This window comes from Vitis vinifera, chromosome 12, assembly GCF_030704535.1.
Source record: "Vitis vinifera cultivar Pinot Noir 40024 chromosome 12, ASM3070453v1".
NCBI classification, from domain to species: domain Eukaryota; kingdom Viridiplantae; phylum Streptophyta; class Magnoliopsida; order Vitales; family Vitaceae; genus Vitis; species Vitis vinifera.
Genome location: NC_081816.1, coordinates 9,737,443 through 9,990,545, shown reverse-complemented (window position 1 = coordinate 9,990,545; position 253,103 = coordinate 9,737,443). Strand labels below are relative to the sequence as shown.

The 253,103-nt window shown below is 36.9% G+C and overlaps 33 protein-coding genes, 1 long non-coding RNA gene and 2 other non-coding genes across 53 annotated transcripts; 19 read left to right on the top strand and 17 right to left on the bottom strand.

Moving 5' to 3' along the window:
- Positions 1-8,594: 8,594 nt before the first annotated feature.
- Positions 8,595-12,915, top strand: LOC104880931 (uncharacterized). 3 transcript variants are annotated; one of them, XM_010659204.3, is made up of 5 exons: positions 8,595-8,726; positions 9,750-11,083; positions 11,196-11,268; positions 11,986-12,145; positions 12,545-12,915. In XM_010659204.3, the coding sequence occupies exons 1-4, from the start codon at positions 8,640-8,642 to the stop codon at positions 12,130-12,132; spliced, it is 1,641 nt and encodes a 546-aa protein (XP_010657506.1). In that variant the 5' UTR covers positions 8,595-8,639; the 3' UTR covers positions 12,133-12,145; positions 12,545-12,915. The 3 variants fall into 3 exon arrangements, with proteins under 3 accessions (XP_010657506.1, XP_010657505.1, XP_059597200.1); XM_010659203.3 differs by having other exon boundaries at positions 11,986-12,915; XM_059741217.1 differs by having other exon boundaries at positions 8,642-8,726; positions 8,842-11,083; positions 11,986-12,915.
- A 29-nt stretch (positions 12,916-12,944) lies between these two features.
- Positions 12,945-17,104, bottom strand: LOC100240927 (glucose-1-phosphate adenylyltransferase small subunit, chloroplastic). Its single transcript, XM_002263219.5, has 9 exons — positions 16,534-17,104; positions 16,142-16,438; positions 15,404-15,673; positions 15,096-15,275; positions 14,499-14,602; positions 14,266-14,377; positions 14,035-14,133; positions 13,447-13,566; positions 12,945-13,328 (listed from the first exon to the last, which is right to left on the bottom strand). Exons 1-9 carry the CDS (start codon positions 16,762-16,764, stop codon positions 13,212-13,214), a joined length of 1,530 nt encoding a protein of 509 aa, XP_002263255.1. The 5' UTR covers positions 16,765-17,104; the 3' UTR covers positions 12,945-13,211.
- Positions 17,105-19,167: 2,063 nt separating this feature from the next.
- On the bottom strand, positions 19,168-24,928 carry LOC100263184 (ras-related protein RABB1c). Its single transcript, XM_002263254.5, has 6 exons — positions 24,628-24,928; positions 23,640-23,779; positions 22,344-22,426; positions 20,614-20,818; positions 20,425-20,493; positions 19,168-19,439 (listed from the first exon to the last, which is right to left on the bottom strand). Exons 1-6 carry the CDS (start codon positions 24,671-24,673, stop codon positions 19,347-19,349), a joined length of 636 nt encoding a protein of 211 aa, XP_002263290.1. The 5' UTR covers positions 24,674-24,928; the 3' UTR covers positions 19,168-19,346.
- A 23,479-nt stretch (positions 24,929-48,407) lies between these two features.
- Positions 48,408-51,627, top strand: LOC100257922 (cytochrome P450 724B1). Of its 2 annotated transcripts, none has more exons than XM_059741151.1 (9): positions 48,408-48,736; positions 48,873-49,197; positions 49,326-49,478; positions 49,661-49,903; positions 50,001-50,087; positions 50,177-50,255; positions 50,419-50,489; positions 50,849-50,970; positions 51,090-51,627. In XM_059741151.1, exons 1-9 carry the CDS (start codon positions 48,528-48,530, stop codon positions 51,181-51,183), a joined length of 1,383 nt encoding a protein of 460 aa, XP_059597134.1. In that variant the 5' UTR covers positions 48,408-48,527; the 3' UTR covers positions 51,184-51,627. The 2 variants fall into 2 exon arrangements, with proteins under 2 accessions (XP_059597134.1, XP_002266691.1); XM_002266655.4 differs by having other exon boundaries at positions 50,383-50,489.
- Positions 51,628-51,738: 111 nt separating this feature from the next.
- LOC100252770 (subtilisin-like protease SBT5.3) lies at positions 51,739-62,952 on the bottom strand. The gene is made up of 11 exons (XM_002266692.4): positions 62,804-62,952; positions 62,596-62,705; positions 62,398-62,495; positions 62,152-62,316; positions 60,977-61,085; positions 53,987-54,521; positions 53,620-53,717; positions 53,116-53,361; positions 52,741-52,855; positions 52,442-52,655; positions 51,739-52,348 (listed from the first exon to the last, which is right to left on the bottom strand). The coding sequence occupies exons 1-11, from the start codon at positions 62,885-62,887 to the stop codon at positions 51,813-51,815; spliced, it is 2,310 nt and encodes a 769-aa protein (XP_002266728.1). The 5' UTR covers positions 62,888-62,952; the 3' UTR covers positions 51,739-51,812.
- Positions 62,953-66,974: 4,022 nt separating this feature from the next.
- On the top strand, positions 66,975-67,077 carry MIR160A (microRNA MIR160a). The gene has a single exon (NR_127743.1). It is a non-coding gene; the product is annotated as a microRNA MIR160a (primary transcript).
- A 1,144-nt stretch (positions 67,078-68,221) lies between these two features.
- Positions 68,222-69,246, bottom strand: LOC100258045 (heavy metal-associated isoprenylated plant protein 16). The gene is made up of 2 exons (XM_002263624.5): positions 69,012-69,246; positions 68,222-68,919 (listed from the first exon to the last, which is right to left on the bottom strand). The coding sequence occupies exons 1-2, from the start codon at positions 69,015-69,017 to the stop codon at positions 68,542-68,544; spliced, it is 384 nt and encodes a 127-aa protein (XP_002263660.1). The 5' UTR covers positions 69,018-69,246; the 3' UTR covers positions 68,222-68,541.
- A 7,324-nt stretch (positions 69,247-76,570) lies between these two features.
- On the bottom strand, positions 76,571-77,943 carry LOC100242530 (heavy metal-associated isoprenylated plant protein 16). The gene is made up of 2 exons (XM_002266783.4): positions 77,263-77,943; positions 76,571-77,167 (listed from the first exon to the last, which is right to left on the bottom strand). Exons 1-2 carry the CDS (start codon positions 77,368-77,370, stop codon positions 76,817-76,819), a joined length of 459 nt encoding a protein of 152 aa, XP_002266819.2. The 5' UTR covers positions 77,371-77,943; the 3' UTR covers positions 76,571-76,816.
- Positions 77,944-78,209: 266 nt separating this feature from the next.
- On the bottom strand, positions 78,210-79,221 carry LOC100252914 (disease resistance protein Pik-1). The gene is made up of 2 exons (XM_002263733.4): positions 78,960-79,221; positions 78,210-78,862 (listed from the first exon to the last, which is right to left on the bottom strand). The coding sequence occupies exons 1-2, from the start codon at positions 78,963-78,965 to the stop codon at positions 78,524-78,526; spliced, it is 345 nt and encodes a 114-aa protein (XP_002263769.1). The 5' UTR covers positions 78,966-79,221; the 3' UTR covers positions 78,210-78,523.
- A 2,488-nt stretch (positions 79,222-81,709) lies between these two features.
- Positions 81,710-84,335, bottom strand: LOC100247797 (probable glycosyltransferase At5g03795). The gene is made up of 4 exons (XM_002264040.5): positions 83,513-84,335; positions 83,225-83,409; positions 82,784-83,132; positions 81,710-82,698 (listed from the first exon to the last, which is right to left on the bottom strand). The coding sequence occupies exons 1-4, from the start codon at positions 83,768-83,770 to the stop codon at positions 82,036-82,038; spliced, it is 1,455 nt and encodes a 484-aa protein (XP_002264076.2). The 5' UTR covers positions 83,771-84,335; the 3' UTR covers positions 81,710-82,035.
- Positions 84,336-84,705: 370 nt separating this feature from the next.
- LOC100242664 (probable glycosyltransferase At3g07620) lies at positions 84,706-87,369 on the bottom strand. The gene is made up of 4 exons (XM_002264075.5): positions 86,841-87,369; positions 86,473-86,705; positions 85,547-85,895; positions 84,706-85,470 (listed from the first exon to the last, which is right to left on the bottom strand). The coding sequence occupies exons 1-4, from the start codon at positions 86,964-86,966 to the stop codon at positions 84,814-84,816; spliced, it is 1,365 nt and encodes a 454-aa protein (XP_002264111.3). The 5' UTR covers positions 86,967-87,369; the 3' UTR covers positions 84,706-84,813.
- Positions 87,370-88,613: 1,244 nt separating this feature from the next.
- Positions 88,614-89,639, bottom strand: LOC100259637 (uncharacterized protein At4g26485-like). The gene is made up of 3 exons (XM_010659221.3): positions 89,492-89,639; positions 89,109-89,313; positions 88,614-88,989 (listed from the first exon to the last, which is right to left on the bottom strand). Exons 1-3 carry the CDS (start codon positions 89,637-89,639, stop codon positions 88,614-88,616), a joined length of 729 nt encoding a protein of 242 aa, XP_010657523.3.
- A 465-nt stretch (positions 89,640-90,104) lies between these two features.
- Positions 90,105-93,260, top strand: LOC100254517 (uncharacterized membrane protein At3g27390). Its single transcript, XM_002266902.4, has 10 exons — positions 90,105-90,343; positions 90,512-90,620; positions 90,727-90,919; positions 91,093-91,229; positions 91,320-91,608; positions 91,733-91,839; positions 91,963-92,107; positions 92,184-92,379; positions 92,472-92,712; positions 92,818-93,260. The coding sequence occupies exons 1-10, from the start codon at positions 90,250-90,252 to the stop codon at positions 93,062-93,064; spliced, it is 1,758 nt and encodes a 585-aa protein (XP_002266938.1). The 5' UTR covers positions 90,105-90,249; the 3' UTR covers positions 93,065-93,260.
- Positions 93,261-94,595: 1,335 nt separating this feature from the next.
- On the top strand, positions 94,596-95,534 carry LOC100249414 (uncharacterized). The gene has a single exon (XM_002266952.4). The coding sequence runs from the start codon at positions 94,596-94,598 to the stop codon at positions 95,532-95,534; it is 939 nt and encodes a 312-aa protein (XP_002266988.1).
- LOC100264952 (protein transport protein SFT2) lies at positions 95,042-98,631 on the bottom strand. Of its 2 annotated transcripts, XM_010659198.3 has the most exons (5): positions 98,303-98,623; positions 97,691-97,958; positions 97,429-97,533; positions 96,606-96,712; positions 95,042-95,620 (listed from the first exon to the last, which is right to left on the bottom strand). In XM_010659198.3, the coding sequence occupies exons 1-5, from the start codon at positions 98,494-98,496 to the stop codon at positions 95,608-95,610; spliced, it is 687 nt and encodes a 228-aa protein (XP_010657500.1). In that variant the 5' UTR covers positions 98,497-98,623; the 3' UTR covers positions 95,042-95,607. The 2 variants fall into 2 exon arrangements, with proteins under 2 accessions (XP_010657500.1, XP_002264182.1); XM_002264146.4 differs by lacking the exon at positions 95,042-95,620 and having other exon boundaries at positions 96,377-96,712; positions 98,303-98,631.
- A 1,799-nt stretch (positions 98,632-100,430) lies between these two features.
- On the top strand, positions 100,431-103,554 carry LOC100259755 (uncharacterized). Its single transcript, XM_002263814.5, has 4 exons — positions 100,431-100,678; positions 100,770-100,869; positions 101,485-101,841; positions 103,262-103,554. Exons 1-4 carry the CDS (start codon positions 100,584-100,586, stop codon positions 103,388-103,390), a joined length of 681 nt encoding a protein of 226 aa, XP_002263850.1. The 5' UTR covers positions 100,431-100,583; the 3' UTR covers positions 103,391-103,554.
- A 1,599-nt stretch (positions 103,555-105,153) lies between these two features.
- Positions 105,154-128,886, top strand: LOC100244248 (uncharacterized). 2 transcript variants are annotated; one of them, XM_010659197.3, is made up of 16 exons: positions 105,154-105,754; positions 105,861-106,576; positions 107,147-108,619; positions 108,895-109,332; positions 109,489-109,560; positions 109,722-109,802; positions 109,952-109,989; positions 110,105-110,192; positions 110,293-110,445; positions 111,844-112,035; positions 112,134-112,213; positions 112,325-112,397; positions 112,475-112,576; positions 114,076-114,181; positions 126,540-126,627; positions 128,417-128,886. In XM_010659197.3, the coding sequence occupies exons 1-16, from the start codon at positions 105,382-105,384 to the stop codon at positions 128,601-128,603; spliced, it is 4,260 nt and encodes a 1,419-aa protein (XP_010657499.1). In that variant the 5' UTR covers positions 105,154-105,381; the 3' UTR covers positions 128,604-128,886. The 2 variants fall into 2 exon arrangements, with proteins under 2 accessions (XP_010657499.1, XP_010657498.1); XM_010659196.3 differs by having other exon boundaries at positions 105,858-106,576.
- A 1,019-nt stretch (positions 128,887-129,905) lies between these two features.
- Positions 129,906-136,702, top strand: LOC100254423 (zinc finger protein CONSTANS-LIKE 9). The gene is made up of 5 exons (XM_002264470.5): positions 129,906-130,382; positions 131,066-131,764; positions 133,099-133,326; positions 134,189-134,490; positions 135,992-136,702. Exons 2-5 carry the CDS (start codon positions 131,177-131,179, stop codon positions 136,119-136,121), a joined length of 1,248 nt encoding a protein of 415 aa, XP_002264506.2. The 5' UTR covers positions 129,906-130,382; positions 131,066-131,176; the 3' UTR covers positions 136,122-136,702.
- Positions 136,703-137,078: 376 nt separating this feature from the next.
- Positions 137,079-140,238, bottom strand: LOC100249313 (uncharacterized). The gene is made up of 10 exons (XM_002264647.4): positions 140,232-140,238; positions 140,105-140,172; positions 139,243-139,715; positions 139,053-139,154; positions 138,814-138,895; positions 138,681-138,700; positions 138,475-138,535; positions 137,875-137,954; positions 137,581-137,688; positions 137,079-137,407 (listed from the first exon to the last, which is right to left on the bottom strand). The coding sequence occupies exons 3-10, from the start codon at positions 139,690-139,692 to the stop codon at positions 137,348-137,350; spliced, it is 963 nt and encodes a 320-aa protein (XP_002264683.1). The 5' UTR covers positions 139,693-139,715; positions 140,105-140,172; positions 140,232-140,238; the 3' UTR covers positions 137,079-137,347.
- Positions 140,239-142,887: 2,649 nt separating this feature from the next.
- LOC100244155 (probable E3 ubiquitin-protein ligase XERICO) lies at positions 142,888-144,457 on the top strand. 2 transcript variants are annotated; one of them, XM_010659194.3, is made up of 3 exons: positions 142,994-143,224; positions 143,555-143,610; positions 143,722-144,457. In XM_010659194.3, the coding sequence occupies exon 3, from the start codon at positions 143,776-143,778 to the stop codon at positions 144,229-144,231; it is 456 nt and encodes a 151-aa protein (XP_010657496.1). In that variant the 5' UTR covers positions 142,994-143,224; positions 143,555-143,610; positions 143,722-143,775; the 3' UTR covers positions 144,232-144,457. The 2 variants fall into 2 exon arrangements, with proteins under 2 accessions (XP_002264718.1, XP_010657496.1); XM_002264682.4 differs by lacking the exon at positions 143,555-143,610 and having other exon boundaries at positions 142,888-143,224.
- Positions 144,458-149,611: 5,154 nt separating this feature from the next.
- On the top strand, positions 149,612-158,506 carry LOC100256290 (ribonuclease E/G-like protein, chloroplastic). Of its 4 annotated transcripts, none has more exons than XM_010659191.3 (14): positions 149,612-149,877; positions 150,188-150,297; positions 150,411-150,592; positions 151,081-151,333; positions 151,422-152,542; positions 152,646-152,963; positions 153,076-153,117; positions 154,322-154,446; positions 155,142-155,289; positions 156,488-156,578; positions 156,914-157,026; positions 157,363-157,482; positions 157,776-157,931; positions 158,068-158,506. In XM_010659191.3, the coding sequence occupies exons 1-14, from the start codon at positions 149,756-149,758 to the stop codon at positions 158,245-158,247; spliced, it is 3,081 nt and encodes a 1,026-aa protein (XP_010657493.1). In that variant the 5' UTR covers positions 149,612-149,755; the 3' UTR covers positions 158,248-158,506. The 4 variants fall into 4 exon arrangements, with proteins under 4 accessions (XP_010657493.1, XP_010657494.1, XP_059597357.1 ...); XM_010659192.3 differs by having other exon boundaries at positions 149,615-149,877; positions 150,191-150,297; XM_059741374.1 differs by having other exon boundaries at positions 149,618-149,877; positions 150,191-150,297; positions 156,488-156,560.
- Positions 158,507-159,907: 1,401 nt separating this feature from the next.
- Positions 159,908-162,251, bottom strand: LOC100266500 (uncharacterized). Its single transcript, XM_002264796.4, has one exon. The coding sequence runs from the start codon at positions 161,913-161,915 to the stop codon at positions 160,242-160,244; it is 1,674 nt and encodes a 557-aa protein (XP_002264832.1). The 5' UTR covers positions 161,916-162,251; the 3' UTR covers positions 159,908-160,241.
- A 670-nt stretch (positions 162,252-162,921) lies between these two features.
- Positions 162,922-165,702, bottom strand: LOC100261296 (U-box domain-containing protein 3). The gene is made up of 2 exons (XM_002264846.4): positions 165,276-165,702; positions 162,922-164,069 (listed from the first exon to the last, which is right to left on the bottom strand). Exons 1-2 carry the CDS (start codon positions 165,578-165,580, stop codon positions 163,244-163,246), a joined length of 1,131 nt encoding a protein of 376 aa, XP_002264882.1. The 5' UTR covers positions 165,581-165,702; the 3' UTR covers positions 162,922-163,243.
- A 1,843-nt stretch (positions 165,703-167,545) lies between these two features.
- LOC100245992 (GBF-interacting protein 1-like) lies at positions 167,546-179,926 on the bottom strand. 4 transcript variants are annotated; one of them, XM_002267229.5, is made up of 11 exons: positions 179,440-179,926; positions 177,598-177,641; positions 176,740-176,845; positions 176,172-176,295; positions 175,659-176,080; positions 175,385-175,573; positions 173,651-174,041; positions 172,591-172,888; positions 172,167-172,328; positions 170,024-170,521; positions 167,546-168,449 (listed from the first exon to the last, which is right to left on the bottom strand). In XM_002267229.5, exons 1-11 carry the CDS (start codon positions 179,600-179,602, stop codon positions 168,156-168,158), a joined length of 2,691 nt encoding a protein of 896 aa, XP_002267265.1. In that variant the 5' UTR covers positions 179,603-179,926; the 3' UTR covers positions 167,546-168,155. The 4 variants fall into 4 exon arrangements, with proteins under 4 accessions (XP_002267265.1, XP_010657492.1, XP_010657491.1 ...); XM_010659190.3 differs by having other exon boundaries at positions 172,167-172,241; positions 179,440-179,920; XM_010659189.3 differs by having other exon boundaries at positions 176,172-176,289; positions 179,440-179,920.
- Positions 179,927-182,625: 2,699 nt separating this feature from the next.
- LOC100240900 (heterogeneous nuclear ribonucleoprotein 1) lies at positions 182,626-185,383 on the top strand. The gene is made up of 6 exons (XM_002267273.5): positions 182,626-182,881; positions 182,977-183,017; positions 183,131-183,294; positions 183,890-183,989; positions 184,124-184,293; positions 184,577-185,383. Exons 1-6 carry the CDS (start codon positions 182,829-182,831, stop codon positions 185,129-185,131), a joined length of 1,083 nt encoding a protein of 360 aa, XP_002267309.1. The 5' UTR covers positions 182,626-182,828; the 3' UTR covers positions 185,132-185,383.
- A 671-nt stretch (positions 185,384-186,054) lies between these two features.
- On the top strand, positions 186,055-186,127 carry TRNAF-GAA (transfer RNA phenylalanine (anticodon GAA)). Its single transcript has one exon. It is a non-coding gene; the product is annotated as a tRNA-Phe (tRNA).
- An 11,815-nt stretch (positions 186,128-197,942) lies between these two features.
- Positions 197,943-205,232, top strand: LOC100252885 (long chain acyl-CoA synthetase 8). 2 transcript variants are annotated; one of them, XM_002267381.4, is made up of 12 exons: positions 197,943-198,590; positions 199,616-200,173; positions 200,276-200,356; positions 200,485-200,751; positions 201,123-201,254; positions 201,335-201,508; positions 201,642-201,871; positions 202,770-202,887; positions 203,602-203,733; positions 203,916-204,050; positions 204,163-204,369; positions 204,945-205,232. In XM_002267381.4, exons 2-12 carry the CDS (start codon positions 199,664-199,666, stop codon positions 205,116-205,118), a joined length of 2,160 nt encoding a protein of 719 aa, XP_002267417.1. In that variant the 5' UTR covers positions 197,943-198,590; positions 199,616-199,663; the 3' UTR covers positions 205,119-205,232. The 2 variants fall into 2 exon arrangements, with proteins under 2 accessions (XP_002267417.1, XP_010657490.1); XM_010659188.3 differs by having other exon boundaries at positions 198,361-198,690.
- On the bottom strand, positions 205,116-208,593 carry LOC100256200 (uncharacterized). Its single transcript, XM_002265197.4, has 6 exons — positions 208,240-208,593; positions 207,768-207,913; positions 206,447-206,615; positions 205,867-205,965; positions 205,631-205,713; positions 205,116-205,547 (listed from the first exon to the last, which is right to left on the bottom strand). Exons 1-6 carry the CDS (start codon positions 208,591-208,593, stop codon positions 205,415-205,417), a joined length of 984 nt encoding a protein of 327 aa, XP_002265233.1. The 3' UTR covers positions 205,116-205,414.
- On the top strand, positions 208,571-213,607 carry LOC100247772 (ribulose-1,5 bisphosphate carboxylase/oxygenase large subunit N-methyltransferase, chloroplastic). Its single transcript, XM_002267433.5, has 12 exons — positions 208,571-209,173; positions 209,605-209,768; positions 209,894-209,977; positions 210,128-210,185; positions 210,669-210,722; positions 211,194-211,265; positions 211,376-211,456; positions 211,928-212,100; positions 212,422-212,524; positions 212,604-212,735; positions 212,898-213,020; positions 213,297-213,607. The coding sequence occupies exons 1-12, from the start codon at positions 208,571-208,573 to the stop codon at positions 213,381-213,383; spliced, it is 1,734 nt and encodes a 577-aa protein (XP_002267469.2). The 3' UTR covers positions 213,384-213,607.
- Positions 213,608-213,814: 207 nt separating this feature from the next.
- Positions 213,815-218,373, top strand: LOC100251045 (indole-3-glycerol phosphate synthase, chloroplastic). 2 transcript variants are annotated; one of them, XM_002265239.5, is made up of 10 exons: positions 213,815-214,312; positions 214,849-215,109; positions 215,205-215,381; positions 215,878-215,952; positions 216,094-216,138; positions 216,255-216,419; positions 216,714-216,792; positions 217,320-217,402; positions 217,535-217,603; positions 218,064-218,373. In XM_002265239.5, the coding sequence occupies exons 1-10, from the start codon at positions 214,160-214,162 to the stop codon at positions 218,145-218,147; spliced, it is 1,191 nt and encodes a 396-aa protein (XP_002265275.1). In that variant the 5' UTR covers positions 213,815-214,159; the 3' UTR covers positions 218,148-218,373. The 2 variants fall into 2 exon arrangements, with proteins under 2 accessions (XP_002265275.1, XP_059597050.1); XM_059741067.1 differs by having other exon boundaries at positions 213,899-214,312; positions 217,535-218,373.
- Positions 218,374-218,910: 537 nt separating this feature from the next.
- Positions 218,911-225,778, top strand: LOC104880930 (uncharacterized). Of its 3 annotated transcripts, none has more exons than XM_010659186.3 (7): positions 218,911-219,417; positions 220,046-220,366; positions 220,470-220,518; positions 221,027-221,378; positions 222,473-222,542; positions 223,228-223,462; positions 225,686-225,778. In XM_010659186.3, the coding sequence occupies exons 1-6, from the start codon at positions 219,082-219,084 to the stop codon at positions 223,411-223,413; spliced, it is 1,314 nt and encodes a 437-aa protein (XP_010657488.1). In that variant the 5' UTR covers positions 218,911-219,081; the 3' UTR covers positions 223,414-223,462; positions 225,686-225,778. The 3 variants fall into 3 exon arrangements, with proteins under 3 accessions (XP_010657488.1, XP_010657489.1, XP_010657487.1); XM_010659187.3 differs by lacking the exon at positions 225,686-225,778 and adding an exon at positions 223,600-223,883; XM_010659185.3 differs by lacking the exon at positions 225,686-225,778 and having other exon boundaries at positions 223,228-223,883.
- LOC109123474 (uncharacterized) lies at positions 225,729-226,400 on the top strand. Its single transcript, XM_019223387.1, has 2 exons — positions 225,729-226,081; positions 226,211-226,400. The coding sequence occupies exons 1-2, from the start codon at positions 225,729-225,731 to the stop codon at positions 226,398-226,400; spliced, it is 543 nt and encodes a 180-aa protein (XP_019078932.1).
- Positions 226,401-226,827: 427 nt separating this feature from the next.
- On the top strand, positions 226,828-230,595 carry LOC104880929 (uncharacterized). The gene is made up of 7 exons (XM_010659184.3): positions 226,828-227,267; positions 227,516-227,758; positions 227,849-227,897; positions 228,863-229,172; positions 229,751-229,823; positions 229,966-230,119; positions 230,273-230,595. The coding sequence occupies exons 1-7, from the start codon at positions 226,932-226,934 to the stop codon at positions 230,305-230,307; spliced, it is 1,200 nt and encodes a 399-aa protein (XP_010657486.1). The 5' UTR covers positions 226,828-226,931; the 3' UTR covers positions 230,308-230,595.
- Positions 230,596-231,145: 550 nt separating this feature from the next.
- Positions 231,146-234,494, top strand: LOC100245903 (transmembrane emp24 domain-containing protein p24beta2). The gene is made up of 5 exons (XM_002265269.4): positions 231,146-231,493; positions 231,573-231,792; positions 232,784-232,970; positions 233,062-233,169; positions 234,156-234,494. The coding sequence occupies exons 2-5, from the start codon at positions 231,577-231,579 to the stop codon at positions 234,287-234,289; spliced, it is 645 nt and encodes a 214-aa protein (XP_002265305.1). The 5' UTR covers positions 231,146-231,493; positions 231,573-231,576; the 3' UTR covers positions 234,290-234,494.
- A 612-nt stretch (positions 234,495-235,106) lies between these two features.
- LOC100254625 (protein NOI4) lies at positions 235,107-239,002 on the bottom strand. The gene is made up of 3 exons (XR_787024.2): positions 238,676-239,002; positions 236,103-236,285; positions 235,107-235,436 (listed from the first exon to the last, which is right to left on the bottom strand). It is a non-coding gene; the product is annotated as a protein NOI4 (long non-coding RNA).
- Positions 239,003-240,346: 1,344 nt separating this feature from the next.
- LOC100240809 (acetyl-CoA acetyltransferase 2) lies at positions 240,347-247,491 on the bottom strand. Of its 2 annotated transcripts, none has more exons than XM_010659183.3 (15): positions 247,375-247,491; positions 246,256-246,309; positions 245,561-245,659; positions 245,215-245,388; positions 245,013-245,118; positions 243,555-243,693; positions 243,293-243,370; positions 243,140-243,205; positions 242,701-242,786; positions 242,205-242,304; positions 241,951-242,061; positions 241,816-241,857; positions 241,611-241,697; positions 241,244-241,348; positions 240,347-240,535 (listed from the first exon to the last, which is right to left on the bottom strand). In XM_010659183.3, the coding sequence occupies exons 2-14, from the start codon at positions 246,290-246,292 to the stop codon at positions 241,259-241,261; spliced, it is 1,215 nt and encodes a 404-aa protein (XP_010657485.1). In that variant the 5' UTR covers positions 246,293-246,309; positions 247,375-247,491; the 3' UTR covers positions 240,347-240,535; positions 241,244-241,258. The 2 variants fall into 2 exon arrangements, with proteins under 2 accessions (XP_010657485.1, XP_002265690.1); XM_002265654.5 differs by having other exon boundaries at positions 240,347-240,520; positions 247,375-247,490.
- Between the last annotated feature and the right edge of the window lie 5,612 nt (positions 247,492-253,103).

The window sequence follows — 253,103 nt, the reverse complement described above, 5'->3', positions numbered from 1 at the left end:
TTTGATAATTATTTTGCAAAATATCATGAAGCTGACCTAAAAACTTTGGTTATTATTTTGTTTTTAGAAATTAGAATAAAGCTAATTCATGGAAATAATGAAATTAAGGTAATTGCGTGTTTTTGTGATGTTTTTAAAACTTTTCTAAGGTGGAATTTAGAAGAATATAAAAAAATTTAAAATAAAAGGTTTTTTTTCTTTTAAATTATTATTGCTCTCTCCTCCCTTTTTTTTTTCCTCCTAAACTTTGCTCCCTCTTAATAGTCTTCAAAAATAAAATTTTATTTAAATATTCAAATATAAAAAATAATTTTTCTATGAGAAAAAAATAATAATAACTATAAAACTTTCAAAATATTCTTATGGTAGTTTCCTTCCACGTGTCCTCCCCAAAATCAAAAACTCTTGATCCGTCCAAGGGTTACAGATGATCTGTCTAGATCCATTCATCTAAAACAAACTCCGTCTGACACAAGACGAAAGAGATTTCCTTCCTTCTAGGTGCCAAACGGAATGGAGAGACCAAGTTAACTGAGATTTCCAGACGGATTAACCAACACAGCCGAAAAATCTAGGCATTGAGCTAATGGATAATCACAATCAGCGTTTGAGTAACAACCTAGACGACATTTACACCTAAAAGTCAATGTCTACTAATTGCTACGCGCAATCTGCGACATTAACAAACTTAAATGCATAGTCAACTACATGGTCCGAGACTCTTGCTCGACAGCCAGCTAATGGCACCAATCAGTGGATTTTGTTTGGTATGATTGCCCAATCCGTGCAGAGGTGATGGCATTGACTCTCTTGCTAAGGCTTGATTTCCACCTTGATGACAATCATCATCACAAAAAAAGCATGAAAGCACCATCAGATTTATGGCGATGGTACCATCTGCTATATAAAAACCCTCATGAGAAGCATGAAACGGGTATGCGCGTACAAAGCCATTCGAAAGGATTATACCCATCCTTATTCTCTTCTGACTTAAGCTTCAAAGGAGCGTGCCCAGACCACCTATCTGAACATCCTTTTGTGCAAGGAAGAAGCATGTCTGACTCTAGAGAAGCTAGACAGACTCATATCTAGTTGGCACTCCACCAACATTGGGAAGAAGTCTGTCTGATTCCAGAGAAGCTAGACAAACTCATACCTAATTGGCATTCCACCAACATTTACGCCATATGTGGGAATTGAAAGAACTAAGGATGTCAACATCCTTCAGAAGTCAATCGTCGGCTATGGGTGGCGAAGATTATTTCGTATGGCCTGAAGGAGTGGAAAGACGTCAACGAGAAAGTGATAGGCAGATGTGGACTCTGATCTGCCAAACCAAATGACTCAAAGAGGATAATGAGGAGTTGCGAGCTCAAATGTTGACGACGGGCCCCTCTCAAAGTTAACACACTTAGAGCTGACACACAACCTCGAGGCGAGTTGCTGAGACATTTTACCTTGGGGGCATAGAGTTCTCCTATGGCAGTTATTCAAGACAATCCAGGGAGGAGTCTTCGTTGGATCGCCAGATGCAGTCGGATGAAGGAACAAGCTCTACCTGGGTATCTAGGAAAACGAGGCGCAACATAAGGTCGCATTTATTATATGCAATACGAGCCCAACTAGGACCTCAAGCACCAAGCGTGGAGGGGCAATCACACATTCCAGAGACTCTGAGGGCCTGTTTAGGTCCCCCAGCCGTTGCACCAATGTCCAAATAGCCTTCTCAACTACCAGGTAGCATACTAAAGTGCCGTCGACACGGGCTCCACCCGATTCTATTAGCCGACGGTTGGATGACATGCTCTCCATGTCGTTCAACCCCCATATAATCAACTACAAACTACCTAGGGGATTTATAGTGCCAAAATTCGCAACATACAACGGAACAAGCAATCCGTTCAATCATATTATGCACTTCAGACAACTCATAACCCTTGACATAGGGAATGATGCATTGATGTGCAAGGTCTTTCCGGCCAGCCTATGCGACCCGACTCTCTCATGGTTTTACCAACTTTCGCCGAATTCCATGAACACGTTCTAGGATACCTCGGAAACCTTTATGGGCCACTACCTATGTTTTGCTTGCCAAAAACAGAACATAAGCACCTTGTAGAATATCAAGTTGTAGGAGAACAAGTCGCTCAGAGACTTCATGAAACGATTCGGGTAAGCAGTACTCCAAGTGGAATCCTGCAGTAAGGATACCATCCTACAAATCTTCAAGCAAAACATCAACTGAAGCACACCATTCTTTGAGTCTCTCGTAAAAAAGCTACCTACAACAATGGATGACGTGTTTAGATGGGCGGACAAATATTCTATGCTCGAAGACGACGTCTAAGCAACGTCTTAATAGGTCTTGGTCACCAATGGCTCGACCAAGAACAATGAGGCTGGGAGTTCTAAGCCCTCGAACCAATCGAGGAAAATTAGCAAGAGGCGAACTAGTCAACAACAGTAACAAGTGAGACTCACCCCCTCGGTATCTCCTACGAAAGACTCCTTCTGATCATTCATGATCTGTCAGACTTCAGATGGTTGGAACCCATCAAGACAGATCTGACTGGACAAGATCGAAACATAAGGTGCTCCTATCATAAGGATCACGACCATACCACCGAGCAATGCAAGAGTCTCCATTACTTGGTGGAGAAACTAATCAAATTCGGACAGCTAAAACAGTATGTCCACACAACTAGCATGCAAAGAAAGACGGCACAAAAGGCAACTGTCCTAGCCCCTGTATCTCCAACAGCCCCTAGAGTTGTCATCAACTACATACATGGAGGCCCCATAGACGATAGACACAATTCCAAGCGATAAAGGTGAATGTTGCTCTGCATGGCATTTGTAAGAGAGCGGGTTAATTCTTTTCAACGCAACTTTTCAGAAAGGAGTGTGCGCCCCATAGACGGTACAGTTACCTTCCCTCCGATAGATGTTAACTGAGTGTTGCAACAACATGAAGATGCCCTAGTCTTAACACTAGGGGTAGGCGAATTTGATGTGAAAAGGATTCTAGTTTATTCAAATATCTTAGCTGGCCTCTTGCAAATGTCAGCCTACAAGCAGATGGGCTACTCACTGTCTGCCTTAGAGAACCCAGGGTGTTTGTTGTCTGGTTTCAATGGAGCTACAACGACTTCATTAGGAGACATTGTATTGCCCATCCAAGCTGGCCCAGTTACCCTGAACGTGCGGTTCCTGGTGGTCGATGACTTGTCCCCATACAATGCCATCATGGAATGTGCATGGCTTCACAGAATAAAAGTCATTCCTTCTACGTACCATAAGGTGGTGAGCTACCTCACAAAAGAGGAACAAGTCAACCTACTAGGTAGCCACTTAGCCATGCACCAATGCTATCAGGTAACACTAGAGGTTGGACACCCGGTCGGTGACAAAATGCGCCCTAAATCATCAAGCGCAAGGGAGCAATAATAGTTACTAAGCCCGGGGGAGAAAGATCCATCTGCAGCTGATTCGCTTCAACCACTACGCCTCTCACATGACACAAATCAAATCACCTATACCAACTCCCTGCTTACGCAAAAGGAATTGGAACTACTGGAAAGCATGCTCAAGTGCAACAAGGACACCTTCGCCTGGACTCACTCGGACATGTCGAGGATTCATCTGTCTATGGCCTCTCACAAACTTAACGTCTCATCCATCTCATGACTTGTCCAGCAAAAGGTCCGACGTTTCCATCAGGACAGACAAAAATCATTTAGGCAAAAATTGACAAATTATTAGCAATCGAATTTATCAAAGAGGTCGAATATTCGGACTGATTGGCAAACGCGGTGATAGTCCTAAAAAATAATGGAAAGTGGCGAGTTTGCATTGATTACACCAACCTAAATGACGCATGTCCAAATGATAACTTTCTCTTACCTCGGATAGACTAGATAGTCGACGCCATTGTCGGACATGAGATGTTTTCCTTTCTAGACGTCTTCTTCGGATACCACCAAATCCCCATGTTCTAGTCAGATGAGGAGAAGACAACCTTTGCTACACCTCAAGGGTTGTACTATTACAAAGTCATGCCATTCGGACTCAAGAACGCTGGTGCTACTTAACAGAGGTTAATGACAAAAATTTTCAAGCCCCTGATTGGCCTAACTATGGAAGTCTACATTGATGACATTGTTGTAAAGAACGAAACTCGAGTTGAGCACACCCAGCACCTAGAAGAAGCATTCTTTATGATGCGAGCATACAACATGAAGCTCAATCCAGCTAAGTGTGCGTTTGGCATCAGTGGGAGGAAGTTTCTAGGGTTTATGGTAACCCAAAGAGGAATTGAAGTTAGCCCAACTCAAGTAAAAGTCGTCCTCAAAATACCCGCTCCAAACAACAAGAAAAAGTTACAACGCCTCATGGGTCGTCTCACAGCTTTGGGACGTTTCATAGCTCGTTTCACAGATAAACTGAGGTCTTTCTTCCTCACACTCAAGGGGACAAGCAGGTTCGACTGGACAAACAAATATGAGTAGACATTTGGAGTAGTCAAGCGCTACCTTGCCAAACCACCCATCCTAAGCAGCCCCAAGTCCAATGAAGAACTCTATATGTATTTAGTTGTATCATACTATGCTGTCAGTGTCGTCATGTTTCATCAGATATGAAACAAAAATCAAAGGCTTGTCTACTATGTGAGCAAGGCAATGGTAGGCGTTGAAACTCAATATTCCCAGGTAGAACAGACTACTCTAGCACTAAAGGATGTCGCTCGAAAGTTCCGCCCATATTTCCAGGCTCACCAAGTGACCATACTAAAAAACTAGCCACTCCGAGTTATCCTGCATAAACCAAACCTGTCTGGACGAATGTTAAAATGGGTCATCGAGTTGAGTGAATACGAAATCAAGTATTAGCCAAAGTTATCATTAAAGGGGCAAGTTATGACCGACTTTATAGTTGAACTCTCTAAAAAACAAGGACATCCGACTGATCGCCCTAGAGAGCAATGGTGGACACTTTATGTAGACGGAGCGTCCAAAGTGTTCGGATCTAGAGTAGGTCTGATTCTACAATCACCAACTGGGAAACTAATGGAGCAATTTATCTATCTCAATTTTTCTGCCTCCAACAACAAAGCAGAATATGAAGCTGTCATAGTTGGGCTAAATCTTGCCCTAATGCTAGTTGCAACTAAGTTAGAAATCAAGAGTGACTCTCAGCTAATTTTCGAACAGATTCAACAAGAGTATGAAGCAAAGGATGAATGCATGGCTCGCTACCTAGCCATGATGGAAGATCACTTGAAAAAATTGGACGAATGGGTTGTTAGACGGGTACCACGAAAGGAGAACGTGAGGCAGATTCACTGGCCGAAATAGCTACCACCCTCCCTATAAAAAAGATAGTGATGTTGCTCGTCTACCTCAAAGCCACACCCTCAATTACATTCGAACCAGTGTGCAGTACCAATGAAGCGAACTCGGGTTGGATGCATGACATCGTGAAATACCTCAAGACTAGGGAATTACTAGAAGACGGGAAGCAAGCACACAGACTCTGCATACAAGCAACACGCTTCACTTTGATTAATGACTAGCTCTATAAGCGATCATTTGGAAGTCCATACCTAAAGTGTTTGAGCGAGTCAAAAGCCAAATATGTCATGGTTGAACTCCATGAAGGCGTTTGCGGCAATCATCCAGGCGGACGAACTTTGGCACCCCGCACCTACACGTAAAGGTATTACTAGCCCACCATGAAACGAGATGTTGAAGGCTATGTTAAGAGATGTGATCGGTGTCAAAGACACGCTCCCATCCCCCATGTACCTTTTGAAGCTCTCAACCCGATCACAAGTCCTTGACCATTTGCACAATGGGGGATGGACATAGTCGGCCCCTTGCCCATTGCAACAACGCAAAAGAAGTTTTTGCTCATTGCAACCGACTATTTTAGCAAGTGGGTGGTAGCATAAGCCTATGCCAGCATCAAAGATAAGGATGTCTCCAAGTTCGTCTGGAAAAACATCGTATGCTGATTCGGAGTTCCAAGAGTGATTGCTACGGAAAATGGGCCACAGTTTGACAGTACTGTCTTTCGAACATTTTGCTTGGAGTTAAACATCAAGAATCTATATTCAATGCCTCGCTATCCACAAAACAACGGATAAGCGGAGGTGACAAACAAAACCATATTGAATGCACTGAAGAAAAATGTTGGAAAAAGCAAAAGGAAAATGGGTGGACGAGTTGCTTGGAGTCTTATGAGCTTACCGAACAACATCCAGACAGCTAATAGGAGATACTCCTTTCGCCCTTGCTCATGGGATGAAGGCTATTATTCCAACTGAAATTGGCATGCCTACTGCAAAAACAGTCGTGCAAGATCAAAGGGACAATGATGAAGAACTCATAAGACAACTAGATTGGGCAAACAAAATGCGAGGAGACGCAGCTATCTGGATGGCTTCTTACCATAAGAGGGCGATCTCTCAATACAACAAAAAGGCACGACCACAGTTTTTTCGACCAGGAACTTTAGTCCTCAAAAAAATCTTTGAGAACACAACCGAAATAGATGCCAAAAAGCTACAAGCTAATTAGGAAGGGTTGCATGTTGTAACTAAGGCTGAAAACTCAAGGGCATACCATCTTCAAACGATAGACAGTGTACCCCTGCTCCGTCCGTGGAATGCAGCCAACTTAAAGCGATACTATCAATAAAGTTTGAGACAAAAATAATATATCAGAGACAAACGACTAAAGCAAGTGTATTCAAATTAATAGAAGTATCCATTGTATTTACAAATTTAGAAATCTAGGCCACAACTAGCCAAAATGAACAAATACAAAGAAAATCAAGTTGGCTCGGCAGATGGACCATCTCCTGAAGTCTGTCCTCCTCCTTGGGTAGAGCCGCCTAAAAACTCATCCTCGTCATCAAAGGGGAAGTTGGGAGTATCCTGGGCGATGTCATGCTTCTTCATACAACATCGGTAGTCATAGAAGAACATATCATCCATCGGCTTTTGGTGGTCTGCCCTCAAGTCTTCTTTATGAGCAGCATATTCTGTCCGGAGATCCTGCAGCTCCTACCTCAGCCGGATAGTTTCTTCTTCAGCCTGGTTCTTGTCAACAAGCATAACTTCTTTCTCTTCAGCTAGTCGATGAGCTTCAGCCTGAACTACCTCATTCTCTTTCTGTCTTTCTTAGTAGACCGACTCCTTCTTCATTAAGCTTCCAAGCAGTAGCGACCTCGCTCTTCGCTGTCTCTAAGCTGGCAAAGAGATCCTTATTTCCATCCATGTTATGGGTAACATATGCCCTTATGGTCCTGACTACTTCCAGTCAGTGGAAAATGTGAGAGCGTTGTCATATAAGGTTTCGGACTCTAGCTATCACCTGGGGGGCAAACAGAGAAATCGTTGTAAAATAAGAGACTAAGGCAAAATAAGTGAAAAAGAGGGAGACGACTTACCACTTCTGTCGTTTCAAAAGTCGTGTAGTCTTGCATATGGAGAATGCAAGCAATAGCGGTGTCTAGAGTACAGTACAAAAATCGTACTATGAAGGATCGATTGGGATTGTCGTCTATCTCGACTCGGATCCATTGCATAACTGGAAAGAGTACCCCATGTTTTGTATTGGGGCTCTTTTTTGGTGAAAGAAGGGATTCGCTTCAGAAGCTTAGATATCTCGTCTCGACTATGGACATATGTTGACTTTGGATGAGGAGGAGAAGAAAAACTAAAGATAATATATATATATATATATATATATATATATATATATATATATATATATATATATATATATATATATATATATATATATATATAAAATTTTAAAATAGTCGTAACGAAAAAATTTATTAAGGATAATTTGTAAAAAAAAATAATTTTCAACTGACAATGGAAAATTGTAAGAAATTTTCCCCACTCCAAAATAAACTTCAAGGAAATTTGGTACAACGTTAAGAAATTTTGGTACATCCATAATTTACACTAAAATTAAAAATAAAAAAACAAAGTTCTAAAATCTCATACTTTTTTTAGTTATGGTTACATGAGTTCTCCTTAAAAATATTTGTGAAACCACAGTTAGTAATTGTGGTTTGAAAGAAAATTATAAAACCACAGTATGTGACTGTGGTTTTAAAGAAAATTGTAAAACCACAATCCATAACCGTGGTTTGAAAGAAAATTGTAAAACCACAATCCGTAACTGTGGTTTTAAAGAAAATTGTAAAACCACCGTCTGTGACTGTGATTTTTATAATATTTTTAAAACCAAAGTTATTAACTATGGTTTTATGGTTATTATGATAAAAAAATATTTTAAAAATAATATTAAAATCGCAATACCATTAAAACGGACGTGGATTAAAAATAATTTTGAAACCACAGTTACTAATTGTAGTTTTAAGAAAAATTGTAAAACCACAGTCTATGACTATGGTTTTAAGGATGTTTCTGCAACTTTTAAAATCACAGTCACCAATAGTGATTTTTTACACTAAAAAAAACCTCATATAAATACTTACGTGATACAAAAGCTTAGTTTTACAAATATTTCGAGACGGTACTTGAAAAAAAAATTCAACCAATGGATTATTTTGGACTTAAACTCGATTTCGTAGGATTACGAAAGAAAAATGAAACAAGGATGAAAAGGAAAGCCAGGGCTGCCAGGGTTTGGACTTCTACAATTCCTCCGAAACCCTCCACACTCGCGATTCCTCTCCACAATCTGGTATTTCTATTCACAGTCACTTGTAATTCCACTTCAATTCACTTAGGTTTGTGTCTATGCCCTTGTTCTTAATTGTTTTCTTTTCTTTGTCCTACATTTCTCACCAACCAAACAGGGATTCAAAAATGAGTGATGTCTTATATTGTTTTGTTTTTCTGGTTGCTTTGATGACTTACATCCCGGACTGTTACGATTATGGGTAAGAGTAGGATTGGGAGTGATAACGATTGAACCACTTTTAGTCTCAAGCTACTTTTATTGGTCGTTTTGAAGGAAAATCACCTAGTTCCAGGAGAAAAGGAAAAAATTTGCTAAGGAAAATTATTAGTAGCACTTTCATTAGTAGAATTTTACTTATTAATACCATTTTTCTTTTTCATGTTTGGTTTACATGAAATGTACGAAAGAAAATTTAAACAAAATCAAATATGATTAAAATTATTTAAAAACTTATGCATTTTCTATTTTCAAATATTTCATCAAAATAATTTATTAACTTTAAATCCATTTTGTATTTTCCTTCACCTCCCTATTTTTCTTCCTTATTTTCTTTGCTCGGCATTCTCTTAAAATTTTCAAAAACCAAACATAAGGTTTTTGTTTGGATATAAGCCAAAAAGCGTTTTGATATTATTTTTAATAATGTGTTATATAACAAAAAAAAAAAAAAAAAGTGATTTTTGAAAAAATTACCTGGGAGGTGATTTCAAATGATTATTTAGATTTTAAAAAATTTGCCAAATACTAATACCTAATTTCTATGGATTAGAAAACACTTATAGCCCTCCTCAAAATCTCTCCCAAGAACACCCAATTTCTACAAAGAATTGCTTCTAAGCATTATAAAGCAATTCCAACACCCTCTCAAAATCACTCCCCCATGGGTTCTATATGTTGTTGTGAATTGCTATATTGTTCTTCATTGAAAAGGTAAAGGAAAAAAAAGTTGCTCATGAAAGTATCCTATCTGCTAATTCACCTGAGATCACTCATTCTGAGAGATCATGCTACGTGTCTACACAGCCCTGCTCCTCTGAAATTAGTCCCGGCTGCTCCCAAGGCAATGCTCGGCCTGAGTGTGCCAATGACAATAGCCTGCATAGCAGTCTGCTTGAAACATCAAGTCACTACAATGGTGAACAAGCTCACCAGTTAGCTCCTAATTCAAGTGGTGAGACTATTGTGGGCACAAAACAGTCAGGTGCTTCAGGCTCTTGGGACATGTCTACTCAAGCTTGGATGGAAATAGAATGGACACAGCAAAGCAAGTGTATAAAGTGTGGTGAAGGTGGAGAGGTTTTGGTTTGTAGTGATCGAGTCTGCCGGTTAGCTGTCCATGAGAAGTGTATGAACTGTTCTGCTGCATTTGATGATATGGGAGATTTCTATTGCCCCTATTGCTGGTATAGGTGTGCAATAGCAAAGTCTAATGAAGCGAGGAAAAGAGCCATGTCCTCAAAGAAAGCTCTATCAACTTTCTTAGACACAAAAGCATTATGTGGCAACCAACAGAAGGAAAAAACTAAGAGTAGCAATGGGAAAAAACCTCCATCTACAAGTGAAAGAAGTTGCAATGAGAATGAGTATAGGTTGGATTATGATGAAGTTTATAATCAGTCTGTACAAGCAGAGAAAGATCAACAAGATGGGTTTGCTCTTGATTTTGAGCAGCATCAGATAGTGGCTCAACATCAATGGCACATGAAGTCCTCTGTTGATGACGGTGATGGCAATTTATATAGTAGAGAAGAAGGGACAACATCAGCTGATGGGTCATTTCAGGGGTTTGTAGCAAACCAAAAATTTGATGGGGTGAAGCAATTGGCAGCTGTAAAAGTAAGAGAGATGATACAAGAAGAGCATTCTAGAGAAGTTGGTGACTGCCAAGATGAGGGAGTTGCTGAAGATCAACAGGAAGCAGAACCTTTGAATGATTGTCACTTGGAAGAAGAAACAACTTTAGATGGTGATTTTAGTGTCTTAACCAAAGGAAAGAAAGTTGATGCAAAGATGACTGAAGAGAATCTTGGCAGAAGAGAGGAAGAAGAACAGATGCAGCCACAAGCACAAGAAACTACCACTGCCATACCCGGAGGAGATCCCGCATCACTGGTGCATGAAAAAGTTAATATTGGGTTTCGAATAATAGATTCATGCAGAGGTGCTAGAACTTTGTTAACACATCAGAGGCATGTTGGACAAAGAGCTAAAAACAAAATGGTGTCTCAAAATGTTGATTCACAAAAGAAATCATCTCCTGATCTACATAATAATGCAGAGAAGAATGCTGGAGACGGGACTAAGGAAGTTATTGTCTCTAGCAAGTCAATACAACCTCGAGGGCCTTCTAAGCAGTTGTGAGTTACTGATTTATCATATATACACACACACACACACACACATTGTTTTGTTATAGTTAGTGGTAGGTGCTAAATTTTGACAATGAAAACTTCTTGTTCAAATTTGCAGAACAAACCAAATATTTCCAAATGAGAGGCGAAAGAAACTACTATGGAAAACTGATGAGGAAGAAATGTTAAAGGTATGAGTTCTGCGTATGGCTTCCTGCCTTGTTTCTGTTACAGGGAAGAGTTTAAAACTATCCTTCTTTCCATTTTAAGTTAGTTTTTCTATCCCCTATAGTGGCTGATTAGTATATTAAAAAACAAAGCAGTTTAATTGAGTTTCTAGGTTATTTTGAAATGTACACATTTGATAGGTAAATAATAAACAATAAAATATATTGCAGTGCAATAAAAAAGAAATGTACAAGATGTACACTAACGAAATACTCTAGCTTTTCAAGGGTTGGGTTGCCTTTGGGGCTTGCTGGGCAATGTTTTTGCATCTTGTCTTTATTTCTGTTTTGACCGTCTGTGCATGGCTTGTATCGATAAATGGGGAAATTCTCTGAGCTTTTGGCATAACTTCATTGAGAATGAAAGGAAAATCAAAGGTAGTTTGATAACAAGAGGCATTTGGTTCAAGATTTGAAGAACTCTTTTCTTAGAAATTTGTTTTCATGGGTGAAGATACACATAGATATAGGTTCTATGTATTTATTTGATTTTGTCGATTGGTTGGGTTCTTGCTAAGAGAGGGAGTTGATATTTGTGTTCTCTCTTGTTGATTATGTTTTTTGGCGCTCTTTATATATGCCCCATGTACTTTGATGGGCTGTCTTTTGGCACTTTTTAATATATCTGCATTATTTGCTTATCAAAAAAGAAAAAAAAAATTAAGTACTTCCCTGCTGCAGGAAGGAGTGCAGAAATTCTCAGCTACTGGAGACAAAAATCTTCCTTGGAGGAAAATTTTGGAATTTGGACGACATGTATTTGATGGGACTCGAACCCCAGTGGACCTTAAGGATAAATGGAGGAAAATGCTGGCCAAAGAATCCTGAAGAGTTAACAGAGGTTTACTTTGATTACATAGTGTCTTAAGCACCCTGATTAATTTCAGCTACAAGGAAGTAGCTCTGAGGCTGCCTGTGACATACAAGCATGATCTTGGAGGATGTGGAACATCCATAAACATTAATTTTTGTTGCCCTGAACAAGTTAAATATTCTGGTTTTCTTTAATGGATGTGTGTGCTGCAATGAGTCTGAATGAGAGGCATACATGAAGAATATTACTACTGTGAATGGTAGAATTCTTTCTAATTGGTGAAAAGTTTTACTCTGTTGGCATAGAAGTTTTAATGAAGATACTTCACCCTAGTTACTCAACAGTCTGGTCACCATGGTCCATGGCCATTCATAGTTGTTGATTTTTGAAAGGGACTTATGACTAATGAATTTGGATCCCATGCAGGTTGACAGCATGTTTTGGTAGCTTTCTGACTAGCCTGCGGTTGAACTGGTTTTGGGTGTTTGGCATCATTGAATTTGTAGTCCTTTTCTAGCTGAAAGCAAAGTGTGGATTCATCTTGCATTCTGCATAATGTACACAGAAGTGAACTGTCAAGACTCGGTCAGTATAGTTTTTGCTATGCCTTCCTTGCATGAGCAGCCTTGAGGATTCATTTCACAGTTGAAGCTCCGGTACATGTTGGAGCAGGGCCTCTGCAAGAGTTTCACTTTCTGTTTGCTCTTTTACTTGACTGTAAGAATATGGGAATTCAGATTGTATTGAACCCAAATGATTGGTGTGAATAACAGTTCATCTGAGATTGTTTTGATAAATGCTAGTCATCTGAAACGCAGAAATGGTGTATCTTCCAACAGTTTTATCTTCTCATTTCTCAGTTATGGGACCGATTTTATTAAAATGAGAATGGGGGGAGGGGAAAGACCAAACTAATATGAGAAGAGATGAGAAAAAGAAAGAAAGAAAAAAAAAAACCTAACCATTCAGGTTCAACAAACGTGGAAATATACAGCAAAATCAAAAGATCGAACTAGCTTCAAGTAAAGCTGCTCTTTCATCACTCAAGCCGGAAAGCAAGGGGAGCATGCTTATTTTGCACCGAGAAAGCGTTCTAGATGATGGTTCCACTAGGAAGCAAGGCATCCTTGATTACCGTGACTATTCCGCTCTTAATGAAATATCCATCCGTTTCCCTTGCCGCTTCTTGCACATTATCACTATTGATGATCTGAAATAACAAATTTCTTCGCTAAATTAAAATCACAACCTCATCATCATAGCAACATTACCAGTAGAAAACGAAATTGATGAAAAATAATCCATGCTAAGTTAATTAAAATCACAACCTTCACATTGTCCCCGATGCGAGCATTCTTGTCGATGATCGCTCTTTTGATGTGAGAGTTCTTACCGATACCAATTGGAACACTACCTTTTGCCATTAGAAACCGCCTGTCAGCATCCGTCTGGAACAAGAAGATTATAAAAAGCCAATTACCCCAATGGCAAAGAGTATTAGAGTATAATCATCAATTGAAACAATTCAAATCCCCAACACTTCAACATATGGGCTATGTTTGGTTCCCGAAAAATCTGATGCAAGGGCAAAAATTAAATAGAATAAAAGGAAACAAAAAGTGAATAAAAATAAAAAATAGGTCTAAAGTCAAAAAACTATTTTTATATGTCATTTCAAACTCATTTCACTTATTTCAACTCATATTTAAAAATGAGTAAGTTTTTAACTAATTTTATTTTCATGTGATTTTTTTTTATATATATATTTTTCATGGTACAACCAAATATGAGAAAATTATTTTCCTTTCCTCGGCACTAATAAGGAACCAAATATAACTACAAGGTATGAAATTCTGAGCAATAGAAACATTCAAAAGGTCAAAAAGTAAAACTTGCCGGTTTTCTCTTAGTACTACCTCATAATAATCTGCTCCCATCAATAGTGTATCTTCTATAATTGCACCCTCTGATATGCAAGATCGGAGCCCTACCACAGAATGATGGATTTTACAGTTCTGCATGCACAGAAAAGGGTGAACAAGGAACTTACTTAACTGCATAATCAACAATTATAAAAAGCCTTCATAAGCATGTGACACCAACTATGAAACACAGCAAGAGACCTGTCTTGCCCATGTGTAACTTACCTTAATCACACAGCCCTCACCAATAACACTATCGGTTACATCAGCATCAAGCATCTTAGATGGGGGCAAATATCGAGGTTGGGTGTAGATTGGAGAGGAACGGTCGTAGAAGCTGCAATTTAAGTTCAAAACCATATTAATATCATAAACTGCATCAGAAATGTGGTAATGAAAGAAACTGTTGAACAGAGATCAAAATTCACAGTATACAGTCTGATGGGCTGTAAAACTACCTGAAATCTGGCACCGGCTTCTTTGTGATCCCCAAATTAGCGTTATAAAAAGCCTCAATTGTACCAATGTCTTCCCAGTAGCCATCATACAAGTAAGCTTGCACCTACAGAGATTATGCAGCAATTTGACTCTATGAAAGTTCTCTTAAGAAGGCAAATGCAGATAAAATAACATTTTGATTATCGGAATTTCCAGTGATCATAAACTATTGACTTGTCAACTGAAGTTTCTTTCCAGTGGATTCAATCAGTTATGTCAGTAAAGGCTTTCAGGCTTTCAGTCAAGAAGCAATAAAACAATATTCAGCTAAAGTTGTCATTTCATATAGAAAATATTCTGTGATATTAGTTAGAAAATAGTTATTAAAAATAAGATTAGCAGTTGAGAAGGAATAGGACTCGGCTGCCTATGACATACCATCATCGCTGTTGGGATGCATACCAATGCAATATGAGTAGGGCTACTAAGTGACTGAAATACCTCTCGACGTAAAGCCCAATACAATGCACATGGTTGACTGGGCGGCTATAGTTACATAAAACAAGAACGATGATGGGTATTTAAGAGGAAATTGTTAAAAGTAAAGGAACACATACTCTCAATCCGAGGGAAGTTGCCCCTGGTATAACTTCACTTCCAAAATCATTGGCCCCAGGAAACTGGTCCCGAAGCAGATCTAACATCACATCTTTGCTGACGACATATATACCCATACTAGCAATGTAAGGCATTTCTTTAGCTCTCTCATCATCAAGACCCAGGATGGTAGTATCGACCTTAAAAGGAACAGTTCAGAAAGGAAAACGTATCAGCCTTCTTAACCAACTTTAAAACTACAAAATTGTAGAATAGAGGAACACAAAAGCATAAATTAATACGAATGTTTATTTCAAATATCATCTACCTTCATAGCTTTCAATTGCTCTCCTTTTGGTTTCTCTGCAAATTCAATTATACGGCCTTCCTCATCAATCTTCATTAGACCAAATGCAGTGGCTCGTTTTTCATCCATTGGCAGTGCGGCCACAGTGATATCAGCATCAGTTTCTCTGTGTGCTTGAATAAATCTCTCATAATCCATTCGATACAAATGGTCCCCAGCAAGAACAAGGAATTCAAGAACATTGTGTTCCTCAAACAGCCATAAATACTGCCTGACAGCATCAGCTGTTCCCTGTAAATCCATAAACCAAATTTCATGTGAAACACCCAGCAAACAAGGGAAAACTTTACAAATAGAGGATTAACCGAAACAATTTTCTAGACAATGCCTGTTTCCATGAAGTATAGAACATCACATATAAACAAGAATATGCGACCGATGTCATGCAAAAATACTAAGGCTTTGGAAGCAAAGGGATATAATTATCCACATCAGGCATATGCAAAAAACCGACATTATACGGAGGCGAAATATGACATTTTGTTGCATTGTCACATGACAAAATCCAAAAAAAGAGTCAATTTTCAACTAGTCTTCTATCAGTACTGGGATACCTAAGTACCCAAAAACAGCATTAAGCAATTGAAAGAAAGGGGGAATGGAATTTTTGAAATCAAACAGAAACAATAGAATTGAAGAGATTGCAGGAATTCCAAAAAATGAGTTTCCAAGCACACCACTGAAGCACGATGTTCTTACCTGAAACCAGTTGGGGTTCTCAGGACTCTGCTGAGCAGCAAGAACTTCAACAAACCCTTCATTCTTGTACCCACCCATGTTACTGGCATAAGCCCGGGAAAGATGGCGATTGAGAGAAGCGGAATTAAATTGGGTGAGAACATATATCTTGGATATGTTACTGTTCAAGCAATTGCTGACGGGAATATCAATGAGCCTATAATTCGCCCCCAGGGGAACCGCAGGCTTCGCCCTCTTCTTGGTAAGAGGGTAGAGCCGCGTGCCTGCTCCACCTCCCAGAATAATCCCAAGAACACTCTGCACAGAGAAGATCGCAAACCAAAACACCCAGACCATTAGAAACATCACAAAACCCCAATAAAACACAAGAGGGTTTGGAAGGTGAGACTGACCCGGCTGGCGTCGGGGTCCAGACATGTCTGCGAATTCCTGGAGTCGGAAACAGCCTTGGGAGATACGATCACGGGAGCCCTGCGGTGGGAACCCAACGACGCTTTCCAGGTGATCTTGTTGCCGGAAATTCTAGAGGAAAAGGAGAGGGTGCGATGTGAGGAAGGCAGATCCCTGGACTTGGAGGAGGTCGGAACCACCCCAGTTACTCCGAGCGCAGACAAGCTCGCCATCGGTACAACCCACCCAAATCACTGCAACCACAATGGAATGGAGTCGATCTGAAGTGAAAGGGAAGACGAAGAATAAGACGGAAGCAGTGATTTGAGTGGATCACAGTGAATCGAACCACAGTGCAGTAGATTACTTTGGAAGAAACGGAAGGAGGAGAACAAATGAAAAGAACACAGTGGAGTTCGATAACAGGAACGAAGAAGAACAAGAGAGGATACGGTGGATACCTTCTCCTCGTCGGAAACCATCAACCACTTGATTTACTATACAATTATGAAATCACGCAACCCAATCTCCTCCCCAGCTGGGCCTATTCTCCACCTATTACATATTTTTCTAATTTCATATTTTCTTTTTCTTTTTTCTTTTTAATTTCGATCTTCTTAATTTAATTAAAAAAAACTGAATTTATTTAATAATAAATACCGCACCAATCACCAATCACTTATGCCCCTATGGGAAAATATCATCTCCATTTCATAAAATAATTTTTTTATTATTAAATCCTTCTTCGTAAAAGTATTATTCTACTAAATTAGCCACTTTAGCAAATATTTATATTATTAAATATTTTTATCAGAAAATACTAGTTTTCTGATATAATAAAATAGAAATTATAATATGGAACCATCTTGAGCAACTTCAAATTAAAACTTTTTATTATTAATTCATAAAATTGAAATTATATATATATATATATATATATATATATATATATATATATATAAATCTCTTTAATTATACACTAGTTAAAACACAAGCTAATTAAAATGAAGTATTTTTATAATTGAATATTTTATTGTAAAATTTAACCTCTTTTTCATAATGAACCACTTATGGAAAAATAAATTAAATTTATTTTATGATAAAAATAAAATTTAACTTGTTTTGAATTACAACTTTTTATTATAAATTGATTAATACAATAAAATCAAAACTACAAAATATGATAGTGTTAGCTCGAGGCTTTTGCTAATCATGTTTTGATGATAACAAATCATGGTTAAGTTATTAATTAATTTGAATTATAAAGATTTTCAGGTGTTAATTTGAAAATTTATCAAAAGATCTAATGAATATAAAATCAAGACTTTTGAAAGACTTTTTAATAGTAAGAAACATATGTTGAATGCATGAGTACACTTAGGATTTTCATATTATTTCATGCATCTTTGAAAACTTGGTTTATGATTTAAAGTTACATTTTCATCATTGGAGCTTGAAGAAAGTAAATGTAAGTAAGGAAGTACCAAATCATTGTAAATCTAACTTTGTTTTTTATAACCTTATCTTTTTATATTTGTACTTCTTGTATTTAATTTTATTGTGTTTAAAAATAAATTTTTTAACTTCAATTCACCCCTAGGATGTTTTTATCTATTTAGATTAGTCCTTTATTTTCTAGATATGAAACAATCTCAATGGTATTTTTTTTTAATTATCAATGTCTTAATATAATAAAATCAAAATTTAAAAAAAATGAAAAAATCTCTTTCCTTCTAAAGCAATTCATTTTTTATTCTAAAAGAATTGACTGATAATTTTATACAGACGTAATTAAATACTTATAGCAAAAAATGAATTTTATTAAATAAATATTTTTATAACCAATCTTTTAATTATAAAATTAAATTTTTTACTATCAATTCGTTGATGTTAAAATTTTTTTTGACTTAATTAACCACTTATAATAAATATTTTTTATAATGAAATTTAACTTTTTTTACATTAAATTATTTTACTATTAAATTCTTTAATACAATAAAATCAAAATCATAAAAAAGGTCGTATAAGTTCAAATGAAAAAAAGTTTCTTTAATTTTAAATTGATTAATTTAGTGCGGACTGACTTTCATCCCTTATATAAATGATTTCTTCTTTGTTTTCGTTTCGTCCCTGTTCATCTCGGCTACTGACTGGCTTACTTACGGACAGGAATGATTGAGGAATTGCTTTCGTTTCGTTTCGCCCCTGTTCATCTCGAAAACTGATTGGCTTCCTTACGGACAGGAATGATTGAGGAATTGCTTTCGTTTCGTCCCTGTTCATCTCAACCTGACTACTGATTGGCTTCCTTAAGGAATGATTGAGGAATTGAATTAAACAAGTGGGTGCCTTAAGGAATGATTTACATGCCTTACATGATTGTACCGAATTTAGTAATAGAGACCGAATTAACAACTTAAAGCAAAATACAGTCCTTATAAAATAAATATTTTGACAGGAGATAGGAGATAGGAGGTAACAGCAAAGTGCAACAAGATGTTGACAGATGGACTAAGATCATAAACAACCCATACCTTCAATTTACAAAAATCATAGAATTAAAATTTACGGAATCAGAAAGGAACCCAAATGGAAGGAATATGAATAAATCATCTTTTTCTTAAATTCAGGCAACACAAATATCACATATTTTAAATGTATCATTATTATTAATACTATTTTCAACTTTTCACTGGTTTGGACTATTGTTGTAATTATGTAACAAGATTCAACCAACAAATGAACAATTGATCCTATTAAAGCACAAAGAAAACAATCATGTGATTTGAGTGATTCTGAGAATGGGTTCCAAGTTTCAACTGCAACAGCCCCCTGCCTGAGAAGAAGAGCCATCTCTGCCTCCTGATGGACCTGGGATACCTCCATATCCAACTTTAATCCCATAGGACTGCAATCACAGACCAGAGCACAAATTTCAGCATTTAGGACTCAAGCCATCCATCCATTAGATAAGCTTCTATGTGGTTAACAATATGACTCAAGTTTTAAATTATAGGGTGTATTACTACAATCACCCACCCTTATACCTTCCCCCATGTCTTAATTTAGTCCCTAAACCTTTTTTTTTCCCAAAGCAATTTCACCCCATACCACGCCCAAATGTCAAATAGGTCATCCTCTTAATATTTTTCATCAGAATTTGATGGAAAAACTCATGGTAATCACATGTACATTTGCATGAGATTTATATCATATGTTTGGGTGCATTCAATTTGTCTACGTGTTTGTCACATGGGTTTCTCTATTCACTTTTAATGAAATCTTAATAAAAAACCCATATGAAATTTGGGCATAGTATGGAGATTACATTACTTGAAAATGAAGTTTAGAGACAAAATTGAAATGTGGATGCAAGTGCAAGGGTGATTTTTGTAATATATCCCAAATTATCACACAAGTTACCAGCAATTCCTATCTTGTGCTCAACGATTCTATTCCGATTTCACGCTGGGTTCTGACATTGGAGTGATCCATTGCACATCTTTATCGATGTCAAGTAGTTAAATCACTGAATTTTGAATGAAAAATTTAATCACAAAAATACCCAGAACCAGTAATCCTATGATTCATTGTTTTATGCCCCAAGCATCTTGGCCCAACCAGCTTCTGAAAACCCAAAAATAAAGCAGGGCCAGTTTCTTCCTTGGGCCTCTACAATGCATGCTGCTTAACAGGTTTTAGATGAGGTAAATCTATCGTCTGAGATGCCTATAAGGTACAAGAGAATGTGTTGAAAAACTTGTACTTATGGGTCTGATAGACAAAATTGATCTCAGCCAAAATTACCATTTCTGGAGATGCTTGGAGAACTAATGCGACCATTGATGAACATACAAGGAGACTAAATTCAGAGATAAGCAAGCAAAGCTAACCTCATTTGATACATCAAAGACTCCTTCCTGAATCTTCTTGTAGATTGTAGAAGCTGTGCTTATGAATGCCTGCAAAAGCTTCTTTATCAGAATGAACATGACTGGAAACAAAACTTCAACTTATGATTGAAGAAATGATCTTATACTACATAACACACATTTTTCACCAAGACAGTAATGCTGTCATACCTCCTCCACATTCTGCGCAGTTTTTGCAGAGGCTTCCATGAATATCAATCCATGTTCCTTGGCAAACAGCTCACCTTCCTCTGTGCTCACAGCCCTTCTATGGGCAAGATCACACTTGTTGCCAATTAGCATAATAGTCATGTTTGCATTTGCATGCTGCCTTGCATCCTCCAACCAGCTGGCAAGGTGATTAAAAGTTTCCCTCCTAGTAATAGAACAAGTAAATCAGCCTTCAGCAGCAGAGACATATTCCAACTACTCAAGGTCATAGGCCAGCAAGGCCAATCCTAACTGTGTGATAGGAAATTCTAAACTTTTTTATCCAATCCAATCTTATTGCTTTCCATATCTTCAATTGGAATGTATAAAGAAAAAAAGGTTATGAATAGATCAACATACTAAATACAGAACACATAACACAAATGGGTTCAAAAAATGACATGTTGTAATACTTCCTAGTTTCTCTCAGTAAATAATATCATATGTTGTTATTTCAAAATTTATCAAAATAATGCAGCACTTGGTCATTAGTCACTTGAACAGAAAACTCTTCTCAATTTCTTGCTAATAGGGTGTGGGGCTCCTGGGTTCCTCTCAGAGTGTGCCTTTTTTTGCCTGGGACAAGTTTACAAACTCGTCAGGATCAGGCAGCCCTTGCTTAAAAGATGCTATTTGTGAAAAGTTTGGAAAGAGTCTATGAACCATATCCTCATTCATTATAGGGAACCCTGAAAACCTTGGGATCTTTAGCTTTCTTTATTTAGGACTCATTGGATGTTCCTGGAGTCGAGTAAAGAGTCATTATTTGGTTGAAATGGCAAAGGAGTGGGAAAGTGGCACGAGAAGGTGTTGATAATAGTCCCTTTTTCTTTGTATTGGTGCATTAAGAGAGGTGCAGTGACACATATATCAAAGAGCAGGAGCATCTTATTAGTCACTAAAACAGCTTTTCCTCAAAACTCTCTTTGTTTGGCCAAGGGTACCTTTGGTTTTTTGATAATCTTGATTGTTTGAATCTTGTGGATGGTTTAAGTAGGGGCTGGTGGGTTGCAGCTTTCCCTTTCCTGTACCTTTGGTGCTCCATAAACATCTGGTGTGCTTGGATCACCTCCTTTTTGTTAGGCGCTCTTTAATCTATTATTTGCCTATAAAAGAAGGTTTTGTGGTTAATCCTATTGTTCTATTTCAGCTGTATTTGAGATAGGGAAAAAAACATCAACCAAGCAGGTTAGGACAACTCCTCCTAATCCCAAACTTAATTATTCTTCTGGAAAAGTCACATCAGTGGAAATACATTGACTAATATTCTCCAAAATTTATTAACTCATATTATTGTTTTTGGAAATGTCTTCTTGCAGGAAATACATTGATTGTTATTATTAATTAAAAGACTCAATAAATAAAACTCTAAGCACAAACCGAATACACATTGCTCAATAAGTAGTGGATACAGATGGCAGTCACATAAAATCAAGCATGTACACAAAACAGATGCCCATCAAAATGGGAACTTTACATGGATCATCAGAAGTTAGGTGGATCACTAGATGCCAATTCCTCTCCTTCTAGATAGTACCAGGACAAAGAACTAAAAACACAGAAACATATATGTACACAAGATCATGTTTATTGTATGTAGGAGATGAATGAAAGTATGTGCGAGAAAAATAAAGTAGGATATCTTTAGATGGTGTTTTTATATAACTAAAGAATTCAAGTTTGAAATGTACCTAGTGATATCATAAACTAGCAGGGCACCAGCAGCCCCTCGGTAGTAGGATCTTGTAATAGATCTGAATGATTCTTGACCCGCCTGACATAGTAAGAAAACATCAGTAATTTGAATTCTAAACCAATTGAAAAGTAACAATATACTTCACAATATGATATCAGAGATCCATGCCATTGGTGAATGATGAATTTAATTGATATAGAATATTGATACAAGAGCAAGCAATGAACATATTCAGCTATAATCAATATGTTGAAGCTCCATACAAAATTAAGTTTCACCAACAGCCAACACAGTATCAACCTGAGATGGTGCCTTTGACTTCTGGCACGATTGTTAGAGTCTTAGAGAGGATTTTGATGGAAGATGACCAGAGAGGGCTGCTTCTCAATTAAATCTTTTTCAAAGGTGTTCCTCCCTTGAGTAGCCGGTTATCCTTCTAGTCATCAGCGCTTTGGTTTTCTAGGCCCTACTCAATATGTTTTTTTTTCCTTTTTTATTTAGTTTTCTATTCCCACAAAATTATTTGTGAGAAGGTCCTCATCATAGATCAACTAATTCAATGGGGCAAGCTTAATTAATTGATGTTGTTTGTATGGATAGACCCACAGTTCCTACATTGGAAGGTGGCAGGAACTTTGTGATTGGTGTGGCCTCTTTCTATGAAGGAAGCTAGATTTAGCTGGAATGATGGTTTTGTCTGAAAAAGGCAGAAAGACTTGGAGGTTGGTGTGGTTAAGCCTGTTTTGGTGCATCTTATAGGAGCAGAATAGGTCTTTAAGGAAGGTGTGGGTAGTCCATGTTAAAGCTCTGTCCAAATACTTTATTTCCATGGTCTAGGTTTTCTAACAGGAAAGGGGATCATTATTTCTTTGAATTTTTAAATAACTTATTATTGGTCTAAGCTTTTATTCTTGTTCTTCATATTTTTGGAGTGTTTCTGTTCATACATCCTGAATGAAAGGTCTGCCATCTATATAGTGCTCTATTTATATATCTATTCCTATTTGCTTGTATAACACATTATTGACAACTAAATGGCTACAGATTTAGGTCCCTTTATTGTTAGATTAAAACCATTAGATAGACCTAATACATTACTTCTGCCCTTTGCATATTAATTACATGGATATTACTTAAATAATGAAAAACACCCAATCTTACCTATCAAAAATAAATAAATAAATGAAAAACACCCAATCCATCTCATCAAGAAACAACTTTACAGTGAATATTATCCTCCTTTTCCCATTAAAAAAAAAAAAAAGACAGATAAGAAACAAGAAAAACAAACCGTGTCCCATATCTGTAGCTTTATTGGTTTGTTGTCAATTGTGATCATTCTGGCTCCAAATTCCACACCAATAGTTAAGTCGTGCACTGGCTGAAACCGCTTGTCAGTAAACTGCAGAAGAAGACATGATTTTCCAACACCTGCATACACAAAGGATCAAAATTGCGTAACTTGCATTAACCATTCAATTACAATCACCCGGACACATAGATTGATCCTATAAGTTATAACAAAGGATTCGAAAAGAAGCTGTAACATGAATGATGCCTAATAAGCTCCATCATCAATGACAAATAGAAGGAAAACTATTTAACTACTTGAACAAATATCAATGTGTGGACCATAATTTAATAGGTTGCTATTTTAGTTATGAACAGGGAATACAAAACAATGAATGTGAAAGATCTCAATGACAAGTACCAAAGTTGATTTCACATTGTCCAAGGTTGTGAAAGAGACACCTTCAACCTATGTCTTCCCAACCAATGTCTTCACAAATGAATTGACTGATATTATAGTAATATTTTCTTCCATAAATATTTTCACTATTATGAATATATCTTCTGAATTTATTGGGAAGAATCATACAACTAATTAACACCCACCTATAATGTTAGGTTACAAGCTTCTTCCTTTCCATTGTTTCCCTTTTTCCCTTCAATTTTTCTGGGGGTGGTGCTTGTGTTCATTCATAATTCGGTTAATTCAATTGTATCTGCTGCAAATAAACAAATGACAAGCATGGATCTACAAACAGGGCGAGACATAATATGATGATCATGGGTAATTTATCTAAGACCCAAATCAAGATCACATCATGCTATGGCAGTATTACATTCGATGAAAAAAGTGATCAAGGACATCAGAAAATCAATCAAGACCCCCAATGAGATTCATACATTTTGTATTCAAATAAAGCCAAGGAGCAAAACCCAGATCAGGAAAAACAAAACAAAGAATTTAAATCAAAAGGCAATTGGGAAACTACCAGTATCTCCGATAATTATGTACTTGAAGAGGTAGGCGTACGACATGGCGGCTCAATCCTGAGATATTATTCGATCAAATTCGGAATTGAAGAAACGAAAAGGAAAAGAAAAAGAGAGACTTGCGTCGTCCTAATTGTTCAAGTCCCCTCTTTCCTTCCCTGATAAATAGTAAATACAGAGAAGCCCAACGTTTAACATTCTCTTGTTCCTTCTTCCTTAAGAATTTCTTCCTCTTCCCCCCTCTCCCACCGCTCCAGCTGTCACTATCCCACCCCCACCCGTGACCCCTCCTCTAGGCCCAAGCCCAAGCCCACCACCACAACCAAGCCCCTTTTCTAACGCTTGGGCTCTGCCTCCACAGTTAACTAACAACTCATATGGGCCTGTTCCCATTATCATTCTTCACTGCAGTCAAGCCCCTTTTGTATTGTACAATGAATCACTTAAATAATATATAATAATAAATGTTAAAAAAAACTCATATTCTGATTTTCATCTCATTTATTTATACTTTGATAATCATACCATATATATTTTATTTGTATGCATTATTATTGAATAGCATAAATGTAAATGATGTGGTAACTACACACATTGAAAATTGGGGAGATACGGGTTTGATACCTTTTAATAATGAGGTATTGAAGAAGAAAAGTAAGGCTGTGCATGGACTTGTTGTGAACGAAATGATTAATACAAGACAAAACCAAGTGGATTGACAAGGTTTGGCAGCTGTGTGACACCTAATTCAGCAACCCACATCTCACAACTTTAATTTATAAAGGGAAAAGTATCACATGATTCATTCCCATTTCAGCTCCATCCATCCATCCAACCAAAACTTGTACCATAGCTTAGCTTTCATTAAAATGTATACCATTTGTGGTGGGGGCAAGCAAATTTGAAGAGGGAGGGTGGGGTTTAACGATGGGGGTGGAGCCCACGAGAGAGCCAAAAGTCATAAGCATTGAGAGGAGGAGAGTGGGGGAGAGGGGTTTCCACTTTCTACTTTCTACTCTCCTTTGACTGATTCCCAACCCCAACCCCAACCCCGCATCCAGCTGGCCTGCAAATTGGCAATGCCTTTACCGCACGCACGCCCACTAGGCCACGGTGCTGACTCTGCTGACTGCGGTACATACCCTTCTTCTGCTACACCTTCTCCTCCCTCCCCCCCACCATAATGATTCTGTGCTCTGGACTCTGGACCACATGCCTCCACGTGCACCCATCTCTCTCTCTCTCTCTCTAACCCTTCATTTGACTGCACTCATTCAAAGACCCTCGCCTTGCCATTCTCCCACTTTTTATCACCTTCAAAATGCAAAGATCAAGGGTACGTTTGAAACAGCTGTTCAAAACATGTTTTCTTTTTTACTGTTTATTTAGAAACTATGTTTGATAAAGTTCGGATAACGATTATTTTTTTGAGAATTTTTAATAAAAATAAAAAATTTATGTTGTACACAGTACAATATCTTTTTTGTTTATAAACTTTTCTATTTTAGTTTACAAATAAAATTTTATTTCCAAAAATGATTTGAAATAACGTTTTCAAGCAACCCCTAATTTTTCATGAATTTAATTTTTTAATTTAAATCTTGTTTTTTTTCTTTTATATTTCTTCATTCACTTAAGTCTTTTCTTTTTATCTCTTCTTTCACCTTACCAAATTTAGCCATACATCTCAATGATCTAAATTTGAAGTTAAATACACACCTGTTCGGTATTAGTCTATTAGTATATTTTCTGATTAAAAATATTTTATCTAAGGATAAAAATATTGGTAATTATGGATATATCGATATTTCGATTTTACAGATATATCAGAGATATATCGATGAATATTTTGAAAAAAAAAAATCAATATGCCTAAAATTGTTAAAAACTCATGAAAATAAAAAAATAAAAAAAACCTCATAACAATATAATTAGAAGTATAATAGACATTTTAAAGTTGTTTTTATTGAAGAATTTGATATATGTATGCTATAATTTGTGATGTTAGATGTAATTATATCATGTTGATCAATAAAAAATGTTAATTTTGTAATTGTATACTCATTATGAAGTTACATAAAATACTTCATTTAATTAAATATCAATACTTTGTACACTAACCATTGCAAAGTCCCTTTAATATCAAAATGAGGATCAATGTGGTTCAATGGAATTGGTAGATGAAGGAACCTCGTCTTGTTGTTGGAAATAATATTGGTACCAACTCAATGAGCCTCGATAATATTTGTTAAAAAATTTAACATGCCATACATATATCTCTTGAGTCTTGCTCACTACCTCTACATGGATAGGATACTCAAGGTTCACCCATGTGTTAATGTCAAATCTTCCTTCCATCTGATATGGAACTTGGTATGATATTTGTGCGGAAGGGGTGTAACTCAACATACCATACTCTTCATTGGTTGAACTTGAAGGTTGACCATAACTCATCATATGAGGAGGGTAGATGTTAGCCTCATTCGAGGAGTCACTAAATTGAGTCCTTAGACTCATAGATTCAAAACTCCTTGAAAGTAACTCCTCGTTATACGATTTCATCGTTCGTTCTCGTCCTCTATAGAGCTTTCCAATAGCTCCTATGCCTGGACCAGCTTTTCTAGAGTCATGGTCTTCATCATGTGTGCAATGTGTGAAATCATTTTCACAGGTAAATTGGCTCATTGGATATTGACTTTGTTGACATTCCCAAATATCCCTTCCCGCATTATCACCTCCCTCATCAATTCCACATCTTGAACCATCGTAACCAAAAGTAGAACTACCTACAACACTAGGTCTACTAATGTGGCTAGCACTTGTGGAGTCAACCTCTTAGTGGGATTCAATGCCATCTGAAATGAATCCTCAATATCTTTGCTAAAGCTTTCAAAGTGAACTTCTTCGAATGACACACGTTCAACATTAACTCCAAATTCTTGAGCATGAGTGGAAATTCGTGGATCAGGATTTCCAACTTTATCATCCAAGTGTATAGGCCTAACCCATTGGAACAACTAATTATCTTCTTCTTTACCCACCTCGGTTGAAATGTTAAGAATATCAAGGTAATTTTTTTCAGCAACTCGATCATTTTTTAATTCCATATTACGTAACTTTAGCCTCATGTTATAGTAACAAAAAACTAATTGCTCCAATCGAGGGTAAGCCAAACGATTTCGTTGCTTTGTGTGGATGAGAGTGAACATGCTCCAATTTCTCTCACAGACAGAAGATAATGCAACTTATGAGAGAACTTTGATGACTTATTTCCTTAATGTAGGTGTTTGATTCCCATACATGAACCACCATTCAACTACAACCAATTTCATAATTATATAAATACTTATGTGGTGAATTTAGAATAATGATAATCAATTTTTTCCTATGAATACTTGCAGGGCACCATGGTTGACCTTGCTGCAACCGTCACTCAATCATTGAATCCTCTTTTTGCATCTCGAAAAAGCACAAGCTATGTATTCAACATTTAATTTGTTAATATCATATTTGTTAGTAAACGTTTAAATAAATTGATGAATGAAATTATTGTTTTATTAAATTGACAAAAATAATAGTTTTTTATTTACCTCATTTCCAAATTGATTAAGTGATTCAGTAGTTGGGTCTAATTTTGCAAAAACGTCATGGACCACTTGAGGTAGTTCCGGATCACTACCAACTCCATGGTTATATTGAAATCTTGGATTCAAGAAGTATGGTACAATTAAATTAAGTAGATTTAGTATTTTGAATCTAGAAAAAATTAAATAAATTAAGAGTAAAAACTTATAAAGATAGATAGTACTTAAATACCTACTACGTGAAGTGGATATTTTAGTGTTTTCTCCCTACGATCTTTTATTATTTTGAAGATCCAATCTCCAATTCCTTTAATAAGGTTCTCTTTCATCATGTGCATAAGCACGTACACAAACGACATTGTGGGAACAACTTCAAAATCCATAAGTCGAAGCACCACGTATAATGACTCATATAATGAAATTATATTTGTCACTTTGTCCCAATACGTATGGTCAAACATTAATTGCTCTAAATCTCGTCCAATTTTTGTCTGACTGAGCTTGTGTTGTGCCCATTCATCACTCATAAACAATATTTTCAAATCGGTTTTTTTTTTAAGAAGACTGTCAAGAGCAATATAATTGGTAGCAAACCTTGTAACTCCTGGTTGAACAATGTCTCCACCACAATACTTTCTCATTTGTGTAAGTAACCAATCATGGTTGTAAATGAAGGTGGTTACCTTGCGAACATTGTTTATTACATCTGTAACACTAGGTCTTTTGCCAATGTCTTCAAAGATTAAGTTGATGTAGTGCACCGCACACGGAGTCCAATAAAAGTTAAACTTCTTCATCAATAGTTTCTCTACTTTCATGAACGCCGACCCGTTATCTATGACAATTTAGACCACATTTTCTTGACCGACTTCTTTGATAACAGTCTTCAATAGCTCGTATATATACTTGTCTTTGATATTGTTCGATGCATCAACTAACTTAAGGAACATCGTGGTCCCTTTTGAATAAACAATGAAATTAATAATACTTAATTTCGTGGGCCTTGTCCATCCATCTGACATTATTGTGCACCATGTGTCTTCCTTTTTTCTTTTTACTCGTTCACATAAGCTTCCATTTCTTAGTACTCCATTTCCAAGTACTTGTTCTTTATTTCATAGAGAGATGGAAGTTCGATTCTCATTCCTGCAATTCATATATAACAAATATTTAAAACATGTCACAAAAGACTATACTTACTAAAAGTCTGAAACAATATAACAATTCAAAAATTATTAATTATTTGCTAGTTGTGCACCAATAATCATATTCTTGAAGTGATGAGAGTTTGTTTTTTGGGTGCGACACTCTCATAAATGAAGAATTTGCTTATTAAGCGTCTCATCATTTCTTTAATTGAACCACCCTTAAATATATCTTTGATATTTTTTTGTCTTGTTATAGAAGACTTGTAGAGCGAAGGGACAATAAGGGGTGATTGGTTCGAATGTCGCATACTTTGTGATTTTCACATCATCGTCAGTGTACTTGTAGGCTATAAGGACTCTCCTGTTTTACATTTGCTTCATACGATGTTCTCATATTGTTGACGCTCTCATTTTGTCACTTTCGAGGCACGAACTGCAAATCGATATGCATCATGCTCATTCGGGTGCATATCTGTTGGATATATATACACATCTTGATCTTCAACATCTTCATCATCATCATCATCATCATCTTCGTCTATCAGATGTGTATCACTAGCCCCCATTGTGCCACGTAATTGAGCACAAATTTCTTGAATATCTGCAGCTTTCTCTGTTTTTGCTTTAATTTTGTCATGCACCATCAATTGTATATCTTCTTTCACTTCGGGAGGCACTCTAGGACACTTTTTGGTGTTTTTATGCAAGTTGTTATGCGTTAAATGCAACTTGAATCGCATAATGCCTCCATTTTTCTACAACAACCTACATAAATTACAAATTGTCCCATTTCTGTTCTCCTATATTGGTGAACAATACTTCCAAGTTGGATCTCGCCCTAGCATGAGAGGACCACCTCTACTTCCACTAGTCATGCTAAATCTATTGCAAAAAAAAAAAAAAACACACTTGAATGTGATTTCAATATAAACAAAAATTAAGAAAACATTTAAATTTAACATGTTGCAATTGAATGTGAAAATAAAATTAAATAATCATGTAAAATGAATATATTCCAAATATACTAATTTATGCTAATAGCTAAATTAATTAAATAATTTAGTTAAGTTAGTTTACTAAATCTAAATCTATAAGAAATCTACAAATATACTAATTAATTATAATTGAATGTGAAAATAAAATTAAATAATCATTTAATATGGAAACTTTATTGAATCTATGAAAAATTTACTAAATATACAAATTAACTATAATTGAATGTGAAAATAAATTACAATAAACATAAAAAATGTTCATATTTGATATTCCAAATATACTAGTTCATGTTAGTTAAATTAATTAAATAATTTAGTTAAGTTAATTTATTGAATCTAAATCTAAATCTATGAAAAATTTACTAAATATACATATTAACTATAATTGAATGGTAAAATAAATTACAATAATCATAAAAAAATGTTCATATTTGATATTCCAAATATACTAGTTCATGTTAGTTAAATTAATTAAATAATTTAGCTAAGTTAATTTATTGAATCTAAATCTAAATCTATGAAAAATTTATTAAATATACACATTAACTATAATTGAATGGTAAAATAAATTACAATAATCATAAAAAAATGTTCATATTTGATATTCCAAATATACTAGTTCATGTTAATTAAATTAATTAAATAATTTAACTCAGTTAATTTATTGAATCCAAATCTAAATCTATGAAATTTTTTCTAAATATAAAAATTAACTATAATTGAATGGTAAAATAAATTACAATAATCATATAAAAAAATGAACATATTTGATATTCAAAATATACTAGTTCATGTTAATTAAATAATTTAGCTAAGTTAATTTATTGAATCTAAATCTAAATCTATGAAAAAATTACTAAATATACAAAATAATTATAATTGAATGTGAAAAGAAATTACAATAATCATAAAAAAATGAACATATTTGATATTTCAAATATACTAGTTCATGTTAATTAAATTAACTAAATAATTTAGCTAAGTTAATTTTTTGAATCTAAATCTAAATCTATGAAAAATTTACTAAATATACAAATTAACTATAATTGAATGTGAAAATAAATTACAATAATCATATAATTAAATGTGAAAATAAACTAGTTGAATCTAATTCTAACTAGATTCAAATTAGCTAGTTGAATCTAATTTTAATTAGATTGAATGTGAAAATAAAATTAAATAATTATCTAAAATAAACATATCCATCTATAATTAAATAATCAAATTAACCTAAGTTAATTCAATGAAATAAAAAATTAATTAAAATTGAATTTAAAAATAACATTAAATCATCCATATAGCAAATATACTAATTAATTGAAAATACATTAATTAATTACAATTTAAAACAAACTTACCTTAAAATAATTGAATAATTGAGCAACCTTAGAAAAATTATGAGCAATGAGACATCAAGTAAAGAATAAATCAAATGTGGATGAAATGAATGCAAAATGAGCTATTTATAGGAAAATTTTGGGCCAAAATAACTGTTGAAAGATGATTTTACCGTTGAAAAATAGTTTTGGTTGTTAGATCAAAATTTGGATGAAATTTGACCATTGGATCGTGAAATAACCATTGGAATATCATCCTAGTCATTGGATCAAACCCAAATTCAATCTAAGGCGTTGGATGGACTGCCACCATGACTGTTGGACTGGCCCAGATCACGCTCAAAAGGAATGCAATTTTCTTCAAAAATTGACGATTTATCACTGTGAGTAGATATATCGTTGATATTTTGATGATATTTCCCGATTTTTCGCCTCCTCAATAAATCCACAAGAAATATCATGTTGAAACCCTTAGATACACGATATATCTCGATATTTTTGTTTATGGTTTTATCAACATAAATAATTAATAAGAGCTTTTACCAGGAACAATTTTGTCTTTATTTTTATACTTTTAGAAATAGAAAGCAGTTCTATAAAATTATCCAAATATAAGTGAAATTAAGTGTTTATTAGTTTTTTTGGGTTTGATTTCGAAATCATCCATGTCAATTTACTTGTGTAAACCCTAATGTTATGTTTAGTTTTTAGAAGATTTGGTGAAAAATGTGAGAAAAAAAAAAGGAATTTTTTAACATTAATAAATATTTTTATATGTTTTTTTTTAAATTTATTTAACTAATTTTGTTCTATTACATAATTTAAAAATGTATTTTCCATCAAATACATTTTCCATCAACATTAATAAATATTTTAACTAATTTTAATTATATTTAATTTCTATCATATTTTTCATGATAAACAAAACAAAATTATTTTTTGTTTTTTTTAATTAGTTTCCTAAAACAAAATATATTGTTGGTATTAGACTTCCAAGGGATTCAAACTGCTCATTTTCTAATCCTTTATTATCGCCTAACAATTATAGAGGCATAATCCTAAGGTTTAGCATTATGGAATGGTGACTATCACAAGCCTCTTAGTACCTCCAGAATCAAAGACAAGGGGTGGAGGATTAGGCTCAAATTCTCTTTGAGTCCCTTTTTTTCAATGCATTCCTTTACAATCCAGTGTTTGCCTTCATAGTTTTCCTTAACTAAACTCTAAATTAGTAGGGGCATGGGTCAAAACTCTCTTTAGAAAGTGGTCGATTGCGAGTCAAACCTCAAGAACTTCATTAGGCTCATCATTGGTTAATTTGACACATGTTAGGTGATACATGGTAGATTCTCAAGGATGTTTTCTACTTATGGGACAAGTAATTTGCTTTGGGATCTGTTCCTCGTATGCATCCATGGATAGGACAATACTTAGTACTCGCACTTTACATGCTTAAGGTCAACTTAGGTGGACCTACTAAATGTTCCTTGTTGAACTATCTCCTTGGATGCTTTGTAAGGGGATTCATTGCATGTGGTGCCCCTTGCTCGCATGTCTTGTTTAGTTGCTACTCTCCTATCTATCTCAAAGAGTGTTCAACTCATTACTAACCCGTTATGCAAGTGCTTGAGGCCTTGATTTGTTTTGCCCAATAACCCATATTTACTGGTTGTTAATACCTACACATATTAGGGTAAAAAAAATAGGCCAGGTTTGATACGACTTAGCTGAGTCATATTCATCTCGACGCTAGTCGCGACGAGTCAGATACCAGATACAAATTTATACCCAAACTCGACCTTAAATTGGTTGGACTTGCATGACTCGGTTGATATTCTGAATTAACTCGACTGACTTAGTTAAAAAAAAAAAAAAACCCAATCAAGAGATTCTCTCTCATTTCCCATCATAATAAAAATCAAATATTTTCATAGAAATCAGAGATTCCTCTGCAAAAGAAAACACCCGTGAATCTGTGATTCATGAACCCAATCTTTCAACCACAACATCAAACAACAATAAGAAAAAAACAAGTTTGAAACAAACCTGTGACTTTTTCAAAAGCCTTTAAAAAGAGAAAAATCAACAAATAATGAGACACGGTTGAAGATTTACTTACTTGACCCTAAATCTACCATTGTCGGAGTATAGATCTTTAGTGCACCATCGGTGTTGCAACGGTGACTGGATGCTGGCAAGGCAATCCTCCCTCCAATTGTGGTTGTGTGGTGTCATGACTGCTACAACCGTGTGACTGTGTGGTAGTGTAGGTGTGCTAAGGAAGGTCCGATAGTCTGCAGAATGTGATGTGTTGGGGAAGATAGCCAGCAAATCGTGGTGTGTTGGGTCCTTGGGGAAGACCAGCTAGCAAAAAGGAAATTTAAGTTATATTGGTAAAGGTAAATTTTGATTTACCTTATTTAAATCAACATACCCACATTGCCACACATAGTCACACCACGTTGAGATTATATTTTTAATTTATTAAATCAAATTATATAAATTGGTAAATTATATTTTCTAACTAATTTGATTCATAATTTGAGATTAAATTAAAAAAAATTACATAATTTGGATCAATTAAAAACATATTTCAAATTTGATTTACCTTATTATGTTGAGATTATATTTTTAATTTATTAAATTATGTAATTTTTTTTACTTTATAATATTAAATTGATTTACATGTATTTAAATTGGTAAAATTAGAAAATTCATATATGTAGTGTAAAGTAATGTTTAGATGTAATGTTATGAAATCGAAGAATTGGAAAGTAATGTTTATATGAAATTGGAAAATTCATAATGATAATATTATGATGATATTAAATATATTTATATGTAATGTTTTTATTTTATATAGAGATTATATTTTAAATTTATTAAATTATGTAATTTTTTATCTTATAATATTAAATTGGTTCACTAAATTATTTTTGTATGGTATTGAAATTATGTTTCTTAATATAAAATATATTTATATGGTATAGATATTGTACTTTTAATTTATGTTTTTATCTTATAATATTGTAAAATTAAATTACATTAGAAAATTAATTATTATTTAAAGCAATTTCTTTTTTCAAATAATCATAACTATAAAAGTAATGATTTAATAATACGGATTGAAGGGTATGCATTTACATGGTATAGAGAAATTACATTTATATTTGAATCAATTTTACTTCATTATATCATATAGATTTTTTATTTTATAATATTCTGAAATTAAATTACAATAGGAAATCAATAATTATCAAAACAATAAATTGGTTCACTAAATTATTTTTGTATGGTATAAAAATTATATTTCTTAATATAAAATACATTTATATGGTAAACTTTATATGATATAGATATTGTACTTTTAATTTATGTTTTTATCTTATAATATTGCAAAATTAAATTATATTAGAAAATTAATAATTATTTAAAACATTTTTTTTCCGAATAATCATAACTAAAAAAGTAATGATTTAATAATACAAATTGAAGGGTATGCATTTACATGGTATAGAGAAATTACATTTATATTTGAATCAATTTTACTTTATTATATCATGTAAATTTTTTGTTTTATAACATTCTACAATTAAATTACAATAGGAAATCAATAATTATCAAAACAAACTTTTTTTTAAAGAATTTTTTTTTTATAAAAATATTCATTTATTTAACTATTATTTATTTTAATTAAAAAAACATATAAATAAGTAGAAAATAAAATATGGTGAACTTAGGTGAGATCGTGATTATTGCCTTTTTAATAGAATTTATTTTTTTATATGGTAACAATATGAAACATATAAGCGAGTGGAAAATTGAATATTATAATTCTTATATAAATGTGTTTATATATATTTAATTTGAAAAGTAAGTTGTTTTCCTTTTATACATGGTTAGAGTAAAATTTCAAAATGACTTCAAAACATGATATTGGTTGGGAGCATGCAAAACCTGTTGGTGGTAGTAGAAGAACCATGAAGTGTAAATATTGTGGGAAAGTTATATATGACAGTATAACAAGATTAAAACAATACATCACACATATATCCGGATAAGTGGAATAATGTCCACGTGTGCCTATAGAAGTGTCACATAGTGTTAGACAACATATGTCTGATACTTCAAAAGAAAAAACACAGTTAAAGAAAAAAATGAACGACTTTTGAGTTCCTTAAATAAAGAAAATTTCTATGAAATTGATGAGTATGATTCTAATAATCAAATTGAGAAAGTTGATAGGAGTGATTTTGAAAGAAGACAAATGAAACAAGCAATGAAAGAAAGTCGTTGAATTTTTTAAGGTAGACAAAAGCATAAGAAGGGTGCTAGTTCCTCACAACCTTCTAATTCTAGGATTAAGCGCACACCGACACGTAACTTCAGTGTAAGAGAGGAGCTAGCATACCTCCAAAAGGAATTGATCCCTACATGTTCCCATTAAAGCATAAATCAATAAAAAGTTTATTTTCTATTGAAGACGTGAAGAAAGTGGGTAAAACTATTTCTAAATTCTTTCTCTTTAATGCAATACCCTTTAATGCAGTTGACGGTGGGCCTTACTATCAATCCATGATTGATACCATAGCAAAAGCAAGTCCAGGCATCAAGGGTCCCACAGGATACCAAATTGGAAATACATATTTGGAAGATGAGGTGCAAGAGCTTGAGGTATGTATAACAACATTGAAAGGTAAATAACCTATATATGGGTGCACAATCATGTGTGATGGTTGGAGTTCTAGGATTAGAAAGCCTATCATCAATTTCATGATTTATTGTGATAGAAGTATGATATACCATTCTTCATTTGACACTACCAACATACCTAAGACAACAAACTACATCTTTTCCCTTATGGATATAGTTGTGGAGGAATTTGGGGAGGAAAATGTTGTTCAAGTAGTCATTGATAATGAGGCAAGTTTTAAGGCAATCAGTATGTTGTTGATGAAGAAGCGGAAGTATTTGTTTTGGTCTCCTTGTGCAGCCCACAGTATTGATTTAATGCTTGAAGATATTGCAAACATGAAGTAGATTAAGGAAATATTAGATCAAGCAAAGATGATCACAAAATTTATTTATAATAGCTTGAAAGTAGTGAATTTGATGAAAGTGTTCACCAAGGATAGAGATCTATTAAGGCCATGAATAACCCGTTTTGCCACTGAATTCATTTCACTTGAGAGTCTTATACGTTATGAGGCTAATTTGAAGAGAATGTGCACAACAAATGAGTGGCGTGAATTCAATAAAAATAGGAGCAAAAAAAGTCTAAGAGATAAAGTATGGAACCTTATCTTAATTGATCGATTTTGGAAGAAAACAGGGGAAGTTCAAACCATCATGGAACCTCTTGTCAAAGTATTGAAATTGGTTTATCAAGATAAAAATCTCACACTATCAATCATTTATGAAACAATGGATAAAGCTAAATTGGTTATCAAGGCATCGGTCAAGCAATGGGAAAAGTATTGGGCAATCATTGATAGAATATGAGAAGGTCAATTGCACAGACATTTGCATGTTGCAGGTAATAAAAAAAATTCTTTATATATATATATATATATATATATATATATATTTTATTTTTTTCAAATACAAATTATTATAAACTAATAATTATTTAACTTATGGCAACATATTTTTTAAATCCAATGTTCCAATATTCAAAGTATTTCTCCAACCATCCAAAAATTAAAATTAGATTAAAGGAGGTTATTAAGATATTAGAGCCAGATTTGGATAGACAAACAAAAGATGTTAAAGAGGTATAATAATAGTTTGTGACCCTTATATAATACATTTTGTATATGTAATGTGCATTAACAAAAAAAAATGTTAATGATGTAGATGAAATTATTTGTTGACGGCCAAGGAGAATTTAGAAGTGCACTTACAAAAAAAGCAATAAATCAATATTTTTCAGGTACTCAATACATTTATGTCTATTACAAATAAGAAATTATCATCATTTTTTGTTAAATAAATCATAGTGATTAATAAGTATGCATTTTCTTTATTATAGCTGAATGGTTGAACAACTATGGCGACGAAAGTCCACATCTACAAAAGATTGTTGTTAAAATTTTAAGCCAAACTTGTTCTTCATCAGGTTGTGAAAGAAATTGGAGCACATGGTCATTGATTCACACAAAGTTGCACAACCATTTGGCAATGAAAAAGTAGCATAAGTTAGTTTATGTGCACTACAATATGCGACGTCGAGTTAAGAATTTGATGTAAGAGAGAAACAATGAAGATTTATACAATCCAATTGATCTGAATCGTATCTTTAGTGATGATGATATATTAGATGAGCGGATATGAGAAGGAGAGGAGCCTATTTTATTATCTGATAATTTGGATTGGTTGGATAAAGGTCATCCTCCTAATGAAGAAGGTAGAGAAACAGTTCATGAAGATGATGGTGCCACAAATTGTAGAGTTAGTAGGTGTACAAGTAATGCTACACAAGAAAGAGATATTGATTCCCGTCATAAAGGTAAGGCTCCTAGAACAATTTTTTCAAGTTTTAGTAGTGATGATGGTGATAATGAGGGTAGTAGGCGGGGTGGTGGCACTAGTGGAGGCAATAGAGGAGTTGGTGGCACTAGTGAGGGTATTGGAGGAGATGGTAGCATTGGTGTTGGTTATGTTAGTCAAGTAGATCCTGGCATGTCATGGGCACAAGGAAATGAAGATTACTATGTCACACAAGATATAGATCATGGATATCGACTAGGGATATGAGGACAACGAAAGCATTTAGAAAGACTAACTACATTTTCCAACAATGATGATTATTCTAGGGGGCATGATTATCATAGATCAAATTATCACCGTATTCATGATGAGCACTTACAAAATTTGTGTATAGGATCAAGGCTATATTTCAGAGGAGTAGATGATAGATCATATCACAACTTTAGAGACCGTGATAGCTCTTCCGGTACTTTTAGTAGAAATTATTTTGATCGATTTCCAATTATGCATCCAGAAGGATATTCAAATACTGGAACACGAGCTAGTGATTCCTATGAATATGTTCAATCTTCTAGTAGCAGTAGCATTGCTTATCGAGGTTTTGCATACTATTAATATGGTGTTGATCCCAAATAGCCTTTGAAACCATATTTTCCTGATTATGGATCATCAAGCCAATCATCTTAGCCAACATATTCGAATTATGAACAACTCTTTCAACCATATCCTCACTATAGGAATTACCATCCCAATTTGTATACTTGTCGTAGGACTGATGATGATGATTTTGAACCCCCTCGTCATTCAACATGTAATTGATTATTGTATTGTATATTTGTTAGTAAAAATGTTATTATATTTAAAATAAAATAATTTTCTTTTATTAGCATTATCATAAATAACTTTGAGCGGATACTTTTATAACTATTTAAATAATGTTAAATGTGAGACAATTTTATTTTATTAATTTTTTGAGCTAATTTAATTATACATATTTTTATGATGATTTACATAATATTTTATAATTTTTTGAATTTTCTAATTAGCTTATTTTACGTATCATCTGATACCAAGTCAATACATCGAGACCGATACGCCTCGGGATCCTCTGAGTCAGTGATTAATACCGTGACTTTGAACCATGACACATGTCATGACTGGAATAGTCAAAAGATGTTGGATACTTAATACTACTCATAAGCCCAAGGATGGATTGCTCAAATAATGATAATGTTGAATATTATAGTAGACTTAACCTGTCTTTACTAAATAACAATTGGTATTTATATGAGATAATCAACGTTCAATCTAATAATTAATAAATTAGTATCATGTTGAAGGAGGAGTTACTGGACATAACAATATCGCCATTAAACTTAATGATAGATAACTCAAATAATAGTGATGTTGACTACCATAAAAAAGCATGTCGAACCCAAACTCTCCTTGACCCAGGCCCTGCAAGAGTAATTCATTGCAGCAAATATACATTTAGTTGGTCAATTGAAGTTGACTGTTATTAAACAAATATGAGAGCGGATAATTTGATACAGTAGCACACAAACAATGAAAGATAATGTTGAATTTCTAGAAGAGCGCACCCGGGTAGTAATTAGCATTCATTTTGATCTTCTGGGCTTTAATAGATAGGGCAGAGCTGCATGTACCTGGAGGCGCCCATGTGGGTATAGCCCTTGCATTGAGCCGAGTCCTAGTGGTCCTATTAACAGGAGGGCCTAGGGGAGGAGGCGCCGACTTAATTCCTACTTTAAGATTTGGATGATGTTTTTAAAAATTATTTTTATAATAGTTTTTAATCATTTTAAAGACCAAATCCTGATTGAGGATTGAAATTTGAAAAATAGCTTTCTTCATTTACTTTTTTTATATTATAAAATCATGTAAATTATATAAAATACAAAAGTTCCTCATTTATGGTCCCTGTGTTTAATTGTTAAAAATACTTCAAATTCATTTTACGAAATCATGTCATTTTTAAAACAAACTCCTAAAAACATTTTTTTAATAAAAAATTCAACAAACACGTTTTCAAGTTATATATATATATATATATATATATATATATATATATATATATATATATATATAAAGTATTACTTGTTTCAAAAATTAAAAAGCTATTGTCAAAAGTAATTTTGGAAGTGATTCCTACGTAAAAATTAATTTCCATCCAAGATATGATGCTATGTCATGAAATGCCCGGTCAAGTCTCTAGACTAATCTTTTTCTACTAAGCTGGTATACAACTTTGCAGAAGGCAAAATCTTCATGAAATGTAGTTGGTTTAAAGATTTGGATAATGCTGCTTGGTTTGAGCTCAAAATACTTTTTCCCTTTTCTTCATTTTTTTATTTTCGTTTTATCCCATATATTTGAACCTAGAGTTGAGTGCGGGAAAAAAAGGAATATCTTAAGAATATCTCATCCTGAGAATGGCATGAAAGGCTATAGTTGTAAATGATCTGCACCTTATACCATACAGTTGAACCTAGAGTTGAGTGCGGAGAACCAAAGGAATATCTCATCCTGAGAATGGCATCACAGTTTATAGTTGTAATGATTTGCACCTAATAGTATAGATATTCTCTATTTTAGATTAAAAAGATTAAGATGAATTTTTATATATATAATGTTAAAAACTTTCTCTCATATCCGATATGAGACATCACAAACCTTCTCCCCCCATACAAACATAATGTCATCATTGTATTCATAAAATTGTGAGATCAAACAAACAAACACCCCTTACAAGACCAAACAAACCTTCATAATATATATATAAAAAAAATGTCTACTTGGTTAAAATGAACTTTTACTTATATAGTGTTAGGAACTTTTTCTTTCTATCCAATGTAGGAATATCTTAAGAATATCTCATCTTGAGAATGACATGACAATCTATAATTGCAATGATTTGCATCTAATTGTGTAGATATTATCTACTTTGAATCCAAATGAGTTTTCACGACTTTAAAATGCATATATAACATTAAGAGGAGTTTCTACATATATAGTGTTAGAATTTTTTTTCTCTCTATCTCTCTCTCTCCCCCTCCCCTCCAATACAAATACAACGTCATCATTGTGTCTCATGAGATTACGAGACTAAAGAAATAAACACCTCCTATAAAGCTAAACAAACTCTCACAATTTTAAAAAAACGTCTACTTGGTTATAAGGAACTTTTACTTATGTAGTGTTATTAACTTTTTCTTTTTATCCAATATAAGATATCACAAACCCACCCCCATACAAATACAACGTGCTTATTGTGTTACATGAGATTGTAGAGTCAAACAGATAAATACCCTCTATGGAGCCAAACCCTCACACCGGGGTCGGGGATCGACTCTAATACTATTTGTAATAACTCACTTCCAACTGTATAGATATTGTTTGTTCTAAGTTCAAAGGGGCTCTCATGGTTTTAAAACGTATTTATAGGGTTAAACAGAGTTCATACTTATATAGCATCAGAAACTTTCCCCCCTATCCAATATGAAATGTTACAGCAGTTGAATGCGTCTTATAGAGGAAATGAAGAAAATTTTCGCCATAGCTGTAATTTTTTAGTTTTTGCACCTTGTATAAGCAAGACTAAAATTGTAGGCCCCAATTCCACGGTTCCTTTTCGAAATCAATTGTTAAAAATATTTCTCATTTATTTTTAAAATAAAATTTTATTGAAAACTCAAATATGAAATAAAGTTTTTAGACTTATTTTAGATTAAAGTATTGTCGTAAGTAGAAGTTTTCTAAGTTTTCGAAATATTCTTCATATTCTCACCTAATATTTTAAATATTATATAAAAACTAATTAAAAATATCTAAAACTTGTTTTAAAAACAAAGAGTTTTATAATAAAATGTTTAAAAATTATTTTTTTTTTAACAAAAGTGCAATAATTAATTTTTTTTAAAAAATTTAAATAAAATTTTCTATTTTAAAGAACATACAAAAAAAAAAAACTATTTGTAAGAACAATTTTCAAACAAAGACATTCTTTTCAATCCAAAATGCATGCTTTTTATCCTAAAACAAGGTTTTTAAATTTTAATTGTTTCATTGTTTGTTATTAGTCTAGCTTTTTTTTTTTTTTTTCTATCTTTTTCAATAATTGAAATTTTGTCCAGCACTTTCTAGGATTGAGATTTAAAGTTTGGTATAAACTAATTCAACAAGGGTAACAATTTTCTATGTCAAAAATAAAAATAGTGATGTTCATGTCCAAGAGAAACTATATAATCGACAATATCTGTGATGGTACGTAATAGACATGTGAAATATAGACGACTTTTTGTTGGTTGCAGGGACGTACATCAGAAATTAGGTGATACATTGAGAAATATATACATATATATAAGTAGGCATGCATGCAGGCATGCATCTTGGGTGAAATGTACATGGAAGTAGTTCAAATCAGTGAAGCTTGACTGGTGATATGGTACGTAAAAATTGTACCAAAATGGATTTGACCAAGCTAGCAACTAGGCTTATATTCTATAAAGTAAATACTCACTCCCACAAGATTCCAAGTAGAAAAGGGCCATTGCGTGTGATGCACGAGCGGGTGTCTCCCCCTCCATTTTTTTTTCTTTTGGTTTTCTCATTTATATATACATGGGGATGATCAGCTTTTTCTTTCTCCGTGTCTGTCCGGAAACAACAAAAGAAAATTAATAAAAGGGGTATGGGAGAGTTGGCTTTGAATTGAATTGGATACCAAAGTGGTACTGTGATGAGTGAGTGATAAGTTGAAGGGGGCATGGGATGGGATGGGGTCTTATGCCTTCTACCTTTTGCCTTTTGCCGCGCGGAGGGATTCAACTTTTGCTTGTCGTGATCAGAAATGGTGGAGAAGAATGGAGTCAAACATTTAAAGATAATACAAGAGCTTGGTCCAACTGACACCTCCTCGTGCTATCTCGAACGATGTGCTGCATGTCTTCGTCTATGTGTCGTGTGTGGGTGCGAGATGTGAGAGAGAAAGAGACAGACTTTAGAATGCATGTCCCATCTCAAGGGAAATTAAGTATAGGAGTAAGGAGTGCAAGATGGGTTTGCAGAATCTCAGACTTGTCCCAACCCTCCCGATCACCTCCAACCACAGTCAATATTTTCATCAACTCTGTTAATTAATTAAGATATGTGTATGTGTATGTGTATGTGTACATATATATATATATATATATATGTCACATGGTAAGAGTAGGAGACTAAGAGTAACTGGAAGGCACAAGGCAGAGGGAAATGGTCCCTTGGAACTAATAATTTTGAGGAACCCAAGAAGAATATATTGCGAAATGTGCTTTGACTAGGGTGGAATCAAAGCCAAAGACATTCAAGTCCTTCTTCCCCTTTCTTTTTCTTGTTTCCTTTTTGACACACACCCCCATCTCCCATACAAAAGCCAATGTCAAATCAGTGGCCACAAACAAGCTGTAGAACCCAACCTTCCCACTTTGCCTGCCGGGTTTGGTTGTTGATGGATGACAGCTTCCCCCTCTTCACTGCATGCCTTTCAACCCCCCAACATAATCCTCCTTTAAATCATTTCCCTCCAACAAAATCAACCCCTCTCAATCGCTTCAACTTACACTACTATCTCAATGACCTGTCTATGTGATCATGAGTACGCATGAGAAGACGACAGCTATTTTATAGCTTGGACTATACTATATGTACCTATATATATAAAATCACAACCCTGGATCATGAATCAGGGAAGCATCAAGATATATGAGTACATCTCTTCCTCTCTCTCTCTCTCTCTCTCTCTCTTTCCTTTAATTCAAAAAGGAGTTTCTCAGCAACCATTTTGGTCAAAGAAAGCTGCCTTGAACCTCTTCCTCTTTTCCCTACTCAGCTGAGTGGCATCAACCATTATAGCTTTGTTATTTGATTCAAGTTACATTTTTAATATAAAATGTTTGGTTTCTCTGTTAATTTGGAACTCCAATGAAAAATATCACATGTGTAGGCATCACCACCATTGAAGTAATTTTCCATGGATCAGTATGTGACTGCTACTGTGATGAACAAGTCCCATAAACTTCCTCACCCCCACCACCATTGCTCTCATCATCACAAACAAAATCCTACCCTTATTATCTCTGAACAACTCTAAATCACCCAGTTTCAAAATGAAGAATCAAAAGGTGGTGGCTTTTTAACTTATACACTAACTTTAAAAAATAATTTTTAAAAAATTGGTAGTTGGAAAAATATTGATAGATTTATGATGTTTTTTTGTCATGTTGAAGGTATCTGTTGAAGATATATCTTTCATAATTTTCAAATTCATGATATACATTTAAAACAAAATAAATTTAAACTAAAATTGTCTCTTCAAAATATCTTCTATAATTCTATAAAATTAGATTTAAATTAAAATTGTCTCTTAAAAAGATTCCTTTTATAATTCTAGAAAATCCAATATATACTAAAGGTATCTTGAATTTTAATTTCCATATTTCACAATTTTAAAAATTTTAATTTATATTATAAATGTCTATTGAATTTAATTTTATATAAAAAAATATATAATTTTTAAAGACGCTTTAAGTATATATTGGATTTTGTGAAATTATGAAAGATGTATCTTGAAAAAATATTTTTAATATAAATCAATTTTTTTTGGAATTATAAAAGATGACTCTTGAAAAACTCTTTTAATATGAAATCAAATTCAATAGACACTTAATAGTATAAATTAAAATTTGTAAAATTATGAAATATGTCTTTTGAAGAAACTCTTCTAATATACATTGGAGTTTGTGGAATGGTATATAAATCCCTTTTTTTTTTTAATTGTAAAATGTGTCTCTTAAATATAAAATCAAATTGAAAAGACACTTGTAGTGCGGGGAATAAAAAATAAACCATTATCTTATTAGATATCTTTAGTATATATTGAATTTTGTGAAATTGTAGATGACTTTTCAAAAAACACTTTTAATATAAATTCAATTTTTTTGAAATTATAAAAAGTGTTTTTTTAATAAATACTTTTTACAAAAAATCAAATTAAAAAAACATTTATAATATAAATTAAAATTTATGAAATTATAAAATATTTTTCTTCAAGAGACACTTTTAATATATATTGGATTTTATGAAATTATAGAAAATGTCTAAAAACATATTGGATATAAAATCAAATTCAAAAGACATGATAAATGAGTTTGTATAAAAAAAATTATTTTTCCACCTTTGCATTCCACATGTACAAAAGCACAGTAGAATTGACATTATTTTCTAATTTATGGTATTTTAAAAAATGATTTATAAAAAAACCGTACATTTGTAAAAAAAATCCTCAAAAGGTGGCTGGTCTTACACTCTTACTTTATTTTCAGTCCTTGCCCATTCTCCAAAGTAAAGTAGCTAGCTAGAATGTTGAAAGGGGGGAGAGAGCACACGTGAATCTATATGATCTTTATTGCCGATGAACTGAAATGCTAAGAGTCTAAATAAATTAATGAGGGCACGGATCAAGTCAATAATACAAAAGAAACAAAATTATGAAAAGTTGATAGCATCCCCAGTGGTGGGTGCACATGTTTGGATTCGGAGCAAACCCAACCTCCCCATCTACCATTTGAATAACTCGGATCAATGCTTTTATGTGGTGGCCGGCGCCTTACTTTGTGATTTTTTTTTTGGGTTCAGCTCCAAGAATGAAGATTAATTTATCATTACTACAGCCGGAGAATATCTTCCTTTCTCTGCATACATGCATGCAGTCAAGAAGATAAATTTATAATCAATGTTATCATATATATTAGAACCCTAACACTTCTACCACATATCGTGGGTCCAAATCCTTAAGGAAGATCAATTATCTAATATCATATGATCAGCTTCTCTAAGCAAATGTAGCTACTAGTCTGTTCTACCTGCTGAGTACTGCAACAGAATGATCCGCAGGGAAATTTGTTTATGGTTTTGCAAGTCAATATTATATCATATATGCATGGAGGAAATTAAAGAAAGCCAAAGAAATGAAAAGAACAGAAAAAAGAACGGAAAGGAAAAGGGTAGATAAGAAAAATGCATGCCTATCCAGTGTCCCATGTGCGTGCATGGGGTCACTCAATCCAGTCCCGTGTACATATACCATCATGGGTTGACAAAAAAGAAAACAAAAATTCATCAAAGAGACAACTAAATTAAAGAATTAATTATGAGTGGGCACTTTTAAAGTGCATAATGAGTAATGCATTGAGGGCTAAATGGGTGAAGGGCCAGCCGAATGTAGTAGAGCTTTTAAACAAAACCAAAGTCTTGATATGTACGAAGGCGAGGTTGAGTTCCTACCTCAGAGTTTTTGGTCAAAATGACCTATTTATTAAAAAAAAAATATAGGATCTAATTATTTTATGAAACTTATGTTTAAATTGATTTTTTTGGTATTACGGAGCCTTGTCATAACCTTAACTTATGTTCAAACACTTGAAAATTCTAAATACACCGAAACTTTACTTCTTACTTCTCATCATTCTTTACTTTTTCTTCATTTTCCTCCCTTCTTATTCCTTTATCTGCTTTTTCTTTTTCTTTTCCCTTCTCCAAGGTTAGGATTTAATTTTTTTTTTCCCTTCTTTAAGATTATGATTTAGGATTTGAAGAAAATGAGGACATGACAACAAATTCACATGTCTTTTTTTTTTTTTCAAAAAATAAAATAAAACAGTATATAGTTTAGGTTCAATTTCTTTTATTGATTTTTAAATAAAAAATGATTAGTATGTCTTTGGTGGCCTAAATAATGACAATAAATTGTAACATTGGTCATAATACTAAACATCAATATGAGCATCAAGTCCCTTGTCTTGGGTGGTAGCATATTCAAAATGGATAAGAATTATTTCATCATTCCCTAAATACAAGCTTCTACCTAACGGTTTTCCCATTGACAATTTCTACAACCACATGGAAAAAAAATATTGAAAGGCTATTAAGTAAGTTCCTGAGTTCCAATAACATATATCACATCTAAAAAGATAAGTCAACTAAATCTATTATATAGTTCTTAAAAATTCAAATATGAAATACAATTTGCTCAACTTATTCTTCATAAAATTACTTCATACTTATATATAATACAAAAATTTATAAAATATTTTTAGAAAACTTGAATAGTTAAATTTCAACTTTGAATGTTGGTGAATGCCTACAAAGAAGTTACTTTTTCTAGCAAAAAATGTCACAAATCATGTGAGATATCAATGTTGGGGTGGACTCTTATTCATACGTCTCAACCACTAGACGGATGGACCACCATAAATGTAAGATTGTATCAATGTAGCACTTTTCAAGAACACAACCTTGACCAAATTTCTCAAGCATGGAACACAACTAATAAGTCAAAATAATTTCTCACAAAAATTTCTCACGCATAGAACACAACCTATAAGCCAAAAAAATTTATCACAAATGGAACAAAACTTGTAAGCCAAAAAAAATTCTCACGTATGGAACACAACCAAAAAAATTTCTCACAAATGGAACAGAACTTGTAAGTCAAAAAAAAATTCTCATAAATATTTCTCATACATGGAACACAACTTGTAAGCCAAAAAAAAATTTCTTATAAAAAATTTCTCACAAAAACTTATCACGTACGAAACACAACCTATAAGTCAAAAAAAAAAAAAATTTACGCATAAACTCAAAACCAACCTCAATTTTATAGTTCCAAAAATGTCTCTTACAATGGCCCACTGATCGGGTTAGGGTTTGAAGAGAAACTCTAGAGAGAGCCAACCATGGGATAGGAAACAAATGGGAAATTAAAAAAAATAACATAAAAAAATATTATCTTTGCTTATGTGGACAGATGAGACTATTTTTAACAATAGTTTTACCTTAATCCCAATTTTGGTATTAAGTTTAGGGAGAAGGCCATTTTGGCCCAAAACACCATACCTCATATGATCTAAGTTATCTAACACGACTGATATTATATATAATGTATTATTATGATTTATGAATGCCCTCAGTCTCTCTCTCTTCTGCACCTCCAGTACTAGAGAGTAGTGTGTAGGGGCCTAGATCCTAGACTAGCTAGCTTGATTTCATTTCCTATGCCTTCTGATAAAGTAAATTTCACCTCTGTGGAAAAGCCTGCTTGCTTTCTCCTTGTGATAATAAACATATAAGGTATCTACTTCACTCTCTATATATAGGAATTCGAGGCTATCATTTTGTACCCACAGAAAGTTTCATTGCAGTTTTTCCTTCCACTTACTTCCACGGAAAAATTTGGAGAAAATAAATATTTTATATATAAACACACACACACAACATAACCACCTCCGTCCATGGCTGTAGGTTTTTGGTTTGTTCTTTTAGTTGGTCTGGTTGGGCTTGTCTTGGGTCTCATCTTGAACCACTTTCTGCCCTTGTTCTTCAAGCTTGGGCATGTCCCTAAAGGGACTTTTGGGTGGCCTCTACTGGGTGAAACCCTTTGTTTTTTGAAGCCTCACCCTTCTAATTCTCTTGGTGCATTTCTTCAAGACCGTTGTTCTAGGTAAGTGAACAGTTAGTTGATGCTCTTTTCCTTATATATTTATATATTTTTAACACCAGGCTATTGTCAGTCTGAAATGGGTTTTAGAATGGTGATCGAAGGATAAAATAAGAGTTGGAAGTTTTTGGGATTTCAGGTTTGGCAAAGTGTTCAAATCCCACTTGTTCTTCTCTCCAACTGTGGTATCTTGTGACCAGGAGCTCAACTACTTCATACTTCAGAATGAAGACAAGTTGTTCCAGTGCAGTTATCCAAAGCCCATCCATGGTATTCTCGGGAAGATTTCCATGCTGGTGGCGGTAGGCGACACCCACAAGAGGCTCAGAAACGTGGCTCTCTCACTGGTCACCACTACAAAAACAAAGCCTGAGTTTCTCAACGAGGTGGAGAGGGCGGCCATTCGGGTTCTTGATTCCTGGAAAGATAAACCACAAATCATCTTCTGTGAAGAGGCTAGAAAGGTATTGCTTACAAGAAGAAACCCAAGCAATAATAATAAGTTAGTTAATCACTAGTTATCCAAGAATTCGACAATCTGATGACTTGTTTTTCCTTTTTTATAATTAACGTCTGACTTCATATTCCGCAGTTCACATTCAATGTAATAGTAAAGCAGGTCTTAGGCTTGACACCAGATGATCCACAGACTGCTAAAATTCTTCAAGATTTCCTCACTTTTATGAGAGGACTCATATCTCTCCCACTCTATATTCCCGGAACTCCATACGCAAGAGCTGTTCAGGTGCTCCAACTCTCTAATTTTTTCTCATTTCTCTACCCAAAGAGAAAGCTAAGATATAGCTAGCTTTGTTTAATGCAAAAACAACCATGTTGTTTAATAATTTCAGATAGTTAGCTAGTTCCTTTTCTTCCATAGCCAAAAGGAAGGCATGGGATCACCTTTTCTTTGAACTTTCTTTACAGGCTAGAATTAGGATATCTTCTACTGTCAAAGCAATTATAGAGGAAAGAAGAAGAGATGCTGAGAATTCTAGCAAAAGGGATGATTTCCTTGAGATCCTTTTATGTGTTGATACCTTATCAGAAGATGAAAAAGTGAGCTTCGTTTTGGATTCTCTACTGGGTGGCTATGAAACTACCTCTCTCTTAATGGCCTTGGCTGTGCATTTTCTGGGTAAATCACCCACTGCACTGGAACAGTTAAAGGTAACATTTTCTGTGTACCATATACTTGATCAGGTGGAAACTGAATTCATGGTCAAATTAATTTACCACTTTTCCTTTTCCTTTTCTTGATACATAGCTGGAGCATCAGAAGATAAGAAGCATGAAGCAGAAAGATGACTATTTGAACTGGGATGATTATAAGCGAATGGATTTTACTCAAAATGTAGGATTATTTCCATCATTTGGGTTTCCATCATGTTTACAATGATGATCTGATCATTTAAGTATATATTATTTGGTTCCACATCGTAGGTCATTCATGAAGCTCTCAGATGTGGCAATGTCGTGAAGTTTGTGCACAGAAAGGCTCTCAAAGATGTCAAATTTAGAGGTACTTCTACTCCACCTTGACCCTCCAAGAGATAAGCCATAATAATGCATGCATGAGCTTTTTGTATTGTGTACTTTTCATTCTCTGTATTAAAAAGATCCTCCCCTTTATATTTTCTTTCTCCCAGATTATCTAATTCCATCTGGTTGGAAGGTCCTACCAGTTTTCAGTGCAGTTCATTTGGACCCATCTCTCCATGCAAGTGCTCTCCAGTTCCATCCATGGAGATGGGAGGTAATCACTTCAATCTTAGCTTTCTAATAAAATAACTGTAATTTCAGTATGAGGAGAAGAATTAGATGTGGAACCCAATATAAAAACTGAAAGTCCACAACTTCTTTAGGTTGGAACTCATTGAGTAATTCTATATGCACTTACTTATTAGATATAATTCAGTGGATAAATTCTTTTTCCATTAGGAATGACTTAATTTCCTTAATTAAGAATTGTGGGGGGTTCCATACATGTGTCAATAGTACATGGAAGATCAAACATGCAAGAGAGATGGGAGAGAGAGACATCTTCTATAGCATATGTCATCATTGCTCCTCATGATTAATAATGTGGAAATTGATTTTCTTGATAAAACTCAGGGCCGAGATCAAACATGCAAGAAATTTACTCCCTTTGGTGGAGGGTCAAGATGCTGCCCCGGATCTGAGCTTGCTAAGATACAGGTTGCCTTCTTCCTCCACCACCTTGTACAGAATTTCAGGTGATTCCTTGTATCTTTTCAAGAATATATTTCTGATACAAGCCTAGCTAGTTTTCTTGTTATTTCCTGGGTATCATATATTGTGCAAAATTTGAAGCTTTCCGTCCTTATATTTGTAGATGGAATACCAAGGATGGTGATCAACCCTTTGCATATCCATATGTTGAATTCCAGAGAGGATTGGCACTAAATTTGGATCACTGTTCCACCTGATCAATTTCCAATTTTGCAGACGGTTTCTTTAGGTTTTGTTTTAGGCGGAAGCAATGATCCATGATTTGGTGAAGGCTGAGAGATGAACTACTAGCTAGCATACTAATCTCATCATGCTTCTGAATCAGATGGGGTTTTCATTGGAGGCCTTCCTTTGTTTAAAGACTTCCAAAAGGGTTTTAAGCTATGTAATATTAATTTTCTTTCCCTCCTGTGTCGACCCATACATAATAATCAGTCTCTCATTGAAGGCTAGCTTTAAGCTTCTATATATATATATATACATACTCCTATATTCTATCAGCAAATTATCTTGTACGTACCATTTTCTATCTCCTTAGCAACAGAATTTCTTCTGATCCATGCTCAAAACCATAACAACCCAATACCCACACCGAATGAAAGTACAAATTAAATGAATCAGGGATCAACCTGTTCTCTTTGTGTAACAAGTTTCTTGAGCTTGTTTTTTCTTCCCTTTAATTCATCGATAATCACCATCAAAGCAACAACACAGAAGAAAATTAATTTTGAGAACTAATAAGGCAAGAATAAAACAGAATGCCATACTAAAAGCTTAACTGATCCAATAAGTAAATAAATTATGTTGCTTAAGTGTACCTAGGTAGCTAGGCTGCCTTCACCACAATAGGACTTCTCACAAAATGCTTAGCATCTGACCATATCAACTCTCCAAATACATAGTCCCTTGCTGCACCGGCTCTTTCAGCCTGGAGAGTAAGACTGAAGGTCTTCTCTTCCCCGATCTTATTGAATTTTAAGCTGTCTGGCTTGACTGAAACTGAGATTCCAGTGGGTTTCCGGATGCGTGCTTTGTAGGTTCCGGGAGGACCAACATTCTTAAGAGTTCGAGTCACAGTGATAGAGCCATGGAGCTTAGGGACTGTGATTGAAGGGTAATTGAAGTTGGTGAGACTGATTGGCTTGGGGCATGTATAGGGCCTCTCTGAGAACATTTTGATCAGGGTTTGGTTATACCCCAAGGCACATAGAAAGTTGAGGTAGTCATTAACATTTAAGTCATAAACCAACCCTGGATTCATAGCACGGTTTGGCCGAACATGTCCTGCTCCATAGCTGAATGGTGTTGCCTTGAAATAGGATGCATTGAGTATTGCTTCCATAGAATTGTCCATTGTTCTTGCTGTAAGGTAGAAACAAAAACAAAATCAACTGAAAAGAATGAGAGAAACAGCTGCTAAACAGCATGCATTAGGAAGTTGAAGGGTCTTCTGACCGGTGGTCATCATTGCTGATCTAATAGCAGCAGGACTCCAATCCGGGTGGAGGGTTTTAAGAAGGCCAACAATGCCAGAAACATGAGGGCACGACATTGAAGTGCCTGATACCGAGTTAAATAGAACTCTCCGTTTATCAAAATCTTGATTAGTTGGCCCTTGTGCTTCAGTGTATGCAGCTATTACACTTACTCCAGGTGCGGTTATATCTGGCTGTAGCATGAGAGAAAACAATGAGTTGCCTGAATGATTCAATAGAGAGCAAAGTGAAAAGAGAATGTTGAGTTGCTTGGAAAACCTTAAGGATCTCTGGTGTAATGGTGTTAGGTCCCTTTGATGAAAAAGCTGCCATGAAGGGTGCTGGCTTAGTGCCCAACTCAGTTGTTGAAGGTGTAATATAAGCAATGGGAGACCTGGTTAAAATTATGTTACTACTTGAAACGTAATGAAAGAACAATGGCAGCAATTATAGAAAGCTTATAATTAGGGGGGTCCATATATATATATATATGAATGATCCGTCATGTGATCAATCTGAACTCTACATTTGACAAGCTCTTGGAACAGAGTAGCAGCCAGATCTTGATCCCAAATGGATAGTTAAGACTACATTCTCTTTCTAGTCATTTCATATGTGGGCAATTTCTATGATACTATTGGTATGTCATCTTACTTAGTCGAATTGAGGTAGGTGAAGACAGCAACCCCATCAGTGAAGTTGATATGCGAAGCAGGGAGGACATGGGGATCAGCTATAACTTCATTCCCAGTAAGCTCATTGTTGGCAAGAACCATCCCCACAGCACCAGCCAGAGCAGCTTGCTGGCCCTTGTCCACCCTTGCATTCTCCCCTCGAAGGCACACCAAGATCTTTCCCTTCACCTTGCTATGATCAAGTGTCCCAGCCTTACAAAGCAAACTGCATCATTCAAGAAAATTACCTCTCAGCTATGCAAAATATGTGATGATTTTCCACTGAAGTGACTAAAGCACATGAGATATATCATCAGAAAGCATTTTGTTACAAATGGAAAAATGGATTCTTATTTTGAAATGATAAGATAATGGGCAATTCGCTTCTGAAACTCCATTTTCACAACATTGCTACATAGAAGAGTGTTCAAATAGCGGGTCTATAGAATCAGAATACCAATAGCTTGAGTTGTTCTATCCTTACGCGTCATCAGCTGATGCATTAGCTGCTTTGGCATCTGCAGCACTGATAAGTGGAAAGAACTTGTTGGGTGGCAAGGCTTTAGGTGAAAGACTTCCTCCCTTCCAAAAGAACAAAAAAAAAAAAGTTAAAAAACCAAAAAAGAACATTGGTAAGTTTGTATCCATGGAAGAGGATTTCAGAAAGAAGAGACATGTCAAAAGATTGCCATGCTGATTGCCCCTCAATATTAGCAACAACCAGCGATTCCTTTAGTCCTAGTGAGACTCCAGTCACCAGTCACCAGGGGAAAAATACTAAGGACACGAGTACTTAGCATGCAGCATCACAATTTGAAAAGACCGATTTTGAGGTCAGGAGGGAAACTAACCTCTAAGCGTTTCTTGTTTCCAAGGACAAGATAACTAGGGAACTGGCGATCCATGGTGCTGGCTCCAACGGTGAACTGCCATGGTGAAATGTTTGAAACAGTACCATCAGCGGGTCCAGAATTGCCAGCTGAGCAAACCACCACAATACCATGCTTAACTGCATGGAAGGAACCTATAGAAAGACTATCGTTGAAAAAGGGTGTGGGTAATCCTCCTAGTGAAGCAGATAGCACATCAACTCCATCATGGATGGCTATATCAAACGCTGCCAGTATATCTGCATCAAAGCACTCATTGCCACCCACCGGTGGCCAACACACCTTGTAAGCTGCCACCCGTGCTTTAGGCGACCCACCTTTCGCTGTTCCATTGCCAAAGCCAAAAACACTAGCCCCCTCTACAAAGTTACCACCTGCTGTTGATAAGGTGTGAGACCCATGACCCTCAGTGTCGCGTGGGGTATGGAAGGAAGAGTTGAGTGAGCCTACGGCGGCAGCATATCCTTGGTGGAAGTATCTTGCCCCAATCAGCTTCCTGTAATATTCAACAAACAGTCCATGCATACTACCAATGAAATATAACATAAACTAACACAAGGTGAACACACCGACAATGAAGTCATGAAAAAACCACTCTTCCTTTGTCATTACTGAAGGATTGATGCTAAGTTGGCCTAATGTCACAAGATGCTCCAAATGACCCTTCCCATGGGCTTATATGGAGGTCAGGAAGCTTCTAAAGACTCCTACACTTAGCTATTAGTGGGAAAAGTGTGAGATTCTAGAGATGGCTAGAGACACCCACACTTCTTTATACTAAGGTGGAAGGCATGGGAAGAGTCTAAGGCATTCTAGAGAGTTCCAGAAGTGTCTTGTATATACTTGTACATAAGCTTGTACATATATTAGTTTAAGAGATTCTAGAATATTCATGATTTGTAAAGAACCCTCCAAGGTTCTAAGCACTTGTAAAGCATCCTTAAGAACAATAAAAACTTTCATTCTTTAAGTGTTGCCTACTACACATTTTAAAGCTTCCAAGTTGTATGCATTTTAGCTTAACAAGCCAAGTATAGGGTATAAGGTTGACTTAACAAGATCAAGTATTTTGGCTTGTCTAAGTGCAAACGAGTTTAGGGAAAGACTAAGTCTATGACGATTGGTATCAAAGTGCAGTTGCGAAGCGGGTATAGTAAAGGAAGCATGTCGGGCTCTAACGTCGAGGAGATTAGCGAGCAAACCCGTGGGAAGGAGACCAAGCCTATTGCACGTGGTAGGGGCAGGAAGGATAAGTCTCGTGATTCCTTAACCAGCATGGAGGCAAGACTAGCCATGACGAACACCCGAGAGGGGGTAGACTTGATAGAGCAAGGCATGGAGAAGGGCTTAAAGGATCTAAGAGAGTAGATTCAAGACCTTTGTGAGGGGGTGCTCATCTCACAAGTTTAGCCGGTGTCACATGAGGAGTTCATGTCCATTCAAGACAAAGTTATGAGCATGCTTGCTAGCATGAAGTCAATGATGGAGGCCTTGGCTACATGTATGGAGGCTCAACACCAGGAGGTTCGACAAAAGCTAGCCATCTACAAAACAACCATGTTGGCATGGGTCATGGCCACTCATGAGGCACCAAGGGTGGAGGTGCCAAAGCCACACACGTTCAGTAGTAAGAGGGATTCTAAGGAACTAGACAACTTCTTATGGCACATGGAGAAGTATTTTGAGGCTATCGCACTAATAGATGAAGCCACTAAGGTATGCACCATGACCCTTTACCTCACTGATAATGCTACTCTATGGTAGCATAAGAGGTTTATAGATATAGAAAATGAAACGTGCACCATAAACACATGGGGTGCCTTTAAGTGAGAGATTAAGAGGCAATTTTATCCTAATGATGTGGCCTACTTAGCAAGGAAAAAGATGAAATGTCTCAAGCACATGGGTTCGATCCGTTAGTACGTTTAGGAATTCTCTACACTAATGCTTGAGATTCCCAACATGTCCAAGGAAGAGCTACTATTCAACTTCATGGACAACCCATAAAGCTTGGTCAAGCAAGAGTTAAGGAGACGTGGTGTCAAGACCTAGCCATAGCCATGGTAGTAGTAGAGTCCTTGGTGGAATATAAGAGGGGAAACTTTCCCAAGCCTAAGCCACAGTCCAAGGGTAATCATGCCAAAGGTGGGAGAGATAAAGGATCACGGGGCTACATTCCTAAGGAATGATCAAACAAGGGCCCTAGTTGCAAGGATGGCAAAGACAAGGAAAAATGGAAGGAGTTCACACCTAGGACCAACTACTTCTTATGTGGCGATCCACATTGGACACGAGACTGTCCCAAGAGGAAAGCCTTAAATGCCATGATCGGGGAAAAAGAAAAGGAGGGTGATGTGCACATGGGATCATTGCAACTCCTAAACGCCCTCAAGGTTAAGTCAGTGCCTAAGACACCTTAAAACAAAAGGCTAATGTATGTGGAGACCCTTGTGAATGGAAAGGCCAACAATTCCCTGGTGGACACTGGTGTTACTTGTAACTTTGTCTCGAATGATGAAACAAAGAGATTGGAGCTCCAAACATCTAAGGAGGGAGGTTGGCTCAAGGCAATTAACTCTACTGCTAAGCCATCACATGGTATAGCACATGAGGTGGCTATATACATTGGCTCATGGGAAGGAAGGGTTAACTTCACACTAACACCCATGGATAACTTCAAGTTGGTATTGGGGATGGACTTCCTAAGGAAAGTCAAGGTTATGTCATCGCCCTTTCTACACCAAATGGCTATTTTGGGAGATGGGAAGCTTTGCATGGTTCCTACCATCACTGAAGGTTCGCCCAAGACTCCCATGCTATCAGCTCTTCAAGTGAAGAAGAGGTTGAAAAGAAAGGAGGTGACTTACATAGCCACTCTCAAGGAGGAAAAAGAAAATAGGTTAGGGAAACTCATGCCAAAGGAAATCGAGGAAGTCCTTAATGAGTTCAAGGATGTGATGTTGTCAGAGTTGCCTAAGAGACTCCCACCTAGAAAGGAGGAGGATCATAAGATTGAGTTGGAGTCGGAAACTATCCCCCTACTAGAGAGTCATATAGGATGGCACCACCCGAGTTGGAAGAGCTAAGGAGACAACCTAAGGAATTGCTAGAAATAGGGTTCATCCAACCATCCATGGCTCCCTATGGTGAGCCAGTATTGTTTCAAAAGAAACATGATGAGTCCCTAAGGATGTGTATTGACTACCAAGCACAATATGACGATAAAAAACAAGTACCCCATTCCACTCATTGTTGAACTATTTGATCAACTTGGTATAGTAAGGTACTTCACGAAGTTGGACTTGAGATCGGACTACTACTAAGTGAGTATTGAGGAAGAGGACAAGCCAAAGACTACATGTGTAACTCAGTATGACTCATACAAGTTCTTAGTGATGCCTTTCGGCCTCATCAACGCTCCAATAACATTTTGCACACTCATAAATAAGATCTTCCACCTATATTTAAACAAGTTCGTGGTGGTATACTTGAATGACATAGTCATCTATAATAACACCCTAAAAGAACATGTAGAGCATCTAAGGAAGGTCTTCAAGGTTCTAAGGCAGAACGAGCTATATGTTAAAAAAGAAAAGTGCTCATTTGCTAAGGAAGATGTGAGCTTCTTGGGGCATCACATCAATAATGGCAAGCTGATGATGGATGAAATCAATGTGAAGGTCCTCCAGGAGTGAGATCCACCTATTTAGGTACCTTAGCTAAGGTATTTCCTTGGCTTGGTTAACTATTATCGATGGTTCATCAAGGGTTACTCTACAAGGGTAGCTCCACTCACCAACTTCTCAAGAAAAACAAGGCATGGGAATGGGATGAGAAGTGCCAACAAGCCTTTGAGGATTTGAAAAAATTTGTGACTGAGAAGCTAGTATTGGCACTACCTGACCACACTAAGGTATTTGAAGTACACATGAATGCCTCTAACTTTGCTATTGAAGGGGTTTTTATGCAAAATAGACATCTGATAGCCTTTGAGAGTCGCAAACTCAATGACACCGAGAGACGCTACATGGTATAAGAGAAAGATATGAAAAATGGGCACATTGAGGCATTATCTATTGGGGTCTCACTTCATGGTGAAGACCGACATTGTTGCCACTAGCTACTTCCAAATACAGAAGAAGCTAAGTCCTAAGCAAGCTATGTGGCAAGACTTCCTAACTGAGTTCGACTATACGCTAGAGTATAAAACAGGAAGCACTAATCATGTGGTCAAAGCCCTAAACCACAAAGTGGAGCTATCATCCATGACAAGCCAGCCCCAAAGAGACATCATGGATCTCTTAAGGGAGGGGTTGTAGCATGATCTAGTGGCTAAGGGCCTCATTGCCTTAACCCATGAGGGGAAAAACTAAGTGGTTCTGGGTGGAGGATAACCCACTTTACACCAAGGGGAGACGACTCTACATGCCTAAGTGGGGAAACATGATAAGAAATCTTATCAAAGAGTGTCATGATACTAAGTGGGTTAGGCACCCTGGGCAATGACACATGCGAGCACTACTTGAGTCGGCTTAATACTAGCTTCAGATACAGGATGAAGTTGAGGCCTATGTGAGGACTTGTCTTGTGTGCCAACAAGACAAGGTAGAACAACAACAACCAAGAGGCCTGTTGAAGCTACTACCTATCACGAAACATCCATGGGAGAGTGTCACTATGGACTTTATCATTAGGTTGCCTAAGTTGGAGGGCTACAACTCAATTATAGTGGTAGTAGACAGGTTCTCTAAGTACGCTACTTTCATAGCAGCCCCTATAGACTGTACATGGAGAAGACAACAAGGTTATTCCTTAAGCACGTGGTCAAATATTGGGGGTTGCCTAAGTACATCATCAGCGATCGTGACCTATGCTTCACTAGGAAGTTTTGGATGGAGCTATTCAAGCTTATGGGATCAAAGCTTTACTTCTCTATGAGATTTCACCGACTAACGGATGGGAAAACTGAGAAGATGAACGCCTTATTAGAGTTATACTTGAGGCACTTCGTGAGTGTCAACCAGAAGGATTGGGCTAAGTTGCTAGATGTTGCCCAGTTCTCATACAACTTACAAAGGAGTGAGACGACCAATAAGAGCCCATTTGAGCTAGCCACGAGCCAACAACCATTGACTCCTCACATACTAGCGATGGGCTATATGCGCAGAAGTCTAACGACTTTCAAGTTCATTAAGGGGTGGCACGAGTAAGCCGATATAGCACGCTCATACTTGAATAAGGCCACTAGGAAGATGAAAATATGGGCTAACAAGAAGCGACGCCACACAAAGTACAAGGTCGAGGACATGACACTTGTCAAGCTTCTTTCTCAACAATTCAAGTCACTACAACTAGTGCATAAGGGCCTTGTGAGGAAGTATGAAGGCCTCTTCCCCATACTTAAAAAAGTCGACAAGGTGTCTTACAAAGTTGAGCTGCCACCGATGTTGAAGATTCATCATGTCGTCCACGTAAGCTACTTGAAACCATATAACGAAGACAAGGATGATCCAAGTCAAAGGTTGTTTAAGCGGGCACCTATAGTAGTTGTGACCTCCTATGATAATGAGGTAGAGTACATCATCGCAGACAGAATTGTAAGGAAACAATGTGTGCCTTCTACTATGGAGTACTTGGTGAAATAGAAGGGACTACCAGAGAGCGAGGCCAGATAGAAGCCAACAAACGCTCTATGGTAGTTCCAGAAGCAGATCGAAAGATTCCAGGTTGAAGGTCGAGGACGTATGTGGCTTAGGTGGGGGAGAGTGTCACAAGATGCTCCAAATGACCCTCCTCATGGGCTTATATAGAGACCAAGAAGCTTCTGAAGACTCTTACACTTAGTCATTAGTGGGAAGAGTGTTGAAAATTCTAAAGATAGCTAGAGACACCGACACTTCTCTATACTAAGGTGGAAGGCATAGGAAGAGTCTAAAGCATTTTAGAGAGTTCCAAAAGTGTCTTGTATATACTTGTACATAGGCTTGTACATAGACTAGTGTAGGAGATTCTAGAATATTCATGATTTGTAAGGAACCCTTCAAGATTCTAGAGACTTCTTAAGGTGCCTATAAATAGATGAGACCCTCATTTGGCCAAGGCACCGAGCAAGTGAGCTTCCTAAGAACTTATAAAGCATCCTTAAGAGTAATAAAAGCTTCCATTCTTTAAGTGTTGCTTACTATATCTTCTAAAGTTTTCAAGTCGTGTGTATCTTAGCCTAGGAAGTTAAGCATCAAGAGTAAGACTGACTTAACAAAATCAAGTGTCTTAACTTGTCTAAATGTCGTATGAGTTTAGGGAAAGACTAAGTCCATGACACTAAGCTCAATTAGCTTGAGCACTCGTCAAAAATCAAGCGTCTTATGTGGAGGCAAAAATCAAGCCTCTTATGTGGAGACAAAAATCAAGCCTCTTATGAGAAGCACCGCTAATTTGTCAAAGTTCACATCATAGCCTCAGCAAAAAGTGTCAACTTTTGCTGGCCCTCAGCAAAAAATAATGGGAGCCCCACCACATGTTGAAGGAGATGATGCTAGATCTGAAGCAACATCTATGGATACTGTTTTGCCCACAAGAGATGGAATTTTCAACTCTACCGAACTCTATTTCCATAACAGATTCTAGACTGTTGAGGATGTTGAAGGGACTCAACAAGTGTGGGCGACCTCTAGGCCATTGTACAAACAATAAGTTCTGTTTCCCAAGGAAGAAAGCACATCTGTCTGTAAATAACCATTTACTTAAAAAGAACACATCAAGTTCTCTAGGTAACCGAAAAATGGTTCTCAGTTTGATAGAATCTCTACTTTCATATATGTCAAAAATAATTAAAGAACACTACTTTTTTGGCTCATATTGTTTGGGGTTGTGAATAGATTTTGAAACTAAAACAGAAGATGGGGAAAAAAAAAGATTCTTATTTACAAAAGGTGGGAAGTGGAAGCTGACCTATTGCAGTGAAATCCAGCATCTTTGTCATTTTGGCAGATTCCTCTCCATCTTGATGGAATTGGTCCCATTCCTTCATCACTAAAACTCGCTGATTCAGGCCAGACACCTACCAGAATCTCCATTAACAAAAAGGCCAGACTGAAGAAAGATAGGCATGATAGCAACCAAAAATTGAGACAGTAGTTCATATTCAACCTACACTCATTTCAGTTTTATCGCGATTATTTTTAGGAGTGCAACACAATTTTTGTTCACCAATTCTTTTTCTTTTGAGCATATATACTACTGAAAAATAGATCATCGTCTCCTTTTTAATTTCCTTGTGAATGAGATATATGTTTTACTAACCATCCCTGCTACTTTCTTTCAACTTGCTACCTGATGACAGCATTTTAAATTCTCACCTACAAATTCTCTGTTAATATTATTTCTATTGAATCTAGAATCACTGATCTGGGCCATTTTTGTTACCTGTTGTCATGCAGCTACTTCCTTGAACCCCTAAAGAATGTCTTACCTTATATTTATATTATGAAGTTTGATTTGAACTTAGTAGTTACACCTCTTCAATTATCCAGAGTCTAAATTTACAGACAAGATTCCCGTGTATCGTGCCTATCTTAATTCATAATCAAACTGAAACACAAGAGCTGAAAAACCGATTAATTCAGCACACATTTTTTTAGTCAACAAATGTATCGTGTGGCTCTAAAGAACTAACTGAAATGCATTATCAGCTGAAAAAACCAAGAGAATCTATTGAATTCAAAGCACTGGGGCACCCCACTTGTTTATTTTGTCAAAGATTGAGACTCCTGTAATGACTTAGCACAACCAAGAGGTAGTTAGAATAAATGAACTTTCGTCCCATTCGAATACCAGAGCCAACGAGTCAAAGAAAGCATCCCAACAAGGGAATAAAAATCACAAAAGCCAACCAACCCTTCTAGAGACGTGTAGATTTTTTTAAACAAGAAAGAAGGTTCCGACAGAAAATTAAACTGGGGACCCCTATTTCGGCAAAGATTTTGATTTCACCAAAAAATTACGGGCTGGCTCCAATTGCATTCAACTGTATTCATCTAGAGATGGAGTTGACTTGGCATATATCTGAGATGAAAGATTTAAGGAAAAGGGAAAGGACCAAAAGGGAAAAGAGATGTAAAATTCACCGGTGTCGAGGTTTCCTATGATGGTATCTTGGCCGAATCTCGCCTTCTTCCAGATAGAATTGGAAGGAATTATGCCATCATTCTCCAGACCCAGAAAGTGCCATGATCTTGTTGTGTGTAGTTTCCTTCCCTTGTTCAAGAAAACTGAGACTACTTTGGGATGGTCTGCATTTGTTAATGAGTCAAACACAAATTGAGAAATAGCAGACTAAAAGAGAGTGATGAGAAACAAGAAGAATTGCTCACTGGCTATCTGGGCAGCTTCATGGTCCTGGAGAGTTGCAGCAAAGCCATTGATGTGTCTTGTGTATGAGTAAATAATGGCTTCTTTGGCATTATCACGACTGTGGAAAATAATTCAGAACATGCAGGTGATCAGCTTTGGATAGAATATCAGTTCCTCAAGGAAACAAATGAGGAAAAAAAAACAAAGGAATTCATTACCTTCCCAGGAATGATCCAAGAAACTCATAATGAGACTCAGTAACTTGATCCAGATCATCAGAAGAGGGTTCTGGGCCATGTGAGTGTGCTCCCAAATACACTATGTATGACTACACCAACATCACAACAGATTTACTTGAAAAATGAAACCACCATCACAGCATCACTCACATCTTTTATGAGGAAAACAAAAATGGTAGGTGCTTACCCTTTCAATAGCAAAGGTGGGACTAAGCAATAGAGAGATAAGAAGAAATGACAGGAGGCAAAGGGCTGGACCTGAGAGCCTCATTGCTGCTTTCTCTTAAATGCTTCCCCTGCCCCCTTAGTGATGATATGGTGCAATGCTACAAGGCAGTACTAAATTTATATAAGGAACTAGGACACAGTATTAATGAGAGTTATGCTCTGGGGAGTGTGATGGGTCCATTCATCTCCAGACATAGTGGGTAGGGGGGCTCACTCACCAGCCATTAGAATCTTATTTAAATAATTCAAAAAGTGCAACTTGCAGAAAATCAGTTATGTAGAAAATAAGTTATTTTATTATGAAGATACCCCTTTTTCCAATGATGGAAAAACGTAGGCTGTTATACATGAATGATTGGTGGTATTCAACTCAACCGAATTCAAAATAGACTTAAATCTGAATTTCTTGAGATCTATTATATATGAATCTCAAAAGGAATAGAAGGGTATCTTCTCATAATAGCATGGATGAGGTCTTTTCCTTTTTCTTTCGAGTTCTTTTAAGATGAGAACTCCAAAGAGTAATTAAGATATTAAAATACATTGACATTAGAAGTATGCTCTACACTAGGCAGACAGACTCACTGGCTCATGTATGACAGAGGGAGACACACGGAGGCATTAAGGGAAAAAAAAAAATTACAATAATCAGCTAATCCTTACATGCCTCTAGAGTTCAAATCTGGATCACCTTGTGTAGATAAAAACCTATATTTTAATGCATACTGTTAATATCCATAGATAATTAAGTCTTTAATACATAATATTTGGACTTTGTTTGGTTATAGTCAAATTAAAAAAATTGAGATATCTTATATCGAATAGGAAAACAAATTTTCTAACACTACGTGTATAATGGGTTTCTCCTAACTAATGCACACATTCATAGAGAACGATGTAAATCATTATAAATGGTATTAGAGTCAATACCCAATCCTTGTGTGGGAGTTTGAGTGAGCATTCTAACTAATCTCACAGCTCCATGAAACATGATTATCACGACGCTTTGTCCACATACGGGTAAGAGAAGTTATTGACATTATATTAGACTCTTCTTAACTGTATAAATAGATTTTAAGGTCACGAGGGCCATAGAGTCAACAGTATATACACGAGAGAAGAGGAGTGACCTTACAAAGATGATAACTTATCATTTAAATATCCTTACCCTAACATCACAGATAGTTATAAAATGGTTAACTGACCATTTCAATATCTTTAGTCTAACATCACATTACGTGGCTTCAGACACCTCCTGTATGGTGCACAGTAGCATATAGGCAATGATAGGATTAGGCTTTGTGGATGAGTTAGGGTTCTTCCATGGTTAGGTAAGAATAAAGTTTCACAAGGAATTCAAATTCAATATTAATTGTAAAATTATTCTAATAAAATATTCAGGAACTCTTATTCTGATCTATGAAACTAGAACAAAATTGGGAAGGGATCATCACAGTTGAATGCTCTTTGGTTGAAAGAGTGCGCACAAAAGTGATAAGAGGAAAATAGACTTGCTCCATGAACCATAGCATCTGTGACATTTTTGTGAGATTCCCTTCCACTTCGATGAAATGGTTCCTTTACTCCATCACTAAAGTGATTTGACTTGAGAGTTGGGACAGATGCCTAGCTAGCAGTCAACTCCATTAACAAAAGGTCAGGATAAAGGAGAAGATGCATCATACCTCACACATGTCAGAAAGAGAAAGGAAAACATCAATGTCATACAAAACAGCACTTTTTTAGCTTATATAGCAATTGTTTTGAGTCTGTAACATGATTTTTGTTTTATCAAGTACTTGTTAACAACCTCAATTGGCATGTTGCTACACTAGGTTTAGTTCAATCTTGTTGCTCCTCTCACACAGAATCTTGAACTTCCCTTCCTGTCTGTCCTAATTTCAATAGCTCTGCATTTCAGTTTTGTCTTCTCTTGGGTAATCAGCAAAATGATTTCACTTATTTTGTGGCCATGTCCTTCTGCCCAATGAGTCATCATTTCAAAGGCCCATGACAGTCCATGAGAACATGCAAACTCATAAAAGGCAGTTTCCTGTTCGATTGAGTTTTGCTTTGAACATAAATTAATGAGTCAGTGGTGCGCAAAGAAATATACCACAAGCTGCATCTATTTTCTATATTATGTCTTCAGCCATGGCCATTGATTACCAGCACCCAAACAAGAAGTTGTTTATAAAGATTCTGTGTGAGAAAGTTACCAATTAGGTAAGATTCTTTGTTCTTAATATCCATTTAGGCGGTTACAAACTTTAACACATTTAGTATGTCATATATTCAACTAACTGAAATTCTATGTGAATTACAAGATAGTAGTTGCTTTATTTTCAGTTTGGACACTTGGAGATAAGAGCAATCTGTCACATAGCACAGACTGTGACACAACTTATACGACATGAGCCTATAAATATGCATCAAGTGGCCCAAAGCCTAACCAAGTGGACAAGGTGATAATGGCATGTCAACAACATGAGGCCTCCTGCCATTCTTACCTCCACATGGGGATATGACAATAATCTCAACATCCATTTCTAGTGCCCCGGAATTAATATTAATGCCTAGAACAGATGCCCTTCTTTGGATGGATGCCTGAACTATTGGCATGCTCAAAATTGTAAAGTCACCCCAAAAGTCCATTATTGCAGTGGCTCCCTCACAATAATCCTTAAAGAGTGTCAGCACTCCTGTCCCAGGCAATGATGTAACATTTTTACAAAAGCTTCATCGAAGCGGTTAGAAGTAGAAGAGAATCTTCTCACAACAACAATTTGATAGTCTCCACATGAATATAAAGAACCATGGAATTGTGATAATATTGAGTTAAAACTTTGTCCTAATTGAAGTTCTTGCAAATATTTTAATTCAACTGCGCTTTCATGAATAAGACATGTCTTGAACATTGGTGTCATGTGCCCCTTTGCTGGTAAACTAATAGCTATAGAAAACTGAGAATTGCTCATGGGAAAACAATAATAATAGGATGTTCCCCAAAAGACCATAAGAAAACTTGGAAAAAGCATCCATAGCTAAGCTGTAATTTGTCTCATGCAGTAGCTTTGCCATTGTCTAATACCAGTCCAAATTTTGTTAACCTGCCCCTCACCTCTATTCATACTACAAATTCTGCTGAATCCGCTCCATTGTGTTGCAGTATGAAAGTGGATGGACTGAAAGGAAAAATGGAATTATCGGTACCTTGAATATGAAAAAAAAAAAATTAGAGAAATTGGCATGATGGGTGAGTCACCTTACCTTACCTGAACCCATGACAAAAGAAGCCAAACTTGTGAACCTGCAAAAACCCAGGCTGCTTTTGGCGCTATCTAATGTTATCTATAATAATCTTCAATAAGACAATGATGCGCAAAGTGAAGCCTTCTCTGCCGCCTACTCCAGGTCCTCTGGACTTTCTCTTGTCTCTGCCTCTCATCTCTTTTTCCAACACTTTCTTAAATTTCACTTTTCTCACTTCCAAGTTGGACTTGGGGGGTAAACTTTTAATATGATCTGATAGAGAGAGTTGTAAAACAGTGGGGGGAGACAGAGATCCCTGTTACATGGTTTTTCAACCTCATCCAACTCCTCTCCATCATCATCTTCAGCTTGAAAGTAAGTAAATCTGGACTTGATTATCTTCTAATAGATTAATTATGTAGGTTTTGCCTTCAACCTGGTCTAAAGGCAGGACTGGTTACTTCAAAGCTAATTGAAGTATATTGGATTTACAGTATGTGATAAAGTATAAGAGTACATGGGTTGTTTTCAAAAACTTGGTGAAATTACACTGCTTGAACTGACTACTATGAATGCTTCTTTTAAAGTGCTCTTACTCTCTGTGTGTGTCAAAATGCATACTCAACCTCAGTAATTTGATATGTTGTAATTCTGTTTTGGATCATCTAAATGGATGAATACACCTCCTAAAATCATTGTCTGACCTTTGTGCTTCAGTGGGGTAGTGTTCTGTTTTGCTACTGGTGACTTCATATTCTTGAGTTGGTATAGATTCCTAATTGACAGCAGGGTTGATAACACTTACAATGATGGGTTGGATCTTGTAGGGTGTGGAGGTCAACCCAGATAGCATAAGGATTCACTTCATTCAATGGTCAGGGGTTGATCTGCCTGGCTCCCTGAATGCCATCTAAGAAGCTTGTCAAGGTTGTTGACTCTCTTCCTAGTTGGCATCAGAGGAGTCATGCAGGCCCCAACATTTAGACAATTGGTCTTGATTTCAGGTGTGTTTTTATCTAAACCTTTGCTTAAATTGCTCCTAGTGTTTTTTTGAACATTAACCTAAGCATCATGTACAGAAAATTACCCATGAATTTCCATAATTTTTCTCCAACGTCCTTCCCAAACAATGGGAGAAGGAACAGGAGAGATTGACATGTGCGCACCATATTCATGTCACAAGTTTCATCATATGCAGCATCTTTCTTGCCCCTATTTCTTAATATCATTGTCTCCCAATTTTGAGCTTTCCCTTTATCCTCCTTTTGGGAAAAGGCAGCTTTAAATAATATTCTTATCATACATGCCAACTTGCAAGATTAGCATACATTTGCAATGCACATGGGAGATGTGAAACAAATTAATTTTCTTTTGCTATTATTCAGTGGTTTCAGAGTTGTTCTGTTTCATGGCTAACTAGTTATTTTGACCAACTGGACACTATGCTGGTCATTGTGAACCATTGGGCCAGTTGTCTGATGGATGAAGATGGATTCTGAGAGGCAAAGTTGTAGGCTAAGTAATTTCCAGGCATGTGTTTTCTACTCCTTTGTAGCGATATAGAGATTCATCTTTTGAACATTTGACACAATATTCCAAGATTTTCAATTCATTTAGTAGTGGGATTGAGGCAGATTCCAAAGCAACATCCGACCTAATTTTGGGACAGCACCAGATTGCCAGCTTAATTTTGCAATCATTCAGGCCTGCCACCACTTTGTAGCTTGGCACTGCATCCTTACACTCTCAAGGAAGAAGAGTACTGTTGCCTGACCACTTAAAGCCTTCTGTAGCCAGGAGAACTGTTCTTAACTAGCCTCTTATGGGGCCTCCAGCACTCATTTAACTATCATATTTCAGAGCTGCTAGTGGCCATCTCTTTGAAATTTCCAAATAGAATAGTACCCAAGTTTTTATGCGTTCAGAAAAATAGCACTATGTCATTTGTGGGGATCTTCCAACCCTATTTTTTATCGATAGGATTCTTCTGTACTCAAGTTCAAGACTTCAAGTCCATCTTGTCTCCAGTGTGGATCTGGAGAGTTTGCTATAATGTCAAACACTTCGTTGCTGAAAAGTATTATTGAGACAGATTGCAAAGAAAATCAATTAACTACACAAACCATGAAGTTAAAGCCTCAAATCTTATTCAACAGCATACCCAGATGCTCAAAAATCCAACTACACTTAACAAATCCAATCTTGTTATATAAATTGACAAGACAAGAGGTGGGAAAGCGAAAAAAGTCGCAGAAAACAGAGTAGCACTGCATATCTAACTTGCAGTTTTGATTTACAGAGCAAAGAAGGGAGCCAGCTGAGCCTTAAACTCATCGAGTAGGGCAAGGGGGATTATTTCTATCTTTGAAAATATATGATACGACCCAGTGGCATGAAGATCTGCCGTGAGGTTTGTGCAGTTGCAGTTGCAGGGCATCTATTTCTTTACATGATGGGGCATGAGTCCGGTCGGTCGGTGTATTCCGGGTAATGGTAAATTGGGTAGTGAGTAACACCAATCTCATACGGATATGAATGCCAGGCGTGTACAGTCGGCTCATTTTTCTGTTCCTCTTTCTTCTCCTCTTTCTTTTGCTCTTTCTTCTCTGCAGCGCCCACGCTCACCACCTCTGCATTGCCCACGTTCTTCCGGAGCAAGAAGGTGAGAGCAACAACATCAATTTCCTCCCCTGTTACCTCTATTTCATCCTTCTCTTGACCTTTCAAAGCTGCTGATTCAACCCCTGAAACCCCGACTGCAATCTTCAAGGCCTTGGTGCGTGACTTCTGCCCATTCATAGCCACCTTGATCACCACCTTTTGCTGCAAACAAGAAACAAACCCACCCCATATTAGCATACATTTCTCAACAAACAATAGTAGTATGAACCTGATAAAATTGTAGGAAATCATACCTTCATGGCGTTGATCTGGTTCTGGGTGTTGGAGTAGGGGTGTTGGGAGAGACTGGTGACTCTGAAACTGGGGAGAGTACTGTGCTGTTATTTGCCACTGGCTCTGTGCATAAGCCTTGTTAGGCGCGGTCTCATATTCATAGGACTCCTGTAGGCCGAGCAATAGCCGCGTGTGGGGATTAAAACCCAGGAAATTGGCCTAGTTTATTAGCCCACTGTCCCTTCCGGCAAGCTCACCAAATTCCATTATTAATGAATAAGAGATATGATGTTCATCGGCACGTGATCTGTTGACCTCTCTTTTGTTGTATTAGCTAATGTAGTGAACAGATTTTAAAATCAATGGAAAAAATTGTGGCTCATTTGTATCATGATATTGATAGTTATCTAATGGAGAATTGTTATTGAATTCCAAGAATTACAAGAAACAAAAGACCCAATTCATCCTCAAATGGCTATTCGAGAGGCTATCACTCTCCTACCAGATTCACAGAATATCCAAAACTCACTAATTCCCTCCTTTTTCCTATTTAAACCATCCTAGCCCGTATCTAGATTGTTACCTAACCTATACTAAAACTGTTACAATTAACTGTCAGGTGGCAGTACATTTCTCTTCCCTTTTCTGGTATACACATAACGTATAAGAGGCCTATCATTACCCCCCTCAATGTGAGACACCTTGTCCTTAAGGTGGAAGTCAAGAAAGTGCTCTTTAATGGTGTCAACTAATTCCCATGAAGCTTTAAACTGAGGAAGTCCTTTCCACTGAATAAGTACTTCAATATTAGGCTGATTGTCATTGGGAGACTAGCGAATATCTAAGACCTGATCAGGCTCCACAAGCCATTCCAAATCATTAGCAAGAATAGGGGAAAGTGGATGACATAAATCAGTTGAACTAAGAGCCCGCTTGAATTGTGAAACATGAAACATTGGATGAATAGTTATCGAAGAAGGAAGCTTTAACTTGTACGCCACTGGACCAATTTGTTGCACCACCTTGTAAGGGCCAAAATATCATGGGTAGAGTTTCTCATTGGGTTGCTTGGCAAGGGAACGAAGACAATATGGACAAAGTTTTAGATAAACAAAATCCCCAACTTCAAATTGAACTACACGACGATGAGCATCTGCAGATGACTTCATTTTGGATTGGGCACAATAGAGATGGTCTTTCAATTCATTTAAAATTAGATCACGCTCTTGCAATAACTGATCCACTGCTAGAACAGAGGTGGAATCTGATCCAGAACGTAGCAACGATGGTAGGTCTCACTCGTAAACTGCTCAAAACGATGTCATATTAGTGGAGGAGTGAAAGTGGTATTATACCAGTATTCTGCCCATGGAATCCATGTAGACCAACGTCTAGGTTTGTTATATGAAAAGCATCAAAGGTATGTCTCCACACAATGGTTGACCACTTCTGTTTGTCCATCCGTTTAGGGATGATATGTGGTAATATGGCAGAGAGACGTACCCTGCAACCGAAATAGCTCCGTCCAAAATTGACTAAGAAATATTTTGTCACGGTCACTGATAATGAAATGGGGAATTCCATGTAATTTGACAACATCATGAACAAAGACAGCAAGCACCGTTTGAGCTGTGAAAAGATGTTTGAGTAGTGAGAAGTGAGCATATTTGCTCAATCGATCCACAACAACTAAAATGGAGTTATAATCCTCAAACTTAGGAAGCCCCTCAATAAAGTCTATCGTTACATCATCTTATATTTTTTCTGAAATAGGCAATGGTTGTACTAACCCAGCAGGTGACAAAGTTAGGGCCTTATTTTATTAGCATACTATACACTTTTCCACAAACTCTTTGATGTCATTCTTCATGCCAACCCAAAAAAAATCTCATGTGAGTCGTTTGTAAGTTCATAAGAACCTGGAATACCCTCTAACCACGCTAGCATGACCCTCTTGAAGAAGTATCGTAACAAGGGGTGAGACCTTGGAAAGAACTAGGCGCCCCTTGTAGAGGAGAATGCCATGGTCTAAAGAATACTAAGGATAAGCATCTGGATCAACTAGCAGCCTCCGCCGAATCTTAGCAAGGTGTGGGTCAGCTTCAACTTGTGAACTGATCAACAAAGTGTCTAAGCGACTAGGAACCATGGAGGGCAACTAACTCCATAGAAATGAGGATGCAAGATAAGGCGTCAGCTGCTTTATTCTCCAATCCAGACCGAAACTGAATTTCAAAATCATACCCAAACAGCTTTGCGACCCACTTTTGGTACAACTCATTCACCACTCTTTGCTCTAGTAGAAACTTCAAACTACTTTGATTCGTCCGCACAATAAAATGGCGACCAAGCAGGTAGTGACGCCACTTCTAAACTGCTAAGACAATAGTCATTAACTCTCTTTCATATATGGACTTTTGTCGCTCCCTTGCTGAGAGGACTTGGCTAAAATAAGCCACTAGTCTTTGACTTTGCATCAAAATGGCACCCAAACCATACCCCGAGGCATCTGTCTCTACAATGAAGAGCTAACTGAAGTTCGGCAAAGCCAAAACAGGAATTGTTGTCATAGTTGTTTTCAATTTTTGGAAGGCAGCCTCAACCTCTGGGTTCCAATTAAAAGCATTTTTTTTAGTTGTTAAGTGAGAGGCCAAGAAATAGCTCCATATCCCTTGAAAAATCGATGGTAGTACCCAGTCAATCTGAGAAATTCTCATAGTTTTTTAAGGAATTTGGGTGTGGGCCACTCTACCATGACTGAAATCTTGTTAGGGTCAGCAGCAACCCCTTTGGCAAAAACCAAATAGCCCAAGTATTCGAGCTGCGGTTTAGCAAAGAGGCATTTCTTTCCATTGACATGTAGTTGGTGGTTCGTCAAAATGGACAACACACTTTGAAAATGATCACAATGCTCCTTCAAGTCCTTCCTGTAAACCAATATGTCATAAAAAAATACAAGCACAAGTTCCCGAAGGTGTGGCCAAAATATACGATTCATTAACAATTGGAATGTCGTTGGTGCATTGGTTAGCCCAAAAGGCATCACCAAGAACTCGTAGTGACCTTCATGAGTACGAAATTCATTTGTGTGGATATCTTGTTATCAGACTCAAATTTGGTGGTAGCCCGATTTGAGGTCTAGTTTGGAAAAAAATGGTCGCGCCATGAAGTTCATCAAGTAACTCATCATTCATCGGAATGGGGAACTGATCTAGGACTGTAACTTTGTTGAGAGCACGGTAATCTATACAAAACCTCCATTCTCTTTTTTTTTTTTTAACCAATAACACTGGACTAGAGAGTGGGCTTAAGTTAGGCCGAACCATTCCTATGTCAAACATCTCTTGTACCAATCTCTCTATTTCATTCTTTAGAATATGTGGATACCGATAGGGACAGACGTTGACCAGAGATGCTCCCAGAATTAATTGAATGACATGGTCAATATCACGACTTGGTGGTAACCCTGTTATTGGCCCAAAAACGTGCTGATGTTGAGCTAACACTTCTTTGACTGTTTTTGAGACCTCTTATACTCCTTCACTCAAACCCGAAGTGGTGGAAGTCTGACAGAGTTTCGCCCATACCCCTTGGCTATGGTGTTGCAATGCTCTAGCCAATCCCATAAGAGACACCTCAATCCAACTAAGGCTAAGGTCTCCCTTTAACACTATCGCTATCTTTCCCATTTTGATCTTCATTGTGTCATCTTCCAGTTTACTTTCATGTCTCCTAAAGTCCCTAATCAAGGCATTCCCAGAATTACATCAGTGTTACGTAATTTAAGTGGAAAAAAGTCTTCCACTATAGTAAGCCCCTGCATCAAAATACAAATTCCCCTACAAATACCCTTCCCTTTCACGGATATCTCAGTTCCCATCATCACCCCATAACTGGTTGTTGTAGTTAATGGGAGTGCTAATTGTTGAACCAAATCAAGGGATAAAAAATTGTGGGTAGCCCCACTGTCTACAAGGATGATTACCTCTTTTGACCCGATCATCCCTTTGATTTTCATAGTCTCCGGCGTAGTCAAACCGACCATGGAATTTAGAGATAATTCCATAGCGTCTTTTAGCTCGATAAGTGAAGGTTCTTCGGTTGCTCTACTGTCAAACTGATTATCCTCCTCATCTTCATCTTCATGCACCAATAAAACCCTTAATTCTTTCTTACAACGATGACCAGGTGAGAACTTTTCATCACACTTAAAACAGAGTCCCTTCTCTTTACGGGCTTGAAGCTCCGATTCCATCAGTCTCTTTATTGGAATCTCTCGTTGTTGGTTCATCGTCTTCTCACTAACAGCCACTACCCTAGTCTGAAAATTTTCCCCAATCTTCCATTCACCTCGATTTGTAGATGACAGCATTTTGGTGTTCTTTAGGTCCTTTGGTTCACAGGCCGTCCACAGGGTTAAATTCCTATCTTCGACCCATTGGGCCATTTCCATCAAGTGACCCAACCCATATGGTTGCAAAAGATGTAACTCAGCCCAGATCTTAGGAAGCAGCCCATTCATAAATGTGTTTTCCATTACCTCATCAGAAATCCCTTTCAAGGGAGTCACTATAATCTCGAATTCCCGTCGGTGCGCTGCCACTGTCCCCTGTTGTCGCACCACAAGAAACTGCTCACAAAGCCTCCCTTCTTGAGTTCGACGAAAGTAAAACAACAGTCATCTCTTCAATTTTCCCAACTCCTAAACGTCTCCCTTGAACCAGTCCACTGGCACCAAGAGAGTGCGTCCCCATCTGAACTCATCGCGGTGGTGACTAATTTCTCATATTCCATAAGTCCATACATCGCGAAGTATCGATCGACTCGAAAGATCCAGTCGTCCGGGTTTTCTCCCATAAATATAGGCATCTCCAATTGTCGCTCGCCATGTCATTCCCCGTTTCCGCCTCACCTCGTCTCATCCACCGCTATCCAATTCCCACTGGTTTCCCCAACTCCAGGGATCCATTTTGCATGGTCTTCTCATTGAGCAGTAGTCGTCGTGACCCGCCCCAATGACAACGCCACCATTGCATTCTGTGTCTCTTCCAACGACTGCAGAACTCGCATTACGTTTTGGGCAAGGTTCATAATTGTTTTTTCCATTTCCGGTAAGCGTTGCATCTCATTTCTGATTTCTCCAACTTCCTTTTCTAGAAAATCCACTCAGCCTTCATTTTTTTTCTAAGCCATTTGGATTGATGCTTTGATACCAAGTTGATAGGTATCTAATGGAGAATTGTTATTGAATTTCAAGAATTACAAGAAAAAAAAGACCCAACTGATACTCAGATGGCTATTCGAGAGGCTATCACTCTCGTACCAAATTCATAGAATATCCAATACTCACTAATTCCCTCATTTTTCCTATTTAAACCATCCCAGTCCGTATCCAGATTGTTACCTAACCTATACTAAGACTGTTACAAATAACTGCCAAGTGGCAGTACATTTCTCTTTTCTTTTCTGGTATACACATAACGTATAAGAGGCTTATCAGATATCAAACTTTTGATCTGGGTAGCTCAACTGTGATAAAATCTGAATCATTAGATAAGGATACAAAATAATGAGATCGGGTATAAGATCTAAAACAATGAAACAACAACTACAAAGTAATGGATGCCCATGCAACACCCTCTGCTTAATGATACTTTTATAACATTTGCTACAAGTGAGTACCCTTAATTTATTGAAGAAATGAATGATTATTCATTCAAGAGAAATAAGAACAATTGGATTAAGATCCTACATCATGGTTTAATTATAATATGCATAAAGATTCGATGAGTTTAGAAGCGCTTTTGTATTAAATGAAAGAACAAAAGAAGGAAGAATGACCAAGTCATGACCCCAAAAAAGGGTTTTAGGTGAAGACCCTTTGTGGGTCAAGATTTATCAATAGTTTCATCATGTCATAAAGAGAGCTCTTCAACCATACTTTTAAGCTTAATTTTGCAATTGTGAGTGTTTAGCTAGGTTGGCAATTTTGGACAAAATTCCTATGTGTTTCCTAACTCGGTTTACCAATCCCTCTTTGAACTACTTGACTTTGAAGATTAAAACTTTGCTAAGAGGCCGAGGTTTGTAGTCGAGTGTGTGGTGATTGAATGTGAATCAACCCTGTTTTTCATCTTTAAATGAGTTAAGAAAATTGGGAGAAATAGTTTTTGGTGCAAGGCTTTTATTCCCCTATTTTTGGATCAATCCAGGTGTAGAGGCAAATCAATCCAACTAACCTGATTCTAAGATCAATTTCCAGCCCTTGGATTAAGGGCTTCATTCCCATTTAAAATCAAATGTTCACCCATTTCTGGAGATGGAGAGACTGCAGCAGCCGTTCTTATTCTCCTCATTCCCTTTTCTCTTTAAGGTTGCTTGCTCCAAGAAAATCTCATTCAAGTTTTCCAAGAAATTTTTCTTAAAATGGATTTTTTGAAAATGAACATGGGTTGATTTTTGAAACATTCATATCTCATTCTCCTGGTTTTGTGCAAAAACCCATTTTCTTTTTGTGACAATTCAAGAAGAGGCCAAGATTGAGCTTGGTGCGGACTCCAAGTGTGCTCCGGAAGATGAAGGTGAGAATCTAAAAGTGAAGGTACTAGTCCAGTGGTCCGGAAATGATTGGTTAGCTTGAGCTAGGTACAACCTTGTACTCAGTTTTTATTCTTCATAGTGGAGTTTTTCAATCAATGGTAGGCTCATGGTTTTTTATCTCTTTAGAGATTTTTCACGTAAATTTGTGGTGTCATATTGTCTTTTTTTCTCTTCTTAGCATCAATTTGTTCAATTTCAGCAATTGATTAGAATTTTGATTGTCTACTACTCAATTGATTGATGAAGAGAAATGACTATGAATAATCTTTGAAGTTGTTTCTGATTGTTGATCATTGACATTTTGAGGTATATTGATCTTGCATTTATCTTAATTTAGTTTAAGTTGATTTGAGCTTGGGAGTGTTGGATCATGTGCATGCAAATTGCATTTTAATATTGTTGGGGAGTGTTGTTACATTCATATATGCATGTGATTTATAATTTGTGTTTTTGAGAATGTGTGAAGAGAAGAAGAATATTCAAAAAGTTACAAAGTTTGCAAATTTGAGTTGAGAGTTTTTTTTAATTGGTCAAAACACCTATTCACCTCCCTCTAGATGTATTCCACTATCGAGATTCACCTTTTCACCAACCATTCAGGGCTGCCACTGCTTTGTATGTCTTGGGACTCATCCTTACACACGCTAAAGGAAGAAGAGAAATCGTTCCAGGGCCCTCATTTTACTATCACGTTTCAGAGCTTCTAGGGCCCATCTCTTCGAAATTTGCAAAATATAATAATACCCAAGTTTTTATGTGTTCTTCAGAAAAATTGCACAAAGCTATTTGTGGAGATCATAGCATCCAACCCTATTTTCTATCAAAAGGATTCTTCTGTACTTAAGCTCAAAGGCTTCAAGTCAGTTGGATTCAAATCAGTCCAACTTGGCTCCAGTGTGGATTTCATTGCTGAAAAATATAATTGGGATAGATTGCAAAGAGAATCAATTATTAACCCAAATCAACTACTCAAAAACCGTTGAAGTAAAAGGCAAATCCATTTAATACTCAAAAGGCAGATCATCCTTGGAAACCTCATCTTTATTGAGTGTGAAATCAAAAGGTTTGAAAAGGTGACACAAAACAGAGTTAAGAATGGAGCAGGGCCTCCTCTATAGACATCATCAGATGGGGAAAACGAAACTATCTCCATCTTTGCATAGGCATGAAGACCAGGAGTGAAGTTTATGCAGGCTCAGGGTCTCTAGGCCATAGCTGTGTCCCTTTACATGATGGAACACGAGTCAGGATGGCTGTCGGTGTATTCGTGATAATAGGGTTCGATAGAGGGCATATACACATGCAATGATGGCTCATTTTTCTTTCCTTGGTTGTCTTTCTTTTCCTCTTTCTTCTCTCCCACAACGCTCACGCTCACCAGCTCTGCAAACCCCACTTTCTTCCTGAGCAAGGTGGTGAGAGCAACAGCATCAATTCCCTCCCCTATTACCTCTATTTGATTCTTTTCTTGTCCTTGCAAAGCTGCTGATTCAACCCCTGCAACCCCCACTGCAACCTTCAAGGATTTGGAGCGCGACTTCTCCCCATTCATAGTGACCTTAATCACCATCTTTTTCTGCAACCAATTAAACAAACCAAGTTCATATTAGCATACTTCTCTCACCAATAATTTTATAAACATGACAAACTGCTGCTAAATCATATACATACCTTCATGGTCTCAGTCCCAGACTTGGAATTGGCCTGTTTGGAGACACTTGTGATTGTGCATATGCAGCTGGGAAAGGTGCCCAAGCTTTGTGAGATGTGGTGACTCATTTATAGGACTCTTGGGATGATTACAGAGAAGTATCCCAATGGGACATTTGATGCAGTAAGAAACTGGTATTTTGCCACCGTCAAACAAATGGCAGCCACGTTTTAGTGCAATGTAAACTACGTCACAGCTTCCATGCGGTATCCCAGAAGGAGAAGGCTCTTGCAGTAGTTAGATTTGTTTTTAGCACAAGTCTTCCATGATAACCGTCTTTCCTGAAAAAATATACACCTAATGGCCATGTGCTTAGAGATTGGCCTACAAAGACATTATTCAGCCAAAGTCATTAATTTTATTGTTGAAAGAGGAACAGTAATTGTTACAAAAATAATCACTTCTTCCCTTCCTATACCATCTCTTCATTTCAATTTTGATTAAGATTCTCCAAAGAAACTCTTGACTTGGATGGAACAAAATATATATCCAAGTTGACTAGCCAACTCTTGTATCAACCTCGCTCAAATTCCATTCTAGTATCAACAAGAGAGATACAGGATTACAGACAGGGAATCCGATGATGATTTATATTGAATTGAATGTAACAGGAAAAAAGAAAAAGAAAATTGCAATCCTGGAGAAAACCGTCGCAGTCATTGTGTTATTATGTATGTTTTAGTCCCCCTTTCGTCGTACACAAAAAGAGAATATTGTCTGACTTCCTATAAGTTCTTCGAAGCAATTAAATTTACTCGGTTGTGGAGGGTATATCATCAACTCCTTGTTTTCATCAAAAGAAATTCATGCTTAAGCTTAAGGCTTCAACTCAGTTGGGTTCAAACCAGTGTAACTTTACTGGGGTCTGAACAGTTTACCTATGATGTCAGATGAACTAATCAAACCATTGAAGTTAAAGCCTGAAGTCTTATTGAATAGCGTATCCAGATGCACAGAAAGTTGACTGTACTTACAAATCCAATCTTTGTGACAAGAGAAGAGGTGGGAGAGCGAAAAAAAAAAGTCACAGAAAACAGAGTAGGCACTGCATATTTAACTTGCAGTTTTGATTTTAGTATTTTACAGAGCAAAGAAGGGAGTGAGCTGAGCCTCCTTTGAAGAAATCATCGAGTGGGGAAGGGGAATTATCTCCATCTGTATTCAACACAGTGGCATAAAGACCTGCAGTGAGGTTTATGCAGTTGCAGGATATCAATCTCTTTACATGATGGAGCATGAGTCTGCGCGGTTGTAGACCGGGTAGATTGGGTAATGAGAAACAACAGACTCATAGGGATATGAATTCCAGGCATATACGATCTCATTTTTCTTTTCCTCTTTCTTCTCTGCAGAGCCCACGCTCAACAGCTCTGCATGGCCCACGTTCTTCCGGAGCAAGGAGGTGAGAACAGCAGCATCAATTCCGTCCCCTATTACCTCTACTTCATCCATCTCTTTACCTTTAAAAGCTACTGATTCAACCCCTGAAACAACTGCAATCTTCATGGCCTTGGAGCGTGACTTCTGCCCATTCATAGCCACCTTGATCACCACCTTTTGCTGCAACCAAGTAAACAAACCCACCCCATATCAGCATATAAATCTCCCTCAACAAAATATAGTTTTATAAACTTGACAAAGTTGCAGCAAATCGTACCTTCATGGTCTTGATCTGATTCCGGTTCTGGGTCTGGGTCTTGGAGTCTGGGTGTTGGTGAGACTTGTGACTGTGAACCTGGGGAGAGTGCCGCTGTTATTTGTCGCTGGGAGAGATGCAGAAGACTTGAGAGACGGGTCATATATTTATAGGACTCATGTGGGCCGAGTCATAACCGCGTGTGGGATTAAAAGCTCGACTTAGTCTCCTGCAAGGACAAGGTTCTATACTAGATTAGATTTCGCAATAAGCCCGCCCGCCCACCCACCCAGCCCCCCGTCATAACCGTACTAGATTTTTAAAAAAATAAACTGAACTCAATCCACTCATTTTTTTTTTCTTTTAAGGTTTAAATATTATTAGGTTTATCAGAGAAAAAACCAAAACTTTCAGTTTCTGGGTTATCAACTCTTTAAACCAATGAAAACCCTATGTGATGTGCTACTAGTCAACTACTAGTCAATAATCACTAACCCAACTGGAGTAATAAGGTTGGTTTAGGTTAATTCGAATAAGATCCATCAATGTGATTTCACTCCCACTTCCTAATCCTAACTCTCTTAAAAACAAGTCATCTCTAATGGGCCTACAAAGACGAGCAATCAAATTTGGAGATGGACAGCTTATCAGCATACCTCGACATACACCAAATCATGTTAATATCAATATTTAAAGATGAAAACAACAGCAGATGATGACATGGTTAACACTTGTACTAATCTATGCCATCTCACGAATTTTCAATTTCAACTTGTGTAGCAAGAGGAGGGCGGTGGCCCTTCTGCTTTAATCACCACTGAATCTCTTGACTTGAAATGAAACAAATCAGCCCAGCCTTAATGGCTAACTCTCCTTGTATCAATCTCATTTAATTTCATTATTTGTAAGTATTAGGAATAGCATTGTCGGGTTGACGTGTTGACCTTGTTTATTGTATCAGTTGATGTAGCATAATTACCTTTAAAATCAACGACTACTTTTATTTAAAAGAAATCTCTATCATATCATATCAAATTTTTTATTTGAATCATTGAAATATATGGTAAAATTTGAACCCACCCTTGAGCAAGGTCATAAGCACATGAGATCAAGGAATGAAGTAATAATACCTTTGCTTGTCAATATCTTTTCAATATAAGATCATATAAGCATCATTTGGTGCAAGAAAAGAATGGTCATGCATTCAAGGGAAACGAGCGTCACAGGATTAAGGCCCTATGTCATTGTTTAATATGGGTAAAGATTCAGAGGATTTAGAAGCACTTCTGTATTAAATGAAGTGCTTTGGCTTATTTCTCTGAATGGAAGAACAAAAGAAGGAAGGAAGGAAGACCAAGTCATGACCCCAAAACAGGGGTTTAGGTGAAGACCCTTGGGTTGGCGTATCGATAATTTCATGTCCTGAAAGGAGCTCGCCAAAGTATACTTTTCAGCTTTTCAAACCAGAAGAATAGTAAAGTGGGGTTACAGATGAATTGGAAGTGTGAAAGCAAGCAGTCTCCTTTCCTAACATATACTCGTTGACCATAAATGAGGACGCGGTTTGGCCACGACTTCTTAAGTTCAAAACTTGGCCTTATAAATTGGAGCCTCTTCCTTCCATGCGTCTCATCAGGTTCGGGCCCATCTGATTTCAAGCTCTTGTAAGAGTCAAATATAGAAGCTTCTTCCAAGAAAAGAACAAGGGGGAGTTTGGTAGACTGGAAAATCGTGGTGGAAAATTCTCTTTTCATTTTTTTTTTTTTTTTTTGGGTCCTAAAAACAAGAACAGAAAAGAAGGGGTGGTCACCTCCCTAATGCCCATGTGGCTGTGGCACTCATGGAGTCATGGTAAAATACATCAAAACTAAATTGGGATTTTTTTAAAGAAAATATCTTTAAAAAGGTATGATGTTAAACTAAAAATTGAAATTATCTTTTGAAAAAATAAATCTTCAACTTTTAAAATTTATGTTGCCTTTTTAAAAGATAATTTTGTATAATATAACTATAATGAATTTATTTATTGAAAAAACAAATTCTTATTCTGCACTTCAAAGACAATGGTAAATTTGAGAATAGTTTTAAGACTCCGATACATCCCAAGTTAATTTTAAAAGTATTTATTAAAAAAAATGTATTAAAAAAAATTAAAAGTAAAAAAAAGAAAGGTCCAACTAAATTGGACCTTAGGATTGTGGGCTGGTTCACACTTGATTTCAAGCTCTTGTAAGTCATTCATAGAAGCTTCTTCCAAGAAAAGAAAAAGGGGGAGTTTGGTAGACCGGAAAAACGTGGTGGAAAATTTTCTTTTCTCTTTTTTTTTTTTTTTTTGGGTCCTTTAAACAAGAACAGGAAAGAAGGGGAGGTCACCCCCCTAATGCCCATGTGGCTGTGGCACTCATGGAGTCATGGTAAAATATATCAAAACTAAATTGGGATAATTTTAAAGAAAATATCTTTAAAAAAGTATGATGTTAAACTAAAAATTAAAACTATCTTTTGAAAAAATAAATCTTCAACTTTTAAAATTTATGTTGCCTTTTTAAAAGATAATTTTGTATAATATAACTATAATGAATTTATTTATTGAAAAAACCAATTTCTTATTGACTACCATACATCCCAAGTTAATTTTTAAAATATTTATTAAAAAAATTTAGAAGTAAAAAAAAAAAAAAAGGTCCAACTAAATTGGACCTTAGGATTGTGGGGTGGTTCACACTTGATTGATAGGTTTGGGAAATTAAGCTTCCATTGCTGTCTCCAAATGATTACTAACATTAATTTTCAAAGAATATTGATGAAGGAAAGTGTTCCAGAATTTGGTGCAAACTGAGACAAATAAAGAGTACAAGAGACCAAAAGGGGGTACTTCAATATATGGGAAAATGAATCACAATGGAAACCGGAGAAAACCAGGAAGGAGAATAGCCCAATTAATACACCTTCATCATGGGCTGAAGGCTACCTGATGAACTCAGAATGGGAATGGAGCTGGTGAGTAGGGTGAGCTATCACTGCCTTGCAAGTGAGCAGAGCCTGAGAAAAGTCCAAACGAGGAGAGAGCTAAGCAAGAATATATATCTACATATAATCAGTCCTGAATGCGAATGTTCAATCTCCTCAGCCAGATGGAGTGAATGGTCATGTGGAAAACGTCAAATCTCTGTGGAGCTGCATTCACCATAAAATGCCTTTGGACCTGCTTCACCCTCCTGTACATTCTCAGGTACTGAGTTTGGGATATGCCCATCAGTATCCTCTTGATATTGGCTATGTCTCTCACCTGCACTTGCACTGCAAATGACTTCCAGTTGAGAACATCATTGAAGGGGGGTACATAGTTGTCTGAGATCAATACTGGTACGCACTCAGCATATATAGCTTCCACAACTCTCGGGCTCGCCACTTCATAGCCACTGGGGCACAGGCAAAACCTGCTCTTCTTCAACATTGAGTCATAAGATAAACCATTAGGAAGCTGGTCATACACTTGCAAGTCTTTGTCTTTGTCCTTCCACTGCTCCAGAAGCAGGTACCTGATGTGCCCGTGTAAGCGGCCTGCGAAGAAGCCGAGAATGGGGCGGCGAGATGGGGAGAGACCGCCGAGAGGCCCACTCATTTCTCCAGTCCTAAGATGGATTTCTGGAAATGACACATCTTTAGAGGGATTGAATCCTTCAGAAGTATTAGCATTGCACAGCACTCTGATGGAGTTGTTGTATAGATATGGAACAGAGGTCGATGCCCGCGGTCCCTGGATAGAATTGGAATTCATGTTGAGTATTTATGCATCGAGAAACAAAGAAAATTTAAGAAGCGTACATAATTTGAAAACTTACCCAATCATGGCAAGAGAGCATGAAATGATCAGCACCAAGGCTTCGATTCCAGAAGGGGTGGTTGTGGGATATGAGGTTGATGTAGTCAATGACTGTTTTCTCAATGGCATGTATTTCATGGGAGTCCGGCACATACAGGTACTGAACCATCATCACCACGCTGAAAGGAAGAAAGTAGAGGAGGGCTTGGTCCGGGTCTGTGGTTCGATAAACGCTTCCCTTTTCCATTTCATGGATGAATCTTCCCTCTGTAGAGTAAATGCTCTTGCATGGACCATTGTGAAACATCGGAGGTTCTCCTTCTTCATATACATATATCTTAAACAGCTTCTCCATTTCAAGATAACTCCTACAATATGTAAATGAAATCAGTACTGTATATCACATCAGAACAAACATACATAATATAATTCTAAGGGAAATTTTGAATTGAATTTGTACCTGTGAAAGGCGTTTGCATTCCTGTAAATGGGACCTTGTGGAACATAATCAGGGTCTTCATGTGTTGATTTCAGACTCCCATTTCTAGCAGCTTCTCTTATGGAAGACCGGGCTCTAGCCAAACCTGCCTCAAGTCTCTCTAATTTGCTGTATCTCTTATCTTTCCATGTCTCTTGCTTTTTCTCCTAAGAGTCCACATCATAAAGAAGTCAATATATACAAAGTTCCCCATAGCTAAACGATTAAAAAAGCAACCATCATTGACTAAAGAAGTAAACAAATTCTCACCAATGGAGGTTGAAAATACGGTCCTCCCGAGATGTGCACGTCGGGCAATGAGGCATTGAATGAGGAAGAAGCAGATGAACTTAATGCTGTGGACAGAGGGTTAATCTCTTCCGGGTTCCATGAAAAAGAAAATGAAAACCACGAAGAATTCAAGGCACGGGAAGTACTAGAAACAACCACCAATGTTGAGATCAGAATAAGTAAAGGAATCAGAGATAAAAGAATAAGAATTAATGGTTTGTTAGAACCCAGCTGCATCTTCTCACCATCACAAACCAACCCCCTTCCTACAGTGCAGATTAGACTAGAGAAGGTGTAGGAATAGTGAGTGGGTATATCGTGGATTCATTTCTTCAAAGTAAGTTATTCCTTGCTGCAAGTCAGTATTATTCTGATAAAACATACAATATTCCATAGCAAAAGGCTACTTGGGTGGCTGACTTTTTCATGTAATATATTCATATAATACACTTCCTTTAAAATGAAGTCTCCCAACAGCCTAAGCTTCATGAGTCATTGCTTTATGGGGAGTGAGAGAAAACACGGAAAACTATTCAAATCAGTAGGAATGAAGAAACATATGAAGCTAATCCCAATGAATCGCTACAACCTACAAAGCAATGCATTTGCATTTTGCAACTCAGCAATATGAGAAATTCAAATGCACTTGTGGGGGATCGGGAGATGCCTCGATCGGTTTATTTCCAATGCCCAAAAAAATGGGGCTTGCTTCACGTTCACGCAAAGCCTTGAAATGAGTATTTCTTTTTTTATTGGCTATTAATCTATGCTTTCATGATTAAAACAGAGGTTGTACTTGGGAAGGTAGGCATCAAATCCATTCAGAGATACCAATTTACAGGCTTACATTGTAATTCAAAGGTCCTTCAATAGTATTCATGGCCTTGGAAAACAAAGGAGTGTACTATATTAATTAAATAAAAGCAAACCAAGTACATACGATGTGTATAAAAGAAGAAAAGCAAAGAACCAACATATTAATGATGAAGTTACTTTAGATCTGATCATCAAGAGATTGATATCAGAAAATTTTTGGTTGCTTCAAAAGCCCGTTAAGATCATGAAGTTTATGGACATCTTCACCTGGAAAATACAGTCAAAATAACCAAAACAGCTCCATTTTTGCATCACAAATAGCTTTTTGCAGTGCATTTTGGCAAGCAATTATGAGCCTATGAACTTGTTTTAATCTTACTTTATGTTAGTGACACTGTCCATATTTTATGTTCTGTGTGTATCATCAGCCCCTGCAATATATATACTAGATCAGTCATGCGATTCTAAATGGCTACATTCAATCTTCTAAGCCAAATTGAGTGAATTATCATATGGAAGACGTCAAATCTCTTGGGAGGATTGTTCACCACAAAGTGCTGTTGCACCTGCTTCACTCTCTCCTGCATTCTTATATATCGATCTTGAGGTATTCCAAGTAAGATTTTCTTGAGGTTTGGTATTTCATTCACCGAAACTTGAATCGAGAACGATCCCCAATCAAGAACATCGCTGAAAGGAAGGACATAATGCTGTGAAATCAACACTGGAACACACTCTGCATAAATAGCCTCCACAATTCTCGGGCTTGCAACTTCATGCCCACTTGGGCAAATGCAGTACTTGCTCTTCTTCATCAAGTCAGGATAAGAAAGCCCCTCTGGGAGAGTTTCATAAACTTGTACCTGTTCATCTTTTTCCTTCCAATGCTGAAGAAGTGCAGGCCTAATACGGCCATGTAATCCACCTGCAAAGAACGCTAGAATGGTTCGCTTAGATGGGGGCAAACCACCAGTAAGGCCTATGGTTTCCCCATCTATCAGATTGATTTCAGGAATTGATGCATCTTTCCTTGGATTAAAGCACTCAGACGTGTTGGCGTTGCATAATAATCGGATGGAATTGTAGTATAGCTGAGGGACATACCAGGTTGCTCGAGGCCCCTAAATTCCCAAAAATTTTAACTATATGAGACTAAGGAGAGTAAGGAGAATGTTAGTGAACAATATTCTAACTTACCCAATCATGGCAGGAAAGCATGAAATGATCAGCTCCAAGGCTTCTGTTCCAGTATCGATACTTTTGCGATATAACCTTAACATAATCAGATACAACATGCTTCATGACATATTTGTCGCGAACGATTGGGTCGAATAGGTGGTGAATGATCATGACAACACTGAAGGGAAGGAAATAAACGTGGGCTTCATCAGGGTCCTGGGTCCTGAAGTGAGTGTCTCCTTCCATTAAGCTGAAGAACACTCCTTCTATGGAGTATATGCTCTTACAAGGACCATTGTGAAATAGCGGCGGCTCTCCCTCTTTATAGATGAAGATCTTAAATAGTTTTTCCATTAACAGGTAACTCCTACACAATTGAAACCAATAGGAGTAAAATTAAAAGTCAGAATACCAGATTGAAAGAGAATCATGGAGATGGTAATCCTTCATCCTAAAAGATCTGCAATTACAGTAGCTTTTGTCACCCTTTAAATACATCACAATTCTAGATTGCCATAAGGCCAGGGAACAGGAAAGTGATTATAAAAAGAGTTCTTCTCTTGGTAGCAATGATGGAGAACAATATTTCAAACACTCAAAGCTTGTTTGGAAATATAATTTTGTTTTTAAATCTATTTTTTAAAACTATTCTCAAAAGATGTTTTTTGAGAACTATTTTAAAGAAATGTCACCTTCAATTTTGTAAAGAAGAGAGTAAAAAAGATATGAATGGCTGGATACAAGGACTGGAACTTAAGAAAGTACCATTTTTCCTTGAAAATCTGCATTGCAATCTTCTTGGAAACTGGGGTTTGAGAGTATCTTATTACTCCATTTCTTTCGATTAATTGACTAGGAACTAGGAATTGAAATAGTTTATTCTCGATTTGGAGAATTGATAAGAGGGGTGATCAATACAAGGACATAAAAGATCAGATGTGTACCGATGGAAGGCAGTAGCATTCCTGTAAATGTCGCCTTGTGGAACATAATCTGCACCCACAGGGGCTGAAATACTGCTCCAGTTTGTGGTACCTTCTCTTATCAAAGCTCTTGCTCTTGCAAGACCAGCTTCAACCCTCTCCAATTCTGCATCTCTTGGCCTAAGCCTTTCCCTCACAGATTTCTCATTCAAACCATTTCCCGGATTCATAAATTCCTTCTGCCTCATTGCATCCTGAAAAAAAGCCCCTTAGATTAGAGGCAATGAATCATCAAATACAGAAAGTAGAACATAAATGACAATTGAGGGGAACAGAATTGTGTGATTGGAAAACCACGGAGAAGGAAAGGATGATGAAGAAGTTCTAACAGTAGTCGTCCATGGCCATGGAGGAGACCCCTTCAAGCCCTTTGTTAGAACTAGTGCAGAGACAAGAGCTAAAGAAGCTCCCAAAAAGAGAAGCACATATAAGTTCCTCGTATGAAATTGCCTCATCTCTCTCCCTGATCTTGCAAAACAATCAAATGTCTTTGATTTCCAAGAAAATTCATAGCCCAGTCTGATTAAATGGCATGCTAATGAAAGAATGATACTGAAAAAAAAATCAAATGAAATCAAACCAAAGGCAATTCATATCTAATCAAAACCCTCTCTTCTCTTCTAAATGAGGATGCCGCCAACAGTGGAAAAGAACACCCAAATGCAACCAAGGGTCTCTACTTCTACCCCCAAATGAGTATTTTGCATGAATTGCAACCAACTCTGATCATAGACTAGTGGGTTCTGCAAAGCATCCAAACCCAAGTTGAGTTTGACTAAGGCTTCAAACTTGGTACGTTTTTTTTCTGCCAAACAAAGTGGTGCCAGTTTCAGAAAAAAACCAATTTCATTTGTTGAGTTCTCCAATGATGATTCCATAATTGGGGTGTAGGAAAAAGAAAATTAGGATGTATATAACTAGTATTTTGTCCTGATTTTCTATTTTCTTCTTTCTTTTTCTGTGTGCTTAAAAATGGTATGCCCGTTTATGATGAAGGCCTCACATCATTCAGATGGAAACAACAGCTGGCATAATGAAACTCTTGTAATTCGGCAGTAATTGAGTATTTATGCTAAATTTTCTCATTGGATTTACCATTTGAAACCAAGGTATACTGGTGAGGGGTGACTGCTAACTGAATTCAGTCATTTTCACAATATCATCTTTCTTTTTCTCTTAAGAAAGAACAGTCATTATTGATGGAAACATTTTGTATTTTTCTTCTTTTTGTCATTCAAAGATTTAAAACACTGTAATGAGAACTTTGAGGATATCTTGTATTTCAATCACTAAATGACAGATTCAGCAGTGAAATTAATGGCTCCAGGTCATTAATAAATGCAAACCGCACCATAGAAGTTAAGGAGAAATATAGGCTTTCACACATTGATTTCCATCAGAAATTTTGTTGATCCATCCATTGCCATATGTGCCCTCAGATCATGAGTTTAGTCACATATAGTAACTAGTTATAAGCCTTTGAACCTTGATGTCTTCCATTTCAAGAGTTGAGGAAAAGTTGTCCCTATGTCATTTCTGTGCAGACAGTTTGGATTAAAGGGATGGTCGTATCTATTATTAGTTGTGGATCAAATTGGATTAGTGGGTTCCATTGATTCCTTGCATTATTGCTTATATATGCTTTTACCAAACACAGAAACTAAAGCACCTATGATCATGTTCAGAAGTAGCTCTTTCTAGACAATAATCAAGAACCTCTTGTTTGTGGAGGGGAAGTAATTCTCATCACTGCAACGTTAGATCTTCCGTAAGTCTGTCAACCCATAAACTTGTCATGACATGGTTGTTTGTTACAAAGAAGGCTCACAGAAGATGGTTCTGAGAACAGTCCTCATCAATGTAAAGGATCAGTCCAACCCACTAATTATCAGTAATTAAGCTAATCGATATTTTAGTATTAATTTCACAATGGGACTTTAATTTTTATTATGAAATACTAATTAATATTTGACGATCACATGATTCCAGTCCTCCTAACAATCCATTTTCAACTGGGGCTGGACAGTATATTTTAATTTCTTGATGGTTTTCTTTTCTTCAGCCACCCAGAAGAGTACCAAAACCACACCTTAGTTGTATACTCACTTAAAATGCAGACGGTTCATCACAGGTAATATCCCTTCAATTTCATCACTGAGACGTCCACTAGATACATTGTCCTCATCATCATCATCTTTGCTTTCCCAAGTAATAACAGAGAATTTGAAGGTATAGGAGTCTTTGAGAGGGAATGTTTTGTTACTCTTGATACCACCACCTCTCTTGTTATGATACCCAGGGTAGTCCTTTTGAAATTCTACTTTCTCTTTCAAATAAAGACCGGCTCCCTTGGCTAGTTTCTCCACCTTCCATCTATTATAGGGGAAGTCATCTCTGTGTGTGACATGAACTTCCCCTCCACTGCTCAGCATCTCACTTGCACTCTCAAAGAAAGCCTTCAATAGCTTTCTGTGCATCCTGATTCATTTCCACAAGAAAACATAATAAATCCGAATCAAATAGTGAATGATAACCATAATTAAGCTTGCTGACCTGCAGAATTGTTTGTACCATTTGAGAGAAGCAACTGCACTTACTTGATGAGTTGGACATTTCTTTCACATAACCATGGGAAATGGCCAGCATGAGGGAAGTTAAAGACGATAAAATCAAATTCCATGTGTATTAGGGTGGGATGTCTGCTCATTTCTTTCACATCAACTTCATGCAAAACTAGACACCCTAATCTTTTTAGTTCTTCCAAATGTGTTTCACAGCTCCAATGCTTAGTATACACCATCTCTGCAGTAAGACACCAAAAGAAAGAAGAAAAAAAATGCAAATTAGATGGCATCAATCACAAGCTAACCAGTATGCTTAACTGATAATCCTTTAGGCCAGTATATATGAAACACAAAATATAGAGAGTAGTAAGGGGATTAATGGATGTCAACAGAGTTTCATGTAGAATGAAGAACACCTTCAGGGTCGAGTGAAGTGGCAACCATGTTAACAGCAGAACCAAACTGTCTAGCTAAACAAGCTGAGAATGAAAAGTCGCCTTCGCCCACAAACAGTATCTTCTGAGAGCTGCTGTAGTGCTGTGTCGATCTCTCTTTCTTGTTCATTGTCTTCATATCTCCCTCTCCAACTGTGTTTGTGGGATGTAGAAAAAATAGCAGCTGTGAAGGATTAATGGGAAAGGAGCCCATTAAGTTTGTGAGACTATGGAGTTCGTGTTCCCCAAAAAGACAAACCAAACGTCAAGGATTCAAAGGGATACACATATTTTATATTTAAATATAAAATATCATAAATTCATTCATGTTAATTTATTATTTTAAAATTGTTTGAAAAATTAAGAATAGAAAAACGTTTCATATCTTCACTTCCTAAAGTAAAAAGTAAAAAAAAAAAAAAATGTACTTCGGGTGACATATATTAAAAATATAGTTTTTAAAATTAATTAATTAATTTAAAAAATTAAATAAAAAGAATGGGGTGGTGGAGAAAAGGGCTGTTTTCCGTGAGCGGTTGTTACCGCCCAACGGCGTGAACAGAAAGGGTGTGCCACGTGTCAAACCGTACAACCCTTCTCCCGCCACGTATCCCCAGCTTCCATCTTCTTTGATAAAGGGGTTTGATCACTGGTTTTTTTTCCGTTTTACTTCTTCTAAAGTTGGGAGTTTGTGTTTATGAGCTCTCCAAACGAACTCGAGAAGCTAAAATCAACCACTGATGGAGGTTCCAATTGGGTTTCTTGCCATGCTATGGAGCTTTCTCTCCTTCCTTCCCTTCTTCTTCCTCCTGTTAACGCTTGGCCTCCTTAAAGGTATCATCTCATCGCATCTGAGTCATCTCTCTTCTCATTACATTCATCCTAAATTCCTCACATAACTAACAAACCAAAAAACCCATCTATCAGATACATCACAAATCATACAAAGTATCAATGGGTATATAAGGATGGGGTTTTGTTAATGGGTGTTTTGTTGTGCAGGGTCACTCATAGCCCCACTGGTTGTGGGAATTATTGTGTTTGGAAATTCAGCAGTTATAATTGGCCTTTGGCCTGCCCATTTTCTCTGGACTTACTACTGTGTTACAAAGTATTCTATTTTTCCCTTTTCCCTCCTACATTGTTGTGTGTTCTCTTCTTTCTCAAGTTGTTTTTATGTCTTCCTTTTCTATGTTTGTGGGTTTCTTTTATTTCAGGACCAAGAGGCTTGGTCTGGTTGTGAAGGTTTTGGCGCTGATATCATTGCCACTGCCTCTGCTTCTTTGGCCGATCCTTGCCATTGTTGGAAGCCTTTTGGGTGGACTTGGGTATGGCTTTTTTGCCCCCCTTGTTGCTACTTTTGAGGCTGTTGGAGAGACTACTACTGACAAATTCTTCTATTGCTTTATAGTGAGTTCCCCTTTCTCTCCTCTGCCTCTGTTTCTTGAAAGTAGTTTTCTTGCAGAATTGTGTATAACTGGATTAGCAAGTGATACATGAGTTAACTGTTTGTTGAAACTTAGGCATGATTTGGTCTCAGTGGTTCATATGGGTGTCATATATGAATTTTGCATAATTATCAGGATGGTTGTTGGTCCACTATCAACGGAAGCTGTACAGTGGTGCGGGATTTCACGGACTTCTGCTTTCACTCTTACTTCTCTTACATGGATGAACTGAGGGAGCACGTTCCACCAAATGAGAAGCCCGTGGATATAAAGTAGGGTATTTTTCATTTCGATTCTCTGTGACTTGTGGGAGGCAATTTTTTTTTTTTTTTAATTCAGAGGAACCCCATTTTGTTTCTTAGGTTATCAAAGCTGCCAAGCTGTTTGTTGGTGATCGTTCTTGGAGTGCCACTTGATGTGCTTTTGATCACCATTGTTGCTTTGTGGAAAAGTCCTTACATGCTGCTCAAAGGATGGAAAAGACTATTAGAGGACTTGATTGGAAGAGAAGGACCATTCTTGGAGACGGTATGTGTCCCTTTTGCTGGTCTTGCCATCATTTTGTGGCCTATAGCTGTGGTGGTGGCTGTGATAAGTGCTATCATCTCCAGCCTCGTCCTGGGCTTCTACGCCGGAGTTATTGTCCATCAGGTCTCATAATTTCTCATCCCCATCATGTTACTGCCAAGTTCAGCTTATGATCTTGGAAGGTGTTGGACGGTTCTTGTTTTATTGGTTTTAGGTTTTATCTGAACTTGGATTCATATATTCCCAGGAAGACTCCCTTTGGCTGGGACTTGCATACATTGTTTCAGTGGTTTCACTGTTTGAAGAATATGTGAATGACTTACTTTACTTGAGAGAAGGATCCTGCCTTCCCAGGTACCATATGGCACTCTAGTTCTTGCTTCTTGTGTTGAGGAGTGTTGGGAAGGGGGGTGGGCAGCCTCAAATTTGTCATTTTTGTTGATTAATTTTTATTCTGAGACTCCTTCTGACAGCCAGGCCCAATTACCGGAGGAACATGAACCCTCCTGATGGCGATAGGAATGATAGGAAGAATGAAAGTGAAGACTCATACAATTCGAAGCTGCTTTTAGAACGATCAAAAACATTGAAGTTCACAATCCAACAATACAAACCAATGCAAGTAAGGACTCTCAAGTTTATTACAACTTCAAGTTAATATCTGTTTTGCAAAGTGTTAACTCTAAAACCCATTACAGGTATGGGATTGGCTGTTTAAATCTTGTGAGGAGAATAGCCAGATGCTTCTTCGCGAAGGTCTAATAGATGTCAACGACATTGGAGAATGCATTGTAAAGGGAAATTGTAAGAAGTTGAGTGTCAAACTACCTGCCTGGTCCATTTTTCAGTGTCTGCTTGCATCTGCAAAGTCTAACTCATCTGGCTTGGTGATCTGTATGTCTCTTCTTTAACTCACCTTTTGTTCTTACTCTCTATACATTAGAAGAAACAATTTCTAATTATGGTTGTCTAATCAAATATTCCAGCTGATGAAATAGAGTTAACAAAGAATAACTGGCCAAGGGACAAGGTATTAGAGTGGTTCATTGGACCACTTCTGATTATGAAGGAGCAAATAAAGGGACTCCAACTAGATGAAAATGAAGAAGGCTGCCTGAAGAAGCTGGTTATGGATTACAAAAATGAAAAACCAGAGGAGTGGGATGATGCTGGGTTTCCATCAAAAGACAATGTCAGACGAGCACAGTTGCAAGCTATAATCAGGAGGTAGATTGCTTCATATTTTGTTTTAAGTTACAAATCATGATACTACCTCACTAATCCAATTCTTGGTGAGTCACAACAAGGTTAAGACATCTTCCTTCATGACAGATTGCAGGGAATTGTAACTTCCTTATCCAGGATACCAACCTTCAGACGCCGCTTTACTGGTTTGGTGAAGATGCTGTATATGGAGGCAGTACAGAGTGGTGTTCTGGCAAATCAGGTCGTGAATAGCTCAAACTCAGAACGAGGACATGGCAACGAGGGGCCAAGTGACTGTGGGCATGGTAAAGATTCAAGGTCATCAGGAGAAAACTCAGAGCATGAGGCACATGGCATTGGGGATATAGTATAAACATGGAGTATGAACAAGAAGATGAATTTTTTAGGATATGTTGAAAGGTCTGTAAGCACTGGCTGTTAAATGGAGTTGTATCCTTGTATCGATTGTACATGTTGTAGGAAAGTGTTAGATTGGTTGAGAGTTCTGAAAGGAAATTTAACATTGAACTTTGAAATGGAACAAAAGAATCAATACTTGCAAGTGAAAACTGTGTGACACGCCCTCCCATCTATCCATAATGTATGCTAACTTATTAACCTTGGAGAACTTGAACATAAAAAATAGTTTTATTATCTTGTTTCCTGTAAAAGTTTTCTGATGAAGCATGTTGGCTGAGTTTTTTTATGAAAAACTGTTTTCTAGTTATGTTTGGTCTCAAAAAATACTAAGAAAAGAAAAAAAAAAATTTTAAAATGATTTTTCATGTTTGGTTGTCCTATGAAAAATATAAAAGAAAATCAAATATAATTAAAACTAATTAAAATTTATGTAATTTTAAATTATTTAATATTTATATTGATGAGTTAAAATAAATAAAATAAATTTGAAGTAATAAAAAAAATAATTTACGGACTTTTAATCTATTTTTTATTTCCTTCTATTTTTCCTTTATATTTTCTTTCTATTTTTTATTTCCTTCTATTTTTCCTTTATATTTTCTTTCCCTTGCATTTTCCTCAAATTTTATGGAACCAAACATATAGTCATATAGATAAAGCCTTAGGATTTTGATTTTATTTTATTTTTTTGTTTTGTAAGTGGAAGTATGATCATGATTTCATTTAATGCAGAACAAAAAAAAATCATTAATCTGCATTGGAAAATTTTCCTTTTTGACTTCCATCCATAAAAATGCATGGTGGTTTGAAATGAAATTAAGTTTAATTATATTTGTAGCCATATTATTTTTTACTTAGAATAATTTCTTGTAAATTTAATGATCTAACAATTTAGTTGAATCAGATTAATTGACAACATTTTTTATATTTAACTTGCATTATATTTTCAAAAATTGGTTTTAGTAATTTGGTGAAAATAATTAACCCATTAAATAAATGAATAATTAAGAAAAAATAAAAATAAAGAAACCATTCCTAACCATACTAACTGTATATAGTAAAAAGGTGTGATGAGAGGACGCTTTCTTTGCTGCAAACCCAACCGTTTCGGACAGCCCACAGCCACTGGATTGAGTTGGAGTGTTTTCCTCCATAAACACATTTTCTATCTCTTTCCCCTCTCCCAATCCCTCCTCTCTGATTTCCATTTTCTCCTGCAAGTCCAATTATTTTTCTTGTCATATCATCCATCATCCTCCCCATGCAGCTGAGTTTTCCCTGATGAGAAATATCACCAGATTCCTGTTTCTGGGTCAAGTCAGGGTAACTCTGATTCTATTTTCATCTCATGATCAATGAAGAATGAGCATTCATGGAGGTGCCACGCTTGGGCATTCAACAGATCAAATGAGATTATAGCATTGTGTTTGGTTCTGTCACCTTGTGTTTATTACGTATAGAATAAAAGAGGAGAAACGGGAACAATGTCCAACAATATTCGTAATGGTGGGAGAGCGCAATCATTTAGCATTCAAACATCGGCTCCTCCAGCAGAGAGAGTAACCGACGAACCTGTCACATATAAGACCGCTCAGAGCACCGTTACCTGCGCTTATCAGACAAACATTGCTGGTTTCTGGCGAAATGTAACCATCTTGTGGTGCAAGAACATCATGAACCATTCCCTCAGTATAACAGTTGATAGCCTAGATGGTGAAATTCATCACACATGCAAGATTGACCTCAAGCCATGGCACTTTTGGAGCAAAAAGGGGTACAAGTCCTTTGAGTTTGATGGAAACCCAGTGGATGTGTTCTGGGATCTCAGGTCTGCCAAGTTTTCAGGTGGCCCTGAGCCGTCTGCAGACTACTACGTTGCCCTAGTTTCAGATGAAGAGGTGGTGTTGTTGTTGGGGGATCACAAGAAAAAGGCTTATAAGAGGACGAAATCGAGACCAGCACTTGTTGATGCTATACAGTTTTACAAAAAGGAGAACGTATTTGCAAAGAAATGTTTCTCCACCAGAGCCAAGTTTGAAGAGAAGAAAAAGGAACACGACATTGTCGTGGAGAGCTCGACATCAGGGCCTAGAGATCCTGAAATGTGGATTAGCATAGATGGGATTGTGTTGATCCACGTTAAGAACTTGCAGTGGAAGTTCAGAGGGAATCAAACTGTGTTAGTTGATAAACTGCAGGTGCAGGTTTTCTGGGATGTGCATGACTGGTTGTTTAGTAACCCTGGCACAGGTCATGGCTTGTTCATTTTCAAACCAGGTGCCCCAGAAGCAGACAGTGACAGAGATGGGGACAGCAGCCGTGGAGGTGACAGTGACACCAGCACAGGGAGCAGCAGGTATTACAATGCCCGAGCTGCAGCACCAGAATTCAGCCTTTTACTTTATGCCTGGAAGATTGACTGAGACATGAGCCTCATTGATAATGGCTAGCAAAGGCAGAGACTTGAACAGACACTGTCATGGGGGGGTATTTGGGTTAAATGATCATGCTGCAGGAGCAAGGCTATCAAGTCAGTTTCATTAGGTTTAATTGTTGATATTGTAAAATTTGTAGCATGATTAATTTCACCCGTGTGGATGTAATTGACATAATAACCTAAACGCTGAGATTGGATATTCAATACCATACAAGTGTCTAAGATTCTAAACTACGTGTGCATAACTGCTTAATATTCATCGGATGGCTTTGTCTTAGAGGGTTTCTTCCAGTTTCTTCTTTCATTATGTTGTATGCAGGTTGATAGCATGGAGGCTCCCATGATAGAGGGTGATCATTGTGCTTTTATTTTCGTTTCATTTTATCTTCTTTTGGTATAACTAGCATGTTGTCGGTTTCTTTAGATATTAGCCGCTTTGGCCATGCTTTTTAATTAGTTACCTACCTAATCTCCCTTTTTATTTTGTGGCTGGGTGGGGGAAGGGTGGTGGTAGGGGTAAAAGGGAAAAACACTATTTCTATGAATCAGAGGGAGGCGGCATCATATGGGCTTCTTGGATGTGTAGCCTTGAGGGAAGTTGTTCGAGATTAGGTTATTGTCAAGTTGAGTACTACCAACAGATTTATGCACAACCAAGCCCCTTCCTTTCTCCTCAGGGGACACCACCCTACCTCCCACAGACCACACATACTAAGACCGAAGCACCAGGGCATGCAATCAAAACTGTGTTTTTCCATTAGTTTCAAATGGTCTGCTGCCTTATTTTCCCTAGTGTTACTTTAGCAGAAAAATAAAGAAGAGGCAAAATCATAGGAACTACATATAAATCATTTTCTATGTGAACATTGCAGGATCAAAGATGAATACTCATGGTTCTCTCAAGATAAGGTGAATGGACAAAAGTAATATTCCTATACAATTTAGCATAATTCTGGATGATACTAAACAGTGTCTTTGGGGACATTTCAAGCAGAAATATATGAGAATAATTAGTAAAATGAAAAAAAAAATGAAGAAAAACTGATACCACTGTCACCTTCCAAAACATTTCAATATCAAAGAGGTCAGAGTTGAAGACAGAAACTTCATTCCAGCAGATCCTCCAGGGAAGTAGGAAATAGCATAATAAGAGAGCGCAAGGACCTACCAACATTAAGAAGGGATTAAGTTCCACTAAATCAAGTCAAAATAAAATCAGGAAAGAGAAAGAATTCCTTGTATCATCACAGAAGAGATCATGATATGAGATCAATGCTTAAGCCTTTGAGCGAGAAGACAACTTCTTGCAATTTCTTTTTAAAAACACCAAAGAAAGCTTTTCACTTTTCCTTTCTTTGGAAATACATGGGATATGTCTTTGACAAGGTATCAATAATACTAGTGCTCACACAAGAGAATGAGTATTCAGAAGGCATGCCAAGAATCTAACTCTCCAAGTGCCTCAAGCAACCTAAATGGTGATTACAAATGACATGCAGAACAAAAGGCAAAAGAACATGCAAAGTGTAAGGCTATGTTTGGTTCCAAGAAAATTTGAAGGAAAGTTTTTTTGATAGGTAAGATCAGCGAACATATATAAAAAGGGAGGCGCCAAAACAGCGTCCCAAAGTATACAGAAAGTATACGCCAGCTGCCTAACGGCTCACCCAAAAGGAAGAGGGAAAAAAACAAAAAACATCATCTGCCCTCACTTTGAACCTAGCTAATCAATAAAGCTAACAACGGAAGTAGATCTCATACTATAGACACTCTAGACCAGGACCACAAATTACACACAAAAGAATTTTTCTTTCTATGAATCTTACCTAATCAGCATATAAACAGAAAGGAAATACAAGAAAAAAGAGGATTCAATATACCTGTAACACAGAGAAGAGCACAGAAAAAACATAACTGTGAAGCACCATGGAAACATAAATAGTACCCACCATGCTGCTAATGAACCCCAATGTAAATGGAAGCCTCTGAGGAAAAAAAGAAAAAGGAAAAAAGTTGCTAAGCAAAAGGATTTTAAAGTATAAAATAAGTAAAATTGCTATTAAGTTGATCATCAATCATCAAGAAGCTCCGAAAAACCACAATAGTTATCAAGAAAAAAAAAAATGCAAATAGCCTAATTACCTCTCTCGAGAACATGTGAGCAAGCTGATTCTTCGGGCCCTTGAGTGCGAAGAAAGAACCAATAATGAATACACACCCAATTGTAAAGCAGATAGCAAACTTCTGAGGCATCAGCACCATGACCGGAAGGAACATAGCAAAGGCAATAAAGACAAAGAAAATCCCAGCAGCAAGAAGCAAGGAGAAGTACATAAGAGATTTTCCGGAAGGGACATTGGTAGCAGCAGATTGAAAGCTCCCTGGTATATCCCTAACACCCTTTGAGACCCTAAAACCAAGCATCCATATACTGTAATCAGCAACAAAACGATAACACCAAAACCCCACAACTCAATGGTATTCCAATTCATACCCAGTTCAGAAATCAGCCTAATATAGAATAATTACGCAGAACACTGAAACAAAAAGGTATTCATATACTCAACGATGCCCGGCAGATCCATGCAAAAAGTAATGAGCCTCTGGCGGCCAACCTCAAATTGGACATAATTACAAACCCTATTCATGATTTCAATTTTCAATCATACCAATTCCAGAACAACAAATACATGCGAAACCAATTCAAATCGAAAATAGAAAGAGTGCAGAATCAAGAGAGCATGAGAGGTTTACACGTTGAAGGAGCCGGAGACTTTGTCGTTGGCGGTTCTGACGGCAGCTTCGAGATCGAATCCCAAAGCGGAGGAATCAGGCTCTTGGGAAGCTGCGTAAGCGTTCCAATCCGCCAGCAAAGATGCCGGGGATTTCTCCCTACCGCTGCTGCTGCTGGGACCTCCCATGAACCATGCTTGCGCCGTCTTCTGCATATTTTCTCTCACTTTCCCTCGCTTTCTCTCGCGCCAGTGCTGGGAGCTCACTGAGAATCAGCCGTGAGAGGAGATCTGATGGCTTCAGCCCTCACTTAGGCGCATTAACAGAGATTGAAAATGGACTGAATTGTTGTCTTTTTAATTTCACCGTTATTTTTTAAAATAATAAATAAATAAATATATATATATATATATATATAAATTTAATACCACAAAATTAACGAGACAAAGGTAAGAATATTAAAATTAAATTTAATAAAAATAAAATAAAATTAACGAGACAATTGTAAGAATATTAAAATTAAATTTAATAAAAATAATAATAAAATTAATGAGACAATTGTAAGAATATTAAAATTAAATTTAATAAAAATAAAATAAAATTAACGAGACAATTGTAAGAATATTAAAATTAAATTTAATAAAAATAATAATAAAATTAACGAGACAATGGTAAGAATATTAAAATTAAATTTAATAAAATCTAGATATACATATATGAGATTAATTATAATCTATAGATTAAATGTTTATGTAAACAAATCATATATAAAGAAAAAAATCTTTAAAAAAAATAATAAAAAATAAAAAGACAAACATCTAGATGGAGCTATAATTTTTCGCATAGTAAAATTAGTATCCGTTTGGATGTGGCTTAATGTCCGTCTACCTATTAAAAGGAGTAAAAGTCAACAATAGTTATTGTTTTCAAACTCTATCTTGAAAATTTATTTATTAAAACCGAGAATAATTTTAATATTTTTTAAAATAATAATTAAATAAAATCCCGTTTCGAACTAAAAATATTTTTATTGGAATTTTAATTTTATATATATATATATTAAGCTTTAAAATTGTTTTTAACTTTTTACAAGCCAACATCACTTTCTTTTTATCCACCAATTGTGTGACTTGAACTCTCAATCTCAAACAAAATTAAACTCCAAATAGTTTTGTCCTAAGAAAAAAAAAAGTTGTTTACAAAATTTGATTTTAGAATATAAAATATGAAAAAAGAAATTATATATAATTAAAAAAAGGTTTTTTTTTGTGGGGGAATATAATCTCATGAGGTTGTCAAATAAAAAATACAATGAAAACAATTTTGAAGAAAAAAATTAAGAAAACAAGACATAAATGTAAAATTATTATATAATTTTTAAGTACTTTACACTTATTTTATTTATTTTTTTTATTAGGTATAAGGATTAAGTAATTTTAAAATATTATGAAAAACATTTAAAAATATAAGGAATGTGTTAAGCACTGATATCAATAGTAAGTGTATAGAAATTTTACAATAATAAGTTTTCAAAAGTGTTTTATGCATTTGAGTTCCAAACTAAAATATTATATATTAAATTTAGTAAATAATATCAATTAATTTTATAATAATTATATTATTGTATAAGTATAATAGAGAATAGAAAAATGGGTTTTTTGAAGTTTTTTTTGTGAAAATCGGTCTTGAAGGGACAATTTCTTATTTTTTTGTTTTTTCTTTTTTATTTAATAAATTAATAAATTTTTTTAACCCAATTTTTACATAAAATTGACAATAGTTTTTTTTTTAATTCCAAAATGAAAGAAAAAAATAGATAAATGTTATTTACTTTATATTAAATTTAATAAATAAATTTAATTAATTTTATAATATATATTTTTTAATAATTAATTTAGTATATTATTTTTCACAAAAACTATTTTTTATTTATTAAAAATGGGATTTTAGAAATTATGTATTGGAAAAACGATTTTATATATATATATATAATTTTTTTTTAAATGTTATAAATAATCTTTTAAAGAGATGATTTTTTTTTTCTCTTTTCTACTTGACAAAAACTATAATAAATTTGAAGTTATTTTGTCTACCGGTAATTTAAGAATTATTTTTTAAAACTTTCGTGCTATTATCAAAAATCCCTAAATCGCGTATTTAACCATAATCGGAGGCGAACGAAATTATACCTAACCCAAACTGGGTTCATAGAATTAAAGAGGCTATAATGGACTCTGGTGTCTGAAATCTGAAAGTCATAGTTCTACTTTGATTGGAAGAAGAAGAGGAAGAAGAAAGGACAATGAAGGTAGCTCCAAAGATAGTGTTCCTCTTCAACGACTGCCAACCCTTCTTTGATGCTCTCCGCCCTAACCCTAACTCCTCTCTCACCACTCTGTAATATTAATCTCTCCTTCTTCGTCTTCTTTGCTTTTACTCACCTCTTCTTTTCTCCTTAATTACTGTTATCTCTCTCTTCTATCTCCAGAGAAGACGCCTTCCACCTATCACTGGAGCGCTATGGAATCCGAGATCGCAATGCCTCTGGCACCCTTCTTCACTTTGTCGATAATAAGGGCTCTTATCAGGTACCTTTCTTCACATCATTTCCCAAGTATGGCCCACAGCTTCAGGTTTTGTTAGATTTTCTTTCCCTTCTTTTTTTGTGTGTTTCAATTTGAAAGTTAGCAAGGCTATAATTTATGATTCAATTACAATTGGTGGGATTCATAGAATTTAGTATTGTTAGTTTTCCATAGTTTGTCATTCCCAAATGGAGGGGATATCCCATTAATCCCAATTTCTCAATCTATTATTCAGTACACGATATACATTATAGCCTAAATCATAAGAGCTTAACTCCACATTCTGTTTGTCTGAGTCATCTGATTTCACAACAGGTCATCACATAAAATGTGATTTGTTATGGAGCCGCACTTGAGGGAGTGTTAGACCACAATATGCATTAAGGAGTGTTAGACCACAATATACATTAAGGGCTCATGGTGGGCATGGGGCTGCTCGTGAGGGGGTGTTAGAGCATGATATGTATTATGGGCCCAAGTCCTTTGAAGTTCGAATTCTATCTGCTTAAAATTTTAGGAAAGTTGGATTAGTGATGCGGGTATGAAACATTTGTTTCAAACTTACGGTTTTCTTTCCAAAGTTTGTGCCTTTACATCATGTTTGATATTTTCTTTCAGCTGTCAATGGTGCTTCTGCAAAATTATGAACCACCAATTTTGGCCTGTGCTGTCAATGAAGTTCTGGCATCAATAACCGGAGAACAATCATCACCATTGCCCACCTTTTTAGTGCCATCATCAAAACTCAAGTGGGAAATTAAAAATTCAGCGCCTAACCATAAAAATGCACTTTATGGTATGCAAATAGGTCCTGAAACAGAAACAACTCAGGCATTGGCAACCAGAACCAAGAAGCCACCGTCACTTTTGCAGATTCACCATGAACCGTTAGCCATCTTTATTCAGTTGGCCCGAGTATTGAAGCTGCCAACTTTTGTTCTCATTGGGCAGAATGGAAAAGGGGAAGAACTTGAGGTACTTGTTATTTTATTGATTTCTTCCAACTCAAATATGCTAGTTATGATTGCCCCAACACATGTGCAAGTCAATGAACTAAAATACAGAAGCCCCATGATATGATAACATATTTTAGTATAGGAATTTTCACAATGAAATAGATGGAGAAAGGTAGCAGCCTGTGTGTGCTTATTCGTTTGTATATTGCTGTTGGACCATGTCAAATTAACCATGCATATTTTTGAGGTCACTGCCATCTGTTAATTTTAGGTCATGCTATTTCATTCATGATTCATTCTTTTCAAGCCTTCAAATTCATGTTTCACCGTAACTTCTAATTGAAGGCTTCAACAACATACAGAAAAACATTTCTAACCAAATTTGCCTGTTTCTGGATTTGAAATTTGGCAGATTATCAGTTAAAAATAAATTTCTTCTGATTAATTTAGAGTTAGTACATGTTTGTGCCTATTTTTTGTCCTTAAGAAAAATGTTTACTCCTCACCATTGTCCTTTTCAAAGTTATGAACATTCCATTACAATGAAGACCAAGTTATTTCTATTTTTTTTTTCTTCTTTTTGGGACAAGTCAAAATTGTTTAAGACTGGTTTGAAGTTCTTTTCAATGATGGTTGCATAACAATTCATGATACATGTTCCCCTCAAAATTTGGGATTTGCATGCAAATGAGCGTGTTTGTGGAATGTGTTAGAAATGTTCATCTAACTTAACACAAGATGTTTACAGTGAAAAAGAGAAACATTTTTTTTCCATTACAATTTTATTTGGTACTTTCTTTATGGCTATGGATAACAAATGTCACATAGGTCCTTCATATTGGCCCCGGAATAGAAGGAAATTGGACATAATTCAACTGTCTATGTCCTACAATCGGTGTTGGACTTAGCTGCCACCTACATCTAACAGCCACATCCCATGTCTGTTGATCATAGACAATAGTAGATCACCGGTCCTACAAGCTTCCAGGTCACTCATAATAGAGCAATAAGATCACCTAATATATATATAGTGAAAAATTCCTGTAAGGAAGCTTTGATCAAGCTAGAAACCTAGCTTGGCTAATCTTTACATCACTAGTCCTAATGTAATTGGTTTGTATGGGAAGTTAGCATTCCAGCCAAAGGCCAACTGTTCTTATTGTTTTTGGTGGGCAAATTTTGTTACCCATTTCATTTTTCTTGTTTACAAGGTTAGAACATTGGACAGCCAGTTTTTTTTTTCCTGTTTTTCTCTCTACTTTTCCTTTTCCTTTTCTTTCCCCTTTATTTTGCAGCGGTGGGCGATGGTCCAAGAATTGCAAAAGTTTTTATGTCAAAATGAACATAATTTCAGTCATTTTTTTCCTCCAGTTGGTTAAAGTTTTGGCAGTCACTTAGATATTTGATCAGCATCTAATTCTTGGTGGTTTCTTCCCCAGATGCTACACAAGGTAGGAGAGGTTTTAGCTAGCACATCCGGGCTGTGCTTTCTGAGAGAAAGGATCAAGTGGAATCCAACAATGACCTCAAAGGATGTCGGGGAGCCATGGCGGGCATTGTATGGTTGAGCATTAGAGATTATTACCTATGATTATTTCGGGGCTTGCTATGTTTATTGGCTGATTTATACAAGGGCATAATGGCAAAATTCTTATTCTGTCGAAACTTCTTGTCAACAGCTCCAAGTGACTGTCTAAAATTTCATATGAAGAATGATGATCCATTGCAGAAATATCCTTTTTCACCTTTTTTATTTTTCTTCCAGTTCACTTGAGAGTTTAAAGTTTCGACATTCTGAACATACTAGGAAATATTCAGCAAGGTTTGCAGCATTTGAGAGATATCAAGTGATATCAACATTCATTCACTTCTATACCCAAAAGTTCCGGGGCATGGTGCAGGAGTATTTATTGAGAACAATTTGTTGAGAATTTGTCCTTAAGATATGGTGATTTTTTAACACAAATTTGAAGTATTTGTACTTTTTAAACGAAAAAGAAAATCATGGAAACATGAAGAATATTAGTGCTTGTTTGGTTACTGTTTTTGAAAATTATTATGGAAAACAGTTTTTGAAAACAATTTTTAAGAACAGTTTTTTGTGTTTTCAAAATAAAAAATAAAAATTGTGTCTAGGAACTGAATTCTAAAAACAGTTTTTGTTCTCCAAAGCAAAAAAAATATGTTTGGTTAAGTTAATAAATTTTTTTTTTAGAATAAATAAAACAAAAAACATGTTTGAAAGTTTTTTTTTAGTTAATAAAGTGTTTTCTTTCATTAATTTGATATTATAAATATATAAATAAATTTCATATACATAATTCATTTAAAATGAAAAAAAAAATATTCCATTTGAAAATTTTTACACTAGTTATAATTTTCTTAAATGATTAATTTGTAACTATATGTAATTATATTGATTTGAATAATTTAATGAAGAAGAAAGGGTTTGCGGGTAGGAGTGTGGTGGTTGGGTAGAGCTCACCTTCGTGGAAACACAAAAAGCAGCTAAGAAAACACACACACACACAAAACAAGAAAAATAATATATTATTTGAATAGTGAAAAAATAAGGAGAATATCTTTTTATTATTCTAAAAAAAATGGTTTTTGAGAATACGAAAAACACAAAAAACAAAAACACACCCTCTTCCCCAAATAAGTTTTTCGTGTTTTTTGTTTTTAAGAACAGAAAACAGTTTTTGAAAACATGAACCAAATAGGCCTTACTGTTTTGAGAATAAAATAATGCTTAAAACAGTTTTAAAAATCAGTTTTTGAAAATAAAATATGTTATGTCCTTTGATTTTCAGTAAAACAAAAATCCATATGATAATTTAATGTTATTTTCTATGTTTTAAAAATAAATTTTATGTTTAATTATTTTTTATATTTATATTTTAAAACAATTTTCACAAACACAAATAAAAATATAAAATATGTTATCTAAAAACATCTCATTTTTATTTTATATTTATATAATTATTATGAAAAATAATCTTTAAACAATAAATAATATATATATATATATATATATATATATATATATATATATATATATTTTCTTTGAAGATATCATGTTTTATTTTTTTAAAGTAGAAAATTATTTTCGAGAATAGTTAACCAATAAAATTAGCTTTTTATTCAAAATCTTGAAAGTAGTAAAAATTATTCTTAAAAAATGGTTCATGGAAATTATTTTGAAATATTTATAGGCGTGTCCTCAAATGATATTTGGTTGTAGTCTGGTAGATGCTAGAGAGCAAAAATAATATTTGGTTGTAGATACTAGATAGCAAATAAGAAGAGTAAAAGAAGGGCGCAATTTTGAGAAGATTCAGGAGGAAGGAGTGTTTCTTTATTTTCAGAAATAGCAGGGGTGCGTATGAAAATTGAATAGTAAAAAACTTATTTTCATTTTAAACGAGATTTCCCTCCTTCCACTTCGAGGAAAATTAGAACAAACCCTACCCAAGAATTTCAGTTGGTGATACTGGAAGATTCAAAGAAAAAGTTTAAAGTTTGGGAGAAACCCAGAGTCTTAATCCGAGTTTGGAGGATGGGTTCTAAGGATGGGGAAGAACAGTGCAACACGGAAACGGAGGAAGGGACTGTGGCTCGCCAGAAGAAGAGGTCGCGGCGGGTGAGCTTCGCCGCTGAAATCACTTCAGTTCACGTCTTCAACAGAGACGACGAATGCGAAACCCCTCCGGAGTCCAAACCAAGCTCCGACTGCGACACACCCCAATTAGGGCTCCCTGATGCCCCTGTCCTCCGCTTCCTCAAGGATTTAATCGACACTACTGACGACGACGACGACGATAACGGCATCGAAAACGAGGACGATGATGTGCATCAGAGAAAGTCTTTCTTGCGCCCCTTTCAGTCTCCCTCCCCCGGAAGCACCATTGGTTCTGCTTCCTCTAATGATGGCAAGTTACGCTTTCTCTTTCTAATTTTAGCCCTTTCGTTTGGGATTATGTATTACAAATTCATTTTCATTGAGCTAACTACTTGTTGAGGTTATCTTTGCAGCAGACAATTTTTTTGGGCCTGTATCGGCGAGTTTTATTAGACCCGGGAGATTTTCTGACTCTGCAGCTTCAGATGAAAATCATGATATTACTATGGATTCCACAGCATTTTCCATGCACTTTCGTAGTCTTGCAAGATCAGACTCTGGGGGGGAACTCAAGACCCCAACAGGAGTTCGCCTTGCCTTTGATGAGAAGACGCCAACCCAGAATAGCAACCCTGACAATGTAGGTAGTTCCATGGTACTGACAGTGGCTAAGAAGCCAAACTCCCAATCTTTTGATAAAGCGAGTGCTGGTGCTGACTCTAATGAGATGAGTCTTGTAGGAGAAAACCCAAATAGGTATGATTATGGCAGACTGTCCCCTCAATTGGATGCTCTCTTGGCAGAAGGAAACAGGGATTTGCATGTTGTCTCTTTCTCTGATCTTGTTAATAGTCCAAAGTCTCCGAGCTACCTGAACAAGGTGAGGAACACTGGGAGTGGTGCCATGGATCTGAAGGATAATGGAGATATTGACGGAAACAACATTGATACCCATGAGGCGTCTGCTAAGAAAGTTCCTGTTGCTCATATGGAATTGAGTGAAACAAATGCTGGTTTTATGGCTGCTCCTATTGACCAAATCACTTCTGATAGCTCACCTGACACGAATGATGGTCCAGCTACGAATGCCTCCAGTGATCACCAAATCCGTACTCCTAATCAGCCAGCTAAAGTAAGAACTTCTCTTCTTAATGAGGTTTTCGTGACATTGTTTTCCCAGTGCTTTGGTTTTTTGAATTTCATTTCCCTTGAATGGATCCACTTGGACTTTATGAAGAGATTATCTAGTGTATATGTTCGCCATTTGTTTGGGGGCAGTTTTGGACTCCATTTCAATCAATTTTGTTCTACATAGTACAGAATCCTTTTGTGCCTTTTCCCTGAATGTTTGAGGAAACGTTTTGTTTAATGTGGAACTGAATTATGCAGTCTATATAGTCTATTTTTGTGTATATCTTCATCTCAAGTTATTTATGAACATTCTGTATAGACATTGCATTTGACAAGTGGCAACTCATGTCCATCGCAACTGTTAATTATATAGATGGATAGTTTGTGGAGAAGCAGTCTGTCTTCTATTTCTACTTACACAATTGCCTTATTGAAGTTTTTCTATTATGCTAAATTACCAAAAAATGAGTTGTCTATGTGCTTTGTAAATCATGCCCTTTTTTGAGATATTTATATGTTTTTCTTTTCCTTCTGGAGAATCAAGGCAATTGCTTTGTTGTTTCATTTGCAGGCCATGACATTTGGTGAGATGAAGGAGTTTACTAGAGATGCACATGGATTGAGTAGGTCAAAGGTCGAATTCTCTGCCTTGAATAGTGGCACTCTGTCAAAATTGGATAATAAAATTGTTCAGTCAGATTTTTTAATGCAGCATGAATGTGGACATTTAAGTTCCACTGAAGGGTGGGTAAAAGAAAGTTCTCCTAAAGATGGAACTTATAAGAACTCCAATATTGATCGGAACGTTGATCAACGATATAGATCTCCATTGGCAGGGTCCGTACACTTGTTATCTGCTAAAAGACAGCAACAATTTTTGGATAATGCTAATTCACCGAGAAATTCATGGGCTGTTACTCCTTCCAAAAATCAGCATGGCTCATTTTTAAGCAATGATCACATGAGACATGGTGACAGCGAGTCATCCATACAGAAAAGCATTTCTAAGTTGAAAATTCTTGAGGCTTCTTCCTATGGTTCTCTTAGAGATGGAATTGGAGGGTCAAAACTCAGGTCATTAGATTACCTTTCTGCCACTCCTCCCCTAAATGTTATTCTGGAGGAGAATAGCAAAGATCCTCAACACAAACATCTGGATGTTCCCATTGATTCATTAGAAGAGCATTTAGGAAGTGTTGCACAGAAGGATGGGATTCTGACCCCAAAGAACGAAGGAAATTTGAGCCAAACTGATGAGACCACTGGCTTCCTTAAAGATGGCAAATCTCTGCATCATATGTCTATGGGCATTCTTCAAATGGATGAAACTACTACACCAATGGCAGTAGCACTTTCACCCTCTCAGTTTACTTGGTCAGGCCATAAAGTGCTGCAGCATAACTTCACAACAGAAGATACCAGAGATGGGACACTGGTTAGTTCTGGAACTAATTCTCCACTGGGCAAGATCATACTTGATTGTGCTAGAGAAAAGAAAACAAGCAGTACACCTGATCAGTTTGTTTCTTCTCCAATGAAAAGGTTAGAAAAGAAGTTATTGGCATCACCAGAATATCAAGGGAGCCTCTCTAGGGATTTGAAACAGCAGGATCAGCATAATAAATTTAGCTTTGGCTCAGGACAAGATGGAAGCACAATAGAAAATTTTGCCATTACCAGCCATTCAAGTGCAACAGCTAACAAATTGGACTCACCACACTTGGAAAGGAGAGGGCAATCTAGTACACCCTTCATTGAGATTAAGCATTCCAAAGAATTCAGTCAAGTTACAAGGATGAATGACAAAGAGATTAATCTTCATGATCTGCAAAATGAATCTGGGGCATTGATGGACTTTGAAACACCTTCAAGGGATATGGACACCCTTAATCATCAGTCACCAAGCCCAGAAAAGAATCTTCAAACTGGAGAAGAGTCAACTAGGCTTAAGAATGAACTTCCTGGTGGAGGGATAAAAGCTTCTTCTTTTCATTCTCCTTCTCTGTATGCCCATAGAAGCACTATAGAGTCACCTTTCGGAAAGGTGGAGTTTCCCTCTATTCACTCAACACTTTATCACACATGCACATAACTTTCTTGGTTTTATATTTTGCAGCTTTGACCTAGGCTCTGCATAAGGATGGGCCATAGAGGATTTCACACCTTGATTTCAACCTTAGTCCAGTTGTGGACTTGGGTCCATTCCAAATTTGGCAGAAGCCTTATCTTGGTGTGGACCATGGACAACCTTGCTTCTGTCCAGTTCTCTAGGCTGTTCCTAAATGTTAATAATATTTTTTCTCTTCTTTGATACTTCAGAAATCTGACATTCAGACTATGGTGGAAAAACCAAGTCAGGCCCTCCCCCAGAAAAAGCCAACTCAGAGCCCCTCCAAGAAAGAGCCATACAATGCATCACATGTTGATAATTTCCTTCATTTTGTTGGAAAAGGCATATCGTCTCCTCAGGCCAATCAGTTTACAAATGTCCATGGTAGTGGTGATTGCCATCAGGGACTCCACATTTCACAAATGCAATTTTCCAAACAAGATGTTGAGAACTCTCCTGGACGGAAAAGAAGAAGTGAAGAACTAGTTCTCAAGGATGTTGACAATGAACTTGTCAGTATTCAGAGGAGTCCAAAAATTCATAAAGGTGGAGGTCGTGATTCAAGGTCCTTACTGGAACTTTCTGACAGAAGTAACAAACACACAGAGAGGATGGGAGATTATACACCTTTGACGGATTGGGCTGATGTATGTCTACAGTTTACCATGCTGCTATTTTATTATATCATCTTTCTTACATATCTAGTTTGTTGACAGAGCAAGATGTATATCTATATATATAGAGATAGATATTTGTATTTTTTTAATCCGTCTGATTGAATTAATATAAAGTTTACCTTGCAGATTTTCTCAAAATTTTCGGAGGATACAAAACAAATCCTTTCTCCATTGATTGATAACCTGAATTTACGAGCGGTACACTTCTTTATTTTCTCCAATTTTGTAAATAGAAATAAATAACCTTTGTCCTTGGCTTTAAATTTGTTCAATTTTCTGGATCTATAAGCATCTAAACTATCCTAATAACCTTATTACATTCTTATTATCTAACTCTTCCTTTTCTTTTAATTATGTAGATTAGCTTGCTAGAAGATATCTTGCTTGACCTGCAGAAAGTTAGAGCACATGAGATGTTTTTTTCTGAAATCCAATCTCAGGCAGGCAAAATTAACTCGCAGGCTTGTTATTAGTTATATTATGAACAATTGAACGGATCATAATTTTGGGGAAAATTTATTTTTCAGACATGACTAATAAATACTTACTAACCATTTTCCTGCTAACTCTTTTGTATTATCTTCTGCAGAAAATATTAGACCATGCAAGTAACCTTACACATAAAAGGTGATTTCTCACCTTGGTAATGTGACATGGAACTGAATATTAATGGTTCTTATAGATGTCATATAAAAGATCTGGTGTAGCTCCACACATGTTGACATTGATAAATCTAATGCAGAGCAGCTGAAACACGATTTTTGCTGTCTAAAATGGCATATGAACAGGCAAAACAGCAGTTAATGTGTGTGAAGCGAGAGAAATTGCTGGTATTCATCCTAGTTTTTTTATCTCTTCACGTATGCAAATATTTTTTCGTTCTCCATATGCTTATGTTCTCCTACCACCTTCTTGGTATCCTGCATGTAGGAAAGAGTACAACTATTGAGCTCTGGGATTCAGGAGTCTCAGATGTTAAAGATGAATTCTTTCCAATGTCTGTCTCTACCTGGTGCAAGAGATGCTCAAGTTGATGATGGTGGTCATCAGTCTTGTTCAGTTAATTTTGAGGGAAAAATTGAGGTAATATATTAGAATTAAGATGTGAGTTTGTTTATTTGCAGTTTATTCCTGTAAAAGTTGCTCTAACAATTATTTTGGCTACTTTATCACATCATGGACCCCCTGTCCTCTTTTCAGGGCAAAAAAATGTCAAATGTTAAAAATTGCTTAGGGAAAGTACTTCTTGGTGGCAATCACGTATTAATTTATAAACTACATCCAGTCACCAATTCTAAGATGATTCATTCTGTTGATAAAAACTAAGGCAACATCTTTCCAAGACTTAGCCGTTTTGAAGCCCAAATACCCTGTGGAGGGCAAAGAAACTCTTTTTGTTGTTATCAGCAGCCTACTGAGTAAGAATTCCTATGAACTCTTGGGAAAATAAGGATTCCTACTACCTCTACATTTTTCTAAGTAACAAAAATTTCTCATGGAAAAAGAAGAAAGTAGTCATTATTTCCCAAAAAATTGCAGCATAGAAAAACCAAAAATATGGGGTTGATCATCTTTATCCTGCTTCTAATATTTCATACTCCATTCAAAATTAGTTTGCCCAAAGTCGTGAGAACAATTTCTTTTATCATTTTACTATAGGATTGCAATTTGTTTTTATCTCAAATTATAATCTAGTTACATGATAATGACAGCATAATCATCATAGTCATGGGATCTTTCTGGAACTATCATCCAATCTCCTTTCCCTAAGAGAGAAATGCAGCTAATATGCATCTGGAAGGAACATAATCAACAGGCCATTGAAGGGTTTGAGTTGTCTAGATTAAATCTAAAAGCTCTCTTTCAGGTCTTTGTTTTTGCAGTAGAGAGTATCTTTAGAGAAGGGGTACTTGTGTTTTTGGGTTTCATTTACTGTCTACTGTTGGCTTGAGTGTGCTTGGAGCTTTGTTTATCCCCCTTATATCTTTCTTTAGCTCTTTTAACTACTGGTAGGGTTGGTAATGGTTGTGGATGAGCTGTACTGGACTGTAAATTTGTTGGTTTCTTTGTCTCCACATGGATGAATAATAACCTGCCAGGAGGTGTTGTTGGCCGCATTCTTCTGTTGCGATTGAAACCAGAAGAAACAGCAATTTTGACAGTCTATACTGAAAATTTTAGTGGCCATACCAATCAATGCACCTTAATGTTCTTTGGATGAGAAATGCTACCATATGATATTTTCTTCCATGTGCTTGTTAATATCTCAGCACTGCTAATTAATTAATGGAAGTTGGATTTGGCAGGGAATAGCCTACAAAATTGTACTGTAGCCTGATACACTGTTTTCATATTTCTTCATGGTTCATTATTTGTGTTATATTCTTAGTTCATCTTGTATGATTTTTTAGAACATGAAGGGAGCAAATTTTAATCAGTTTCATCTTTCTAATAAAATAAGTGTGATCTGTACTATTGCAGGATGCCTATGATAAAGTGAGTGCAATGAGGCAGGAAATTGAAGCTTCAGATAGAAAAATAAAAAACTTAACCAAATCCTTGCAGAGTTCTTGTAAGACGAAGGGAAAACCAAGTTGTGCAGAAACTATTCTATTAGTTACTGATCATTTAAACCGTAGAACATGTTGCAGGTTCATACGTCAGGATTTGCAGGTTTTTGTTCCTACTTTAATTCTTGTTACCACATACTACTACAAACTATATAATGCTTTCTGTCGCTGACAGAAGTATCCTGTTTGTCATTTGACCAGTTCTGGGAAGTTGATGAATTTGAGAATAGGAATTACCCTCACAGCTTCGTTCTCTGCTATCGTAATTTCATGTTTCAAAGGTCTCTTCTCGTCTAGAATGCTTTATTTGTCTTATAACTGCACCTGGGACTATAAAACATTCTATACGCTTATATTGTCACAATTTTGCTTTTCAATTTGATAATATACAGGTTCTCATTAAATGCTAGTCCTCTTTCAAGCATAATCATTTCCAACAAATTGAATGATACAAAAATTGTGAAGGTATGCAGTCTTTTTTCAGAAGGTATTGTATTAGGCACCATGTGCATTTTTCTAATTCAGTAGTTCTTGTTCATTAGAATTTCCCAAACATGGATGCTTGCACCGCATTTGCATTTGTAATAGATGCTGAGACCACCAAGAAGCATGTTGGTCCAAGAAGTTTGGCACAAGAAACACAAGTAAGTTTCTTCCTCTCTTCCTTCCATTTTATGGCTTCATCACTCCATCTTTTTCTTTTTTCTTTTTTCTTTTTTTTTTTTGGGTCCCTGCTGGGCCTCAAACCTGAAATCTTCCACATTGCCATCCCAAACCCTTGAGCTAGGCCTCAAGGGTTCATTCCTCCATCTTCTTGCTCATTGTTTTGTTCCTGAATTGATTTATATGCATTTGTTTGAAATACCAAAAGACCCTGAGTAGTTAAGATCAATACTTTGTTGAGTTTATTCAATGTAAAGAGCATCAGAAATTGAATATCTTTGCTCCACCATTAAGCTCTAATATACACTTACAAGAAGAATCTTTGGTTGTCTTGTCTTGACTCTGGATTGTGGAACAGGTGATGCTATTTTATTACCTCTGACAAGCCACTACCACTTCTATTACTTGCTGATGTTGCTGGTGGTGCTTGGGGGTAGAAAAAATGATGAGGAGAAAGTGTATTTATTATGTCATTATGATCATTTTTGCCACTGATCACTACCTGCCACATCAGGAGATGGTAAAAGTGCTGGTAGTGATGATGGTGCAAATGGCATTTTTCTTATGAAATTCATGCAACTTTATAAGGTATTGTACTGTAGTAGGGCTTTAGTTACAGATTACCACATTGCTAGTAATCAGGTGCCCTTAAAATCTCAAAAGCAAATTCATTCTCTGAACAGTTGCAAAGGTTTAACTCCCAGCTATTAAAAAAAAAAAAAAAAATCCTGTGGGCCTCCCACTCGTATGGGGCAGGTGAAATAACTACATGGCCGAAGTATTCTGTTCAAAAGAACATGTCTCTTTCATTTGCAACTGGTATTCATGTCTACAGGTACTGCCTATAGGCAGCACTTTGGGACCTAGGTATATTGAACAACTTGTAGTCTAAGTAACTTTGACCTTTATTATTATTTGTGGTGATGGTGCCTAGAGCATTTTCCTTATGGAATTCATGCAACTTTATAAGGTATTGTACTGTTGTAGGGTTTTAGTTACAGATTACTACATTGCTAGTAATCTGGTGCCTTTAAAATCTCAAAAGCAAATTTGTTCTCAGAACAGTTGCAAAGTTTTAATACCCAGCTGTTTAAAAAGAAAGAAAAGATCCTGTGGCCCTCCCACACACGTGGCAGGAGAAATAACTACATGGCCAATCTTCTCTTTTCAAAAGAGCATCCCTCTTTCATTTTCAACTGGTATGCATGTCTGTAGGTACTGCCTACAGCCAGCACATTGGGACCTTGGTATATTTAACAAATTGTAGTCTAAGTATCTTTGATGTTTATTATTATTATTATCGTCATCATTATTTTTTCCTTCATCTTTGAAGGGAGCAAAGCCCTCCTTTAGTTGGACAATTGCACATGGTTATCAGTATCGATTTTGGGACAGTAGAAAAGTTTATAATTCACAGGTGATTTTTTCCTTTCATTATGATAGGCAGCTCCTTTCACCTTGGCATATTCTATTTATGCAGATGACCAGTTCGCTGTTATCTAATCTACTAGATGTGGTTGAGGAAGTACAACTAGCGCGACTAGAGCTTAGAAACCTGAGTAAGACAAGTTTTCATTCTCCATCAGGTAAGATAATTTTGTGACCCTTTTTGTTTTTTGTTTTAATTTGAGACATAATGTTCTAAAGTTGGTTTAACAAAAGTAAGCTTGGTTCCAATCAGCAGGCTCCCAAATTGCATTTGTGCACTCAAATCTTGGTTCAACTCTGCCCTTCCAAAATTATCTAATAAAATTTGACCAGTTAAATTAGAAATTAAATGTTCAACTTTGTCCATTCCATAGGTAAGGAGTAATTTTTAAGGGATTTGATAAAAGTAAACTCCAAATTCTGTGTGATGTACGACAACCCTAGGATGGTTGCCTACACTCAAGGGTAGGTGGGCTAGGGTTTTACTTTTAGGGTGTAAGGAGAGGAACAAAGAATAAATTTGATGGTAGAGAAAATTATAAGATAAGAACTAGAGAGAAAGAAGAAAGAATGAAGAAAAGATGGAAAACCTTAGAGTCTCACTAAGGCCTTCTAGGAGTCTCATCTAGAAGAAAATCAATGGAGTTTCACCATTGAGGGTTGCAACCTTGCAATGAAAGAAAGTATAATATTATTCATAAAATTCATTCCTTTGATTTACATTGATTAGCCTATTTATAGGCTTCTCTAAGAAATCCAAAGTTTACTAGGACTCTAATAACCTATCATGACTCAAATTCTAATTATATTATAACTCAACTAGCTAATCCTAATTAGACTCCAACAAATACCAATCCCAATTCAATTCTAATTAATATTAATCCTACTTAAAGTTTACTTAGGTCTTCCCTTTCTTCCTTGAATAAACTTTAAAAGGCTTTCCCCCATCAATTCTCCCCGGCTTGAAAGAACTCGGCTCCGACGAGTTAGATGCTTGATACAATTCATCGAGATCGGGATTAATCTTCTGAAAATCCGTTGTCGTAATCCATGTATTCTAAGAATGTGGTTTGCCTCGCCATTTCACCAAAAAATTTTGGTATCCACCTTGTCGAGTAGACACAAGTTGATCATCAAGAATATACTCAATCTCAGGACGTGGGCTAAGAGTAGGTGGTAATTGAAGATCCAACTCTTCACTTACATCGTTGTGATGACCATGGTAGATATACAAATCTTCCACATTAAATATTGGACTAAAATGCAAGTTTGAAGAGAGCTCTAACAAATAAGCATTCTCACCCAACCGCTTTAGTTCCCAAAATGGACCCGCTTTCTTAGCTTGAAGCTTTTGATATGTGCTCGGATGAAATTTTTCTAGTCGTAAACGGACAATCACTAGATCACCTTCTTGAAACTGAATATATCTTCGATGTGCATCTGCTGCCTCTTTATAGTTTTCATTGCTGATTTTGATTTTTTCTCGTACCTTTTCATGTATATCTCGTATATGACGTGCAAATGCATCACCATCTTGGCTGGTGCGGACAAAAGTAGGTAATGGTATAAGATCAACAGGTTGCTTAGGTTTCAACCCATATGCCACTTCAAAAGGTGAGTACCCAGTAGTACGATTAGTGGAGCTATTGAAAGCAAATTCGGCTTGTGGTAAGACATTATCCCAATTTCTCAACTGATCTCTCACAATGCATCTCAAAAGATTACCAAGACTGCGATTGACAACTTCTATTTGTCCATCAGTTTGAGGATGAAAAGAACTTGAAAATTTTAATTAAGTACCTAGCTTGGCCCACAAGGTTTTCCAAAAATAGCTTATAAACTTGACATCACAATAAAAAACAATGGATTGTGGTAATCCATGCAATCGAACTACTTCTTTAAAGAATAAGGCAGCAACATAAGAAGCATCCGAAGCCTTCTTACATGGGATAAAATGTGCCATTTTGGAAAATCTATCAACCACAACAAATATAGAATCAAAGCCCCGTTGTGTCCTTGGTAATCCAAGTACAAAATCCATGCTCAAGTCTTCCCAAGGTTTGGATGGAATTGGTAATGGCGTATATAACCCCGTATTTTGCTTTGACCCTTTTCCTACTTGACATGCTCGACATTGTTTGATAACCTTCCAAACATCCTTCTTTAAACTAGGCCAAAAGAAGCGATATTCCACCAAAGCAATGGTCTTATCTCGTTCAAAATGTCCACCCATTCCGCCTCCATAAAGTTCCCATGTGACATGATCATGTAGAGAAGTCCCTGGTAAGCATAAACGATTTTTATAAAACAAGTACCCTTCTAAAATCTGCAAATCAATACATGTTGCTTTTGAACCACTCAAAAGAGAGGAATAAACATCTCCAAAATCAGCATCATTATCATACCAATGCTTTAATTCTTCAATTCCAATTGTAGTGGTTGGCATGTTTACTAGGAGAAGGGTCTTCCTACTAAGGGCATCAACTACTTTATTTTCAATTCCTGCACAATGCTTTAAATTAAAGGTAAACAGCTGAAGAAAACTACTTCATTTTGCAGGTCGAGAGTTAAGCTTCTTTTGAGAATTAAGATATCGCAAGGCTTCATGATCTGAATACAAAACAAATTCCTTGTAACTGAGATAATGTTGCCAATGCCTAATTGCTTGCACCACCGCATAAAATTCAAGATCATATGTGGAGTATTTTTTCTTTGCCCCATTGAGTTTCTCACTAAAGAAAGCCACAAGATGTCCCTCTTGGCTAAAAACTGCTTCAATTCCCACATGGGAAGCATCACAGGCCACCTCAAATACTTTCTCAAAGTCTGGTAGACGTAGGATAGGAGGGTTCACCATCTTGGATTTGATTTCTTCAAATGCCTTGTTGGCCGCCTTAGTCCAAATAAATAAACCAGCTTTCATGCATTCGATAATTGGGGCCATAATAGAGCTGAAATTTCGAATAAATCGTCTATAAAATGTAGTCATTCCATGGAAGCTTCGCACCTCATGGATATTTGTTGGTACTGGCCAATCAACAATAGCTTTAATCTTCTCCAGATCTGTTTCAACACCCTTAGAAGACACAACAAAGCCAAGAAATACAACACTAAGGCTCATGAAAGTACATTTTTTCAAATTAATGTAAAATTTTTCAGCCCTAAGAGTGTGCATTACTTGCTTCAAGTGTTCCTCATGATCTTCACAAGATCGACTATAGATAAGAATATCATCAAAATAGACAACAACAAACCGTCCAATAAAAGGTTTTAATACCTGCGTCATAACCCGCATGAAGGTACTTGGAGCATTGGTTAGTCCAAACGGCATGACTAACCACTCATACAATCCATCCTTAGTTTTGAAAGATGTCTTCCATTCATCTCTTGGTCTAATACGTATTTGATGATATCCACTTCTTAGATCAATCTTTGAGAAGATTACTGATCCAACCATCATATCTAGCATGTCATCAAGTCTTGGAATTGGAAATCGATACTTGATTGTGATTATGTTGATTGCACGACTATCCACACACATCCGCCATGATTCATTCTTCTTTGGTGTTAGTAGGGCAGGAACTCCACAAGGACTTAGGCTTTCACGAATAAAGTCTTTAGTAAGTAATTCATCAACTTGCCTTTTCAATTCAGCATGCTCTGTTGGATTCATTCTGTAGGCTGGTAAATTTGGTAATGATGCATCGGGAATAAAATCAATGGCATGTTGTACGTTACGCATAGGAGGGGTTGATTAGGTAACTCTGTAGGCCATAAGTCAGAAAAGTCATCAAGGATTTTACGTACGTTTGCTGGATATTCCTTATCTTGTTCTTTAAATTCTTCCACATTCCGAGCCATTAAAGCAAAAATAACTTTAGTTTCCTTGCTCTCATTTTCAAATTGACACATAGTAAGTACCTTTTTTGGTTGTGCATCCTCTTTTGACTTCTTAATTGGAGGGACTTCTTTCATTGGACGAAGGATCTTCTTACATTCGTTGTGTATGAGAGCATATGTATTTTCATAGCCGTCATGTTAAACTCTTCTATCAAAGAGCCAAGGTCTTCCAAGTAAAATATGACTTACTTTAATGGGTAAGACCTTACACTATACGAACTCTTCAAAGTCCTTACCAAAAAGGAATGTTACTAAGCAGCGAAAACTTATCGAGATAGAGGTGTCATTAACTCATGCTACTCTGAATGGATTTGGATGTCTCTCTGTTTTAAGGTTTAGCTTCTCAACAAGTTCTTGTGAAGCTATGTTCAAACTGCTACCTCCATCAATGATCATGGTGCATAATCTCCCTTGGCAAGAAATATGTGTTTGGAAAATGCTAGTACGTCGCCAATCTTCTTCTCCTTTTACTTTTGGGACAGTTAATAAAGGTCGTATTACAAGACTATGTCCTTCCGTCATACCATCATAGTAGTCACATTCTTCACTAACTTCATTTTCATTGTAGGTCTCTTCTTCCTTTAGGTAACTTTCCAATTCAAATTCCGGTTCTTCAACACAAAAGTGTAAACCTTTGGTTGGGCATACCACAGCATAATGACCATGCCCACCACACTTAAAGCATAAAGGAGTCACATCTACTTTTCTATCTCCAATACTCATTGAATTTTTACCCTTATTACCATTCTTATGAGCCACATTCGAAGTTTGTTGAGTGTTGCCCCCACCAGTCACATGATTAGAAGTTCTGAAGTTTGATGTGCTTAAAGGTTTGCTTGCTGTCCTGTTGGAGAAAGTGCTCCCAATTTGTGAACTTGGACGCTTGGAAACCCGAAATTTGAGGCCTTCTTCTATTTTGAGGGCTAGTTGATAAACGTCATCTACGGTATAAGTGTGTGCAACTATCATCTCAAGTTGAATCTCCATTCGAAGTCCAGCTTTATAGTGGGCTGCAAGTTGAGCATCACTTTCCCACACTTGATTTCGAATGCTCAATTCATGGAATTCTTCTGTATATTCTTCAACGGACTTGGTACCTTATTTAAGGGAAAACAATTTTGTATGCATAAGTTGTTCATAATCAGTTGGGAGAAAGTGCTCCTTCATCTTCAACTTCATCTTGTCCCATGTGTCAATAGGTGGTTGGCTAGTTCTATGAACTTGATTCTTAATATTATTTTTTTTTTGATAGGCAAAAGCAGAAATATATTAGAAAAGGGCACCAAGAGGAAAGCCCAATAGCATACAGGGAGTATACAAAAGGCCCCTTAAGGCACACACAAAAGAAGAGAAAAAACAAACCCGACCCTCATCTAGCGCCTAGCCAATAAAAAAAACTAGGTAAAGTAAGAGGACCTTCATTTACAATTGTTTTTGTCCACACCCAAAGATTACAAACAAAAGAATTTTTCAACCTATGAACCGAAAAGTCCTCATTATCGAAAGCAATCCTGTTTCTTTCCATCCAAACCGCCCAAAAAAGGCATAACGGGGCTGCCTTCCACACCATACTATGCTTCTTGCCCAACATAAAGCCCCTCCATTCAATAAGGGTCTCTCTAGCCGAAGATGGGAGGACCCAACACACTCCAAAGAGGGCGAGCAATAATTCCCATAAAGCTCTTGCCTTGGAGCAATGTATAAGAATATGATCAATTGACTCCTCTTCCTCACAGCACAGAAAACATCTGTTAGCAATAGCCCACCCCCTCTTTTTAAGCTGATCCATAGTAAGCACCTTACCCCAAGAAGCCTCCCAAGCAAAGAAACTCACTTTGGAAGGCACACTAGGGTTCCAAATCAAACCATGAGGGAAAAGACCAGCTCTTCTTGAAGATAGATCATTATAGAGTGATTTAACTGAAAAAATCCCATTCGAATTCACCTTCCACATCATTCTATCTTCCATAAGAGGACTAAGCCTTGCACCTCGGATTGTCAAAAGAAGCCTCTCCACCTCTTCCACCTCCCAATCATTGAAGGGCTTAGAAAATCTAGGACTCCAAGCCCCTTCCCCTCCCAAAGTGTCCCAAAACTCCTCTACCCAGGCCTCCTTAGAGGAGGCAAAAGCATACAAGGAGGGAAAAGAATTGCATAAGGCGAGGTTTCCCCACCATATATCTTTCCAAAATTTTACCCTTCTACCATTCCCCACTAAAAAAGCGACTTTATTTTGCATAAGGGCACCTTCCTTCCTTATTTCCTTCCAAAATCCTACTCCATAACTCTCCCTAACTTCTCTAGAACTCCAACCCCCTTCTTCCTCCCCGAACTTCCTACTAATGACGTGCCTCCAAAAGTTCTCCCTTTCAATCGCAAAACACTTGCAAAGAAGGGCCCTATTAAGGATGGAAAGGCGTCTAACTCCCAAACCCCCCTTCCTTTTATCCATGCAAACGGTATCCCAATTAACTAAGTGAGGCTTCCTCTCCAAAGCACCCCCTCCCCACAAGAAATCCCTTTGAATTTTCTCCAACCTTAGACTAACCACTCTTGGCATTCGAAGTAAAGACATCAAGTATATGAGCATACTTGACAATGTACTCCGAATTAGAGTAATTCTCCCTCCTTTGGAAATAAATTGTCTCTTCCACAAGGCCAGCCGTTTCCGAAATCTCTCTTCCACCCCATCCCAAACAACCACAGACTTGTGATTCGCCCCCAAAGGGATCCCCAAATAAGAAGAAGGCAGCTTGCCCACTTTACAGCCAGCCTCAAGAGCCAAATTCTCCACTCTACCAACCGGCGAAATTTCGTTTTTGTCCAAGTTGATTCTCAAACCTGATATGGCTTCAAACCACATCAACAACCAGCTTAAGTGGACCATCTGATCTTCAGAAGCTTCACAAAACACTAACGTGTCGTCGGCAAACAGCAAATGAGATACCAAAGCCCCATTCCCACCCCTTCCATTAACCCTACAGCCTAATAGGAACCCTCCCCCCATTGCTCTATGGATCAGCCTACTAAGGGCCTCCATTCCTATCACAAAAAGGTAAGGGGATAGGGGGTCCCCCTGACGCAGCCCCCTTGAACTGTTGAAGTAGCCTTCCGGGGTGCCATTGATCAATACTGAAAACGTTGCTGTAGAGATGCACTAGGAGATCCACCTAGTCCACTTCTCCCCAAATCCCATGCTTTGCAATACAAACAACAAAAAATTCCAGTTTATGTGATCGTATGCCTTCTCTAAGTCCAATTTACATAACACCCCACTCTCGTTTCGTTTCAACAAAGAATCTATTGCCTCATTGGCAATAAGGGCAGCATCGAGAATCTGTCTTCCTTCAACAAAAGCGTTTTGAGCTGAGGACACCACTTTGCCCACTACCTTCTTAAGCCTGTTGGCTAACACTTTTGCCAACAGTTTATACAATCCGCCCACCAAATTGATCGGTCTGAAGTCTCTAAGGTCCTCGGCGCCAGCTTTTTTTGGGATTAGGACCAGGAAGGTCGAATTTAAGCTCCTAACAAATCTGCCGCGCTCATGAAATTCTAACAAAAAACCCATGATCTCTTTTTTGACAACATCCCAGCAAAATTGCCAAAACCTAAGGGGGAAGTTGTCTGGACCCGGAGCCTTGTCCCCATTCAGATCTGAAAGAGCCTTGAGGACCTCTTCCTCTGAAAAAACCTCCTCCAATCTAGCTGCATCCTCATCTCCAATTCTATTAAAGTCCAGACCTTCCATAGAAGGGTGCCAGTCCCCCGGGTCAGTCAATTGGTCCTTGAAAGCTTTAACCACCCCTCTCTTTATCTCCTGCTCCTCTGTTAACCATATACCGTCAACTTTAATCTTGGACAGGCAGTTTCTCCTTCTATGGGAGTTAGCCATTTTATGAAAAAAACCTGTGTTTCTATCACCCTCCCTTAGCCAAACTTCTCTTGATTTTTGTCTCCAAGAAACCTCCTCCATTAGAGCCCATTTTTCGAAGTCCCCCTTTGCTACCTTTCTAGCTTCCAATTCCTCCAATGATAAGGGGCGAAGCTTCTCCTGACCATCCCAGAAATTCACCTTGTCCAGGGCCACTTTCTTATTGACACCCACCTGCCCAAAAACATCCTTATTCCACGACTTTAGAATAGCCTTCAAAGCCTTCAACTTCTTAGCAAGGATGAAACTAAACAAACCATTAAAGCTTAGACTCTGCCACCACCCCTTCAACAGATCCTTAAATCCCTCCTCCTTAAGCCACATATTTTCAAAACGGAAAGGAACAGGACCTCTTCTAACCCCTCCCCCATCCAATAGAATAGGGAAGTGGTCGGACACAGGCCTAGGAAGAGTACACTGCACCGCCCCCTTAAAGTGACCCTCCCAATCCTCCGACACCAAGAAACGGTCTATCCTGGTCATAGCTTGATTGTTCAGTCCTCCACTCCAGGTGAATGGACCCCCCTGAAGGGGAAGATCCCTCAAATCCAAGTCGTCAATCACTTCCGAAAATCTTCTCATTGAAGAAGACAATCTTCCCCCTTTTCTACTCTCATTTGGAAATCTGATTGAATTGAAGTCACCTCCGATACACCAAGGATCGCTCCAGAGTCCGCGGATGGCCCCTAGCTCTTCCCAAAACAGCTCTCTATATCTCTTTAAGGTAGGGCCATACACTCTTGAAAAAACCCAATAAAATCCATCTTCATAGTTCTTGAACCGGCAGGAGATGGAGAAAAGGCCCACCTCCATCCCTTCCAGCTCCAACACTCTTTTGTCCCAAAAAACCAGCACCCCTTCAGCTGCCCCCCTCGCATTCAGTACTCCCCAATCTAAAAATCTCCCCACTCCAAGACTTCTCACCACCCCTAAAGACATCTGAGACATTTTAGTCTCTTGCAGGCATACCAAATCCACTTTATGGGATCTGATTAAGGCCTTAATTGAACTTCTCTTATTTCTATCATTCACCCCCCGGACATTCCAAGATAGGATTTTAATTTTCATTTAAGACACAGAGCTCTATCCCCATTTCTTCTATCCGAGCCTTTCTTCCTGCTTTCTCCTTCATAATTAATCGACCATTCCGATTTTTTCACTTCCCTATCAAACCTAGTCATCCCTGCAATTCCTTTCTTCTTGCCTTGATCCCTCCTTGATTTCAGCCTTAACAGTAATTTAAGGACTTCCCCTTCAACGCCAACTGTCGAGAATCCCAAAGTCTTACTGAACTTAGCCAAGCTACTGTCATCCCAACCGCTACCCTAGTCCTCTTCTTCCTCCAGATCCTCACTCTCCTTTGACCTGAAACCCCTGTTCTTTCCCCCCTCTGTACTCGTCTCCCACGGACTACCATCAATCAACACGGCACACAACGGAGCTTGATACCCAACATCTTCGTCAATGACTACCGTACCCCTAACACCCCCCACCACCATAGCCCGATCGCACCCAGAAAGAGTAGAAGAAGAGAAGAAGTCCCGATCCCCCCCAAGAACATCGGTAACGGGCTCGTACCTGGACGCTTCAGCTGACAACGCTTCTTCAGTCATTCGCGCTCTCGCCTTCGCCATTAGAGACTCAGAATCCCTCTAATCTCCTCCTAGGAAGCACGCGATCCCCCCGTCCTCCTTAACTTGGCCACCCGAAGCTTCCATCGTAGCCTTAATCTCCATCCCCCCGACCTCGGCACAAGGAGAAGCCCTATTTCCTTTTATCCCTCCCAACTCAGGCTCAAAACCCATGTCGGCCCTTCCTTCACAGCCCGCAATCGACCCCTTTATGAGGAAGGGCCTATCCTCGCAGCCCATTACCCATCCTTTTAACGTGATGGGCCTGGGCTCACAATCTGGCCCAAATATTTGGGCTCCCACATAGTTTGACTTAATACCATCCTCTCCAAGCCCGCTCCTGACTTGGGCCTCCCAATCGGTCCCAAAAACACAAGCTGCTGGCCCAGATTTAAAACCTCCCAGGTTTGCTAATTTCCCTCCACCTCGACTTCTGATCCCGCAGCTGTCTTCTCCATCAGTTACCTCCTCTCCAAGCCCTCTTTCAGCCAACTCATATGGATAGCCTAAAGCCCCTTTTGAAGAACTACCACAGGGCGGCTCAGTTACTCCCCTCTGCTCCTTTGGCTGTCCAACCTTCACCAGCACGCCTCCTCTACACTCATTACGAGACCCACTCCCTGTAACTTCTACAACCACTACATCCCCTTTCCCAAGGCCACTTCCCGCCGGCACCACCTGAGAGAACCAAGGTGGGGATTCCCACCACAGCTGGACTGAGAAGCACCCCATCTCATCCACAATCTGGACAGAGGAAGGTGTGTTCCTGCCCGCCGATTTCACCAACATTCTAGCCCATTGCAGCTCTGCCATTGAATCTGTCTTGTTATCCACAGCAATGAACCCACCACAACCATCTCCTATCAACTTAAACACCTCTCGATTCTAGCCCATTGCAGCTCTGCCATTGAAGACCTACCACTTTCACCCATACCTCGCTAGCAAAAGCACCATTGCTAAAGCACCCCACCTCCGGGTGCCATCTTTCCATCAATAATACACTGCCTAGAACCTTTCTCTTCCCTCTAGCAAGAACACGCTCGGCCTCACTAATCAATTCGAACTCAAAGAGTATTAGCCCACCTCCAATTACAGCTATGTCCAGCTTGCCTTTGAGGAGCCAAGCGTGGACAACCCAGTTTTTCAGAAAATCCAACGCAGGGGGATGGTTCTCCACCTTATCCCAACTACCCACTAAGCAACGACCCAGCTGCTCTAATCTACTAGGCTTCACCCTCCTTCCCGCTTCCAGCCAAACCTTATCCCCAAGTCTCCCCAATTTCAGTTTTGCTACATCCGCATATGTCCTTTGATCAGGCTCCTTTTCCTTCTTCAGCACCTCAAGAGAAAGAGGGTCCTTTACTCCTCTAAATGGAGCTACCCCAACCTCTCTCAGCTTCTCAGCCAAGATATTCCATCCTCTAGATAGCCTCTTTCCTTCTGGAAAAATTAAGCAAAACCTTTTTGCCTCCAAATCACGAACAGAACAGAGAATGAATCTACCCGCCTCATTTGTACGACGCTCCAATCTATACTTCCTTCCCTCCTCCTCCCATGCGAGGGACCAGTTACTATCATCTCTATCTCTACAGCAGGACTCCACTCCTACCAACAAACTACTGAGACTTGCATCTCCAAATCTGATCCAAGATGATAACCCTTTACATCTCTCCCAAATACATCCTCTCAGCTTTCCTCCTACTTCATCAATCACAAGTTCATAAGCTTTGGATTCCACAGTAAACCGTCTTCTACTTCCTCTAGACATAACCTTCACCATCGTCTAAAAACAGAACCTTTTCTCCATCACTATGCAGCTTATTTGAGGGTTTGTCACAAGCTCTCTCAATATTATGCCACCATAGACGTGCTGCTCCTTTCACCTTTGCCTTCACAAAACAAACTTTTCTATTTTCGGGCATTGCATACCAATCAAAGTAATCTTCCATTGACATAATCCAATCAAGAAAAGCTGTTGGATTTAGTTTTCCATAAAATTCAGAAACTTCAAGACATACCTTTTTAGTCACATCATCATCTAGCTCAAAAAGTCTGGCCTTTCTTTGAGTCCCCATCATAAAATTGTCTTGTTCTTCGTGTGATTGATTTGGCGATTGTCTAAATTGATGACTTGCAATCTCCTCTTCAATTGGTCGTTTTTCTTGACTATTTTCTAATAAATTCATGATCTCATCAAGTTTGCTATTTAGTTGTACTATAGCATCTTGATGGGATTGTTGTGTGGCTGAAATTTCCTCCAAGTGTATTGTAGCGGCATCTAGATTGCTAGAAGTTTTTTTGGAACTCATGCTTGCATAAGTTGCTCCGCTCCTTAATTGCATATGCTTTCAAGCCAAGAACTTTGGCTCTGATACCAAAATTGATGTAGGATAACCCTAGGATGGTTGCCTACACTCAAGGGTAGGTGGGCTAGGGTTTTACTTTTAAGGTGTAAGGAGAGGAACAAAGAATAAATTTGATGGTAGAGAAAATTATAAGATAAGAAATAGAAAGAAAGAAGAAAGAATGAAGAAAAGATGGAAAACCTTAGAGTCTCACTAAGGCCTTCTAGGAGTCTCACCTAGAAGAAAATCAATGGAGTCTCATCATTGAGGGTTGCAACCTTGCAATGAAAGAAAGTATAATATTATTCATCAAATTCATTCCTTTGATTTATATTGATTAGCCTATTTATAGGCTTCTCTAAGAAATCCAAAGTCTACTAGGACTCTAATAACCTATCATGACTCAAATTCTAATTATATTATAACTCAACTAGCTAATCCTAATTAGACTCCAACAAATACCAATCCCAATTCAATTCTAATTAATATTAATCCTACTTAAAGTTTACTTAGGTTTTCCCTTTCTTCCTTGAATAAACTTTAAAAGGATTTCCCCCATCACTGTGCTAGTTTTTTTATTCTTTCTTTCTTCTTTTCTTTTTTTTAATTGAGGAGGGGGGGCAAATTTATCAAAGGGCCTTTATTTCCATATTCAAAGATGTTTTGGAATTAACATTTCAATCTGTCTATGGTTTCTTATTTTCAGTTGGGCAGCTTGATTTGCACCTATGCTTCATCGATTTGAAGAGTGGTAGGAAGGTGACTCTGATTCTTGATGTGACTTGTTTAAAATGGTAAAGTTCTGTCTAGTTTTATTCTTAACTTTTAGTGACTGCTAAAGATTATGCTATGTTTATATTTCACGTGGATGACTTTTGGTTTGTACTTCTTTTGAATTGCTTAAGAGCCCTCAAGGATTCCCTCCTTTCTTGGAGCTTTGAACTGCCTGTATTGAAAAGCTAAGGTGCTCCAGAAGCCTCAATCCAAATTTAGGATATCATATTGCTATATTGTTTGCACATTAAGGTCAATTAATATTTGTATCTTGTTATTCTTATCTGAAGAGCTCATAGAAAGAAGCTTCCATCTAAACAAGTGGATTATGCTTAGTGCACCTACTTAGTGGGGAAACCCACCATTCTGTTGGATTCTTACTGAACATCTTCTAGGTCAAACATTTGATTTGATTAGACTATTCTATGTGAAACTATTGGCATTGTTTTGCTATTTACACTAAGATAATGACCACTGGCTCTACATCCTTCAGGTGGATCTGTGCTGTCTAATTAATTCAGGATTTCTTGGTCGGCACTTTCTCTTGAAAACAATCACCAAGATTTGGATATTACAAAGTTTAAAAACATGACAAGGAGTTGTTGAAATCATTTTAGACTCTCCTTATTGCCATTCCAACCCTTTATATGGCATGTCTCAACCTTCTGAAGTCATGTTACATGATAAGTTCTTTTCTATCTCATTTTACTTACTAAAAGATGAGATTCACATGGAAAGAATGGATTGGTGATTAGATTGGCATGTTGCACATGATTGCCTTATGTGCCACTCGCACATTGGCAAATGCTATAATGCTCAATTGGGAGTCTGATAATAGTAATATGAGTTTTGGCTTTAGCCAATGCAGTTTTGTGATGTGATGGCACTTGTGGGGTCTACTTGCTCACTACCCATGGTACATAATAGGACATGTGGATGATGAGCATGATGTCACTATCTGCATGGCCTACCCAGTAAATCCCTATTGGATGTGTCACACTCACCCCCCCATGTGATGGAAAATTCTGCTGCCATAGAAAATCAATTCTGTCTGTTTGAACTTGCTATCTTGGGTGACTATTTGTTACTGCTCTATGCCTTGGTTATTTCTTTGTTTGTTGATTTTCAATATCTTGGCATTCATGGATAGGCCGGACTGACTGTTTGATAAATTCTATTCTATGGTTATCTTATCTGCACTTGATCAGAAGATTGTGTCATCTTATCAGCATTCTTTATAAATTCTTCCTTTTTACTTTTGGTGGTCAAGATAAAAGGATATCTCAAATGGTTAAAATCATCTAGTTTTGCTCTGTTTTTTGAGCTTATTGACTGTTAAATAAACTGGCTCCATTAGTCCATTCTGTAAATATGCTGGTCTCTGATAGAGTATTCGATAACAAAGAGCTGTCTGTTCAAGGGATTAAACTTGTTCTTCTTTGTAACCTTTGGGCGTGGTCCAAATTGTTTATAATTTCAGGCTTCACCTCTACTATAGATTTTGTGGATTGATTAGGGGCTTGTTGAGGGGTCTCATTTTCTGTTAGTCCCTCTTTATTTTTTGTTGGTGCTGTTAGCACCCTTTGTATACTCTCTGTGTATTTTGGGGCGCCTTTTTGGCGCTGCTCTTCTTAATACACATTATCGTCTTACCTATCAAAAAAAATTGCTGGTCTTTGATGCATATAGACTGCAGTCATCGTCTATTTAATACACATATTATCAGAAGGCCTTCTATATGCAAGTAAATGTCCTTATTATGCATCAAATAATTACATGAACCTGTCTAATCATTTGGTTTTGAAACAGTGGGGTTTATCCTTCGGAGCTCCTCCCATCTCAGATTCAAGCTGCAGCTACTGGTACCCAAAATTCACTAGCTCCATCACTGTCAGCTGAAATCAGAGGTGCTGTTGAGAATCTTAGAGCTGGATATCCTAGGATTCTACGGCTTTCTAGATGTGTTTCCCATGTGATTCATGCTTTAAGTAGGTAACCAAGTAAAGGAAGGAAGAAAGTTTAGAGGTCCAACATTTTGTTGGACTTTTTCTCCAATGCCTTGCTGGGCAATTCTTCTGTTGCTTGAATGTGATTATTTATTCGATTCATTCTATCTGGACATGTATTCCTCCCCCCCACCCGACAGATTTAGACATATGCTTTTATATCTCCAAACTGTCAGTTGTAAAACATTTCTAGCGTGAAAAGGAACGGGATTGTTGTACGGTTGATGAGAATTGAGAATTGAGAACTTGAAAGGTCAAATGTGACTTTGCTTACCTTTAGATGTTTTGAAAGTGACTGTGAAGATGGAATGGCTGTAACCCATTTAGTGTGTGCGTGTGCGCACGCGCGTGTTCAGCAGTAGAGAAGTGGAATGGTGTCTGCACTTCTGAAGAGGGTGGTGTGAAATGGGAATGGGTGGGTAGAGAAGTAGGGGGCGCTGGAAAACATGAGGAGCACGGTGGTTGAAGTTTGGAGGGTTGGGCTGGAGGCCAAAAAGGCTAGAGAAAAAGGCCAAAAGGTCTACACCTTGACTTGGAGAGATGGCAGCTACTAGAGAACGGTCCCCCACACCCACCCTTTTTTGTGGGAATAAGGTGGAGAGTGGAGGGTGTTGTGGTAATCACAACTCAAAAAAGTGAGTCCCTTTTCTCTCTTTTTGAATCTCACATGTCCTGTCACTGCCCCCAGCTGGGCCACCTCCAAGTGGACTCATCACCTCCAATCCAAATATCCCTTATCCCTAACATTTATGTTGAGTATGATTTACACTACCAAATTATCTGAATTCTATATAAATAACTCTCCTTTTCAATACTTTCTCCCCCCCCCCCCCCCCCCCCACCCCCACAAGACAAGATCGCTTTTCCTTTTATTGGAATAATCCCCCTAACAAAAGAATAAAAAAATGCAAAGCACAACCCATGGAAGAAAAAAAGATAAGAAAGGTAAATTATATTATGGAATAAAATATAAAAATACTATTTTTAATTTATTTTTTTCTATCTTTGTCTTATTTCTTGATTATTCTAATTTAATCTTAATCACATGTTTTAGCAATATAAAATTTGGGTTTGATGTGACACTAATTTGTTACCTAATACCCAATAATTAAATTAACTTAACACCTTAACACCTTAACACTTATATTTATTTATTTATGTTATAAATAATTTTAATAAAAACGTTTTAATCATAATTACTTCCAATTCCAATCGGACATGGCGACACGTTTTTCACCCTCAAGTCTCTCTCCGCCATACATCAAGGGCTTCTGCTATTACACTTCCTCTGAAATAGGAGAAAATTAAGAAGAAAAAAAACAACATAATTTACAAGCTGACCTGGGTCTGTTGGCTGGTACAGGGTATGACATGATAATAGGGGCACCGGGCACCGGGCACCAGGCACCAAAAAGAAGAGAAGAAAAGGGTGTGGGGAAGATAATTAAAGAAGGGGCCCATACCTTTTTGCCCTTTCTGCTTTCCGGAGTGCCAGTGTTGGGAGCATTGACAGAAAGGGACACCTCGGAGAATTGGGTCCCTCCCCTCTGCCATAACCCCACCTGGGTTTCTCTCTTAGGCCTGCACTTTTCATGGGTTTAATGCCATAATCATATTCTGAAATCTTTTCATTTCTATAACCTACCCAGTAGAACCGCAATATAGACTTTTTAGTACTGTGTACCCAACTCCCCTTTAAAACAAAAGCGTCTACCTTTTTAGGGTTTTTCATTCAAGATTTCTTCTCCTTCTCTTTCCCTCTCCAGAAGGTATCAGTATCCCCTCTTTCTCTGCTTGTGTTTTTTTTTTTTTTTTCCCGTTTTATTTGGAATGTTTTTCATTGTTTGCGAGCTTTGAGCTTCCTTTCTTCAATTTAATTGCCACTTGCAATATTTGCTTGTCTCAATTCCTCGTTTTTCTTTTCTTTTCTTGCCCCCCAAGACGAATTTTTTTATTTGTAAATTCCATGTTAAAATTGTACTTCTCATCTGCCAGATTCAAACTCCATGATTCATCTTCTTGAATTGAATATATATTTAGGCATAGCTCTTCTGCAACCCTTTTGATTAAATCATTTTCTCTCTCTTATGTTTTCTTCGGGATTTAATTTTGGGGTTGCCGTGGAGCTGGGTAGAAAACCTCTGAGAGTTCACTTTTTGCCCGTCTGCACTTTTTTTTTTTTTTTTCCCTTTTTTGACTCGGGATTCCTGAATCGGAACAGATGTGTTTGTGAATGTGGACGAGGTTTGAAAAAAAATGTGAATTTTGAAGCAATACCCATCTTTTGCCTTTTCAATTCTAAGGAATTTTACACTATTCCCTAATTTTAAAGCGAAATCAATCGATCATACTTTTGTTGTGTTGAGCTGAATTAATTTGCCCATTTTCTGTTGAATGTGTACTTTTAGCTGCAATGATTCTGAATTTTGGTTTCTTTGTGAAATTCTTTCAGGGTTGTGAAGACTTTCGGCTGAATCCCACTTATTCACTGTTGGTTAATACAGCATACACAGTTAGGTGGAGGTGTTGGAATTGGAAGAGTTGTATAGTTTGGTGTTCAAACATGGGTTACATTTGTGATTTCTGTGGAGAACAGAGATCCATAGTGTATTGTAGGTCTGATGCTGCTAGCTTGTGTCTGTCATGTGATCGGCATGTCCATTCTGCTAATGCGCTTTCCAGGCGCCATTCCAGGACCCTTTTATGTGAAAGATGTAATTCTCAACCTGCATTTGTTAGATGTATCGAAGAGAAGATCTCTCTTTGTCAAAATTGTGATTGGACTGGCCATGGTGGATCTACTACCACTTCATCACATAAGAAGGAAACTATCAATTGTTACTCAGGCTGCCCTTCATCCGAAGGGCTTTCTACAATGTGGCCATTTGTTTTAGATTTGCCTTCTACAGGCAATTCCACTTGTGAGCAGGGTTTGAGTTTAATGTGCCTCAACGAGACCAGTGAGATGAACTCTTGGGGCCCTCCAGGAAATAGCAGTAGGCAAGACGCATCTCTCACAGTTGAAGTGAATGATGCTAATAATGTGGATAAGTCGAGCATATTGATTGGTTCCTCTTCAGTTCCTGAACTCAACTCTCCATCCCAAAAGTTAGACCAGCCATCTGGATCTGCTGATTTAACTTTGCCTAAGGTGAGTGCAATTTTTTTACTAAACATTATATTGAATGCTTAAATAAAATTTCCCATAGGAAATCCCAGTGCACTACTTCTCTCTTTCTTGGAGGGTCTAGCAACAGCATAGTGATAAGCATTGCCCACTTTCAGAGAAATGGGTAATGGCTTTGCTTTTTCATCCCCTGTATAACTGCTGGAATGCTGGTGATTGGATAATCAAGAAATTCTGATTCATGAGCATTTTATATCTAAAGTTTTAGGTACTTCTGACTAAATTTATCAACTTCAAGTAACAAGCTTCACGTGGTATTATTTTCTGACTCATGAACATTTTATGTCCACAGTTTTTTATGCTTATAACTAAACCTATCAACTTCTAGCTGGCAAGCAAACTTTGCATTGTATTGTTTTCCCTGGTGAAGGATTCATGTAGAAGTTTCTTGCCGCCAGAGCCACCCTTATGTATTAGAAAATTTACTGTCATTATTTTCACAATTTTTGTCAATCTTACAATTTTCTCTGTGCAAAATGTTTTTCTCAAACAGATTCTGTATTAGCCCTTGCTTTGCATGCTTGCAGATTTCTTTGGTTAGCATAGATTACAATAAACATTTATAGTGATCGTGGTTTTTGTATTCTTGTTTGTTGGTTTGTATACATGTATTTTCATCGACTTGCTAACTCCTTTAGATTGGACAGCAAAGCTAGTTGGGTTATGCTAATGCTTTATGAGTTAGATTCTACCAGAAACTATTGAATGCAACCTCATGTTCTTGTTTGATGGTTCATATAAATGTCATTTCCTTCACATTGGACAGCAGAGCATGCTGGGTTATGACAATCTTATTCTGAGTTCTTACAACTAGAATGTCATTGGGAACTAGCTTGCTTTCTAGTGACTTGAGATGTGAGCTAGTAGGTTTCTGGACCTATTTGGTGTTCTTTCTGTGTACTTCATTTGTTGGTGTCCCTTGTTTATTTCCAATATTTGATTACTTTCAAGAACAAATTCTCTGAGACCCTTAATTACCTCATTCTCTCAGTTGAGAAAAACTCTTCATAAGGAGCGAGGGACCCTTACAAATAAGGGGCCCAAACAGGTTTCTCTTGGAGATATAAAATGAGAATACTTGAGAATAATATTGAATATATCAGAGTCTTGTAGTACCCAAGATCAATAAAATGTTAGTAAAGTTCATTTTCTGATTCTTTATCTGGTTTACCAAATTGGAAATAAATAAATAAATAAATAAAAAATCCAGCTACTAGCTTTGGTTTTATAGTGCTTTATGTTTTTATTAAACATTGGTTGTTTTTCCCATATTTTGATAGTTCCAAATTATTTTGCAGTTACTCTGTCCTGGAACAGATGATCTTGGGTTCTGTGAAGATGATAGTCTGTATGAGGACTTCAATATGGATGAAGTTGATTTGAATCTTGAGAACTATGAAGAACTCTTTGGTGTAGCTCTTAGCCACTCTGAACAGCTTTTTGAGAATGGTGGAATTGATAGCTTGTTTGGGAAAATGGACACATCCGGTGCTGATTCCCACTGTCAGGGTGCAGTTATAGCTGAGGTTCTGTCTTTACATTTCATATTTTCTCATGTTTTTTCTCCTTATCCTTATCGACAATTACCTCCTTATTGATTCTTGGTACTGTTGTCAGTACTTCATTTAGCTTTCTTGATAGTCTCAGTCCATAGTTGTGAATTTTTATCTTCTAATTGCGGGAAAAAATCAACTGTGCTATCTATCTTGTCAAATTAAAAACAAAAAAGAAAAATTAAAAAAGAAAAAAGAAATGGTGCCATAATTTGTTTAAACCAAATGTATGCAGTTCTCTTTATGTTCAATGGTTCAAGGATGTTATTGTGAAAGCAATGAATATATTATTGTTGCTCATTATTAAATATAATGTCTTGGCAGGGAAAAGAAAAAAATGGTTCCATGTCTAGGATCAAGACATATTGTAAGAACTAACACGGCTTGTTGATGATCTTAATTTTTCAGTCACTCAATGTTCAAGCAAATTAATAATTTCATTTTATTCTCAAATGTTAGTTAAAATAGACATTTTTTATGGATGTGATTGCCACTTGGGGTTTCGATGCACTTAGTCGACTAGGAGCTCTCTTTAACTGCATTAATGATGTGGCTATGACACTCAGTCTTCCTATACTCAATGATTTGTAACATGTGCTATGTAAAACCACCCTCATATTGTCATTATATATGTCTCTTATGTGCTTCTCCCATGTTATTCAGATTTGAAAATATATGTCAACCAATTAGATGTGCTTGAGTGTCCTAGTAAGTTTTGTTGTGTCTTTAATGAGAGTGTTGTAAACAAACTTCTTCACTATTGTTTAATACATATTCATGAGTTCATACTCAATGAAAAATTTACTTATTGTCAGATTTGTGTGTCCTTTCCCAGGGGTCGGTCGGACTAGCAAATGCAGTGCAGCCAACTTACAGCAATGCAGCATCTGCTGATTCCATAATGAGCTCTAAAACTGAACCAATCCTTTGTTTCACGGGAAAGCAAGCCCATTCCAGCCTGTCATTTTCTGGCCTCACTGGCGAGAGTAGTGCAGGAGACTATCAAGATTGTGGGGCTTCTCCAACATTTCTCATGGGGGAACCTCCATGGTGTCCCCCAGGACCTGAAAGCTCCTTGCCATCAACTAGCAGGAGTAGTGCTGTTATGCGTTACCGGGAAAAGAAGAAGAATCGCAAGTAAGTACTGTGTAAAATATAGAAATAAAGCATTAGGCCCTCCTATTACTGTGAACATACTACATTTATAAAATGTCCATTAACGTTGAAGGATCAGCTTTTATAGACAGTTTGGTCTCCACCAAAGCGAAAAAACAAAAGAAGCTTTCAGCCTTTGCAACGACAACACCCTATCTTCAAAGGCAATTCTATTTCTTGCATTTCAAACTGACCAAAACAAGCACAGAGGGCTCGTTTTCCACAATTCTGCGCTTTTTGCCCACCCAAGCTCTATCCCAGCCCAAAAGGGTCTTCCTTACCAAGGAAGGAAACTCCTAACACACACCAAACAGGGTAAAAAATAGTTTCCACACCTCCCTCATCTTTTCACAATGGAGGAGAAGATGGTCAATATACTCCTCATAAACTTGGCACAAAAAACATCTATTTGCTAAAGCCCATCACTTCTTCTAAATTTGGTCTAAAGTTAGAGCTTTTCCCCATGAAGCTTCCCAGGCAAACAAACTAATTTTTGGCTACACCCAAGAGTTCCAGATTTTCTTCATTGGGAAGCACACTGATGAATCCGACTCTAAGACTTTGTAAAGGGACTTTACCGAAAAGTTACCATCTTTGGACACCAACCACCTCACCCTATCCTCCTCATCCAACATCACTCTTTCCCCACACAATCGCCCCAGCAGGTTCTCCACCTCATCCAACTCCCAATCATTGAAACGCCTAGTGAATGAGGGTTCCAACTCGCCCCCTTTCCCCACTTGCTGAAGCAGTCCATAAATCACTCACCTAAGCCTCTTTGGCTGTAGTTAACGCAAATAAGGAGGGGAAAGAATCGCACAACGGTAAGGTTCCACACCACTTGTCCTTCCAAAAGCTCACCCTTTGGCCTTTACCCACCACAAAAGATATTCTAGAGCTAACAAGGTAGCCAAGTTTCCTAATTGCTTTTCACAACCTTCCTCCATGCCCCTCCCCTAACCTCACAGGAGCACCACCCACCATGCATTTATAAAATGTCCATGTGTTGCAGGTTTTTATTTTCCTTTCTATGACGTAGGTGCATTTCTGCTTCAGTGTAATTTTGAAGTTGACAAGTTGGTGTTGTAGGTGTTTCTCACTTGCCCAAAATGGGGAAAAATAGAGAATAAACGAATTAAATATGATATCTGATGTTCGCCATTTTATGAATGGACATTGTACCAATCGAAATTAAACTGTTATTATTTTAAAGTTGAATTCAAATGTGCAATCAAGAAAATCAAGGTAGCATTGCAGGGTTGCAGAACACATGAATTATCAGAAGTCCCACATACAGTGTAGAAATGTATGTCTGTATTGCGTTCCTGTTGTTTATTCCTATAATAATAACATATATATGCTTGCTATCCTGGCTGCTATGGTATTAATTTTTTGAACTCTTGTTTTGATTTATAGCCCTTTGGGTTCCTTGTTTTGCAACACTATTCATTTATTTAATCATCATTTTAAACATTTTTAACAGATTTGATAAAAGAGTGAGGTATGCTTCACGGAAGGCAAGGGCTGATGTTAGACAGCGTGTGAAGGGGCGCTTTGTCAAGGCTGGTGAAGCTTATGACTATGACCCAATAAGCGAAACCCGGAGCTTCTGAGATTACAATCTTCAATCATACTTAAAAAGGAGAGAAACACCCCAAATCTCAAACCTGGGAAGAATTGGTTAAGATTGCTTGTGACATGGATAAAATCGATGCATGATTTTCCTGCACAATGAAATATGATTGGGGCCTTGGGTTGTCAACTTGTTATCAGTAGAAATGGGTGGATCAACAAATTCAGAGCCAGGAATCTAATTCTCCTGACCCCGAAAGAACCAATGGATCTTGAGATCGTGACATCTGATAAAAGATGAGGCAATGGCTTTTCACTTACCTTCCCATGTCCTATGACATGCTGAACTTTTTCAGGGAAAGGAGAGTGCTTACTGTTTCTCCAGTCTTCTATTTCTTCCTGTTTTTGTTACTTCCATGAACTAGCTTCCTGTGAGTTGCTAATAGGCCAGACAAAGCTTGCAGTCGTACTTTTTGTATTTGTATAGCGTAGGAGCAGTGTATATGCAGGTGAGTTATACAGTTCGCAGGGGGTTGTACAGCAGATGGTAATTATATATGCTGTTGAAAATTGAGACATTATCGCTTGAGTAACTTAATATAAGATGGGATATTTTAGCTCTTCTTGAGGTTCTGTGGATTTGTCTGAAAAGACAGTAGAGATATTAAGTTAGCTATTTGCAAAACCATTTTGTTATCAGAGTGTTAAGTACCATCTGCCTTGCATTTTTTTCTCCTTTGTACACAAACACTTTACCATACACAAGGCATTTCCGGAGGTTTTGTGCAGACCAAAAGATGGCCCCCAATTATTCTGTTCTGAAAATTCTCACTTAAACCTACCTATCATGCGGATGAAGCATGTTGCACTCACATTTTTCAAGCATTTTTAAGTTAAGAAACAAATGGTCTTAGTTAAAGAGAGGTGAATGCCATGAACAATGGGTTGTAACCATCATCCTCGGATTAATGGACATAGCGAACATCTTCACTGTGATCTAGAGATAAGTGGGCAGAAATTCAAAATTGCCCGAGTAAATTACTAGGTATACCATCCTTTTCAACTCTCGATCAACCAAACATGATATTATATTTAAGTTACAGCAAAAGAATAAGAAACTAAACCCTATCTAGCCTGAACCATTTGAGTTGTTCCGTAGGCCATTACAGAGCTTTGAAAGGGGCATCAATACAAAGACACACTGCTTCAATTTCCCCAGGCTGAGAAAATCCACCCGAGAGCCTGTTGGTCCTGCCGTTCCATGTAATCAATCATCATCAGAGCTATCTAGTGGCATCCTTTCAATCTCATCTTCTGTGATAGAATCCTAAATGCACATTGCAAAGAAATTTCATTAATGGGGGAAGTAAGAAGAGAAAACAATAGCGCAAGGATCTGCTAATCGTGAGTCTTGTGATTTGTGAAGCATTTTTTAGACACTTAATGTAAAATTCTTATGATTTGTGAAGCATTTAACAAGATAATGAAGAAACTCCTTACTGGCATCTTATCCCAGTTCTTCAACTTGGAACTTGTTAGCATATAACTGTCACGCAATGGAGCCCAGGCAGGCCCCTCACCATCCACTGGACCACTCGATCTATGAGCCTGCATGTCATGGTAATTTGTCATTACCTCAATAGCTTGGAACTAGTGGTGCCAACCTCACCAAGTGTCCAATTGCATGGTTTTGATGTATAACCTCATCAAGAAACTAGGAATAATAGATTCTGATAAGATCTCACAGTGGGAGACCAGGAATATTCATTAAAAAAGTAATACCAAAACACCAACCTTGGCAGGAGTGCCAGCTGATGACCATGCTGTCTTCCCCAACTCGGAAAAGAAGGCTTCTTTCCTCCGCTTAATTATTGCTGGCAACATTGAGATAATATTCACCAAAATCAGAATCACATAGGGCTGAAAAGAGAGAAGAAATAAGGGCAGACTAGACCAATAATAACATGGTACAGGTTAAATTAAAATGCTGTTATGTTTGAGTTCAAGCAAAACTTCCAAACCAGAATGCCAATGAAGATAAAACTTCAGATTATGTTATAATAAACCTTCTAGCCCAGGATACCCATATCGATTTTACTAGAGTATGGGCATGCAAAAATGGCTCAGTATACTAGAAGGCAGTTTTCTAAACAGTATGACCACCAAAATATTGCATGACAGTGGCCTTGATCAATATAATGCAGAACATAAAAACAATGCCCATGTCAAGACAGCAAAGATGATTCCATTTCAGTCCTAATCAGAACTGCTTAACAAATAAAAAAACAATACAATTTCCATTCATAGTTCATATCTCAAGCTCAACAAGGAAAAAAAATGGAATAACAAAAAATAAAGGGGATTTCAAATTGTAATCAGGGTCCTTCAAATTACCTTTTTCATCCTTAAATCTTGAAGCATTCAAGCCTTTCTGAGCATTCTGTGCCTTGTTGACCTGTTTAAGAAACCAAACAACCAATGTTTAGATCCAATATGCTTGAATGTAGCAGCAACAGCAAACAATTTCATTATAAACATAGTTAGAAACTACGGACTTTCAAAGGGACACAACAAGGTAAAACATTTGAAGAGAAACTTACAGCATTAAATAACTTGACCACTGAAACTCCAGAGAACACATGGAAAACATGAACCAAGTTAGTTCAGGCAAAAACATGAACCAATTTCAGATATTTTCAGCTAAAAAAACAAACAAACAAAAAAAAAAAATACCTCCTTTTGTAGCAACGCCTATCAGAAACTTTTCATGTGAATCCAAGAAATTGGCAGGCTTCACATGGCCCTTCTCTCCCAGCTATTAGATTAAGAAGCACACAATGAAATAATATAAATGTAATTGCAAAAGAAGTGTAAATTATATTATAGATATTATCACAAATAACTAATAAAATTGTCAAATATTTTTGAACCCAAGATGTTAAAGAGTTATAATGAAATAAAAAGATAAATACCAGGTGTTTTTCCTTTTTGACATCTCCCTTGACCTTCTGGTCAGCTTCCTCTTCAGCAAGTTTTTCTGCAACTAGCTTCTTGTGTCCTGATAATACTGGACCCTGCAATGATATTGATTTTATATAACATTTTATCCTTATTTGCCTACAGAAAAAAGAAGAAAAAACAAATTACAGCCAAGCAACTCACCAGGGAAATATCAGACACGTTCTTCTTTATGATTTTTTTGAATGCTAGCCTGAATGCTCTACAACCTTCTGTGAGCTTTGTAATTCCTGGTTGAATTTCACCTTCTTCATCCTCAGAAATTTCATTTTCTTCATCAATATCCTGGTGGTCCTCTTCTTCTTCTGAAGAATCCTTACCATCCAATGCCACCTCTTTTATAATAGGCACTGCGTTTTCACCTTTGGTTGCAACAGCATACCCACCATCATCCCCCTCATCTTCATCGTCGTCTGAATTATAATCTCTTGCTCTTTTGCGAAACAGCTTTTTCATTCTCCTGTCTATTTTAATCCTCTCTCCACTGCCATCAAACCCTTTTAGTTTCTTTTTTGTCTTATTTCCTTTCTTACGCCCTAATCGCCTCTTTTTTGATAAATTTACAGTTTCTAACTTTTGGGATTCTTCTGCCATGGCCTGGTACACAATTCTATCCTCTACAAGAAATCAAAAGGAATCAGCCCCCAGAGGAAGACAACCTCCATCGATGCAGTTCATGCGTAGGTTTGCTCAATGACAGATAACCTAATATACTGATAGCATGCAATTACACAGCAAACACTAGTATACATAAACTACCCTGATAATATGTTTCATAAATCAAAAAAAAAAAAAATCAAGAACGCAAAGCAACTAATACAAGAACACGGCATAACTCAAAATACCATTCCGACGTTCCCAGAAAAGAGAAAATCAATTCTCACAAAAATGGCAAACAAGCTTCGATTTTTCAGCAGGAAAATAAATAAAAAATAAAAAATAAAAATCAGTTTATTTTGAACTTGTTGGAGTATAAACAAAGGTTTGGAAGCGGTTGGAAGAATACCTCTTGGAAACCCTAGGCGTAGAGAAATTGAAGAGAACAGAAGCGTGAGGCTCTTCTTCTTCTTCTTCTTCTTCAATGAGGCGAAAGGCAAAGAGAGAGAAAGAGCGTGAGGCTCTTCTTCTTCTTCAATGAGGCGAAAGGCAAAGAGAGAGAAAGAGCGCCCTAGCTAATTTTGGGCTTGGGCTTGGGCTATTCTCTTCGAAACCCTAGGCGTAGAGAAATTGAAGAGAACAGAAGGCGTGAGGCTCTTCAATGAGGTGTTCTTCTTCTTCTTCAATGAGGTGAAAGGCAAAGAGAGAGAAAGAGCGCCCTAGCTAATTTTGGGCTTGGGCTTGGGCTTGGAGGTGCAATGGTTCAAAGGCGGGCCCGAACAATGATTCCCAAATTTTCCAGAAGACCAAATCACCCAAGAAAGGAAAAAGAAAATTCCAGAAAGGAAAAAATTCTTACTATTGGTAAGTAATTCTTAATTATTTCTTACAACAAAATTCTACTTAAAAACTTAAAGAATTACTTCTTACAACAAAATTCTACTGAAAAACTTAAATATGAAAAATCATTTTCTTAAGTTAGTCTTTATTAAGGTAATATGCAGTGATGTATAATATCATTTCAAAGACAAAAATGGAAAAACACTTTAAAATTATTGTAAAGAAATAACATGTTTTCAACTCTCTTCTGTTTTAGAGGATAGAGAAGAAGAGAAGTTCCAATATGTTTCTTTCAATCTACATGAATGAATGGGAATGGAATATGTGGAGGGTGGTTTCCAAGGGACCAAATCATCACTTGTCTTTACCTACCTTATAATTTAAGGTTATTAGTTAAGTTATGCCTTCATTTTCAATCTTGATTGATGGGTTTATTATCTTCCAAAATTTGGACAATTCATAATTGGGAGGATATGGGCAATGTGGGTTTCAAATATCCACTCAAAAGAGCCACCCTCAAGCCCAAGTCACATTGATGAATATTCTTAAATCAAATCATAGCCCCCATTATCAGTCAAGTTGTTTGAATCATGTTGAAAGACTCGTATATGGTTGGTGCTCTCCAAGGGTAGTGCTAGTGCCACTTAATCCACAGAGGATGGCTTGATTGAACTTAAAAAAGGGTTTTCAGTTTTTTAGAAATCCATCCAAGTACCTAACAACTTAGTAGTCACTGGGATGGTTTTCAATATCATATATCCATGTTCTTCTAAGGTTTCTTTCCTTTTTCCCTCTGTTGAAAATTTTGCTTCCCCTTCAAGTACTCTAAAGGGGGCTTTTGGGAAATTTCTAAGGTTTCTTCTAAGGAAATTTCTTAAGGGAATGAGGTGGTACCAGCCTACCACACACCCTCTCCTATCCTATCTACCAATCATTCCATTGATAGAATTGCTTGGACTTTACACTCACCAGGGCTTAAAGCGCCTCCTCCTACCTTTATGAATTCAACAATCATATTCTAATTCACATGAAATGAAATTAAGAAAACGATATCAAAAAAGTTACCATCCCGGAATCAACTTGTTCTCCCATTCCTCAGCATATGAAATGTGTTGAGAATTGAGATACATGGCTAGTGTCAAAGACAAAGGGATGTGACAAGTGGAGGGCCCCATTACTTAGAAAAGATAATTTATAAAAGCATATATGGTTATATACATTGATCTTCTTTCAGGTTTTTTTTGTTAGGTAAGAAAAGACAAATCATCAAGCAATTAAGTAACTAGTCTCGTCCTGTCCCACCACTTTTGCCAAACAAATTGTGCCTCTAAACATTTATCATTCGGAGTAAAGGTTGCTTTCATCACTTCAACCAAACAGCCCATTGTTTTTATATCATATCCTGATCAACCCTTCAAAACCCCCCATCTTTCTAAAAATATCGGTGTTTCACCCCTTACCCACTTAGATTTTCCATTGAATTTTCCTTTTCCAAGCTTTGTTTCCTCTCTTTCTCAGTGGTCCAATGACAGAAACTACTCATTCAGCATCATGGGGTGAATTGGATATGGAGACAAACTAGCTTGTTTTTCCTTTTACGCTTTGGCATTCTCTAGACTTGTGTACTCAACCACTCTACACCAACCAAAGCAATGGTGCTGCTTTATTCTCTTCTTCCTTCTGTGAGCTGTTTCAGATTCCATACAAGAAGTTCCTACTAATTACTCTTTAACAACATCACCATTTCCAAATTTTTGTTCGATGAAATTGGAGAAGAATCTAAGAGATGTGAAAGTAGGAGGAAAAAGGACTTATCCAAAGTGATGAAGACATGACTTTGAATGTGATACATTCGAGTCATCATCTTGATTCATTCCTGGCCAAATTTTTGTAGACACTTGCAATAACATGCCACCTGGATATAAAGCAACAACTAGAGGTGCCATCAAGGCCCCCCTTGCCCTGCCATCTTGCCAACACATTGAAGACCACCTCTCAAACTATATATAAATACATGCGCGACAACTCGCGCATGTACATGTGTAGGCATGCATACATAAACACGTGCACATGCATTGAACATAGAAATGATACGCTAGCTGGCTCGTTGGCTCGCGACCATTTGTCAGCCATAGGACAACTTGATCAGAAGATAAACCGGACACTTGTCTATTTGGTGAGTAAGATATGTGGGAGGGGGACACTTCCTAGTTCACAATAGGACATATATGTCACTAGTAACTTGGCATAGCATTCATGTAAGGAGATATATCTCAAATTTAGTGTGGGAATACAAATAGCACTAGTGTTTGTTTTTTTTATCTTCTCTCCAACTTCTTCACAAAGTAGTACAGGGCCGGGCACTATGAGAAAAGTTTGGAGGCTAAAATTGAAAGGGGAAAGGGAGGGGAAAGGAGAAAAGTAATGATATAAAGTAACCATGGTTGGGGCCATAGGGTCCGGAAAAGGCGGAAGGGTTAACCATGGTTGGGGGCATATGGGTGGTAATGATTCATAATTAGTGTGCTATATATAAAGGAGGAAGAGCAGAGGAGTAACCATTGCAGCTCATTAATCGACTTCTGCTGTCAATTCCACATCTTGGGATCCCATGAATTTCTCTGCTGCTGCTGCTTCTTCTCCTTCCTGATCACTCCAACGCCCCCATCATCTTCTCAAGCTCAACCCTGTAAGTCTCATTGCAAAAGAGAATCCATAAAGAAGGAAAAAAGAAAAATTTGTTCTTTGTGTGTTGTTTTGTTTTGCTATCATGCGATAAAATGCTAGATCTCAGACTTTTATCATGGTGGGGTTTTTTCATCACTTTGTGGCACATTTTTTGTGGGGTTGTGTTTGGTTTTGGAAAATGGGTTTGTGTTCCTTTGCTCCTCCATTCTCACCTTGTTTCTGTTTCTAGCTGCTTGTGGTTTTGGCTTCTTCTTTTTTTCCCTTTTTCTGATCACGGTGGATTTGGAAACCTCGTTCCGTTTGATTTTGACTAATGCTCTTATCATATCAGTTCCTCCATTCACTGGATTGCAAGGCTCATCCTTGATTTCCAGTGCTAGTTCCTGGGTAATCTTAATCTGCAAGTCTGCAAGTCTCTTATTTTGGATTTCTGATTCATTTTCTTCAGTTTTTGGTCTCTGATATAATGTTTTGACATCCCTGTTGATGGTCTTTCAGATCAGACCCTCCTTCTCCGCAAATCTAAATCCCAAAACTCCAATTTGGAGCAGCATGGGACTATCGAGTCTCCCAGCCCCATCTGAAGGAGTACTGTGTGTGCTTCTGGTGAACACAGCTCTCTCCATCTCCATCTTCAAGGGCATAGTCCGGGCCATCCTCCATGTCATTGGAATTCACCTCTCCGCAACCCCATCCTCCTCCGACTCCCCTGAACCCACCTCAGAGCCCTTTGAGTTTAGGCGGAACCCATCTGAGACCTGCATGGAGGAATTCAGGAGCAGGAACCCAGCAATCAGGTTTGACACAGTGTGCTCCTGCAAGCGCCCTGAACATGACTGTGCGGTTTGCTTGACTCGATTTGAACCAGACTCTGAGATAAATCACCTGCCTTGTGGCCATTTTTTTCACAAGGTTTGCTTGGAGAAGTGGCTGGACTATTGGAACATCACCTGCCCTCTGTGCAGGACTCCCTTAATGCCGGAAGAGGAAACATCTTGCTTTTGGTAAGCAATATCTGGGAGAATGACAAGTTGAGGAAATATTCAAATATCACTGTACAGCTTATGTATAGGTGTTTTACATGAATATCATCAGCTAGGTGTATCTTTTATTCATATGTTAGTTATATGCTCCAGTTTTATGCCTTTATGTGAAGAATCTATATGATATCAGGGTCACATATCCATGTCTATATATGTATATATATATATTGTACATGTTGTGAGGTTTCTGATGTTTTGTGCATCTTTTCTTCCATCTAAAGCTGTGGGGTTTCCCTTTTTTTGAGATTTGGATGGATGTTTGCCTTTCTCTTCTCCAGAATGCCACTAAACAGGACAAGACTTTGAAAAAGGATGTTTCCTAATTAGCCCAGATGGCTTGCGAGTGGGCATCTATGGTAATGGGTTATGAGTCTCATTTTGGTTGCTAAAATTCATGGAGACGACCTCCTTCAAAGAAGAACAAAAATGAAACGCCCACACAAGTTATGAAGAGAGCAGATTTAGGAAAACCTCTTCAAGTCATAAACAGAAATGAACCCAAGAGTCATTTCTCTTTCCCTGAAAGCAGAGTACTGATTCATTGCCTTTTTTTTTTTTATACTTGGGTGGTTTATCCCAATGATGATTCTAAGAGTTTAGAGTCAATGGCAGTAGGGCGAGTTCCACCAAAAGAATCCAACATGTTTTTGCTTTGGTTATTTCTCCTAAGGCTCAAAGATCCTGGGTGATGGGCCACCAAGCAAGCAACAATGTTGAACAAACACTCTATCCTTTCTGGTTCATCTCCTGGTTTTCATCGGAGAAATGGGTCATTAGCAACGAAGTTATTATATTTTTCATTTTATGAATCATAAAATCTTCCATAATCAATCTGCTTAATGGATTGCAGGTATGTTGTACTTAGAGATTTGGTGTGTTGAAAATCCGGGAAATTTTTGGAAGTGCTAACTAACATGAGCTTTTCCCTTTTATCTTGGAATGGATCCTTGATTTTGGCGGTCATGTTCTCATCATTGCACTTTTCAAGCTATGGCATACATGAGCAAAATCCCCTTCAGATTATTAGTTTTCAGACCACAAATTTTGAAATTTGAAAATTGGTTGATTCACTAGTAAGCCCTTGCTACAAAGGTTTTAAGGGTGGATCATAACAGCATATGGAGGGAACAATAGTATCATAGGTTGACACTTGACACACAAATTCCACCCAAAAACCCTATTTTGAATGCAATTGTACTTGAACTCTTGGATAATCTCATAACATCGTTGCATTGCTCTCATCACTATTGCATAACTGTACATGATATTTTCATTAATATACAGACCAAATGGGTATTATTTATTTATTTATCTTGATATATATGTAGAATAGATAGAGTTAAAATCTACATAAAGGTGCTAGAATTAGATCGAATGGAATTTTGTCTATTATAATATATAATCAAAATAAATAAAAGATATATACCAAGAGTAATCAAATTGTATCATGAATACACTTTAATCATAAGTGTAACGTCATTCTCCTAGACTTGTGCTCTGTGTTTGATTGGTTATGGAATTGATTAACATCTTATACTTTTTATAAAAATAATTTTCAAATATTTAGTTCTACATGATTAAGTATTAGTTTGATTCAATCTTTTTACAGCAGAAAAATAATTAATATCTTATACTTTTTATAAAAATATAGTTGTACCTGATTAAGTATTAGTTTGATTCAGTCGTTTTAAAGCGAAAAAATAATTAAGATCTTATATTTTTTATAAAAATAATTTTCAAATATTTAGTTGTACCTTATTAAGTATTAGTTTGATTCAGTTGTTTTAATTGAAATTGAAAATGATTAAAATCTTATACTTTTTATAAAAATAAATTTCAAATATTTAGTTGTACCTAATTAAGTATTAGTTTAATTTAGTCGTTTTAAAGCGGAAAAATGATTAAGATCTTATACTTTTTATAAAAATAATTTTCAAATATTTAGTTGTACCTTATTATGTACTAGTTTGATTCAGTCGTTTTTTTTTCAAATATTTAGTTATATCTAATTAAGTATTAGTTTGATTCCGTTTTAATTGAATTGAAAATGATTAAGATCAAAATAATTAAGATCTTATACTTTTTATAAAAATAATTTTCAAATATTTAGTTATACCTTATTAAGTATTAGTTTGATTGAGTCGTTTTAAAGCGGAAAAATAATTAAAATCTTATACTTTTTATAAAAATAATTTTTAAGTATTTAGTTATACCTGATTATATAGATCTTATACTTTTTATAAAAATATAGTTGTACCTTATTAAGTATTAGTTTGATTTTTTAAAGCGAAAACATAATTAAGATCTTATACTTTTTATAAAAATAATTTTCAAATATTTAGTTATACCTTATTAAGTATTAGTTTGATTGAGTCGTTTTAAAGCGGAAAAATAATTAAGATCTTATACTTTTTATAAAAATAATTTTTAAATATTTAGTTATACCTGATTATATAGATCTTATACTTTTTATAAAAATATAGTTGTACCTGATTAAGTATTAGTTTGATTTTTTAAAGTGAAAACATAATTAAGATCTTATACTTTTTATAAAAATAATTTTCAAATATTTAGTTGTAAAGCGGAAAAATGATTAAGATCTTATACTTTTTATAAAAATAAATTTCAAATATTTAGTTGTACCTGATTAAGTATTAGTTTGATTTAGTCGCTTTAAAGCGGAAAAATGATCTTATACTTTTTATAAAAATAATTTTCAAATATTTATTTGTAACTGATTATGTATTAGTTTGATACAATCGTTTTTTTTCCAAATATTTAGTTATATCTAATTAAGTATTAGTTTGATTCCATTTTAATTGAAATTGAAAATGATTAAGGTCAAAATAATTAAGATCTTATACTTTTTATAAAAATAATTTTCAAATATTTAGTTATACCTTATTAAGTATTAGTTTGATTAAGTCGTTTTAAAGCAGAAAAATAATTAAAATCTTATACTTTTTATAAAAATAATTTTTAAATATTTAGTTATACCTGATTATATATAGATCTTATACTTTTTATAAAAATATAGTTATACCTTATTAAGTATTAGTTTGATTTTTTAAAGCGAAAACATAATTAAGATCTTATACTTTTTATAAAAATAATTTTCAAATATTTAGTTATACCTTATTAAGTATTAGTTTGATTGAGTCGTTTTAAAGCGGAAAAATAATTAAGATCTTATACTTTTTATAAAAATAATTTTTAAATATTTAGTTATACCTGATTATATAGATCTTATACTTTTTATAAAAATATAGTTGTACCTGATTAAGTATTAGTTTGATTTTTTAAAGCGAAAACATAATTAAGATCTTATACTTTTTATAAAAATAATTTTCAAATATTTAGTTGTAAAGCGGAAAAATGATTAAGATCTTATATTTTTTATAAAAATAAATTTTAAATATTTAGTTGTACCTGATTAAGTATTAGTTTGATTCCGTTTTAATTGAAATTGAAAATGATTAAGATCAAAATAATTAAGATCTTATACTTTTTATCCTTTCTTTTAATGTAATAATATTTTGCATAATGAAAAATTTTTGCAGCTTGGATTTTCCAATTGCTTAATTTTTATTTTATTTTATTTTTGTGGAAATCGTCTCTTGAGATGATTTCCAAAAAAAAAAAAAAAATTCTGATTGTTTATTTATTTTGGAAATCGTCTTTTCAATAGATGATTTCTCATATATATTTTTTAGAAAACAAATGCTATGTTTAGTTAAGAAAAACATCCAAAAGGGGGGTGAATTGGGTTTTTAAAATCTTTTCAATCACAACAAAATTAAACAAAAGATAAGCAAAGTAAAGAGATAGGTTGAGAGAATTCAAACTCAGGTTTATAGTGGTTCGACACTTCCTTGCCTTCGTCCACTCTCCTCAACCTCCTAACCGATTGAGGATTCCACTAACTTGAAGCTTCAATCAAGTTTTCAATCTTCTTACACTTGGATTCTGGCTCCAATGGGCTCTTACACAACCTCTTCAAGATTCAACCCTCTTGAAGGCTTTAACACTCAGATTGTTACAAGATATAATCACTCAACCTAGTTTAAAGATGGTTCAAATACAAGACAAGGCTAGGATGACAAACAAGAGTGCACTAAAGGATATGCAAGTGGTGATTTTAATGCACAATGAAAGGAATGAGAGCTTTTTGATCAAGAACAGGTAGATAGGCTTTGAATGCAATTGTTCTCTTGTCAATAAATGAAGTGGAGCTCTCAATTTATAGGTTTCTAAGCTCGGGAGTCAAAATCAGCAAAAGGCAACCTCGTCCGGTCGAGCTAGGGGTCGACCAGTTCACTAGTCGTTGGACCATTTAATGCATGACAGGTTACCGTTGCCTCAACCGGACCTCAACCGGTAAAGGAATCACCTCGACCAGGAAGAGAAGGCTACTGGGAGAGAGAGAAGGTTTTTAACCTTCCTCAATCGGTTGACCGGTTGACCATAGCCTCGACCGGTTGAGTCTTTTTGGCCCCGAAAAACCTATTTTATGATTCCTTTCTTTTCTAACACTTAGGCAAGGTCTTTAGGTAAATTATTAAGTCAATTTTGAAACATTTTGTGTAAGGTAAATTAGTTAAAAACTCGGGTTTTAATGAAATCGACGTTTTAAAGAATAAACCGAGTTTTCTAAGATGTATGAAAACGTATGAAAATCCTAAGTGCACTCATGCATTCATCTTACATTAGTTTCCTATGATCTCAAATCTTCCAAGCGTCTCAATCTTATATCGATTTGGTCCTTTAATGAATTTTCGAGTTTATACCTGAAATTCTTAAATATTAAACCAATTAGTTACTTAACCATGGTTTGTTATCATCAAAACCCGATTAGGAGAACCCTTGGGCTAACATTTTTTTTTTTGTACAAGTCATCTCTTGAAGAGACGATTTCTCACACTTCTTCATTTTTTTTATTTTTTATTTTTTGAAAATCATCTTTTGAAGAGACGATTTCTTATTTCATTTATTTCTACTTTGAAATTGTGTCCTGGAAAGATGATTTTTTTTTTATATATTTTTTAAAAATTATCTTTTGAAGTCCAATTTATTTCGTCTTTTCTACTTGAACAAAATTATGATAGATTTAAAATTATTTTTCCTATTACGATAATTTAGGAATTATTTTTTAAAACTATGGTACTCTTATCAAAAATCCCTAAATTGGTATCTCGCTTGGCCTACAATACCCCAATTTCAACTTCAACTTCACACGACAGTAAAAATTAAATCTATAATTTACAGAAATAATACTAATTTGAATAAAATGTTAGGGGAAAATATATATATATATAAAAGGGGAAATTAGGAAGGCACATGGGGCAGACTGGGCACGTGCGGGAGCAGGCGCCAAGCGAAACGAGGGGGAGCAAGAAGTTATCTTCTTCTTCTCCATTCAATCACCGTATCCATCCGCACGCAGAGTTGCCAGGAGAAATAGCGCCTCAAATGATGAAATTGTCTCTCCCATGGCTTCCGCTTCTCTAGGCGCAACCCTCATGGACTTCCACGAAGCTCCTTCTCACCGCCGCCACCTCCACCTCCTCTCTCCACGCTCTTCCCTTTTCCCCTCCGACCGCTTGCTATTCCCGTATGTTTTTCCCCTTTTTCCTCCCCTCATCCTCACTCAGTCTGCATTTTCTTAACATTTTCTACTTTAAAAATAAATAAATAAATTGGAGCGGCTACACCAACTCCAAAGATTGAAATTTTCGTTTCGATTATTTTCCTCACTTTTCCAACCATCCAAACGGGGTTTTGTTCACTCCTGAGAAATTCGATCTTTTTTTCTCAATCTATAAGGATAGGGGGTTCCGTTTCTTATCCCCTTTTTCTTTACTACTTTTAGTTAAGTCCTTCAGAATTATGCTCTAAAGCCCTAATGCTTTCTGCTATTGAAGCAGGTACTTTTACCATCACATGCCGCTGGAGAATAATGTGTACAGATTCACTCTTTGTGTAGGCACTCATAATTCAGTCTTAAAGTCATCTATCAAGTCTATGAGGAAAGGTAATTTACACTCTGCCTGTTAGCACGGCATTGAGTTTTGGTACCCTTTATGAAACCACTCATCTCTATGATTTTTGAATTTTTGGATGTATGGCCTCGTCCTTATTTTTCAGGCAACTCCAGCACCGCCTTCAAAGGGTTGTGCAAGGTCATTTGGACCATAGAAGCGGATTTGGAAGATGGGCAGCTTCTGTATATAACTGGGGATCCTAATGTCTTGGGTTGCTGGGAACCGGATATGGCTGTTCTAATGTCTCCTACTGAGCACACTAACTTATGGAAGGCTGAAGTCAAGGTAATCTCATGTTCTTGTTTTGAATGAGTGATTGAGTGGTAACTCTTGAAACATAGAGGGAATGCTGGGTGGGGCATATTATCAGTTCCCAATTCAAAATTTCTTGTACAAAACACCAGTTTACATATAACAGTTATGTGAAGAGAGATTGGAAGAAGCATGTTTAAATGCTGAGTTTGCTTTAGTGAGTCACTCAATTATCTTGTGAAGAACCTTCTGTTTTAGTTCTCGGATGTCCTTTGAGTTCATCAAAGAATCAGGAAAAATAAAAAACCAAGAAAATCTCTCTTAGGGTTTTTTTTCTTTTTTATTTTTTTGTTTGTAATGAGCATTGTAGCCAAGTGTGATATTTGGTAACTCACCCACAACTTTGTCCATACTTCTTCCAATAGAACTAAGGTGGAACTGTGGCAGTTTTTTTTCATGGGACTATCACTTAATTAATATTTACAACAAAATCCTCCTAATCACCTTTTGCATTTTGGCAGATAACTTGTGGGATAAATTTCAAGTATAATTATTTCCTAAAAGGAGATGCATGGCCATCATGTGATATCATTTGGAAACCTGGCCCTGAATTTTCTCTATTGGTACCTCTTCATGGAAAACAAGATAAAAAAATTATGGTGCGGGATTCATGGATGACATCTAATGCCAGAAGGCCTTCAGCTCATATATGGGGGTCATGGATGGAGGATTCATACTTCCCTGCAGAACATTTGATCTCACCTCCCTCTAGAGGTAATCTTTCCATCATGGCATTTTTTTATATGCAACTTCCTCTCCTATTATGTTGCTGAACACTCAAATGCTTCCAGTGCTTTGACAGATGAAGATGAGATTGCCAAATGCCTTAAAAGTGATTCTCTGTCAAAGCTATTCTTAGATGATCTCTCAGTCGAGGATAAATCTTTCTCTGATAATGAGGATACAATTAGTGCTATGAGTAAAGGCTTAGATTCTAATGGAACAGTCTCTATGAGAGATCAGCCAGTTGAGGAGCCTTGGCTGCTCCAATCATCTCTTATTGCATCCAAGGAAGAGATGGTTTCCAACATGTCTAAAAATATAGATGCTGCACAAGTTGAGGTATCTCACTTAAAATTGCTTGATCAGAGTTACCTACATACAGAAAAGCTGTTGCCTGAAGAAGGGACTAATCTAATTTCTAAGGACGACTCTGTTTCTACTGTTATACTGATTAACTCTTCTATATGTACCATGCAAAGAATTGCTGTATTAGAAGACGGAAGTTTGGTTGAGTTATTGCTGGAACCAGTCAAAAGCAATGTGCAATGTGATAGTGTTTATTTAGGGGTTGTCACAAAACTTGTTCCTCACATGGGTGGTGCATTTGTAAATATCGGGAGTTCTAGACCTTCTCTTATGGACATAAAACGGAGTAGGGAACCATTCATATTCCCTCCATTTCATCATGGAACAAAAGAAAAAGACAATGGTTCTGTATTCAACACACTTAGAGAGAATCCTATAGCCCATGAAAATGAACACACATCATATGATGTCGAAGCTGATGATCTCAGAGAAGTTGACTTTCAGGATGATCCAGTACAATTTGCGCATGATGATTTTGAGGAGCATGAAGTTGAGGATGACTTTGATGTTCTTATTAAGAAAGATCTGAATGGCAGCATTGTCGATCATGGTGGGGTGGAAGTTGATTTTGATGACTACTCAGATGGAATAGAGAACCATATAGATAGTGAAACCATTAACAATTTCCTTCCTGTTGAATTAGAGAAAGGTTTTCATGATTCCCAGCTGCCCCCTCTTCTAGAGATGAAGGATTCTAGACAAGCATATACTGTTGAGAATAAGTGGGCACAGGTTCAGAAAGGCACCAAAATAATTGTACAAGTTGTTAAAGAGGGATTGGGTACAAAAGGTCCCACACTGACAGCTTATCCAAAATTAAGGAGCAGATTCTGGGTATTCCTTTCTTGATGTTCTTCTTTTCAATTAGTTTCTATCTTTATCATATATAACAATCCTTAATATCTTATTTCTCTTTTTGCATTCCCATGGTTTGCAGGTACTGCTTACTTGTTGCAACAGAATTGGAGTCTCAAAGAAAATTTCTGGCGTTGAGCGTACAAGATTGAGAGTCATTGCAAAAACTTTGCAGCCCAAGGGTTTTGGTCTGACTGTAAGGACTGTTGCTGCGGGTCATACCTTAGAGGAATTGCAGAAGGACTTGGAAGGCTTGCTCTCAACTTGGAAAAATATAGTGGAACATGCAAAATCTGCAGCTCTTGCAGCAGATGAAGGTGTGGAAGGGGCAATCCCTGTTATTTTGCATAGGGCAATGGGTCAAACTCTCTCCGTTGTCCAGGATTATTTCAATGAGAAGGTGAACTCATTCTATACATTTTAATTCCCAGTCTTTCATTCATCTATGGCATTTGAATTGAAGTCCTCATACAATCTATTGCTCTCCAATTGTGCTATGTGGCTGTTTTCAGGTTGAGAGCATGGTAGTCGACTCACCAAGGACATATCATGAGGTATGACATCACCTGAATACTAGATATGTTACTTAAGATTTTGTATCAGGAGGCAATCTATGCATATTTAGATTTTTCTTGCCCTCTATTGGGAGGTTGGGTCAAGGGATGTAGGGCAGGTCCTCTCTTCCTGCACATAAGCATGTTGCTGTGAGTGCTAGCCTGCACTACCACTCAGTGTAAGTACTGGGTTGAAAAGTTTATTCAATAATATGATCCATTCCTGGGTGTATGATGAGTTGGATATCTTGGATTTGGCATATTGACTTACAATTGTGGTCCTAATCTTGGAGAACCAACTTAGGTCAAAGCACACTTCCAACCTGAATTTTTAAAAAGGGATTGAAACAGGTTTTTCATTGTGTTTGGTTTTGTTATTTTTTATTTTCCTTTTTTGATCTTGACTCTGAGCTGATGTGGTCCACTTCCATGATAGATGCGGACATGGGAGCTGAACCTGAATCAATCTGAAAACCATTTGAAAATTGAACCTGAACTGAAATGGCTAACATCCAATATGTTGCTATTCCTAGAACCTATCTGATTTTCCTTTCTTTGGGAGACGAGTAAATAATGATCTACTTTGCAGGAAAAGTACACCTGTTAAGTTTCTTTAAATATCCCATAAATACTCAATCTGATGCTAGCAATAGGGCTCCTTGTCTCTCTCGTGTTCAGCTCCAGTGTCAAGCTGCATCTCCTTCCAATTTCTGGTTGTCTTTGGAAGCATCATCTTTAATTTGCTGGTTGGGTGCTGTGTAGAAAGAGTGATGATCTAGTTACTGCTAACAACTAACATGGTTTTTTTTACCTTATAAACATGGAAAATTAAGAAGATAAATTTTTAAAGTTGTCATGTTCCCTGGTAAAAGAGAGGAGTATTAATAGTTTCATATCTATATCTGATATTCGACCAGTTAAATCATTTTTGTATAAGGGAAAAAAGTGAATTTATATAAATATGTGTTTAAGAATCAATATTTATATTAATCAATAAAAAAAATTATCTTCTTTAGTGAAAAAATTGTTTCATTTACTATTGTAGTGACTATTGTACTAGGAGAGTTAAGAAACTACTTATAAAGGAGTTTCAAACAGTTGGACTTTAAACAATATTCTGCAGCTAAGTTATAAGTTGATCGAAAGAATATTTAATTCTTCGCTATTGGTGATAAAATATTCACTTCTGTTTTCTTATTTTCAGGTTACTAACTACCTTCAGGAAATTGCTCCTGATCTTTGTGATCGAGTTGAGTTATACAATAAAAGGGTTCCTCTCTTTGATGAATTCAACATCGAAGAAGAGATCAATAATATTCTAAGTAAAAGGTGAGATTAGTGCCTATTGCTTGTTACGTACTTCTGCAGGAAATATAAATGCAACTATATGGCCTTTGAGGCTTGCTTAAGTTGCAAGGGGTTGGAGTGACGACAGGGAAGGTTTCAGGTTTGATTCCATATAGCAGAACAGATTAGAAAGAAAAAAATAAAAAAGAGCACATAATGAGATACCTGTTGTAAAATAAATTTGTTAACAAAAAGCTGCACTGGGTGTGTCACAATTGAAGATTATTTTGTGATTGGCTCCATAGCAGTATTTCAACACTACAATTTCATACGGAAGTTGTGTATATTATTGCTGTAGTAGCGGTATAGCTGTGATCTAGTAGGTTTTTTGCTACTAAAGGGAACTGGTATATCATTGGAAATACCATTTGGATATTACCTTCGTGTTTTTCGAATACTCAGTTGATATTCATTCACATGAGCCCCTGAACCTTGTTACTAAATCACCATAGGGGGAGCCAAAGTTTCTGTGCCATTTTGAATTTGGTGGTTCTATCCTATGTATCTATCTTCGATTTTTATCTGAGACTGTAAGATACTGTTTCCAGGAAAGTTCACAATTTTTTTTTCCTAGAGTACTCCCATCTTACAAATTAGACTTAGACCATTTCTTGATGTTTTAATTTTAGAATCTTAAGGTCTATTTTTATTGAAACTGATCACATCTCCTCTTACAGGGTCCCACTCCCTAATGGAGGTTCTTTAGTGATTGAACAAACTGAGGCATTAGTCTCTATTGATGTGAATGGTGGGCACGGGATGCTTGGCAATGGCACTTCGCAAGAAAAAGCTATTCTTGATGTCAACCTTGCTGCAGCAAAACAAGTATGTTGAAAATTGAATCATGATCACTATTTTACTTGCACTTCATATGCTTGGTGAAATCTTTGTTTAGATTGGAATTCTTTTTATTTGAATTTTTCAATTCTAGTTTCCATGTAGATATACTCATGAAAAGGTATTAAATATATTCACTTCAATTTTTCTTAGGGTGCGTTTGGGAGTGATTCTAGAAAGCATTTTTAGCATTTCTAACACTTGAATGATAAAAAATATTAAAAGCGCTTCCTAGAATTACCACCAAACGGGCTCTTAGTAATTCATAGAATCATGGCTATCTCACACTTGGTAGGGACTAATGAATATGGTTCAGGCGAATTGGTTGAAATAAGATGAACCTTTGAAAATACTTGGGTTTAATTCTTCTTTGGTGAAAAAAGTGCAAGTAGTTCGTTTAACAACCAGTACCATAATCAGAGAATGCCAAGCTCAAAAATCCTAGATTTTTATGGGAGCATATTGTTTGAGAATCTTGTTTGTTAATTCTAAGGTTGAAAGTTTTGGGTATATGGTTTCCAGTTGGTACCCAGCCGGGAAAAAATTCATACAATTGTTGGAGTACCCTGGTAACTTTTGAATAGCTGAAGAAGAAATGGGACTGTTGACAAGAAATTCTTACACACAGCTCTATCCCTAGAAGTGCATGAACGCTTCCACCTAATTTATATATGCTTTTATCATAGAATAGTGTGATTTTTATATGGTTAAGCAGGTCTTTTGTAGCCAAAAACTGAGTTTTTCTTTTTTTCTTTCCCTTTTCCCCCAGGGGGTAGCTGATGGCCTATTTAGTTTATAACAAATTGAAATGGAAAAGATAAAACAATTTTCTAGTTCCACATATATCATCTATATTGCTTCAGGGATTGCTTTCACCATCTAGTTACTATTGTAAAAACACCCCTTCTTGAGGATTGGGTGAACCAGGGCTCTAGTACAACTTGGAACATTGTGATGTCCCTGTGGTATTGGTATGGTTAGTCGCATATGTGATCATCAAAAGCCTAGACATTAACATTTAGGAGTGACTTGTATAAGTGGCAGTTAAAAGGTATGGACATCTACACTAAAACAAACTCATGAATTTCTAGCAGTTATGCTAAAATGCTTTAGATATTGGATTCTAGTCTATCCTTTTAAAGCTTTAATGTACTAGAGAACTCACTGAAAAAAAAAATTGTTTCAGATTGCAAGGGAGTTACGACTGAGAGATATTGGCGGCATCATCGTAGTAGATTTCATTGATATGTTGGATGACTGTGAGTTCGACTCTGTTTGTATGTGTCTGCACATGCCCATGTTTTGCAAGTCATGCTTCTTTATTTTAATTTAGTGTGCCTATAGTTAAGGCTTCTAAAACTACTACTATTACTACTACAGTCATTGAAGAAGCCTCACCTTACTTTCTTACATACATAATTTCATGATTTTGGCCCCCTTTTTTCATCATTTCTTTTAGTAACTTTGCTTTTTATATTTGTTATGAGTTTATGACTCATGATAGCAAAAATAGTGACACAAGAGAGATATCATGTTTGCTGTGATTGTTACCAAAAGTTCATACCCTTGTTCTAATGGCTTTATTTCAATGCCATGTTATATCATATTTCAGCAAATAAGAGATTGGTGTATGAAGAAGTTAAGAAAGCTGTTGAGAGAGACCGGTCAATGGTGAAAGTTTCTGAATTGTCTAGGCATGGGCTTATGGAAATAACCAGAAAGAGGGTATGTTACTAAGTTATGTGGCTATTTTTTTTTTTTTGGCTTTTAATTCCCAAAAATTATCCTAAAAGTGATTTGGAAACTGCCATACTCAGATATTAAATGTTGCTCCCTACAACCTATGTTGGGGCGGCTAAAAAGTGACATGAAATATTGAATACATAATGATGATTATTCAACTTCCAGATTTCATTTAGGACTTTGTATTTCTACACCTATAGCCACTAGGTCAAAAGGTTGGTGGTATGCTAACTGCAATTTAAAAACCAATGTTGCAAGATATGAAAATACATACTGGTACTTGTTTGATCTGCTAAATGATGATATAATGCTGAGCAGGTTCGACCTAGTGTGACGTTTATGATTAGCGAACCTTGCAGTTGCTGTCACGGTACTGGGAGAGTTGAAGCTTTGGAAACCTCCTTCTCAAAAATTGAACAAGAAATTTGCCGGTTGCTTGTGAGTAACATTTGATGATTTGAGGGATGTTTTCCTTTATCTACCTTATTGCTCTAAAAGATAACTCTAAAACTTCAGCAGAGTTGGATAATGATGGTCCTACTGGAGATGAACAAATAGTTAAAAACTTGCATATGAATTTGGGGGTTGGGCATCATGTTTCCTTGTTCTTTTAAGTCATCAATGATATGATTGTAGTATTCAGAGGATCATAATAGCATGTTTTACTGTCATCACTTACTCTCCTTGTCTTGTCCTGGTTGTAATTCAGTCATCTCTTCTGTTTGTATCAGGCAATGACAGAGGAGAAAGCTGACCCTGAAAATCCTAATTCCTGGCCAAGATTCATCCTGATGGTTGACCGCTTCATGTGTAACTACTTGACTTCAGGGAAAAGGACAAGACTGGCAATCTTGAGTAGTTCTCTCAAAGTCTGGATTCTTCTAAAGGTACGAGCTCAATCAGAAAATGTTTTATAGGTTCATATTCTGGAACTTCCATTTAAGTATTAGAGTAATAGAAAGAAGTCTATAGTAGTGTATTATTCAGAATGTTTAATGCCTAACAGAAATGTTGATCCTTTAGGTTGCCAGAGGTTTCACTAGGGGTGCGTTTGAGGTGAAACCTTTTACAGATGATAAAGTGAACATTAGTTCACATCAAGGTCCCATTTCGATGTTGCGACCAACAGAGGCTGGAACCTACAATCCCAGAAGGAATGTAACCCTCTTTCCAATCAAAAAATGGAAGACTGGTGGGAAATGAAGTTGATAGATTCTCTTCTTTGCAAAACAGCCCAATTTCTCCTTTCCTTGTTCTTCCCTTGTTCCTTCTTTTCTTTCGAGGGGCCGGCAGATTACTGGCATGTAACTTGTTTAGGTCAAATAGTGGGTAATAGTTTTACCCCTTCTGCATTTTTTTGGCTAATGAGTCCTGTTGTGCCAATGCTAAGTTGTCCAATTTTGTTGTTATCAACAATGTTGTTTTTCTCCTAATAATCAATAATCTATAGATTTATTTGCTAGTGTCTTATCAGTTAGAGAAGAATTTGTTTTTTATTTTCATTTTCATATTGCTGCTTGTTTGTGAACTAAGAGCTTGTTCAATAGTAATTCTAAGAAGCATTTCTAGCACTTGCAGTAATTCTTTTGATAAGAATTTTCAAGTGCTAGAAAGGTTAGAAGAGCTTCCTAGAATTACTATCAAATGGATTCTAATTCAGCAGATCTTGAGCTACTTCTAAACATGCCTCAAGCATCCAATACAAAATACAGTGATTGTCAAGCTCAAAGAGTAGAAGACAGTACATCTAGAAAATTATGGGTATTTGCAACATAGAACCGAGTAATTCTAAGAAGCATTTCTAGCACTTGCAGTAATTCTTTTGATAAGAATTTTCAAGTGCTAGAAAGGTTAGAAGAGCTTCCTAGAATTACTATCAAATGGATTCTAATTCAACAGATCTTGAGCTACTTCTAAACATGCCTCAAGCATCCAATACAAAATACAGTGATTGTCAAGCTCAAAGAGTAGAAGACAGTACATTTAGAAAATTATGGGCATTTGCAACATAGAACCGAGTAATTCTAAGAAGCATTTCTAGCACTTGCAGTAATTCTTTTGATAAGAATTTTCAAGTGCTAGAAAGGTTAGAAGAGCTTCCTAGAATTACTATCAAATGGATTCTAATTTGAGCTACTTCTAAACATGCCTCAAGCATCCAATACAAAATACAGTGATTGTCAAGCTCAAAGAGTAGAAGACAGTACATCTAGAAAATTATGGGCATTTGCAACATAGAACCGACAAAACCAATCACAGTTTGTATTATGCTTGGAATGTCAATTTTGATTGTGTCCAGGGAAGGAAAAAAATTGATATAATTCAGAGAAAAAACAAAAGGACATACATGATTATACTCACAAATGGGTACTTCCAGCTGAAGAAATCCATTTTTAAATGGGTTCTCTTTAGCAAGGGTACTAGGGTGTCCACATTTTATTGAAATGAGATGAAGGTAGTTTATTTTGCTATGTAGATGGTTGTGTCCAAACCCTACCTGTAGTTGTAATTACATATAATAACATCATCATGCTGCAACTGATGACAATATATTAGGCATCTTCTAAGCTCTGAAAACCACCTAAAATTCTAGATTATATTACTCAAAATCATAAATGCGTTTATATTTAGACCGTACCAAACAGTACTAATAGCAGAGCAAATAATCATAAAGATCCGAGCAAATAATCATAAAGATCCCATGTAAGAAGTTAATTCATTCATAGTCTCAAACATTGTGTTCTCACTTAGCCATCATTCTCTGTGTTCTTTCAAATGTTCATGAAAAACACCCAAAATAAGAACAAGGAAAATGTTCATCTGATGGCTCACCAAACATTTTCTCACCCATAAATAAGACTGGTTAGCTGGACACCAAAAGATTTATTGCTGGAGTTGGGCTCATGAGTTCTTGAAAGAACATGAAGATTCGAAACAAAAAAAAAAAAAAACCAAGGCAGTACAAGTAGAAGGTACTGTGAGACTGGATACATATTGAAAATGCAATCAAACATTGACCCAACTGCAACAAAAGCATTGGAAGATTCTGAATAATGAAACATTACTTTTCTACCGGGTACAGTACTCGGAACTACTAATTATGAGCTAGAATTTCTCAAAGCAACACAAAATAGCTAAAGGATCACATGATCCCAAAATGTAACAGCTGCAGATTTTCAAACCTCATGAATGGGGAATTAGCTTGCTGCAGTGCTGCAGGTATTAATACCATCCTTGCAATCACTAGTGAGATCATTGAAAGTCTCGATTTGCTTTTTCCCCCTCAAGAACACTTCCGTATCAACTGAAATTCTCATGTAACCATCAAATTGAACAGGAGCTTCATTATTCAGCTTTGTTGTCTCTGTATACCAGTCACTCTTCTCATCCCAAAGATCCTTATAGTCGTCAAGAAAATGAGTTGAATACTTGTCCTTCAAAGGATCAAAGAATGATGTATCAGGTTCATTCGTCGCAATGTATAGGTTCCTCCCATCTTCAATTTTTTCCTGCAGGGATGAGAGGAGTGCATCAGGTGAAGTATCTGTGTCAAGATTAGGCCAAAGGTCCCTGTTCCTCGCCTTCTCCCCTCTCACAACATGAACAGAGTCAAAATCCCAATTCAACCTTGATGCAATCCCCGAAACAATGTCCATCAACCGTTTAGATTTCCATATCAGATGCCACGGCCGCTGAACCACAGATTCAGTCTCTCCCTCACACACCCTATACCAGTAATTATCTGGTTCAACAGACCCAAACTTCCTCATAATCAAAGCATCCTTCACCTCTGCAAGCTTCATAGGCGTGATCCTAAAATCCTCCACCAGATGAAGATTCAACCCATCTTTCTTCTGCCACTTATTCCAATCCGACCAAAATTGAGCTTGATCCAGCACAGATGCCGATTCTTTCAAATGCTCAAAATCAAAGTAAAGTCTGAAATCCTTCCCTTCCTCATCCCTGTTCGATTTAGTATAAATTGAAGACAAACAGAGGGACAAATCCATGATCAGAGTTCGGTTCAAGTACTGAGCCTCGCCCAACGCACACAAGAAACTCCAGAGATAATGATTCATGCTCTTGCATCTATCTCCACCTCCTATATAAACCAAGTACTTCCCTTGACTAAATGAACCCTCGGATTCAACTACAGGGAGCGAATCGTTCACAACTTCCCCAACAACCGGCAATGTAGCAGCAGGCTCTTGCTTCTGAAAACCCGGCTTCTGATTCCGCTTCTTCTTCCTCGCATTGACTCCAGTGTGATAATCCCCAATCCCCAAAACACTCAAAGTGCAATTCTCCGACTTGGAGATGACAAACCTCCTATAATCTTTGTAAAACGACGCCGTTTTCCCCTCCTTAGGCCTGAACCGCCAAGCCATATCACAGGTGGACTCATTAGATCCGCGAACAGGCTTCCCAAAGCGGTAGAAATGAATGTCCCTAAACACCTCAATGGCGGCCCTCATCATCAAATGGAAGACGTCAGGGTCGGAGCAATCGATGGGCTGGTCAACACCGCCCTCGCATTCAGTGGAATCGGGGGTAGGGTTTTGCACATCCGTAATATTGATAAAAGCGGCGATGGCAGTCTCGTTGGGGCGCATGAAATCCTCGCCGGTCTTGACGACGGAGTTGTCGGATTTAAAGGTCGCATTGGAGGTGGAAGTGAGGAAGGTGGTGATCTTGGTAGACGGATGAAACAGCGGATCCTCCGGCTCGTATGTGGCGGCAATGATGGTGAAGATCAGAACTCCGATTACGAATAGAGTAAAACACAGGTTTCCAATCATTACCATAGCATTCTGCCCCAAATTCTCCGGCCGGAAGCTGCCGGTTCTCGACAGTGCGGACCGCCCCAACATCTCCCCAACTCAACACCGATCGAGAATCAAATCCAACAAAAATAAAATAAAATGAAAATCAAGAAATGGAAAATGACGCTTCAGATCTGAGAATTAGCAGAGCTGGAAGCTTCTATTCTGAGACTCGAAGCTCAAATTTGGGAGCTTATGGCGGAAATTTATCACCTTCTCGCACATCAAACCAATGGGAGTGAGTGAGGACGCTGTTGGAGGAAAACAGTGTGGTCAAAAATTGAAGATGACAGACACGGTGAGATTAACGTTATTTATTTAAACTTTAAGGCTTTCTCTTAGAGTGAGCGCGTGGGCACAGTGCTCATATGAGGTTGTGGTGCTGCCACATGGAAGGAGCGACGGTTGGATCTGGTGGTGGTATACTGCGCCTCCAGGCGGAAGTTTTGTTAGCCCCGGATTAGAAACTAGTAAACGTGCGCCGACAGTGGCATAATCGTAATTAATTACGTCTCGAGATGAGTCAAAGTACCACACGACGTCGTTTTGTGCTGGTTGGATGACATCCTGGCATTGCCTGAATTTTGCCAAAAGTCAAAGATGCATTCCCCATCTATTGTTAGGCTTTGTTTAGTTTCGAAAGATGTGAGAGAAAATAGGAGGAAAAAAATAAAAATAAATTTTAAATAAATAGATTATTTTTACATGTTGCTTCAAATTTTATTTACCTCATTTTAATTCTTTTATATAAAACTTAAATAATTAATAAAATAAATAATTTTTTTTAATTATGTTTGATATTTGTATAATAAAATAATTTTCTTTAATGTTTTTTCTTTCTTTTCTTAATAATTTCCAAAAATATAACTTTTTAATATTTGAGGTTATAAGAGAGCTTGGTAAATTAGAAAAATAAAAATACAAAGGAGGGTTTAAAAGCATTGGAATAACAATTTTTAGAAAGCTTCAATTATTAAATATTATGTCCAACCCTAACCCTTTATTTCACGAATATGTTTTTTTTAACTTAAATAAACATACCCCGAGACTCCTATGGATAAATTGAAGTTGTTAGCAATGTATGTCAGAGTGAATTAGACTTTAACCCTAACAAGTACAAACATGGTTCAACAATACAACCTTAAAAAGTGATGTTCACCATATCTGTTGTATGTACATGACCCAACTTCAGATATACAAAGCACCCAATATGGGCATCACAAACAAAACCGCTAGTAGATTTCACCTCCACCCACCAAAAACCAAAAATCTATGTCATTGCTTCACTATATATGTGCATTCCGACTCTCTGGGATTGTGATTTAGCTAATCTAGCACCAGATGAATACTCCCCAAGGCCTTCTTTTTAACTATCTTCATGTGGGGGGAATCTGTGAAGGTGTACAAGATGCAGCCCTGCGCTGGATACGGCCCAGGCTGAGCTCCATGCTTCTGTGAACCATGTCTTGCAGTAACCTCTTTGCAGTTTCAGCAGCTTTATCCGACCCATCAACCCGTGCAGCAATGTCATACGCAATTCTCTCCAAAACTGATGAGGCCAGCCTCTTTTCTGGTGGGGAATCCCTGAGCAGGTCCAGGAGCATCCGGGCTCTCTCCTGGGCTTCTGGGGTGCCCTCCACAGTGAGTCGTAAAAGGCCTGGAATTGCACCTTCCTTTAGAATGAGTTCCCTGTATTTGTTTCTGCAGCTCTGGCATAAGGAAAGCAAAGCTCCAACTGCATGTTCTGTGCTCACCAGAGATCCATCTTCAATGGTCTCGACTAGGGTTAAGATTCCACCATCTGAGTTTGAAATTGCAGTTTGCCCTTCTTCGGATTTAGAAAGGATTTCAAGTAGGGCTGTAGTCTTCTCAGCAAATTTGGAATACTTCTTGCAATCTTTGAGGAGTTTTATGAGAGGGGAAACAGCTCTAGCATCAATGACTGGAGTGGTGGCCTCTGTGCAGCTGGACAGATAGTGAAGTGCTGTGACAGCATCAACTTTTCCTTGAACACTTCCAGAGCTGAGAATCTGAACCAGAAGAGGTGCAGCTCCAGAAGCTGCAATGGTCAGCTTGTTGGGAGCAGCAGCAGACAGTGTCAAGATTGCTGCAATCGCCAATTCCCTTAATCTACCATTTTGGAACTCGAGGAGTTCAACAAGAGGGGGAACAGCCCCAGATGTCACTATCCTGACTTTGTTTCTGAAAAATACAAAAACAAAAAGGACCCAGTATGAGATGAACCAATTCAACATGGAAAAAGTAAATCAATGAACAAAGGGAGGGAAACAAGAACCATGACCTTGAAGCAAGGAGAGGTCAAACAAATAACAGGACAGAAAAGGAAGGTGGGGAGGGGATAGGGGATTTGATTCTCGTTGCTTTTTCTCTTTGGCGGGTTAGGAGAGGGGAGGTACCAGTTGATGCTAGTGTTTGCAGGTGGAGTAATCCATCTTCAGATGGGAACTCTAGTGAGCTAAGGTCACAGATTGTCAGAGGCTCACCTTATCCTAACCAAAATCATCTCTTCACTAAGGGAATTGGGAAAGTTTCTCCCCACATAGACCATGTGCAAAATCTATAGCTATATTTGGCTAAGAAAAGGGAAAAAAATGCTACTGAAAATGATTTTCTCATATTTGGATGTCGCGGAGAAGGGTGAAAGAAAGAAACTAGAAGAAAAGATGAGGGGAAAATACTGCACGATCTTCCTCCCAATTTTCCTTAGATAAAGGTGAGGAATGTTTGGGGAAAATGCATTTCTCAACAATTAATCTTCTTTCACAGTTTCACTCGCAACCAAGCAAGAGAAAGATTTTACAAAAATATCCAGAGCCAAACATGGCCTAAAGAAAAGCACAACTCCATATTTCCAAGACCCACCCTTTCCAGCACTTGTTGAGGATATTGGAAAATGCATTGTTCGATTAAACAAAACTATTCTGGGACTCTTAAAAGAGCTTAATAACAGTCAGCCAAAACCTCACAGCTTCATAAGCTGATCTTCCTATACTATTCAATACCGTACCTTACTAGATTTCTCTTAACAGTTTCTCAATCATCTTCAAGGCTCAAAACTATTTTCTTGGTCTCACTTCCTTTTTCAACCAATAATCACTTCAATAATAGACAAAGCTGATGAGTGATCTTTGAGAAAAATTCAATACCATGAAACACCAAAAACAATTCTGTGTATGCCCTACAACATACAAAAATTTGCCTAAAACTACCAAAAAAAAAAAAAAAAAGGACTATCATAAAGTAAATAAACTCACAGACTGAGTTGTACAGAACTAAAAGCTATCACCTTCCCACCAATTCCAGCAAGAAGAAGAGAAAATCCCCAAAACCCCATTTGGTGAGGGGAAGAAAAGGAAGGCAAAGACAAAAGGAGGAAAGTGGACAAACCGTTCGTTCCTGGCGGCGAGAGTGAGGAGAGCGAGAAGAGAGACTTCAGCAGCGTGTTGGTTGGGAGAGAGGAGCAAGGAGACGAGGGGTTGGATAACGTCGGCGGCGGCCGTGAACTTGGAACGAGTCTTGACGGAGGAGTTCCTGAGAATGTTCCTGATGTCAATGGCAGCTTGTATTTTGGAATCCAGATCTCCATTCAATAGCCTCTCAGCCACTCCATCAATTAGGGTTCGCTTCTGCTGCGTCCATATCTCCCCCTCCTCAGAATCTCCCATTCTCTTCTCAATTCTCATCTTGTCCATCCACCATGCCCATCATCACACCTAATTTTTCTCCTGCACTTGTACTTTTTAGTTCTCTTTAACAAATTATTACGCTATGTTGGGGAATTTGCGGGAAATGGGGAGGGAACATATAAAACTTAAAAATAAAAAAGGGAAAATAAAAGGTCTATTTAAATTAATAAATTATTTTAAATTTATCTTTTTTTATATAAAAACTAATTTATTTGAAAATAAATAAAATTTAAAATAATTTTAATTATATTTGATTTTCTAAAAAAATCAATTTTTTATCCTCGTTAGTATTTTATAGGAACCAAACAATGTATTAGAAAAAACATCATTATCATGCCCAACTCAAAATCTCATCCATTAACTTATATTAAATTAAAGTACAAAGGTTATAAAGAACACGAAACTCTGGAAAATAAAATAAAATAAAATTGGATATAGAAAAATATTAGAACATCATGAATGTACAAAATAAAGGGAAAAGTTTTGGTAGTATGTGACATTTTCTGATTGGAGGGTGGTTTTGGATGTGATATGAATCATTGTCATTTGATTAACATAGTGTTAACCCTAGATTAAATTAACATCTTCCTCTTATTTTGTAGCATGTGTACATAAATTTTACAGGTATGATGTATGAAAGAGGGCAAGTATGTTTGTGTTTGGCTGTTGCGGTTGGCTCTAGGTGTGGAGAAAATGACACCCTTGGAACTTGTACGGTTGTACCTAACTGATTTCATCTTCACCCTTCATTACTTGAATACGATCTCTTTTTCTAGTGTTTTTTTGCTGAGAAAATTTGTTGCATACAAGATGATTGATTTTGAGCCCTGTTGGAACAACATTTCATTCAAGTCATTCGTTGATTGCTGTCAGTGACGGCTGCCATGAAATGACATTTCTTACTCTTCTCATCCTCTGCTGAGACTGAGGATTCAGGGTCATCTTCCTCGGATCCTCGTCTCCATTTCCATTCTTCTGCAAGCCCTCGATGCTGGAAAATCTCATACGGCCGTCCCTACTTTGTGTGTCTGTCTCAGTAGAATAGCTGGCTTCATTTATCACAGGTGAGGCATTCCTGGAGGAGGATTGGGAGGCAAAGGAGTTGCTGGGAAAATCTCCCTTGGGTTTTCTGATTCTCCTTCGCAGCCTCTGCAGAGTCCGACGCGGGACAACGAAGAATTTTTCACCTGGGTTGAGGATCTCATCTGGGTGGACCACAGAATCCCAGGGCCTCCTGAAAACCTCCGGCCTAGCCACCATGAAAGAGGGGCAGGCCTCCATGATCTTCACTGCAGGAACAGCCATGTAGTACTGCTCAATGACGCCACCAGGATGGACGATCTTCAACGGCAACAGGCACTCCTCCACCCCAGCTCTGGCTCCTCCCTTGTGGGGCAGCTTCTGCCGCTGCAAGAGATGGGTGAGTCTTCTAGGACCAAGCAGCTTGTTGAGCATGTCGGTTTGGAGACGACTTGCCCGGACAGTTAAGACTATATAGTCTGAGAGTTCGATGAATAGGCCGTCCATAGTCATATTAATAAGACAAGTTAGAAGGGTGGAAGATAACATCTGAGCAGGCCATGGTATTTGTTCCTATGACTGTGTCAGCATATTCCCAGATAAAGAATACTGGTCTAGAATTACAAACTAGCATGTTTAGCTTTATTCTAAGAGCAAAGCTTTCAAGAGAATCAAGACAATCTCACCAAGTATGAAACTCATGCCTAAGAGAAAACCCGACTATCGTCAGCAGTGATTAATCTCACTGAACACCAATTCATGAATCATGTAGCATCAAAGGCATCCAATGCAGTGTCCAACCAACAGTAGAAAATATAAGACAAATACAGAGTCATGAAGAATTAAGGGGGTTTAACCGAAAAGAAGAGGATGGTCTAGGACCTCGAGAGAAGGGTATTACTATTACCCCATGCTCCTGTATCCTTTTTCACAAGTGATGTATCAGTCAACTGAAACAATAGAAATGATGTTTTTCCTTATACCAATTACAACAGTTGGGTACATCCTTTTCTTGCTATCAAAATTCACTTTACAGGTAAGACAGCAGATAGACAGAAGAAAAAAGGTAGTGAAAAATCCCCCACCATCCTATATCTTACCTTCCAGAGAGTCTATGAAAACCTCGAATAGAAAGAAAGAAAAAAAGGGGAAACAAAGATTCTCAACACTCACAGTAATTCTACAAGAGTTTCACAAGTTTTCAAATTGATGGGGCAGAGGAGAGCCTGGCGGGAATTATGAGGGGAAGAATGGGGGGATACCATATACCACTAGCAAGAAACAGAAGACCTGCAAGTACCTACCTCAACTAACTTAAATGGTCAATATCAGTTACAGGCGGATTTCACCTTTTATATCCTCAAACCAAGCAATCAGAAGATACTACTGGCAAATTTTTGTCCAGGCTCCTTTCATAAATGTACACTCTCAAACCTGGCCAATGTGGTGTCTTCTTGATCTTTCCCTCCATCCAAACTTGCCAGAGTTCCAAAAAGAATCTGAAGATTGGACTTGAATTTCCTGTTTTGTTGGTTCACTATGGAAAATAGGAAGCTTCCCCTCAGTAGTTATTGGGCCAGTTGATTTGTGCATGCTGGGGCTGCTGATAGACACTGCCTGTAGGTCCCACCATATCAACAGCACCGGCCATTGTCTGAGATTGTTGCAGAAGTGGATGAACAGTTGCTGTCACTGCTTGTGCAGGGTGATAGATACCGGCAATTGGGCCATGACCACCCTGTGTTGGGGTGAAAGCTACATGCTGGCTCTGAGGGGGGAGGTTGTAGAAAGAACTTGCCGGCAAGCCAGAAATGTCTCGACCTGGTGCAGCAATCCAGACTGCTGAACCTTCACTCTGTAGAAAATATAAATCCATCAAAATGATTCTTTTTGTCTTCTAAAATAAAAGTTTGTTTAAGAACTTGAAATGTTCTCAACCTGTTTTCTATTATTTCAAATATTTCTTAAAAATAGTTTTTATTTGTAATGCTTTATTTTCAACATTCCCTATATATATATATGTACAATTCACTTTTTAAAAACAAATGAAAACAATTAAAATATGTTCTAACGAATCACCCTACTTTCATGGCAAGTTCTCAAAAAATTGTTTTCTATCAAAAAAAGTACCAAACATGTTTTTGAGTCTAGAAAACAGAAAACAATTTTTTATTTTTAAGAACAGAAAACTATTTTTAAAAATAGTTCCCAAACAGCTTCTATACGTCCATTTGGTTATAAACTTCCTATTTTTTGTTTTTAAAATTATAAGCTTATGTGCAAAAGTAGAGCATCTTGTACAAAAGTACATATTTAGTCTCTGTCTTTAAAAATCACTACCTAAATTTTTAAGCAGCTTTTGAAACCATTATTTTTTCAATATAAGCTTTTAAAAGTTCTCATATCTTATATAAAAGCTACTATGTTCTGATTTTATAAAACAGAAAATAGAAGTGTATCCAGACAGACTTTAAGTGATTAATCTAGAAAAAGAAAAAAAAAAACAGAACACACCAAAGACCCAGGGGTGTTTCAGGACCCATGTTGACTCATAACTTGGTGCTCACTAAGGGCCACAAATATGTTAGATTGGTTAAACAAAGCAGCAGCTATTTTACCCATTTACTCCATTTTCTTATGCGAGACAACATATTATGCATAAATACAAAATAAGCAAATGTCAGGAGTAGACATAAGCCCATAATTACACTATCAATACTTATTTTTATATGACATACTTCCAATTCATTCAGGGCCCTATCAACCTGACTGGGTGGTAACTTGACGCAATTATGAAGCAAACAATGGCATTCAATCATATGTATTAAAAAAAATTAAAAAGAAAAACAATTTATCTTGGTGGCAGTGTGGTGGTGGAGGGACACCAAAGAAAACTTAATCAATGTGAGTGAATTTTTTTTAAAAGGGTAAAAAATAAAACACAATTGCATTGCACAGTACCACCCTGTTACCCACACACCACGTCCTCTGGCACACTGGCAACACCACCACTGCAAACCATCAGCATCATCCCAAACCATGCAACCAATTTAGTTAAAGAAGCACTAAAACCTCCACCAGCACCACCACACCACGGATATCACATCTACCAATACCAACACTCAGCATAACAATTCTCACTGCTGTCCCACCTCTATCTAACAGTCACATCACAAATTCCAGCAAACATGTTGCATACATATATATATATATATATAGTCTGTACATTAATTAATAAGCTGCTACTTTTTCAAGAATGACAAAACAGCTGCCTAATAAATCAATATGGAAAAGAGGAATAGAAAATAAAAGACAAGAAGAGTGACCTAACAACTCCTAATTCAAAAGCCCAAATAGGATCAAGTTTAAATACCAAAATAAAATAAGATTAATCTTAGTTGATAAATAAAGAAGAGAACAAAATCTAACCTGCTGGCCAGTGATGTAAACACTATTTTCCTTGAACTGGGATGCAGCAATTTCCTCATTAGCAGTTGAGTTCCCAGCTGCTGCAGCTGAGCTAGGATTATAGCCAGCTGGAGAGGAACCATATGGTCCATAGCCACCTGGCATTCCCATGTGGGCTGAGTTTCCAGTATTAGTCCCTGGCTTGTATTGTGGAAGTGAATATTTGACTCCTGCAGCAGCTGCATTGGGTGGAGCTGGATATACACCACCAGCCTGAGGTTGATGAGGAAATGCACCATTGGCTAAAAATTGGTGGATGGCCGGAGGAGGAACATAAAATGGAGAAAAGTAATGGCCATATGGAATGTAATTTGGAGGATAATGGGGTATATGCACGCCAGGCTGTCGGAACACAGGGACTGGTTGTTGAGTCACAGCAATAGAGCTCTGCATGACACCAGCAGACTGAGTTACTAGTGGAGTTGCACCAGCCGTAGACAGAACCAGAGAGTTCCCACCCTGCAATTAAACATATATGAGCATCACAGGTATATATAAGGGTACACCTGCACAACCACACACTTAGGGGCAGACACACACACACACACACGCTTGCACACATGCACACAGAGATTTATGCATGTGCAAATGAGAAAAAACACACATTGAACTACTAGATGCATCATATTATTGTATGCAAATTGGACAAAACACACGTTGCATTACTATATGTAACACATAATTGATTGTAGCAGAATTTCTTTCTCAAAAAAGAAATGACTCTTGTTCCCTGACTTTTGAGAAAGGATGAAATTGTGATGCTCCCTAACTTTTTAATGGAACATCAAGCAGGTCGGAAAAAGCATTAAATAGAGATTTTTCAGTCTACCTGGACCAATGAAAAAAATGGAAGCACTTCTCATGGACTTGTTGAGAATGATTCTATTTTTAAAGCACAGAAAGCATCAGGGAAAGGGAAAAAAGGTAGGAAGAAATCCAAAATCTTTCATTTAGTTTACATAGAAAACACGAAGAAAAATCAAATATGAATTATATAGTGAAAAATATTTAAAAACTTGTACATTTTCAGATTCTTTATTCTTTATGTAGGGAGAAAAGAAGAGATAAATTAGGAAAGCCATCTGAAAATTTTTTATGAAGTTTAAACTTATTTTTTTTATTTTCTTTCACTTTTCCTTCCCTTCAATCTTTCACCTTTATTTTCTTTTGCTCATACTTCCCTCAAACTTTCCAAGATTCAAGTAGAGCCTAAAAGAACTAATACACAAATAAAATAAAATTAAGGCAAATCTAAAATGGGTGCAACCCAGACATATGAGATGTCTACATAGATCACTCCTAAGGCCAAAATAAGAAATAAAAGAGAAAAGGACTCCTCAACTTTAGATAGCATTAACTCTACTAAGGATAGTCATGCATTCCCAACAAATCTCCCAGACCAGCCAAACAAAGAATTCATAAAAACATTTGCTGGTTGCAACTGTGTTTGCTCTCAGACATAAAAAAATGCTTCTATTCAGTTCAATCCATAAGCATCAAAATAAGTAGAGTTGAGCCACATTTCATATTTTTCTCATCCTGTTGCAACTATAACTGCTCTAAGACAACAAATTCTTCTACACTTCAATTCATAAGCATCATAATAAGTATAGTAGAGCCACATTTCATATTTTTCTAATCCCCTTATTCACAAAATTTCCTAAATTTCCTTCCTAACTAAACAAGGCTTCTTTAATCAAATCCTGGAAGAAGCCAACAAAAACCAACTGAAGAAAACAAAAGGGACCATAAACTCCAAGTCATCCCACAATGGATAAGCAAATGATTGACCAATTCCACATTATGATCGCATAAACAACAGAAATTTTCTATCTTCCTACCCATTCATCTAAAAGGTCATTCAAAGTGAGAATTGTCCTTCAAACAGCTTCCTAAAAAAGAAACCAACTTTAGGTGAGGCAAATTATCCCCAAACCCTTCTATGTGGGTATATATCTCAAAAAATCCCCTCAATATAGAGATGTACAGCTAAAACAAAATTTTCAATCTCTTCAACGCATTTATAATTCTAGAAAAAAAGGTATGAAGACTTCCAAATTCTCAAAGCAGGAAAAGACAGGAAGAGTGCCTAAAGTGTGCAAACCTCTTGAGGAGACTGTGAAGTCTGTGGAGATAACACTGCAACATTCCCATTGTACTTGGGTACAACTCCAGGTGACTGAAAGGGAGAAATGCGACCATCACTATCAGAACCAGAGCGGTAAAATTGGGCATAGTAGCTTGCAGGATCAAATTGTGGCTGAACCTAGACATACAAACATTTTATAACCACCCATCATTATATTGGATCCAAAGATTAGTAGCAACAATACAAATCATTAGGGGAAAAAAAGCATCCAGTAATCATATCATAGTTTTAGTTGCATTCCAAACTCAATTTTAAACATGCTAACATATTGAACATTTTCAATTACTGCCAGTGAGCAAAATTACATAAATTCAATTGTGAGGGTGCATCATAGAGCTAGAAGCACAAAAGGACAAAAAACAAATGTTTTAAGGCTTACTACAAAGCTTGGAAGGCGAGTAACATCACGTGCTTGAGACTCAGAACTTTCAAACGGTGCAAGTTGGCTCCCTAAAATTGGCGGCACAAAACCAAAACTGTAGTTTGGAGAAGTATGAACCGTAGAGTATTGATGACCTCCAGGTGGCAATGCTATTTCCTGCTTGGAATCATATTCTGGGGCTGAACTGGATGAGATATCACCCTCTCCAGAAGATATATTTTCTGACACATGTGGAGGTGACTCTGGATGATCTGGATAATCCCCTTCCTCAGCCGTTGCCAATACATTTTGATTGCTGGATCCAATAATAAAAACAAATAAAAATGTGATAAGAAATATTCCAAAAATATACAACTACAGTGCTTCAAATATGGCAGTGTTTGGCTACTACAATACTACATCATGGGTTGAAAAGCTAGGACAAGAAACAGTTCTGTTTTGAAGTTATACACAATAAGCTTCAATAGAATGGTCCAGAAGAGGCTAGGAGCCCAAAGAAGGTAATCCAACCAGAGCATGTTCCCCAAGACCTCCCCTGGTTTTTCCATCTGTCTTCCCTATACAGCCCTAAATAAATGCAAACCCATCAAAGACCAAATCTAGGGCAGTGGACAAACATGTTGCTCAGCTACTCTGATGCAAGGACTTATTCTTTATGAGCTGAGAGAGCCCAGTCCTTGACAGGAAATCAGTTCTATTCTACCAAACAAACCTGATAAAAAGTGTAAGCAAAAATCAACCAACATAACTCAGATTTTCAGTGCACTTCCACTGGACAACTACTGGATTTTGTGCCAAAAATTCAGGCAATAAGATGGCACAATGGTTCCCAAAAGATTTTTCTGTCACAAACTCCAGCCATCATTCCTCTAAACAGTAATAACATGGGCCAATTTTGCATAAATGAACACACATGAAAAAAACTCATGTTTATTGTGACTGCTTAGACCTGGTTGATGCAATTATGTAAAGAGAGAAAAGAACAAAGATACACCAAGATGCTCATCATCAAATTAAAAGCTACTTAAAAAAGAAAGAAATGTTCATTTTTTGAGACCTTGAAGAATGTTCCTCCACAGTTTCTTCTATCCCCTGAGAAGTTTCAGACTGAGGGGTAGAGGTTTTGTCACTCTCAGGATCATAGGCATCAATTAGGGATACTCCAAAACCAGTAGTAAAGCTTCCAAAATTCAACCCGGTTCTTTCAGCTTCAGGAACATGGATATGGTTTGGAATGATAACATGACGACGAGCTCGAGAATGTAACCCCTCTAGCTTTTTCTGCGGTTTTGGATTTGCTTCTTCTGAATCAAGGTCACCTGATACAGGCTGTGTCTGGGTGACAGATTCAGCTGAAACAGAGGGAATCTCAGAAGTAACAGCTGCTCCAGAGCTTTGAACAAGATTAGGGTTTGTTGACTTTGGTTTCCATTCCATACCAGGACCCACTGTTATAAACATATATCATGAATCAGTTATAGACTTCGAGCAAATCATCCAAACATCATTACTAACCAAAAAAAATAATGATATACTTAAAGATTACCCATCTTATTTGTCAAAATAGAACAATTTTCTATATTTTCCTCAAATTACAGTGTGTACTTTGAATTTACCTCAGTTACAATATGTTCCCCTTTCATATGGCAATGATGTTCAAGTACTTAGGCTAGAGGTTCAAGTGGCTTTCACTTCCATGTATTGCAACAAACCACGCAAAGATACAGTGCAAACAAAAGAGAATAAACCAGGCAATAAGGCTAACATACAATATTCATCAAGCCAATAACAGCCTAACCATAATTGATCCTTCTGGTTTCAGCTCAAGGTTCAGAATAATTTCCCCATATTTATGGCACGAAAATCCCTCTGTATAATTTTTTTTTCCTTTGATAGGTGTTTTTTTTTCCCATTTGGATCCTTATAGAATATTTTAAAACCCTAAAATTTCCAGGACTAAACTAATGTCTAGGTGCTTTACATGGGCCAAAACATTCTCACATCCATGAAGATATCTATATTTCCCAAAGGTGCATCAGTAACTTAATACAGGAAGAGGAGGGGGAGACTTATATGTATGAGAATAATCCATCTTGTATTATAAACTCCACAATTATTCTTACAAAACTCTATCAATGAAGTCACAACTTGCTTAAGCTATCCCCAAACTTGCCAATCCCAAAAAAAATAAAAAATAAAAGGCTATCCCTAAAGTTGAACTTTATGGCTCTTACTAAAGTCCATGCACACATCATTGCCTTGGTGTTTGTTTATAAAATCATATTATATGCCTATAAAAATAAAATAAAAATAAAAATAAAAATAAAAAAATAAAAAAAGAATCATTGCATAAGAGCCCCATTCATGTGCTCCTCCATCAAAGTTTCAGGCCCAAACTCCACAGGAATTGAACACGTCCCTCTAGAAGTTTGAGTCCTCTATCCTCATCTTTGGTTAACCAAAGTCACCTTGTCAACTTCGATTAACATGAGTAATCAACTACTAAGGTCATTGGAGCTTTTGAAGGCGGGACCAACTTTAGTTCCCAGCTCAAGGACGTGAGCAATAACTGCAATTCATACCAATATTGTGATGATTAAAGGTGAGAGCTTGTAGAAAATTAATGAAAGCACACTCAAGATAACCTCACCATTTGTCTTCTATAAAACTCAAGACCTTACAGAAAATCTTAGGAATTGCCCAGGTCACCTCTAAACATCTTCAAGCAACATTCCAAACCAAAAACAACAAACAAACAAGTCTAGGAAAAAGTAAAATAACAAATATATACCTTTTTGAGGGCCAATTACTTGTTGCAGCCTGGTATTGTAATTCGATGAAGGCCTATTAACTGAGGAGCCAGCATGTGTCAATGAGGGTGAAGGTTGTGATGACTCAACAAGGTGATTCTTCCCAACTCCTGGGGATTTGCCAGGCATCTTTCCTTGCAAGAAGGAGCTCCCAGTCTCAGAAGCTGCCACTGCCGTCATTGAACAATACACATTTGTGAGTTACATTCAGAGATAAAACTTCATCAACCAAAATAAATTCTATAAAGCTCCAACCTGCAGCTGATCTACTTTCAGCATGGGTAATTTCATTATTTTCAACAGGAGTTCGTTGGCTCCCTACTTCACGCTTAATCGTACCAACAGCATGAGAGATCCGTGAATCATGAGAAGGCACAAGCACAGGATCTGAAGCAGAAAAATAGCCTCCTGAAGAAGATGCTGGAGTTACAGAAGCTGAGCAGTTACTGGAGCCTGGTGTGGGCTGCCCACATGTATCCCCAGTTCCAAATGCAATGCTAGGGTTTTTGTTTGCATCAATAGAAGGCGAAGGTGAATTCCCCAATTTATTAGCATCAGTGGATGCACTCAAATCAGCATGGATGACATCACTCGCTACAGTAGAATGAGAAGTGTGTACAACACTAGTATTCCCAGTGGTGGTAACAGCTGGACCATCGGCCATGACAGTTATAGAGCTTCAAAAGATAATTAAACATGAAACTTGTCAGAACTGTACCTCCACATTTTAATTATGAAAGAAAGGACAGATTTGTAAACTATGGTCACCTTGCTATAGCAGTTGTTTCTTTATTTTTCATCTCCTGAGAGGTTGGTTGAGCAATACCTTTCTCTGAAATTTGACTGATTCCATTTTCCTTTGCAGGAGCAGAATTCCTGCCACCACCTGTATCTGACATGAGGGATACATTATACCAAAATAATTGACATGCAGCAAATCTGCAGCTGCGACCATCAGATAATGTAATATACCACAAATGTAATTCATGCTTGGGAAAAAACGCAGTAAGCCACTATTATTATACCATCGGACTGAAATAGTGCAGAAAGGAATAATTAACTCCTCTGCTTAAACCAAATCCATGGGCATGAGAAAGGAGTTTAAACTAAAGTCCGAAAATGCGGTATTTGTTGAATTTCTACTGAAACAGTTATATTTACACACGGTGGAACTAAGCAAAGAAAAAGCACCAATAAATATATTAAAAACTATGTTTGATAAAATCATGTTGAACAAACAAAGACAAGTAAATGCAACATAATCAATCCTGTAAATATAAAAAGCAAAGAACTGTGGCAGGGCAATCTTTGAAGACTGATTTGAATTATGGTTTACCATGAGATGTATGACGAGATGAATAATTCACTCGACCACCCCTACTTCCTTGCCCCTGCATGCCAGGTCTCCACCGTGGTTCAGCAGAATCTCTGTTGCTTAAATGCTACAAGAGTAAAAAGAGAAGTCCATGAAATATTAGTCAATCCACAAAACTAAATTTGAATAAGAAAATCAACAAAAACTGGTATATTAGCCATGTTGATGAGGACACTACAGAGTACACAAACAGTAAGATGCATCTCCTGTGTAATCAAGTCCACAACTATGTCTAACAGAACCTCAACCAACTTTAAGTACCAAAATCTCGACCATAAAAATCAATATGCAACCAATTTATGCTGAAAAATTGGCTGTCAACAAGCCCAAAATGATTATTCAGACAATAGTTGATTGATTGTAGTGAAATTTGATTTATTCTGTGAACAATAGAAAAGGAAGGAATTGGAAGACTAAAATAAACCTTAGGCAACTAATCCACATACTATGAATGCTCTTTTGAATAAGATATAATTTTTCTTTCTTTCCCTTTTGTAATGTTTTTCTCATTGACAACCATTACTTGGCAACATCTTTTAATTTCCATACATTTATGATGTTATGTGAGTCCAACAAATGTTTTACAACTATCCTACCTTCAAATAATTGAATAGATGAGCAATATGCCCACTAGCATTAGGACTATCAAAACTTACAGGAGTAAAATGAACAACAAAGATCTTTTTCTCTTTCATTTTTTTTTTCTTTTTCAACACATTAACATAAACTAGGAGGCCAAGAATCTCATTTTCCATGAAAATCGTATTCACATTGAGGGTCAATTTTGGTGCTTTAGCAATATAAAAAAATAAATCTTACCTCTTTTCTCTTGTCACGTTTCCTTCTAACCTCATGGAAGGGATCTGTAAAACCATAGCATAACTTGCTTGTCATTCAACTAAATAGATGGATGGATGGATGGACAAATAGATAGATAGATATATAGAGAGATAGAGAGAATGGGAGTATATATATATATATATATATATATATATATAGAGAGAGAGAGAGAGAGAGAGAGAGAAAGAAATAAATACATAGAATAACTACTGGAGCTAAAAAGTTCTCAATAAAGCAGCAGATTGACCATTACATAGCTATTTGCTTCAAACAGAAACAATGGCTAGAAGAATGAAACACAAGAAAAATGCTTAACCCACTAAATCATAGTGCATTTTAAAAGTATACATTGCAAAGAACGTGCCTTTTAGCATCCTACAACAGTGATTAAGCTTTGAAGCTCCCATAACAAGTTGTGCATCAATCATTTAAACCATCGACAAAGCTGTCATTACATGTAAAGCAAGAAAAATCATACTTAACACTAACAAGTTTACAAAGGAGCATTTAAAGTAACCACTGAAGCAGCACTTTCTCTGAATGAACACGCTACAGCCTTACCCAAATGTAGTCACAATATCAGGGTCCCATTTGGTAGTGAAAATGAAAAGTTTTCTGAAACCATTCTCATTTTAAATATGAAAATGACAAACATGTTTCAAAACACAACCCTTTTAGGTTGTTTTCAGTTGACGACAGTTTTCAGAAACTCCCAATTCGTCATCATTTTAGTATTTTATGCTTTGGAAACAATTGTGTCTTTGTGCTTTTTTTGGTAGTTGGGTCTCTTTGTATACACCGTGTATACCTTCTTCTCGTAATTCACTTTTATATTTACCTGTAAAAAAAAAATATTATGCTTTGGAAACAAACAACAGTTCTCATTTTATCCTAAAATTTTGCAAGTGGGTGACATGCACTTGTTTCCCTATATATTTATCAGATTCAGCATTGAACACATCAAATTTGTGTAACCGTGGTAAAAGAAAGTATATAGTTTGACAACCACAGACCGCCAAAATTTTGAAGAACAAAATTCGGATGCAAACATAATCAAGTTACATTGTTGTAGTTCAAAAGTTTATAGGAAAGTCCAAGTCAAATGCACAAATCTTGCATAGGATTTGTTGATGAGAACCAGGAGAGAGATAACAAAAAACTAGCAATTACTTTGGATAGATTGCTCTACAAATTTAATTAGATGGATCAAAAAGTATCAGCCAGCATAACAACAATGTATATCCATTTTTTGACCGGTGGGTTGGTCGTCTACTGTGGTTCAACGCTATTACATTTTAAAACAAGACGAAAAATGTCTTAAATTTAAATGAAACAAAATAAAAAGGATATGATACAAGAGAAGCCATGTCCATCTGAGACAACGGCCTCGACAAATTTGAGGTTTCAGAGCTGAGTCCTGATCTTGTAAAGATCACCATAAATGCCCTGAAAACCATTTTAAAAGTAATAAAGAAATCCAAATTGAGAAAATATCCAAGCTTCGTTGGAGAAACAAACTTAACCTCGTAGAAAAAAAAAAAAAAAAAGAAGGAAAAACTGCATCAACAGTGAAAACCCATAACAGCCAATAATAAACCCAGCTCAATTCCCACAAACCCATGATTTTTCTGACACAAAAATCGCAAATCAAATCACATCCCATGGATTTTCACCATCATTGCCTAAAATTTCTCAGCAGCCAAATAGAGGGGAAAGGGCATAGAAAAAGCACAGATCGCAGGACGAAAAAGGGAAATCAAAGATCAAAACTAAAAGGGGGAAAAGAGAGGCGAATGAAAGAGAAGGAAAAAGAAAGAATACCCTGCATGAGAAGCTTCTGAACGGTTTCATTGGGATCCATGGCACAATCCTTGAGCATTGCATAAATCTCCTCTTCAGTGTGGTCTCCAGTGACCTCCTTAATGTTTTGGATCACCTCCCTCATACTGCTTGAGATTGAAACCCTAAACCCACCTCCGCTCATCTTTGCAGCTCACAAGCCCACAGCTCTGTACCTTATTTATACAAAAATATAGGAGAAAACACCCAAAAGAAAAAATGAGAAAAGAGAAGGCGATAGAAAATATGATGGGAAGTTTTAGAGATTGGGGAATGGACGAAACTATGATTGTTTTGAGGGTTTTTGAATTGATCTATGTCAAGTAAAAAAAAAAGAGAGAGAGAGAGAGAGAGAGAGACAAAGAGAGAGAGAGGGAATAGGGAGGAAGAGATGGACAGAAGAGAGAGAGAGAAAGAGAGAGAGGGAGAGAGAGCAATTGAGACTGTTTAGAGTGTGGGATTTTTTTTTCCCCCTTTTTTTTATATATATTTTTCTTGACCTTCTCCCTTTTTATTTTTTAAATCTATGATTATTTTTTTGTACAATCCATATTTTTATCATTATACTAATTTATTTTAAAGACAAAAAAAAAAAAAAAAAGTAATGCAGCCGAAAGGTTTTTTTGTGGTTCAATACAAATTCCACTAAAAACATTGTGAAAAAACACCTAAATTAAAATATTTTTTAATATGATAATTATAATTTATTTATGCAGAGATAGTTATTTACTCTTACCTTATCAATCATTATTGCCCCTATTTTAGGATATTTTAAAATTATTTTTATTAAAAAACATATTTTTTATGTTTTGAAATTTTTAACTTAAAAAATATATAAATAAATTCTGACATTCAAATATTTAATTTTAATTTATTTTCACTTGAAATTTTCTAAAAGCATGGAATTTCATAAATATACATTTAACATGGTGCTATAAGAAATGTACATAAATTTAATATACAATGATGCAATTGCCTTTTCTACATGATGAACAACTTTGGAAAGAATAAAAAAACGTTTCGATAATGTTAGGTAATTGAGATGAGCCCTTTTTACCATATGATTAGTTGGATACGTATTTGGTTTGACCAACCTATATTACTTACTAGATGAGTTCTCTTCCTTAGGTCAATTGAAAACATGGCCAAGATATTAATGAAATGTGACCCATTGATGGGAGACCGACCATCCGAGGCCCAAAGTGGTGGCTAAGAGGCAGTTGGTGGGCGATAAGGGATGTCCATTGGATGAATTTTGCGTGTGCTTCGTTAGTTGGTGGTGCATGGGGGATGGGAGCAGAATTAACGGCTATAGTGCTAATCTAATCACCATACTTTGACATCCAAACATGATTATTTCACGGCCATTGATTACTCCGATGTAAGGAAATATCATCTCTAACTTTTGAGACAATGGGATTTTATGTTTCCATGGCATACTACGATCACAATGGAATGGGTTAGAGATCTGTCACCTTGGTCTTGATGGGTTATCGGTATTTAAACTTATTCTCATCCTTATAAAATATATAAAAAAAAAAATTTAACAAGTTTTCTTATTTTTAAATTTTTTTAATAATTTTTAATTACTTATAACATAAAATTAATATACAGTTATATATATAAAAAATGAAATGAAAAAATAAATAAATTTAATTAATTATTAATTGTGGCGAGATATGGTACAACGAGAGAAATAAGGTAAACCCAATACATGACAAATAAATAGAAACTCAAACATATTTCTAATGTTTTTATTCTTGTCTTAAACCCGTCTTATTGATATATACATTTACAGAAACTTGTTTGATTGTTATCGCTAATGCACCTTTCAAGATTTTAACTTCATCAATTTTATATGTATTACTAATTAATCAATTTACAATTTCATATTTTAGAGTCAATTGATGGTTATTAGGATTTTCATTCCACATAAGTTAGAAGTTTAAGTGTGATGTTTATCCCTCTGTCAAATAATGTTAGGGTAATTGATTCAGTTTGAGATTTTGAGTGAAATAAGCAGCTCAGCGTTTTATGGTCCATTTCTTTTACAATAGTAAGGTTTATTTTATAGGTTTAGATTAATTCATTTGTATTTTAAATGTATTGTCTTACTTAGCCATTTGAATAATTAATTGCCAACTTATCTAACATTGATTTATAAATGTTTTCTATATTAGGTTTTTTTGTGTTAATTAAAATATTTTTTTATATCCTAATTATAAGTTTTCAAAATTTTGTCAAACGATTTATATCAATTCAATATTATAAGAAACTTTAAAGCTAAATCATTCAAATGTACGATAAAATATAAACCATCAAATGAAAAGCATGTACGATCAAAATATAAAGATTAAATAATAGAATATAAAAGAACAAGAAACTATATAAAAGATATAAAATAACGGAACTACAAATTTTATAAATTTGGTTAAAGATGCATCTTGATTGAAAGCATTTTTTGGTATACCACTAAACTTAAGAAATATTATTTGTAACATTGAAAGCTCTTCAATAGTTATCTGTTCGAATCTTTTTAGAGTTGTTGGAAGATTTACCTGGTTGTTAACTTTAGGGTCCCGTGGGATTAATCAAGCCGTACGTAAACTGACCCAAACACCCAAGATTAAAAAAAAAAAGAAAAAAAAATAATTTGTAACATTGGAAGACTTTACTATTATGTTTGATTATTAATTTTTTTTTAAAATATATATAAATGAAAAGTAGAAGGAAAAAGTTAATGGAAATAAAATACATGTTCAAAGTCAATAAATTACTTTTATATGTCACTTTGAATTTATTTTAACTTTTATATATGAAAAATACATAAGTTTTTTAACTAATTTAATTATATTTCATTTTTTTATAATAAAATAAAACATAAAAGAATTATTTTTCATAATATTTTTTTTAATACTTCCCAAAACCAAACATAACCATCGGTAGGGACATTGAAGACATTTGATTTATACATTACTATAACACTTGGTTTATTTATTTATTATAATTTTTGTTCCCTTGATACCGTATACTACGTGGCATTTTGGTTCGATAGTTTATGATGTTGAGACAATTTTAATATTTAGAATATAAAAGTTCATTAAAAATAAAAAATAAAAATAAAAAAGGAAGTAAAAAAGGAAAAAAAAAAAAAAAAAAAACAGAGGTAAAGAAAAGGAAATTGAGAGATACCCTTTTCCATTGCAGAGTGCTCCTAAAACCCTAACGCTCACTGCTCAGCTCTCCCCAGCTGGGCTGCCTCAACTCCATTGCCAACCACTCCTGAGTCCTGTCTCAGTGCTGTATCTGTCTTCTTCATCTATCACGAGTACATTTCTGGTCTCAGACCTCTGATCTCGAAGCTGCAGGCCATGGGTTCGAGGAAGGCTCCCAAAACTCACTCAGACGACGGAGCCAGTCCAGGGTATGCTCTCTCTACCTCTATTTCCAACCCTCTTTACGTATATATGTATATAAATGGTCAAAGATTAATGGGTTTTTTTTTGTTGTTTTTCACAGAAAGATCTTCGTGGGAGGGCTAGCCAAGGAGACCAACTTGGGTGAGTTTTCAATGGGTTTCTCTTCATTTCTGTGTTTTTTTTTTGTTGTGGGCAGTGTTCAATTTTACTGACCCATGTCATTGTTACAATGTTGGTGGTGGTGGTGAGTGTAGATACTTTCACAAAGTATTTCGAGAAATATGGGGAGATAACCGATTCAGTGGTGATGAAGGATCGGCAAACGGGTCGGCCTAGGGGTTTTGGGTTTATTACATATGCTGATCCTTCTGTTGTTGACGAGGTCATTCAAGAGACCCATATCATCAACGGCAAACAAGTAAGTTTTCTCCTCTGTTTTTTCTATTATTAGTTTCTGTCTCTGGTTCATTGCAAAGAACAAAGGGAAAATAAGAGAAAATGGAAAAGTTGAATCCTCGGACAATCATTCCAATCCCAAAATGTCATGAAGATTGTGTATGCTCATTTCTTTCACCGATTGCCAAAAAAAGGAAAAAAAAAAAAAGTTCTGTCGGGTTGAAGTGAAGTATGTTCATTTCTTTTATGATGGTTATTGACAGCTGATGAAGTTTCTCGGCATTGATAGGCCTCCTGGTTATTAAAATGTCATATATTTTTTATATTATGTTCTAGCAAATTCATTTGAGACTATCTTTTACACAGTCTTTGTCTATTTGCACTGAACTGGTTTCCCTTTAATTAGAAACTGCAGGAAAGGGCCTAATTTTAAATATATTGGTCTGCAAATCCACTGAGGATTTGGAATGAAGTTAAGTTACATATAAAATCCACAAAAGTTGCAGAATGGAAGTAAGATTTGGAATTCCATAAGTGGAATTCCAAACACAATCCAATTCTGTACTAGGTAAGATAGCTTAGAAAAATTATGACTTACAAAATGAATTTTCGAGCAGGTTGAGATCAAAAGAACCATTCCAAGAGGTTCCTCACAATCTAATGATTTCAAAACAAGGAAGATTTTTGTTGGTGGAATTCTAACAAGTGTCTCTGAAGGTTTGAGATATGATTGTTAAAGTTGATATTCTTTTACTATCTGTATCATTTTTTTTTATTAGTATCACTTTTAATGCGAGTATTGTTATTAAATTGTTACTTTTTGTTTGCACTTTGAACAACCAATCGATTAGATGAGTTCAAGAATTTCTTCTCAAAGTATGGGAAGGTGGTGGAACACGAGATTATACATGATCATGTGACCAAACGCTCCCGGGGATTTGGGTTCATTGTATTTGACAACGAACAGGTTGTTGATGATCTGCTGACAAATGGAAATATGATTGATATGGAGGGTACTCAGGTGAGTTCAGTGCAATGCGCATCCCTGATACCGGATGCACACGGGTGCATCTCTTCTTTGTTTAAGACAGCAATACAATTGCATTTTGATTAGTTTTCGGTGGAAATGGGCATGTGTTTCTCAGCTTAATTTTGAAATGCTTAAGATGACTTGTGGTCTTAGATTAATATTAGTTCTCAATATTTAATTAGGCTTCATGGCAGGTTTATTATTTTTCTTCCACCTGACTATCAGCATAATCTGCAGTAAGAAAATCATAGGTTGACTTGCTTCTTTATTGTAGGTTGAGATCAAGAAGGCGGAACCAAAGAAATCCTCCTCAAACCCAGGTCGTGCTCCTTCATTTGGTGGTGATTCTAGGATGCAAATGTACAATGATGGTTTTAGTGGATACGGCAGCGATCCTTATAGTGGTCTGGGCAGTGGTGGCTATGGGCCTGCTTCCTACCGGGCACTAGGAGGTATTGACAGTAGGCTTGGTGATTATGGTGGGTATGGTGGCAGTGGCAGTGAATTTGGGGCCAGTTATGGGGGTTATGGTGGTGGTTATCGGGGAGAGTCCTCATTTGGCCCTTCCAGTCGCTATGGTTCCTATGATGTAGGGTTTGGAGGGGGTTATGGCGGAAGTGGATTTGGCGCATATGGCCGTGGAGGTGGAGGCTATGGGGGTTATGGCGGTTCAGGCTCCAGTGGTGGTTATGATGCAGGTCCTGGTGCTGGCTATGGAGGAGTAGGAGGAGTAGGAGGAGGAGGGGGAGGAGGAGGAGGAGGAGGAGGACTATATGGAGGTAGAACAGGTTACAGTGGCAGCAGCCGATACCATCCTTACGGAAGATAGATACTTGCCGTAGCATTCCTGCAGAAGATGCACACAGGCTTCCTGATACGTAAAGCGCATACTTCAGAGGGCCATTGTCTTGAAGATCATATAAACCATTGGCTAACCGTGGCTGTATTAGCAAGATGTAGAGCTACTATGTTTAATGGTTCCCTGTTTTTTTGTACCCGAGATCTCTACTGAATACTGCCGCTTTATTATATAGTCAGACAGACATCTTTCTTGTTATGAAATATTAACTTGTTGCAACAATTAACAGTTGTGAATATAGGAAACTATGCTAGATGCTCATCGAACTGGACAGCAGGGATGGTTGGCCCCTGGCCTGGTCTGGCCTACCCATCAAAGCAACAAACCCAAGAAATATACTGAATTAGCTAGCAGAATCTATAGATTTTCCTTCATCGAAAAGACTGCAGCATTGGATTCATCAAAGGGGTGCAACAACGTTGGGATACCAGGCATTTAGAAAGCAAAGATGCTGAAGCATAGATCTCTATCCACAAGGGCCTGTGACGAGAGAACCCATTGGCCTGATATTCCCCCACGTTGGGGTTGAAGAAAGGAAAGTGTTTGGTTTAATCTTGTACTACGTATTAAATTATGAAATACAAAAGGGGGCCGTGGATCTAGCCACGCCTTAGGTGGGGAATATGTGGTATAACACAAACCAATCCCAGGTGTTGATATTCATATTGACAGCCTCGGATTAGTAACTCCACTACCCACTTGGTTTAATAATAAGTGAATTTAAATATAGAAATGGGTGCCTTTTAATTGTAGGTGAGTTTTGAAATCGCTTTATTGGATATATTTACACGAGAGGGTGATTGTGAGATTGGAGCGAGCAAAAGAGTTGCAGTTTCTCCCGGCGACGGGTACAAGCAATTTATGATGTCTAATACCGTAACATCAAAAATAATGCGGGGATAGCTCAGTTGGGAGAGCGTCAGACTGAAGATCTGAAGGTCGCGTGTTCGATCCACGCTCACCGCATTTTTATCTATTTTTTTTCACCTTTAATTTTAGTATATAATGTTTTCTGTGGTGTGACATTGTTCTAGAATATGCTTTATTTTTTTCCTTTCTTTTCACCTTTAATTTTAGTATATAATATTTTCTTTGGTGCGAGTCATATGACATTGTTCTAGAATATGCTTTATTTTTTAAAATATTAAGAAAAAGGGGAAAAAATACATAATAAAAATGAGGAGAAAAATTAAACGAATTTTTATTCCTTTTTTTTTATATATATATATATATATATTTAGTGTCAACTTAGATATATCTTTTTTTTTAATATTAGAAAATAATAGAATTTTTTTTAAAACTATTTCAAAATTTAAATTTATTTAAAGTAATTTTTAAAAATATAAGATAAATTTATATTTCTTTTTGGAGAAATTTTACTTTCCCTTTTCTAAAAATTTAGTAATAATTTTTATTTTTAAAAACATAAAATAAAAAGCATATTAAAAAATGGACTTAAATTATATTTAATTTCTAAAAAATATTAAGAAAAAAAATTATAAAAAATATCAATAAAAATCAAATATACTTACAATTAGTTATACACATATATAGATATAAATTATTTTATCTTCTTATAAAAGAGTTAAAATAAATTAAATTGAGTTTTAAATAGAAGATAAAATCAATTTACTTGAATTTCAATCTATTTTTTTGATTTTTTTTAATAAATATCAATACAATGACTTTTAATAATCAAATATAATTATAATAGCTTAATTTTTTTTCCTTTATAACAAAATTAAGAAAATTATAATTTCCTTTTACTTTTTCTTGCATTATATTTTTCATATTCATTTTATTTTCCTTCAAAATTTGGGGAATCAACTTTTATATATATATATTTATTTATTTATTTATTTTGCCAAACCACACCCTAATATTAATGTTTAATACTAAAAAGGTATTTGTTTCTTTGATTTTTTTACTTTTAATATGACTTATTATAAATTTTTTATTGAATAGAAAAAATAAAAATATTTAATTTTTTAAAAATAAAAAAATAAAATATATATTTTTATTTTTTAATATTTAATAAAAATAAAATACTATAAAAAATAAATAACATGATATTTAACACTATTAAACATTAAAGTTCTATTTAAAATTAAATAAAAAACAAACACCATCTTGTCGTCACCTCGCGTCTTTGATGATCCACGTAGTTGCCAGATGGATGTACGCGTGATTTCAACCCATAAAGGTTCTTGATCCAGCCGTTATACCTGCAAGAAGGCATCCGGACAGGGTGTCCGGACGCACCCTCCGATGATCTTGTTAGCCATGGTAAGAGAGAGATATATAAATCAGTTGGCCTTTTACTAGGTATCGGGAGGTTACCAGGGATCCTGCTGCTCTTCGTGCGAAGGCTTCTATATATAGTGCCAGGGACACTGTTCCTCTCATTAATGGTGAGGAGATATTTTATGTTGTTATGATGATAATAGGCGTCAGCAGGAGCATCATTACCCTACGAGCGGCTGTCAGAAACCATGGTAGGTGATGCGACTGTCAGAGATCGTGGGAAGTGATCATGCGGAATGATCGTGAGAAGTGACTTGCTGTCACTTCATCTTGTCTTCTCACTCTGCAGGTGACAGGATGTGGGCCATGGCTGTTTGTTGTGATAGCGTGTAAGACTCGCTTTACTTTAATTGATGATCCGGACGATTATATCCGAATGACATATGCTGATTATCCGGATGTATTGCGGAGCGGATGTATTATGAAGGTTGTTCGGATGTCTATGCTCTGCCAGCGTCGTTTGCTTTTCCTTGGATAAGAGAAGCTGAAACGTCATTTGCCTTTCCTTGAGGCGGTCCGGATAGGAGAACTGCATCATGCATATCTTTAGGGGAATCCGGATGATGATGGTCCGGCTGATAACACGTGCCACGTGTCACTGTGAGATGCGTGCCACGTGTTTCCCAGAGGGAGGGGTCCCTACATTGCCCCCCTTTTTTAACTTGCCTATTTTGCCCAAAAAATGGGCGGGTTAAAAAATAACTGGGTTTTTTTTTTTTTTTTTGAAAACTGAAGAGGTCTCTTCGTCTGACTGGGCCATGTGGCGAGTGGGGGTGCGAGAGCCAAAAAGGCCTTTATGACGAGCCGCCGACCCTGTGTATCCCCAGGCAATATGTCGTTTCAATGATGGCATAGCTGTTCGTTTGGTTTTCCCGAGGGGCTGTCCCCCTATAAATAGCGCACTGTACCTTCTTTTTGCATTTTTTCCTACTGCATTCTCTTGAGAGCCTTTCTTCTTCTTGCTTCTCTTGTGTCCTTTGCTTCTCTGAGTAAAGAACTCGAAAGCTCTTTTGTACCGGTGTTTTTTGTATCGCGACATACGTTTTGCTGCTGGTGATTTTGTATCGAGACAACAACCTTTCTCCTTCAGAGCTTCATTTGGTATGTGTACTTTTGCTATTTTGTTGTTCTTTTTGTTGCGTTTGTTGGTTGATTGAACTTGGTTTCTGGTTTGTTTGGGCATTGTTTTGGGCAAGTCGCTTGCGTCTGTTGTTTGGGTGTTGGCATTTTGTTGGTGTTCTGGGGTTTTTTGAGGGTTTTTTCTGACTGCTTTGGGTTAGGGTTTGTGTATTTTCTGGGTTACTTGTGTTTTTACCCATTGCGCTTCTTTGTATGTAGATTTTGGTTCGTCTTTGTGGTAAGAAATGGCTACAAAAAAGACTGTTTCTTCTACCCGGGCTAGCGGGGTTCGTGAAAAAGCGACAGATAAGCTGGACGCGAAGGAATTTCGGGAACGGTTCTGTATTCCGAATGACGTGGTTATTGAATTGCTGAATGGGAGGGTGCTTGTGCCTACTGAGAAAGCAGAAGAAAAAACCATCATCTTCTCGAAGGAACAATTCAACGTGGGGCTCCGGTTCCCTCTGCCGGCGTTGTTCAAGGAGTTCCTCCATTTCACCCAGATTCCGCCCGTCTTCATTCATCCCAACATCGTCCGGGTGCTGATGGGATGCAGCATCATAAACATGCTATTCAACCTCGACCTCACGCTGCTGGAAGTGTTTTTTGTTTATTCTCTGAAGAAGGTAAAAAATGACATCTTCAGCATGTCCGCACACTTGCCCTCCCTTCAATTGGTGACGGAGCTGCCAGATTCGATAAAGGGAGGGGCGACGGGACACGTGGTGGTCCGGGGTGCATGGGCGGGGTTTTTGGAGCATCCGACGAGGCCTTTCTCTCCAAACTACTCCTTAGTGGTTTCGGGTAGGTTTGCGATTATTGTTCGGCTTTTACTTTGTTGATTTTTTTTTGTTGACTTTTCCGGATGGTATTCTCATCTTTTGTTGCTGTTAATGCAGGTCCGGAATTGAGGGGCCACCTCGTGGATTGGGTGGAAAAGGCGTCTTTTGGCTGTCTCAGCAAGTTATTTGAGATAGACGCCAAAGAGAGGCAGTGCAAGACGCTGCTGACTGCGCAGAACCTGATGGCGGTCGTCCGGGAGCCCCAAGATTATGTCATCAACATTCTCCCCTGGAAGATGCCGAAGGAGGTAGTGCCTGGGGAGCATTACACTGTGAAGGATCTCTCGATCTATCAGGAGGCTAAAGAGGCTGATGTTGAAAAACGCCGAGCGCTTCTGGAGGATCGAGAGAAGAGAAAAAACGAAGGCACTATCCGGGCGGCTCTCGGACAAAAACGCGGCGCAGACTCTCCTCCTAAGAAAACTTCAGCGAAGAAAAAGAAGAAGCTGGTGAAGAAGCATGGAAAGGACGTGAAGGAGCCCACTCCTCCCAAGGAGTTTCCCCCTCCGCCAATTACACATGAGGCGGATGTAATAATAGAGGAGCCAGTGAATGCTGCTCCTCATTCTATCTCAAGCGGCCCCGGACACGTCGCGGGGCTGAACCACTCGAGTACTTCCTTGGCCGCGGTTGTCCGTCTGGCTAATGTGGCTGAGGAAGCTGCTTCCATCAACCATCCGGGCAACCTTAACTCGGATGTTGAAGCAGCTGAAGCCGTTTGTGCGACCCCCATGGAGGAAGCGGGCGCAGAAAGCCAAAGTCAGCCTTCCGACGATCCGGACCGTTTGGCTCTTGTTCCGGCTAAAGGGCCTCCTCTAAAGAGGCCGCGTTCGGTGCGCAATCTGAGATCCGGACTGCTTGGGCGGCTTCAAGATCGTCAGCAAGAAATTGAAGTTAGTTGCGCATCTGCCCACGACGCTCATCCGGAGGGGGGCGAAGTGGAGATGACAACTGAGGTTCCAGCCGCCCCGGTGATAATCTTGAATGAGGATGCGCCCGAAAAGACTCATCCGGCCGAGAATGTTGAGACCCCGCGCCCGGAGCAAAAGTCACCTTCTGTCGCTTCATCCGGGGGGGGGGGGGGGGGGGGGGAACCTGTTAATGACGCAACTTGCACCTCCACTAGCTCTTTTAGCTACGCGGAGTTGGAAGACAAGCTGAAACAAATTCCACTTGGTTTGACCACTATCACGCCTTCAGCCTAGATGTTCGAGATGGTGGAAACGGTAAACTGTTTTCTTGTGCTTTGTGATTCTTTGTCATTCTGATGTGTTTTTGTGGTATGTTTCAAAACTTTGCTTTTCTTGTATGTGTATTTGCCTGCAGCTGGTGAGTGGTCTCCGCGGTATGGCTCAACAACACGATCTTTTTACTGACCTGCTGCGGACCACTGACTACATGAAGACCTTCGCCTCTCGGCGCCAAGATATTGAAAACCAATTGCGCCTGAGGTTGGAAGAGGTTGAAGCTAGTTTGTCCACCTCTCGAAAAGATAATGAAGCCCTCCGGGTGGATTTGGCTGTAGCAAAGAGCCGGGAGGAATCAACGGTCGACCGCCTGCATGAGGCAGAAGATGAGATAGCCCGGCTGAGGGAGGAGGTGAGGCACCTCCGGACAGAGGTTTCTATCGAAAAGAAACAGAGGGAAGATTTGCAGCTGTGCTTGGCTGCACAAAAAGAGGAGCTAGAACGGGAGTTTGCTACAGAGAGGGAGGAACTTGAAGCAGAGTACCAAAAACAAGTGGATGATACGTTCATTTTTGGGTATCGGTGCTGCATGAAGAAGAACGGCATCAAGCGGGACGTCCCTTCAATTCCTCCGGGTGAAGAAAAGAAACTTCATGACAAGCCTACTCCTTGATAGCTTTTCTTTTTGTGGTTTTATCTGTAATCTTCCTTCTGTATTTTTTGTGGTCCGGAGACTTCCTTTGTATATACATTTATACATCAATAAAAATACTTCTTTTTTCATTTGCACTTGTCTTTGCCTTTTTTTTTTATTTATTTATTGATAGTACTGTTTTAAATTAGACACATTCCAAGGTCTAAGTAATGGAGTTCCGTCTAACTTTTGTAAATGATAGGCTCCATTTTCACTTGCCTTAGACACTATGTAGGGTCCTTCCCAGTTGGCCTGGAACTTCCCTGCGCCTGCTTCAGCAGTGTTTTCAAAAACTTTTCTAAGGACTAGCGTACCATTTTTGAAGCTTCTTGGCCTCACTTTGCGATTGTAATGCGCTGATGCCCTTTGTTGATAATTCGCCATCCGGATGGCCGCGTTTTCCCTTACTTCATCTGCCCAATCTAAATTTCTCCCTAATTCCGCGCCTACATCATCTTGCTTTGCCGCGTCAGTCCGGATAGTAGGAAGACCTATTTCAGTAGGAATGACTGCATCCATTCCATACGCGAGGGCGAAAGAAGTGTTTCCTGTTGGCCGTCCCGGTATGGTTCGATAGGCCCATAGGACGCCGGGTAGCTCCTCCACCAACTTCCCTTTAGCTTGCTCAAGCCTTTTCTTTAGGGCGTTGATTAGGGTTTTGTTTGTGGCTTCTGCTTGCCCGTTACTCTGAGGATAGCGCGATGTGGAGTATGAATTCCGGATGTTTAGCTCTGAACAGAAATTCCTAAATGTAATGCTGTCAAATTGCGGGCCATTGTCAGCTATGACTGTTTGGGGGATTCCAAAACGGCAAACAATGTTCTTCCACACGAACTTGGTGACATCTTTGTCTTTGATGCTTGCATATGCTTCAGCTTCTACCCATTTACTAAAGTAATCAGTGGCAACAAGGAGAAATTTCTTCTGGGCAGGCGTTGCTGGGAGGGGTCCCACTATGTCCATGCCCCACTGCGCAAAGGGCCATGGGCCTGAGACTGATTTTAACGTTGCTGACGGCATATGTGGAATGGGAGCATACCTTTGGCATTTACCACATTTTTTAACATATGCTGCTGCGTCCTTCTTCATTGTTGTCCAATAGTATCCTTGTGAATGAGCCCTATGTGCCAGAGATCGTCCTCCCGAATGATTTCCGCATATTCCCTCATGTAATTCAGCTACCACATACTGGGCCTCTGAATGCCCTAGGCACCGAAGGTAAGGTCCTGTGAAGGATCGCTTGTACAGGTGCCCCCCAATCAGGGTGAAACGGGCAGCTTGTACCCGGATTTTGTGTGCTTGTTTGGGATCTCCGGGCAGAGTGCTTGTCTGGAGATATTCTGTGATGTGATACGTCCATTCTTGATCATCCGCTTGATTTGCCTCAATGGTGTTGCAAATGGAAATTTCTGCAACAGAGGGATTGACTTGCACATGTATAGGCAATAGAATGGCTTCTTTGATGGGGAGGGAGGCAGCTATACCGGCCAAGGCGTCAGCGCGCCCATTATTGGCTCGCTTGATTTTTTCGATTGTCCATTCGGTGAATTGTTGCAAGGTGTTTCTTACTTTAGCCAAGTATCGCGCCATGCGTGCGTCCTTAGCCTCATACTCTTTCTGGACGTGTCTTACCACGAGTTGTGAGTCGCTGTAGATCCGGAGTTTGGAGACGGATAGAGCAAGGGCAAGATCCAATCCGGACAAGATGGTCTCATATTCTGCTTCATTGTTAGAGACAGGGAATCCCAGCCGGATGACCTGCTCCAAATGTTCCCCAGTTGGGGACTGTAGTAGGAGCCCAACTCCAGAGCCTGATGAGCGTGAGGCTCCGTCAACTCGCAGAGTCCACCATTCTTGTTTACTTGACTCGTCATGTTCGCTAGGTCTTCGGGAATTTTCTAGCACAAAGTCAGCCATTACTTGGCCTTTCATGGACAATCTGGGTTGGAATTCGATTCCAAATTCGCTCAATTCAATGGCCCATTGCAGCATTCTCCCGGTTAAATCTGGCTTGTGCAGAATGTTGCGAAGGGGCTGGTCAGTTAGTACGATCACTAGATGAGCTTGAAAATAGGGGCGGAGCTTCTGGGCAGCGCTTCGAAGGGCTAAGGCTGTTAGCTCTATTTTTGAATATCTGGTTTCTACGTCTGCCAATGCCCTGCTGACGTAGTAGATAGGTTTCTGCTCCTTGGGTGAGGGGCACCGGAATAGAACGGCGCTGATTGCCCATTCTGATACCGCCAGATACATATACAATTTCTCCTTTGGACTGGGGCTGCTCAAGATGGGTGGTTGCGTAAGACAATGCTTGATCCTTTCGAAAGCGTTTTAGCAACTGTCCGTCCAACCGTGTGCTCCAGCTTTTTGTATTGCCAAAAATAAGGGTCGCAATTCATCAGTGAAGTGGGCTATAAAACGCCCTAGTGCGACGAGCTTGCCTGTGAGCCATTGTAGCTCTTTCTTGTTCCTGGGAGGGGGTGTTTCCATGACTGCCTTGACCTGATCCGGGCTGACTTCTATGCCCCTTTGGCTGACCATAAATCCTAGGAATTTGCCAGCACTTACGCCAAAGGCGCATTTAGAAGGATTTAGTTTCATGTCATACTTTCGTAAGAGGTGAAAAACTTCTTGTAAGTGAAGGACATGTTGCTCTCGGGTTTTGCTTTTAACCACGATATCATCAATATATACCTCTATTGTGTGTGGCCTATCAGAGGTTTGAAGATTTTAATCATCAATCTTTGATAAGTGGCGCCAGCATTTTTGAGTCCGAATGACATGACTTTATAGCAATAGAGGCCGTGTGGCGTTATGAATGCTGTCTTTTCTTCGTCATCCGGGGACATGGGGATTTGATGATATCCGGAGAAGGCATCCAAGAAAGAGAACATCCCTTGCCCGGAAGTGGAATCCACAATTTGATCTATTCGCGATAAGGGAAAACTGTCTTTTGGACATGCATTGTTGAGATTGGTGTAATCTACACAAACTCGCCATTTTCCTTCTTTTTTGGGTACCACCACTACGTTTGCCAACCAATCCGGATAAGATACTTCTCTGATGAATCCGGCCTCTAGTAATTTATCAATCTCATTCCGGATGACTTTTTGTTTGTCCGGATGGAAGCGTCTAATCTTCTGGCGGACGGGTCTGGCAGTTGAAAAGACGTTAAGTTTGTGAGAGGCAATAGAGGGATGGATTCCCTTCATATCAGAATGTGTCCATGCGAAGATGTCATGGTTTTGTCTGAGAATATTTTGCATGCTCTGAGTCTCTTCTTGTGTCATGAGGGAACTGATGTTCGTGAGGTGAGTGTTTTCCTCCGAAATTTGGATTGTTTGCAAGAGGTCTGCTGCCGGAGGATCTTTGTCCGTCGGACCCAATAATTGCTATTGGTCATGTGTATGGCTGGGTTCCAGGGGAGATGCATCCTCCTGGTTGGCCCCTGCTTCTCGTGCTATTTGATAGCATTGGCGAGCGGCTAACTGGCTGCCATATAGGTCGATTTGGCCATTGTTGGTGAGAAAACTCACCATTTGATGATATGTAGAGGGGATAGCTTTCATGTAGTGGAGCCATGTACGCCCCAAAATGACATTGAAGGGTGATAACTCCTGTACTACTGAAAACTGTACGTTGAGAGTGACTGGGCCAGCTTGGACCGACAGTATGATATCTCCCAAGGATGTGGTTGATGATCCGTTGAATCCGGATAAGATTCGTCTGGGGTTTTCAAGGCCCGCGAGACTATGTCCCATGTGGCCAACGACTGATGCTTGCACCAGGTCGACCGAACTGCCTGGGTCGACCAGGATACGTCTTACATCGAAATCTCCTATCTCTAGGGAGAGGATGAGGGCGTCGCGATGTGGCTGCAGTGTCCGGGTGGGATCCACTGGTGGAAAGATGATTGTCCCATCCACGGGGCGAGGGCCTTCTCCAGTTAGACCCGACCGGATGGAATTAACGCGTTCGCGTATTGATGCAGCCCGCAACAATTTCTGCCTTTTCCGCCTGGAGTCATACTCCTCGTGCCCTGCTTTGATGAGCTTCTCGACCAGATATTGGAGAGCGCGACATGTCTCTGTTGTATGGCCATGATCCTTGTGGAAGGCACATCTCTTACTGCGATCCCTTGTAGATGGGTCCGTTCCGATGGGTCTAGGCCATTTGAAGTCGGACGAGCCTTGGATCATTGGGAGAAACTTTTCATATGATATGGAGAGGGGTGTGAGAGGCGGTCTATCCAGGCGACTCGATCCCTCTTGCCTTCGGTCGGACGACCCTGGACGGTCAGGAGGTTTAGCATTTCTTTCCGCGTCATTTCTAGATGCCCGTCCGGCAACCAAAACTTGCTGAGTGGCTGCACGCACGTCATCTTCGAGCATTGAATATTTGTTGGCACGTCTGAACAAATCGTCCATCGTTGTAGGAGGCTTTTTGGCCAGTGATTCGAAAAATGGAGTGCCTGGACAGATGCTTCGTTTGAAGATCTGCAGGACAACATCCATACTGCAAGCCTCTATTTGAAGTACGGCCTGACCAAATCGCTTCACAAACTCCCTCAAGGATTCGTTATCTCGCATCTTTATGTTCTGGAGGGTGCTGATATTCTGCTTGTGCCGAGCGGAGCATAAATATTGTCACACGAAAGCTTCAGACAGATCCCTGAAATTGTCAACAGAGTTAGGAGGTAGGCGATGAAACCATGAGAGGGCCTGCTCTTGTAGGCTGACGGGAAATACTTTGCATAGTAGTGCATCGTTGCCAATATCGAGCGTCATGAGCTGTCGATAGTGCATGATGTGATCGAAGAGATCGTTGGTTCCATCGTATGTGGAAAATTTTGGTACGAGGAATCCCCTTGGGGGCTCGTAATGAATGATATGAGAGCAGAAGGGCGTGGAGAGCATATCATCCAGCCTTTTGCTAATGGAGCCGATGGGTGGCTCGTTTGGGAGGTTTCTCCCAGTCGGTCGTTCCGCTAGGTGCGAGTGAACGTTTCGCATCGCGGGGGCGACTATGGGGTCACGATGCAGAGGTACGTTCTGCACCATTGGAGCGACCCTCGGGTCAGGGCGTGGTGCCCCGGTTGTGGCTACTGGTGGCCTTGATCTCCCAGGCTCTTGTGGGCCCAGTTTTGCGCGCATTGAACTTGACAGCTGTGATTTTTTATCACGCTGTCTTTTTGCTGAAAAATGAGTGGAGTCTGAGCTTTCCTCCCGGGGAGCTCGAGGCATGGGTGTGCATGGCTCATGAGGCCTCGCGTTGCATGCTCCTGGGATAGCTCCTGTTGTCCCAGGATATATTGATTCTGGTTCTTGTTGAGGCCTCGAATTTGCTACTTGGTTCCTTGAACGCTGACGTCGAGGAGGCCCTGATGTCGAGGCCTGGATGCGTAATACAACGTTTTCTTCTTTCAATCTTTCTGTCTCCTGGAGTAGAGCTTTCAGTTGTCTTTCGCTTGCCAACTGTCTCCTTTCGATGGCTAGGCGCCATTCAAAATTATCATCCTCTCCCCTACTAGATGAACGGCTTTGGGAAGGTGTAGCCATCTTTTTTAGTGACTGAATCAAAGTAAAAACTTCCCACAGACGGCGCCAATGTCGTCACCTCGCGTCTTTGATGATCCACGTAGTTGCCAGATGGATGTACGCGTGATTTCAACCCATAAAGGTTCTTGATCCAACCGTTATACCTGCAAGAAGGTATCCGGACAGGGTGTCTGGACGCACCTTCCGATGATCTTGTTAGCCATGGTAAGAGAGAGAGATATAAATCAGTTGGCCTTTTACTAGGTATCGGGAGGTTACCAGGGATCCTGCTGCTCTTCGTGCGAAGGCTTCTATATATAGTGCCAGGGACACTGTTCCTCTCATTAATGGTGAGGAGATATTTTATGTTGTTATGATGATAATAGGCGTCAGCAGGAGCATCATTACCCTACGAGCGGCTGTTAGAAACCATGGTAGGTGATGCGGCTGTCAGAGATCGTGGGAAGTGATCATGCGGAATGATCGTGGGAAGTGACTTGCTGTCACTTCATCTTGTCTTCTCACTCTGTAGGTGATAGGATGTGGGCCATGGCTGTTTGTTGTGATAGCGTGTAAGACTCGCTTTACTTTAATTGATGATCCGAACGATTATATCCGGATGGCATATGCTGATTATTCGGATGTATTGTGGAGCGGATGTATTATGAAGGTTGTCCGGATGTCTATGCTCTGCCAGCGTCGTTTGCTCTTCCTTGGATAGGAGAAGCTGAAACGTCATTTGCCTTTCCTTGAGGCGGTCCGGATAGGAGAACTGCATCATGCATATCTTTAGGGGAATCCGGATGATGATGGTCCGGCTGATAACACGTGCCACGTGTCGCTGTGAGATGCGTGCCACGTGTTTCCTAGCGGGAGGGGTCCCTACACATCTGAAATTTTTTGATCTTCTCAAAGTTTTATAATTTTTGCAATTGATCTTCTCAAAATTTTAATATGATCTATCGTTTTTATATACATTTTGAGTTATAGATGGGATTCATACCTAATAAATTTTGTAACTTAGTCAACTGTTTCTTTTAAATTTTTATATTTTTTATATTTTTATTTTATAAATTATACGTGTCGAGAGGATTCAATGTTGGTCCAGAGACATCAATGCCATTGCCACCACGGCCATTCGTCACAACTGACGCACCCTTGAAGGCCACCTGCCAGTACCATTTTCCGATGCCCACCTTCAGGCTTCACCCTCCTTTAATTAATATAGAATGTTCCATGATCCATTTCCTCTATTTAAAACGACGTCGTTTAGTCAACATTGCCATTCACTCCCGTCGCCATTGTTGCACCCTCCAGGCCTCCACTATAGAGGTGTGTGCCTCGCATGGGACATCAGAATTCTAGCATGCCACCCACCCCACCCCTTACGATGCGCCCCTCCTTCCTCAGCACGCCACGCCATAATTCCCCTCCCCCACTCTAGCCACGTGTGGCATTCCACTGACCGGACACAGTGGCCCACGATAAATCCGGGGGAATCATCTCTACAGTTGAAAAAGGCGCCAGTATCCCCAAACTACCCCTCATCGCAGATTTGGCATCAACTCCAACGGCCATTAAATGTGAGTGGCATTTTCGCAGTTTTTTTGACACCCATAGGGCAAAATCCTCACTCCCCTTCTTGAACACTCGGTTCAGAGCCACGCTTCTCTAGCTTCTTCTTCACTCGTTTTATACATCGATTCTCTCTGCTTTTACGATAGAGCTAAAGCGATTCATCCTTCGCAGGTAAGCGAAAGGCTCTTCTTCCTCTCTGGAACCGGAATTTTCCCGAGAAAACTGAATATTTATCTTTCTTGGGGTGATCGGCTCCGTTTTTCTAGTCTAGGTTGGTTGTGTTTGTCCATGAATTTCTCATTTGACTGAACTTTGCGGTTTCTTGATCGCGTGTTCATGGAGTTTGATATGTGGTTTATGGTAGCTTGATCTTGAGCTTGCTGTAAATTGAATTCATCGTACATGAAGGAGATGCCCTTGCTTGCATCTGGATTTGGTCGCTGGTTCGTCGTTTGTTGTAATCGACGAATTAGGGTTTGTGTAGGACTGTAGTTTCTGATTGTTCTGGAGTTTCATACTTTTGTGACGATCATTGAATTACCGAGTAAAATTGGAGTTTTGTGTCATGAAAAATGTGAGGAAGATGATCATTTGTTCTCTTTATAGCACGTGTTATTAGGGGAAGAAAAAGAAGAGGCGACCGATCTCAATATTAATTTGCATAAAGTCGTTTTGATCTAAAAAGGAAGGCCAAGAGAGTCGATTATTATATTAATTTTCTTTTATTGCGTTGTCAACTTCAATATACCTTTCCTAGATTTTGATTCTTATTGGGACTTTTGAGTAAATATCGGGGCCTGCTAAGGGAAGGCAATTGCAGAAGCTCTCAGATTCCTTCTATTTCTCTAATGAGAGTTTCAGTGTTTTTTTAGCATTAGTATATGCACATTTTGCATGTTGAAGATGCTATGACCCTGCTGTAGCGATGCTCTGTATCACCTATGTGTCAAGATTATTTTTTATCATTTGAATTGTAATTGCTCACTCTATCTTCAAATCCTATTGACAATTATGCTTTTGATGTATTTTGGTTCTGGATAGAATGTTATTGTTGATGCTGGTATGATTTGATGTAATTTTCGCATCCATGTAAAAGCTTTTGGTTGTTTCTTTGCATCAATCACGCTTTTTAACACTGGAAAATTCCACATTGAATTTCTGATCATGTCACTAATAATATTTCTTTGTGATTTCAGGTCCTGTTTTGAAAACGAATGGTATATATAGTCATATAAAAATATACGATGGGGGATTCTGAGGGAGGCTTTTCAAACCCATCAATTCTGGAAAACCTGGTATATGGGGTTGTTGGTGCAGTCGTCTTTGGCGTACTTGTGCCTTTATTGTTTTCCATAATTCTGGTGGGAAAGAAAAAGGTGAAACAAAGAGGGGTTCCAGTAGAAGTTGGTGATGAGCTGGGCTTTGCAATGCGCAACAGTAGATATACTGAACTGGTTGAAGTTCCTTGGGAAGGAGCAACAACTATTGCCGCTCTATTCGAGCAATCTTGTGGAAAGCATTCACGAGATCCATTTCTTGGAACAAGAAAGCTAATCAATAGGGAATTTATCACAGCTGGTGATGGAAGGAAGTTTGAGAAGGTACACTTGGGAGAGTATCAATGGGAAACATATGAAGAGATTTTTAACCGTGCTTGCAACTTTGCATCTGGACTTATTAAATTAGGCCATAATGTAGATAGCCATGTTGCCATTTTTTCTGACACTCAGGCAGAATGGCTCATTGCCTTTCAGGTAGCCTTCCTGATTTTGATCTTTTTTAGTACTTTTCTCTGCTATGTGGTTTAAACATGTGAATGCAGACATAATGCTACCCTTATGTGTTTCTAAAATCAGGGGTGCTTCCGGCAGAATATCACCATTGTTACCATCTATGCTTCCCTGGGGGAGGATGCACTGATCCACTCCCTAAATGAGGTGGGGATATCATTTTCATGTCTATTTTTATAAATTAATTTAGATAGGATTTAGATCTTAACACATGAATAATTGCATTTTGGACGCTATAACTCAGATCATGGATAATCTTCACTCCTTTTTTACAGACCCAAATATCGACCTTGATCTGTGATTCTAAGCAACTGAAAAAGTTGGCTTCGATAAGTTCACGCCTGGAAATGATAAAAAATGTTATTTACTTTGATAATGCCGCAAGTGATTCTGACTTCTCTGGAGATATGAGCAATTGGACAGTCTCAACTTTTTCTGAAGTTGAGAAACTTGGGAAAGAAAATCCTGTTCATCCAAGACTGCCTTCCAAGACTGACATTGCTGTTGTCATGTATACAAGCGGCAGTACCGGTCTGCCAAAGGTTTGTTCTAGATTTTAGTTTCAGTGTCTTGCATATTAGTTATTTACATATTCCAAGCATCAACTCAAATATAAAACATTGTGAGCTTGCTAATTGGCCTTGTGTTGAGCAACGATGAACTTACACTCATGTCTACCAATGCCCAAATAAAAGGGCATCAGATGTGTTGAGTATATGCTTATGCAGCTGTCATTGGAATTTCATTGAACTGAAAAGGAAACATGATTATCTTAATAACTACATCTTTGTGAGTTTTAATGCATATGCTCACATTGATGCTTCTAGGCCACTGCTGACTTGTGAATATTTGCTTACATGAATGTTGCATTGGTAATTGTACTCTTAACATGGTGCTATGTGTGACAATCTAGGGAGTTATGATGACTCATGGGAATATTGTAGCTACCGCAGCAGCAGTTATGACAGTGATACCAGAACTGGGTAGCAAAGATATTTACTTGGCATACCTGCCTCTAGCTCATGTTTTTGAACTGGCAGCTGAGGTACAGTTCCATTGAATTCTTCTGGTTTCCTGCAGTAGTGACAATTACTCTAATAAGTGTAAATATATTATGGTTTCCAGACTGTGATGATGGCTGCGGGTTGTGCAATTGGTTATGGTTCAGCCTTGACTTTGACAGACACGTCTAATAAAATTCAGAAAGGAACAAAAGGAGACGCTTCTATGTTGAAGCCCACTCTCATGGCAACAGTTCCAGCTATTTTAGATCGTGTTCGAGATGGAGTTCTGAAACAGGTTTGATCTGCATCGACATAATTTGTTCTCATAGTTGGTTTTGTGGCTTGGTATTTGATGCATCTCTGTAGGTTTGAGGAAAGTAGATAAACTATTAGCTCCACTCTTACCTAATTATTTTCTCATGCTACAGGTTGAGGCCAAGGGAGGTTTAGTGAAGAAACTTTTCAACATTGGATATAAGCGGCGACTGGCAGCTGTAGAAGGAAGTTGTTTTGGAGCTTGGGGACTGGAGAGAGTTTTCTGGGATGCCATTGTTTTCAAAAAGATCCGCTCTTTACTTGGGGGACACATCCGATTCATGCTCTGTGGTGGAGCTCCTTTATCTGGAGATACACAACGGTTTATCAACATCTGCATGGGGTAATGGTTCTGTCATCTGAATTAGCTTGGTAGTTGGAAGATTTTTTCTGTTTTCTTCTTTTTTTGTTTATATTAATGTGGATGTTGGGATGGGGTTCCTATTGATAATGATGGTGAAAGGTTTAAGTTTCAGGCTAAACTTAAGAGTAAGATGTGCATTGGAGGAGCTCAGTAGTCAAAATGATTCTAATTGTTCTCAATTTTGGTAGAGCCTTATAAAAATGGAAATGATTGAATGTTGACATTTCTAGAAAATTTTATGAAAAGACATTTTTGTTAGACAATCTATTTTCCTAAAAGTTTAAGCTTGTAGGATTTGGGCTTATAATGTATATCATGTACTCCAACACTCTCCCTCATGTGTGACCTGATACCACACAGGTCTGCAAACAAACAAACCACAAACAGCCTCTTTTGGGCTTCATAAAGTGGGGAAATAAACATGGGGTGAGGTTCAAATACATCACCTCCCACCAAATGAGGCTTTGATACCATGTTAGACAAATAATTTTCCTAAAAGGTTTTGTCTAACATTTCTACTTGGGGTAATTAAATTGATAACTTGTTACTTCTTCCCCCCGCCCCCCACCCAAAAAAAAAAAAAACAAAAAAGGAAAAAGAAAAAGCAAAGCTTGTGACAAATTATGCTGTCAGGCCATGTGGTCTCTGAACTATTTTAGGATGTCTGTCTCTGACATGATTTTTCTGGGTGCCATGCTAGTTAATAATTAAATGTAAATGGTCACTTAACAAAGACTCATGAATTTGCATCTAAAAGAAGGAGCATTATTTTATGGTTCAGTGTGATGGAAGCTATCTAGAAGTTTAGAACTATACTAGGTAATTGTCTACCTCTAACAATGGGTATGTGGTTTATATTCTGTATGAATGCTCTTAGGGCTCCTATTGGTCAAGGATATGGTTTGACAGAAACATGTGCTGGAGCTACTTTTACAGAGCCAGATGACCCAAATGTGGGGCATGTTGGACCGCCCCTTCCTTGTGCCTATATCAAGGTATGCCATGGTGCTAATTATGATGAAAAAGATGACTGTGTTCACTATCAGATAACTGTAAATTTCTTAAAGAAGATTATGATTGTCTTTTGGTACCTCTGAATGAGTGGACTTGGATTGCCTATTATTTCCTTTGTAAGTGGTTCCGGTTTGATGAAAACTTGATAATTTCAAGGAAATCAACAGCTTTTAGCAACTTCACCGAACAAAAATTGTACGTTATGTAGATTAGGTTACTCAGTTCCATTACACGCACAATCATGTGCTTGTATATATCGCAAAATGGGAAAAATATTTTTTATTTTACAAATTCCTATATATTTCTTTATGATGGAACTCTGAAATCACCCCCTACTACTTTTTTGTAAAACAAGTGAAACCTAAAAATTGTTTTTATGGTTCCTGCTATATTCATGAATATCTTAAAAACAAAAAACATTTTGGTGTTTATCAGGTGCATTAAGCATTAAACAGAAGTTATTTTGAAAACTTATCAAAACGAAAAAAAGAAGTTATATATTTTGAAAGCTACACTGATGCTTTTGTTTAATTTAATTGATTATATATATATAAAAGAAGAAAATACACTTGGAATCTATGCTATCAGCATTTTTAGTTTTTGTACGCATTCAAGCACAGTAGTGTTTCCAGTTAGAATAATTCGAGGATTGAGAACCATTTTTCTCAATGGACATGTTTGGTTTGACATTGCAGCTTGTTTCTTGGGAAGAAGGTGGGTATAAGACATCTGACAAACCAATGCCCCGAGGAGAGGTTGTAGTCGGGGGGTATAGTATAACTGCTGGCTACTTTAACAATGAAGAAAAAACAAAGGAGGCGTACAAGGTAATAAGTAACTTCTTTTGTGGATAGGTGCCTGTATTGGCATTTGTATTTACTTTTTGTGTATTTATATATATATATATGTGTGTGTATGTATATATACATACACAATACATATATACTTTCTTATAGTGCAACACTTCAACTTGTGAATAGCTGCGTTGGTGACATATCGTCTGCTACAGGTTGATGAGAGGGGCATGCGCTGGTTTTATACTGGTGACATTGGACAGTTTCAACCTAATGGTTGCCTTGAAATAATTGACAGGAAGAAGGATATTGTTAAACTACAGCATGGAGAATATATCTCCCTTGGGAAGGTTTGTACTGGATTTGACTAGTACTTCTTGATTGAGGATACCCCTTCTCATCAGAAGGGATAGCTGTAATCGTTTTTGGAAGTCACTCTTTATGTTTGTCCATGCTTTGCAGGTTGAGGCAGCACTGATGGGAAGTAACTATGTGGATAATATAATGGTATACGCAGATCCCTTGCACAATTATTGTGTAGCTCTGGTGGTCCCTTCACATCAGGTCCTCGAGAAGTGGGCTGAAGCAGCTGGCATCAAATACAAAGATTTTTCTGAGTTGTGTAACAAAGAAGAAACAGTTGGTGAAGTTCAACAATCCCTTTCCAAGGTTAGTCCATTTTCACTGAACCATGGGGATGTGTTCTGGAAACAGCATCATGAGTCCAGAGTTTTCATCCCTTTTTAACATAGATTTCAGAGACGTTGAACCCCCATTACTGTTTTTAGAGGAGGGCATGTAGACCTATACTGACAACTATAGTTCTGCTATTGTCCAGAGTAAAAAAGATAATATTGTTTTGGCAGAAATTTTTTTCCGTTTTATGCCCTTGATGGGCTGGTCTAGTTCACTTGTATCATGCCATTAGTTGAAATGCATCAGCATCCATATTTATTATTTACCACCAGAGTGATACAACTCTCACCTGTAGCGTGGAGTTGGTGAAACATACTTCTTCCTATCTTTTGATATAGACAGGTCCTTTATGGGAAAACAATTTTCATGTCTATTGGATAATTCTTATTGGTTTTTCCAGGTGTAATTTGTAAAGGATATCAAGGGTGATGATTATAATGTATGCTGAAAAATATAACATAAGCACATTGTTTTCTGATTCAGTAAGTTTGTTGCCGAGTGCTGTTTTGTGATTCTGCAAATTCTTTATCACACTTATGTCCATGCAGGTGGCAAAAGCAGCAAAACTCGACAAGTTTGAAACCCCTGCAAAGATCAAGTTGGTGGCAGAGCAATGGACACCCGAGTCTGGGTTAGTTACTGCTGCTCTCAAATTAAAGAGGGAACAAATTAAGACCAAGTTCAAGGATGACCTTGTAAAGTTGTATGAACGAAGCATGTAATGGCTTAATGAGTTTTGCCACCTTTATTTACTTCAGTATTTCTCTGAAAACTGATATTTGTCACACTGAAGTACTTCCTTTCCCATAAAATGACTTATTTGTATGCTTGTACCATTGCGTCTCGTTGAAGCTTGTTTTTCAATGCTAGTTGGTTCACTCTAAATCTGTGTTTGATACAAGTTTAACAATGGGATTTCAAAATTTTCCTGATCAACTTCAATCACACCCTTCTCGGAATGGGAATGGGGAGCCTTGATTCCTTCACTGTGCTGCACACTGGTCTGTAAATACGAAGTTCATTTTTGCTCGGATGAACTTGGGCTCAGTGAAACAGGCATTGCAGACAATGATGGCCGGAGGAGAAGATACAAAGCAGGACCCAAGAATGGAACCAGTGATAAGGGAAGAAGCCAAGAACCTTTGTCATACCTGCAAAGAGACTGTAAGTGAATATCGTGCCAAAGATTTGCTAAATTTATGTAAGTATTATGCACTTGGTTCTGGTAACTTACCATTTTCGAGCAGTCATATCATTGTACACCCAGAAAGGAGCGAATGCAGACAGCAGAGTGAAATCAAGGCTTGTGATATGAATCTATCATATAGCAGTTCAATTTTGGTAAGTTTCAGTTGATTGCAAAATCACTCCATTTATCAAATCATGCACATACACAAACAAGCCTATCGATGAAGAAAATATACACTAGACCACAAATCTGCTGAATGATTAAACCTTGACAATACTTACAAATTTGCTTTCCCTGTAGTACTGGTAAAACTCCTTCCAGTCGTCCCCGCTAGCTAGTCCTGCATAAATTATAATTCCTAGTCCTGCAGCCAGCGATATCTGATGTGTAATGGCGTTAACTTGCATTTTCTCAAGTAGAGAAATCTATTTCACAGACAGATTCATGATTCATCATATAGTATAGTGTTGGAGCCCCTAGTTTCAACAGGTCTTTTCTTAACAGCCCCTAGTATAGTTCAGATCTTTCCCCAAAAGGCATTGAATAGGCAACCTATTTGCTTTTCAATATCAATTCAACTGTGAAATGGCTAGAAATAATTAAACAGAATCTCAAGCATCATATTGAATGTTGACAGATAATCTAACATCATGGTGTCTTCTCAGGTATGATGTGAGTTTTAATAAAGAGTGATAAGGGTTTTTTGATGTGCTATATCATCGAAGGAATCTTCCTTCTGCCTGATCAATAAGATGGGTGATGGATTAACTGCACCATGTGCTTTATGGTGTTATAAGTAATGATTACTTAAAAAGGGTCTAACAAGGGAGACAGTTCCATTTTCAGTGAACAGTTTCTTACCCCAGCAGTTATTTTGGATTCGAGAAAATTTAATGGCCATCTTCTGAGCTCGGTTTCTTCAACTGGAGGTGGTGGTGGACGCCAAAGGACAAAGTAAGGAAGAAGAGCATATACGCCCCCGAAAAATGAAAATGTCAGGAATGGCCAGACAGGGACTTTGCCTTTTGAGCTGCAGATATTAGGATTGGAATCAGGTATACAACTCCATAACTTCAACAAACATTCCCATGAATGTTTTTAAGAACAGTTGTAAAAAAGTAGTTTTTGGTAAGCATTTAAAAAATATTTATTAATTATTTTTGGAATAAATTTGTACTAAAAGTGAAAGTATCATACACTTAATATAGAATGCAAATTTTTTCAAAGTATTTTTTATATTTAAAATATAATTCAAAATACTTAGGTGGTGTTTGTTTTTTTACTTAATTCTAAATAGAACCTTAGTGCTTAATAGTGTTAAAGTTGTTTGCTTTTATAGTATTTTATTTCTATTAATTATTAAAAGTAAAAAAAATCAATATATTATTTTTCTATTTAGAAAAAACTACATATTTTGACTTTTTCTATTTAGTAAAAAGTTTATAATAAGTCATGAAAAAGTAAAAAAACAAACAACCTAAATTCTAAAACTAAATTGCTTTCAACAAAAAGCTAAAAAAACAAACACCACCTTAAACTTTGTGCTAAAAATAATCTGTTTTCACAAAAAATTATTTTTTGTCAAGTTTGTAAAATGTGTTTTTTGAGTTATAAAACTTTTTTATTTTTTATTGTAAGGAAAATAAAACCGTTTTCAATAACAATTTCCTGAATAAAGTGTCCTATGCTTCATGACCAAAAAAAGAAAATATCCATGATATTTTCAACATTTCTATTGAAATATCAAATATCCATAGGTTGGGGCACTGATACTGAAGAAGGGGATCAATATTTTGCTCATATTTGATTATCCTCCGGTATAAATATCATATAGAATTTTGAATATTTCACTCATATATGAATATCCTCCTACACAAATATATATGGAATTTCGAATGTGACACAAAGAGAAATCTAAGTAATTTCTTATAATAAGTACTTGTAAAATCCAATCATTCTTTTCTTCAAAACCGATATTTTCATTTATAAAGAACCTTTCCAGAAGAAAGTAGTTGGACAACAAGTACTCGGCTTGCTTCTTTGGCTGTTGCTCTTATACAATTGCAGTCCAAAATAAAGCCCATTCTAAACTGACCCTATCATTTTGCTAGAACAGAAGAAAACATGTATCAATCAACATATTAGGGGGTCATGGGATTAATGATCAGTGTGCAGAAGGTACCTTCTACCGGTTGGAAGCAGTAGCATGCTATACACCAAGGGCCACAAACCCATGATGTACCACAGAGACACAAGCACATCATTCATCCTGAACCCATCATCTCCCTTCAAGTTCAGCAGCTTTTTCAAGAAATACACATCCCTTGACTGACAGAGGCACAAAACAGTGTGTTACAGTCTTCTTAGAGTGATCAAATTGTGGGGAAGAAAAACGAAAAAGAACATATGGAGCAGGTATATTCATTTCCTCGATCAATTGTACCTCAATGTGTCCCATATAAAATAACTGGTACCATAGAACTATGACTAGAATTTGAAATGGGTTTCTAGCCCTAGTGGTCATGAGGATTTTCCAAATTAATGAATAAGCACAACAACAACAAGAAGAAAACCATATCCCATCAAATTAAACAACCACAAAAGCAAAACAAAAGCACTTCTCTATAGTATGAAATGGTTGCAGTCCGTGGTACCGGAGTCTGGTCAGGAGTGAGGTTGAAAACATAGTAGATGAGTCCAACCCACAACACGAAAAGCAGAGCCGATGTGGTCCAGTCTCCTCCATCCCCACCATCTCCGTTCTCACTCTCCAATTTAGCTCCTTTTTCAGCAGCTGGGTCTTCTGGATTCTGAGTGTTGAAGGAGCTCTGACAGATTTGAAGGCCACCCCTTTTCTGAAATGTGGAAATTGGGTGTTTGGGTTTACTGAGAATTGGAGGGTTTGGGGTTCTGATAAACGAGATTCTGGAGTTGGGGTTGCGGGTTTTGAGAGAAAGGAATGGGAGAGCAGAGAAGTTGCAGGAGATGAGGGTGGTGGTGGCCAACATGCTGGGCCAAGGGTATGGTGAAATTCACACAATATTGATATATACAGAGTGGTCACTGGTGGCCCATCTAAACGGTGTCGTTTCAGCAACGGTCAAAAGTTCAAAACCACCAAAAGTAGTTGGAATTTGGAAAAAAAATCCTCTCCCTGCACTCTCTTGCATTGGGCTTCGAGCAGATAAGGTTTTAAGAGCTCTCTTTCTCTCCACAGTGGCATCCATGGCCGAAGCTTGTAGAATGTTCCACACAGCTCTGACACTCACACTCCCTCCTTCTTTCTCTCAAACCCCATCTCGTCACTCTCAGCCCATCCCCCGGAGACACCCAATTCGGTGCTCAATATCCACCACCGACACCGCCAAAACCTCCGTGACCCAGAAGATCCCCTGGGGCTGCGAGGTGGATTCGTTGGAAAACGCAGCCTTGCTGCAGAAATGGTTGTCGGACTCGGGCCTCCCGCCCCAGAAAATGGGTATTGAAAGAGTTGAAGTCGGGGAGAGGGGGTTAGTTGCTCTCAAGAACATCAGGAAGGGGGAGAAACTGCTCTTTGTGCCTCCCTCACTCGTCATTACTGCAGACTCGGTCAGTTTTTCTAGAAAAATTGCTGTGTTTTTTCTTGGGAAAATTTATGAACGTGGATTCTGCAATGTCACACTGCCAATTGCATCATATATTTTTGGTAGAAATCTACCTTTTTTAGAGTGAAAGGAAGAGTGGTATTGAGTGAATAGAATAGGGTTTTTGTGCTCTCTTCTCAAGTTTCTGCAATCTAAATTCCTTAATTAAAGGTCCCAATTCAAGGTCCACAGTTTGGTTGCTTCATATGCAAATAGGTTTGGCATTCAATTTAAATTTTGCAGTCCTACATCCACAGAAACCATACCCTAGTGAAACAAACTGAATTCCACAGAGATGGTGTTCCAAATTGAAGGCAATTCCATGCACTAAACAAGTCTAAGAAAATTGTAATAATAGTTTCAAATTTATTTATAGGGTTGGTATTGTAATGCCAGGAGTGGAGCTGCACAGAGGCTGGTGAAGTGTTGAAACGGAATTCAGTACCAGATTGGCCATTGCTGGCAACCTACCTCATTGGTGAAGCAAGCTTTATGCAATCTTCAAGATGGAGCAATTATATCTCTGCCTTGCCTCGACAGCCCTATTCACTTCTGTACTGGTAAGCTTTTGGTCCTTCACTGCTTGGGGTCAACTTGGCAGGACATTTCAGGAGTTTTTCTTGTCTTATCACAGAAAGGGTCTACTCTCAGTTCTTTTCCCTACAGCGTTTCTATATCATTTCAGGACACGTGCTGAACTAGATAAGTATTTAGAAGCCTCGCAGATAAGAGAGCGTGCAATTGAAAGGATTAATGATGTTACTGGAACGTATGGTTTGTTCTCCTCATTTTGTTTGCATTTTTTAAGCCTTGTGGTTTCCATGTTTGCGCTATTCTGATGATTGCAAAGCTTATGTTATGCTGTGGATGTGGTCTCATAACTTAGTAATTGTTGAAAACGGATTTCAACATCTTGCAGATACAATGATTTAAGGCTCAGGATATTTTCCAAGCATCCCCATTTATTTCCTGAAGAGGTACTTACTTTATATTACATGACAATGGCTCTGAACACTTGAGCAAGTTTGGACAAAAAACTCCAATCTTCTTGACCTAGTCAAGGACTCAAAATTGATGCTTTAGAAATTCCTAGCATTTTTTACTTCCTGATTAAGTTTTGGGTTTACATTGCCCACTTTTGGAGCTGTCCTTACAAGACAAGGTAGCTCCTTCATAGATTGCCCTAATCTCACCAAAAGTCAGAAGTAAGAATGTCTCTATGACAAATATTATAAATTAGTTGATCCTTATTCCTTCTTATATTACTTCCTTTCTTAAATTCCACCTGTGGATCTTTTCTTTTCTTTTTGGTCCTTAAAATTTACCCATGAGATTTGTATAAAATCTTCCTTAGCTTTTGGTTCAGTATGCATCATATGTTGTTCATCCTATTCAGCAAGATCGGAGAATGCCTATATGTATCAATCATTTTGTTTTATTTTGCAATATTTAACTTACAGGTATTCAATATGGAGACTTTCAAATGGTCATTTGGCATTCTTTTCTCACGATTGGTGAGTAGACTTCTTTAGTAGTTTCATGATCAGTCTTTTGCATTTATATAAATGTAACCACACCAACTGTAAAAATTTGTTATCCAAATGAAGTCATCACCCCAATGTTTAAAAAATGTCACAGTATATTGAAATCCTAAAATCCTTTGCAATCTGCTTTACTCCTTGTACTAATCCTTGCACCCTTGACCTTGAGAACATTCCCCACACGCTTAACCATGGAGCTAGAGAAAGGATCATTCTAGAATCCCTTATTTAATTAGTTTTAAGGAAAGCAAATAAATTTATCTCTAGATATATTGAGGTAAAAAATGAATACTGCCATCCTTGATTGTTATCCAACTTCTCTCTAATTCGATAACTCCCATCCTCATTTTCTTTGAAGCTTAAATTTGGGTGTTCAAAATGGACCTTTGAAACAAATAATTGCTTATAAGAACATGTAATACTGATGACTTTTTCCTTAAATAGGTTCGTTTGCCCTCAATGGATGAAAAGATTGCCTTGGTTCCCTGGGCAGATATGCTGAATCATAGTTGTGAGGTATCCATTATCACCTTTCGGGATATCTGTTGTTAGAAGCATTTTCTCTTTTTTACATTAAGATACGTAATTTAAACTCTATGTACCGTTTTTTAATTAAACTGTTACAGGTTGAAACTTTTTTGGATTATGACAAATCATCACAGGGAGTTGTCTTTACAACTGACCGGACATATCAGCCAAGTGAGCAGGTAAAGAAAATTTTATTATTCTCAGGATTTCATCTAAACAAGACATTACAAATTTCAAAGATTTCTTCTCAGAAGGCAATACAGAAAAAATTTCCAGAATGTTACTGCTCTTTTATATGCATACACGCCTTTAGAGAATCTCTAGGAAAATTAAGAGGTTTTCTGAAGAAGACTTTTTTTTGGCTATTTGTATAATTGATGTATGAATCTTCATGGAGTACATGCAAAATTTCCAAGTTGCTGCAGCTAACTGCAGGCAAGAACCCCTTGAAGCCAAATGTATTTGCACTTTGGTATGGTATGGTATAGAATAGAGGCTATATATCTTCATTTTTTTCTTCTTTGACTTGCAGAAAAGAAAATTTGTCCAAATTGACTAGTCCCTGTTGATTGTGAATCTTTAGCATTTGTATTACCATTGACAGTATTTGACCAACTGTAAACCCTCTGGTTACATCACTTTATATGCAGGTTTTTATATCATATGGCAAGAAATCTAATGGAGAGTTGTTGCTATCATATGGATTTGTTCCAAGGGAAGGCACCAACCCTAATGATAAAGTTGAGTTGCTGTTGTCACTTAAGAAATCTGATAAATGTTATAAGGAGAAGTCGGAAGCTATGAAGAAGCATGGATTGTCAACGTGAGTTACTGATCGTTGATCCCTTAATGGAGTCTTCTTAAGTTGGTTTTCAGCAGTGTTAGATTTATATTAGGTCATTGAACCATTTTGAACTCATATTCTATGAAATCATAAAAAAACTGTATAGCTTTGGCAAGAGTATGGTAGAGTTCTCAAGTTGTTTCATCTTATTCCTAATTTTACTGAATTTTCAGACAAGATTCAATGCCCTGGTTACCCATCATTACCCCCTGAGAATGTTGAATCCTCATACATGAATATATAATATGCACCTCCCTCTTTTGAAAAATGATATTTTCTGTTTATTCTCTTTTCTGGCAGATCTCAATGTTTCCCTATACAAATCACTGGTTGGCCTTTGGAGTTAATGGCCTATGCTTATTTAGTAGTCAGCCCCCCAAGTATGAGCCAACATTTTGAAGAGGTTTGACAGTAATTAACTTCTTACTGTAAAATTTGGTTTTTTGATATCTTATGAGGTATCTCACAGATCTTCATTCCAGATTGCTGCTGTGGCATCAAATAAAACTACATCCAAAAAGGATATCAGATATCCTGAACTAGAGGAACAAGCACTGCAATTTATACTGGATAGTTGTGAAGCAAGCATATCAAAGTACAGCAAGTTCCTGCAGGTAAAGGAATTTCTCTTGTAAGAAGTTATTTAAACCTGCAATTTGTTTTTGTTGATTTACTGGCATGAAGTCAGATCCAATTAGCCAACTTGCTTCAACTACCATGTTCTCAAATCATACTGAGAATTTGAACTTATAATTCTTCCTCCCTTAACCCTTCAGGAAAGTGGGTCTATGGATTTGGATGTAACATCTCCAAAGCAGCTAAACAGAAGAGTGTTTTTAAAACAGCTAGCTGTAGATTTGTGTACCAGTGAGCGGAGGATACTATTCCGCACCCAATATGTAAGTATACATCATACATCTCTTTTGTGTTTGCTGGTTGATTATTTCTCTGAGCTTCTGCCACACATCATACAACCATTACTCAACTACCTCCAACTTTAGGTTCCCTGCCGGGGAATCCAAAATTTCATCAATAGTCTGCTTCTGCATACAGTTTACTAGTATCATGGCTTCTCTCCCTTTAGTGCTTTTCAGATTGTATGGCTAGCACTCACAGTGCTCCACATTATGGTACACAGTTCTCCATCTGATTATGCTTATGTGAATTGTTACCAGATACTCAGGAGGAGATTAAGAGACATAAGAAGCGGTGAACTGAGAGCTCTCAGAATCTTCGATGGCTTCAGGAAGCTCTTCAAATGAGTCTTTCAGGGTCTCGGACAACAAAACCCTCTTGTAATTCCCACGAAGGAACTTGGATCTGTGAAAGCTAATTCAATAGAAATGTTTTCCTGTTCTTAACATTACATAAAAACAGAGGATAACAGAAGATGAATAAAGCTGTTGTTCCACTAACTGAAGAAACTTCTCCTGGGGCTTGAATAAAATGAGTTCTCCTGCACAATGGCTTTGAGTTTCCAGCGTCATTTTCAGTGTATACTTTTTCATCAAGTGGGATGCCCAAAATTAATCAGATTTTCTCAAAAAACGAAAAACACGATTTCCCATGAAAAACACGTGGGTTTTCACCAACCAACAGCCGCCACTTGGCCACATGAATAATTGAATCCATGAAAACCCACATGATTCTCACCAATATGAATATTAGAAAACAGGAGGATACCAGACTATATATGAGTATTAATTCTGAATATGGAAAAAGATCTCAGCAATCATATTGAAAATTACCACGTGTCCTTTTGAATTCTCTTTAATTAGGAAAAATTAGCAATGATAAATCATCCTTGAAGATTTTATCAGATTTTTCTCTTGAAAGGACACCAGCAATAATCTCTCCTATATTTTTTTGAAAATAATGAAATTCCTGGGTGGGCTGTATTTAAGTAAATATCAAATCATACCTGACCAACCCAACGGACAGCTGTTCACCGTTCCTTAAATAACAGTCCAATCCCCTTTCAGTCGCCATTTTTATTTTCTGGGTTTCTATTCTTCACTGGAATAAGAATTGGAAGCAAATGGAGGGGTTGTTTTCATTGAGAGCAACGCCTAGGGTTTTGGTTCCGACCGTTTCGGCTCCAAATCACAAACCCAAGTTCTCGATTTCAGGGACTCGTATGGAAGTGCAGAAAAGCAAGAAACTTTCTGTTGCCTGTGTTCGTGCTCAGCAGGTTCCCAATTGAATCCCTTTGGGTTTTTGTTGTTTTGTCGTTGATTTTTATGCGGGGTATTTGGGTTTTTTTTTTTGTTGACTTTCTGATTTGATTTTGTTTTTTTGGATTCTGTTTTTCAATTTTGCTGTTCCTGTTCAGCTGCATTTTCTTGTATGCTCTAGTTGATAGCTATGGTTTTTTCTCGTTTGGTTTTTTAGTCAAACAAATGGATGTTCTTCAAGGTAGGTTTTATCGATGTTTGAAACTGGTTCTAGTCTAGATTCAGTGTACGTTTGGTAGGACAGAAATGGCATTACAATTCTGAGAAACTCAGAAAATCTCACCTTTTTGTGGGTTTTCTTCCCTTGGGTCGGCGTGAAGGCAATTGATTTCAAGTCCAAATCCATTGGTGTGTGAAGCAATGATACTGTGGATTTGGAGTTGCTGGCCTCTCAGTAAATCGAGTAAAGAGTTTATTGAATCTGCAATGTTTGAGTGTTAAACCGATTTTTTTGGAACTCGAATCTATTCTTATTCTGATGGGTTTTTTGTAGTCTGAATCCAAGGATGGATCCGCCACGGTTTCCCCACTGAGTGATTCACAGGAAAATGCTCTCAAAATTAAGGAGTGGGAAGTGGGGAGGTTCCAAGATGAAATAGCAGCTACCCAGGGTATAAGAATCAGGAGAAGACCACCAACTGGTCCACCATTGCATTATGTGGGCCCTTTTGAGTTTCGGTTACAGAATGAGGGTAACACTCCTCGTAACATTTTGGAAGAAATTGTATGGAACAAGGACAAGGAAGTCTCACAGGTTCTCTTTCTCTGTTTCTCAAACCTTTTGTTATTTGTTTTTTTGTGATGTATTTTGACGTGCGCCCTCTAATGCCCTTGAATTTTGCTTTTCAGTTGAAAGAGAGAAAGCCTCTCGGTATGCTGAAGAAAGCTCTTGAGAATGCCCCTCCCAATAGAGATTTCATTGCGGCTCTTAGGGCTTCCAATCTCCGGACTGGGTTTCCTGGTTTAATTGCTGAAGTGAAAAAGGCTTCTCCAAGCAGAGGAATCCTGAGAGAGGATTTTGATCCGGTAAATATGCTTCTTGTCATCCTATATCAGTGGGCTGAGGACTAAATTAGTTTTGTAGAACATATCTATTACAACATGCCAACGTATTAAAATGTTGCAGTGCCTTGTTTATTGTTCCATATAATTCCTCTAGCAGCCAGAAGATTGATTTCTGTGTCTTGATCTTTAGACAGTTTGCTTTTCTGTACTGGAACTCATGTAAAAATCGATAGGCTAATAGTACTCAACTAGAACTACAGTGTAATGAGCTTCAGAGGAGAATCAAATCTTGAAAACTACAACTCTTATTCTATAACATGAGAGGTGGTGAATTCTATTTATGTTATTTAATTCATCGATTAGTTCAGTAGCATTCCTGTCCATTGGAAGGCTTCATAAAAGAAGTTGACTACCATATCCAGGGTCTATGATGGTTGTTTCCCCCTTAATTCATTTATATCTCCTTTTCTCTATTGTCCTGTGGGTTTGTCATTTTTCTTAATATTTGTTGTGATAGGTTGAAATTGCCCGAGCCTATGAGAAAGGTGGAGCAGCTTGTCTTAGTGTTTTGACTGATGAGAAGTATTTTAAGGTAATAATTTGGCAGTTCTCTTTCTAACTTAATATCACCAGATTTCATTACCTTATTGGTGGTAAGCAGTTGGATATTGGATATAGAAGTAAGCTTTTTTCCCTAACCACCTTTATTTTCTTTTGCTTTATGTTATTCAAGGGAAGCTTTGAAAATCTGGAGTTGATACGAAATGCCGGAGTAAAGGTCTGCTCTTCTAAATTGTTCTCCACTCCTCAATCTATTATTTATAATTTATCCACATGCTTCTATAGAATGGTTTTTTTTTAAAGTTGTGCTTCTAACACAAGGCTCAAATGTAGTGCCCTCTGCTGTGCAAAGAATTTGTCGTAGATGCATGGCAAATCTACTATGCTCGAACCAAAGGGGCAGATGCAATTCTTCTAATTGCTGCTGTTTTACCTGATCTTGACATCAGATACATGACTAAGATTTGCAAGATGCTTGGGTTGGCAGCACTTGTTGAGGTATGAATGCTACTTCTGTCTTAGTTGTTATTTCCATAATGAGTCTAATGACTGCAGAAACTGAAAATGTATGAAATGAAACATATTTGTTTAGTTAATGCCAAGGTTTTTGATACTTGTTTTTAAAATTTTGGACTCTAATTGGTCTAGTCTTTTTCCCATCTTTTTTCAATCCTAGTTCCGTTCCATTTTTATTAGTTTAGATTGAAATTTAGAAAAACTTGTGGTTGCAACCACTCTTGATCTGGATTAATTTTATATCTAGTTGTCATTTCTGTACTTGATCCCCTCAAGGTACATGATGAGAGAGAAATGGATCGTGTTCTTGGAATAGAAGGGATTGAACTTATTGGCATCAATAACCGTAACCTTGGTAAGGCCACCCTAGCTTTTATAAAGAATGGCTTACTGTATGAAACTTGCCTTTTGTTTAAATATATGATTGTGTGCTACTTTGCTTCTAATTTGTGTCTTCTCCTTATTTATTTGTTTTTTTCATCTAAATTTTATGGGGTGAAGACTAGTTCTTCTTCTTTTCTCCTGCTTTAAGCACAGCACTTTGCAAAATGTGCTTCCTGTTAATCCAAAAGTGCTGAAGATTTTTATTAGATTATTTTCCGCATGAAAGTTGATGCATTCACATTGATAAGGAGATATTGATTGATTGTTCCTTCTTTAGAGGGGATGCAGAATGTATGTTCCCTTTGTGGAGTGATACTATTACCATCTTAGCTATGTAGGCAACAGGAAGTAAAAAAAAATGAGGGTCTTGGTTGTGTTTGGTTTGTTGGTTTGTGCTGGCTGGGCAGGGCAGCAAATAAAGCCTGCACCTGCCACCCATATGCCTTGCTTCAATCATTATAAATGACCGACAAGTTTTGTGTTTGCTTTGTTCACCAGCAACATTTGAGGTTGATATTAGCAACACAAAGAAGCTTCTTGAAGGAGAACGTGGTGAAATAATCCGTCAAAAAGATATAATTGTGAGTGACTTTCTTTTATTCATAATCATCCAGTAAACCGTATACATTATTTGCTTGTGCATGCTATGCTTCTTGTGTGAAGGAAAGAATTCATCTTGTTCCCTTCACTTAGTTTTAATTCCGGATCTTCAGGTTGTCGGGGAGTCTGGGCTGTTCACTCCTGCTGATGTTGCTTATGTACAAGAAGCTGGTGTTAAAGCAGTAAGTTTCTTATCTCTGCTAAATGAAAAGAGATTTTTAATTTTGAATGGAAAATATAAATCTTACTGGAAAGTGATTTCTCATTTCAATATCAAAAACCCAACAAGATAATACGGTCTTCTTTATGAGCATGTCCATGAAACAATCACCCTTTCTGCTGATGATCAGTTTGAAAAAGAGATCATGCATGAAATCTTTACTGCAAACATGTGCTTCTCTCAAAAACCCAACAAGATAATGAGGTCTTCTTTGGATTTTGAGTTTCTTATTTTGACATGGACCCATCCAATTCCATTGCAAGTCTTATTTTGAGGTGGAACCAAGCCAAGCTGATTTGGATAAATTGCATCTCGTGCCATGCATGCTTACACAAGCTAAAAACACATACACCTATGCTTCTTTGTGTTTATAATGGATTCTAACGCTAACGACATGGGCATTTCGTAATCCACCCTTGCAGATTTTGGTCGGGGAATCAATTGTCAAACAGAAGGACCCCAGGAGTGGCATAACTGGACTTTTCGGTAAAGATATCTCTGTATGAGTTCAAGAGAGCCTCCTTGTTGTAACTGGCAGCAGATGAAGTTAACTATTATCACAGCCATATGATCCTCCTTCCCTTAACTCCTTTTTGAGTTTATTATACAGTAAGGTTTTGTGTCCAAACCTGCATTGGAGTGGATCACTGTATTCAATAAAATTCTTAAGCATGAATATGTTGAGTGGATAATGAGGTTAAATTAAGCTGTTTACACATGGGTCTTGAATGATGTTGAGACTCCTAGTCAAATTGTTTGGCAAGAAGGATTTGGGTCAGATTTCTGGACTTCACGGTGGGAATGTTTTGATGTTGGTCTTAGCTTGTTGTGGGCTTGGCGTGATTCTCATTTACAGTAGACGGCCCATCAATATCATACTTGGGCCATGGCCAGGTCCGATTAAACAATTTTTTTTTTCCCAAAAAAAAGTTCTTTTTTTTAATGGGCATGAAGCCATAAGATGAATGCAATTAATATTAATTTTTCTATTTCTCTTATTTTCCCAATTTATTATAAGAAACCAAAAAAAAAAATAAAAAACTCATATCACGTTTGGTTTTTGAAAAGCATTTAAGAAAATAAAAAAATATATTAAAAAAACAATCTTCTTGCCATAAAATAATGTGAAAAAAATAATTAAATTACATTTGGTAGTAGTAAAGTACTAAAAAATATGAAGAAAAATGATATCTGTAGATTAAAAAAAATTAGAATATGATCAAAAATTAAATATTTAATTTTTTAAAATCACTTAATGCTTATAAGAGATGGAGACATACAAATTACAATATTTTCTTCTCTCTTTTTTCTATCACTCTCTGCCAGCAGTCAGCACAGCAGTCTCTCTCTCTAGCAGTTTACAAGCACCAAATAGCGCCAAACCTTTGAAATTCCCTTTCTGAAAGAACCTTTGCTCGTCTTCTATTCTTCTGTGAGAGAATGGCCTCCTCAAACCCTAGCTCCGTCGTTGCTCCACCTCTCTCCAAATTCGAATTCCAGGCCGACGACGGTGCCTGGTACAACGTGCTGTTGGAGCTTAACGATGACGCTCTCACCGTCAACTACTGCCTCTTATCCTCCGACGACCACGAAGTCTTCAAGCCCACTCACTTCACGACTCTTGACGACCTCGAAAGTTTCGCGCGGCGGTTTCGCCCGTCGTCTCTGCAGCTTCAGGACGACGAGTGTCAGAAGGTTGTGCCATGCATGAGGGTTTTAGCTGCTTGTCGCTCGGGATACGATGATGTTCGATTCTACGAGGCCATCATCGAAGAGGTTGTTTCAATCTCTCGGCATTGTCTCGCTTTTTGAGCTTCTTCTAATTCCCTGTTTGGTTGCCGAGAAATCACAGCAATAAAAGAAAGGCTTTTATCTATATCGTTTCGTTTTCTTGGCTAGATGTTTTTGATTAAAAAGTTGATTCAATTTTCGTCTGAAAATTTGTTTGAGAAAGTGAGTCTTTACGCTGGTAGTGATATTTCTTTCACCGCACTGCAAGGATAGTACTGATGAAAACGCCCGACATTTTCATTACTGATAGGTCTATTAGGTCTAAATCTTGCATTTTCTGTTTAAGAATAACGTATTATATTACCAAAAAAAAATGATTTTTGAAATAATCACCTATGAAGTGATTGTAATTACTTGAAATGATTTTCTGGATTCTTAAAAGTGAAAACACTATTCAAGCATTAGAAAGCTTTTTTCCCCGTCTCAAATGTTCTCTAAGAACGAGGTAATTGGTCTAATTTGACAACTGCTTGGCCTGGTGTTGTATGAAACTTGTATTTTGAGCAGTTCGACGCCCAAACTTTCTATTTTTGAGAAAACTTCATGTTTTGAGTATTTGTTTTTAATTGATATATTTCCTCTTTTGTGACTTCATTTTCGGTTTGTTTGATAGGTGGAGCGTCAAGATCACACATTTGAAAATGGAATAGAGGTATGCTGCTGCAACTTTTTGCTTCACTGGCTGCATGGTCCCAGTGCAGGGAATTTGACATGTTGCAGAGCTGCAGACATTTGCCTCCTCCAATTTACTGCAGACACTGATCCAAAAGTGGATTCTTTCCTGGAGAGGTCAATGGAGATAATTGGAAAGACCTCATTTTGTCCTGCTTCAACTTCTAGACATGATGCTGCAGCAGGTGCAGGTGATACAGGTCAAAGTAGAATCCATTTCTTGAATCCGGGTGTGTCACCACTTTGTGAACAGAGACTCAAGGTATAGGATATGTTGTTACATGCTGTGAAAAGTTTGAACCAAACTGCACATGGTTTTGTTTGTATAATCCTGTAGCATTTATACTTCCTCTGCCTGTTTGTAGGAAACTCGTTATTTGCAGCAGTGTGAAAACAAGGGAGGTTCTTTTGAAGGTTTGTTCCTGCATGCGATAAATTAATCTTCAATCCTAGAGAGCTTTAAGCCCGACAACTCGGGTTGCTCGTCTCCTTGATTTTTTTCCTTTTCTCTTCTTCCGCCTATTATTTATACATCATCATTGTATATCTTTGGCTCACTGATCCTGACCTTTAAAATCCTTAATATTGTCTAGGTCTCTACCTTTCATTTCTTTATGCTGGCCAGTTCGTACAGGTCTTTTTGTTCTATCATACATGCATGGCACCTAGCTTGTGATGCAGGTCATATTAAGCCTTGGATTTAGCCTCACGTACTCTTTCCTTATATTCCTTTTAGGCAATTTATCATTATATTTTAAAGCTTTTCCTATTCATGCATATCTGTTAATTAGTTCAATTAGTTACACACAAAAACAGCAAGCAGAAATTATTTTATCATATTACAATGCTACAAGATTTCATGGCCTAGTTTTAATTATCTATATTTTTTCTCATTTTTTCTCCCTCCTTTCCTTAATATCAGGGAGGATTAGCAATCTTCACAAAGTGATTGACGATAAATATCTGGTGGGGAGTTCTTTTATGAGAAATATCGAAGAAATTGGCAACCTCGGGAATGCTCTCAATAGCATGGAAGAACTTTTTGGACAATATGTTATAGTAATTGAAAATTTGGAGGAAGAATTATCGTCAGCAAATATTGCAGGCTTCATACGTGAAAAAATACATATATCACCTGAAGTGTACATTTATCAGAGTTTGTTATTAAAGTCATATACATGGGCAGTTGTCATGGGAAATGACAAAGAAGAACTTAAGCAGTTAAGGGATTTTTTGTGTGATCCTAATCAAATCATTATATCCTCAAGAGGAAGGTATATGTTTGCTGCATCTCTGTCTTATTTATGCATCACAATATTACTATTTCTAATCTTGGAAGGGTTTTAATTGTTGGTTTAGAGCTTAATGTTTTTTCAAGGAATTGATTGTCTCATCTACAATGTTTTTTGATCAAATTGAATGGAAGCCGTACTCATCACTCACCAGATGTATGTTTTGGATTGCTTTATTTTGATGCCCTTCAATTCATTAAAACTTTAACCCTTTTGTATTAGTTGTATCTTCTTTTGTCCATCATACTAACACTTCTTGAGCTAATCTATTGATTGAGGTGTATTGTTCTCATGCATGTATTGGTGCTCTCCATGTCAGTTTCTGTACATATTCTACAATTCATTACCGTTTCCTGCTCATATATGTAACTTGCTTGCTTCACTTTTTCAATGACTCTTCTTGAATTTAAAGGTGCCACCTACCTCTTCTTATAACCAATTTGCATTTTTGTTGCTTCATCTTAGATTAATGAGTACTTGTCGTTTCCTTCTTGTTCTGTTTGATTATAGCTGAGAAAAATTTACTTGAAATAATTTTCCTATTATAAATTTTCCTCGTTTTCTATACTAGCTATAGAAATTCTTTATATAGTTTTCCATCATCAAATTTTCTTCATATCAAAAAACAAAATAAGTGTTTAGTTCTAGATGAAAGAAATAGAAGTATATGGGGCTTGATGTTTTAGCTAAAGTTGACAGAGTTGGTTATATATTGCCCTTCCATGTTTCTTTTTCTCAGACACTATATCATTGCTGTACACTTCTGTATCAGGGATTATTTTAAGAAAAAAAATTAGTTACTCATTATAGTACTGGGGAGAAGGTTTAGGCTATGCATATTAGATGAACTGAATTCACTATTGTTTGAGAATTGTAGATATGTTCAGTATAGCATTTAAGACTTATATTTTGCCGAATTAGTTGTGGTTTTAGAATCTTATGTCACTCTCCTACCACATTGTTGAGTGTTTTAGCTTCTACAAGTGGCTCATACTTGCACTTTTGATCCTTCTGATAATAAACTGCCTATGATTTAGCTTTTCCAATCAATTTAACACTTTGTTCATTGTCTTCAGGCCATGGGTGATAACTGATAAAGTACCAAGATTGGGAACATTGACCAGGCTCTTGCTACCAAGATCTGGGGTAAGTTCTGTATCATTATATTATTCTTAATTTGTAGTAGGTGAAGGGTTAAAGTTGTATTGATAGAGGAAATCCTCGCTGTGCTGTTGCATTCCCATTGTACTGCATCTTTTGGTATTACCTTGTTGCTCATCATCATAGGCCATGGTTTACCACTATCCTAGATTAGCTGTATAATGAAATGGACAGCATGTTTACCCTTGGCAATGTGTTCTTATTTGCTCTTCAGGACTGGCCTCACTTGCAGAGCCAGCATGTGCCCAGATGGGGCAAGTGCCCCCCCAGAAAAAATGAAACAACATGTTACTTCAAGTTATGTTTGAACCCAGGCTCTCTGATCTAAAGGCAAAAAAGGCCTAATCATGAAGCTAAATTTTCATTTCAGATAGACAATTGCCCCTAGCTCACCTCCCCCCCCCCCCCCAAAAAAAAAAATAATTATAATAAATTTGTTCTATTTTGCCTTTGCCTCTGCCACTGACTGGCCTGGATGAAGATAAAATGTTATTGGCTCCTCCAGAAAACTCTTTTAATGTCTATGCTAAACAAATTCCATTCTTTTTATTCTAACACTTTTTCAATTAAATATTTCTGGTCACCACTTAATTGGGTTTTGCATTAGTCTCAATGGTTGACCTCAACCTCTATTTCATCAGTCACTAATTTTGACATATACAATTTGCAGAATAGAAATATTAGAAGAGGCATTGGGTTAAAGATTGTCCATTCGAGTAGTGATGAATACCAGAGAGCTAAGCAGCTCAGGGATTCATTCATGGAATTCAAAAACAGTCAAGAGAAACTGAAAAATCACCTAGCTTTGGAGGAAGAAAATTCTGAGCTGTTTGGCTCAGCTGCGAGCTGCAAGTGAAAGATTAAACATTTCAAGTTTTGTCTTAACCAAACGTTCCTGCATTGAGGTAATTGCTCATTTTCTGTTTGGTTTAACAACTGCTGTAATATGGTACTTCCAATCAAGTCAGCACGTGTTCATTGGATTCTCTCTGTTGTGTCTCTTAATACTTGTTCTGCTCATGTTGTGGGATACACAAAAAAGGTGTCTGAGTTCTCGCTGATCCTCTTGGATTGGCAACATGCACTGGATCCAGGAGTCATGTTTTATCAGGGAAAGTATGAAGGGAAAGAGAAACAAAGGAAGTATCTTTTATGTGTATAAGTAGTGAGAGAAATCTCAGGCTCTGGCTCTCCCCTACTCCACAATCAACATGTTGAGAGTAATTGCGCTTGGATTTTGACTAAGGGTACTATATAAGATCACTTGTATAACTAGATATATTACAATTTTACCTAGTACATCTAAACTTGCAAAACCACACTCAATTTGATTTCTTTTTTCTTTTATCACCCTTGTTAGTTTCCTATGTCTCACCATAAACTAAATCAATTTATTCCTCTTCCTGTCATCTTGTCAACTCATATGTTATTATTGAATTTGCTACCACTTTTGTTGTTCTTTTTTGCTTGGCACAATGACCCACAAAGCTAGCTTGCTCCCTCCAAGGACCCCCTTTTCTTGGGGGCTAGACCAAGAGTGAAAATGTCGATATCAATGCAAATATTTTTTTTTTGATAGGTAAGAAAAGATCTAATATAAAAAGAGGTGCCAAAAAAGCGACTCAACGTATACAAAACCTATACACCCACTGCCAAAACGGCCAAAAAAGATATCAATGCAAATATTGATATCGATATTGATGTTGATAAAAAATATGAAAGATTTTGACCTCAAAATATGAAATTTTGGATAAAATTTTGAAATAAATAATGAAACAATCAATAACATATAAATTAAAATTCATTTTTTTTTCACTAAAATAAGATATACTAATAAAGTTAATGTGATTGGTTAATAATATAATGTGCCATAATCACAATTATGAATTTCAAAGTGAATATTAAATATTAATATGGAAGTAAAACTTGTAAAATGCATCTTAATATGGTATGTTATATGATATGATAACTAGATTGTTATGCAATAAATTGAATGAAGTAAAATAATAAAAACAAATGTTATATAATCAGTCAATTAAGATTAGAAGATTAGTAACTTTTTGAGTGGGTGAGAGAGAGAGGGAGATGAAAAGAATTAAGAGGAAAACTAGGCAAGGAAGCCAAATGGGGGAAACATGAGAAATGAGAGTTAAATGAGAGAAGAATAAGAGAGGGGCTTTATTTATATGAATTTGGGCATCAAAATCAGCTGTTGGATGTCAAATTAAGAGGTTAAACTAGCCATTGAATGTCATACTAGTCATTGGAGGACAAATTGGGTGTTGGATGTCAAACTAGCCATTGAAGATCAAAAGTTACCGCCGTAAACAATACTAGTAAGCTCCAATAGTCATGTTGATATTTTCCTTAAATATGTTTGAGGGTTTTTCAATGATGTTTTGTGGAGATTTTGATGATTTTTATCCCTTTTTATATATCATACCTCCATGTTATATATCTATATTTTGGTTAGAATATTAGGGGTATTGTAATTTTGTCATCCTTGGGCTAGGGGTTGGATATTATAGAATAGGTATGTTTACCTTAATGCTCTCAATTATTTTCACTAAAGTTTGCAAATCTCATTCTGAATGTAATTTTCTTGTTCTCTTTTATATCATTGCTATTGTCGCTTTCCCAAATCTCACTCCAAATTTAAGTTTCATCTTATCCAAATTTATAGATATGTTTACCTTTTCTATTGTTATTTTTGTTGCATGTACTACCATTATCATTATTGTTCTCTTTGTTTAATTGATAAAAAAATAGGAGGAGATCGTTTTTCCTTTTAATTGTTTGGGATGGGAATGAGAAATGCTAATTTGGCTTGCTCAATTTTAGATTGAAAAATGGATAATTTTCTATCAAGGTTTGGAAGGGTGCCCCAGTCTCTTGTATTATTGAAGCAATTAAATAATTATCTCAATGAATTTTCATTTTCATTATTTCTAAAAAGATTTAGCTTCTCATTTAGTACACCGCTAATTTAATTCTATGATTTAAATATCATAAAATACAATCTACATAATCCATGTCATTATTGTGCCTATTTGGTAAAGCTTCAAAGAAGGAACAAACAAACAAACAAAAACTTTCCATTAATCTCTCTCTTCCTCTTTCTCTCCCAGGTTTTGCCCCCTCTTCATCTTTCTCCCTCTTAGTATATACAAAATGGCACCTCGAAAATCTACCTCCACCCTATCTTCACAGCAATTCCCCCTTGAATTTCAAGCTGATGATGATGCTTGGTATGCCATCCGTTTACTCCTCCATGGTAAAACTCTGATTATCAAGTATGAGCGCTTTTCTGCCGACTATGATGATTTCTTCAAGGCTGCTGAATTTATGAATCTTGACGATGTTGAGAGCTTTGGATGGAGATTCCGAAAGGTGTCCCTACAGCTTCAGGACAATGAGTGCATTAAGTTTGTGGGGTGCATGACAATTTGTGCTTCTCATGCCTTTGCAGAGGATGATCTTTGCTTCTACGACGCCATTGTGGAAAAGGTATATATGAAGTCCTTGTAGGAAATAAGGACAAAAAGAGGATGAAAAGAATCCCTAAGAATCCTAATTTAGAGGGCATTATAGGGTTAATTAACCATTAATTTCATATTTTCTAAGCTTAATTTTTTGGTAATTTGCTATCATAGGTACAACATAAAGAGCACCAATTTTGAGAGTGGAGAGGAGAAATGCTTGTGCAACTTCATTTTAAACTGGCAACATGGTCCCAATGTTGGGAACCTGACATCTGCTACGGTAGGACACATATGCTTGATCCAACATAGTACTGGTATTGATCCGAAGGTGGCCTCTTTCCAAATCAAGGGACAAAATTGAGACGGCCTACATTAACTCAACTTCCCAAGGTGGGGATGGAGCCAAAGCACAAGGAATATAGCCATGAGATGTACTGCACTTCATCTATTAATTTGTTTGTAGCATATGTTATTGTCTTGCCTCATCTTGTTGTATTCATATTTCCTCTCCCTGTGTTTGTGGGAAACAAATTTTGATTGGGACTGAGGAAATCATCCATGATAATGTTTTCATGGTTTTAGATTTTAACAATTGCTTCCAATGTATCACCGTTCTCTCATTTGAGATATTGTTTATTAAGTTTCAAAATGGAAACTGTAATTTTAAATATGATGACTCATAAGTCTCAGTATAGAATGGAAGATAAATTCTATAGTGATGTACAACTTTTAAGATGAAGATTGATAACTTTTAAATGTAGTAGTAATAAATAACTTCTTTAAGTTGGAAAGAAAAAAAAAAAGAAGATAGAGAGAGAGAGAGAGAGGAAGAGAAAAGGACACTCCTTCAAGTCAGCTTTCCCTCGGTGTCTCTCCGTATCATCTCTGCAAAATGCCACCTCAAGAGCCCACCTCCGCCGCCTCTACGCAGCAGTTTGCCCTGGAATTTCGGGGCGAGGACGACGCCTGGTACGCCGTCCGTTTAGTCCTTCGCGGTGAAACTCTCACGGTCGAGTACGAAGACTTCTCCTCCGACTACAGCGACGTCTTCAAGGCAGGGGAATTCACCACTCTCGCCGACGTCGAGAGCTTCGGACGAAGGTTCCGGCGGGTGTCCTTGCAGCTTCAGGACAGCCAGTGCGGCAAGGTCATCCAGTGCATGACCGTTTGTGCTTCTCATGCCTTCAACGACGACGATGTCCGCTTCTACGACGCTGTTGTGGAAGAGGTTCCCCCGAAATCCCTGTTTGTCTGCCGAGAAATGCTAGGAAAAAAAAAACAAAGATGAAAACAGCATCTGGGGTTTGCATTTATTTATTTATTTTCCTCATGCAGCACCAAATTAAAAAGTCCATCAGGTTGAAAATCGATACAGAATCCCCAACCACTGCATCATACCGAGCATTTCAGTGTCTACTGTCAAGTATTAGCCAATTTCCTCTTTTCTGAGCTCATCTTCTGGGTTTGTTTGGATAGGTAGAAAACAACGAGCATTCATTCGAAGACGGTGAAGAGGAGTGCTTCTGCAACTTTATTCTCTTCTGGAAAGACGGTCCCAATGCTGGGAATTTAACATCTGCCAGAGTCGAAAACATTTGCTTGATTCAACACAGTGACCTTACAGATCCCACGTTGGCCTCTTTCATGAAGAAATCAAGGGAAAAGATTAAGACGCCTTCAATAAATTCAGCTTCTGAAGGTGGAGAAAAAAGAACCATGGTATACAATAACGTGTTAGAATTTTACATATAAGCAATGAAGAAAGCTTAAGTTATACTAACTTCTCATCCTTCCTCTTTCTGTTTGCAGGAAACAAGTTCTGCGAATCAGTCCTTAAGTGTGGATGGGACATATGAAGGTCTGTTCTTAACAAACTCTGAAAAGCTTTAATCCCAACAACTCGAGTTATGCTTAGTTCAGAGAGTACTATGGGAAGGAAAAAAATGTTGAGGATCAGTATTTTCTTATGTTTGTTGTTGATTGTAAGATGTAAAATACAAAAAAATAAAAAAAATAAAAAAAATCAAATAGAATTAAAATTAATTAAAAATTTATATGTTTTTAAATGATTTAATCTTTATACAAATGAGTTAAAATAAGTGAAATGAATTTAAAAGAGTATATAGAAATAACTCATTGACCTTAAATGTGTTTTTTATTTTCCTTCTTTTTTTTTTATATTTTCTTTCTTTCGTATTTTCCCTCACATTTTCCAAGAATCAAACATAGCCTTGGGGTTTTTCCTCCAAAACACCTTTGCTTTATGCATATCATCCTCCTCCTCAAATAAAACCTAGTGATCCTATCATCTAAAACCCTCAAGATTATCTAGCACTAACATGTCAATATCCCTTTATCCTCACCATGAATTGTACCTAGCTGAGGTTTAAGTTTATGCATTTTTTTGAGAGATTTTCTTATTTATGCATAAAAGTGATAGTGTCTCAAATTTTTAATTGGTATATATATATATATATATATATATATATATATATATATATATATTCCTTTTTATAAAGAAAAATTCAAATTATGATGGGTTCAAGAAGACTACACTTAGTAGATAGAGATGTGAGGAAAAGGGGTAGACATCCGGTTGAACGAAGGCTTGTTGTTCAGGGTGTTGAAACAAAACATGAAATGTTTTGGCATAGTTGGCTAAATCACGTTAAAATCTCTTATACCTTTATGTGTGGATTATCTTATTTTTGTGTTCTTGCACTAACATGTTATAATTAAAATTTTCACATACATGACATATTTTGTAATTTGCATGCTGAGCTTTTGATGTTTTTTTTTTCTTCATCTTTTCCTGAATGGCAGGGAGACTGAACAATCATCCTGAAGTGACTGAACCAGATCGAGGGAATACCACTGATACCTATATTGAGGAATTTGATAGACAACAATATCAGATAATAATTGAGAATATGGAGAAAGATTTAGGTTCATTAACAATTGTCCAATTCATATATGAGCAAATTCATTTAACTCCTGAAGTGTACATTGTCCCAAGTTTCTTAACTCATTTCCATCCCAGTGGAATTGTCATTGTGAATGGTAGAGAGGAGCTTAAGAAGTTGAGCAGTTTCTTGAGCAACCCTGATCACATGATCATCTCCCCAAGAGGAAGGTATTTTATATATATATATATTTGTTGATGCAGAAAATAGTCCCATTACTAGTTAAACTAGCAAAGGTTTTAAATGTTGCTTAGGATCAATGTTCTCATGTACAATGGGATTTTACTGAAATTGGATATTTCTGTACCTGACTGCCCACAACCAGGATGTGAATTTTGGGATTGTTATGTTGTAGAGCTCTTGGATTCCTTAAAAAACATTATAACTCTTTCCTGGCAATTTTATTTTTCGTTTGTGCCAACCATATTTAGAAATCCTTACTGATCGAGGTAAGTTGTTTGTCTTGGTGTAGGCAATTGTTTTGTGATGATCATTCTAATGAAGAAATATCTCAATCCATTGAATCATAAGATGAATGTAGCTGATACTATATAATATATATATATATATTTTCCTTTTTTTGTGAACCCTTTTGCCGATTGATCATGTAGTTCTGATTGATCAAAGGATTAAGTATTAGCGAGAACAAGCTTGAGGCTGCAGCTAGATAAACTGAATTTGTGGTAGTTGGACTTTGATCAAACTGATGTTATGTTGTTGTTACTTGTACTTTGATCATTATCTGCAGGCCATGGGTAATGGCTGAAGAACCAAGAAGCATAAAAGAAAAACCATTCATGAACTGGACTCCATTCCCTCAGGTAAGTTGTATTACATTTGTTACTAATTTGGAATAGTGGGAGAAAGGTTTTACGTTATATTGATAAAAGAGGAAATCCCAGATTCTGCATGGAGGAAAATGAAAAGGAAAAAGAACTTTCATGTTTCACTTGCAATTTGCAGGGAGGCAATGCAGTGAAGGTTGTCCATTCAGGTACTGAAGAGTACAAAAGAGCTAAACGGCTTTGGGATCTTTACATGGACTACAGAAAGCAGGTGGCTTTGGAGCACAGGAATTATGAGCGGCTCGTTCAGCGAGTGGCAGCAACTGATTCAGGTTCTTGTGTTAGACAACTGTAGTTTAGGATTTTTCTTCATTGATGACACCTACACTGTGAACTTGAAGTTAGCAACCAAGCATGGGTTTCAATCAAGGTATAGTTTGTAACTTCATATGATCCTATCTTCCTAACAATCAGATCTTGTCCAGATAACAATGAGGGCTGTTGCAGAGTAAGCACATGAATTTGTGAAGAAGAGACAGCAACAGAAGCATAATGCATGAAAATTTTTGTCATGGGCAGTTTCAGGCAGCCAAGTTTTTTTTTTTGTCATATCATTGTGTCCCTCACATGGCCATATATATAATTTGAAGGGGATTAGACTGTTTTCAATATGATGCTCTCTTAGAACATCAAACCAAAAAAAAAAAACCCTTATTCTAAATTATCCCTTTTTCCTCTTGTATGATTTGTCTAAGAGCATACCTACAAGTTATGAAAGAAAAAGTTCTATGAATATTTGTTTTGAAAATTGATTGTTTTTTTGCAATAGATTTTAAATGTTTTAGTTATTCTTTGTAAAGTGCTTTTAGGGAGAATAAACAAAAAAAAGTTATTTTTCATATTTAAGTTTTCAAATAAGATTTTATTCCAAGCAATAAAAGATGATAACTAATGATTTTTGGGTAAACTCTTAAATGACTTTAAATGTTTTATTACCATTTATTTTTTGAACTTAGACGTGATACTAAACTTGTGATTTTAGAGTGTGTTTGAGAGTGATTCTGGAAAACGTTTTTAGTATTTCTAATGCTTGAATCATAAAAAATTTTAAGTATTAGAAATATTAAAAGCGTTTTCTAAAATTATTACAAAACAAACTCTAAGTTATTGGAGTGTTCAGTGAAATATGGATGGAACATTGAATGAATGAAGGTATAAACACAATGTGTATCTATAGAACTAAGGTACAAACCAGTACCTAATATAAACCTAGGTTGGAAGTTGGAATCATTTGCCACTATTCATACTTGAAATACAAATAATAGGATCTAATAGATTAGATATATGATAGTTTTGTCAAACCCTTTAATTTTTTCTCTTAATAACTCAAATGAATAATTTTACTTGATTTCAATGAGTCTTAAATTGATTTTTCATCTAAATTTAGAGAAAACCAGGCTTAATATAACAATGATTAATGAAGTGGATTATGTATACTTATTTCCATTGTTGAAGAAACGACGTCGTTTAGAGAACAAGTGGGCTTCAACTCAGATCGAAACCCAAAAACCTACAAAAATGGGAAGCGGATATTCACGTTGTCTTGGTCAAGACACTTCCAAAAATTTATAATCAAGTCTCCAACTTTTTTTCACCTGTGGCTGTAATCAATAAACATACATTCTCAGATTTTCCAAATCCTAAAGGTAAATTTTTTTTTTTATCTGTGATGGAATTTGATTTTATGCGATCATTCATTGAATGGGAATGTTGTTGGAGTTGCAGAGAGATGGATTTGAGAGATGCAGTGGTAATTGGAATCGGAATTGTGGTGATGTTATTATTATCGGATCTGCAAGGAGTGGTTGGGATTAGGTTCGTGGTGGACAGAGAAGACTGCTTCTCCCACGATGTTCAATACGAAGGCGACACTGTTCATGTCTCCTTCGTCGTTATTAAAGCCGATGCCAGTTGGCATTACGCCGAAGATGGTGTCGATCTCGTCGTAAGTCTTTTCTTTTCTTTTGCTGCTGTCATTTTTGTTTGGATAGAAAGTAATTTGTGGAAAAGTTTTCAGTTTTTTTCCAATGGGGAAAGGTATTTTCCTGGAAATGATGCTTCTTGTATGTTTGGGTATTGCGAATTTTTCTGAATCTGGTGACGGGTTTGCCTTGGACTTGAATTTTGCAGCTTCATGAGCTGGTTATTTGCAGCTATATTTGGACATAGTTATGGTTTTGTGTATTGATCTCAGCCACTATATGAAGAATTCTTGCTAGAACTCAGTTATCAATATTGATATTATGAATTGTAATACCCAAAAATAGAATTTTGTTTCTCAAGAAAAGGAGGAAGGTAAGATGTTATCAAAATTCTCGCTGAAGCAATGAAATGGGGAAGAGAAATAGCTTATTGCATAGTGTGTATGATCAAAACCTTCGCTTTGGTATGTCAAACTACAGTTTGGAATAGCCACTTAGTAGAGAAACATGAACACTAAGTTACATTTATATCTTTTCCATGAGAAGCCTCAGTCTTATACCACGGATTGTGGCTTCTTGAAAATTCAAACACTAAGCCAAAAAAAGGAACCATTTTAATTCAGAATGTGAATGTATAGATAAGATCTTATGAGGCTAGGCGACAAAAAAGGACTCCAAGCCATGTTTTAAATCTTAAATGAATTTGATCCACTTCTTGAGTTATCTGTGTCAGTTTCCTATATCTCGGTAGGACGCATAACGCTGATGGTATGTTACCTGTATTAGTGTCAGGGTCCAAGTTCAACAGGGGTGTGATTTTTTCCTTTTTAGATAGATTTAAAGTAACTGGTTTATAACTCGAGATTGAAGTCTAAACACCCTGTTTATTTTATTTTGAATCAGAAGGCAGCAGAAAGCATACTAGCCTTCTTTTTGCAAATTCATTTTCTTGTTCTGCTTCTTTCTTGACTGTGTGATCTAATGTTGATCCCACAATAATGTTGTGGTGATCAGATAAAGGGACCTTCAGGCGACCAGATTCATGATTTCCGTGACAAGACTAGTGAGAAGTTTGAGTTTGTGGCACAGAAGAAAGGACTTCACCGCTTCTGCTTCACCAACAAGTCTCCTTATCAAGAAACCATAGACTTTGATGTGCATGTGGGGCATTTCACATATTATGATCAGCATGCAAAAGATGGTAAACTTCCATCTAGTTCTTCTTCTACTCATTCCCCTCCTCTTCCTGATGAATTGAATGGAATACTGAAAGTTTTATCAACATTTTGCAGAGCATTTCAATCCGCTGCTGGAACAGATTGCAAAGTTGGAGGAAGCTCTTTACAACATCCAGTTTGAACAGCATTGGTTAGAGGCTCAGACTGACCGCCAGGCAATAGGTACTGTTTTGAAGAATCAAGTTGCCTTTTTAGTCTTTTCCCACTAAATCTTTAGTTTCCCAATTTTAAATGGAAAGGAAGACTTGCATGGCTTGAATTCCTTTCTCTATGAGGTTGAACTGTCAAGAATCTCCAAAATGGACTCTGATTTTTCCTGAATGCTTGTCTTATCCTGTGAAATTAGCTTTAGGACTTCAGCTCTCTGAGATCTCATTTAAGTGTGTTTTGCATGTAATTCTGATAATGCTTGGGCTGCAATGTGAAAAAATATCTTGAATAACTTTCTCTTTTAATCTTTTCCCCCTAAATTTTCAGTTCCTAATTTGAATGGAAACAAAGACTTGCATGGCTTGAATTCATTTCCCTATGTGGTTGACCTGTCAGGACTTCCAAAATGGACCCCTGATTTTTGTTGGCTACTACTATTTGTCTTGTGATGTATTTAACTTTTGAAGTAACAATTAACTTTAGGAATTGATTTCATTTATTTGTCTTTTGCTCATAATTCTGATCATGCTATAAGCTGCCATAATGATGGTATCATTCTATTGCAACCTAGCTAACTCATTTTGCATGCCTGCTCAGCTCGAGTTTTATGCATACTCAGTTCATAATAGGATGGTTAATCCAACTTCTCACAACACATGAGTAGACCAGGGTGCTATCTGTGTCCATGTGAACACAAAGGTGCGTGCACATGCACATATGCGCCCATACTCATGCACTCGCATAAACTAGTGTTGTAAAAACGAGGCAACTTCTCTGATGGTCAGGAAGGGTCCTCTAGATTAGAAAGGACTCTTCAGTTGGTGAGGAAATATATTTGAGCTCCACAGAAGATTATGCTTTAAGGAAGTTAATAGCTTTCAACAAATTTATACTTTTGTTTTCCTTTTTCCTTTTTTTATATCCAGTGAAAATGGGTAACAAATTTCCAGCGAAGTTCATTAATCTTGTCTTGTCATGTTCTTCCAACTGGCATGCAGTGAATGAAGGAATGAGCCAGAGAGCAGTCCACAAGGCTATGTTTGAATCTGTAGCATTAGTGGGAGCTAGTGTCCTCCAAATCTACCTCCTGCAACGCCTGTTTGAAAGGAAGCTTGGGATATCCAGAGTTTAGATGTACTGCTGCTGCGGATATTTATTGTTTGTATGATTTACTAACTGAAATCTCGCCTTGGGCATTCGAATTTATTTTATCTACAATAATGTTGTAGCTCATTTCACTAATTCATTTGCTCAGCATGAAAATGTGTACTGCAAAATATTGCCTAGTGGTTTGTCAAAGATGCTAGCATGCAAAGCCATTTGCCACTGAAACTAAAGATGCTGTCCATCACTTTTGTTCTTCAGCTGCCTACATGCCTCTAGCAGGGTTCATCGACCTCTTGAAAATTCATATTACCTTATTATGTGCTTGGTTACATCTTGATGAGCTTTTATATCCTAGCAGCCCTGCCCCAGAATCATGAAATGGCTGCGCCACACCTTCATTCAAGTCCAACTACTCAACTGTAAAAGACACCGGCTTTGGCTTTATGCTAATAGCTTTCTACAAGAACTAGAGTTCATTTTCTTATCCAACCTATCAACCTCAGAATGAGACAAAAGAAAAGTTTAGGTGCATTTTTTTGTTGGTTGAGTTTATTATTTTGGTGATGTTTTCGAAAATATTTTGCAAAAACACAACCACCTCTCCCAATGAAGGCGGGGTTGGACCTTTTGATAAACTCTGGTGTTCAGGTTACTGATTCAATCGTATGACCAACTAATCAGCCAGTACAGAACTTGCAGAGCCATCCCAGCCTGAGATAAATGAGTGGACCACCCTTTGGTGAAACATGGACTCATTTTTGAGAGAGGAGACGCCTATAGGTCAGAGGTAAGCTGGTACACAAGAAATTAAATTCACTTCAAACAACACAGAAAATAGAATATGATAAACAAGCTGCAGGTCATAGTAAAAGATTTAACAGAAGAGAGTAACAGAGTACAACCAACAACACACAGCAGTATACATACAACAAAAGATATATATATTTTTTCATCATATTCTTCATAAAGCTCACATTGTCATCAAGTTCAAAATCACACCAAACAGATTCCAGCAAGACCCATCACAGCTTCTGACTTTAGCTCCAGTCCTCTGGAAAATATGTTGAGCCAGGAGCAGACCCGAATAATGCTTCCTGTTAAGAGCTCGCTACCAGGTGCAAGCAGCCTCAGGACTCAGCATAGGTTGATTGCATGCAGCAAAACCATTTTTTCTACAAAATCAAAGCATTCTTAACATCAAAATGAAGCAAATCTGTCTGCCCATTTGAAATGAAACATATCTAATCTCAGAATTATTCTCCCAAGGATCCCAAGAATGACAATGAGCTGCATGGCTACAATTCAATCATATTAAGCCTAGTTAAAAGTAATCTCTTAGTTGAGATCCTAAGTGATGAAGCCCAATGTGAGAATCTGGGCCAAGTCACGACCATAAAGTGCATCTTGAACCAAAAGCAACATAAATGGGGAATTCCTCTCTGTTAGCTGATAGTTCTGTTTTTATTAAAAATACTCCTAAGACCACAAAACTGCACTGTCGAGAAAACAAAGTATTCGATAACTTAACAAAAAGAAAAATATTTGCCAGCAAAAAGCTGTATCTGAACTCTTGGGAGTCAACAACACAACTCCTTTTTGACCATCCAACTCTATCTAGCATCACATCTTCTGTGACCCCACAAAAGATTATATGAATTCATGTTCATAGAGGCCAGGCTGAAGGTTACATGCTATCAGTTAGCTGAACACAAGCCTCTTTTCTCTGGCATCACAGCATGATATCTGCTGTGTGAAACTGAGAGGCTAACAATGATTCTGCAGGAGTCTTTAAGCAAACTGAAGTAGTTAAATAAGCACAAATCGGAGTTTCAACTTACAGACTGAGGCTTTCCAAGATCTGCTCCATGCTTAAATGCGGAGTCCTCTTTTGCAGGTGAGTCAGGCTTGCCCCCCGTCTTTTTTTCATCCCTAGCTTTGTTGAAGATCATTGTGAACCCATCAGCTGAAGTTGGGTCATTAACGTCCCAGTCACCAAATTTTGGTAATGGTTGACCTTTTTCCTGTGGAAACAAAACATTTTCTTGAGGATTCTTGTAGTTGTCTTAAGGCAGAAAACAGCCACAATTAAAAAAAAATTAAGAACGAATTTCCATATATATGGTCCATTGACAAAGTAAAAATGCATAGAACTTTATAGCAGGTGAAAATTTCATACACTCCTGTATCCTGAGTTTTGATGCTTCCATGCTAAAGAAAGCAAACATGGTAGGCCCAAGGTCATGTTTCAAGTACAGTTCAATTAGATATGCATAACAATAAATTTATAGACTTAGTATGCCTCATTTCACTCAGGAGATTATTGGATGTTTCCAATAGTGACAACATGAAAAAGGTTGTGATATGTAGAAAATCAAAGTTGGATCCTTGTAAGTCAAGAACAGTTTGATCAGACTCAATCAGCCTCTTACTATAGGTGGGAACTCAGCCACGTTTTTTATGGTAACAAATACATATGGGCATACGTTAAAGAATTATCTTGTACCAAACCTGCAGCTCAATGTAATACTACAGGTCATCACATAAGTTTGTAATTACTAAGGTTGCAACCACAAATGATAGCATCTCGAAATCAGTAAACAGAGCCTGATAAAACAAAATAAATGCCCAGAAAGGCTGGCTTAAGAAGATTCTATAGAGAATGAGAAGTTCATGATGACAGAAGAAGAACCGATTCTGTTATATTTAAAGGGGTAATCACCTTCTAAATAAGGAAAAGAAGGATGATTAATCCTGGACAAGTGGGTCAAACTGATCTTTATTTCAGACTAGGGGTACAAATTACGAAATAATGTGTGGTAAAAGTGCTGGCTACTGTTTCAAAGTACAGCTTATGAAACAGAACTGATATACAACCTGGAGAAGATCCAATACACTGGGAGCTGGATGCAGCCAGATGGCATGCACTCAAGTTCCAAGAACCTTTAGGATCAGTGAACCTGACCGAAAAGCTGTGAAAAAACTAAGATATTTCTAGCTGCTTAGTAAAATGTTGATAGAAACTAGTTGATGGTAAAAGCAATTAATAATATATGACATTCCACCAGAAAATACGCTGTATTAATTTCTATCACCATGTGATTTTGATGCCTGGATGAGCTGAAATCAAATAAATTGGCAACTAAACTGAATTCAGGAGACTCATTTCCTTCCTCCTCCTCCTCCTCCTCCTCCTCCACTCCAATATTTCAATGTTGAAAGAAACTATAAGAGAATAACTAGTACCTTGGGGCTTCTTTGTAATTTGATGACCACATGAGCTTCTGAGCAGCATGGCACTCATGAAAATCATGGGCCCTTTTTCATTCATTGATGGTTACACGGGCCTTCATTTTTCTTTGGGTTCTCACCATAAATTTCTCTCCATCACAAACCCATGATCTTCCCTTAAAAGAAACTACCAATGCCCATCAATAACTAGAAACTGTAGCTATATCTTGACAGGCCACCCAACAGGCACTCTCAATAACACAAAAACCCTCCTCAAAATGTTCCAACAACAGTTAATAATGAAAATGGAGACACTAGAAATAAATCAGGTTACAATATATATATATATATATATATATATATATATTTAAGAAAAAATAGAACATCACACATCTAGCAAGTGTAGCACCCATTATTAGCCCTCCTTCGACCTCCAACAATATTAAACCCTTTCACCCACAAGAGACATCCAACACTGAACCTTGGGCAGCTGCCCTAAAATCACCCAAATTTTAATAAAAATTTGCAAAACAATTACCACCCCTTTCCATGCCCTAAACTGGGCAGAACTGTAGCCTTTACTATTAGCTCTCTCCCCACCTCCAACAAAATTAAACACTTTGACCCACAAAAGACACCCAGTACATAATCTCATTCACCCACCCAAAAACCCCAAATTTTGATAAAATTTCGCTAACAGGTACACCCTATCTCCAGGCCATAAACTGGGCAGAAACTATTTCCTTATTATCAGCTCTCCCTCCACCTCCAACAAAATAGAACACTTTGACCCACAAAAGACATACATCCATCACCCAATCAATCTCATTCACCAACCCCCAAACCCCCAAAACTTGGATAAAATCTCTGCCAAAAAAATCGCACCCCATTTCCATTCCATAACTAGTAAATCCACCACACATAATAAATATCCAAACAAACAGTCGACCAGTAAGCAAGCCATACATTCATTTCGGACAAACCCCTGAAAGAGCAAAACCAATCAACAACAATCCAAAACCCTTAACCATATCAGGCATAAAAAAACACAACTGATAAAAAAATCCAAGTTCTTAGGGCTCAACAATACCATAAATCAAAAGAAAAATAAAAACACATGAAGATGAATATAGAAATTGAAGAGCAAAAGAGTAGAGAGACAGATGAGGATTGAAGTCCGTACCGACATGATGGAGAGAGAGAGAGAGAGAGATAGAGAGAGAGAGTGATGTGGCGGTCGTCTGTGTTTTGATTCCTTTCTCCTGTGTGCGTAGGCTATACAAGGGAGAGAGAGAGAGAGAGAGGAGGTGGAGAGGAGAAGAGAGGAGAGAGAGAGAATGGGGAATTGGGCCAATTGGGCCGCTCAGACATGGCATGTGAGACAGTGGGAGTTGGGGCCCACTACAAAACGGCTTAACGGCGCTATCGTAATCCAGCGAAGCGCAAGCCTTTGCCTAGCTGGACCCTGCCTCTCTCTCTCACCCCCCACCCACCAAACTCCCCCATCCAATGCCCTCTCATTTTCTTCCCCTTCTTTAATTTTTAAATCATTTTTGCTTTCTACTCGTTTAATTATTTTCTGACCTCCCATCACTTTTTCCCCTTCTTTTTTCTTTTTCTTTTTAGTTGATAATTGACCAAATTATAAAATTATCAACCCAAAAGCATCATCGCAATCTTTAATAAAAATATATATCTATCAACCCCATCATAATTACTAAATTATTTTATGAAATAAAATCTCTTTTTATTCTCTCTCCAAGGCTGGTTGATTGACCTGATTGTGAAGTTTCTGACATAATCATTTACAAAAATTATAATATTTACACCAATCATCACACCATTGATATTAAAGTCAATCCACAAATTAGAAATTCGGAGATTTTAACTAACGAAAAGTTGTAATTTCTAAAAGTAATATGATTAAGGAAATGGGTCATTTCTAGCATATCATAATCTAAATTGTCTTTTCAAACCTAAGAAAATCTAACAAGTGGTCGGGTCAACAAATTTTACAGTAAGACGCTACCACAGGTGGTTTCAAATTTTAGAACTCTGTTTTGGGTATTTATGGCATTTCTCCGGTGAGAAGCTACCTCTTCAACCACCATAGGCATCAGGCATAGCTTAAGGCTTTATCTTTGATTCTTCTAAAGTACTACAGAAATTATTTTCTTATGTTCAGATATCATGAAAAAAGATAAAAAAAAAAAAAAATTTCCTTCCCATTTTCTTAAAATACATATATATATATTCATGAATTAAACATAAACTAAAGAAAATCAGAAATACATGAATTACCATAGTTTTTTTTTTCTATTATATAAGGTTTTTTGCTAAGTACTAAGGAGAGGAAAAATAGTACCATAAAAAGTTAATTATCTTGTGTCTAGATGATCTAAAAGAAAAGGGAAAAAAATAAAAATAAAATATATATTTAAAGATTTTTTTCTCTTTATTTTTCTAAAAAAATAAAAGAAAAAAATTAAAATACACTTACTAAAAATTTAGCACACCAGAGCCCAAAGGGCAAGGGACCGTGCTCATTTTTCTTTTCTAACCTTTCCATGCACAATCACAAAAATTTTATTTTTTCCTTAATTTTTTGCTTTTTTTTTTTTCTCTCACACAAACATGGCCTTGATGTCTTGTTATTTTGTCCTCTAGCGCCTCACACAATCACAAAAACTTTAAGGTAAGCTGCTCCTTTGAGTCGTGCTTCGGTGGTCATCGCTTTCCAAACATAATTTCAGATCGCAAGATTTTCTGGATAGTTACCATACTTAGTCGGACGGTTTCCTTTTCAACCAGTGACACACACACACACGTGTAGAGAGAGAGAGAGAGAGAGAGATACGGAAGAACAGTTATTATTCTATTTTCTTCTGAAGCTAAGTACATTTTTATTTCTCAGACGACAAACACAAAAAGGCAAAAAGGAAAAAGAAACCGAGATTAAGTTGCACTTCGTCTAACTTGGCGGGTGATGGAGATTCATCTCTCCCAGGCTCCTGCACTCATAACTGGCCTGCAGCAAGGATGGCTATTAGGCATTATTAGTAGATGAACTATTAAAAGCTAGGTTAAGATAAGGTGTTCAATAAATGGTTTCAAACCCAAATATTTTAACTGAAATAAATGGAGAAGTTAATTTTCTGATTACCCTAACCAAGTAGATTTCATCCATTTCCATGTTATTGAAAAAAAAGGCCCTATTTGGCAATATTATCAAAACCATGATCAAAAAACAGTATTTGACAACCGTTCTTACAAACAATTATCAATTGTTTTTATGACTAAAATTCTGTTTAGGAACTCAAATCGGGAAAATGATTTCCTCTTTATGATCCATGGAGTTACTATACATTACAATACAAAAGTTCCTAAAGTATTCTCGTTGCTCGTAATACATTAAAAAATGTGTAAAAATATCTCAAATTTGTTCTAAAATAACAATCTGTTTTGAGAACAATTCCCAAAAAACTGTCTTTTGTCAAAAATTTATCAACTGTATATTCTAAATTAGAAAATTGTTTTCAGGAATAGTTCCCAAGCATGATTATATTAATATGATTATATTCCTTTCCAACATATAGAGACCAAAGATTTATTTTCCATGAAAAGAAGTTCCTTTCCAACAAATGGCTGGAGGAAAAATAAGAACAGAAAAAAAAAGCTGTTTTTATGCCTAGAATGATATGTCTATCCATGATGCAAATTGTTAACTCACAGTACTAGGCTGGAGACTCACCAAATATAACAAGGCTTACACAAGCTCTACAACTAGTGCTGATGCACCACCTCCACCATTGCAAACACCACCGACTCCATATTTCCCATCTTTCTGCCTCAGTACCTGCAACACCATTGTAGTATGAGTATGAGAGTAAAATATAAGAAGAGGTTCTCCTCTATCAATAAAATAAAATAAAATAACAGGGTTATAGCACAAATACACCCAATACATCTGTATGAAAAATCCTAAGGCTGTCCACTTAAATGGTTCTGAAGCAAAAATGGGAAGCTAGAGACAGAGAAAGTAATGTAGTGATGCTTTTTTTTGACAATTTAACTCAGTTGATATTACAGAGCATGTAAAGGTTTCAGCACAAATATACCCCCAAAAGTGTGACCAAGATTCGGGCTCCACTGCAACCTAGAGGATGTCCCAAGGATACAGCACCACCATGCACATTAACTTTTTCCTGCAAGCAAATGGGGTAGGTACTTGTAAAACAAGGTACCGATAGAAATTAAACAATAAGGTGAGGAGTACATGCATGTGACACACACACACACACACACACAGATTTAAGAACTCACGGGACTAAGTCCAAGCAGTTTCTGATTTGCAAGAGCCACAACCTGCAGATCCAATGTGACAAAATAAGATTGTGAATTCATAGATTGAACAAATGAGTTTGTGATTGTGTTGAAGATCAATGCATAAAAACTTACAGCAAAGGCTTCATTTATTTCATAGTAATCAATTTGAGAAGCCTCCAAGCCTGCATTTGAAATAGCTTTTGGAATTGCAAGGGCTGGAGCTGTAGTAAATAATTCTGGTGCCTGCAATGCCAATCTCATATGAATGCCAAGACAAATTACTGGAAGTAAACATGAACCATGACATAAAGGCCTTTTTTCTGACACTTAACAGAGGTCCTACCAACACATTTTTTTTTTTTTTGAGTTTATAATTGGGTAAGTACCTGAGCAGCATCAGCGTATCCTGCAATCTTAGCAATGACTGACAGCCCAAGTTGAAGTGCCTTCTCTCCACTTACCAAAACTAAAGCAGCAGCACCATCACTGTCGATGAGCAATTTCACTTTTCAGTATAAGACAGATAACCAAAATGGATGTCAACCCACATACTTAAATGGAATCATTTTCAATTACAATTTTAATTTATTTTTTTGACAAGTATCTGCACATTTGCAAGAACTATAAAACCAAAACCAAAAAATCTAAGCATTTTATGAGAAAGATTAGAAAACAAAATTATGATGAGTGGTTGATGTAATAAGAAAATAAGTTTCTTATGAGAATTAATTGAGATGCTATGAAAGAGTCTTCATTCCATGGTGAGTCTTGCTAGATTCATAGTGAGTTTATACCGGCAACAAGGACCATAAACACAAGAAGGTACTGGCATCAAACAATAAGTAAATAAAGATGAACAGAAGTATAAATAAGATAATATACCTTATGCTAGAAGCATTGCCTGCAGTGACAGAACCTCCATTCTCCTTAAAACTGGGTCGGAGCTTCTTTAATTTCACAGGGTCAAACTAGCAAAAAGCACAAGAGCAATAGACATTAATGTATATTAACAAAGAAGGTAATATTGATTGATTCTGTATCTATATATTTATTTTCTCAAAGAACTAAAATGTGATCTAAAGATTAAAATAAAAGCTTGATACCAAAAGGAGCAGAAATTAATAATTGATTCCATGCATGACATGAAAAAAAAAATATTGATAAGTTTCCCTCTCCTTTTGTGAGTGCAATATTAGCAATTCAATTTTCAAAAAATAAAGATGGCCAACTTTTCAAGAAAAATAAGATCTCTGATCTAAAAAGAGAAAATTTACGGTGCTATAAAAATTGAAACTGCATAAAGATACTTATATGCACTTACTTTTCCTAGACCTTCATCCTTGTCAACAATAGTTGATGGTCTCCCTCTTCCCCCAGAAACTTCAACCTGCATGGTATCAAATTAAGATATAAGTTAGCAATTTACAACAAAACACATGGGTTGCATGAATTATCTTAGAACCAGATGTCTAACCGGAACAATTTCCCATGCAAAGGCACCACCATCTTGGGCAGCAATACCACGCTCAAAGCTATGAATAGCATAAGCATCCTGTGGCAAATGTGCAGGAACAAGTCACAAAAAATTGTAGGTGTTACTAAAAGCAGATTTAAGATAACGATTATTTTTACAAATGAATTGCAATATGCATGAATAGGGAGGAACTACTGGAAGTTGAAGTGTAAGGTTTCTTGTGAAATTGTTTGCAACACAATATATGGGTACAAAATGATACCTGCTCCTCCCTTGATATTACATGATTATCTGCACATAATTCAGCACAAACACCCATCCCTGTATCACTGTAAACATCCCACAGCCCATCCTTCAGCATTCCATCAACAAGAGAATCATGTCCAAATCGAGATCCCTTCCTGCAATTTTTAGACAATAGAATAAGCACCAGTAAAATTCTTGCTTCTGAAGCAATTGAGAACTGATTATGAGTTATACTCGTGTCAGTATGGTTGGGTAATAAGACTAAAAAATTACTAAGCCTAGTATGCTGTCAAAAAAGTAAGTAAAAGATACACAAGAACATCAATTAGAAACCCACATCACATTTCCATGGGCATGGATATTAGATACCAAATTCCATATAGGTAGAGTGTCAGATTTGAAAAATCTGAAAATTAGGATTTATGACCCATACCATGGCAGGTTACTAAATTTTACCCAAAAAAAAGGAAGGGGAAAAAGAGAGAGAGAAAGAGCATGAACAGAAAAATTTAAAAGCAATGCACTATACGAAATGGTTGTAGGCACCAACATAGTGCATACTCAATGGTAGATCATAGTTACTGGTGATTAATTGAAGAAAATTCAGGTATCTATAAGATTCTATGACTCCAATTTTTTATGCCCACTACATGTATAGTTTGTGATCAATGCATGCTTGGGAGTCTTCAATGAAATTTTGACATAGGTATATCTCTCATTTGGGAGTGTTTATGAAACACAGTCAGGAGCGCACCTGCATGAATAACTCAAAACCTAGCATCTTTTGTATAAATTAATCTTGTAATGCAAAATATACTTTCATTTACCTACTTGCCTATATATAATGTAAACATATATATCTACATCAAGAACAGATTGAACCCCTTCAACAAAATCTATTACCAAAAGAATCTATTCTATGAGCCAAGAACAGATTGAACTCCTTCAACAAAATCTATTACCAAAAGAATCTATTCTATGAACCTCTTATACTCATACAACAGTACAGAAATCATAAAAAATATAGTATAATTTGGTTTTTCAAACTCCAGCCTTGAGCTGGTTTTACGACTTCATCTAGGGCAGACAGAAAAAGAAAACAGGCAGGGCTGCTTCCTGTCCCAAACCCCTTGATATGGATTTGTTGGTTCTCACTTAATCTTCTAGAGCAAAGAAAGGCTCTCACAAAGATGAAGAATTAGATTCCATTCATTAAAAGAAATAGATCTCCACTTAAATAGTTTTACTGTTTTTCAGGAAGATGAATGGGAAATAGATCCTCAATCCAAAAATGAAGATGGGTGTTAAAATTGGATGAGTATCACCCATCAATATCCACCTCTCTTCTGTCATTTAATATTAACATCCCATTTTGAAGCATCTAAAAAAAACAAAAAACAATCTGTGGGCAGTCATGATTTGAATTAATAAAAATTTTAATATAATTAACCATGAATAAGTGGGGAATATTAACCTTGCTTCTGCTAGGTATTTAGGCACATTAGACATGCTTTCCATACCACCAGACACAACAATATCATTGACACCCAACTGGATACTCTGTGCTGCGAGCATTGTTGCTGCAATTACCAGCATTAAAAGAACCATGATATTACACTTTAGTGTCAGTTTTGGGGAAAGAGGAAAAGATGCTGTTTCTGATGATAGAGTGGCACCTTTCATTCCTGATGCACAAACTTTGTTGATGGTGGTACAGACCACTGAATTAGGTATTCCTGCACCTAATGCAGCTTGTCTAGCAGGAGCCTGTCCTAAATTTGCACTGAGAACATTTCCAAAGAAAACTTCTTGTACAAGTGATGCATCAACATTTGCCCTTTTAAGAGCGGCTACAAGTTGACACAAAACAACATTTAAGAACTCCTGCTTTTATAATTAATTTGAGTCCCAAATTGGATGGGGGCAAATGCCTATGAAAATATCAAAACCCATAAATTTTGAAGCAAAAGAGAATAAACCAATGGGGATAAACAAACAAACAAAAAAAGGAGGTTGACTGACCTTCAATGGCTATAGATCCAAGCTTGGTAGCTGATAAAGATGAAAGTGTACCCAAAAAGCCACCCATTGGCGTACGTGCAACACCAACAATGCAAACATCTGTTCATAAACCAAGAAAGCTGAGAAACCCAGGAGCAATTTGGAATTTTAATTTTTGATACATGCAAAGCTTGATGACCCCGTATCCCGAAATCATTACATGTTCCTACCAGGGTAACTAGAACATCCATAGAGTAATCATTAGCTCAATAAAGTTTGTATAACTCATATGAAACAAGAAGGAAAGGAAATTACTGAATCTAAAGCTCTGGAATAGACTCAGTAAAATCACTACAATTTACATCACTGGAACTTTACTTGTTTTAAATTAAGATGGACAAATTGAAATCTTGAGATACAAACATAAATGGCTTCAAGTTGTGCCACACAAGCATGCGTAACACAGAAAAATACAAAGCCCTGCTGCAAATTTTGGCATGACAAAAAACTAGAGACAGCATTGTTCAAACTACAGCATATTTCTTCCAATGAACTTTTTAACACTTTAGACATAACAAATTAAAGAAAACTGAAGAAAACTGCAACTATATGAAAAGTCTATAACAACTATTACAAATGATGCACCCATCCCATATTAGCACCATCTAAGCTTTGCATGAATTTTTGGATTTGTAAAATAGGCAAAAATAAAACACCTCTAGGCTTTATTGAAGCTGCTGCTGCTGGAGCCATCCTACAAAAATGGGGATCTGCAGTATTGTAAAAAGGCAAAATTAGGTTTGAGTTGATATAAAATAAAAAAAGGCAGTACCTAATACATACAGAGCATGCTCAAGAAGTGACCCACACAAAAAGGTCAAAATATTGCTTTTCTTTCAGTTCATAACAAAACCATGAGCTCCTTGACATCAAATTAAAATAGTAACCTTACCTAATTTCAGTCAAATAAAAAAATAAATGAAAATCTTGTTAGGCAACTAAGTGTTTTTTGTGTTCTCTCATTCTTTTGGACGTCTTTTTTTTTGTGTTCTCTCACTCTTTGCAATAAGCAAACATAGAAGAGTCTCTGACTATGAAATCAACAACAACATGACCACACACATGCCTGTGGGTACAAACAGAAATGAAGGATAAAGCTGGAAACAGAAGGATCAAACAAAAGATATGCACTAGGGGAAACGGCAAAGCTAACTCTTTGACATAACTAAAAGTTTTCAATCATATATACTACAAGCTTTTCCTAGTTGTGGTCCAAAATTTCTAATTGATGATTTAAACAAACAATTAACAAGCCAGTAAATATAACTGTCCCCAGGTCCTGGATATAGATGCCGGAATTACTCTAACTTTCAAAAACCGATCAAACACACTCCGTTCAGCTGCAGAGGAAATCAAAAGAAAAGAAGAAATAACTTCACATCTCAGATTTTCAACGTTTCAACTGAGCCTAATACAACTAGAAGTCGAGTGAGCTAAGCAATAATTTTCTCGGACCAACAAAACACAAAAGATAAAATTAAAAAAATTTCTCCTCCCAGTTTTCTCAGCAACCAAAGATTAAAGAAAAAACAAAAGCTAGATCTAACGTGACTAGGTAATCACACATACAACGAACACTCTATCATCACTTTTCCGTCCATCGCTACTGATAATTACAGATCCACCAATCGATACGAATAGCGTATTAGATCTCAACAACACCAAATCGTTGCGAGAACGAAATTACACTAATCGGAAGTCAAAGAGTGAGATTGTGTGAGGAAACTTTGAGAGAATCGCCGAGAAAATGAGACGGAAACAGAGAGAAAATTTACCTCTTCCTACGCTACTGCGAGATGAAAGAGAAATGTCAAGGGAAGGAGATAGTCAGCACAGCAGAAAACCGAAGTGTGATTCACGAAATATATAGCCGCGCAGAGTGTTAAATTGCCGAAAAGCCCCTCACTCCAACTTGATTTACTGGGACCTCCTCCATCCCATTTCTCTTATTTTAATTTATTTCAAACTTAGAAGGAATAAAAATGTGAATATTTTTATTAATTTCTTAATTGTATAATTTCTCGAAAAAATAATATTTAAAAATCGTTCACATATATTTAGTTATTTTCATGAACAAAAATTTTATTAAAAATCTAATATAAAAAATAATATTATTTAAATAAAAAATACAACTTTTCTTACAATTTTCGTACATATAAAAAAATAATATTATTTAAAATTTTATATATAAAAATTAAATATTTTTTTATAGTATAATAAGTCTAAAACTAAAATCACAATGTTTTCCTTTTTTTTTTTTTTAATTTTATACAGGAACTAAGTGTTTTTTTTTAAAAAACTTGGGATTAAAAAAAAAAAAGTAGAATGAAAGCGATAATTTTATTCAGAAAATTGAGATGAAATTAGGATAACAACGGGACAAGTTTGGGACAGATCGTCCCGATCCCAATCATGTCCAATTTATTTAAAATAATTCTCATTTCCATCCAATTTTAAAAAATAAATGGGGCAGGACAGATATGAGAAATTCTCATACCCACCTCCTCACATTTTACTTTTATTTATTTATTTATTGAATTTTTTTAAAATTACTTTTACATTTTAAAATAATTCTCATTTCCCATTTATTTAAAATAATTATCATTTCCATCCAATTTTAAAAATTAAATAGGAAATTTACTTTTTTTATTTATTTTTTGAATTTTTTAAAATTACTTTTACATTTTTTTAATTACATAAAAATAAATGTATTTTATAAATAATTAAATTATTATATTTTGTAACTTATTTTATTTAAAATATTTTATTATTATCTATATATTAAAAACATTAAAATTAAATTAATTTTATATATAATTGAATAGGGTAGGGGTGGGCAAGATAATACTCAAACTCGTCCTGGGTTTTAAAAAAATCTTCAAACCGTTTTAAATTTGTTTAGTTAAAATTGAAACTTGTCCCATTCAGGATGAGATTGACACCTAAAAAAACCCGCCTCATTGCCATTCCTATGTTAAATCAATAACGAGTTTGTGTACTAATGGGTAGGGAAGTCAATTCGAGAGTATGAAATGAGAGGGTATAAATGTATGATACTGCTTGCAGAATATCAGTCAACTTAGGACAGCTAACCATCTTGTGTGCGGGAGGTGGGCACCCACTAGATGCTGTCACATGACCATTTTTCCAATGTCCCATTTCTCAAAAGTTGGCCAAATATTATTATACGCTATATGCTTCAAACCCAAATGCCAAAATTGGTCAGCATTTGCCTCCTCTCTTCCCATTGCCACAAAACAAGCGATGTCATGGACTCTTCCCTTTGCCTTCTCCACTTTAAAATTGATTGTTGGCCCAATAAATGGTGCGAGAGTTCATCATCATGAATCAGGTTATTCAATAACGTCGGTTATTCAATAAATGATTATTTAAACAAGATTATTCAACAAATTCATTTATTTTTTGGATCTAACTTGATTTAAGATCACATTTATTCTCCAAATTATATCAATTTCAGAATTTGATATGATCACATTTAAAGTCGTTGAAAATGACTAAAGCCTTTGTCCTAACTCTGATATCTCCGTTCTATTTAATTTCCTTTTAGGTGCGAGACAAGGGAAATGGTACTTGATGTTGATGCTTGTTTGATTTGGTTAGTTTTCCATTCCAATTTCCAACGGGATGCCAAAAACACATGGCTTGAAGGCGTGAAATGCGTGAAATGGTTGATTGGACGGACGCCTCTTCCCCCATTGAATATGAAAGTTGAGTCACGGCCCCTCCACTGGAATCAATATGATATTGGGGAGCCTTTTCTCGTCTTCAATTATTTTATGTGCCACAAAATTGGACTCATTGGGAAGTGGAGTTCTTTTTATCTTGGTTTAATCCTAGATTTTTTCCATTAGCATATTAATGAGGATTAGTGTGAATCACGAAGTACTTAGAAAAGAGAAAATCGTGGGCCAAGTAGCTTGACAACAACATTCGCAGCAATCACTTCAAAAAATAATGTATTTCAACTACCATTCATGACCAACAAGTGCTTCTATTAACCCCATGACCCATCAAAATTTTAGAGTATGTAAAATATGAAATTTTTAGCTAAATTAGCATTGCTCAGATAAAATACAAGCAATATGCATCATTTTAAAAGTACGTTTGATACTGATTTTAGATGGTGTTTTTAGATTTTTTTATATTTTAAAATTTTTATTTTTTAAATATAAAAAAAACAAAAAACACTTTCTAAAATCGTTACCAAACACACTAAATTATTATTCAAAAAAACTATGTTTAGCTATTTTTCTTTTTTCATTTCATTAATTTACAATGTGTTTGTCAAATAATTGGGTCTTGTTTGTTAGCGGTTTTCATGAACACTTTGTTGTTCTTCATAGCAAAAAAAAAAAAAAGTAGAAAATTATTTTATATTTTTTGTTTTTAAAACATGGTATTTTTAATTACCATGTTTTAATTATTTTCACTTATTTTTAGGATTGTTTTAAGAAATAATTATACAAATATGAAAAATATATATAATGATTAAAGCATTAAATATCAAATTTATTTTAAAACATTAAAAATAAGTTAAAAATATCTCAAATTTCATAACAAACTTTTATCCTACAAAACCTCGTAAAATAATTTTAAAAATTTATTATTGAAAACAATATTATAAAACCATTTTTTAAAACAATTATCAAATAAGACCCGATTTTTCTTTAAAAATAATTTTTATGTTACAAATACTTTATAAAAACACAATCAAACAAACTTTTAATTTATGGTTTTAAAGAACACATTTAAACCATAATTTTAAAATATAATTTCCAAATTTAAATTAAAAATCATAATTTTAAGATGTAGCTTCAAATAAATTTTTGAAGAAAAAAACCCCGACAGAAGTACCATTTTAAATAAATGTTTAAAAAGGGAAGGTGGTGGAAATTTAACATTGGTGACATGCAGAGCCAGCGGAGCAGCTGAGTGGCAGCAGCCACCACCAACCCCCAACCAACTCAAGTTCAAAACTATAAAAATGGAATAATGTGTGGGAGAATGACGTGGGATGCTTCATACCAACGGTCTTTATACGCAGCCAAAGTCGCCTTCTTTCTCTCCACCTCGGTTGTATCTTGCTAAGGTCATCATCCAACGATACCATTGGAAAGTAAAATTCATGTTTTATTATTTAGGGTGTCCCCATAAATGGGGATTTTTTATAATTATACGTTAAATTTTAAATTAATTTTTAAAAATGTAGTTCATTGAAAAATATTTTCAAATCTATTGCACTTTTTGTCACTTTGAAATGTGTCTTTTGAAAAAACATCTTTCGTCATTTTTATATCAATGATACACGTTCCAAAAAATTGGATTTACATTAAAGGTGTTTTTTTTAAGAGACACCTTCTACAATTTTTATATCAATAACATACGTTAAAAAAAATTGAATTTACATTAAAAGTGCCTTTTCAAGAGATATTTTTTTACAAGTCCACAAAATCAAATTTATATTAAGTGTCTTTTAAAGAAACACTTTTCATAATTTTTATATTAGTTGCATAATGAAAAAATTGAATTTATACTAAAGATGTCTTCTTAAGAGACACTTTCAACAATTTCACAAAATTAAATTTATATTAAAGGTGTTTCTTGAAGAGATGTTTTCAACAATTCTTGTATCATCCATTAAAATAATTGAATTTATATTAAAAGTGTCTTTTCAAAAGATACATTCCACAATTCCATAAAATTAAATTTATATTGAAAAGTTTTCCTTCAAGAGACACTTTTAGTATAAATTTAATTTTTTCGATAGGTGACTAATATAAAAATTGTGGAAAGTGTTTATACAAAAGACACATTTAGTATAAATTCAATTTTGTGGAATTATGAGATGCCTTCAATGTAAATTCAATTTTTTTTCATTGTGTAATTGACATGAAAATTGTGCAAGATGTCTATTCAAGAGACACCTTTAATATAAATTTGATTTTATGGTATTGTGGAAATGATATTTATTTAGTATAAATTTAATTTTTTTTTTTAATATGTATGACTAATAAAAAAAATGGAAAAGTGTTTCCAAGAAACACCTTTCAAAGTGGTAAAAAGTGCCGTAAATTTATCAATAGTTTTATAACTACCATATTTTAAGAATTTTTTTTCCAAAGTACCATTTTTTAAGAATTATTTTTTAAAATAGCCATAAAAAAGCCCCCATAAATGGCCATGTGACAATTTTGATAGGAAATGGAAATTTATTTGACCTTTTTTGTTCCTCCTCAAAAGGCTTGATTGGATTGCATTTATGTTTCCCCGTGATGAAATTTGTTTGGTCCAAAAAGAAATTTCACCACATTATTTTCTTGTTTTGACTATGATGATGCATAGGTTATTTCACGATAAATAGATAATATAAGAGATGAGATAACATATTGTAGACCCTTCTCTTTGGACCGGGAAGAGCTAGGTTTTTTTGTTTTCATTTAGAGGAGTGGGTGACAACCCTCACAAGTGTTCAGAACTGCATGAGACGTGTGACAAAGACATGACCACCTTGCCATGGTGGTGGTTGAGCGAGACTTTTTTTCTGAACGGGAAGCAGTGGAATTGGTGGAAGTTGGGAGAGAGGGTGAAAACATGGAGAAAAAGCATATGAGAGGGAGTTCTAGAGAGGGGAGGAGGCCTGAGTAGAGAGTAAGAAGGGAGGAGGGGGGATGAATTCATTAGCCGACATCTTCTAGGAGGTAAGTTCTTCACTATAAAATATCTGCTCCTTTCTACATTTCTTTAATTTGCTATTGTTGAGACTTGTTGGATGTTTTGGTAGCCATCAAAGGCTTATATTGCTTGTCGTTGATTTTTGGTTTGCTTAGGATAGGTTATAGTGTGTTTGTATTTCATTTTCGTTTGGTTTTGTTGAGATTGGTTTGAACTCTGTTTTTTTTTTAAGCTTCATGATAATATCTGGAGACTCTTCCCACCCATCCTTAATATAAGTTTGTTGCTTCTTTGTTTGTGGAACATGGCTTGGTGATTACTCTGCATTTCTCTCTTATTTCTCCTTGTTCGTGTTTACTTTGTTTTTTTGTTTCAACTCTAGTCTGGTCTTCCCTATGTCTTGCGTTTTTAGTACTGCACACCATGTATGCAGATTTCTCATGCTCAACTAGAATCATAAGGGCAAGCAAGATGTCACAACACCATTGCTTGCTCTAGTGACCATTTTTGTATCCTCAAGGATAAGGGTTTGTCGGCTTTGCCATTGGATTTCTTATGGGTATAATCTTTGAGTTTTGACTGTTGCTGTTTCATTGTTCATGGAAATGCTAGGTTTTTCTTCTACCCAGAGGTGGTGATAGCTGTCCCGGGGTATTAATGTTATTTAATGTCTGTTGATGGTTCATGCATCTATGCTACTAGAGCTGAATGAGGGTGATCACCAAAATGGATTATAGCTCAGGAAATTAAATGGGGAACTTCTTCCTAGGAGATGAATTTGAGGGTATGTGAACTGATGAATGCATTTCAG

Excerpts from the sequence above, each read along its gene's own strand:
- LOC100257922 (XM_002266655.4), top strand. The coding sequence starts at position 48,528 with ATGGCTGTAGGTTTTTGGTTTGTTCTTTTAGTTGGTCTGGTTGGGCTT. Across the intron at positions 49,904-50,000 it reads CTGCACTGGAACAGTTAAAG|CTGGAGCATCAGAAGATAAG; the intron begins GTAACATTTTCT and ends CTTGATACATAG. Across the intron at positions 50,971-51,089 it reads CACCTTGTACAGAATTTCAG|ATGGAATACCAAGGATGGTG; the intron begins GTGATTCCTTGT and ends TTATATTTGTAG.
- LOC100252770 (XM_002266692.4), bottom strand. The coding sequence starts at position 62,887 with ATGAGGCTCTCAGGTCCAGCCCTTTGCCTCCTGTCATTTCTTCTTATC. Across the intron at positions 62,496-62,595 it reads CTTGGATCATTCCTGGGAAG|TCGTGATAATGCCAAAGAAG; the intron begins GTAATGAATTCC and ends TATTTTCCACAG. Across the intron at positions 54,522-60,976 it reads GCTGGATTTCACTGCAATAG|GAAGCTGATTGGGGCAAGAT; the intron begins GTCAGCTTCCAC and ends TGAATATTACAG.
- LOC104880930 (XM_010659186.3), top strand. The coding sequence starts at position 219,082 with ATGGCCTCCTCAAACCCTAGCTCCGTCGTTGCTCCACCTCTCTCCAAA. Across the intron at positions 220,367-220,469 it reads TTTGTGAACAGAGACTCAAG|GAAACTCGTTATTTGCAGCA; the intron begins GTATAGGATATG and ends GCCTGTTTGTAG. Across the intron at positions 221,379-222,472 it reads ATTATATCCTCAAGAGGAAG|GCCATGGGTGATAACTGATA; the intron begins GTATATGTTTGC and ends CATTGTCTTCAG.
- LOC109123474 (XM_019223387.1), top strand. The coding sequence starts at position 225,729 with ATGGCACCTCGAAAATCTACCTCCACCCTATCTTCACAGCAATTCCCC. Across the intron at positions 226,082-226,210 it reads AAGGTATATATGAAGTCCTT|GTACAACATAAAGAGCACCA; the intron begins GTAGGAAATAAG and ends TTGCTATCATAG.
- LOC100245992 (XM_002267229.5), bottom strand. The coding sequence starts at position 179,602 with ATGAGCGGAGGTGGGTTTAGGGTTTCAATCTCAAGCAGTATGAGGGAG. Across the intron at positions 176,081-176,171 it reads GAAACAACTGCTATAGCAAG|CTCTATAACTGTCATGGCCG; the intron begins GTGACCATAGTT and ends TATCTTTTGAAG. Across the intron at positions 175,574-175,658 it reads TGAAAGTAGATCAGCTGCAG|TGGCAGCTTCTGAGACTGGG; the intron begins GTTGGAGCTTTA and ends CAATGACGGCAG.
- LOC100266500 (XM_002264796.4), bottom strand. The coding sequence starts at position 161,915 with ATGTTGGGGCGGTCCGCACTGTCGAGAACCGGCAGCTTCCGGCCGGAG.
- LOC100254423 (XM_002264470.5), top strand. The coding sequence starts at position 131,177 with ATGGGTTACATTTGTGATTTCTGTGGAGAACAGAGATCCATAGTGTAT. Across the intron at positions 133,327-134,188 it reads AGGGTGCAGTTATAGCTGAG|GGGTCGGTCGGACTAGCAAA; the intron begins GTTCTGTCTTTA and ends GTCCTTTCCCAG. Across the intron at positions 134,491-135,991 it reads GAAAAGAAGAAGAATCGCAA|ATTTGATAAAAGAGTGAGGT; the intron begins GTAAGTACTGTG and ends CATTTTTAACAG.
- LOC100242664 (XM_002264075.5), bottom strand. The coding sequence starts at position 86,966 with ATGAGGCAATTTCATACGAGGAACTTATATGTGCTTCTCTTTTTGGGA. Across the intron at positions 86,706-86,840 it reads CATGGCCATGGACGACTACT|GATGCAATGAGGCAGAAGGA; the intron begins GTTAGAACTTCT and ends GCTTTTTTTCAG. Across the intron at positions 85,471-85,546 it reads TGCTTTCCTGCCATGATTGG|GGGCCTCGAGCAACCTGGTA; the intron begins GTAAGTTAGAAT and ends TTGGGAATTTAG.
- LOC100245903 (XM_002265269.4), top strand. The coding sequence starts at position 231,577 with ATGGATTTGAGAGATGCAGTGGTAATTGGAATCGGAATTGTGGTGATG. Across the intron at positions 232,971-233,061 it reads TGATCAGCATGCAAAAGATG|AGCATTTCAATCCGCTGCTG; the intron begins GTAAACTTCCAT and ends AACATTTTGCAG. Across the intron at positions 233,170-234,155 it reads GACTGACCGCCAGGCAATAG|TGAATGAAGGAATGAGCCAG; the intron begins GTACTGTTTTGA and ends ACTGGCATGCAG.
- LOC100247772 (XM_002267433.5), top strand. The coding sequence starts at position 208,571 with ATGAGGGTGGTGGTGGCCAACATGCTGGGCCAAGGGTATGGTGAAATT. Across the intron at positions 209,978-210,127 it reads ATTAATGATGTTACTGGAAC|ATACAATGATTTAAGGCTCA; the intron begins GTATGGTTTGTT and ends AACATCTTGCAG. Across the intron at positions 210,723-211,193 it reads GCATTCTTTTCTCACGATTG|GTTCGTTTGCCCTCAATGGA; the intron begins GTGAGTAGACTT and ends TTCCTTAAATAG.
- LOC100254517 (XM_002266902.4), top strand. The coding sequence starts at position 90,250 with ATGGAGGTTCCAATTGGGTTTCTTGCCATGCTATGGAGCTTTCTCTCC. Across the intron at positions 90,344-90,511 it reads AACGCTTGGCCTCCTTAAAG|GGTCACTCATAGCCCCACTG; the intron begins GTATCATCTCAT and ends TTTGTTGTGCAG. Across the intron at positions 91,840-91,962 it reads GAAGGATCCTGCCTTCCCAG|GCCCAATTACCGGAGGAACA; the intron begins GTACCATATGGC and ends TCTGACAGCCAG.
- LOC100252885 (XM_002267381.4), top strand. The coding sequence starts at position 199,664 with ATGGGGGATTCTGAGGGAGGCTTTTCAAACCCATCAATTCTGGAAAAC. Across the intron at positions 200,752-201,122 it reads GCAGTACCGGTCTGCCAAAG|GGAGTTATGATGACTCATGG; the intron begins GTTTGTTCTAGA and ends GTGACAATCTAG. Across the intron at positions 201,255-201,334 it reads TTTTTGAACTGGCAGCTGAG|ACTGTGATGATGGCTGCGGG; the intron begins GTACAGTTCCAT and ends TATGGTTTCCAG.
- LOC104880931 (XM_010659204.3), top strand. The coding sequence starts at position 8,640 with ATGAAAAGGAAAGCCAGGGCTGCCAGGGTTTGGACTTCTACAATTCCT. Across the intron at positions 8,727-9,749 it reads CGATTCCTCTCCACAATCTG|CCCTGCTCCTCTGAAATTAG; the intron begins GTATTTCTATTC and ends GTGTCTACACAG. Across the intron at positions 11,269-11,985 it reads ATGAGGAAGAAATGTTAAAG|GAAGGAGTGCAGAAATTCTC; the intron begins GTATGAGTTCTG and ends TCCCTGCTGCAG.
- LOC100256200 (XM_002265197.4), bottom strand. The coding sequence starts at position 208,593 with ATGTTGGCCACCACCACCCTCATCTCCTGCAACTTCTCTGCTCTCCCA. Across the intron at positions 207,914-208,239 it reads TCACTCCTGACCAGACTCCG|TCAAGGGATGTGTATTTCTT; the intron begins GTACCACGGACT and ends TGCCTCTGTCAG. Across the intron at positions 205,714-205,866 it reads ACTACAGGGAAAGCAAATTT|ATTCATATCACAAGCCTTGA; the intron begins GTAAGTATTGTC and ends GCTATATGATAG.
- LOC100249414 (XM_002266952.4), top strand. The coding sequence starts at position 94,596 with ATGTCCAACAATATTCGTAATGGTGGGAGAGCGCAATCATTTAGCATT.
- LOC100259755 (XM_002263814.5), top strand. The coding sequence starts at position 100,584 with ATGAAGGTAGCTCCAAAGATAGTGTTCCTCTTCAACGACTGCCAACCC. Across the intron at positions 100,679-100,769 it reads AACTCCTCTCTCACCACTCT|AGAAGACGCCTTCCACCTAT; the intron begins GTAATATTAATC and ends TTCTATCTCCAG. Across the intron at positions 100,870-101,484 it reads ATAATAAGGGCTCTTATCAG|CTGTCAATGGTGCTTCTGCA; the intron begins GTACCTTTCTTC and ends ATTTTCTTTCAG.
- LOC104880929 (XM_010659184.3), top strand. The coding sequence starts at position 226,932 with ATGCCACCTCAAGAGCCCACCTCCGCCGCCTCTACGCAGCAGTTTGCC. Across the intron at positions 229,824-229,965 it reads ACTGGACTCCATTCCCTCAG|GGAGGCAATGCAGTGAAGGT; the intron begins GTAAGTTGTATT and ends TGCAATTTGCAG. Across the intron at positions 230,120-230,272 it reads AGTGGCAGCAACTGATTCAG|ATAACAATGAGGGCTGTTGC; the intron begins GTTCTTGTGTTA and ends GATCTTGTCCAG.
- LOC100240809 (XM_010659183.3), bottom strand. The coding sequence starts at position 246,292 with ATGGCTCCAGCAGCAGCAGCTTCAATAAAGCCTAGAG. Across the intron at positions 242,787-243,139 it reads AGGATGAAGGTCTAGGAAAA|TTTGACCCTGTGAAATTAAA; the intron begins GTAAGTGCATAT and ends GCTTTTTGCTAG. Across the intron at positions 241,858-241,950 it reads AAATAAATGAAGCCTTTGCT|GTTGTGGCTCTTGCAAATCA; the intron begins GTAAGTTTTTAT and ends TTGGATCTGCAG.
- LOC100242530 (XM_002266783.4), bottom strand. The coding sequence starts at position 77,370 with ATGAGTCACCACATCTCACAAAGCTTGGGCACCTTTCCCAGCTGCATA. Across the intron at positions 77,168-77,262 it reads CTGGGACTGAGACCATGAAG|AAAAAGATGGTGATTAAGGT; the intron begins GTATGTATATGA and ends AATTGGTTGCAG.
- LOC100249313 (XM_002264647.4), bottom strand. The coding sequence starts at position 139,692 with ATGGCAGAAGAATCCCAAAAGTTAGAAACTGTAAATTTATCAAAAAAG. Across the intron at positions 139,155-139,242 it reads ACGTGTCTGATATTTCCCTG|GGTCCAGTATTATCAGGACA; the intron begins GTGAGTTGCTTG and ends ATATCATTGCAG. Across the intron at positions 138,701-138,813 it reads AGGCGTTGCTACAAAAGGAG|TGGTCAAGTTATTTAATGCT; the intron begins GTATTTTTTTTT and ends CTGGAGTTTCAG.
- LOC100256290 (XM_010659191.3), top strand. The coding sequence starts at position 149,756 with ATGGCTTCCGCTTCTCTAGGCGCAACCCTCATGGACTTCCACGAAGCT. Across the intron at positions 152,964-153,075 it reads AGGATTATTTCAATGAGAAG|GTTGAGAGCATGGTAGTCGA; the intron begins GTGAACTCATTC and ends GGCTGTTTTCAG. Across the intron at positions 156,579-156,913 it reads CTGTGAGTTCGACTCTGTTT|CAAATAAGAGATTGGTGTAT; the intron begins GTATGTGTCTGC and ends ATCATATTTCAG.
- LOC100264952 (XM_010659198.3), bottom strand. The coding sequence starts at position 98,496 with ATGCAGAAGACGGCGCAAGCATGGTTCATGGGAGGTCCCAGCAGCAGC. Across the intron at positions 97,959-98,302 it reads GTCTCCGGCTCCTTCAACGT|GGTCTCAAAGGGTGTTAGGG; the intron begins GTAAACCTCTCA and ends GCTTGGTTTTAG. Across the intron at positions 96,713-97,428 it reads TGCTCTTCTCTGTGTTACAG|GTCCTTGCGCTCTCTTATTA; the intron begins GTATATTGAATC and ends TAATGTTGGTAG.
- LOC100263184 (XM_002263254.5), bottom strand. The coding sequence starts at position 24,673 with ATGTCGTACGCCTACCTCTTCAAGTACATAATTATCGGAGATACTG. Across the intron at positions 20,819-22,343 it reads CTAGTTTATGATATCACTAG|GAGGGAAACTTTTAATCACC; the intron begins GTACATTTCAAA and ends TTCTATTACTAG. Across the intron at positions 19,440-20,424 it reads TCTTTGATGTATCAAATGAG|TCCTATGGGATTAAAGTTGG; the intron begins GTTAGCTTTGCT and ends CTGTGATTGCAG.
- LOC100240900 (XM_002267273.5), top strand. The coding sequence starts at position 182,829 with ATGGGTTCGAGGAAGGCTCCCAAAACTCACTCAGACGACGGAGCCAGT. Across the intron at positions 182,882-182,976 it reads GACGACGGAGCCAGTCCAGG|AAAGATCTTCGTGGGAGGGC; the intron begins GTATGCTCTCTC and ends TGTTTTTCACAG. Across the intron at positions 183,018-183,130 it reads AGCCAAGGAGACCAACTTGG|ATACTTTCACAAAGTATTTC; the intron begins GTGAGTTTTCAA and ends TGGTGAGTGTAG.
- LOC100244155 (XM_002264682.4), top strand. The coding sequence starts at position 143,776 with ATGGGACTATCGAGTCTCCCAGCCCCATCTGAAGGAGTACTGTGTGTG.
- LOC100247797 (XM_002264040.5), bottom strand. The coding sequence starts at position 83,770 with ATGCAGCTGGGTTCTAACAAACCATTAATTCTTATTCTTTTATCTCTG. Across the intron at positions 83,410-83,512 it reads CGTATTTTCAACCTCCATTG|GAGAAAAAGCAAGAGACATG; the intron begins GTGAGAATTTGT and ends GTGGACTCTTAG. Across the intron at positions 83,133-83,224 it reads AATGCAAACGCCTTTCACAG|GAGTTATCTTGAAATGGAGA; the intron begins GTACAAATTCAA and ends TACATATTGTAG.
- LOC100240927 (XM_002263219.5), bottom strand. The coding sequence starts at position 16,764 with ATGGCGAGCTTGTCTGCGCTCGGAGTAACTGGGGTGGTTCCGACCTCC. Across the intron at positions 14,378-14,498 it reads AAGCCGGTGCCAGATTTCAG|CTTCTACGACCGTTCCTCTC; the intron begins GTAGTTTTACAG and ends CTTAAATTGCAG. Across the intron at positions 13,567-14,034 it reads TGGGAGCAGATTATTATGAG|ACGGATGCTGACAGGCGGTT; the intron begins GTAGTACTAAGA and ends TTCTTGTTCCAG.
- LOC100261296 (XM_002264846.4), bottom strand. The coding sequence starts at position 165,580 with ATGGACAAGATGAGAATTGAGAAGAGAATGGGAGATTCTGAGGAGGGG. Across the intron at positions 164,070-165,275 it reads CTCGCCGCCAGGAACGAACG|AAACAAAGTCAGGATAGTGA; the intron begins GTTTGTCCACTT and ends TGTATTTTTCAG.
- LOC100251045 (XM_059741067.1), top strand. The coding sequence starts at position 214,160 with ATGGAGGGGTTGTTTTCATTGAGAGCAACGCCTAGGGTTTTGGTTCCG. Across the intron at positions 215,382-215,877 it reads TGAGAGAGGATTTTGATCCG|GTTGAAATTGCCCGAGCCTA; the intron begins GTAAATATGCTT and ends TTGTTGTGATAG. Across the intron at positions 216,420-216,713 it reads GGTTGGCAGCACTTGTTGAG|GTACATGATGAGAGAGAAAT; the intron begins GTATGAATGCTA and ends GATCCCCTCAAG.
- LOC100244248 (XM_010659196.3), top strand. The coding sequence starts at position 105,382 with ATGGGTTCTAAGGATGGGGAAGAACAGTGCAACACGGAAACGGAGGAA. Across the intron at positions 112,036-112,133 it reads TCATACGTCAGGATTTGCAG|TTCTGGGAAGTTGATGAATT; the intron begins GTTTTTGTTCCT and ends TCATTTGACCAG. Across the intron at positions 114,182-126,539 it reads AAGTTTTCATTCTCCATCAG|TTGGGCAGCTTGATTTGCAC; the intron begins GTAAGATAATTT and ends TCTTATTTTCAG.
- LOC100259637 (XM_010659221.3), bottom strand. The coding sequence starts at position 89,639 with ATGAACAAGAAAGAGAGATCGACACAGCACTACAGCAGCTCTCAGAAG. Across the intron at positions 89,314-89,491 it reads CACTTCACTCGACCCTGAAG|AGATGGTGTATACTAAGCAT; the intron begins GTGTTCTTCATT and ends GTCTTACTGCAG. Across the intron at positions 88,990-89,108 it reads AGAAATGTCCAACTCATCAA|GATGCACAGAAAGCTATTGA; the intron begins GTAAGTGCAGTT and ends GAAATGAATCAG.